Here is a 288,358-nt window from a genome sequence, read left to right as displayed (position 1 = left end):
ATGTCCCCAGGTGGGAGGGATTGCCCTGTCCTCTGAGCCTAATGCTTTGACTCTTGTCAAAACACATTCATCCTGCTGCACATCAGTTATGTGTGGTCTATCCTGCCCTCTAAGCTATGAGAGCAAGACAGATGGCAAGTGGGGAGGAGGAAGGGCAGCAACTCCTGTAGACCCACTGCGTGCCAAGTCCAGGTCCAGGATGCACTCTCCGCCTCTGGTCTGAAAGATCCCGAGGGCTGAGAAGCCTGAATGCACACACCCCAGGCTTTGAGGGTGAGGTTCAAAGCAGCAATCAGAGGCAAGATATTTCTTTTCCTTTTAAAAATGTATGCACAAAACCACAATGAGGTACTACCTCACACCCATTAGGATGGCTACTATGAAAAAGAAAACAGAAAATAGTGAGTGTTGACTGGGATGTGGAGAAACTGGGACCTTATGCACAGCGATGGGAATGTAAAATGGTACAGCTGGTGTGGAAAGCAGTATGGCAGTTCCTCAAAAAATTAAATATAGAACTACTATATGATCCAGCAATTCCACTTTTGGGTATATACCCAAAAGAATTGAAAGTAGGGTCTCAAATATTTGCATACCCATGTTCACAGCAGCATATTCACAAAAGCCAAAAGGTAGAAGCAGCCCAAGTATTCCACAGATGGATGAATGGATAAGCAAAATGTGGTATATACATACAATGGGGTGTTATTCAGCCTTAAAAGGAAGGAAATCCTGTCACTGCTATAACATGGAGGAAACTTGAGGACATTATGCTAAGTGAAATAAGCCATTCACAAAAAGGCAAATACTGTATGATTCCACTTATATGGAGTACCTAGAATAGTCAGACTCATAGAGGCAGCAAGTAGAATGGTGGCTGCCAGGAACTGGGGGGAGGGGAGGATGAGAAGTTATTGTTTAGTGGCTACAAAGTTTCAGTTTTGCAAGATGAAAAGAGTTCCGGAGATTGGTTGTACAACAATGTGAATATACTTAACACTATTGAACTGTATACCTAAATATGGTTAAGGTGGTCAATTTTATGTTAAAAATTTTTTAAACTGTGTAAAACATGCATTCTATTCCATAATATATCCATCTGATTTTAATATAAAAATGATGCATATGGGGCTTCCCTGGTGGCGCAGTGGTTGAGAGTCCGCCTGCCGATGCGGGGGACACAGGTTCGTGCCCCGGTCCGGGAAGATCCCACATGCCGCGGAGCGGCTGGGCCCGTGAGCCATGGCCGCTGAGCCTGCGCGTCCAGAGCCTGTGCTCCGCAAAGGGAGAGGCCACAACAGTGAGAGGCCCGCATACCAAAAAAAAAAAAAAAAAAAAAAAAAGATGCATGATTTTTCTCTTCCAAAATCTTTGATAACAACTGATGCTCCAGGAAGATGCTCTCTGTTTATCCTGACCCAGGAGGGAACCCAAAGACCAGAATCTCTATGAGGGGAGGCCGTGTGTCTGACCCTTCCCTGTCCTCCCCATCTCCAGGGCCTCAGGTGCTCTCCTGTCAACAGCCAAGCTGCCAAGAGCTTCCTCCTCACCACAGTGGCTGGCCAAAACTTCGGATTACTCCAGGCCCTAAAGGACAGAACCTAATTGCCTACCTCAACTAGCTAGTGGTAGAGCCAAGGCCAGGGAAGGAAAGCTAAGTGAGATATTAGAATTTGACCAAAAGCAGCTTCTTCGGTTGATGAATTAAGTTTCACAAAGCAATCCCTTTTCTCTTTCCTTAGAGTAGTGATGTCTCTCTCCTGGCTCCCACGTGGAGAAACAGCCATAGGGAACAAAGGAGCTCAATTATGCTAATATATCTTTTCCATAATTGTGCATGGAGTGCTGAGGCCACCCTAGGATAAGCCCGTGGCTAAAACCTACTCCCTCTTCCAACTTCTATCTTAGCCCTTTCTTTCCTAAAACAGGCCACTCAGCAACCCTATGCCAGACAAACTGCTAAGCCACATAGGACAGAGTCACTGACCCCGTCACTTTCCTGTCCTCCGTGTCCCCCAATTGCCTTCAGGTCAAATCTGAAACCCTGTAGCCTCGTTCATAAGCCTCATCTCCTGCTACCTGCCCCATACACTGGAGGTTCCAGGTTCCCACAGCTTTTATACATTCTGCTCTCTCTCACTGATTCTAAAACTGCTCTCATCCCAGAGCACCACCTCTGTCTCTCCTTTAGCCCTGGGGCACTTCCTGCCTTGTGCTTTGTTCCCAGGTTCAACTGTGATGACCCTAAATCTGAGGCTGCTCACAGCTCAGCCCCAACAGGGCTGGCATGTAGGAGATACCAACAAGCACTCTAAAGAAATCGACCAGCATAGGCTCCTGGAAGAAGGATCCCTTAGCTCACTGTGGTTTCTGTTCTCTGGAGACAGACCCCAACACCCTATGGTTCAGGCCATGGGTGGACATCTCACCCAACCCCAGGATGGTTTAAGTCCTTCTGGGGATGTCCCCAACTGGACCTGAGGAAAAAGGAGCCATCTGTCCCTTGTGGCAAAGCTCTGAGCTGTGGGATACTGGAGAATGGTCAACATTGTGTCCCCTAACATGCAAGAAGCTGTTAGAGAACCGGCCTGACACACAGATAAGCAAGCGAGCTGAAAGATGGGAGGAGGGGCTTGGCTGCCTCCTCGAATTCTTGTGTCCCTGAAGTCAACCTGGATATGATTTGTTGATGTGAGAAAGGCCTTTCCATGATTTAGTGGCATAGGAAAGCCCAGTATCTTCCCAATAACCTCCTCTCCCCCTTGTCCTACATGTACGTGAGTTGGGTTTCTGTGATAACCAAAAGCATCCTGACAGTGAACAAAGTGCATTCTGAGTTTTGCCTCTATCCTAAGGAATCCTGTAGTCAAGCTTGGAAGACTCCCTGTAGGAAGAGGCCCCATTAAATCCCCTTATCTGTCTGGGGCAACAAGAAGCCTCAACCATGCCTCTGCTCCTTCTTCACCTCCTCTAATCTCCCTCCACCTTCCCTTCTAGAGAATTCTATGAAATCCCAAAGGACCTATCCTAACAGGGGGCTGCCTGTCTATCCTCCTTGGTTCCAGAAGCACAAGCCCAAAGGAGTTACTCACTATTACTCACTCCTCCCCTGCCCAGACTTTGCCCTGAGACCCCACACAGATAGCCTGGCCAGCAGACGAGCAACTGGGAGGGAGGTCTGGGGTGGCTTCCACTGCTGGGCTTGGGTAAGGGGCATGGGAATGGGGAAGGATTTGTCTCAAATGATACACTGTACAAGCCAAGAGCTATTCAAAAGTCAATTTGAAGATCCCATCTCAGTGCTGCCTCTCCAGCCCCTCATCCTTAATGAGATGAGACAAGATGAGATGAGGTAAGATAATCGGCAAGAGACAGCCTGAAGCACTGGAAAACCCCTCGCTGGTTCAGAAGCCTCAGGCTCTAGTCCCAACTCTGCTCTGACTGGCCATGTGGCCAAGCACAGCCCCTTCCACACTCTGGGCCTCTTTCTCCAGCTGCGAAATGAGGGGCTGAAAGATTTCAAAGGGCCCTTCTAACTCTGATGTTGGTGGATTCCCCTGTTGCATGGAAAGGGAGAGGTAACGGAATTCCCAGGTTGGGAAGAGAGAATACAGCACAGACATCAGGGGTGCAGAACCATATACATGTCAGGCTGGGAACCCAGTCCCAGGCACAGCCTGAGACCAATGCTTGCCACCCTACCCAAGCCCCTCACTCCAGACAGCAGGGTGACATGGGGGCTTCATACCAGAGATAAGGCCCTCATGAACAAGTTCTCAGCTCTAGTCCCAGAATGGAAGCCTCTGCAGCCTAAAAATTCATCTTTCTGCATCCTACTATGTCTCCTATTCCACTTCATCTCGGCCCTTTTGATGGCAGTGAAAAGGGCAGGGAGGACCAGGGGACAAGTCGGAATAAAAGGCACCTTTGAGGGAGGCTTCAGGAGTGGGGGGACGGGGGACGAGTCCCTGGCTAGGAGACAGGACACCCTGGTTCACGGCCCAGCTCTGCCACTGTCTGCTGTAAGCCCCCAAGCAGTCCCTTCCCCTCTCCAGGCCCAGGTTTCTGCACAATGAGGGGTGAGAACTTTTGACTGCTGAGGACCCTCCATATCTGACATTCTGTCTTTCTGGGAGAGGCTACTCCAATAATGATTCCAGGTCTCATGCTCCCAGGGAGGTGCAGCTTGATAACCTCATAACCTCATTTACCAGGGCATTTGATGGCCATTGAGAAGGAGACAGAGAAACAGTCCTTTTCACTCAATTTACAATCTTCAGCCCTCCATGGGCAGCCAAGGTGCCTTACAGATGAGACCTGTGCCACCTCCCCATGCCAAACCTACCACCATTCCCAACCTCAGGAGACAGGCCACATCTTTTATGTGGCTCAGAAAAGTGGGGTGAGAAGGATTTGGGCAGAAACAACCACCTCCCTGCCCCAGGGAAGATGGGGCCCAGCAGAGCCGTCACCTGTGCTGTGGAAAGACCCCAGGATCTAAGAGTCAGCTGTGTGGTCTCAGTCTGGCCAAGAGACAGGGTAATGCACAAGATCACAAGATCAGGAAAGGGGAGGCATAAGGAAGGGGAGTTGTGGTCTCCTGGCTTCTCTGCACCCAGAGCATCGGAGCTTCCTGGTGGACCCCATTTAGCTCCCTGAGTAAACACTCCCACATTTAAACATAGGCCCAGGGCAGCCCAAATATGGAAAAAAATGATTTGTGAATTGTATCAACCACACCTTCACTCTATGTGAATAGATGAAGAGTTGGTTCTACCCCAGCTAGACCTTGTCCTCTAAGATCTGGGCCCTGTCCTGGGACCTTGCTGATGTTCAATCACTGAGACTGTAGGACTGTTTTTACTGCAGGTCGCTTACCCTGACTCATATATTATCCAAAGTAAGTAACTAGATTCATCTTTCCTTAACTGCATGGTGCGTGAGGTTCTCCTTGGTATTTTAAGGATCCCCAGGAAGCACTCCCATTTCTCTGGGGAGTCCTCTGTCTACTCTAGCTCTCCATGTCTGCACCCAGATCAATCCCCCCTCATTCCCAGCATTTCATCACCAGCCTCCAGGCCTGGCCCTCTGCCCACAGCCCTTTACCCCACCCCCACCCCAGAACCATCAACCACTAGAGCCACATAAGTTCACTGAAGGTCTGAGGGTCACAGCAGGGAATTACTTTACAAAATAAGAAAACCATTTAAAATTAAACATCAGGCATCACTCTTGCTAAAGCTTGTCAGCCAAACATACCATGGGGAGTCCCTTACTGCTTCAGCTTCTGGTAAGACTCCAGCCTCCTTATGTTTACTTATTCACTCAACAATACCGACTGTGCACCTTCCATGCTCTGGGCACCCCTCCTAAGTGCTGGGGACATGCAGAAAACAGCACAAAGTTCCCACTATTATGATGCTTACTTTCTAGTAGGGGCAGAAGACAAAAGCAAACAAGCATATGATGTCAAAGTTAAGAAAAATTATTCAAAATATGAAAATAACACCCTTTCAGCTACAGCATTATCTAACAAGCTGTCTAACTGTCATCAGGGGACTTCCCTGGTGACGCAGTGGTTAAGAATCCGCCTGCCAATGCAGGGGACATGGGTTCAATCCCTGGTCCAGAAGATCCTACACGCCACGGAGCAATTAAGCCCATGAGCCTCAACTACTGAGCTTGCGCTCTAGAGCCCGCGAGCCACGACTACTGAAGCCCAAGCGCTGCAAGTACTGAGCCCGCGTGCTGCAACTACTGAAGCCCGTGCGCCTAGAGCCCATGCTCCACAGCAAGAGAAGCCACCGCAATGAGAAGCCTGCACACTGCGACGAAGAGTAGCCCCTGGTCGCCGCAACTAGAGAAAGCCAGCGTGCAGTAACGAAGACCTTTATAAATTCATTTTATAAATAAATTTATAAAAAATAAATCAATAAATGTCATCAGACTTCCCAGGGCTATGCTGTCCAATAGGGTAGCTAGTAAAATTTATGGGGGCCACTTAAATTTAAACTTATTAACTTTGTATTAATTAATGAAATATATTTAATATAATAAATATATATTTACATATATTTTCTATTTATATCACATTGTTATATATATTGGTATGCACATAAAGTATATTTAATGTATCAATTAAATTTATTGAGATTTCATTTAATTTAAATAATTAAATACTAAAATTCTGTTTCTCAGTCACACCAACCACATTTCAAGAGCTGACTAGCCCCATGAAGCTAGGGGCTATCATACTGGATGGCATAGACATATTGAATAGAACATTTCCTTCATTATAGAAAGTCCTTTTGGACAGCACTGCTCTAGGAGAGCAACTTTTGTTTGACTTACTATTTGCTATTGGTTAGGGCCCAGACTCCTAGAAGTAAAATGCTAACTTAAAGAAGATTGATAAGCGGCAAATGATTTTTGTCCAGCAGAGATGCAAATGATTTCTGTCTGGAGGAAAGGGCAACCCCAAAGGTTACGGTTTTGTTGTGCTACAGGACATCAACCAGCTTAGTATCTAACTTTGCAATCTTATTCCAGTGCTCTTTTTCTATTGATTATATACATCAGTTTCTCATACTTCCTTTGAACCAGCTTTGTCATCCTGCTGATTCCCTCACTATGAGTTAAATAACTTACTGGCACATCCCACTGGATGCTTGTGAGAGGGTCATGTTTTTGACTCTTTGGAAATTATACTTTGACATCAGGTAATGATGGGGGCTTGAGGGAAATTTAAGCAGAGTGTGGAGTTAGAGGGCGACAGAATGCAATTTTAGCTAGGCAGGTCGGGGGGGGGGCCTTTCTGAGCAGGTGACATTGGAGCAAAGACTGAATTGAAATGAAGGAGCAGGCTGTTTGGATATCTAGGGGTGCATGGTCCAGCACAGGGGGGACACAGGTGCAAAGGCAGGTGCTGAGGCTGTCTTGTGCTTGGTGTCTGAGGGGAGCTGGGAAGCTGGTGTGGGTTGAGCTGTGTGATCCTGATGGGTGGAAGAGCTATGGGAGAGGCAGGGGCCTGATTTTATAGGGCCTTGAGTCCAAGGTAAGGACTCTGGAATGCATTTTACAGACGGCTGATTATTTTAAGGCAGAAGCATAACTCCTTTTCATATTCCAGGGGTAGTGTTGAAAAGCATCCTTTGTGATCTATCCTGCTGAGGATCTCCTGGGCAGCAGGGGTGGTGGGAGGGAATGGGACACCCTTCACCACGTGCTAAGTCCCATTCTTGTAGAAGCACTGTGGGTGAGCACCTAGAGGTGCAGAAGGCCCAACCTGGGAGAAACCTCCCCTGACACCCCCTGTGTCTCACTTAAAGGTTCTTAAAAGAGCTTCTCTAAAGGAGCAATTATCTCTGGAAGAAGACTCTGGCAGACCTTCCAGAAGGTTCCAAAGTAGCCAGCTTTCAAACGAGAGGTTTTTTCTCATTCCAGATAGGTGAAGCTGGGTTTTCACCAGACATGGTAGCAGGTCTGGGGCTGCAGAGAGTGGATGAGGTTGCTAGTACGAGTCCAAGGATTGGGGATGATAAAATGAAGATAAGAAGGGCTAAAAGACTGGGTGAAATGGGGGAGTGTACAAAAAGCACCTAGAAGTGTCTCTAAGATAGAAGAGCAAGGGCAGAGGGAAACTGTAGCCAGGGAGTGAGATGTGACAGCTGAGATTTCAGGGATGGGGAAGGCCCTGGTGGATGTGGGTCCTGGCACAATGACGCTTGCATCAAATCCCAGCTCTGCTACTTAGAACCTGCATGACCTTGGGCAAATAATGTACCCTCTCCTCTCTATGATGCACTTTCCTCGTGTGTAAAATGGTAGGATAATAGTACTGCCTTGGAAGAGTTCGTTGTTGGAGCACCAAATGAGATAACATGTGGAGGCTTTAAAACAGTGCCTGGCATGGGGCAAGTGCACCACAATTACTAGCTGCTGCTATTGTTATAAAGGGCTATCCTGAGACTGCAGGGCTGAAGCTGAGTGTGAGTCCAGGGGACACTGAGGTCACTTAGGATGGCGGTGGGGCTTAGGTAGAGAGGAAGGGTGTGTTAAATTGAATGCTGCCGTTGGTGTGTTGAGGCGAGGGCTGTCAGAATGATGACCTGGCTGCCTGGGCGTCCTCCAGGGACATCTTCCAGGCTCCAACTCCTGTTCCCCTTCCCCCAGAGGAGCCCAGAGTAAACCCCAAGCCACTCAGAAGCCCTCAGTGCCTCCCAGCATTATGAAGTCCTGGGAGCTTTACATGCATCACCACATTCCATTCTCTTACAGCCCTGAAAGACAAGTATGACCATCCCCATCTCACACTTCAATCCATGGTTAGAGGTGAGTTGATCAAGGGCTAAGCTAGGCAGGAACTTCTTCCTTTGCTTCAACCAGAGCAACTCCTTTCTGTTGGTGTCCATGTGGATTTTCACTGAAGATATTGCTTGACAAAAGAATGCCACAGCTTAAAAAATAACAAGGATGGAAGGACTGAAAAGACCTGGACTTGATCACCTTTAAAAGGCTCTTAAAATTCAGATAATTTTTTGCTCTCAAACTGCACTGAAAACTTCCAAGTAACCCTTAGTATCAGTAGGACCCAAAGAGGTCTATTCCCCCAAGGTCATTGCTAAGCATGCTCCTTTGGCATCACACAGATCCACAAATAAACAGAAATGTCAGGGATTCTGGGAGGCTCTGCTCATGGGCAGAGAAGGAGAAGGGGTGGTGCCAAAGGGAGCAGAGAAAAGGAGTATGATCTTGTTCCTTTCCAGATCTCCCTTGCTCATTGAGATTCGGCAGCAGCCTACTTCGGTACACTTCAATACATTCCCCGGGAGTGACACAGAGAATGCAATGATCTGAGAAGCTTATCTGCTCACCCAGGCGGGTCACAGGACAAAGAGCACGCAAAGGGAGAGCCCATTCTGCTCCACCCAACCCCACCCTACCCCTGTCCAATTCTGTCAGCAGTATGTCCACTTTCATTGCCCCATGTGTCACTTCTCTCCCCCGAGGGAGGGCGGGACCCTTGCCCCTGGTAATGGACATGGCTGGCTGTTCTGGAACAATCCCTACCCCTTAGACACTTTCATTCCATCACTCATACTGCTTCCTCCATCTGGAAGAGAATGTCCTTCTGAGTCGGGAACCTCTCAACCTCCATGTCTGAGTGTAAAAATGACCTCTCTCAGGACTTCCCTGGTGGTCCAGTGATAAAGAATCTGCCTTCCAATGCAGGGGACACAGGTTCGATCCCTGGTCGGGGAACTAAGATCCCACATGCCGTGGGGCAACTAAGCCTGCGTGCCACAACTACTGAGCCTGCACACCTCAACTACAGAGCCCATGTGCTCTGGAGACCGTGTGCCACAGCTAGAGAGAAGCCCGCATGCCGCAAGGAAGATCCCATGTGCCGCAACTAAGACCCAACGCAACCAAGAATAAAATTAATTAATTAAAAAATAAAATGACCTCTCTCCCCCATCTTTATGCCCAGGGAGTGAGATTTTGGTTAATTAAAAAAATTTTTTATTTGTACTTTTCTATACTTCCTGGTTCTGTTGAATTAGCAGGTATTACAAATATAAAAGCAATAAAACTATTATTTTTATGTAGATTTCTTCTTTTATTATGGCTATTTACCCTTCAGGGTCCAGGAAGAACTTCCTGAGCCCTAGCCAGCAAAAACTTCTATCTCTTCCAAAACCCCAAAACTCTTCATTTCCCTCTCCCACATCCCTGAGCATTGTATGTCTGCAGTTATGGTGTTATGGCCAGGTCATACCTCCTTCCCAACCAGACTGCAAGTGCACTGTGGACCAAATTGGGTGATCTGTCTCCACTGCCCAACCTGCCACCTCCAATATCTCCATCATTTACCACCACCATTCCTCTTTTCCACAACACCACACTATCACACCCACCACCCACTAACATCATCACTGTCACCTCTACCCCCATCACTACAACCACTGTCACCCATTACCATCACTACACTCACCATCACTGACACCGCAACCAAGAGCAACCACCAGAGTTACCACCACCATCATAATTACCATCACCACCATCACCACCACCACCACCACCATAACCCCTATGATAGGCAGAAAAATTACTTTCCAAAGATGTCCACAACCTAATCCCTGGAACCTGTAAGTATATTACCTTACACAGCAAAAGGACTCTGTAGATGTGATTAAGGATAAGGACCTTGAAATGCGGAAATTATCCTGGGTTATCTGGGTGGATCCAATCTAACCACATGAGTCCATAAAAACAGAGAATCTTTCCTGGCTGTGATTAGAGAGATTGACAATGAGAGGAGGGTCGGAGAGATGTGACATTGCTGGCCTTGAAGATGGAAGTAGAGGTCCATGAGCCAAGGAATGTGAATGTTCTCTAAGAGCTGGAAGAGGCCAGGAAATAGATTTTCCCTTAGAGCCTCCAGAGTGGAACTCAGCCGGCTGATACATTAATATTAGCCTAGTGAGCCCTGCATTGAACTTCTGACCTACAGAACTATACGGTAATAAATTTGTGTTGGTTTAAGCCACTAAATTTGTGGTACCTTTTGTGACAGTAATAGAAAATACAACCTCCATCATCAATACTGCCGCAGTCACAACCACTCACTCATCATCACTACCCCACAAAACACTACCCTGTTACCATCATTAAAAACACCATCACAGGGGCTTCCCTGGTGGCACAGTGGTTGAGAGTCTGCCTGCCGGTGCAGGGGACGCGGGTTCGAGCCCTGGTCTGGGAGGATCCCACATGCCGCGGAGCAGCTGGACCCGTGAGCCACAACTACTGAGCCTGCGCGTCTGGAGCCTGTGCTCCGGAACAAGAGAGGCCGCGATAGTGAGAGGCCCGTGCACCGCGATGAAGGGTGGTCCCCGCTCGCCGCAGCTGGAGAAAGCCCTCGCACAGAAACGAAGACCCAACACAACTAAAAATAAATAAATAAATGTATTTAAAAAAAAAAAAAACAAAAAAAAAAACACCATCACAGGGGCTTCCCTGGTGGCGCAGTGGTTGAGAGTCCGCCTGCCGATGCAGGGGACGCAAGTTCGTGCCCCGGTCCAGGAAGATCCCACATGCCGCAGAGCGGCTGGGCCCGTGAGCCATGGCCGCTGAGCCTGCGCGCCCGGAGCCTGTGCTCCGCAACGGGAGAGGCCCCAACAATGAGAGGCCCGCGTACCGCAAAAAAAAAAAAAACACCATCACAACCACCATCTCCAAAACCACCACAATCATGAACAACAAATCACTGTTACCATTACCCCCATTAAAAGTACGTTAACCCTAAAACAACACCTGTCACTACTATCCCCACCACCACCACCACCATAAATGACACTCCCCACCATCACAATCCACATTAGCACCACCACTTTTACCCCATCAACAACACTACAGTCACCACTGCCCATCAATACACTCCCCCCAAAAAACACCCATCTCACGCCACTACTACCCATCGTTACCAATACCAACAACCTATCACCACCACCCACTACCACCACAATATCAGCACCACCACAATCACCAACACTTAACAATACCACCCACCACTTAAAGCACCCGCTACCACTACCATCATCACCACCAATGCCACCCACTTCCACAACCATCACCACTCCTGAGAATGTGCATCATGAATGACTGGTTGGTTGGTTACATGAGTGAATGAGTAAGTATACGAATGAATAAGTAAAGGAATAAAGAAAAAGCCCCAGAATGCCTATGAAAGTCAGCTCCATCATTTGGTGATTTGTGGTGTGCAAGGTAAATAGATTTGCACATCAGAGCTTCATCTTTTTAACATCCCTTTCGTCTTCCCAGCTACCCCATCCGCTGCCTTCTTCAGCCACTGTCTAGCACTCCCCAAAGCCTGAAGCAACCTCCTCCAAGACAGTGCTTGAGATCAGTGTGTCCAAATAGATGGCTGGCGAGGCTTTGAGACAGAGGAGCTGAAAGTCTGAGTTCTTGGTGAATGAAAGGTAAGTGTGCATCCAGTTGCCTCTCAGCTCCTGGAGCGATGATGTGGGGCTATCCAATGAGCTCTGAATAACAACCTAATTTAAAGTGTGGAGCAGGAAGGGAGAAGCAGTGCCACTCAACCCAAATTCTGGGGCTGTTTCTGGTGCCTTGGCTATTCTCACTGCCTATGAAACCCCAGTCTTGTCCTCCCAACTTCCCTCCTTGCCACTCAGCATATAGCCTAACACCCTGGGACATGGCTGGGAGCCAACAGATCTAAGTTCTAGCTTCTAGCTCCTGCCCTGACAATTGTTTTCTGGGTCTCTGTCTCCCATCTGAGCAATGGGTAAATTAGGAAAGATGTGTCTGGTGTTCCTCCAGTTCTGATAGTCTGTAACTTAACATTTCTACCAAGAAGATTTTTTTGTTGGAGGCATCAACATGTGAAGTCAGTCTCCTTGGACGTATAATCCCTCTCTGTTCACATGCTTGATGGCAGACACAATTCCAAAGTAATGACTGAGCATCCAAGAAGAGCTGGAACCCTTTATCTTTATATCCAATGGCTCAGTCATGAATTTTAAGCCAGAAGGCCTCAAGGGTCAGCTGATCCAAAGCCTGAGTTGAAAACCTTCTCAAGATACCCAGTCAGGCAGTGCCATACTCCAAACCAGGGCCAGAGTTCCTGACATCCCTGCTCTGCTGAGCTCTTTCTGCAGCCCCAGGAAACCTGGAAGAAGCTACTGGATAAACCCCAACACTCTTCTTGAAGTCTCACCTCATACCCACATAGCTGCTGCAGCCCACACACCACCTGAAGAGTTGAAGTCCCAGCCCCCAATAAAGAAATCTTAGGACTTCTGAGGCCACATCATCCTATGAGCCTCAGAGAACCCAAAGGGAACAATAGCTGTACTCACCTTTGAAGCACTTCCCAGGGCTGGGTAGAGGAAGGAGATAGGAAGAAGAGTGGAGGGCTCAGTAAGTATAGCCTTCCCCATCTCTGCTTCCTGTCTCTCTCACACACTGTCTCTTTCTGACTCTCTTTTGGTCTCTTTGTCTGTTGGTCTTTGATCATTTTCCATCTCTATTTCTTTCTGTCTCTTGGTCTCTTTCTTTGTCTATATTTCATTCTCTATGTGTTTCTCTCTGTCTGCCTCTTCTCTCATCTCTTCCCTCCCCCTTCTCTCTCTCTCTCTCTTTCTCTCTCTCTCTGTCTCTCCTACTCATCCATCAGTGGTTCTGCTCTTAGAATTTAAAAGATTGGTGCCAATTTCAAGGTCATATTAATCCAGCTCTAGGAAAATCCCTGTTTGTGAAATAAGATATCCAGGAGTTACAACAATTCTTACAAAACTCCATGGCCTGGTGGAGAGGGAGGAGCTCAGGCCTAGGAGTGAGAGCCCTGGGTTTCTTTCTCAGCCCTGCTCCAACCTGCTGGGTGACCTTGGGAAGCCTTCTTGGGGCTTCAGCTTCTGTATCTATTTGGACACACTGATCTCAAACACTAGCTTCAGCTCTGACAACCTAGTATTTGGAAGGATCCAGATGTTCAGAGTCCCCAGCTCAGCCAGTGCAAATCCTAACTGTGGGCCTCATCAACCACTTGCTTTTGTGCACACTGGCAGGGAATTCCACCAGAGTTCCCCATGCCAGTAGGTGTCTCTATGCTCAGTGATAAGGATCTTGCACTAATCCTTGCTTCTTTATGTTCCTCTGTTTAAATGTGGATGAACATGAGTTGGGTTTGGCAGCAGATAAACCAAGCCGCCCTTTGGGAAGATCTATCTATGATAGGTGGTTTGGAGGGGACCTCTCAAGTAGCCTGGTTGGGGACTGAGTCTAAAGGCAGAAAGCCAGAGAGGAGTTATTCCCTTTTTCAACAGATGTTTACTGAGCACCACCTATGTGCCAAGCACCCGACCAAATCAGACACTGCCTTTGCCTTTGTTATAATACGAAGAAGAAAGTGATTCTTCTCTGCTGAATGAGTTAACATTCTGTGGGAATCCAGAAGCTACAGTGTTTTGCTTTGAATGAAGAAATCAAGAAATGCTTCACAAGAAAGTGATAGCTGATCTGAGCCCTGGTGGGTAAGTAGGATTTCAATGGACAGAGAAGTGTGGGGGAAAGGTGTAGTCCAGGCAGAGGGAACAGAGAGCAAAAGAATAGAGGGAACATTCCTTCAGAAACAACTGAGTAGAGAAACTGAGTTGAGATCAGACTGTAGAGGGGTGTGGGAACCTACAAAAGGAGGCTAAGGAAATAAACTTTATCCTGGGGATATGGGGAGCCACTGAAGGTTTTTCAGCAGGGTAGTGACAAGCTCCAATTTATGCTTTAGAAAGATTCCACTGGCCATCAATGTGGCAGCTGGATGGAATAGCAGAGACAGGATGCAGAGACTATCTGGAAAGACCCAGAGAACACAGAAGTAGAAGCTGTGCCAACAATCAGAATAAATTTATACATCAGCATACATACCCTAGGCTACAGGGTGGGGGAAGAAGCCAAGTGGAGTGAGTCAGGGACAGGAAATGAGGTCTGAGTAAGACTTGGCAAAAGAGAATTCACCTTAAAAGACAAGTCTGTCAAAGCAGGGAGAGAGAGAAGGAAGAACATCTCAGAAGCCCCATGAATGAGCCCTGTATTTGAAAGAAATCACATGGGATAAATCAGCATACATCAGAGCTGGCAGGAGCACATTCAAAACGGTTCAATTCTGCATCCTCACTGCATGGATGGGGAAACCAAGATCCAAAGAACATGAAGGACTTGCCTGGGTTCTCTAGCAAACCCATGGTAGAACCTTGTCTAGAATCAAGAACTCCTGCCTCCAAATCCCACAGTTTACCCCCTCCCATATTTTGTCTGGCTAGTGTGTGGCTCCATCTTGCCAGGAAAAAAAGGACAATAGCCACAGGGACCACAGGAAGGTGCCTGGAATCCTAGCACCTGTTAGGCAGACAGAAAGCTGTGGTATCAGGGAGTGTCACTCCATTCAGAGTTCAGTGAGGGCAGAGCTAGGGCAGAGCCAGTGAAGGTAGAAAGAAAAGATGGGGAGAGGGATATTTTGAAAGAAAAGTTAGCAGGCTTAAATGAATGATGCTCCAAGAAGAAAGAAAACAAGAACCCAGGCATCCAAAAGCTCTGGTGATGCTGGATCCATACGGGATGTCATCATCATCAGGGAATAAGACCAGGTTAGAGGTGACCCCCAAACTGAGGAGACTGGGGGGCTGGAGAGGGCAGAAGACAGAAGGGCTTGTTTGGAGTGAAATTATGAGTTTGCTTGGGATAGGCTGAGTTCTAAGTGATGGTAGAACCCCAAGGCTAATTTTTTGAGCACTTACTCTATCATGGGCACGTGATAAGAGTTTTCAGCCTCACAAAACTCCTTGAGATAGCACAATTATTATCCTTATTGGATAGATGAAAAACTGAGGGATGGAGCTGTAAATAAATTTGTCCAAGGTTCCCCAGTTTGTAAATGTCCAAGCCAGATATCAAACCCAGGTCTGGCTAACTCCAAAGCCTGCTCTTGTTATTACTGTGCTCCAGTTCCATCACCAAGGAGCTACAGAGAGGAGACAGTTGAAGAAATAAGAATAGATAAACTTGGAAGTAGAGAGGACAGAGAAAAAAGTGAGAGTATGGTAAACCCCAAGCAAGACAATGAGCCCAGAAAGGAGTCAGAGAGGAGCAGAAAGAGATAGAGGGAGAATAAATAGAATCTTTGTCACAGAAGCCAAAGTTGGGGGAAGTTTCAAGCCAAATGTCAAGCCTAGAAGACTCAGAAGGGAAAGTCAGAGTGCAGATGAGAGCTCTAGTTGGGGCAGGGCTAAAACAATCAGATCTGTGAAGGCATATCAGGAAACATGCCCTGACACACTCCAGGAAATAGCAAAAACAAACTCTGGGGATGGGGAGAAAATCTGATCTCCAGAGTTGCCTTTTGTATTATTAGATATGTTCAGTGTTCAATAGCAACAAAAAAATATAAGACATGCAAAGAAAAAGAGAGAATGTGTCATACATGCTGGGAAAAAGCAATCAATAGAAACTGTACCTGAGGAAATCCAGATATTTTAAATTAGCTCTTTTAATTATGTTCAAAGAACTCAAAGAAACCATGTCTAAAGAACTAAAGAGGGACTTCCCTGGTGGCGCAGTGGTTAAGAATCTGCCTGCCAATGCAGGGGACGCGGGTTCGATCCCTGGTCTGGGAAGATCCCACATGCTGCAGAGCAACTAAGTCCATGTGCCATACTACTGAGCCAAGCTCTAGAGCCCGTGAGCCACAACTACTGAGCCCGTGTGCCACAACTATTGAAGCCTGCACGCCTGGAGCCCATGTTCCACAACAAGAGCAACCACTGCAATGAGAAGCCCGCGTACCACAATGAAGAGTAGCCCCCACTCGCCACAACTAGAGAAAGCCACAGGCAGCAGCAAAGACCCAACGCAGCCAGAAAGAAAAAAAAAAGAACTAAAGAAAAGTATGAAAATAATGTCTCAGCAAATAGAGAATAACAATAAAGAGGTAAAAATTACAAAGACAAACCAAATAGAAATTCTGAGGTTGAAAAGTACTGTAACCAAAGTGAAAAATTCACTACAGGAGCTCAGTAGCAGAATTGAGCAGGCAGAAGTGTGAATCAGCAAGCTTGCAGTTAGGTCAATTGAGATTATCCAACTGAGGAAGAGAAATTTGCAAAGAGTGACTTAAAATAAGCAGACCCTTAGAGACCGTGGGACACTACAAGCATTCCATTATTCACATACTGGAAGTCCCAAAAGGAGAGAAGAGAGAGAAAAGGCAGAAAGAACATTTGAAGAAATAGAATCAAAAACTTCCCAAATTTGATGAAAAACATGGATCTACCCATCCAAGAACCTCAACAAATTTGAAATACGATAAACACAAAAAGATCCACACATAAATACATCATAACCAAAATATCAGAAGCCAAAGAATAATGGGGAATCTTAAAAGCAGCAAGAGAGAAGCAACTCATGTACAAAAGGGCCCCAATGAGGTTAATAGCTAATTTTTCATAAGAAGCCACGGACATCAATAGCCAGTGGGATGACATAGTCAAAGTGCTGAAAGAAAAAAACTGTCAATCAAGATTTCTATATCCAGACAAAAAAATTATAAGAAAAAAACAAAACAAAACACCTAGAGACCAATATCTCTTACGAATACAGATGCAAAAATCCTCAACAAAATACTAGCAAACTGAATCAGGTAAAATATAAAAAGGTATTATGCACAAGAACCAAATGGGACTTTTTTCCCAGGAATGCAGGGTTGGTTCAATATATGAAAATCACCCAATGAGATATACCATACTAATAGAATAAAGGGGGAATAATCATCTCAATAGACACAGAGAAAGCATTTGACAGACTCCAACGTCCTTTCATGATAAAAGCACTCAAGAAACTAGGAATAGAAGAGAACTTCCTTAACCTATGAAAACTTCACAGTTAACCTTACATTTAATGGTGAAAATCTTCATGGTGAAACCATGAAAGCTTTCTCCCAAGATGAGGATCTTCTCTTACTACTTCACAGCATTGTACTGGAGTTTTTAGCCAGGGCAATTAGGCAAGAAAAAGAAATAAAAGACATCCAGATTAGAAAGAAAGAAGTAAAACTAGCTCTATTTGCAGACAGCATAATCGTGTATACAGAAAATCTTATGGAATACACATACACATACACACACAATTAGACTAATAAATTCAGCAAGGTTGCAGGATACAAGATCAATATACAAAATACAGTAGTATTTCTGTACACTAGCAATGAAGAATCCAAAAATGAAATTAAGAAAACAATTCCATGTGCAGTAGCATTAAAAGAATAAACCATTTAGGAATAAATTTAAGAAAAGAAGTATAAGACTCATATACTGAAATTCCAAAACATCATTGAAAGAAATTAAGAAGAACTAAAAAAAATACAAAGACATCTCAGGTTCATGAACTTAATATTGTTAAGATGAAAATACTTCTCAAATTGATCTACTTATTCGACTCAATCCCTATCAAAATCTCAGCTAGGGAGCTTCCCTGGTGGCGCAGTGGTTAAGAATCCTCCTTCCAATGCAGGGGACACGGGTTCAATCCCTGGTCCGGAAGATCCCACATGCTGCAAAGCAACTAAGCCTGTGCACCACAGATACTGAGCCTGCGCTCTAGAGCCTGCGAGCCACAACTACTGAAGCCTGCGGGCCTAGAGCCCATGCTGTGCAACGAGAAGCCACGGCAGTGAGAAGCCCGCACACCAGAAGGAAGAGCAGCCCCCGCTCAATGCAACTAGAGAAAGCCTGTGCACAGCAACAAAGACCCAACACAGCCAAAAATAAATAAATAAATTTATTTTTAAAAAATCTCAGCTGGGTTGTTTGTTTATTTTTAAGAGACTGACAATCTAATCCTAAAATTCATAGGGAAATGTAAGAGATCCAGAAAATACAAAACAATCTTGAAAAATAAGAAAAATGTTGGAGGGTTTACACTTCCTGATTTTAAAACTTACTACAAAGTTACAGTAATCAAGACTATTTGGATCTGGTGTAAGGACAAACTTACAGATCAACGGAATAGAACTGAGAGACCAGAAATAAACCCATATATCTATAATCAATTAATTTTCCCCAAGATAGTTCAATGTGGAAAAAATAGTTTTTTCAACAAATGGTCCTGGAACAAGTAGATATCCATACGTAAAAGAATGAAGTTGGATCCCTCTCTCATACCACATACAAAAATTAAATCAAAATGGGCTAAACACCTAAATGTAAAGGCTAAAACTACAAAACAATTACAAGAAAACATGGGTGTAAATCTTCATGACCTTGTATTAGATAATGATTTCTTAGAATGACAACTAAAGCACAAGCAACCAAAGAAAAATAATAAATTGGACTTCATCAAACTTAAAACTGTTTGCTCTTCAAAGGGCACTATCAAGAAACTAAAGAGATAAGCCACAGAATGGGAAAAAATATTTGCAAATCTGAAAAAGTATTTGCAAACCCTTATATCTGATAAGGGTCTAGTATCCCAAATATTTAAAGAACTTTTAAAACTCAGCAATAAAAAAACAAATATCCCCCCAAAAATGTGGACAAAGGACTTTAAGAAATAAACTTTTCTCTAAAGAAGATATACAAATTGCCAATAAACACATGACATTATTAGGGAAATGCAAATCAAAACCACAGCGAGGGCTTCCCTGGTGGCGCAGTGTTTAAGAATCCACCTGCCAATGCAGGGGACACAGGTTCAATCCCTGGCCCAGGAAGATCCCACATGCCGCGAAGCAACTAAGGCCGTGCACCACAACTACTGAGCCCGTGCACCTAGAGCCCATGCTCTGCAACAAGAGAAGCCATGACAATGAGAAGTCAGCGCACTGCCACGAAGAGTAGCCTCCGCTCGCCACAACTAGAGAAAGCCCGCGCACAGCAAGGAAGACCCAACACAGCCAAAAATAAAAACAGATAAATAAATTTATATTTTTTTAAAAACCCACAGCAAAATACTACTTCATACCCACTAGGATGGTCATAATAGAAAAGACAGACAATAACAAGTGTTGTCAAGGATGTGGAGAAATCGGAACGCTTATGCATTGCTAGTGGGAATATAAAAGGGTACAGCTGCTTTGGAAAACAGTTAGGCAGTTCCTTAAAACGTTTTGCAGAGAATTACCATATGTCCCACATAGTCCACTCCTAGATATACGACCAAGAAAAGTGAAAACGTATGTTCAGATAAAAACTTTTACATGAATGTTCACTGTAATATTATTCATAATAGCCAAAAAGTAGAAACAACCCAAATGTCCATCAACTGATGAATGGATAAACAAAATATGGTATATCCATACAATGCGATATTATTCAGCCATAAAAAGGACTGAATTACTGACACATGCTACAATACAACGAACCTTGAACACATAATGCTAAGGGAAAGACGCTAGACACCAAATGCACCGCATTATATGATGCCATTTCTATGAAGTGTCCAAAATAGGCAAATCCATAGAGACAGAAAGACTAGTGGTTGCCAGGGGCTAAAGGGAGAGATGAATGGAGAGTGATTGCCTAATGGGTACAGGATTTTTTGGGGGGTGATGAAAATGTTCTAGAATTAGATAATGATGATAGTTGTACAATCTGTAATCATACTAAAAACCACTGAATTATACACTTTAAAAGGGTGAATGTTATGGTATGTAAATTATATCTCAATGAGAAGGAGTAGGTAAAATTTTCCAAAGCAAACATTGAGTGGTTGCTTAATCCCTGAGAACATCAAGAACTCATTTAAATTATCCAGAAAAAAACAATTTTATTCAACTGTTAAATTCTTTTGAATTTATTACTCTGAAGGCTAGCTTATGTTGCATTTTGTACTACCTTCTTACGAAGTGGTATATTAATTACAGCTGGATTTATAGAGAAATGTCTGCAAGGTTGTTATCTGAAATGTCAACAGTGGTTGCCTCTGGGAGATGGTATCTTCTGTAGTTTTAAATTTATTCTAATGCTTTTATGTATCACCTACATTTTCTATATGCATATATATCAACTTTATAATCACTAAAATCCAAAGCTCTTTTTTTTTGGCAAAAGAAAAAACACTGGCTATTTTGAGAAAATGTTGATAGATAATTTTAAAAATTCTTTCTACTCACATGAAACCCATAGCATTTTGCTAGTTGCTCCCAAGGGGGGAAAAATGCCCAATTAGCCAAGTGATCACAATTCAAGAATTATTTTTTAGATAAAGAAAAAGGCCCTGTGCTAAGCCGTGCTGTGTGAGAGAGAAGGACGTTTAGGGCATGGTTTCTGCATTCAAGAGTCTTTTGATGTAGTAAGGGACCTCAGATATGTAAATAAATAACTGAAAGAAGGCAGAACAGAAGTCTAGCAGAGAGGCACCCGAGACGCTGCAGAATCCCTGAGGAAGCTGTGATTCACCACCACCGGATTCAAAAAGACCGACAGCTTTAGAGTCTGGTCTTGAAGGCGAGTTGGATTTTACTTGGGAGGGAGCAGGGAGCCAAGGCCAAGGGTGAGGCATTTCTGAGCCCTGCCCACCTTTCCTGTCCCCCACCACACCTCCCCTTCGAGGTCCTGGCCTTCCTGAACCACTTACACTTCTGGGCACTGGCTGCTGTTTCAGGCCTTCATGCTGTTGTTCACCTGGAATGCCCTTCCCTCCCTCATCACCTCACTCTCTCCCACTATTCTATAAGACTCAGGTTCCTGTCACTCTTCCAAAAGAATTCTCCTTGACTGAAACAGGTTGAGTTCAAGACCTCCCACCTGTGCTCTGACAGCATTCTGCATCTGTCTCTATTGCTGCACTCTACACCCTGCACTGTAATGATCTGTTGAGTATTTGTTTCCTCCACCAGATTGTGAGCTCAGGTGAAGGAGGGGCTGGGAACCTCACACAGAGCACAGAGCACTAGTGCTCATTACTGAATGAAACACACACTGTAGCTAGTCCTAGGGATGGCAGCCACACAGCTCTGTGTGCCCAGCACACGCTTCTACTCCCTTCTTCTAGGAGCCCACCCTGCCCTTCTGGCCACAGAGTTGGGCCAGCAATGCTGGCTGGGCCAGTTATCACTCCCCATGCCCCAGATAGTGAGATTGGTCCAGGGAGGCAGGAGGCTCAACCAGGCAACTCAGAGTCCCTCCCCCAGGGCAGCGGGGAAGAGGTACACTTTCCCCATTGAGGAGTTCAGCATTATTGCTTGCCAGGTAGACAAAACCTATCTGCAGGAGAGAATGACACACAAGACAAGCAAGCACAAATGAGAGGAAAGCAGAAACGGTGTGATGGTAGTTACTGACAGTCTTGGAGACCCTGGTTCCAGTCCTTGAGAGTCCCAGAGCTGGGCTCATTATCTTTCAATAAATACCTTCATGGGTATAAGCTAGTCAGGCTGGGTTTCTGTCACTTACAAGAATATCCCTGTCCAGTGCTGGGGTCCTCAGTAAGACATACAGCTGGAAAGATCAGTGAAGGCCAGATTGAGGAGGATTTCTTAATGCCACATAAGGAGTGTTGGAGTTTACATTATAGGTGCAGTAATGGGTAATGGGTAGTCAGAGCCTCAGGAGATGACACCAGCAACATGTAAGTTTTGAATTAGAAGGAGAGGAGAGAGGGAAGGCCAGTTGGAAATGCAAAATAAAACCACCCCTATATATCAGAGAAGTCAAGGAGAAAGAAGGTTGAAGAAAACCCTGATTTTATTAGGTAGGAAAGAGCAACAAGGCTTGTGATAAATGGAGAAGTAAAGGAGAAAGGTGGACATGTTGAATAAATTGTCATTTCTAAAACACTGCAAACAGTCCCATGTGCAAACATTAGTCACTAATACAAATGTCTCAGGGGTTTTATAAACAAGCAAGCCATTGCCAAGACTTACATCTGGCAGATGATACATCCATCATGTGTAAATACTTCACATAGCATCGATTACCCTGATCAATTTTAGGCATCTATCATTTTCCAGGCCTGCAACCCAGCACAGGGAAATTACAAAGAAACAAAATGTTCTGATCATTCTACAGCTATGGCTGGCTCATAGGAAAACAGTGAATAAATCCATGGCAAAACTCAGGTGGCTTCTGTAGCATAAAGAAAAAAATTGCTATTTTGTTTTTCCATAGAATTCTTTCTTAACCTATATCAAGAAACCATTATTTTCAAAATTCACTTCAAAAACCATCCTCATCTTCGGAGGGAGAAAGATCAATAGTGATATCCAAGAAATATGGACAAGAAATGCTTAAAACTAGGAGCCGCAGTCATTGGACCTGATACAGCAGCATGACATCTGGTTAAAGGAAGAGAAAGTAAGACTGGAAAGGTGGAAGGCTGTAGGGAGGTTTTATTGTGTAGGCAAAGGGGAGTTGTAAGAGGTTTTTTAAGCAGGAAAAAGACATGGTCAAAACGGTTCAGAAAGGGCCTTTTCTAGGCAGGCATGGAAGGTAATAAGATCGCTGCAAGTGGGGAGGAAATCAGCAGACTCAGGAATGTCAGTCAAGAGAGATGATGGGGGTTGAAATGGGATGTGAGGAGCCCTTAAGACAGAGGTGGTAGCTGAGGCCCTGCAATGAGGAGAGAGTGACTGACATGCTAAGGACAAAGAAAGCAGCTGGTGCTCACTGAGCCCTTACTGGGTACCAGCGCTACCTTGGGCACTTCCTACTTACTATCTCATTTAGTTCCTCAAAACAATCCTGCAGGGTAGCCTTTATTATTTCCAAATTTATATATGACAGAAAGGAGGCTCAGAGAGGTTGAATAGCTTGCCTGAGACCACAAAGATCTTTTGGATACAAAAGCCTGTGTCTTTTTCAATATGAGACACTACCTCCTGGTGTACATTATTTATCACTCTCAACTTCATCAGGTAGGAGCTGGAGCTAAGATTTAAAACTGGACTGACACCAGCCGGCGAGTGCCCAATTCTGGATGGGAGCCCAAGTTCGACCTGCTCCCATTTCCCCCTCACCTCCAAGGCAGCTGACCTGTTTAATGAGCCTTTGTTCTGCCACATTGTGTAGCTCCCTCGTGTTCATTGTTAAACCAGGTCTTATTGGGTTTGTTTTAAAGGGGACCCTAAGAAGGGCCTGGGGGAGGATGTGGGATGGGGATGGCTCTTCCTCCCACCAGGAGGAGCCTCAGCACCTTTGAAAATAATTCCTCCAAAGTCTCCTAAAACCCTAGGTCTCTATCCAGCTGCCCTGGCCTGCTGAGGTAATTTCCAAAGCCCCAGACTTGAAGGCTCACAAATCCTCTGTTCATGTTCAGACATATAAATTGCATTAGAGGAGAGGAGAACTATGCGCCTGGTGGTGTGATCTCCGAAGAAAAGGCGCTGGAGTTCAAGTGCACACACGTGAGCACGCTTGGCACCTGGCCCATCTCTAGCAGAGCCCGGCGGGAAGGCTGGGCCTCTCCAGCCCTCTCCAGGCTAAGATGAAAGGAGCCCATTTCCCTCTTAAGAGCGTCCTAGTTGTGAGGGAGAGGGATCTCCCGCACTAGCAGGCTCATGCACACACACTCCAGGTCATAGTCACTAGAATTAACAATGTTCTGGGCTTGGCCCAGAGGGTCTGATGGAAAATATGGGGCAAACAACTTTTCCTGCAGACATACCAAAGATTCTGGATTTTTTCCTTCAGCACTTCCATCTAGTAGTTTACCAGAAATCCCAAGAACAAAATATTTTTCAATCTGTTCACATCTCCCTTAAACCCCTGATCTGTTTTAGGTTTTGTGCTGGGTTCTAAGGACCCAGAGGTGAATTGGAAATGGCCCCTGATCTCAAGTTCTCAGTCCAGGGGGGAAAGCAGACAGTGAATGGGGTCAAGGACTTAAAAGGGGTCTTGGCAGGTTTGGACGCAAACAGACTTGGGTTCACATTCTCAGTCTTCATGCGTGCTAGTTGTGTGGCCTTAGGCGAGTCATTTGAATATATGAGCCTCTGTTTCTTCATCTGGAAGTTAAAATCTACCCAGCAGAGTTGGTATATGGAAGAGAGAGAGAGGATTGGTATAGTATCCAGGACAGAAAAGATGTGCCATATATGCTATTGATTATTAAGAGAAGAGAGTAAATATTTTCAGTTGAAAGAATTAGTGAAGGTTTCCTGGAGGAGGTAATATCTACATAAGACCCTAAAAGATGGATAGATTTTGACCCATAAAAAGCCAGGAAACATGGTTGTGAGGGATTAAAGGGAAGGATACACAGGTGGCGTGCAGGGGCTTTTTAGGGCAATGAAATCCTTCTGTATGATACACTAATAGTGGATACGTGTCATCATGCATTTGTCAAAATGTACAACACAAAGAGTGAACCCTAATGTAAACTATGGACTTAATAATAATGTGTCAACACTGGTTCATCAGTTGTAGGAAACATATTACATTAACACAAGATGTAAATAATAGGGGAAACTGGAGGGGGTGCTGTGTGTGGGAACGCTGTACTTTCTGATCAATTTTTCTGTAAACCTTAAAAACAAACAACAACAAAAAAGCCAGGAAATCCTGATCTAGCCCCTTGGGGCTGACTGGGGGATCACTACCTATAGACATGGGCCCATGCTTGCCTGTGTGGACACTCAGCCTGTTATAGAGGTCTTTCCAATGCCGAGCTGAAGGCTACCTCCCTGAAGCTCCCCGCCACTGGGCCCAACTCATCCCTTGGCAGCCTCACAGACAGGCTTTCTCAGCCTCAGGACAGCCCATTCGAGATTTGTAGGCAACGTCCCTTGAATCTGTCCTTCTTCAGCTAGAGAGCTCCTAATCCTTCACTTGTTCTAACACAATACAGTTTCCAGGCTGCCCTCTCCACCCCAGACATACTCCAGGACACAAAACCCCAGGAATGTCTGGTGCAGCCCAGAGTGTATAGAAATTTAACATCCTTCCTTCTAGACATTATTTCATTAGAGCATCCTGAGAGCCTCTCAGCCCTTGCAGATGGCCCCTCATACTTCCTACTCATCTCCATCAATTCCATCACCTGAGCCCTTCTCTCACTTACGTCTGTTGAGCCAGAATTCTGCAATTGGATTTTTAGCTCCAAGAGTAAGACTTGATATTGATCCTGGATAAACTCCACCCTGCTATGGGGCCATCTACAAGACAAACCAGTTGGAAACTGGAACACAAAGAGCTCCAGACAAGCCTTTTGGAGGGCTTAGAAGCAGGTGAGGAGCAGCTGAGATGGTCCTGGCCCTGCTCTGGCCTCAGCTCCTCCATCTTCCACATGGGCTTTCCTGACAACCAGGAGAAGTGATCATACTCAGGTGATCATACCCCACCCCCAGGAACAACAGACTCTGAGAGGTCAACTTATACATCCTCCTCCTGCCGGACAACACCTCCAATCTATCTGAACAGGAAATTCTACAGAAGTTCTGATGTGCAAAAGTGTCCCCATGTGCAAGCAAGTGTCCCCATAACTTGTTAACACATGGCCTTCCCAGGGTGGAGCACCCTGGTGGTTTCTGGGGACCCCTGCTCATGATAAATCATAAAGCTGGGAGTTCGAAGCTTGGAAGACATTCCCACAGCCAGTCAGGGACACAAGCCAGCCTCCTCCTACCGGCCAAGGGTGCTCATCCCCCATCCCAGCAGCTTGCACTGTGGGAACCCGGCCATCTCTCCAAGAAACACAATTCAGCTGCTCCCAGCCCTGAAGCCCTATCCAGAAGCTGATTAAAGGTCTAACTTGCTTGGCTGCCTCCTTATGTCATTCACTATTTGGCCCATTGGAAAAATATAAAATTAAAAAACAGAGGCAGGTGATGTTGCTGACCACAGCAATGATCTAGAAGACAAACCTAAGGGTCACTTACCTTTGAAATTCAATTCATTTTGAGTCATCAAATATAGGGTTTAAAATGAAGTGATCCAGAGTTACACTGGCAAAATGGCAGGGTAAGGATTTCCAAAAATCCTCTCTGCACAAGCAATGAAAACACTGGCAAAAATTGTCAGAATCAACTTTTTCTGAACTCTGGAAATTAACCAAAGGCTTGCAGCAATCCAGGGAACATTTACTCAAGAAACAGTATGTTCATTCAAAGACTTGCACGTGAATGCTCATAGCAGCATTCTTCATAATTGCCCAAGTGTGGAAACGACCCAAATGTCCATCCAGTGAAGAAAGGAGAAATGTGGTATATCCACACACGGCAATATTATTTGGCCATAAAAAGGAATGAAGTACTGATACAAGCTACAAAATGGATGAACTTGAAAACATAGTAAGTGGAAGAAGCCAGTCAGAAAGGCCACATAGTGTATCATTCTATTTCTTTGAAATATTCAGACAGGTAAATTCATAGGGACAAAAAGTAGGTTAGTGGTCGCTAAGGGCTGACAGGAGTGGGAAATGGGGAGTCATGTGAATGGACATGGGGTTTCTTTTTAGGGTGATGAAAATATGCTGGAAATAGACAACGGGGATGGATGCACAGCCTCATGATATAATAAAAATGACCGACTTGTTTACTTTTAAAGGGTGAATTTTTATGGTATATCAATTACATCTTAATTTTTTTTTTAATACCCAGTAAACTAAAAATACAAACAACAAAACCCAAAAAGCAACAATAGCAAAAACACATAAATTATCTCTGGTAAAGCCAGAGATATTTTTATTTAACATAAAAATAGAATTTGGATAATAAAATAAAGTCTAACCTTTTTTTTTTTCTCCTCTGTGTTTAGTCTAGCTTGACTTGCTCAGAGGGGCCGCTGGCAAAGGCCTGGTGCCCCGCACTTCAGACCACAGCTCCTAGTACGGAAGGGTGCGCCGCCGACACCTCAGCTCCGGGCCGTGTGCGGAAGCTGCGCTCCACACTCAATTCAAGATGGCGGGGCTTCAGTAGTTAAGAATAGCGCAGTAGTTAAGAATCTACCGGCCAATGCAGGTGGCGCAGTAGTTAAAGAGTCCGCCTGCCAATGCAGGGCACGTGGGTTCTGAGCCCTGGTCGGGGAAGATCCCACATTCCGCGGAGCAACTCAGCCCGGGTGCCAGAACTACTGAGCCTGCGCTCTAGAGCCCGCGAGCCACAGCTACTTAAGCCCTCACACCTGGAGCCTGTGCTCCACAAGAGAAGCCACCGCAATAAGAAGCCTGCACGGCTCAATGAAGAGTAGCCCCCGCTCCCTTTAACTAGGAAAGCCCGCGGTCAACGAAGACCTAACACATCCAAAAATTAAAAGATGGTGGCGGCAGCGGGTCGTGTGCCGAGACACTGCACACGGGCACTACAGAAGCACAGCTGCTCCCGCCTCGCGAGAACTCCTCTGACTGACTGACGCGATCCGGATAAAGCCCCCCAGATGGCCTGTCGGAGAAGCGTGTACTCTAGAGCGCAGGCTCGCACCTCTTCATTGTTTGATCAAAGAATAAAACTTTGTGGGCTTCCCTGGTGACGCAGTGGTTAAAAATCCGCCCGCCAGTGCAGGGAACACGGGTTCGAACCCTGGTCCAGGAAGATCCCACATGCCGCGGAGCAACTAAGCCCGTGCGCCACAGCTACTGAGCCTGCGCTCTAGAGCCCGCGAGCCACAACTACTGAAGCTCACGGGCCTAGAGCTCGTGCTCTGCAACAAAAGAAGCCACCGCAATGAGAGGCCCATGCACCGCAAGAGTAGCTCGCAGGAACTAAAGAAAGCCCGCACACAGCAACGAGGACCCAACGCAGCCAAAAATTAATCAATTAATTAATTTTAAAAAAACCTTTGCTTCTGAACTTTGTCTCTTTCTGTTGGCTCGAATGACACCAGGCAGGAGGACCCTTGTTGGGGCCCGACAGGAAAGTGTCAGCAACAAAACTGCATCTGTTCTGCTGTTTAAAACTCTTCAAGAGTTCCCAGTTGCTCTTAGATTGAATCAGACTCTGCATGACCCCCCTCCCCCTGCAGCCCACACCAACCTCCCTGCCCTGCATGGAAGCCACAGCGGCCCCTGTTGTGTCTCAGGACTCATGCACTCTGCCTGGAGCACCCTTCCCTTCAGGGCTACTCACTCTCAATCACTGGGTCTCAGCTCACAGTCCCCTCCTCTGTTCATCCACTCCACAGCACTCGACTCAATCCATACCCACCACGTGTGATTTGCTTTCTTGTTTGTTATCTAGTGCCCACCCGAGAAATGAACTCCATGAGGGCAGGGACTTGGCCTGCTTTGTTCACCATAGCACACAGTGGTCACTCACTGCATGCTTTTTATAATGAATTAGTGATGTCCTCTCAAAGCTTGTTGTTGTTTGGAATTAAACATTTTTTTTCTTCTATTCCTTGCAATATGTCTCTTTCCAAGAAAGACATTTAGTCTAATTGGTCCCCTGATCAGGATCTTTTTGAATCACATGAAAGACATATGATGATGGTAGGGGTTGGGGTCATGACACTTGTCTAATAAGGGGATATTCCACTCTGTATTGGAATGTCTCAGGCCAAGATGAACTAACTTCTGTCCTATTGGCCATGTTAGCAGCTTGAGGGGCACCAGGAGGCACTGCTGCCCCACAGAGCTCTCACTTTCTGGTAGAATGACTTATTTTCCCTGTTTGTGGACACACTGAAGTGAGCCGGCCTGGTGCCCTTCCCGCATTGTGTGACTACCGCGTTAAGGTGCCATGCTGAGAGGAAGGGCTCCTCTTGGCCGTTGATTGGAAGATCCTGCCAGACCGTCTCCAGCTTTTTTCTTAGCTAGTATCAGCCCCCTCCTCACCTCAGACTTCCACGAAATTTCTCACGCAGATGTCTCTGTTTCACAGGCATGGAGAAGATACCCACTTAGATGATTTTCATACTGTTTTCATGAATACCAACAGTACTTCCTTCTATACACATCCCTGTGCACACGATTTTGCATTCTTATCTGTTTATTTCCTCAGATACATTCTTTTTTTTTTTTTTTCTTTTTGGCTAAGTTTGGTCTTCGTTGCTGCGCTCAGGCTTTCCCTAGCTGCAGTGAGCAGGGGCCACTCTTGGTTGCAGTGCATGGGCTTCTCATTGCGGTGGCCTCTCCCGTTGCGGAGCACGGGCTCCAGGTATGCAGTCTCAGCAGTTGTGGCTCGCAGGCTCCGGAGCGCAGGCTCAGCAGCCGTGGTGCACGGGCTCCGTTGCTCCACGGCATGTGGGACCTTCCCGGACCAGGGCTCGAACCCGTGTCTCCTGCATTGGCAGGCGGACTCTCAACCACTGCGCCACCAGGGAAGCCCTCAGATACATTCTTAACACTAAAATTACTGAGTTCAAGAGTATTCATACTTTACAATTTGATTACCAAGTTGCTCTCCATAAGGGTTGAACCAATATATGCTCCTCCAGGAGTATATAAATTCCTGTTTTTGAAGGCATTTCCCAAGAATTTTAAACTCCCAATTCCCACCTTACTATATTTTACTTTTCATGGAGGTTGAAAGTAGACTCCCTGTCTCACTGGAGAAATTTGGTGGAGGGGGGAATCCGTCCTGTAGGGGAGCAGCGTGGACAAAGAGGAGAAGGGTTGCTGCCTCCCGGGTACATCCTGGGGCAAACAGTGTCTCAGGCGGTCGCCTGTCCTCTGGGTGAAAGTATCCTAATTTCAGGGGCCCCAGACAGCAGAGGAGGAGTTACAGTGAAGCAGCCTTTGTAGGATTCTCTGAAACATTCCAGACACTTCCAAAGAGCTGCTTGGAGAAGAGCCCTGCCAGGACTTTCCTCAAACTGTTCTCTCTGTGTCTTTCCCCACCTCCCCAGGCCACCCCCTCTTCTGCTGGCTAAGGTCAGACTCATCTTAAGCAACAAGAGAACACTGCTCCCCTCCCCGCGCCCATCAAAATGGTGAGGATTTAAATCAGAAAATACTGTTGGCAAGTGTGCAGTGAGATCGGAGAGCGCCTGTGTTACTGGTGGGAGCGTGATGGTCCGTAGGATTCCAAAGCCAGAGCAATGGTCACACCCTTTTTCTCCAGGAATTCTATTCCTCAAGATCTGCCTAAGGGAATAACCAGGTGCTGTCACAGGTTTCACATACGAGGATGCTCACTCAAGCATTATTCATAGCAGCAACAAATTTGGAAACTACCAAAATATCCTATGATAGTGAAGTGGTTACACAAATCCAAAGACTCAAATACTGAACAGCCATTCCATATCATGTTTTTGAAGAATATTTAATGACATGGGAAAAGACGACACATGAAATGAAAAAAAAGAGACTGCTGCCAAATTATATCTACACGACGATTTCAACGTTGTTAAACGTAGGTAAGAAGCCTTGACGGTTACTCACTAAAATGTTTATGGTGGTTTCTCCGGATTAAGCGTGGTTATAATTATCTTTTTCACTCATTTGTGCATTTCCCAAATTTTCTTTAAGGAGCGTATATTATTTTTAAATTTGAACAAAAATATTAAAAATAAAGTCCTATCATTTTCCAAGGCTCAGCTGAAATTATACTTTTTCCTGGAAACCCTCCTAATGGGTGTGACAAGCGTTTCAAAGATGTGGCCATTAACGTGACAAGTTTCTGTGCCTGTCAGCTCTGGTCATTGAACCTTAGCCCTTGCACCTCTTTTGTGGCATTCATCTCGGTCTCTCTTGCTTTACAGTTATTTAATAAAGTGCCCACCTGCTGCCCTCTCCCCAGGGAGAGGAGGCAACCCGATGGACAGGGACAAAGTCTTTGTTTTTGTCCTGTTTTTCTAGGGCAGAGGACAGTGAATGTTTATTGAATTTGTTGACTGTGATCAGTCAGATTGTCCAGAGAACAAGAAATTCTAATTGTATCCTGAAAACCTAGATCAGTGGAGCTCATATTCCAAGATCGGATCGAGACCTCTGCTTCTGACCATGGCCTGTAAGAAAGGGCTTGGCCGGGGCTTCCCTGGTGGCGCAGTGGTTGGGAGTCCGCCTGCCGATGCAGGGGACACGGGTTCGTGCCCCGGTCCGGGAGGATCCCACATGCCGCGGAGCACCTGGGCCCGTGAGCCGTGGCCGCTGAGCCTGCACGTGCCCAGCCGCTGCGCAACCACGCAAGCAACGGTCCGCCGCACGCTCACAACTCCTTGGTCGTACTCGCTGTCTCCCTCCATTTCTGGCCCATGCCATGCTCCTTTCAACCTAAGGGCCTTCACACTTATTCCCTTGGCATGTTCCCTTTGTCCCCAGAAAGCTGGCCATCTTCTTGTTATCTGTCAAGTTCAACTCCACAATAGGCTGGTATGGTCCTCCCAATAGTCATGTTCCTTCCTATCCTTTCCCACAGTTTTCATTCTATATTTGTGTGAACATTTGCTTTATGCTCGTCGCTCCTGCTTCACTAGAATCCCCAGAAAGCCAGGTCTGTCTTGATGATTACAGCTGGTCCCAGCCTCTGGCACACAGCTTGGCACAATCGGGGCTGAATGAACGAAAGGAGACAGATGATGTGGAAAGGACCTGGCAATTAGTAGGCATATTTTTCCACTTCCCTCCATCCCCAGATCCCAGAGCTGATCCAACTCCCTGCATTCAAGCTGATGATGTGGCATCAGAGTTTTAGAGCCAGCCAAGGCACAGAGAGGTGAAGAGTCTCGTGGGGCACACAGCTTGTTTACAGTAGGGTGGGGTCCAGAGCCCAAGCTCCCGACTCCTGGCACAATACTCCAAAGAGCTAGCACGTGGAGTTGGAAGCAACCCGAGGACAGGCTCTGTTTTCCCACTTCCCAAATCCCTTCCAGGGAATGAGTCCTGATATGGTAGAGGAGAGTGAATAAAGTCTTTCATGCCATTATTTATCACCAGGGCAGGGAACCCGGAGCTCTGGCCTGTTTGGATCTAGGTCAGTGCAACAACAGTAATCCCTTGCGTCTTTACACTGCATTGTCATTTGTAAAGCACAGTTGTTCTCTTGTTTTAGCTTCACAGAAATCCTGTGAAGATGGGCAAGCAGCTGATTAACCCATATAACACATGAGAAACAAGAAGCCCAGAGAGGCATGTCAGTTTGCCCAAGGTCACACCGCTGGTTAGTGGAAGAGACAAGCCTGGAAGCCAGGCCTCCTGATAACTAGTCCATAGCTCTTTCAGTATTTCCAGCATCTAGCCATGACACTCAAATATTTCTTTATTTTTCTTTATGTTTTCTTTATTTTTATTTATTTGTTTGTTTATTTTTGGCTGCGTTGGGTCTTCGTTGCTGCGCACGGGCTTTCTCTAGTTGCGGTGAGCAGGGGCTACTCTTTGTTGCAGTGCGCGGGCTTCTCATTACGGTGGCTTCTCTTGTTGTGGAGCATGGGCTCTAGGTACACAGCCTTCAGTAGGTGCAGCATGCGGGCTCAGTAGTTGTGGCACACAGGCCCTAGGGTGCTCAGGCTTCAGTATTTGTGTCTCATGGGCTCTAGAGCGCAGGCTCAGTAGTTGTGGCGCACGGGCTTAGCTGCTCCATGGCATGTGGGATCCTCCTGCACCAGGGATCGAACCCATGTCCCCTGCATTGGCAGATGGATTCTTAACCACTGTGCCACCAGGGAAGTCCCAAGTCTTTGTTTCTTATAGTACTTTTTAGTCAATGACATCTCAGTATTGTTGGCCATTTGAAAACAGCTCAGGGAGGAGCTGATGGTGTGATGGGTGTGGCCCCCCATGGCTCTGGCTGTCTCCGGGCCCTGGTTTCCATCACCCCAATCATGTGGTCTGGACCTTATGGCTTAAAGTTCCTTTCCTGGCCCCTCTGCTCCGATCCTGACTCTAAGAACAAAACAGATCCTGTACTCTTCCTCCAGGCCCAGCCCCTGCAAAGCAGGCAGGACAGGCATGGGGACTGTTTGTGATGGAATCAGAACCAGGGATTATGTGTACCAGAGAGGAAAGTGCAAGCACTTTCCAGTTGGCAAGAATTTGGGCTGTGAAACAGAGAGAGAAGAGAAAGGATGGGGGTCAGGAGCAGAATTCAGAACTCTTAAGAATCTGTCATAGAGATCTTAAGAACAAAGAATCATAGGGACTTCCCTAGCGGTCCAGTGGTTACAACTCCACGCTTCCACTGCAGGGGGCTTGGGTTCAATCCCTGGTCAGGGAACTAAGATCCCTGCATGCTGCGCAGCCAAAAAAAATAAAAGAACAAAGAATGATATGTATTAGGAAAAGCCCAGCTTGGATGTTAAGTCCTGACTTCCAGTTAGATTTCATGCTATAACCTTGGATAGGTCACTAATACATCCCTGGACTTTCATTTTCTCATTTGTAATATTGCATGGAAGGGGAGGGGTTAAGATGTCAAGCTTCCAGTCTTCCCAGTTTGTTCTGGCTGATCCCCAAACTGTTGCTGTGATGGTTCCCAGGAATACCTTACATGAAGGATCACTTAGTAAAATATCCAAAGAAAGCAAGTCCTCATTATCTGGGACACCTTAGAACAGTGCTTTAAGAACATAGGCTCAGAAGCCAGACTCCTTGAGTTCAAATCCAAGCTTGCCACTTATGAAATGTGTGACCTTGGATCAGTTACTAAATCCCTCTGTGTTTCAGTTTCCTCCTTTGTAAAACAAGAATAATATGTATACCATTGCATAGGGTTGTTTCTTGGATCAAAGGAGTTAATGCAAGTAAAGCACTTAAAATAGGGCCTGAGATATGGTAAACGTTCATTAAAAGTGACTCTTATCATTACCTAGCAAAATCTGACACTCTCCATTCCACTTAAATGAAATTTACTGAAAACTGATGCTTTCCCTTGGCCCCAATGTTAAAAAGTATAATTACTTTGGATATAAATTAAGAACTACAATCATTTTGAATGCAAACCTTTCCAAAGCACACTGTAAAATGCCTTGCTTTCTTAAACAGGATCTATTAATTATAGTTCCCCTCCTTTCCTGATTCAGGCTGAACAAGAATGGGAGATCACTGTAGACTAGATCATTTCTAAAAACATTCCTAGTCTAAATTCTAAGATCTCACAGGTAGAACAGGTAAGGTAAGCCCACCTCCATCCTGGGGTGGCTTGTGACATGCCCCTGTCACGGCAGAGTCCCCGAGTGTGGATGGGTCCCCGGGAGCCCAGTGCCCATGCCATCCCTTCCACCTTCTGTGCTGTCTGACTCTCTAGGGTCTTCTTGGGCCGAGCATCAGGGTCGACAGCAAAGTTATGCTCCCAGGCTCCTGTGCTCTCCCAATATGTTGAAACTCAAGCCGTCTGGCAAGAAATTTGGCTCCAGTGGTGCCAAGGATGGCAGTCTGCCCACTGCCCCACTGTGTGCCAGGGCTGGCCTGCAGGCTGGAGCTTGCTTCCCTTCTACCCAGGGCTTGCATCAGACCAGGCAGGGACCATGGGCTACCTGGCTTCCCACGTGGCCCAGGAGAAGGTTTCTGGCAAGCCCACACCAGCACTCAGGACGCCCCTCTCAGCCCCTTTGAGGAGAGGCCCTCAGAGCTGAACGGGAGCCAGTGATGGTGGGGTTCCTTGTCACTGGCAGAAAACCTCCTATCCCAAACTGGAGAGCCTCTGATTTTTTCCCCAAATGGGAGAACCTCTGCCTCTTGCAACCTCACCTGAGGCAAGGTTAGACGTGAACTGCTGAAACTTGATGAAGGAAATCTCTCTAATGGTCCACAGAAAATGGAGGGAATGTCTCTGCTTAAGCTTTAGGGTCAGACAGATAAGCCTCCAAATGTGTAGTCAAGTTACCTAACCTCTCTTGCAAGACTGGTGTTTTTGGGTTTTTTGTTTTAGCTCTCAGAATGGTGTCTGGTATATAGCTTAATAAATAGTAGTTGACTCTTCCCCTTCCTGGAAGCTTCCTCATCATGCCCAACACACACAAACACACACACACACCAACCACACGCACATAAACACACATGCCTTTCCCAACGAGGGCCTGGAAGCCTGGATTAAAGAGGAATTGGAAAGAAGTTCACTTTCGCTTTCTTTCAATGAAAGAAGTTCACAGTTCACTCCTTACCACTGCCTCCCTTCCAAGTATGACTCTTTCTCTCCTCCACCACACTGCCAAGACGACCCCAAAGCCCACTCCCTCCTCCACCCCAGATAACAGCAATTATACCAAACAGTTCTTGAGTACTTCCTCTGTGCCAGGTGCTAAACACCTCTCAGGCATCATTCCACCAGCCTAGGGGCCAGGTCAGCCATCCTCAGGGGTCCCAGCCAGGCAGGACTATAAAGACAAAAACTTCCGGGTCTCCTGCAGTCCCAAAGTCCAATTCCTTTAGACAACACCAGCCCAGAAGATCGCCAAACATCATTTTCTGACGTCAAACATTCCTGAGAAAGTGCCTTACCTTCCGTGCTCTCCCATGCTCCACCTTTTTTTTAATCTTCAGATTATCATTTAGATTTTTTCCTGAACTGATATAGCAGTGTTCTTTAAAAAAAAAAAAAAAAGTTTTTTTACATGACAATTTACCAAAGTCTTCTTTTGTTGCCTTTTTACTGGTTGATCAACTTTGCTTTTCAGATGAGTTTTACTGATTTTGACAAATTGGAACTACAAGAATAGCTTTCTTGGGCTTCCCTGGTGGCGCACTGGTTGGGAGTTCGCCTGCCAATGCAGGGGACACGGGTTCGAGCCCTGGTCCGGGAAGGTCCCACATGCCATAGAGCAACTAGGCCTGTGTGCCACAACTACTGAGCCTGCACTCTAGAGTCCGCGAGCCACAACTACTGAAGCCCCTGCGCCTAGAGCCCATGCTCCGCAATAAGAGAAGCTACCCAATTTAAAGCCCATGCACCGCAACAAAGAGTAGTCCCCACTCGCCACAACTAGAGAAAAGCCCACGTGCAGCAACAAAGACCCCAAAACAGCCAATAAATAAATAATAAATTCTTTAAAAAAAAAAAAAAAGAATAGCTTTCTCGTCCTTTCATAGAGACCCTCAACTCTGAAAATTGAAAGGGAAGGAAATTATCCATTTAAATAGACCAGTTGTTTTGCCCATCATCTCCCTTTCCCCTTCCTTTCTCTCTCTCTATACATATTAACATAATTTCATAAGACATCTCCAAGCAGCATTTCCACTGTAATTAATTGCCTTTCACTCAAAGTGACACATTTAAGAAGTGAAATAGCACAAAGAAAGATATATTTAAGAAATTGAGAGCTCAGTTAACTTTGTTACTGATTGCTGTGAAAATGAGATGCTCTTCCCTAGGAAAAGAGAGACTCAAGGATTAAAGAAGTTTGCCTCATTTAGGGAAAAAAACTACAAGAAACAGAATGAAATATTATCAGGGTTGCCTCAGCGTGATGGATAAATACTTCCTTGCTTCTAAAGTTTTTCTGAGCTTTCTCATTTTTAAAAACTAAGCATGACTTGTTTTTATAATAAAAAGAAAGGAAAAAACACACTCAGGGTGATGACGGCTGTGATGAAGGTGCTTATCTAACGAGTCATTTCCCATCTCTCACTTCCTGTCTTTTCCTGGGGGAAACATCAGGGCAGAGGAGGGAGGAGGCTATGTCATCAAGAAAAACTTGTCCCCAGTGGGCAGATGGAAATTCAGAGGTTGCACAACTTGCCCAGAGTCACAAAATCTTTGGCAAAATTAGAATACACTCTGCCTGTTGGTTATCAGGTTGTCTGCCCAGAGCTCAGTGCTATGCTTTCCCCATTGCTCAATGCCAATGAATAATTACAGGCATCCTAAGCCATTCCAGAAACACAGCCTCCTAATGAAGACTAGGTTCCAGACAACCTCATACACATTAGGATGGCTACTATCAAAAAACGAAAACAGGGGCTTCCCTGGTGGCGCAGTGGTTGAGAGTCCGCCTGCCGATGCAGGGACACGGGTTCGTGCCCCAGTCCAGGAGGATCCCACGTGCCGCAGAGTGGCTGGGCCCGTGAGCCATGGCCGCTGAGCCTGCGCGCCTGGAGCCTGTGCTCCGCAACGGGAGAGGCCACAGCAGTGAGAGGCCCGCGTACCGCCAAAAAAAATAAAAATGAAAAAACAAAACAGAAAATAACAAGTGTTGACGAAGATGTGGAGAAACTGGAACCCTTGTGCACTATTGCTGGGATTGTAAAATGGTGCAACAGCTATTTAAAACAGGATAGAGGTTCCTCAAAAAATTAAAAATAGAACTACATTATGATCTAGCAATCCGAATTCTGGATATATATCCAAAAGAATTGAAAGCAGGGACTTGAAAAAGTATTTGTATACCCATTATTCATTATTATTCACGAAAGCCAAGATATGGAAGCAACTTAAATGCCTATCAATGGATAAATGGATAAACAAAATGTGGTTTATATATACGGTGGGATATTCTTCAGCCTTAAAAAAGAAGGAAATTCTGACACATGCTACAACATGGATGAACCTTAAGGACATTCTACTAAGTGAAATAAGCCAATTACAAAAAGACAAATACTGCATGATTCCACTTATAAGAGGTATCTAGAGAAGTAAAATTTATAGACATAGAAATAGAATGGTAGTTACCAAGGGCTGGGGGGAGAGGAGGAAAGGGAGTTGTTTAACGGGTATAGAGTTTCAGTTTTACAAGATGAAAAAGTTCTGAAGATTTGTTTCATAACAATGTGAATGTATTTAACACTACTGAACTGTGCACTTAAAAATGGTTCAGATGGTAAGATGTGTTTTTACCACAATTAAAAACAGAAAGACTAGATCGAAGGCGCGAGCAGGTTACTATCTAATGTTTCCATAGACTTGAAGAGGAAGGGTTATTACATTACTATAATAGCCTTGGTAGTGCTCTCATTGGATCACATTGGTTCCTTTGTGTAACATACATGCACACCCATGGCAAGAGCCAGGCGTAGGTGCACCAGACACCGGGGACTGGAGCCCAAGAATAAAGAGGGCCCTGGCACCAAGCTGGTTGACTCCCAGCTGAGAACCCCTGGTAGGGGTGGGAAGGAGACAGGATTGGCCTCAGAGCTTCACTGGTCTGAGCCTCTTAAGAGAGGAGAGGGTAGCTTCTGCTCTGGGAAGAAGAGGGCTCTGCGGCTGGAAGAGAGTAACGGTCAGGTCTCTGCAGAGATGTGAAAGGTTTGGGACACGAGAATTACTTTCCAAAGCAGAAATCAGAAGAAATCAGCCCCTTCCACAGCTGAGCTGCCTTTTGTGTGCAAGTCACTGATTCCCTGAGGTTCGTTCACAGCTTTGTGATATCTCCCTGACTCCTCCAGCTTCTGCTCTCCCTCACCTACCTTGACCCCCACCTCTTGTGTCTTCCTGATTTTAATACCTATTTCCTGCCTTTGTTCATGCACTCCTTCATTTGCTCTTCCACTCATTCTTCTGTGCAGCCAATCATTCAATATATCACAGAGGTTAAGAGCACAGACTCTGGAGCCATACTGCATGGGTTCAAATCCCAGCTTTGCCCCTTTCTAGCTGTGTGACCATAAGCAAGTTACTTAGCTTCTCTGTGCCTCCACTTCTCCATCTCTAAAATGAAAATAAAAATAGTGCCTATCGGGCTTCCTTGGTGGCGCAGTGGTTGGGAGTCTGCCTGCCGATGCAGGGGACACGGGTTCATGCCCCGGTCCGGGAGGATCCCACATGCCGCGGAGCGGCTGGGCCCGTGAGCCATGGCCGCTGAGCCCGCGCTTCCGGAGCCTGTGCTCCGCAGCAGGAGAGGCCACAACAGTGAGAGGCCCGCATACAGCAAAAAAAAAAAAAAAAAAAAAAAAAAATAGTGCCTATCTCAGAGTACTATTCAAAGACTAAAGACTTAAATCCATGTAAAGTGCTGAGACCCATGCCTGGCACAAAAGTATGTTAGGAACTCAAAGTATGCACTCAAAGTATGTTAGGTATGATCATTCATTCATCAAACATTCATAGTACCTACCACATATCAGGCACAGGCAAAACAATACTGGGGCCATGAGAAAAAGAATCTAGATGAAGTGCCCCTGAGTTATTCACAGTCTAGTAGGGGAAACAGCCTTATAAGCAACTAGATATAAACCAAAATGGGCAATAAAGTGCTATTAGGAGGTGGGATACGGAAGGTGGGAGGGAGACGCAAGAGGGAGGGAATATGGGGATATATGTATACATATAGCTGATTCACTTTGTTATACAGCAGAAACTAACACAACATTGTAAAGCAATTATACGCCAGTAAAGATGTTAAAAACAAACAAAAATGCTCTGGGGCAAGAGGACAGAGAGAAAGGAGAAGTTGATTTAGGGGAGACATCTTCACAGAAGTCAGGCATTTGTGCTGGACATTGTAATGACAGTATAAGATTCAAGAAGCTGAGACTGGAGACAGCCTCTTCCAGGTGGAGCTTGAACCTAGAAATATGTAAGTACTCGGGAAATGAAAAGAAGTGCTGTGTCCCTGGGGTCGGGTTGCCAGAGAAAATGCAGGACTCTCAGTTAAATTTGAATTTCAGATAAATATATAAATTTTTAGTACAAGGATGCCTCAAATATACTAAAAAATTATCTGTTAACTGAAATGCAAATATAACTGGGCGCCCTGTATTATTTTTGCCGAATCTGGCATCCCTACCCTGGGGAGAAAATGAGCCCTTTTGAAGCCTGTGCCCTGGGCCTGAGCTGTGTCCCCACCTCACCCATGTGTGGTTTGCTACCTTCCTGAGTCACTGGCATTGTTGACTCCAGTCTCCAGGGGGACCCTGATGAACTGCTGGTGAATCATTTGGTGCCACTTTGTCATTAACAATCATGCTTCCCATGTCCAAGACAGAGATGATGGAAAAATCCCACATTTGTTCATTTTGTTGAAGGTCACTGGGTCTGCCGTTTTTATGTTAGCTTCTTTATTTTTCTGAGATCACATCTCTTTTTTTTTCCTTTGAGATTCATTAGAACTATGATGGAAAAGAATTCATTCCCTTCTTTGCTGTTAGACAGTGAAAGAGAGAGAGGAAAATTTTTAAAATACCAGCATAATGAGTATCTGAAAACCGTAGCCTTGGCTGGGAAATGCACTGAGGAGACCGAGGTCTCCATGGTGGGCCCAGAATGTTACAGGCTGGTGGCATTTTGTGCCAACTGTTTGGGAGCCTCTCTCTGTAGCTTCCACCCACACTGGGCCTTTAAAGCTTCAGGTGAGCAGCAGTGAGTGAAGAGGACCGCCACATGCAGAAGAGGACTGCCACCTGCAGAAGAGGAACCTGGCAATCCACAACCAGCTCAGAGGCTGGGGAAACAAAAGGCGGTCCTCAGGACCCTCCCCTCCCTCATCCATAAAACATGCCTCTCGGAGTCATTTCACGCCCCAGCATCTGCCTGCTGTTCCAGAAAGGTACACCTATTCATCTCTCTCAAAAATGTTTATGGAGAAAAATTATCAGCAAGAGAAAACAAATTCTCCGGCAAGATATTGCCCTTTGCGAGATAACTATTGCTGTGGAAACGTTGACAATGGGGATGGTGTCTGGCTTGAATGTGGTACGCCTGGGAGGACTGGGGGGTGCCCCTCTACAAAAATGCCCGAGCAGGGAGATTCTGCCGCCTAGGAGCCTGTCTATCTGGCTTGGCTGAAAGATATGGTTACAATGAAATTTCTGAGACTAAAGGGAAGTGGGAGGAGGTGTCCTTTTCTTCTCCAGGCACTCAAAGCTTGCTCAGGCTCCCAGGCCAGAAGACACAACACAAAATGTAATCACTGAGATGAAAGGGAAGAACCTACAACCAAGATTACTCTACCCGGCAAGGGTCTCATTCAGATTCGATGGAGAAATCAAAAGCTTTACAGACAAGCAAAAGCTAAGAGAATTCAGCACCACCAAACCAGCTCTACAACAAATGCTAAAGGAACTTCTCTAAGTGGGAAACATAAGAGAAGAAAAGGACCTACAAAAACAAACGCAAAAAAAAAAAAAAAAAAAAACGCAAAACAATTAAGAAAATGTTCATAGGAATATACATAATGATAATTAACTTAAACGTGAATGGATTAAATGCTCCAACAAAAAGACACAGGCTCACTGAATGGATACAAAAACAAGACCCATATATATGCTGTCTAGAAGAGACCCACTTCAGACCTAGGGACACATACAGATTGTAAGTGAGGGGATGGAAAAAGATATTCCGTGCAAATGGAGATCAAAAGAAAGCTGGAGTAGCAATACTCATATCAGATAAAATCGACTTTAAAATAAAGAATGTTACAAGAGACAAGGAAGGACACTAAATAATGATCAATGGATCAATCCAAGAAGAAGATATAACAATTATAAATATATAGGTACCCAACATAGGAGCACCTCAATACATAAGGCAGCTGCTAACAGCTATAAAAGAGGAAATGGACAGTAACTCAATAATAGTGGGGCACTTTAACACCTCACTTACACCAATGGACAGATCATCCAGACAGAAAATTAATAAATGACACAATAGACCAGATAGATTTAATTGATATTTATAGGACATTCTGTCCCCAAACAGCAGATTACACTTTCTTCTCAAGTGCACATGGAACATTCTCCAAGATAGATCATAACTTGGGTCACAAATCAAGCCTCAGTAAATTTAAGAAAATTGAAATCATATCAAGCATCTTCCCCAAACACAATGCTAGGAGATTAGAAATCAATTACAGGGAAAAAAAAAAAAAACAACGCAAAAAACACAAACACATGGAGGCTAAACAATGTTACTAAACAACCAAGAGATCACTGAGGAAATCAAAGAGGAAAAAAAAAAATACCTAGAGACAAATTACAACGAAAATGTGATGATCCAAAACCTATGGGATGCAACAAAACAGTTCTAAGAGGGAAGTTTATAGCAATACAATCCTACCTCAAGAAGCAAAAAAATCTCAAATAAACAATCTAAACTTACACCTAAAGGAACTAGAGAAAGAAGAACAAACAAAACCCAAAGACAGTAGAAGGAAAGAAATCATAAAGATCAGAGCAGAAATAAATGAAAGAGAAACAAAGAAAACAATAGCAAAGATCAATAAAACGAAAAGCTGGTTCTTTGAGAAGATAAACAAAATTGAAAAACCTTTAGCCAGACTCATCAAGAAAAAGAGGGAGGGCTTCCCTGGTGGCGCAGTGGTTGAGAGTCTGCCTACCGATGCAGGGGACACAGGTTCGTGCCCCGGTCTGGGAGGATCCCACATGCCGCAGAGTGGCTGGGCCCGTGAGCCATGGCCGCTGAGCCTGTGCGTCCGGAGCCTGTGCTCCGCAACAGGAGAGGCCACAGCAGTGAGAGGCCCGTGTACTGCCAAAAAAAAAAAAAGAAAGAAAAAGAGGGAGAGAACTCAAATCAATAAAATTAGAACTCAAATCAATAAAAAAGGAGAAGTTACAATGGACACCACAGAAATACAAAGCATCATAAGATACTACTACAAGCAACTCTATGCCAATAAAATGGACAACCTGGAAGAAATGGACAAATTCTTAAAAAGGTATAACCTTCCAAGACTGAACCAGGAATAGAAAATATGAACAGACCTATCACAAGTAATGACATTGAAATTGTGATTAAAAATCTTCCAACAAACAAAAGTCCAGGACCAGCTGGCTTCACAGGTGAATTCTATCAAACATTTAGAGACGCGCTAACACCCATCCTTCTCAAACTCTTCCAAAAAACTACAGAGGAAGGAACACTCCCAAACTCATTCTACAGGGCCACCATCACCCTGATACCAAAACCAGAGATACTACAAAAAAGAAAATTACAGACTAATATCACTGATGAATATAGATGCAAAAATCCTCAACAAAATAGTAGCAAACAGAATCCAACAACACATTAAAAGGATCATATACCATGATCAAGTGGGATTTATCCCAGGGATGCAAGGGTTCTTCAATATATGCAAATCAGTCAGTGTGATACACCATATTAACAAACTGAAGAATAAAAACCATATGATCATCTCAATAAATGTAGAAAAAGCTTTTGACAAAATTCAACACCAATTTATGATAAAAACTCTCCAGAAAGTGGGCATAGAGGGAACCTACCTCAACATAATAAAGGCCATATACGACAAACCCACAGCAAACATCATTCTCAATGGTGAAAAACTGAAAGCACTTCCTTTAACATCAGGAAAAAGACAAGGATGTCCACTCTCAGCACTCTTATTCAACATAGTTTTGAAAGTCTTAGCCATGGCAATCAGAGAAGAAAAAGAAATAAAAGGAATCCAAATTGGAAAATAAGAAGTAAAACTGTCACTGTTTGCAGATGAAATGATACGGCAAGGATATACAATGGAGAAAAGACAGTCTCTTCAATAAGTGGTGCTGGGAAAACTGGACAGCTACATGTAAAAGAATGAAATTAGAACACTCCCTAACACCATACACAAAAATAAACTCAAAATGGATTAAAGACCTAAATGTAAGACCACACACACTCTAAAACTCTTAGAGGAACATGGGAAAAACACTCTTTGACATAAACCACAGCAACATCTTTTATGACCCACCTCCTAGAGTAATGGAAATAAAAACAAAAATAAACAAATGGGGCCTAATGAAACTTAAAAGCTTTTGCACAGCAAAGAAAACTACAAACACGATGAAAAGACAACCCTCAGAATGGAAGAAAATATTTGCAAACAAATCAACAGACATAGGATTAATCTCCAAAGTATATTAGCAGCTCATGCAGCTCAATATTAAAAAAACAAACAACCCAATCCAAAAATGGGCAGAAGACCTAAATAGACATCTCTCCAAAGAAGACATACAGATGGCCAAGAAGCACATGAAAAGCTGCTCAATATCACTAATTATTAGGGAAATGCAAATCAAAACTACAATGAGGTATCACCTCACACTGGTTAGAATGGGCATCATCAGAAAATCTACAAACAACAAATGCTGGAGAGGTGTGGAGAAAAGGGAACCCTCTTGCACTGTTGGTGGGAATGTAAACTGATACAGCCACTATGGAGAACAGTATGGAGGTTCCTTAAAAAACTAAAAATAGAATTACCATATGATCCAGCAATCCCACTACTGGGCATATACCAAGAGGAAACCATAATTCAAAAAGACACATGCACCCCAGTGTTCATTGCAGCACTGTTTACAATAGCCAGGACATGGAAGCAACCTAAATGCCCATCGACAAATGGATAAAGAAGTTGTGGTACATAGATACAATGGAATATTACTCAGCCATAAAAAGGAATGAAATTGGGTCATTTGTAGAGACTTGGATGGATCTAGACACTGTCATACAGAGTGAAGTAAGTCAGAAAGAGAAAAAACAAATATCGTATATTAACGCATATATGTGGAACCCAGAAAAATGGTACAGATGAACCAGTTTGCAAGGCAGAAATAGAGACACAGATGTAGAGAACAAACGTATGGACACCAGGGAGGAAAGTGGTGGTGGGGGGGATGAACTGGGAGATTGGGATTGACATATATACACTAATATGTATAAAACAGATAACTAACAAGAACCTGCTGTATAATAAATAAATTAATTAAATTAAATTTTTAAAAAATGTAATCACTGAAAGAAGTGACCCCCGGCCCCAACCCTGCCTCAGCTGCTTCAGGCAAGAGGGTTTTAGTCATCAGGTGCCATAGACACAGGACTGAGGACACACAAATTTTTTTTTGTTTTTTTTTTTTTTGCTGTACGCGGGCCTCTCACTGTTGTGGCCTCTCCCGTTGCGGAGCACAGGCTCCGGACGCGCAGGCTCAGCGGCCATGGCTCACGGGCCCAGCCGCTCCACGGCATGTGGGATCTTCCCGAGCCGGGGCACGAACCCGTGTCCCCTGCATTGGCAGGCGGACTCTCAACCACTGCGCCACCAGGGAAGCCCCGACATACAAGTTTTTTAAGACCCTAGAAAAACACTTGCACACCACAAACGTTCTCATCGACTCCAATTTACAAAATGAAAATTCCAAAATTGAAATTTAACTAAAAGTCCATGAAATACAGTATTATGTCAACTCTCTAAATTGTTCAATTTGTTATCCATAAAAATGTTATATTTGAAAATGTTGAGTGGATTCTTTCACTTCAAGTTATCCCTAACTCTGCACGATGATTTCTGAGAAATCATAGTCACTAAAAGTTAAATTGGCAAAATAATCTTGAAAACTAAATTATTGAAAATGCCCTCAAGACTATTTTAAAGCAAAATAATTGCATTTGTAGTGGAATATGGGGGCATTTTGATGTGTGCTATGACATGCGGTGGTGCATGTAAAAGTTAGACTGCTTGGCTCCCACAAAGGTAATTGAACAGCCTTGGTCCCCTGGGACCGGGCCCAACTAAAGCTTTAAAGAGGACATGTGGACACAGACAGGGTAATGAAGGTTCTTGTAGCCAACTGAACTGGTTTGTTCTTATAAACCCAGAGGCCATCTAAGCTGGAAGGATCCCTGGCCATCATGGAGTCCAGTGTAAAGACAGGGCCAGTCTCTGGGTCTCTAGACACCAATCCTCTTTGTATAGGATGAGACATCTGAGGCTCAGAGATGGGCAGATCATCCCATAGGTCACACAGCCAAAGCATTCATCAGGTGCCATAGACACAGGGCTGAGGACCTATAGGCTTAGAGATGGGACTCCAAGACTCCTCCCTCCTAGACTTTGCCTTGGCCACGATACCATGCCTGGACTTCCTTCTTTCTTCACCAAAACACTGAGGCAGCCCCCTTGTCCTTAGCAGAATATCTAGATATCTTTAAAGATCACTGATTGCTTTGATTTTGTAGCGTCCAGCTCATACTCTTAGATGCCTGTTGATGTCTGCCATCCACTTGTTCATCCTATGGCTTTCCCAACCTTAGTCGAGGTTGGGATAAGGCCCACCTTATGAGTTATCCTGTGCAAAACACTTAGACCAAGATCTCCTTTCCAGCAGGGCTCAGCTAGCTGACCAGCTGGCAGATCCAAGTGCCATACCTACAGTTTGAGAACTGGACTGTGCCCTCTGCCGCCCCCTTGTGGCCACTAGGAGAGGTGCGCTGCTTGGGACCCACCCATGTGTGCCAGGCCCTTTTTTTTTTTTTTTTTTTTTTTGCGGTACGCCGGCCTCTCACTGTTGTGGCCTCTCCCGTTGCGGAGCACAGGCTCCGGACGCGCAGGCTCAGTGGCCATGGCTCACGGGCCCAGCCGCTCCGCGGCATGTGGGATCCTCCCGGACCGGGGCACGAACCCGTGTCCCCTGCATCGGAAGCGGACTCTCACCCACTGTGCCACCAGGGAAGCCCTGCCAGGCCCTTTTGAGCGAGCTTGATTACTCTTTCTGGAAAGGCTTCTTTATTCCTGGATGGCTGGCACCTGGACAGCATTCACTTCCAGTTTATTGCCCATGGCAACTTCAGCATCCTCACTGAGCAATCAGTCCATCAACTCCCTGGTATTAATTGAGCACAGGTCAATGGTGATAAACCTGGGGATGGGGGATTGCAGAGGGGATGTAAGATGTAGTCCATGACCTTGAGGCATTCAGAGTCAATAAGAAGAGTCAAAACACACAAAAAGATTTTAATAATTTGATGTTCGAGTGTTCTGTGCCAAGAACTTTGAGAATTAAGAAATGAGGTGAAATAGCTGAGGAGGCCCTGGAGAGAGCAGATTTGAACTGGTGTTTGGAAAAAAGGAAGTATTTCAGAAACAAAAGTGTAAAGGAAAAACACTCCTGGGAGTTCCCTGGTGGCCTAGTGGTTAGGATTCTGGGCTTTCACTGCCGTGGCCTGGGTTCAATCACTGGTTGGGGAACTGAGATCCTGCAAACTGCGTGGCGTGGCCAAAAAAAATAAAATAAAATAAAATAAAGGAATATACTCCTACATATCTCCTTTAATCTCATTCTACCACCACACTACTTCTGGCACCAGATATGTGAGTTTTCCAAACATCAAGCAATTCTGTGACACCAACTGGGTATCCAACAATTTAACTCAACTCTGACACTGTCTACCAGGAGATAGCATCAGATCCCATAGATTAAGGGCTTAGTCCCACAGACAGTACCCCCCCACCTTCAGATGGCCAGTTGCGAGTCCAGTTACCTGTGCTTCTGACAGACCAGTTATAACTTGGAGATTCCCACTACGCCCTCCTCAGTTTTGATTAATTTGCTAGAACAGAACTCAGGAATTACTAGATTACTGGTTATTGCAAAAGGATATAACTCAGGAACAGCCAGATGGAAGAGACACAGGGCAAGGTATGTGGGAAGGGGCACAGAGAGCTTCCATGCATTCTCCAGGGCACCACTCTTTCCAAATGTGTTCACCAACCCAGAAACTCTCCACCCTCTACTCTTGAGTTTTTAAGGAGGTTTCATTACATAGGCACGACTGATTAAAAATTAGCCATTTTAATTAGCCAACAATTAATTCAACCTCCAGCCCCTCTCCCCTTCCTGGAAGGGGGGCTGAAAGTTTCAACACTCTAATCACTGGTCGTTAGTCCCCCAGCAACCAGCCCCCATCCCGAGGAGCTTTCCAAAAGTCACCTCATTAACATAAACTCTGGTGTGGTTGAAAGGGGCTTGTTCAGAATAACAAAAGACACCCATTTCACATTTGTGCTCTTAACACTTAAGAAATTCCAAGGGTTTTAGGAGCTCTGTGGAAGGAATGGGATGAAGACCAAATATATATCTCTTATTATAAATCAAAACATCACAAGAAGGAAAAGAAGAAGAGTATTCTGGAAGGAAGTAACAGCCATGAGAAGTAACAACTAAGAAAAAAATTATGGCTAAAATAATATTTCCAAGATAAAATGGAGATGAACTCTCTTCTTATTACCTTCTCCTCTGGGTGCTCCTACCACTTTCTTCACTTTGTTCTTCTTCTTTGCACAGCATAGGACACTAATGTCCTTCCTACTATTCATTAGGACCCTGTTGGTTGCAAGTAACAGCAAATTACATTAGCTTAAGCAAAAAAGAAATTTATGAATTGAAATAATTGAGAAGGACATGGACAGCAGTGGCAAAGGGTATGTGTTCTTCCCTTTATCGAGGGGCTAGAAGTCTGGGAAGTGCATGTTCCAGAATCCCTGCCTTCAGAGACAGCAGTTCTTCAAGAAGAAGCACTTGCCAAGATGTGAAAGGCAGAATAAGGCAGAAGCCAGGTTTTCGCTCCTCTGCCACTGTCAAACTTTAGGCTTAGGCAGACATGACATTTTGCAGTGGTCTCTAAGTATTTTCCTGAAAATCTCGTGCCTCAGGATGGGAGGCAGCTGTGATCATCCCTACTGGTTTCCTGAGTTCCTTCAAATTCCTGTCTATGGAAGCTGGAGGCTTTCCTTGACCTTTGTCCAGATTTTCCAGATGCCCTTCATTAAGACCCTTCCTTCTTAAAATACCTGGAGCAGTTCCTGTTTGTGACCATATCCTAACTGATACATGCATACACCCCAAGGGTGGAGCATGGGGTAAGGTCTGTAACACTAATGAAGGAAGAAGAGGAAGAGTGTGCTAGCAGCCAAATCAAGAGCAACCACATTTCCCCATGAAAAACAGCGGGAGCCAAGTTCAGGTGGGTGGAATGAGGTAAGACTATAGGGAAGGCGCTGAATGCCAGGCATTCAGAATTGATGTACCCGGGAAACAGGAAGTCAGGTGAATATGATGGCAAGGGCCACATTTTAGGGTAACCAGTGGTGGTGGTATGGGACAAGTTAGGGTGTGGGCAACAGAAAGGAGACAGTGACAACACAGGTGCCCTAGAATGGGAGAGGTGTGAAAGCACAAGAAAAGGTGCACCTGAGAGATGTGTGGAAAAAAAGGATATTTTGGTATGTCACATTTAAGGACTTCATAATAGCTGCCATTTATGAAGTTACAATTAATTACACATCAGATAATCTGCTCATTTTTTTTTTTACTTATGTTAGGTATAACCCTGCAAGGCAGGAATCATCGACATTGACAAATGAGAAAACCAAGGGTCGGGAAGAGTAACTGATACGCTCAGTGTCAATCAGCTAGAGGTCACAGCCAGTGAACTCACTTCTATTGCTCTTCAAGGCCTGCACTCATTCCCCCAAGCTATGCTGCTTTTCTTCCAAAACTATGGTCCTTAAAACAGTACAAAGGGCCAACCTTGACCCTCACCTGGCAAGAGGCAGTGGAGGACAATCAAAAGGGCAAAGCCTTTGTCCCTCTGACACAAAGCCCTAAGAAGACTACAATCATGAGAAAGCAATGTGACAAATCCAAACTGAGGGATATTCTGCAAAGCAACTGGCCTGGTCTCTTAAAACATGTCAGTGTCATAAAAGACAAAAGATAAAGACTGGAATGCCACGCTCTAGATGAGAAGACTAAAGAAATGTGACAACTAAATACAATGAATGATCCTGAATTGGATGCTGAATCAAAAAAAAAAAAATGGTATAAAGGATATTTTAGGGCTTCCCTGGTGGCGCAGTGGTTGAGAGTCTGCCTGCCGATGCAGGGGACGCGGGTTCGTGCCCCGGTCCGGGAAGATCCCAAGTGCTGAGGAGAGGCTGGGCCGCTAAGCCATGACCGCTGAGCCTGCGCGTCCGGAGCCTGTGCTCCGCAATGGGAGAGGCCACAACAGTGAGAGGCCCGCATACCGCAAAAAAAAAAAAAAAAAAAAAAAAAAGGACATTTTATAAACAATTGGTAAAGTAAACCAAATATCAAACAGTAATGTATTAATGTTAAACTTCCCAAGTGTGATAATTTTACTGTGGCTTTGTGGAAGAATGCCATTGTTCTCTGGAGATGAGCTGAAATATTTAGGAGTAAATCAAGTGCTTTCAAGTCATTCTCGAATGAATTAGCAAAATTGATAGACAGATAGATGGATGGATAGATAGATACAACTGAAAAATGTTGCTCACCATCTGGTTCTCCAAGAATGAAGTCTCTAGCCACTGCAGTCGCTGACCTTTAACACACCCTGAAAGGAGTTCAGGATGGAGATCAGGAACAAGGCACTCTGATCTGGAAAAACCGGCAGAACAGGCCTTCAGATAGTTAGATATTTTCAGGAGGAAATTTTATGAACCCAATTTCTTGCATCTTCTCATACCTAGAAATGCACTAAAATCATTAATGGAGACATCTGCTCCCTGTGACCAGCAGCTACCTTCTGCAGAGATGTGTGCTTGATTGCACGTACCCCCTTCACCAAAACCATATATACACTGACCTCCCCCCCACCTCTTTGGAGCAGTCCTCAGAGCTATCTGAGAGTCTGTCTCCCAGACTATAGTCCTCAGTCAGTCCCCAAATGAAACTGAATTCACAGCTCTCAGGTTGTGCAGTTTTGTTTTGTTACTTTCAGTCGACAATAGATAGAGTGCAGATGTGGCAAAACGTTAAAAATTAAAGGGTCTGTGGGGTTGGTTGTACTATTCTTGCAATTTTTCTGTGGTTTGAAATCTTTCACAATAAAAAGTTAAAAAAATTTTTAAATGCATCCATCCCTACTCCAAAACAAACAAACAAACGAACAAAAAACCCAAGGAAAGAAAGGAGGCCTTTACATTGAACATACCTGAGTCCAGCTCTTATTAGCTGTGTGACCTCTGAGCCCTCACGTCCTCAGCTGGAAGATGGGTGTTAGTGCCCACCATATGCGCTTCTGTGGGACAACGAAGCCTGGAGCACAGTGGCCAGCACAGCGTCCTCTTGTGTTCTGTGTCCACATTTGTTCTCCTCCCTTCCTCCCGCCTAATCTCCACTTCTCAGAATCCATTACACTGGCCTCTGAGGGAGATTTGCTCAGGATAAATAAGAAGAACCATATGTCCCTTAGAATGCACAGGTGAGGTGACATGATGCCCTGTAGGGACACACTGCCTGAGAGGCAGGCTGGCTGACCCTCTGAACGTTGGGTCTTGGGAACAAAAGTAAGATGCCTCCACCCATGAATTCTTGGTTCACGCCGTGGATCAGAGCTCAGAGACTAGCCAGAGCTTCTCATAGTGGGATAGTTGGCTCGCCTGAGCAGAATCAGCTGTGGTTCATGTAAAAATGCAGATTCCTGAGCCCCACTAGGCTCTGAGTCGGCTTCTCTGCAGTGCAGGCAGTGTACATTCTAATGCTATTTTCTGAGGTGATTCTGAGGCACACTCAGAGTTTAAGCACCCTTGACCCACACCGTGGCCAGGGTGAACGTGTTACTTTATAGCAAAATTGGTCCATTGGAGAAGTGGATTCTCTGTGGTTAGAGCCTAATAACAACATTAAAAGGTTATACCCACCACAAAAATGTCCACAAATGGGAACAAACGGAAATACGAATCGCGTTGTACATAAAGATAAAAGCAGGAGACTTAGGAAAGCAATGTTTCTCTCTGGGCTTTGCCAGCTCCAGACTCAAAGTATATGAATGAAATGCTGCCCCGGTCTTGGGGGTGAGGGGACCCCCCAAATCCATCACTGTCTGTACCTTGGGACTAGAGCGATCAGAGCGAGCTTGAGGCCCAGGCAGAAGGAACCCCTCCACTCAGCATGACTCTGGGAAGCCACAAAAGCCAGCAGTTCCCTCCTCTGGACATGTGCAACAAACGGTGATTCTACAGCATCTTGCAAACCCCAAGGGCTCCAGAAATTCCAGTGACTGAGAGGCTCACTTAGATTCTGCCCTGGATCTGATAGGACCTCTCCCACTGGCCTTACAGGACTCTGTCTGGGGATGGTCACTCTGTGGGCTGCCACCTGGGTGAAAGAAGCTGACAGGGATCACCTGGTTTTCCCTGGGGCCAGGTGAGGGCTTGTTAGTGGACATTTGGTTTGGAAGGTGCTGGGCTCCTCTCTCTTCCAGCCAGGAGATCAGATCATTTGGCCGGGAGAGCTCCCCTCTGATCCTGAGAATCTTCTATTCCAAACCAGCTCTGGGCAGGCATTTACCCACATGGTCAGAGTTATTTTGGGAGATTCAACATCCTGCACTCAGCCCCAGGGAGGGAAAGAGACAATTGGGCCGTCTCCAGCCCCACTCCATCCCCAAACTGAGACAGATGACAGACTGCCCTTTGCAACTTTAACTCTTTCCTGGCTCTGGCTAAGAACAATGCACCCCCTCAGGTAAGGCTCAGATGGCAGCATGGTAACCACTGTCATTCAGGAAAAAAATAAAATGTAGCGCTAGAAAATTATGCACGGAAAATGACTTTTAAAAATTGTCTTTAAGAAAAACAAATACCGTATGCTAACACATATATATGGAATCTTTAAAAAAAAAACGTTCTGAAAAACCTAGGGGCAGGATAGGAATAAAGACGCAGACGTAGAGAATGGACTTGAGGACACAGGAAGGGGGAAGGGTAAGCTGGGACGAAGTGAGAGAGTGGCATGGACATATATACACTACCAAATGTAAAACAGAAAGCAAGTGGGAAGCAGCCACATAGCACAGGGAGATCAGCTCGGTGCTTTGTGACCACCTAGAGGGGTGGGAGAGGGAGGGTGGGAGGGAGACGTAAGAGGGAAGAGATATGAGGATATATGTATATGTATAGCTGATTCACTTTGTTATAAAGCAGAAACTAACACACCATTGCAAAGCAATTATACTCCAATAAAGATGTTTAAAAAATTTAAAAATACAAATTGTCTTTAAATATTACAACGAAAATGAGAGGATGGAAATTGCATCAGAAGAACGTCTGTGTGTGTGTGGTTTAACATTGAAGAAATCAATCACTTTCCCAACTGTGGGGCTTAAAGTAATATTGTACCTTTCAGGAACTCCGAAGTTTATTTTGGAGATGAGAATCAGATTAAAGGCCTCAGATTTATAGTTTTACACACTAGCACACAAAGTCATTCACATTAGAACCCAGGTAAGTGTAATCCTGGAGGTTTTGATGTTTGCTGCCTTTATGCCTTCTTTTTCAATTGTTCCCTACAGTGTCGGGGAGCTGCGCCTTGTACAGGAGAGGAGCTCTGTGAAAAGAAGGGAGAAAGGCAGGCAGCAGGGAGCAGAGTCTGCGATGATCCTACAAGGGTGACAAGTGCCCTTTTGCATGTGGAATGTCTGTGGCTCCTCACTGGTGTGGTTTATTAGGGCCTGTGGTGGTAACTCATATTAAAGAATCCTGCTTTGCTGGATCTCTATGGGATTCAGTTCCACACACAGTCACTCAGGGCCTAGCGTTTGGCAGGTGCTGAGGGAATCCTGGGGGTGGACAGCAATGAATCATGCACAGCCCCAATGACTCGCCCTCCAGAAGTCTCTCAAGGACAGGAGAGTCACACATCCTGGGCACCTGGCATCCCCCAAAACAAATCAACCTGGAACTGTGAGACCCCCATAGACAAAAACCTGACAGTGCCAGTGGGCTTGTATTTTAGTCTTCCGAGGCTGCAGAAAAACCCTGCTCTGTTCTTGATCATCACAAAACAAGCACAGCCTTCCTTCTCCACCTCCACTGGTCGGCCTCAGCTCTGGCCTGCCCTGGTCCTGGCTCCTCGCAGAAGCAGTGCCTGACTCGGCCTAACCAGCCCTGGAGATATCCTTATTTCTCACTGCTTCTCCCCACCCCATCCCCACCTCATCTCCTTGGGACCTGGGCTGACCTCCTGCCCCCCCCCCCCGACCCTGTCTGGTTCCTTTCTGTCACACTTTCTGCTTCCTCCTTGCTCATGGGCTCCAAGCCCCTTCTGCTGTGCCTTCAGGCTGCCTGACCCAGAATTTTATGCCCTCAGACTCCTCTGGCCTACTTCTGGCTTTTCCTGGCCTAAACTGTCATGCTGCCAGGTGACGATGGTAGCCTTCAAGACTGCCATCAAACCAAAGTTTGAGACTCAAAAAGTCACTGCATTTGGTGGGTTGCAAACCCCATAATTTAGACTGCAATTGCTAGAGGATAGGCAGTTTGACCATTAAGATGCATCACTGCAAATCAACTAATTCAAGCGAATCAAAGGAGCTTTTAAACTGGCTCTAAAACTTTAGATACAGCAGAGTCCCTGGAGGGCTTTCTGGGCCACAACACCCAGTTTCTGATTCTGAAGGTCTGCAAGTTGGAATTTATATTTCTACCAGGTTCTCAGGTGAAGCTGATGCTCTGGTCCTGGGACCTCACTTTAAGAGCCCTTGCTCTAGTCCAGTGGTTTTCAAACTTGGCAGCACATTGGACTCATCTGGGGAGATAAAAAAATATAGACTAATTCCTGAATCCACCCTCAGAATTCTGATTTAATTGGTCTGGAATACAGACTGGTCACTAGATGTTGTATAAGCTCTGTAGGTGATTCTAAATTTTCAGCTGGAGTTGAGAGGTCTGCTCTCGTACATGTCATCAGCAGAGGCTGGGCTAGGGGTGGGGAGCTGCCTTTATCTCCCATGAGAACAATTGCTTGAGATCACCAGATAAAATATAGGACACCCAGTTAAATTTGAATTCTAAATAAACAACAAATAATATTTTACTATAAGTATATGGCAAATATTGCATGGATGTCCATTTTTGTTATTGTTATTTTGTTTCATTTCTTCTAAACCTGGCAACCCTGCCCTTAGACACTCCATGACATGGAATGAGAAACAATGATCTGCCAGCTCCCATTTTATAAATAGTAACATCGAGGCCGCAGAGGCCATGTAGGAAGTCAGAAGAGAGCCAGGATAACAACTCAGCAGTCTTGACCTCCATCCAAACTCCTTTCCTTCCATCACACTTAACTGTGCTAAAGACACTTGTATCCTTCTCTTGTTAGGGGGTTATTGTCAGTCTCCTGGTGGTGACTTCAAAGGGGTCAGTCTGATTTATGTCCTCTCTGCTGCTGTCCCAGTCCTCACCTCCACCCTCCCTTTCTACTGCTGCAGGTACCATAGAGGCTGTCCTGGGGTATGGCCATTCTCGGGGCCATATAATTAATGGCCACCTTGAGGAGGAAGTGGGCTGGAAGTGGTCCCAGCCACATACAGCCGTGAGGGAGAGCCCATAATTGGGTAACACAAGGACAAGTGGGATTTGGCACAGGCAAATGACAGGCAAAGCATGTTGGGAGAGGCCCACTTAATTCACAGAGACACTTGGAATTAGTTCTAAATTCTCTGGGAAGAAATCAAGGCAGCAGCATAAACAGCTCAATTAAATTGTCGGCTCAACGTTCAGTGCACAGTAATGGTCAAAACACAGCCTTTAATCTAGATATAGAGGATTATCTTTTGACCAGCAATGAGATTCCTAAGATTAGTTGTACCTGAGGTCGAGGGAACAACAGAGCTGGCTCAGCGACACCCCGGACAGGCTTGCATGTCAGCACGACTGGGACTTGTGTGGAAGGGGCTACCTGGACCCCACAACCTTCCTGGAGCCCCCTCCGGATGCTGGGAAGACAGGGATGAATCTCGTTGTGCTTCCTCTGTGGAAGAGACACAGTCTGGGAACAGATCCCCTGAACACATCTGCTTTAAAAATGTGGCAAGTCTGACATGCTCCCACCTCCAGACCAAAGCTAAAGCCACTAGCACCAGGTCCGAGGCAGAGAGACGGCGAGCTTTAGCCCTCTGCTATTCTACCCTCCACGATCAGCCACTCACGTTCACTCATTCATTTTGCAAGTATTGATCCCATGCCTGCTAGGTGTCAGGCCCTGTTCTTGACACAGAAGATATGCAGTGAACAAAGAGTAAAGATCCCTACCCCATCGTGGGGCAAGACAAAGAATAAACAAGAACAATAAATATGCTGTGTGTGAAATGGGAATGAGTGATAACTCAGAAAAATAAAGCAGAGATGAGGATAGGAAGTGTTGAGTGTGGAGGACAATTCTAGATCTCGTGCCCAGGAGAGGCTTCACTGAGCACATGCCATTTAAAAAAAGACCAGAAGGGAGTGAATGGTGACAGCAGTGGGGAGGCAGAGTGGGTTCAAGGAACAGCAAAGAGGCTGCCTGGCTGGAGTGGGAATTTAAGGGGACTAGGTCATGTGAGGCCTTATGGGCCACTGTAACTATTTTTGGCATCTTTTAGGGACATGGGGATTTTTTTTTCTTTTTTGGCTGCAAGCATGCCATGTGGGAACTCCCCGACCAGGGATCGAACCTGTGCCCCCTGCAGTGGAAGCATGGAGTCTTAACCACTGGACTGCCAGGAAAGTCCTGGGACATGGGGATTTAATGGGGGATTTAATCAGATTGATTTTTTTTTTTTTTTTTCCCCAGTACGCGGGCCTCTCACTGTTGTTGCCTCTCTCGTTGTGGAGCACAGGCTCCGGACGTGCAGGCTCAGCGGCCATGGCTCATGGGCCCAGCCGCTCCGCGGCATGTGGGATCTTCCCGGACCGGGGCACGAACCCGTGTCCCCTGCATCGGCAGGCGGACTCTCAACCACTGCGCCACCAGGGAAGCCCCCAGATTCATTTTTAATAGGATCACTGGCTGCTGCGTTGAGAAAGAAACCAGGAAATGGGTAAGATACGCCTGCAATGATACAGTCAAGGGATGAAGGAGTTGGACCGGGGTAGGGGCAGTGGAGGTGGTGAGACATGGTAGGATTCTGCATATTCTTTGCTGATGGGCTGGATGGAGCAGGAATAAAAAAGGTGTCAAGGATGACTGAGGGTTTTGCTTCAGGCCTTCACTGAGGATTAATGACTCTCAAATCCATGCTTCCAGCTGAGACTCCCAGGCTGGTACATAGCAAGGGACTGACATTAACATTTGACAGACTGAACTGAAAAAGTTTTGTCTGATGAATCTGTTGGGATGGTGGCACCATTTTTCTAGGCCTCCACCAATGGCAGAGCCTACCTCCAGATATTGGGAGTGCAGAGAAAAGAGCTGCCACGTCCCCACGTTGGTCTAAAATGAGAAGTTGAGACAGGACAGAAACAGGAACAGGACCACACCCAACCCTTCCAATAAGAAAACTGGGGACAAGAAGGGGGGATATAAAAGTAAAAAATGCCAAGAATGATGGCCATAGAATTGGGTTTGTGATGTCAAAGACACTGGATGCCAATCCCAGCCATGCCTCTTGACTCAACCTCTTCCCTTCACTGGTCCGCCTTCTCTCTGAAATGGGGTGGCTGGCTTTCTGAAGAGTCTGTCCAGCTCTAACCATCTATAGCGTTCTGATCCTTTTCTTACAAGTCCCTGTCTCCTCTAACCATTTGACACACTGCTTCTCCAACATCGTCTTTCGGGAACTTTTCTGTTTCCTTTCAGACTGATTATTTCTGACTCTGAGTCTTGTAAGATGTCACTATTAGTTCCCAAAGGAAAACATCCATGTGTTTTTTTGCCTGCTTGAAATAAATACTACCTTAGGTCAGTTACCCCATCTGTAAACTGGGAATAACACGAGATTGTAGGGATGCTGAGAAGGGTTAATTATATACAGAACATGTAGGGGTTGAGCACACAAGTGCTCTGGAAGTTTTTGGCATAATACTATAGCATTACAATAATTTTGGCTTGCAAATTATACCCCAGCAGAGGCATCACATGGAAAAGTGGGTCTGACCCCATGGCCTGCTGAAAGTGAAATGGGAAATATAAGTTGTGAAATATAACTTCTCTTCCTAAACCTTTGGAAAAGGCAGAGATCACTCTTCCATGTGCAACCCACGTGCAGGGAACAAGTTTCCAGATCCTGGAGAAGACTCTCTTGCCCAGGGTGTCCTGGCCTGCTGCCAGGATCTGGCCATTCCTCCTTCCTGAACCTAGAAGCAGAGATGGGAAGGAAGGGAGCAGGAGAGGATTTGTGGTTGGTTGAAAGGTGGGGCTCGCAAGGAGAATGTCCTTGCCTTTCAGGTTTTCTATTTGAGCCTCTCTTACTTGTGGGATAATTAAGTGCTTATACAGTAGAGGAATGAGTGAAAGGGTAATCTGAGATAGTTAAGTCTAGGGACACCCAAAATAAACATCTTAGCTCAGGTCAACTTCTGGGTCCTCTCACCATCCTCCAGACACCCCACAAACACCCCCCCACACACATCATAGATTATTTGCTGTGAAATTCTAAAAAAGTAGATCTCAGGCAATAAAGGGGCTGTGTAGTTGTTGATGATGTCTGTGACTATGGCGTCATATAGTGGGTTTGTAAAATTTAACTGGCTCATAGAGGATGACAGTCCTGTCTGACCAGAGGGGAAGAGCAAATAGCTTGATCCTGAAGGGACAGTTTGCACTCAATTCCACTGCATCACTGTTTGTGGCTGAGTGGACAGAGCACAGCCTTCAGAGTAAGACCCAAGTTGGAGTCCAGGTTCTGCCACTTGCCCCACGGTGGCCTCAGGCAGGGGAAGAGGCCCTCCCTGCCCAAGAGCCTCAGACTGCGAGTCTGGCCTCCACCTCCAGTTCTGGCCAAAAGAGTCACTGGCCTTGCTCCCTGACCTAACAGGTCCCACTTTACCTAAGGGATACAGGAAAAAATAGATTCCCTCAAAGCCCATCTATAATATACAGGTTGCCAGTGGAGGTAATTAATGATTTGGACTATAACCCTAATAAGTTAGCATCCTTAGAGAATTTCTCAGGTGTCAATTCATACCTTAGGGTATGCCATATTCTGGAGCTTGATTAGCCTAATTCAAAGGAGCACCGGCTCTACTGGCAGTTACCTCATTTCTAGGCAGCTCCTCTTCCTCGGCAGAGCATATGCCGCCTCCCAGGAAAAGCTTTACCAAGCAAGCTGTGCTCCTCACTCGGCCTCAGTTTCCGCATTTTAATAATCAGAGGACGACCTGAAATTGCAAAGCAGAGACTAGTAGAAATGACACAATTTCGGCGCCACCATACCGGGAACTGGCATCCAGGCCCACCTGGGTGACCTTCCTCTGAGCCTCAGTTTCTCCGTCTGTAAAATGAGGGCCCTGGATTAAATGGAGCCTTGCCAGCTCCTACAATCTTAGGCTTTAAACGTTCCCACAGCTCGCTCTGCCAGGTTGGCCGTGAACAGAGTTAAAGCCACGACTTCCTCAGAGGTGAAAAGGTAAGCAAACATTCCGACCTCCCCTTAGCTTGGCTCTCCAACTGGTGGGGGGCCGGACCCCTGCCGCCTATCCTGGCCGCATCCGTCATCTGGATTGTTAAAACGCTCATTTGCATAAGGATTCCTCCGAAGGTCTGGCACAGTGGGCTGAACCGGAGTCTTCGTCCCTTTAAGTAGGGAATAGACACCCTGTCCCTAAGGGGTCTCGGCACCGCAATTCCTCCAAGCGGGTCACGCCGTAAACTAGAAAAGCCTCGTGTTCCCAACAGTGGGGATCCCTGGGTAGCACAGCGCGCGGGTCCCGGGGAAGGGTTTGGCCTCTGCGCGCTGCAGGCTTAGGCTGGCAACCTCTCGCCCTAGGAGGCGGCGGACTGCCAGCGAGACGGGGCCGGTTGCGCCGCGGGACCCCGGCGCCCTCAGGCGAGACCCAGGGCCTGGCGCCGAGGCGGCCACAGGAGGTGGCGCGTGCTGAAGAGGGGAGCTGCTTCTGCCCAGGACCCGGGCGCAAGAGGGGCGGAGCCAGGGCCGAGGTCTGGCAGCAGGAGGCGTGGGGGTGGGTGGGGCGGGGTCTGCGGGGGCGGGATGGGGGCGGGGCGCGCGCGGGCCCAGGGAGGGCGGGGCCGCAGCGCGGGGCGGGCGCTGGCGGCCCGAGTGTCACACACGCGGCGGTTCGGGAGGCGGCGACAGCGGCAGCAGCAGGCGCCGCCGGGACGGGCACGGGCGCGCGGGCTCGGGCGGGCGCCGGCTGCCTCCTCCCTCCCTCGTCGCTTGCTCGCTCGCTCGCTCTCCGGCCCGCTTGCTAGCCGGCCGGGTGCCGAGCTCGCTACAGCGTTCTCGGGAAGGAAGAAGTGGGGGGCCGAGGACGCCGACAAGTTCCAGCAGTACCGGGAATCCGGGCCAAGGCGGTGGCTGCGGTTCCGACGGGGCAGGAGCGCGCTCCGTGGCGGAGCGCACGGCCAGAGCGTCCGAGGAGGGGGGCGCCCGGGCCTTTAGTTATCTGTGGGGCCGCGGCCGGATCCCATGAGACGTGCCCGCGAAGGGCACGAGATCCGAAGCCTGGGAGGCGCGCAGAGGAGGCGGAGGGCGGTGCTGCAGCGGCCGGAGCCCGGGAGCGGCCGGCAGGAGGCGGCGGAGAGAACTTGAACTTGGCGTCGGGAGCGGGCGCCCCGGACGCCCCTCGCCGGGGCGGGGGCGCCGAGGGACCTGGGCGGCAGCACTGCCCCCCGAATGGCCGCGGCGGTGGACCCGGCTCCCGCGCCGCGGCCCTAGGCGGCCTCTCGCCATGGCCAAGTGGCTGAACAAGTACTTCAGCTTGGGCAACAGCAAGACTAAGAGCCCCCCGCAGCCGCCGCGGCCCGACTACCGCGAGCAGCGGCGCCGGGGCGAGCGGCCCTCGCAGACCCCCCAGGCCGTGCCGCAGGCCCCCTCGGCCACCTCGGCGTCCTGCGGTACGGCCGCCGCCTCCTGCTTCTCGGCCTCGTCGGGATCGCTGCCCGACGACAGCGGCAGCACTAGCGACCTTATCCGCGCCTACCGCGCACAGAAGGAGCGCGACTTTGAGGACCCCTACAACGGGCCCGGCTCGTCTCTGCGCAAACTGCGCGCCATGTGCCGCCTGGACTACTGCGGCGGCGGGGAGCCAGGCGGGGGGCAGCGTGCCTTCTCGGCCTCGTCCGCGTCGGGCGCCGCGGGCTGCTGCTGTGCCTCCACTGGCGCGGGCGCCGCCGCGTCCTCGTCCTCGTCCTCGGGCTCCCCTCACCTCTACCGCAGCAGCAGCGAGCGGCGGCCCGCCACTCCAGCCGAGGTGCGCTACATCTCCCCCAAGCACCGCCTCATTAAGGTGGAGAGCGCCGCGGGCGGTGCCGCAGAACCCTCGGGGGGCTCCTGCTCAGGCGGTCGTACCTGGAGCCCGACGGCCTGCGGAGGCAAGAAACTGCTCAACAGGTGTGGCGCCTCGGCCGCGGAAGAGAGCGGTGCCGGCAAGAAGGACAAGGTAAGGCGCCCCTCGGCCTCACCCGAGGTTCCAGAGCCACTGTGCGCACGGGTAAACTGAGGCACCGCTCTAGTTTCGAGTTCCTACATCCACTCGGGCTAGGACCTTTGGGGTCAGGCCTCTCAACGGTGCTTCCCAGTTCTGCCTCTGCATGCGCTTTGCCCCCGATCGCCGGCCTCCTGACACAGTCTCTTTCACTGCTACTGCCAAAACCTCTGAGCCCACAGCCAGGTGCCCCTTTCGGAAGTAGCCTGACGAGAGCGCCCCGCCCAGCCTTGCCCAAGAAAGAGACTAGCCCTTCAGACCCCCGAGGAGGAAAGTCAGAGAGGCAGAGCTGTCACGGACTTAAAAGCGTGTTTACTCTTGTCTACCTCCTCTTCCTCCTGCCCGATTCTATACATGGGAAACTGAGGTCCAGAGCTGGGAAGGGACTCGCCGGATATTACCCATTTCCGATGGCAGATTCAGACCGGCTGTCTTTAAATGGATATATGTAAATCCCTCTAAACGCCCTGCCCTGACCCACCCCCCCGCGCCAGGTTTCGAAATGGGACGGCCTTTTGTAGTGGAGCTGCACCGGGAACCCCCAAGCGTGCTCTTCCAGTTGCAGTGAGCTGGCCTACAAGAGCGCTCCACTTAGACCTGTCAGTTCCTCCAGCCGCGCATGGGAGGGGTCCGCCTACCCAGCCAGCTGGAAGGAGACCCACCCCTCCAAAACCTCACCTTCGTTCCTGACCTTACCCCCACCCCATACAGCCCCAGGGATGAGGGGGACGATTTTGTGCAACACCCCCCTCCCTAACAAATCAGACCATCTCGATCCCCACCTTTGAAGCAGGTTAGTTAATTCCAGCCAGATGGGGCCCTCTCCTCCCCCTTCACACGCCTGTGACACCCTCCTTTCCTCCATGAAATAATACTTGTTCTGTCTACTTCTGGTGGAAGGCAGTGTTTTGATTACATCTGAGGCCCAGTGCCTTGCGATGGCTATCAGGCCGCTGTCCCTCTTGTTCTCCTCTGGCCCCCTACGTTCTCCCAAAGGTAAACTTTTGCCCAGGTGTGGGCTGGGGGAGACTGATAGAGTCTGAGTTTTTTTAGGACTGGATGTCCAGACAGGAGGGAGACAGGCTCCTACCTGCCAGCTGGTGCTTGGAAAGGGATCGTTTTTGTTTTCCAGGCAGGAGGAGTAAGGGGATGCCCCTCCTGATTTTTTTCTGCCTGACTTCCTCTCCCCCAAGGTCCTAGGTCCCCCGAGTACTCCCTCCTCCCCCCGCTGGGTCTGCCGAAGGCATCGTGGGCAGTCGGTGGATTCCATCTCCCTCTGGGCCAGTTTTGGGGACACATCTTGGAAGCATGGACTCTGGGCTTCCTAAGCACCCAGGATGCCATACCTAAATGACGAAGAGCTGGAAGCCAGGTGCTGCCTTGGGGACAGAGGAGGTTTCTCCGAGAGCCCCCAGGATTATGGGTTTGTGGTTGATCTATGAGGTAAACAGCAGAGAGGCTCCCTGCTGCCTTATGTGTGGCCCAGGCTTGGCTAGGTGCTGGCCTGGGAGAACCTGAAATCCCTGGGGATGGAAGGACGGCCCACCCTAGCTCTCCAGAGAGATTGTGCCTTCCCCCATTACTCCATGACCCCCAGGTGGGCAAATCTCCTTTCTCTACCACTGCTTGTCGTTCTGCTTGCTCACTGAAGTCTTTCTTTATGGTTTTCAGAACTCTAGTAAATGTTTTTTCTAATTATAATTAAGACTGTTTCAAATACTGAGGAATAATAAGTTTTATAGCTGGAGTGTCAAGTGTGTTGAAGACTTGGCTTGTTTATATTTCTTACAGGTCTTCTCTGTGCTCTCCCTTGCTGGGTACTAGAGCAGGGTCTAGTGAATACTGTGGCCCAGGCCGCAGTGTGCATGATAAGTGCCGTGATGGGACGTGGTCAGGGAGGACCATTATTATGGTTGGCTGCAGAAGAGAGCCTGGTGCTGTAGGGGACTGCAGGTAAAGGCCCTGTGGCCAGAATTCAGAGGTTAGAGTTGGGCAGGACCCCAGAGGGGCAGGAGGGCCCGGGTGAGGGAGGACCTTGAAAGCTAAGCACAGTGAGGGCCAGTGAGGGCGTTTAGCTGATAAATGATGTGAGCAAATGTGGTTTTTAAAAAAGATCTCTCTGGGGACTTCTCTGGTGGCACAGTGGTTAAGAATCCACCTGCCAATGCAGGGGACATGGGTTTGAACCCTGGTCCAGGAAGATTTCCCCATGCCGAAGAGCAACTGAGCCTGTGCGCCACAACTACTGAACCTGTGGTCTAGAGCCCATGAGCCACAGCTACTGAGCCCACCTGCTGCAACTACTGAAGCCTGCGTGCCTAGAGCCTGTGCTCTGCTCACTGCAACTAGAGAAAGCGTGTGTGCAGCAACGAAGACCCAACACAGTCAAAAAAAAAAAAAGATCTCTCTGGGCTGTATTTTCACATACTAGGTTGTGACTTTGAGCCCTTTGGTCTTTTAAGAAGTTGTTGTGATCCTTGGAGTTGGAGGGATTGTGGCTACCAGATGTTCTTTCTAACGAGTAGGAGGGGAAGGAGCCCGGAAGGGTCATAGTATGCAGTGGTTCTCAAACTGGCACGCGGAGGACTGGTTAAAACACAGATTGTGGGACCCATGGCCTGAAGTGCCTGAGTCACCACACCTGGCGTGGGGCCTGAGAATGTGCATTTCTAACAAATTCTCAGGTGATCTTTTGCTGCTGATCCTGGGACCACACTTAGAGAACACTAATGAAACGGTGGCTTCTTAACCCTCCCTCTGGGTCTTCTGGTCAGAGCTGCTTTGGGATGCAGACTCTGGATGTCCTCATCTCTGCCCTCTGTGTGGGACTGCCTCCTAATCCGGGGCTAACACCCACCCCCGATTCCTGGCCAGGCAGCCAGGAGGCAGCCTGGTTTTCACATTATTTCCAGCCAGATAGCTTTTGGAAGGTCAGGCGTACTGCAGATCCAGCCCTGAACACCCCAGAGCCCGCCTTCTGCCCCTCACCCACAGATCCAGGAAAACCTACTCTAGCCCACTTAATCTCAGACCCAGCTTCCTTTTTTCTGTTGTTAGGAGTTAGGACAAGAACCCCTAGGGCTGCTGAGTGCCACCTGCATGCCAGGCCCTGTATTTTTAACATCGGCCTGTGTTGAGGGTTGCTATGGCATGGGAGTAGGAGCTATTGGTCCACAGATCCTCCTTTCAGGGCCTCCATTGCCACCTCCCAACCAGCTTTATCTTTGGGGGGCCCTTCTCCTGCTTCCCTTAGTTACCTGTGCTTCCTTCTGACACATACTTGGGCATCCTTCTATTCTCCCAGGCAAGTCCCGGGGCACACACACACCTGGTCACATATGCCCCACTCAGCCAGCCTCCAGTTTGGGGCATTTTCCCTTTTAGAATCATCTGTAACAGACTGTGTTTTCAGTTTAACCAGCTTTTCCCTGCACTTAATTTTGTGCTCAGAGATCTCTTGGTACAAGGGCGAGCTAGGAGGAAGGGAATAAAGGCTGCAAAAGACTTGGCAGTAATCTTTGGCCTAAGCCTCCGGAGGATATCTACACACATTGTCTTTCATCATTTGTTTCCCAGTGTTTTTGTCTTGGGGAATTTAGTGAGGTCTTCACCTAGGAGGCAGCTTTGAGCTGGGGAGAAGGCTGACTGCAGCCTGCGGGAGCACTTAGGTGCCTGTGCTGTGAGTGTACATGCATATGTGTGTCCATATATGTATGTGTGTGGGCGTATGTGTGTGCAAATATATGTATGAAACCTTAATGTGGAGGGTGTTCTTAGAAACTAGAGCTTTCTTGCAGTGGGCCTCACTTGGGGAATGAGAGGTGACAATGTGAGATACGTGGGGTCCTGAGTTTAGACCCCACAGGGGAATCCTTGAAGACTGTTGAGTCAGGAAAAGGATAGACTCAGAGCTATGGTTGAGGAGGATCCCAGGTTACACACAGCTGCCACAGTCTGGGGGAAATGGGTTTGGAGTTAGGAGGCAATTACAATACAGTCCGAGTGAGACACAGTGAGGGCCTGAACTCCTGGGAAGAGAAAAATGAAACTTTAGTAGGTGGAAATATTATTCCTTCAGGTTGTCTTTATAAAAAAATAATGATGACAAAGAGGCCAGTAACTTGGTAGGTCTCCTTTTGTGCAGCCAAACAGGGCTCATCCAGTTGTATTTTCTGCTGAAGTCTTGTTTCTTTTATCAAAATTAAGTAAATGTTTCCACTGCAACTGAGAAAGTCAAGATGCACCATGACATCAGTTCCCCAAGTTTTAAATACATGCTGATGTGTACCAACAATTTATATTTTGTCAGCATCCACAGAGTTGAGTTAAATAACATGTTTCCTAAGGAATAAATAATATCATGTTCAACTTTTTTTTTTTTTTTAAACACTCAGCAAACAGTTTCTGAGCAGCGTGCTAAGCAGGGGGCAATTCAGAGAGAATAAGTGGTGGCCAGCTTTCCAAGAGGGAAGCTTTTCAGTTTGTAGTTGAACACGAGCTTTTCAAGATCTAGTCTGGGAGACAGAGACAGGTAATGAGGCAGTGTCGCAACATGTGGCATGCCAGAACAGAAGGGTGTGCAAAGGGCTGGGAGGGCCTCAACTCTGTCTGTGAATTCAAGGAGGGCTTTCAGGGGGTGGCAGCATTTGAGCTTCTCCATGCAGAGGCTTGTGCCAAGAGAATGGTTGGAGGCTCTGAAGGGTGGGTGTGGCAGGAGGTTGCAGACGGAGGTTGGAGCCACAACAGGAAGAGAGTGTCTCACTGTCTTTGTGGGGAGTTGTGACTTGTCTTTCAGTCCTTTTCACTTCAAATCATTGATGTATAGCTTGATTGAAGCCAGGGTCAAGCATGAGCTGTCAGTCATTTCTATTTGGTTAACAGCCACATTCTCCAGTTCTGAGAAAGTAATTGATTGGAAAGGTAAGAGCCAAGCTTGGTAGCTGTGGTTTGGCTTGGAACACTTTCTCCTTTGAAGTCCTGTCCCTTGAAAGTAGTGTGAGAAAAACGCTGCATATCAAACCCAGTTTTTCCCATTGATTCCCCAGAAGAGAAGTATGTTCTCCAGGCTTCAGGCTAACCGCTTAATTGGTCCTTGAATCCTCACAATCACCGGAGAAGGGGTTTATGTACTGTATCAGTTAGCTATTGCTGCATAACAAATCATGCCAAACTCTGGTTTTAAACCAGAGGTTAGCAAAGTTTCTTAAAGAGCCAGTTAGTAAATAACTTAGCTTGCAGGCCAGACAGCCCCCATCACAACTATTCAACTATTCTGCCATTGTATCTTGAAAGCAGACTTAGACAATATATAAATTAAAAGGGTGTAGCTGTATCCAGTCTTTATTTACAAAAACGGGAAGCTGGCCTGTGGTCTGTAGTTTCCAACCCCTGCTTTAAATGATAAGCCTTTATTATTGACCATGAACCCACACGTCAGCTGAGTAGTTTTTCTGGCCTCAGCTGGGCTCACTCAGGCATCTAAGGTCAGTGTGGAGTGTATGTGCTGCCCTGCCAGTCCTAGCCAGGCTCTCTTACATGTATGGGGATGCCTGGTTTAGGATGGCCTTGGCTATATCGAGTAAGCTCTGTTCCATGTGGTCTCTCATCTTACAGCGAGTTAGCCTTGTTCATATGATGGTGGCAGGGTTCCAAGAAATTACAGAAGCCCATACAGTTTCTTGAGGTAAGAAACTGGCCTACTGTCCCTACTGTCCCTTCTGCTGCATTCTGTTGACCAAAGCAAGTCATAAGGCCAGCCGGGATTCGGGGAGAGAGGAGGAGCTGCGAAGTCCCATGGCAGAGGACAGGGATACAGACAGGTCATTAGTGCTATTGGGGCCTTTAGTGCTATTCCTCTACCATGGATAGTATTGCCCCCATTTTACAGTTAAAGAAACTGAGTCTTAGTGGTAATAACTTGCCTAATGTAACACAGCTACCAAGTGATGGGGCCCAGTTTATACCTATTCAGTCTGAATTCAAAGCCTATATGCTTTTTTATCAATTTGTTCCTCTCCTTTCAATGATTTAGATGGAGATAGTAAGACTCTGATTTTTTAATCTTTTTTTTTTTTTTTTTTCTGGTGCTCGGGCCTCTCACTGTTGTGGCCTCTCCCGCTGTGGAGCACAGGCTCCGGACACGCAGGCTCAGCGGCCATGGCTCACGGGCCCAGCCGCTCCGCGGCACGTGGGATCCTCCCGGACCGGGACACGAACCCGCGTCCCCTGCAACGGCAGGTGGACTCTCAACTACTGCGCCACCAGGGAAGCCCCTGATTTTTTATTTATTTATTTATTTGGCTGCGTTGGGTCTTCATTGCTGCATACCGGCTTTCTCTATTTGCAGCGAGCAGGGGCTACTCTTCGTTACGGTGCATGGGCTTCTCATTGTGGTGGCTTCTCTTGTTGCAGAGCATGGGCTCTAGGCGTGTGGGCTTCAGTAGTTGCAGCATGCAGACCCTAGAGCGCATGGGCTTCAGTAGTTTTGGCACGTGGGCTCAGTAGTTGTGGCTCGCGGGCTCTAGAGCGCAGGATCAGTAGTTGTGGTGCACGGTCTTAGTTGCTCTGCGGCATGTGGGATCTTCCCAGACCAGGGATCAAACCCGTGTCCCCTGAATTGGCAGGCGGATTCTCAACCACTGCATCACCAGGGAAGTCCCAAGACTCTGATATTTACTGAAATGTGTGTTGTATGTCTCCTGCTCCCCTTCACTTAATGCTCCTCTTCTTGCACCCCCTCCCCCATCCCTTTCAGTCTGGGCTTTGGTGGTCCCCAAAGGCTCCCCAGAGCTGGCTTTTCTCTCTCCCTCCCTCACCTCCCTCTGAGTTCCATAAATGAGATGTTAATGCAGCACTTGAGTTATTTCATAGAGAAATTCTGCACACAGAGTTGCCACTTCCCAAGGGACAGCTGCACAAGATCACAAGATGTGTGTCTTGTAACTGTTGTCTTCTCATTCAAGGACTGGCGAGGCTGTGTGTGCTCTTTTAAGAAAAAAAAACAAAAAACTGATATGTTGGCCCTTGTCAACAAGGAACCTAAGTTTCCTTGAAGGAGATCAGATGACCGTCTTCTAATCTGACAACCTCAGAACATGACTGATTTCCCCAGACTGAACCCCCAAGACTTTACCTCGTCCTCTCCCCCAAAGCATTTCTGACCCATAAAATAGGTGTTAAAAGGCAAATCTGAGACAAGTGGGTTTTCCTTTGGCCATCTAAGCAAAGCTAAACCTGCCTGTGGTTGAGTGCTTCCCTGGGCAGTTTCACTTGGAGCTTACTTTCTCATCTTGTGCTGAGAGAGCCAAGTGGTAGTGGCCTGTGGCGAAGGGGTAGGTCAGGCTGGGCCCTAGAAAATAAATTGGGATTTGTGGCTTTGAAGCAGAGAGCTGGGTTGCTGGCTGGCTGATGGCAGCACCTCCATCAGCTTTCTGAGGGAGGCTGTTCCTGCAGGATGGAGACAGGCTGCCGGTGGTGTCTGCCACACTGACTTGTAACTTGTTTGGCTTGTGTTGACAGAAATTGCCATATGCCGGCGACTGTCAGGAGCTGTGTGGATACAGGGATGAACCAGGAGTTGGGTAGTGCCTGCCTGTAAGGAGCTTATTTTCTGGTGAGGACACAGGAACCAAGGTTAGAACACAGCTCTGTATGGCAGAATTTGTCTATAAACAAAGTGGTGTGGGCAGAATTTGTCTATAAACAAAGTATTGTGGGTGAGCTGAGAGCCATCCTGGCACAGAAGCTGTTCTGGGCATAGCCTTGATTCCGTGGAGCTGAAGGAGAAGCAGGGTCAGGAGGACGTTCATTTCAACTGAGGAAAGCAGGGAAGGCTTCTTGGAGGAGGAGGCATTTGAATCAAGAAAGAGTAGTCATTTGAATTGATGGAGCTTTCCACAATAGCAGTATTAGCCAGTACTTCCATTGCATATACTCTAAGGCAGACATTGTTCTTTGTGCTCTACATGCGCTAACTTACTGCTCACCAAAGTCCCTTGAGGTAGATGCTACTGTCATTCCCATTTTACATATGAGAGCATGAGGCAGAGAGGTTAAGTAACTTGTCTAAGGTCACCCTGCTAGTAAGTGGCAGAGATGAGATTTGAAGCTGGATTTAGGGTCTTTGTTTTGAATCACTGTGCCATATCACCTCAGGCTGCACAATATCATACCTGAATTTTCTCTGCCTTATTTGTGGCTAGATTTAAACTCTTATAAAAATCCCCTCTGTTAGCATTGTAGGACCTACCCAAACTCCTACATTTGGGTGAGTATTCCACAGCTTAAAAGATACTTTCACACCCATAATTAATTTGACTCTAAGAGTCACTCTGTGAGGAAGGTGCTGTAACACCCATTTTACAGATGGAAAAACTGAGGGTCTAGGGAGGCATGGAGCCCACCCTACCTCCCAGCAGGAACTGGCCGAGCCAGTGGCCAGGCTGTTGACCTTGTGTTCTGAGCCCAGTGCCCTTTGTGCCGGGGTGGTGTGGAGGTGGTTTGGCCAAAGCTCCAGTCCACAGGAAGGGTGACAGCCTGATTGATTTCCGGTTCTTTCCGTGTTTTGATTCTGAAACGAGTTACTGAGATCATTAAGGAGCATCGACAGAGGACCTTGCTTCCACAATGGAATTTTCCTTCTCTTCCTGTTTGGTATTTTCCAGTAATATTTCTATTAATGTTTCACTTTCGGAGGCACTGGCTTCCTGAGAGTTTGCACTTTCTCAATTGATGAGCCAGGAAGAACTGAATTTTCCTCTAAATCATTCAGTTCCTTTCCATCTTCTCCAAGGGGAGCTCTCTCTGGATTTCCCATTATGCTGTAGAGGAAGGATCTTGGAGGTGGGTCCAAGGGATGGAGAGAGAATTAGTCAGGGCCCTGGGGAATGACTCAGGCCCTGAGTTTTCTAAGCAGAACTTAAGAATAATGGTCAGAAAGGGGCTTCCCAAGGCCGGGGAGGGGAGAAATGACTTGATAGGTGGGTGGGCTGGGGCGGGGCTGGTCCACTGCTGGGCCTTCACTTACAGGCTGGACTCCGAGTCCTCAGCTGGCCCCGAGAGCCCATACCAAGTCCTTTCTCCTCATTCATTCATTAAACACACATTGTTGAGAATGGGCTACCTGCTGGGTATTGTTCTATTTAGATGCTGGGGATACAGCCGTGGACAAAACAAAAATTCATGCTACCCTGAGTTTACCCTCTTGTGAGAGGATTCAAGCAAATAAAGTATGTCGGGTAGAGTGTAGAGAAAAATAAAGCTGGGGTGGGCCTCAGTTTGGGGTGGGGTGCTGTTTCAGATGGGTGCTCAGAGGGCTTTGCTGAAGGGTGTGATGGTGTGATTCACACGGCTCTCGGAGAGAAGTGCATTCCAGGCAGAGGGAACAGTCAGGGCAAAAGTCCAAGGCAGGAGCACGCCTGGCTGCTTCAGGGAGATTGGCATGACTGAGTGGAGCAGGTGGAGAGGAAGTGGGGAGACGAGTTCTGAGAGGTGGGACAGGGAGGCTGAGTGTTTCGGGCCTCTCTCGCTTTATCTCTGGGTGAGATGGGAAGTCAGTGTGGAGGTTCTGAGCAGAGGAATGACATCTGGCTTTTGGGTTTTGAAAGGATCACTCTGGCTGCCTACTGGAGAATAGACTGGAGGGGACCAGCCAGGAGGCCAGCTAGGAGGACCTTCAGCCACAGGAACTGGGGTGCTAGCGGTAGGTGATGAGAGGAGACCAGATTCAGGACATGCTCTGAAGGTAGAGCTGCAGGATTTCCTGCCAGATGAAATGTGAGATGTGAGGGGTGAGGAGAGTCACAGATGACTCCGGGTTTTAGCTTGAGCAGCCGGGAGGGTGAGTTGTCATTAGCTGAGATGGGAGGACCCTGGAAGTGCAGTCATAGTCCAGCCAGTGGAGTTGATCCAGCACCTGATTCTGGGACTTAAGAGCCAAACACACTCTGAGAACCCAGCGAAGGCATGGGTGGCCTCTGTCTGGGGCTGGGGGAAACCACCAGGAAGAGGAAGTCATCTGGGAGGTGGGTCCAGAGGAAGGTGCACATGGGGCATCCCAGACAGAAGGGGTCCTGTCGACAGTGACTGAGATTGCAAAGGGACCCCTGCTGGGCGCAAGCAGGTGTGGCCAGAGCCTGGGGATTGACTGGTGTAACTGCACATGATAGAGGAAAGAGGCAGGGAGCTGGATGTGAAGGGCCACCTGCCACTGGTCGAAAATTGCCCCCATTCTCCAAATTGGGAGGCCACCTGCTGTGTTGTGTGCCTCAGCTGGGCACCAGAGCAGGGTGAAGAGGAGGCTGGAACCTGCCTGTTTTGCTAAGCAGAGCGTTTCATTACGGAGCGCTTGTGATTGTTGCCAATGTTCTTTCTCATCTGGGGCTCTACCAGTAGGTGGGCTACGAGGAGGAGGCAAACAGAAGGAGGAAGAAAGGAACTTTCCTGGTTTCTACAGGCCACAGCTAAACTCTAAAAATGAAAATGACCAGAAAATTCTTCACAGGGAAGCTTCACTGTTTTGTGGGGCGTGTACTCCCAGAAAGCCAGACAACCTCGTAATCCTCCCGGTACATTCCAAAGCTGTGCATGTGATTTGGGGCCCGCGTGGCATTCGCGGAATGACTCAGCCCCTACCTGCTCTCCCATGTGGGGCAGATGCGAGTTGGCTGTGTTCTAAGGCTGTTCCTCAGAACAGCAAGCTTGGATTTTTTGATATTATTTCAATGTTTATCTCTGTGTTAACTTTTTTCTTCCCCCTTCAACAAAACTAAGACAGGTTTGGTATAGAAAATGCTGATAAGCAAAACTAAAATAGAAACCAACTTTAATTCTACAATTCAGAGAAACTGCTGTTAACATTTCACTGTTTTTCCATCTAGCCTTTTTTTCAGTGCATATATATATGTGTGTGTGTCTGTGTATATATATATTTCCCTTCACAAAAATTAATATTGTGTGTATCTATTTGTGTTCTTTTTGCTTAAAGACATGGAAAGATGTCTACATTGTCTTAAACATTCAACAACAGTAATTTAATGTCTGTATAGTATTCTTTTTGCTTATTTAGGCTCTCCCAGTTTTCACTGATTTAACAGTGCTATAGTGAACATCTTTGTAACTTAATTCTTTGCATAAATAAGTCTGTGATTATTTATCTGGGATTGATTCCCAGAGGAGAATTGTTGGGTAGGAAGGTAAAAATTTTGATACATTCTTTCAAATACTAGAAAGACCTTACAAGTTTTCACCTGCTTTACTCTAATGCAATTTAGTTTAATTTGCAGTTTCTTAGGTTACTGGTGCATATGTTTGTTGACTGCTTGTGTCTCTTTTCCGAAATTGTGTACTTCTATCTGTCCATCCTTCCTGCCATAGGGTTTATCTTTTTATTGATCCGTAAGAGCTCTTTGTGGATTAAGGATGGCAGCCCCTCGCCTGCCGTTTGGGTTGCAGGGTATTTTTTTTTACAAGTTTGTAATTTGCCTTTTGGCTCTGTATCTGGTGGTTGCTTTTGTTGTTTACACTGAATGGTTTTCTGTTGCTGAATCAGTTGATGTTTCTCATGATTTTTGAGTGTGCTGCTTAGAAAAGTTTTCTGTACTCCAGTGTATTTTCTTCTAATACTTTGATGGTTTCTTTCTTTCTTTCTTTGGCTGTGTCAGGTCTTAGTTGTGGCACATGGGATCGTTCGTTGCAGCACGCAGGCTTTTTTGTTGCACTGCGCGGGTTTCTCTAGTTGCAGCGTGTGGCTTAGTTGCCCTGTGTCCTGTGGGATCTTCGTTCCCCGACCAGGGATCGAACCCGCGTCCCCTGCATTGGAAGGCAGATTCTTAACCACTGGATCACCAGGGAAGTCCCTCTTTCTTTTTTAACGTTGACATTTTAATCTGGAGTTTGATTTCAGGGTATGAGGTAGGGTTTTAATGTTATTTTTCCGAATGACCAGTCTGTGTCTGGACATCCTCTCCTCCTTGCTTGCTCTGTGAGCTGTCTGTATTTCTTCAGGTGCCTTTTTAGACTTCAATATTTTGACTCCATCTTGCCCTGACTGTGTTAAATTCTCATTAGCTATTATGATAATGATGATTTCACCTTGTCTTTATAAAATGACACCTTCCGTCTGCAGATACCCATGCACTTATTATACATTCAACTCCTGACACCTGAGGGAAGTAACTGGGTATTAGCCCTTCATCTTTGGATGCCATACCTGACGCGGTGGGTGGGATGAGGCCAGGAAAGCTTCGCCTCCCCTCTGCTGGAGTCAGCTTCCTCCTCCAGGACCAGGGGGCTGACTGTCTAGGTATATTCAGTGCAGCCACTTACTGTTCGCCCTGCCTATGTAGCCTTATCTGGGTGGGTCCATTTCAGCTTTCGCATGGGGACTTTTGTGGAGAGAGGGGTGCAGCATTCAGTCATCCATGCAGCAAACATTTTTTAGATACCCACCATGTTCCAGCACTGGGCTGAGTCGTGCAGACCATCAGCGATGAGTAAGCCCCGGCACTCTAACTCAAGGCCCAGGAATATTTCTGCTGCAAGGCAGAAAGTGTTCAGTGCCAGGATACAGAGGCAGGTAATGACTCTGAGTAACAAGAAGCATTGGAACCTGAGGTGGGCACGGGCAGCACTGTAGTGGACCGTGGGTAGCAGAGCTCAGACTGGAAGGATGGAGAGGACTTGAAGGTGTGGTATGTGGGGACTATATTATTTTGGTCATTTAAATTTTTTTCACACCCACCAAAGTCCAATGCAAGTGACATGAATTTACAGAGTTCTTCCCCCACCCGCCGACCTCTTCTGTCCCCTCAACCCAGGTGTCCTATGTCTTCAATTAGCGAGAGACCCTTTCCGAGGCTCTGTTGCACGTGCTTCTTTTCCTGGCTCAGGCCAGCGTCGGGATAATCCATCCTGCAGTGTCTGCTGTGGGGTTTGTGACATTAATGAATTGGTGTTGATGGAACAGATTAAGACCAGGAGTGTTCACAGTGAATAAATCAAGGAGAAAAAAGATGCAGAATTTTCTGCATGAACACGGATGAACATTTTTATGGGTCTAAGAGGCTGAGGGTGTCTGCCTAATTCACTATGCTGTGTGTCACAGCATGTCAATGAACCCTACCTAGACCAGCCCTGGCAGCACAAATCACCAGGAGAGCATTTTTCAAAATTTTTAGTTGCCTGGGCTCCACCTCACACTAATCACACCATGGTTTCTGGGGACAGAGCCTGAGTATCGGTACTTTTGGAAGGTCCCCATGTGATTCTGATATGCAGCCAATGCTGAAAGTTGCTGTCCTGGAACTTAGTTTGGGGTTCCAGGGGAGCCTAGGGATCATCCAGTCCCAACCCTCCTGCATCTGTGCCTGAAGACTTCCAGTGATGGGGGGATTTGTCACATGAGCACACACTCGTTTGCACAGCTGAGCTTTCAAGTTTTTTCTGTTGTTCCCTCCAACTTAGTACAGGTTTGTTGAGTACCTGGTGTTTATGGGAGCTCTGCTGGCTGACCTCTTTCTCTCTGTGGATTCTGTTACTGTTTTAGTTGGACTCTGAGGTCAAGCAGAACCAGTCTAACCTTACTTCTTCCACATGACGACCCTCAGATGTGTGATCGTATCTTCAAAGGCAGAGGGAAGCTGCAGGCTGTAACATTTCCCCATAGAGCCAGATTTCCAGCCAGGACACCAACTGCTAAGGGCAAGTACCCTTCAGCATCACGAGTGTGGAAGGCATTGATGGACCCCCAGTCCAGGAGCTTCCCGGGCAGGAAGTGGCAGGCTGGAGCGGGTTCTGCATTGGGGGGGCTGAGGTTGACCCTGAGGAGTTAATCCTTCTGAAGCGTGACCAGATGGGGAGCAGAGCATCGTTGGATTCGATTCCCAGGTGGATTTTGGGGGTCTCAGGGCAAAGAGAGCAGGAGAGCAGCAGTCAGGAGTAGATTCCGGGGGAGCAGGTGGGATCTTGCCATCAGGACCTCAGCACTGAGCAGGTAACAAGCAGAGCAGAAGCTGCCCGGCTGAGAGCGGCGTGGTGTCAGGAGCCAGGTATTCTCGGGCCAGGTGTTTGCCCTTTGTGGGGGTAGCCGGTGACGCTACACACCACAGGTGCCCAGAGCTGTTGATCCAAACACGGCAGGACCCTAGGGGTGTCCACTGTGGTGATGTGAAATGAGCACTGGTTTTGGGGTCAGAAGTCTGGGCTCAAATCCTGGACCTGGTGCTCAGAAGCTTAGTAATTTGGGGTTAGCTTCTCCGGGCCTGCAATGCTCATCTGTCCTAACATGGGCATGTAATAATAGAGAGTGTCTCCTGACCCCTCACTCCGTGCCTCGTGCCTGTGGGACACTTTCTGTGTGTGATCCTCACAGCCAGTCTTTGAGGTGGTCCTGTTAGAATCCCCTTTTTACAGATGATGAAACACTCTGGAGATGAGGTTCAGGGGCAGTACCTAGGGTCTTTGTGAGGATTTAATAAAATTATTTGTTTAAATGGCTAAGCACGATGCATGGCATGTAGGAAGAGCTTTGTGAATTCTGTTGGCCACAGTCTGTCCTGGGCCTCAACCCAGCCTCGAACTCTGGGCTTCTTATAGCCACAGTCAAGCCAGTGGGACTTCCCTTTCTGGCCGGGTGAGGTTGTCCTCAAAAATTATCCCTATCCTTATATTGACAGTCAGTTTGTGGTTGACCTGTGATTCTCTGCAGTGGGAGAATAGAAGTAAAAACTCTCCCTGGATCACCACTCTGTTCTGAGTGCTTTATGAATATTAACTCACTGAACCTCATGACACCCTAGGATGTAAGTTCTATTGAGTCCCATTTTACAGATGGAGAAACTAGGGCAAACATGTGTGGGTTGTTTTGTTTTTTTTAAGTACTTTGTCAATAGGTGACACAGCTAGTAATGGGCAGAGCTGCAGGTGGGGGTGTGAAGCCCAGGAAGTTAGTTTGGCTTCTGTCTGCCCTTAACCTCTGTGCTACACAGCTATAGGGAACAGTGACAGAGGTCAGTTCTGTATCATCTGGTTGTTCCAAAACCATGAGGCCAGAGCCATTTAAAAACCATAGCTTTCTACTGTTAATAAAGCATCTGGTTTGAGCCAGGCACTCTCCATATGTCTTCTCAAGATAATGCTGCCTAAGTAGCATCAGGAAGGCTTCATGGAGGAGGTGGCACGGGAGCTGGGCCTTCATGGATACAGAGGATTTGGATATTTAGAGATTTGTGGATGTTAGGAGGACATCCTGGGAGGGGCATTGCGAGTGGTCCGAAGTGACTGAAGGAGAGGCTGTGAGAAGACAAAAGAAAATATACAAGAGTGAGAGATAAGGCCAGGTGACAGAAGGCCCGAAGGGACAGGCCACAGAGTTTGGTCTGTCCTCTGGTAATGAAAGGTGGTGGAGCACAGGAGTGACAGGGTCAGATCTGGGCTTTAGAAAAAAACCTATCTGTCTCCCTCTTAAGGGGATGGGTTAGAGAGGGTTGGGGGAGGGAGGCCTAAGCTGAGCCTGGGGGTGGGGAGCCCTGTTGGGAGGACACCAAATGCTTTATGCAGACTGGCCTGACCCCAGTCTGCATTCTTTCTTTCTTTCTTTTTTAAAATATTTATTTATTTGGCTGCATTGGGTCTTAGTTGCGGCACATGGGATCTTCGTTGTGGCATGCGGGATCTTTCGCTGCAGTGCGGGCTCTTCATTGCGGCGTGCAGGCTTCTCAAGTTGTGGCGCACGGGCTCCAGAGTGCGTGGGCTCTGTAGTTGCGGCACGCGGGCTTAGTTGCTCTGCGGCATGTGGGATCTTAGTTCCTTGACCAGGGATCGAACCCGCATCCCCTGCATTGGAAGGGAGATTCTTTAACCACTGGACCACCAGGGAAGTCCCCCCCGCCCATACTGTGACTGACTGCTCAGGCAGCTCTCAGATGACATTGGGCAATGGAGGGAAATCGACCGAGTACCTGTCTAGGGGATAGATTCTCTGGATCACTCTCATCAATAGTTGAGATATGCCCTCTCTGTAGTTTGTAAGTTACCCAGTCCAGGAGAGCTTTTGTCCACATTCTGTCAGAGTCAGACGGATGGTGCACCAGGGGTCCCGGGGCCTGGGTCAGAAATAGAGTTACGTCTCCACCTATGGTCTTTCTGGATAGTTGGGTGGGAGGAGGCCTTGTATGAACCAAGCAGCACCTCAGCTGCTTGCTTCTGTAGAAACACAGAGCAGGAAAGGGCAGAGCCACTGAACAGCTATCTCCTCTATGAGGGAAGTTGTGTGGGGTGAAGGAGGTGGGAGAGCATGCACTGTTTGTTCTGGGGGGCCACAGAGCTAGTCACCTGACCTTGAGACTGAGGTCCAGCTCTCCCATCTGTTGACAGCACCTCGGGGAGTTGGAGGCAGCCCAGGATGTCCGGGCAAACAATAGCAGGTCGAAGGAGCCACAGTAAAGCTGCTGCTGGAGGCTTCAGAAGAAGGGAATGCAAAAGGGAGAAGGGAGCGCTGGGGTTCTGGCTGCCACTAGGATGCTGACCTTCAGAGGACATCCTCCACGGGAGGAGCTCTGAGAAGCAGGAAGTGCTCAGGAGGCTTTGGGTCCCCAGGAGGGAAGAAACATTAGCCTTGATGAAGATGTTTGCTGGGCTCAGTTGAAGGGTCCCCTGAGGATCCCTGTCCAATTCCTCTCTCATTCATGGCTGAATCAGAGGCCCCTCTGGCCAGCAGAGCACACTTCCCAATTCCTGAAGAGATGCTTTGTAAATAAAGATCTAGGAATAATGTGACATCAGGCCAGCTCAGGGGGCTCTTGCCACATGCTTGGGGCACACGCTTGGGGAATTCAGCTGTCATTCAGCTCCTCCTTGCTGGGCTTCTGCAAGGCCTGGGATCCATCTGAAGGCCATCTGTGGCGTGACTGTGAAGTGACAAGATGGTGGGAATCGGTGTCATCACTTCCGAGTCACCCACAGGACAGCTGAGAACATTGTCAAGGCCTGGATCACACACGCAGGCCTTGGGCCTGATGTTCTCAAAGTGCAGACGCCCAAACCAGGCGTGTGTCTGGGGCCTTGCCTTCCTTCTCTTGTCCCGCCCCACCTTGATTTTTGTGTGCACCCTTGATTCTGGTTCTTTATCACCCTCAGACTAGAGCAGAAGTGGGCCTGGTTTTGAAAAAGCTGAGGAACTTTTCTCCATCCAGGCAAACCCTTTGTGTTGAGGAGTCCTTAAACGTATTAGACATGAAGCCTCCAGAGGAAGCAGGAATTGCTTCTGACGGCTCACAAAGATCCCTGAATGAGGAGTTTGAAAGTAAGAAATCAGTGGATGAGGGTGAGGGCACATTTTTTTTTGGGGGGGGGTACTATTTAATTCCTCTCCTAAATTAGAAATGCCTTTCTTTATACCTGTCAGATCCTTTGGGGAATGGTTATTCCAGAAAATTTCATAACTTCTTTGCTTTTGATGGTTTCTTCTGGTTTTACCTATTTCTCTACAACCCAGCAAGTACTTTAGAACATTGGATTCCTTCAAGTTCAGAGGCTATAGTTCTGTCTGTGCTCAAATATTTCTTACTCTGCAAGTAAATTTCAGTTGTACACCTTCATTCAGTCAGAGGGTCATTTTAACTGGGACATTGCTGATAGGTGGGGAGGAAACTTTAAATTTATAAAGGGTACTGAAACAAAACAAGAAGTTCATGCCGTCTTGTGTTCCCCAGACTTTTCTTTAAAAAATTCGGAAAGGGAAATCAGGGCTTCCCTTGTAGGAAGAAGGAAGGCTTCCTTAGAAGATCTGGATTTTTGAATTCCAAAGACTTGTTTGAATGTGAAATCTAAGGTCATCCTGTATTCACAGTCTAAAAATCAGAAAGAAGTGAGTTAGATTGTCATTATTAAGTTTATCCCTGCAGCCACTAGGGGCATGACATTTTCTATTCCTTAGTTCTTTAGTAGTAAAAGAGAATCTTACCCATTGCAGAATAAAAGACCACTTGAGCCCTGTTGCTGAAGAACCGTGGCATGTTTCCCTGCATTGGTCTGTGGTTGGATGGTCAAGACTGACAAACATTGACAGGTGGACCCAGAATCACAGGATGTGTCTCAGGGATTTGTAGCAAGCTGTGTGTGTTTTAGATCATCGTGCACTCGATTTTAAAACACTCCGGAATGCCCGCTCCGACGCTGGCCTAGGGATCTGAGAGCAGCAGTGTGGAGCAGTGAGAGAGCACTGACCGTTCAGGCTTAGTCTGGGTTCAAGTTGAGGGTCTATGACCTTGGGTAAGTCACTTGACCTTCCTGAGCCTATTTTCCCATCTTTAAATGAGGGTGTTCATCCCTATCATGAGGTCAGCCAATAAGGCCACTGTAAAAGGACCTTATAAATCAAGGTTGCCTTAAAAATGTTGTAGACTTGGTTCCAGGTCAGAAAGAGTAACGGGAAACTGAGGGAACAACACAGAGAAGCTGAAAAGTTGCTACTCTCTGGCCCAGTGGTTCCCCTGTTAGGAGTTTATCCTAAAGAGAGAGTGAAGAAAGTCACAATGATTTAGCTACCAGTATCCTACAGCATTTGGGAAAAAAAAAAAAAAGGAAATTACTTAAATATCCAACTGTGGGAAATGGTTCATGTATATGGTGGAAAGGAATGCGGCCACCCAGAGCTGGGTTGAGTAACTCAACTGCAGAAGAGTCAAGAGGGGAAAGGCTCACCACAGAAGACTTTAAAAGTAGGGTATAAGAAACCGAATAGTTGTAGTCTCCCCCTACCCCATTCCCACCTACACAGGTAGAAAAAAGGCCAGAAGTAAATAGACCCAAGTGTGGATAGCGGTTGTCACTGCAAGGTTGGATATTTTTCAGTTTTTAAAAGCAAACACTATTTAATCACAAAGGAACATTTTTTCCAAGTAAATTAATGACGTGGCAAGGGCAAGGGGAATGGGAAGGTGAGCCAGTGTAGGCTCTCTGCCTCCCAGCCAGGCTCTGCCCAGCCTTGTGAATGAGCAGTTGAACTTCAAAGCCAGGGCAGAGAGAGCCTCTCATTGTGTTGGAATGTGGGCGATGAGGCTCACAGGAAGTGATGACAAGCCCTTTGTTATATAAGCTCACCAAGCTGGCTCGGCGGTGCCAGTGGTGGCCCTTGGTGCCCGATCAGGACATCATCTGTCTGTGTCTGTGGTCACAGCCCTCTTATCGGAACTGCGCAGCCAGGCACCGGAAGATACAATGCACACCCTCTCTTCCTTTACTTCCACTGGCACATTGGGCTATTGCATACAGGGAGAGAGGCCAGCGTGAAGGAACTTACTGGCATTATTTACGACCAGGGAAGGTGTGGGGATTTTCCCTTGACCCTTCGGAAGACATCTATCCTGGCTGCCTCCAAAAGCCAGGGCTACCTGCCTTCATCTACTTCTGTTTCTCGGTTCCTATGGGTCTGTGCTGTGTTTACAGCTGTGGTCCTGCTGAAGGAGTTAGTCCCGGAAAGAGGGGCTGATTCCCTCGGGCTGGGAACGTGGCTGCTCCAAAGGCAGATTGCAGTTTCCCTCTCTGTTAACTTCCCTACAGCAGGCAGGCTGAACCGGGCCAGGCATAGGACAGGTGCCCACAGAGGCTGTGCAGTCTTGGAGTTTCCTGTATGGAAGCGTGTGTCCGCGCAAGCGCTGTGGCTGAAGACAGTGGGATGTTGCACCCAGTTGCACTTGCCCTTGCACCACAGATTCTGAGCTACTTTGTATTGAGAACCTATTCTATGCTGTACTCTGCTGGGTGCTTTAGGTACAACACTAAACTGTAATCCTCCCAGGAACTCTGCAAGGAGGTTATTGTCCATTTCTTGTATAAGAAAACAGATTCAGGGCAGGGGACATGGCCAAGGCCTGTTAAATTTCCGTGCTTTTATTGACATTGCTGTCTTACTAGATACCAGGGACTCAGCATGTACTCATTTTTTATTTACACTCGCAGCTTCTGGCTCAGAACTTGGAACACTCTAACCACTCTGGATGGATTGAACCTTGAGACTCCATGCTGGGTGGCTTTGGACAAGTCCCTTCTCCTCTGTGGGCCACAGTGTCTCCATTTGTAATGGCCAGGTGTCCTTCTCTGTCAGCAGGCCCCATCTTTTCCAAAGACTTCCCAGGACAGCCATCCCCAGACCACAGGTTCCTGTGGAATGCAGTTGGTCTTATAAGACGTCTTTTACTATCGGGCTGAGGCCCGAACATCAGATGACGTTGTCCCCAATTAACGAGACACGAGAAATAAAGTTGCGCAGCTTTATAATGAAACCACATTTCTCACTGCCATTTCAATTCACCCAGTGTTTAAGGCACACGTTCTGCCCTTGGCAGGCTCATGTGTTTCATTCCTTGGTGTGATCACCCACCTTTCACCTGAATTGGTTTGAAAAGCCTTGGGTAGTTTCCAGAAATTAAATCCACTCTAGAGGACGGAAGATTTACCACCCCAAGATATTTAAAGAAGTGTGTGGCCACCTCTGGGGGCCCTACTCAGAGAGGAGTGCAGAGGGGCTTTGGGAACAAGGTTGTTCCTCCCAGGGGGGCCCCTTGTTCTTGTTTGCATGTGTCAGTTCCCACGCCTCAGCAAACACTCTGCAAAGGGCCAGGTGGTAAGTATTTTCAGCTTTGGGGACAACATGCAGCCCCTCAATTCTTCCCTTGTTGTTAGAAAGCAGCCATAGACAATATGTAAATCAGTGGGCATGGCTGTGTTCCAATAAAACTTTATTTACAAAAATAAAACTTCGCAGACGTCTAGTCTAAAATGTTAGGTACATCTCTTCATAATCACAGCCCATGTTGACTTGTTCCCTCCGTGTTTTGTACACACTTGTTTTGACCTCCTGATTGTATGGAAGTTCCCCCCACCCCGACCCCAGCTCCCAGCCCTCCCCAGACCCGTGGGGTTTTTGCAAGCTGTCTCTGACCTAGACATGCTATAAGAGCTTTCATCAATACTTAGTTGCACAGAAGTAGCCCACATTCTCATGTCAAAAAGTATGTCTTTTAAAAACGCACCATTTTTTCCTACAACTGTGTTGTCCTGTGTAGGGTCTCTTGTTGTACAGTCTGGCTAATTATAAAGATGTAGGAAGTTGATATATTATCAAATTGCTTACTGTTACAGATTTTTTAGATGCTGTCAGAGGAAAAGCCCCATCCCTGATGTCCCATAGTGCTTGAGTCTTGACTCTTCTGGCCGGTCCTTCATCTTCCGTCTTTCAAAAGTGACTCCAGTCATGTCATTTCTTAAACACTCTCCACAGCTTCTATCATGTCTAGACTCATAGTGTGACATCAAAGCCGACCCTTGGGCTTCCCTGGTGGCGCAGTGGTTGAGAGTCCGCCTGCCGATGCAGGGGACACGGGTTCGTGCCCCGGTCCGGGAAGATCCCACATGCCGCGGAGCGGCTGGGCCCGTGAGCCATGACCGCTGAGCCTGCGTGTCTGGAGCCTGTACTCCGCAACGAGAGAGGCCACAACAGTGAGAGGCCCACGTAACCGAAAAAAAAAAAAGCTGACCCTTACCTCTGTGAAAGGCTCCCTCTGGCTCCATGATTCCCGGCCAGCCGGTTGGAAATTGCTTGCCGTCTACCAGGATTTTACCTCCATGCCTTTGTATCTTTACCTATAATGTGTCTTTATACTCCTCATCCTTCCCAGTGGGAGCACCTCACACAGGGCCGGACCTGGAGTGGGCCTAGGAATGCTTGTCAAATGAGTGGCCTCAGTGAGGTTGATTGAGGGCCCAATGTGCTCTGAAACTCCTGGAGTCCCCAAACCTCCAGTGACTCCAGCACAGGGAAACACCCAAACCCCAGTGCCCCCCAGGACAGCCAGCACACTCTAAATCATGGCACCTAGCGGGCCTCCAACAGGCAGAGTGGCTTTTGTGCCCACCTTTGTGGTGTGGTAGTGAGACTTACAGGAGGGTAGGGAGGTAGGCATCTGCGACGGGCAGCTTCCCCTCCACAGGGGCAAGTGGGAGTGATGATAATAACAGTTACCAAGCTCTGAGCACCTGCTGTATGCAGAGCTCTAAGCCAGGGACCTGTATGTGATCTGCACAGGCTTCAGGGCGGTGGCACTTAGGGATCCTTCAGCTCCTTCAGCATCGTGCCCAGCACCTAGTAGGTGCTCAAAAAATTTATTTTGAATGAATAAATGAATTAGGCTAGAAGGAGGTTTTTCTGGAAAGATTTGTTGTGGCCAGATGGAAGGGCCACAAATGCCGTACTAAGGAGTTAATTGAACCTTTGCTCTGTAGGCAGTGGGGACTTAAGGACAGGTTTGTGCAGGGAGGGGCATCTGTGCAACATGTGTCACGCTTACCCCATTATTTGCCCTTTCTGGTGTGACTGAGATGCCAGATAATGAGGTGTTGGGCTGCACAAAGCACTTCCTTGTGCCGGAGAGAGGCAGGGCTGGCCTTGAAGCCAGTTGGCCACTGGCCTCCAGACAGAGCCAGGGCTTGCCTGCCTCTCCAGGTCGCCGCCTCAGCTTGCTGGCTCCAGCACAGGGGCCGTGGCCCTGATGCGAGGCCTGCCCCTCTGAGCTTTCCCTGCTGCTAGCATGTTCTGGGAGGATTAAAGGCAGCTGGCCGGCTCTTCCCAGGACTTGCTGACTCATTTGATGGTTCCTATGGCAGGGGAGGGGGGAGTGCCATTGCCTCTTGATTTCTCTCCCCATGTCAACCCCCACCACTCCAGCTCTGCATTCCCAGGCTGGGTCACCTTGGGCTTCTTCCGTCTAAAGGCAGCTGGTCCCACAGCTAAGTGCTTTTGCCCGCTTGTCCCCCAGAGACCACTTTTCCAGGGAAGATGCAACTCATTGTTTTTAGGTTGGGAAATGCACAGTGAAGATGTAAGTCCCCGGAATCTAAGTATATGGAACCGTTACTTTGTTCATAAGGGGCTGTTTTAGTGGTTCAGTGTACTGGGTAAGCCCCCTGGCATGGGCATGGTGAAGAATGCAGAACAGGGCATTGTGGAATAGGTGGAGAGAAGTTGGGGGGCAGGGCAGCAGGCACAAGGCATTCCACCACACAGCAAAATGATCAGGGTCGCAGGGGCATCTGATTGATTGATTCTGGGCGGGGATCTGGGCAGGTTCCTTGGAGAACGTTTCAGTCTGGCCCCAAAAAGTGGCTGTGGGAAGAATGAGAAGTACTCTAGGCAGAGGGCACAGCTCGGCCAAAATCGTGGAAGTCAGCAAGTACGGCTGGGGTCTGGTGGGAAAGTCATGGGGCCGGAGCAGGCGGGGCTGTGGGTGACCTGGCAGATGGAGGCCTTCGAGTGGCTCTGAGGGCCTGGCTAGACAGTTAGCCACGCGGTTCTGCAATGTAGTAATGGGTCTGAGGGGCCCCTGGCTGGGCCTCTGTCACCCAGGGACCCAGTGAAAACCCAGGGCCTGGCCCATGGTGAGAGTTAAGAGGCATGTGACATCTAGGCTGGGCTGGGTTGCTCCAGGAAAGCCCATGCTTGGCCAGGCTGGAAATGAGCCCCTGCTGTTCTGGCTGTGACATCTGCTTCCTTGGGCTGGCCTTGGAAGAGCCTGTCACAGTGACTTCTGAGGGAAGCCAGCAGATGGGCAAGATGGAAATGCCCCTCCTGTGGAGCAGGGGAGCAGTGACCCTCACATGGGCACTTAGTTTGCCCTGAGCCCTCACATTGGTATTTTCTCAGCTGCCACAGGGGGCAGAGAGAGCGGGGATTTCCAGTTCCCATTTTAGGGATGGGGAAGTGAATTGCTTGAAGCCCCCACAAAGTCAGGGAGCCCCCGAGCAGGGCTGGGGTATTAGTCACCACACAGCACAGTCCTCCGTAATTAAAGGGCATGGGCACAGTTAGGAGGTGAAGTTTGCAGTTAAATGACAGTTGAAGATGGTGGGTGATTTCTGGCTTCACTAATAATATATGTTAAGCTCCTCCTGTGTGCCAGGTGCTGTGCTAAGCTCTCATTGGCGTCATTCTTGCGCCAACCCTTGTCAGTAGGTACTTTTCTTATCCCCAGTGAGTGGAGACTGAGGCGCAGGAGTTTGAGTAACTTAGGTAACAACCCAGCACAGGACAGACGTGGCATTTGAGCCCAGGCAGTCCCACCCCAGGGTCTGGGGCCTCTGTGAGGCCAGACGTGGGCACGATCCCCTCATCGGCCTCGGCAGTCTCCTAGCATGCTTTATAATTAGAACAGACTGCAGCTCCTGCTAATGACTTCCTCATGAGATGCATACTCAGAAGCTCGGGAGAATATTGAAGAACGAGAAAGGAAAGAGGTAGAGAATGAGGTTTCCACTAAGGCCCAAAGCACTATTTATAAAAAGTACGTGTGCGGGCTTCCCTGGTGGCGCAGTGGTTGAGAGTCTGCCTGCTAATGCAGGGGACACGGGTTCGTGCCCCAGTCCAGGAAGATTCCACATGCCGCAGAGCGGCTGGGCCTGTGAGCTATGGCCACTGAGCCTGCATGTCCGGAGCACAGGCCACAACAGTGAGAGGCCCGCATACCGCAAAAAAAAAAAACAAAACAAAAGTACGTGTGCAAGCCAACTTCGACCAGCTACGTTTTGGCAGTCGGCTGACTCCTGCCATAACTCTGTCTCCTCTGCTGTCCTTGATGCATTCGGCACCGGCCACACCTTCCACCCCGTTATGGAGGACAGCTGACATCATGTCCCTCCAGTAAGAGCACAACTCTGATCTGATCACTTGGCTTCTCAGAACCTCCAGTGGCTTCCCATTGCCTTTTGGAATAATGTGGAGTTGCTTTAACCTGGCATTCAAGGCCTCCTACAAGGTGGTCCCTGTCTCCTTTTCCTGATATGCCAGAGAACATCCTTCCCTAACTCACTGAATTTTTACCCCTATGCACTTTGCCCACGGCCATTTCCTGAGGCTGGCGTGTCCGTCTTCCCTCCCAGCACTCCATCCTGTCTGGCAAATGCTGGTTCAGCTCAGATCTTGCCTCTTGACAGAACGCTGACACAGCCTCTCTATTCTGCCCTCCCCCACCCGTGGGTCGTGCTTCTGCGCCTTGCTTGTGATGATCTGACCCGCCTCACAGGTAGTTTTGCGGTGCTGTGACTGTGCCCCTCCCCTGCACAGAGCTCCTTGCTGGGTGATGGATTCACCTGTATGTGTGCATGGTGATGGGAAAGACAGCTCAAATAGAGCCTTTTGGGGCAAAGGTAAAATGAAGGATCCTGATTAGTGAAAAGGGCTTTCTGGGTATCAGGCATGAAGGGCTTATTTACGATTGTGTAGAAGACAAAGGACCTGGTGGTGACTGTACTTAGACCCTTCGTCCCTGGCTGGAAGAAACTGAGCTGTGACTTTTTAGTGTGGAGAAGAGAGGATCTGAGTGAGGATAAATGTCCTAAGCTCTCATCTCTTCCAGTCCCTGCAAGTGCCAGGTCCTCTAGAAGTTAACTTCCCTCTAAACACCTGTGGGGCAGGTATCTTCTAAATCAACCCTGTTACCTTTCCCTGGGACAGCTGCATTTCCCTCCCACCCCTGCACACTCCATCACCCCTCCTCTTGCTGACTAGTTATGCCTCTGCTTCAAAAGGTGTGTAAACACGTTCTCTGTTTACAGTAAAGCCCCAAAACAGAGCCCTCAGTCCACCCCCAAACTCCATTTCTGTGTGTCTACGTTACACACCCATACAACCCCTTCAGCATTGTAGCCTGGTCACTTTACTCTCCCTTCCCTCACTTGCACACCCCCGCTCCAGATGCCTTACTGCTGATCCGCCCGCCTCGCATGTAGTCACTCCCACCTGAACCCACGGGAGATGCGTCACCTTCTCCAGGAGGTCACCCGACCCCCACCAGCAGTGCCTGCCTGCCTGTATGCCTGCCAGCGCTCTCTCGTGACCGTATCTCATCTCCTTTAGCAGAGTGGCCGGAGCCTGCGGGTGGTCCCCTCGCTGCATCCGCCCCTCCGCTCCACCTCCACTGCGTAGGCGCTAATGCATGTCTGAGGGGGCCACCCTTCTGCAGCCCGGCTTCAGTGATATGGTTTGCCAACCATTGTGTGGCTTCACACGTGGTCTCATTCCCACCTGAGACAGCCCTCAGGTCACCATGGTCTCTGTTTTCCCCGCAGGGTGTCTGGGCCTCGCCCAGGGTCAGACACATTGCCAGCCAGTGGCCCAGGTGGGACCACAACCCTTCCTGGCTCTCTCTGCCTCTCTGAACCTAGAAGTTTAGCCACTGTTTGTGTTTCTCTGAGGGAACTGAGCCTCCAGGGAGAGAACTGTGAGGGCAGTTTGCGAATTTCTGAGGACAGATGATAAGTCTTGTCCTCTGGGAACTATCACTCTGCAAGGCTTAGGCCGCTATCCACACTCCCGTCTGTGGTGCAGCTTTAGAACGCAGCCTCAGAATCCGAATGAGCCATTCTGGTTCAAAATACAACTGTGGCCCAGGGATTTGTGGAGAGCAGGGCAGGGCTGCCAGATCTTCTGTCAAGAACCGCCTGGTGGGATTCCTCCTCCTCTCCCCTCTCCCTTCAGCCCTGAGCTACCCTGGGGAGGGCTTGGCCTTTTGGAACTGAGTTGCTGGGCATGGCCCCCGCCAGGGCGGGTGGTCGATGGCGGGCCCTGGGCCAGGGGTGTCTTGGACTTGCGAGGTGCCTGAGGTGTTTCTTACATCAGAGCTGTTTCCGGACAACTGCGGGTTGTGCGGTCAAGTTAAAGAGGTTGTTCAGAAAACCAGACTGGCACCTACAGGAAGTAGCATTACAAGGGGACCTTGTGGCTTTGTGACCTCTGCTCTGTAGATGGGGGAGGGGCAGGGGGTTGTAAAATCCGAGGGTTTGAGCCAAGAATCTTGGAATCCATTCATCCACACGCCCCTTGGCCACAAAAATAGGATGGAGTCCTTGGCCCTGGGGCCAAGACCCCCTTTCTTTGGATCTTGCAGCCTTGATATCTGCAGTAGCACAAACAGGCTGATGACAGAGTAGTTCCAGAACCGTAATAAAGTCTTGCACTTGGTTTTCTCTTGGGCTTATTTAAAGTGCACTTTTTTTTTTTTTTTTGTAAAAAAGCCCAGTTTGTCAGTTTTCTTATTTAGATGCAATGACAAATCAGAAAAAAAGTTTTGAAATTTTTTAAGACCCCCATTGCCTGGTTGGGAACTATAGTGGATGTCTAAAGGCCTGACAGCAGCATCTGACAGAGCACTTTTTTTTTTTTTTTTTTTGTGGTACACAGGCCTCTCCCTGTTGTGGCCCCTCCCGTTGCGGAGCACAGGCTCCGGATGCGCAGGCTCAGCGGCCATGGCTCACGGGCCCAGCCGCTCCACCACGGCATGTGGGATCCTCCCGGACCGGGGCACGAACCCGTGTCCCCTGCATTGGCGTGCAGACTCTCAACCATTGCGCCACCAGGGAAGCCCTAAAATTCATGTTTTTACTTACTGAGCACCTTATTATGGGCCCGCCCCTGCGTTAGACACAGATATCGTAAAGATGAGTAGGCATAGACCCTGCCCTAGAGCCCCAGTTTAGGAGGTCTTAATAATCATGACAGTATGACTTCACGGGTGTTTCGGAAGAGCAAGTGACATTCTGCCATGGAAGGGTTTATAAACTGTAAAGTACAGTGCACGTGGAAAGAGTATTGGTTACTGGGGCTCCTGGGTCCATCGCTTTTAACAATAGAACAAGGCGACTCTTGGGTCTGGAGGTCCCTTCAAGCCTGGTGCCTGTGCACCCACCCTGTTCTGCAGCATCCAAGCCCTAGTGTGCATGGAATGCATGGGGCTGGGCACACATATAAGGGGGCTGCAGAAGTGGAGAGGGCGGGACCTGGATGGCCAAAGCCAGACTGTACAGTAAGGGAGCGGGGAAGTTCTGGGAGCCATTTGTAGTTCTCTAAATGTGGTTTGCCCTGATTTTTTAAAACTCTTGTACAACTCATCAGGAGTTAGTGCAACTGCCTTTAGTCAGTGAGAAGAGAGCCAGATTTTTTAAAAATCTTGTTAGAGTGTCACAGGATGTGAAATATCACTTCTTAGCCCTCACAGCTATTTGTGAGTCTGTGTCTATCCCCCTGACTGGCCTGGGAACTCCTGTAGGACTGCAGTAGTGTCTCGCTCTGCTCGTGTCCCAGAGTCCAGCGTGAGACCTGCCCCAGAGTCAGCCCAGGGAAGCTGAGTGGAGGTGCAGACAGAACTATGGGGCTTAGAGGAGGGAGAACTCACTTCTAGCTGGGGTGGGGGGTTCACAGAGGAAGGTACATGCAGGCTGAACCACGATGATGGTAACACAGTGGAGCCCCTACTGCTGCCAGGCACAGAGGTGGGCTCTGTTATTATCCTTACTTTATAGATGAAGAAACTGAGGCTCAGAGAGGTTGAACAAGCTTCCCAAAGTGACACAGCCAGGATTTGAACTCAGCTTTAACTCCAGAGCTCGTGTTCTCAAGCACTGTGCCTTGCAGCCTAGGCAGAATTTGAACGTGCAGTTACCAGAGAAGGGAGCATCCTTGGAGGGCAGAGAGCCATGGCAGGGGAAGCTGGGGGCTGGTGACTCCTGTGGTTGAGTGTTGGGTGAGGGGACAGTGAGGGGCTGACGTTGGAAACAAGCAGACAGCCCTCTCCACCACGCAGGTGGGAACAGGAAGTTCCTGAGTGACATGGGGTCTCCTAGCGGGCATTCCTTCACACAGGCTGGTAGACAAGAGCCCTGTGAACTGGCTCTTTCTCCAGTTCTGCAGGCCCTCAGCACCTTGTGTGAGCCCATTCTTATGTGTTGTAGAAGCTGGCAGGACCCTTCTCCACGAAAAGAGAGGGCTCTCTGAGGGGTGGTACGTGGAATTGGTTTTGCCCCAGCCCCCCGTGTGTGACCCCCCACACCAGCCCCTTACTGTCTCTGGGTCTGTTTCATCACCTCTGCAGGGAAGAGTTGCCTTAGTAGAGTCACTTTCAAGTCCTTTGAGCATAACATTAAGAGCCAAAATCTGGGACAGAGCAGCTGAGTTTGAATCCTGACTCTAACTCACTGCCTTGGTGACCTTGGGCACATTATCCAGCCACCTGGTGCCTCAGTTTTTTCATCTGCAGAATGGGGACAACATAAGAATCTACTCCATAGGAGTTGTTGGGAGCATCAAAAGAACTGCACATAGTCACTTGTCTCAGTATTTAATGTATTATGATCGTGCTTGTCCCATCCTCGCTCTCTCCAGCCCCTGACTGACCCCATGACTCAGTGGAAGGGGAGGGTCTGGGGCTCAGAGGCTCTCTGGCCACCCGCAGAGCTCCTGCAAGGCCAGGGGTGCCTCGGTTTGCTCTGTCTGCTGAGCGCGTTTGCACTGTAGAAGTTGAGATCATTGCTGCCAGTGGCTGCCCAACCTCAGCCAAGCTCTTGCAACATTCCCCAGGGTTCTTGGGGTTCCTTGTGCCCCAGTCCTGCGTGGGCAGAGCTCCAGGCAGGTGGCATATTTTGGCAGGTCCTCAGTGGTGTCATTGGTAAAGAGTTTCCTGTGACTGTGCTAGTTAGGACTGTAAAACTACAGTTTTTACAGTCCCCTTTTGTTCTTCCCAGGTGCTAATAAACTGTTTAAAATTTGGTCAAAATGCTGCTTCTCAAAAAAAAAAAACAACGGAGTTGTTTTGGGAATTCTGTTCCCCTCTTTACTTTCAGGTCATTGAGGTTGGTCTGGGGAGAGGGCCTGGTCCCATGCATTAGAGTGTGTAGGGTGAATGTGTTTGGTATTTATTTCTGCAGAGTCCTATCTTCCGGGAACAGCGGGGCATGAGCTAAAAAAAAGCACCTGCATCCCAGGCTCCGAGATGGGAGCATGAGCCCATCTGTGTCTGCTGTGGTGTAAGGGAAAGCTCATGGGCTGGGATTCCTTGCCTCTTGACTCACTGTATGACCTTGAGTGAGTCACTTCCCCTGGGCTGGGTTTGTGAAATCCTGTGGATTATTGTGAGATAATAGTGGGATTACACGTGCCTCTCTTCTGCTAGAGATCAGTGATTCTCAGTCTTGACTGTATGGTACCATCACCTGGGGGAGCTTTTAGAAAACGCTGATCCCAGGCCCCACCTTAGACCATTTAAATGTTATTTAAATTTAAACGTTATTTGGAGGCCTGAGTTTAGGCATTGGTGCTTTGTGAAGACTCCCCAGGGGTTCTAATGTACAGTCTTTTGCAAACCGAAGGACTAGCCCAGAGGTGGGTACACTGCAGTCCTTGGGCAAAATCCAGCTGCTGCCTTTTCTTTTTAAAATAAAGTTTTATTGGCACACAGCCATGCACATTCATTTAGTGGAAGTGAGAGAAGGCGGTGTACTTTTATAAGGTTGGACCAACCCCTGCCTCCCTTACCCTCAGTCCCATGCTTTGGGATACCATAAAATCCCAGGAGGAGCATAGAGATTCCAGTGGCAGAGGATCTTAGTCTAGGTCCTTCTGCTGGCTCAACCAGGTTCTGCCTGGAGATCCCTGTGGCAGGGAGTTCACTGCCTCCTAAAATAATCCTGTTCTATTTTGAACAGCTGTGTCTGATCAAACAGTCTTCCTAAAATTGAGTTGAAATCCTTTCCATAACCTCCACCAACTGGTCCTCATTCTGTCCTCTCTGACCCCACAGAACACGTCTGCATCCGGTTCCAGGGATTAACTGCCCGTCCTGCACTGCGCACACATGCCCCCTGAATCTTATCTAGAATGTACACACTTCTTGGTCTCTTTAATTATACTCATGAGACTTGAAGTCCAGGCTCTTTATCATCCTGGTGGCAGCTCTTAATTAAAGTGCAGGGCCCAGAGCTGGACATGATTCTCCAGTGACCCTAGGATTTGTGCAGATTGGGGGGAGACAGTCCCTCCCTGGTGGTGGAAGTCATAAGGTCACACCACTGTCAATGCAGCCAGTGGGCAGGTTGGCTTTTGAGAAGCTGTTAGACCACGTGAGCACAGCATCACTTTAATAAAGGTCTCAGGCACCTGAGACCCCTGGGTTATTGCATATCTATGGCAAGTTATGGCATTATTTCTCCTTCCTGCCCACAGTTGGCCTTGTGGAGTGTCAGTGGGCCTCCCAAAGGGCTCTGTCCCTTCCTGGCTTGCCCCCGGGGGTGAGAGGCACTCACCCAGTCCCCTCACCTGGCAGATGGGAAGTGTGGTCGTGAGAGAGCTCTCGTGGGCCTTGGGTTTATGACATCGCTGGGCCAGGAACGAGGTTAATATTTTTAATGACAAAGGGTGAGCCCTATTATTACCCCAGCTCATTAATCAATGGCAGAACCCGTTTTACCTGTTAGGTGCCCTTGTGTGGGGAGTTCATGAATGGGAATCCAATTTTCTCTTTAAAACCCAAGCCACCTCTCCCCTTCTTAAATCCGGGGGCAGTTCTGGAGAGGGTGTCAATATTTTATAGAAAAATTTTTCTTGGGTGGAAAAGGCTGTGGGAAGCCTTTGAGGGCCCCCCCTGCCTTACTCACCTGGCCAGGGGTGCAGGGAAAGTAGCAGCAGCTATACAGCCTGCCCAAGCCAGTCCCTAAGCCTGCGACACTGGGCCACAACAGCTTCATTTAGGGTACCCAGAATGGATGGGGAGCTCCGGGCCATCTGTTTAAACCTGTTGCCCACAGATCGGAGGATGGGCATGACAGAATTGTGGGGAGAGGGGAAGTGTGGCTGGACCACTCAGGTGGACCAAGTTGGAGCCCTTTCCAATTGGCTAGTCAGCTGGGGTGATGGTTTAAATGTCCCCAGGGAATACATTCTTCTGGGATCTGTGGCCCCATCCCCAGTTAGGTGGCCCCGTCACCTGTGTTATCCCCATCTAAGAAATGGGCATGATGGAGCGCCCATAAAGACGAAAAGGTGCTCCCTTTTATCTTAGGAGAACACTGCTTTGAGTTATTCCTGGAAACCCCTTCCCCCATCCAGGCACCATCATCACCACCTCTGGGCTGTGAGGGCCTGTAGGGATTTCAAGCTGGCCACCCTGACCCCGGGGCCATCTCCTCTACAAGGGAACATCTTCAGTTCCTCCGGTCCTCATTGCATATGTCGATACTTGGTTTTTTCCAACCTGCTTGGCTTACCCTAACAAGGTGAAAAATGAACCAGTTCTACCACAAAATCCCCTCCCACTTTACAATGAGAAAAATGAGACTTACAGTCAACTTTGAGAATAACAGTAACTTACTGCAGGTTGGGCACTGTCCAAGTACTAACTCTTGTTAATGAAGCAGCAGGCCAGGATTCAGGTTCACCTTCTGGCTCTCATTCCCCTCCTGTGCTGAGTGATGCTTCTGTGTGCAGAGGTTTGGGAATGTGGGGAGGGGGCCCCCAGGGTCTCTCCACTGCCTCATGGCTGCTGTGAACACCTTCAGAACATTCCCTCTAAGGTAAGGACGTGCCTGCGCTACTTCTGGAGGCATGTTGGGGGGAGTAGAAGGAGGTGGGATCCCGGGCAGAAAGGAGAAAGCAGTAGGGGATGGAGGGAGGTAATTGCTGGAAGCCGAGCACACAGCACGGCAGCTGCAGGCGGAAGCGGCTGCTTCCCCAGGTATGGCCCTGGCAGGTTGCAGGTGTTTTTCAGTCACAGGGCGGCTGAGGAAGAGGAAGGGAGACTTCCAGCACCCAGCTGACTGAGGGAGTGTCAGGGGTGGCCCTTGCCCAGGTTGGCACATCTGAGCCAAATTGGCAGAGCTGCTGCTTCTTCCTTTCAGACCTCCCTTCAGAGATTTCCTCCTGCTGTCAGGAAGGAATCCAGGATTTTAGAAACTCATGCAGCAGGCCGTGGGGTGGCACAGAAGAGCCAAAAGTTGGGAGGGAGGCCGGCCAGAGTTGAAACCTGCACTACCTTGTGTGCTCTGAGGCCTTGGGGAAACTACGAAACCTCTCTGGGCTTCGATTTTCTTATCTGAAAACAATGTAATTAGGAGGATGAAATAAAACTGTTAAAATCGCAGTCTTGCCTGACACGTAGTAGGCGTTCCCTCCATCGTCAGCATCACCTCTCAGCCTCTTGCCGGTTCTAATCCTCTAGCACGCTTAGGCTCTGGGAGGGTCTGGTTTAAGGTTCTCAGGTCCTGGCCCCAGAGGACCCTAGTCTCCAGGCGTTAGTCCCTGGGGGTCAAGCAGGGCCTCACTTCCTGGCAGAGAAGTGTGTGAAAAGAGGAAGCTGATGATGGGTTGGGGATGTCTCCTGATGGTGTGTTGTCAGCGAGGGGCCAGGCCTCCACGATTGCTTGATTAACACAACAGCAGTGGATCAAAGTTTGCTCTTTTGAAATTAATAAGTCTGGGACTTGTTCAAGATACCTTTGCCTCCCTTTAATGACAGAACACTTCCGGTGGCAGGTGATTTATGACCTTGTTTGGAAGGAGATTTTACAATGTGCTCCGATAATTAGGGCCACTTCATGCTTGATTCATGAGGCTACTGTCAAGCGCTGTGTTGGCATTTCATGGAGACCAGTCCGGTGGTCTAGAATGTGCTCTTGGAGTGAGCGGCAGGAGAAGCCAGTCCCCTTAAGTAGGGGATGTACACCGCAGCATTGAAACCCAAAGGAAGGCTTGATTTTTAAAATAATGTTGGAAGGACTGAAATGCCTGTGTGGCCCAGTGCTTCCCCCAAAAGCATAGTGATCTCCAGTGGAATAAGAAAAATGAAAACTTGGGGAGTTTTTTTATGACACTAAATTCATTCACTTTAAAGGACTTCGCTTTATTCTCAATTTCCTTTTAACTGTGGTTATTGTTCTTTCCTTTAGAAAATGTCGGTGAGGACACATGGTAGTTAGGTTTCTTGTAGTATTCCTGTGTCTTTTCCCCTCCTCTTTTTTGTAAGTACAGTTGTCCCTGAAATCCAGAATTCTGGCCCTGAATGGGACCCAGTTTACTCTTCCCATTTTACAGATGGGGAGACTGAGGTCCTGACAGGGAGTGTGACTTGGCTAATGGTGCCCAGCTGGAGAGAGGAAGGGATTAGAGTTTGGGCCTCAAGCTCCCCATGGAAACTTCTGGATGTGAGGACCATCAGGATCAGCTACAAAATGTGTGGGGCCCACCTAGTGCAAAACAAGAATTCACAGGCCCCTTGTTCAAAAAGTACTACTAATTTCAAGGTGGTGACAACAGAGAATTAAGCCAAGTGCAGAGCCCTGTGTGACTTCACAGGCCACATGCCCGTGAAGCTGGGCCTGGGCACCATAAATGTCACACTCCCTGAAGTACTGGCAGTTAAAAATACAAACCTATAGTACTTCGCTCAAGAAATGAAATGCACTGGACTATGCCTTTGAAACTCCCTGAAATCCCCACTTGGAGCATTTCCTCTGTTCTCCACACAGCCCTTTGTGAGGAAGCCTGAGGTTAGAGAAAGAAGCCAGTGGGAGGAATTATAGAGATGAGGCCCCTTCTAAAGCTGGAGGAAGGAGGCAGGACAGGTGGTGGTTATCAGGGCTTTTTCTGCCATCTCACCTGCTAGTGTTTGCTCTGGTGGTGCCATATCTCCAAGGAGGGGTGTTGTGCATCACTGAGGACCAGTGGGTCTGGGGCCACCTGTCACAGGAGCCTGGGCCAGGCAAATAACTGAGTTGATGCAAAAGGCCAAGGTTCACGGCCACGGCTGTCAGTCAGTGCCCTGGCTGGACTTTGCTCATTGGATTTTTTTGGTTTAGGGCAGACCACAGCCCTTCTCTCTTTGCCCATTGGCTGTGGTAGAGGGCATACATCTGACCTTACAGCATATCTGGAAAAAACAAATCAAGGTCCGTGGCCTCCTGGAGCATGTGTGCCTTTGTGGACATGCGTGTACCTGCATGTCTAGGTGCAGGTGCGTGTGCTAGGCGAGTGTGTATATATTTACTTCTTTTATTTACTAAGCACTTAACTGATGCCTGCGTTGTGCTGTGTGCACAATTCTAAGCATCTGACAAAACTTAAGACGCTTAATTCTTAACAGCAAACTAATAAGCTACATCTTAGTGTTCTTGCCACTGTATAGATAAGGATACTCAGGATGGAGAGTAAGTCATGTGGCCTGCCTAAGGTCATGCAGCCCATTGGTGGCCCAGCCAGGAAGTGGGCAGGTGGCTTCAGTGAAAATGTGCCCTAAGCACGAGGGGCCCCTTATTGGCGTGGAGCAGGCTTCCCCCTGGAGAGAAATGGCCCAACAAACCCTCCGTTGATTCATTAGCTCATTGACTCATTCAGCATTTACTTGGACCCCTTTATGCCAGGCTGGGACTGGGCGTGGGGGTGTGGATGGGCAGAGCCAATCGGACCACCCTGTGTTGAAAGCTTCGGGCACTGTGGCATCACCCTGGGGTTCTCAGGGCAAAAGCTGCAAGTCTGAAATCACTCACGTGTCTACAAATCTGGCACCTCTGGGTGGGACATCCAGGAGCAGAGGGGGTGTGGAAAAATGTGTCCATGAGCCAGGAAAGCTCAGTGGTCCTGAGTCCACCAGTCCACCCCGCCAGGCTCTGGAGGGCTTGATCAGAGAGGAGCCTCATGGAGTGGCAGGTGATGAGAGGGAGGGAGCTAGTGTGCTCACCCACCTTGCCTTGTTTTACTGAATTTCCTTCCGGTCCTTTTTCTATGCACTTAAATGTACTTCTTTCTCTCTCTCTCTCTCTTTTTTTTTTGGTGTTCTATTTTAGAAAAATTGAGTCCTCCTATTAGTTCTGATTTGAAACTGGATTTTTTGTTAATTGCTGAAGTGCCAAGAATAAGGTTTTTTTTAGTCAATAAAGATTCTGTAACCTCTTTTGCTGGCTGCATAGGGGGTATCTTCAGGCAGCTCACCCCATCCTGGAACGGGTCCGAATCCCGGCTGCCGGGTCAGATTTTCTCCCTTCTGCACTTTTGGCCGTGGCCTGAGCCAAACATGTCTGCACAAAGGAGAGTCGTTTTTAGACTGTATCAGGAAAGGTGTCACTATAGACTGTGGAGTCAGGAGCCAGCATGGGCTGCCAGCATCCTTGGCTGCTGCAGGGTGGGTGATGTGTGGGTACCACAGTGCTCTGGTGCTCCATTAGCCAGTCACGGGGGGCTGCAGCCCATCCGCACGCAGGCTCACCATGGTGAGGGTCTGTGCCCCTCAGGGCCTTCCCAGGTGCTCACATGCTGCACCAGCTCACCCGCCGGACAGGAGCTTGGGCTCTCCCTGAAGCTGTGAGGCAACATTGCAGGCCTCTGTAGGGACTAGTGGCCCATCAGGGTCCCCATTTGGTTTTGTCCAGGTGCTTGTTCAGGGAGCTGCCCACTTGTTCTCTGGAACAGTGGCCTCAGCCCAGGAGAAAATGGCCCAGGGCTTCGTGTGGGGACTCTGCCTGCACTAGGGAGGGTGGCTTCTGGGGACGACCTGATTCCATGATTCTGTACAGTCCCCACTGCCTTTGCAAATCTATTATCTGCTCAAAACCCTGGGAGGGAGATGGAACAGGGAGATCCTTCTTCCCTTGGTGCAGATGAGGAAGCTGAAACTCAGAGGAGAGCAGCAACGTGGGCAGGCTAGGGGCCAAGTAGGACAGGAGCCTGGGGCGATCTGATTGGCCCTCCTATTGCTTCAGCTGGAGTAAACTCACCAGGTGTGAGGTTCTTCCCAGACCCAGGCAGCGATGCTGTCGGCCTCCACCAAGTCCTTCCTGCTCACCAGTCCAGCCTTCTCCAGCTGGCTTGTACCTACATCTATCCCCAAGCTTCGTGCAGGTCCTGGGATGGGGCAACCAGCCTTCCCACACTTGTGAGGCAGCCCAGAAGCCGGGGCCCAAGAACAGCCTCCAATAGTCACTCCTGGGAGTTAGTTGGTATCTGGCTCCGCTGCCCCCTCGCCCTTGGTAAAATGACTCTGAGCAGTGGGTTGTGTGGACAGTTTCCCAGAGTTTCCCTTTTCGGTGGAGTTTTGGTTTGTCCACCTTGGTAGCTGGCTTGATTACCCAGCCAGCTTTCCTGCTACTTTCCCCTCCCTGGCCCATTTCCCCATCCCTCGTGTCAGCTCCCAAATAAACCACTTGCACCTGAATCCCGGCTTCAGGGTCTGCCTCTGGGGGAACCCAGACTAAGGTACCTGGCCTGTGGCATCTCAGAGGTGGGAACAGCATCCTTTTCAGGTTCTACGGTGCCCTCGCCCATGCCAACAGCTTGTTATCCATTGGTCCATTGACTCAGTCTCCTCTTACCCCTGGAGGAAGATGTTTTCTCAGTGAAGGTGGGAGGGCTCAGGCTCAGAGAAGAGAAGAGATGTGCCCAGAGCTCCACACGTGGTGAGAAGCCAGGATGCACTGAAGCTCGGGTCCTTGAATCCAGTGTTGCCCTGTACGTCCCTGCCCACCCCTGCTCCTGCCCAGCACACCTTCTGGGGGCCCTGCTGTGCCCAGAGGCTGGCTGCCACATGGAAGGAACCTGCTCCAGAGCCTGCCTCCCACCAAAGAGCTTGTTACCTGGCACATCATGAGCACGGGTAACTATGATTGAACAAGCCACTGACACCGTTACGGACGGCTATGACATTGTAAAGCTCTGTCCCCGGTAACTTTCCCACACATTAGGAGGGTGCCAAGGACATATAAGAAAACGTGCTTTGGGGCTCAGGGACAGCTTCGTAGCCTAGAGGACTGCACGTGGGAAGGTGTTAATTGAGGCTTGGTTGCTGGAGGGTTCGAGAACATGGCATTATTTTCAAAAGTGAATCACCATTTATTGAGCACCCACTATTAAGCTGAATATAATTGGAAACCCTTAAATACGGTGGTGGTGATTATGGCCGATGCTGCGTGTCCTCCATAAAAAGGCAGTGACTCTGGGGGAGGGCAGCTGTTTAGTGCTGCTTGCACTAAACACTTAAAGACACTCTGGCCTGGCCTGGCCTGCCTTGAGGCTGTCATGTTGGAAATGTGCATGAATCATCCTAACGGCCTCACACGGAGACAATGACCCTTCACTTAGGATGGGTCCTGCACCACTGTTGCTGGTTATTGAAATGCCCTGTGCCAGCCTGAGCCCCATCTCCCCTTAATCCTGGATCTGAGCACGGAACACAGGCTGGTGGGAGACGCCGCCTTGCTCGGCCACTCCTGCTCCCTCCCGGCCCTGCGTGGAGCATGGAGGCCTGGTTTTCAGAGGTGCCATAACCCTCAGGAGAGGCCTTGGCGTCTGGGCTCTGCATTTTGCTTTACATACTTTTCCTGTGAGTCCACGGGAGAAGTTGTTCTTATTGGACAGAGCCTCCTGTTACTGTGATAAAGCCCCACGGGCATTCCCGATCTTTTCTTGGGAAGGGAATGGTGGATGGGACAGAAAAATTACTCAAATTCAGCCAGCTAAAACCCACTTTGGAAGCAGGCAGGCTATAAATATGTATGTAGGTCACCAAATGACTTGGATTTTCATGCAGCTGGCATTTGGTGGGAGGCCGGTTTTGTCACCCTGCTAATGAGCATTCCCTTACTGGACAGGACATCCAGGTGACCTCTGCAAGGCCCTTCCCCTCCCCAGGCCTCAGTTTCCTTCTCAGTTAGAGGAGGGAATCCATCAGGCTGGATGATGCGTTGAGATGATGATGATCGGAACTGACATTGCTTGGGGCTCGCCGTGTGCCAGACCCGTTCTAAGTACATCGCTGAGGTTGGCTTATTTAATCCTCACTCTGCTGTCATTTTATGGGCAAGGAGGTTGAGACACCAGAGGTAACTGACTTTCAGAGCCATTCCATTTCCCTGTTCCCGATGATACAGCCTCCTACCGAGTGCCCTGCCAGGGGAAGGAGAAAATCCTGACCTTACCCTTCCTGTCCCAGGTCTGGTCTGAGAGCACTTTCTGGTCAGTGGCCCCAAACCTCAGGAGGGGCACCTGTCCCCCTTTGAGCAGGAAGCTTGGAAGAAAGGACTGTCTGGGAAGGTGGGTGCAGGTTGATGGGGTTTGCAGGAGGGCTGGGTAGTGCTGAGCCAGAGCTCAGGGGAGGAAGAGGGGAGGCCCAATGGGTGACCCCAGGTGGACTGAGCCTGGCCTGGGGCTGCCTCCCACAGGGAGCTGTCTGCGGGGATGGGTGGAGGTACTTGCAAGAGGAGCTAGGGTGTTTTTTCTGGGGGGGTAATTGTGGTGGATATGCCCTGAAATTTTTAAGAAAGACTTTAAGAGAGAAATTAGATAGCCATCCAGGTATTGCAGAAACCATGTGGACCTGAGAGTGAGGAAACATTTGGTTACCTGTTTCTGGCAGTGACCTTCACTCCCCCCTCCCCAAGACCTCATGCCCCCCAGTAGATTCATGCTTTTCAGGCTGTGGAGAGTGGAGCATATTGGGGTTCCTTTGCACAAATTACACACATAAAAGTTTGAAACCCACTGGACTAGACCGTCTCCCAGGGCCCTTTTAGCTCTTGACCTCACATGTAGTGACTCTGCAGACCCCATGTGCTTCTGTCCTAAGGAGGGATGCACTGAATTCTCTGTCCATAGGTCCTGGCTGAAAGCAATTCTAGGATAGAGCTATTTCTGAGTTCAAAAAAGAACCTCCCACTGCTTGAGAGATGCTGAGAAGCCAGTCCCTACCACATAACAGCAAGGTTCTGGGGTAAACAGAGGGCCAGGCTGGGCTCCGCTCCCACAGCCTCCCACCCGTGACCCGCAGCCTTCTCCACGGGGTGAAACTGAGGGAGGGTGGGGTGTGCGTGTGAGAGAGAGGGGGGCCCGAGAGAGCAGGGCCCGAGAGGCGCCGACGGAGGCTGTAATTTGGAATGCATTTTTCCTGACAAGTTGGAGCCTGCAGGTGTCTAGGCAAGCAGCTGTGGCCTTGGGAGGGGCAGGACTGGAAAGACCAGTGGAGACTACCACCTCCTGACATGGGCCAGCTAACTGGCTGGTCTGTAAAGAAGCATTTACCCTAAAGTACCCAGGGTCTGCACAAAGAAACAGATGGCGGTTGCTTGAATAGTGACGACTGTCCCAAATGACTGAAGCATGAAGTTGTGAGCTCCTGCCCCCGGAGCCTTGTGGGCAGAGCACTTGACCTCCATGCGTGAAAGTGGGGCCTAGAACTTTGAGGTGATCTGCATGACTGAGTCAGACCTTCAGGGAGAGAAAGGGAACTGGTCCTAGGTTGGTGTGGAAAAGCATCCTCCCCACCATCTGATTTCCAGGAGTTTCGGCTGAACGCAGGAAGGTAGCTGATTAATCTTCCCCAAATTAGTTTTCTTACCATGTCGGAAATGATTTATTGCTGTGCCTGTAAGGAGAGTTAGTCTATGATGGTCAAAGCCGGGGACAGGGAGAGAGGGAAGCAGGGACTGCTTGCTTGTATCTCTGCATGGGGCGGGTGTGTCACACCCATAGCCCTGCGTGTGTCACAGCCCAGTTCTGTGGACCCCTCCGAGCCCTGGACGCAGGCGTAGACCGGGAGCACACTGCTGTCTCAGCACGTGGAGGGTAGCCCTGAGGTTCTCTACCTCTTAGCCAGGTGCCCCGACTAGGTGCATCTTACCCAAAGCATAAAAGGGGGAAAAACGAATCATTCACAAACATTTTTCTTTTTGTGGTTGAGAAATGTGACAGCTGTTGTCATGCCTAATTGCAGCCAATTTTCTCTGTGTAATCACTGGGGCCTCAGCTGGGGTTTCTTCTCAGCTGAGAAGAAACCCCAGCTTGTTTTGCCTTCCCGACTAGATGTTCAGCTTCTCGTGGGCAGAGACCCCAGCTTGATCATGGGCTCCCAGAAGGGGCCACCATAGCCTGTTCTTTATCAACTACTGTCACGTCCCCAAATCATGTCATTATTTGCTTTTCACAACATTCATGTGAAGTTGAGAAAGCAGGCAATTTTGCCCCGTTTCACAGATGAATTGCTCAAACAAAAAGATAAAGCAGGTTGCTCGGAGTTACCCAGTGAGGGTGTAGCAGAGCCAGCTCAGGTCCAGAACTCTCTGTCCCGGCTGTTTCTGCTTGGCTGTGTCCTTTCTGTGGTGCCACCCGCCTTTCTGTGTTTTTGCACAGCCCCAGGCAACTGCTGCAGCCCAGCTGCCGCTGGTCAGCCTTGGGGCTTTGGAAATGCCACCCGCCTCGGTCACAGTGGAGTTCCTGCAAACAGCCACCCACCAAGGCGTTATGTGTTAGCTTTCATGGATCTCTTGAAGGCTGTGTTCTGCTGTAGGGGCAGCCGAAGCTGCGCTAAGGAACAGAGCACAGACAGGTGGTATCCAGTTGCCTGACCTCGACCCAAAGCAGACGCCCACCTTAGAGCCTCTGCTTGGACACCCAAATGGCTGGCGCTCCAGCGCCCAGGCAGTGTGTCCTTTTATTAGCTGTTAGATGTCCTTCCTGACTCACTGAGTTTGCTTCTGTATAGTTCTCAGTCTATACAGAACATCTGTCCACTGCCTCTTCTCCAGGCAGCCCCCGGTCACTGGGAGCTTCTCCTCAGACCCCCAGATCCCTGTTTTCTTAATGCCATCTCTTGGTCGGCATGGCAACAGAGCCTCCATCTTGGGGACATCAGGCCTGCCAGGGCCTGTGTCACAGTGGGTCCCAAAGGAAGACCAGGACTCCAGCCTGCCGGTCCCCTGATGGGGGCAGAAGCATGGAGCCATCTGGCTGCTGCTGCCATCTCATGCCCTGCACGCTGTTTGCTCACCTTCCAGGAGCCCTCCTGACTCCCAGAGTTGGGGAGAGGGCCGGGTTGCCCCTGTTCCAGAGGGCTGTGTGGCTCCTGGGTTTCAAGCTGGCAAGCCAACCCACAGAGTCCCAGGCAGTCCTCTCACGGTGCCCCCCTCCCCCTGCACAGTCAAAAGGCAGGCCAGTCACACACCAGCCTGGATTTTCAGCCAGGTGTGTTGAATTATGATAGGGTCAGCACCTATCACCTCCCTAAGACAGAGAGAGCACCTCTCCTCTTAGCTGTTCTCTAAAGTGGCTCGAATGCGAGGGAGCTTGGTCATTTTATCTGGGGCTCCTGACCTTTCTGAGATGTGCCCAACACTTTGCAGGCTTATATAAACATGATGGAGGGTGCAACAACTTCGTCAGTTATCAGATTCCCAAAGAGATCCATGACCCCCAAACCATTAAGAAAGCTAACGCATAGTCTTAACGGTGAATTGATAAGGAAATGGTCCAACTGGGACCATGTAGAACATTCCCAGGTTTGTTCACGTGCAGTTTGCTTTGGAGTAGAGCAGGAAGAAGTCATGGGCTCGGAAAGGACCCAGGACCTCATGGGGTGCCGCCCCCTCACTTTTCAGGGAGAGGAGAACAGCACAGGGTGGGGGAGACTTGTCTTGCCTCATCCCACAAGTGGCCGAGCTAGGGCAGCCCGATGCGGCCAGTTCCCACAGACAGCAGAGCGTAGGTGCCTGTATGGCTTGGAGGGGCACTGCCTGTGGGGCAGTGGGGACAGTGCAGGCCACCCACTCCTGGAAGGTGGCGGCTAATCCATCTCCTGTCCCTTTTTTTTTCTAGCAGGTTTGAGTGATTTTTATCAGGGATACCGGTATATTTCAGTAGTGGCTTCTCTCCGCGGTCCCACCAGCCTTCCCTGGAGCCAGGTAATCTTCCTGGAGAGTTTGCTGAGAGCCAGCTAGTCTTGTTCTGAAAGGGTCTGTGCTTCCAAAGAGAGAGCCTTGCACATCCTCACGGCCAGGGCAGGCTTTGGGCCGGGCTCCCCTCCTGGGCAGGTCAGGGTCTTGCCTCCCACACAGCTCAAGCGTGTTGCTCAATCCGGGCCAGTCCTCAGGATTGCACAGAGGATGCCATTACTCCTGCGTCTCAGATTCTGGAGATGGACCAAGGCATGCTGGATCGTCTCTTGCTCCAGTTAACCCCCAGGGAAGAAAGCAAGAGAGAGCTGCATTGAACACTGACTTCCTGCTTCACTTTAATGAACAAGGCTGAGAAATATCTGGGAAAAGTGGAACTCCAGAGTGGTATCGGGAGGCTTAGCTTTAGATTGGTGGGCGAGGGGGCTGGCTCTAACTTAGCCTTTCCCAAACTTTAATCATAAGAATCACCTGGGTTGCTTATAAAATATACAAGTTATTAGGGCTAGGAATCTGTTTTTTTTAAACAAGTGTCATTCCTGTCTTCAGGCAAGCAGTTTATCTACTGTACCGAAAATAACCTGTGAAGAGGAGTGCTTTGGAAAAGTTTGGTTTTGCTTATAGTATGTTAATAAGTTTTTCTTGTTTGAAAAATGTGTTAACATTACATACACGTCTCCTTTTATTTTCCTTTCATCACCCAACTACCAGTCCTTCCCTCCTCCCAGAGGTGTCAGCTTGAAGTGTCTGTCTCCCCAGACGTTTTTGTTAAATAGAGATACAGGTTTTTGTTTAATTTTCATAAATAGATATCATCTTTTTTTTGGGGGGGTGCCATGCCGCTCGGCCTGTGGGGTCTTAGTTCCTTGACCAGGGGTTGAACCCAGGCCCCCAGAAGTGAAAGCGCTGAGTCCTAACCACTGGACTGCCAGGGAATTCCCAATCATCTTGTATTTACCATTCTACAGCCTGCTTTCTTCCACCCAAAGCTATGTCTTAGAGCACTATGTATAGAGCCATAGAGCGACTACTTTCTTTTTTTTAACCTGCTACATAATATCCCATAGTGTGAAACTGGCACGGTTTATTTAGCAATCCCCCTATTGATGGGCATAGCAGGTGCTTGCAGTTTCTCCTTATTACTTGCTCCAGTAAGCATCCTTGCCCATGTCTCCCTGTGCACATTTGGGAATAAATACTGAAATGTGAAATTGTTGGGTTAATCCATGTGCATTTTTGGATTTTAGTGGACGCTCCCAAAGTTATCTTTCACAGTGACTCTACCAATTTACCTTTCCACCCAGAGCCTATGGAGAGGAACCAGTTCTCAACGCAGGTGCCACTGTCTCACTAAAGCATATGGGCATGTGGCCAAGTGGAGACACCCACTTTCCACTTCCCTTTGGGGATAAATTGGAAGACTACCTCCTATCATGAAACTAAATCCCCAAGAAAAAACACCCAGGCCTCAGACTGCTGGAAGGGAGGGACCAGTTCCACCCAGCAGTGTATGCAAAGCAGAAAGGAGGCTTGTGGAGCTCCAGTCTGCAGCCAGCTCCCAGAGCCTTGTCAGAGAGGCGTTGGGTGTGCTGGAATTCTAGAATCCTCCGGACTGCAGTGGGCCATGTACAAAAATGGGAGGTTGGAACAGGTCTCTCGAGGACACACCCCCAGCTCCCAGTTTCACTGCTTTATGAGCCTATAGAAGTCCTTCAGGGGCACTGGCTAACCTGGGGTCTCCAATTTTGTTTGACAGCAAGAAAAGGCCTGCCTGGGGTTTAGCTATAACCCTGCTTCTTTTTTCAGAGATGGGCCGGTATGCCTATCCCAGGAGGCCAAGAAAGCAAAAGAAGGTGTGTTCTATGAGTTAGGTAGCCACACGCTGACAGCCCATCTTTCTGTTGCTCTGCTCCATGGTGGAATGGTGGGACCAATGGCCTGGGTTCCCCCTCAGCTCTGCGCCTGCCCTGTGTAAGGCAAGCAAGCCATCTGAAGGGTTCAGTGCCATGTTGAGTCTTTGCCAATCCAAGATCAAAATCAAGGAAGGCTTCTCATGTGCCCACTTCTCAAGTGGCCTGACCTGTGGAGGAGTCCCGGCTAGCTCCCTTTTGCTTGAATTGTTTAATTAGATTTAAGAGACTTGTCCGCTAACTGGGGCATTTTAAAGCAAAGCAAAAGCAACCCCCCCCAGGAATCCAAGCCCACTCCTGGGCAAACTTGCTTCCTTTCTTTTAACTCAGAAAATCAACAGCCTTCACTCAAGCCCCCTGCCTGGCCATCCTGACTTACAGTGTCCCTGGGTCACACTACCCAGTGCTTGCACCTGAGGCCTCTGGCACGTCGCACGGCACTCTGGTTAAACTCCCCACTCAACTCTCCTAACACCTGGTTAAATTTTTACTCCAAAAACCGGGACATGATTTTGTGAAAGGTCAGACAGCTCAGTGATTGTTTGCTGAGTTTCACGTTGCTCAAACCTCAAATTCCCTCCCCTCTACCAACCTCACTTTGAAGTTTGAAAGGAAATTGATTAAATATACATTTTAGGAATCTTCCGATTTGCTTCTTAAACTAACAGAATTCTAAACTTTTTTTTTTTAAACGGAAGGATTTTCAACTGTCAGCAGGTATAACTGGAACCATATGTCAGCAGAGACCAAGAGCTTTTCCTGGTTTTAGGATTTGTAAATTCTTATTGAAACGGAAGTAAGCAGGGCAGGCAGCCAGAGGGCCCCCGTGACAGCCCACGCTCAGATCTCATTTTAATTAGAAAATACAGATAGCGCCTGCTGAACCGAAGGCCTCCCAGAGCTCCCATCCCAGGGCGAACAAAGATTTGGTTTACATCCTGCTAGCCTCTGTTTGCAAATCATAGAGCACTTCCGGGAGGAGCTGGAATGTTGATTTCTAGATTACGGAGAGACTGCAGCCCAGCCCCCTCCCCAGCTAATCCCCTCAAGTGATTTTATTTTCTTGGGGAAATATTTGCTCCCTTCTTCATTGCAGAATAGACGGAGGGTGTTCATTCTGAAAAGAGACAGTAAGGAAGGCCGGGATGAGAGAAAAGAGATTAGATGTCATCCACAGCAGGTTCATCATTTTCTCCTTTAGATTTCAGGCCCCTTGAACTCTGAGACCCAAAACCCTACATGCACTGATTGGCATCTGAGCTGTTCTGTATGACAGTGGTTCACTTGTCTAATTTTCTCCCTAATGTGTTCTGCAAGTGGTAGAGTAGAAATGTCCTATGAAAGACATGGCGGGCCCTAGCGCTCCCTCTCCCCCATCTTTCCCTGCCTGGTGTCATTTGAGCTCAGTGAGTCTCCAGAAAGGCCACGATTACAGTGTCAGCATCTGGAAGCTCCCCTGCTGGCACTGGAGCCTGACCCATGGCCACAGTGGAGCGGTGGCAGCGGGGCTGCACATGCTCAGACTGCGGGCGCTCCAGCCTTGGGTCTTCCACCGATAAGCCTGCTCTTCTTAGGGGAGCAGTGACTGCTATGTGCTATGCCTCCCGTCGGCCCTCCAGGCCACACGCCAGTGACAGGGCTGCGGGCATCACATTCCCGGCAACTGGAGGTCACTGGCTCATGCTGCCAGGGTTGCTGCCACAAACTGCCATGATCCGGCAGACAAAGGGGGATTTTCCCTTCCCCTGGGTTTACAGGCCGCTCAAATGCTTTACATTCCAGGAGCTGGGAGCGAGTGGAGGCTCCTGTGGTTTCTAATTAACCCCACAATTTAAATAACAATTCATGAAACCCCAAGGGTTGAGAGAAAAGCTAACCTGCCCCCTCCCGAGAGAGGCAGCTGGGTGGCCCTGGCTGGGAGGCTGAGGACTTGCCCTTTGCCAGATGTGTGACCAAAGGGGCAGAAGTCACAGTGAGTTTGTGGTGGAGCAAAGGGTGCATTGAAAGGGAACGGGTTTGGCGGGTTCCTGTCCTTTCCCCTCTGGTGAGAGTGCCTCTCCTGAAGGTTAGGTAGTCAGAAATGGGAGGAGGGCTTCCCCGGTGGCTCAGTGGTTGAGAGTCCGCCTGCCGATACAGGGGACACGGGTTCGTGCCCAGGTCCGGGAAGATCCCACATGCCGCGGAGCGGCTGGGCCCATGAGCCATGGCCGCTGAGCCTGCGCATCCGGAGCCTGTGCTCCGCAACGGGAGAGGCCACAACAGTGAGAGGCCCGCGTACCGCAAAAAAAAAAAAAAAAAAAAAAAAAGAAATGGGAGGAAAAGTTGCTGTGTTTACTCTTAGCCTCCAACTGAGAATTTTTGCCCTTCTCCAGGGAAAATGTGGAACTTTGAAGTGTTCAAAACTCAGATTCTCACACTCTTAGGGGACTCTCCTGCTGTCCCCACTGCCTAGCCCCAGGTGACTGCTCTGTTTGTTGTAGAACTTTGCTGTTTTCTGGAATACAGACAAGTGAGGAGTCCAGGAAGGGCTCTGGGAGGCAGAGGGTCCAGCCAAGGTGCCCGCTCTGGGCCTCAGTTTCCCCATCTGTTATGGAAGGGTCTTCTGATGTGTTGCTTCCAAGGCCCTCGCTGGCCTTGGCAATCTATCCATTCATCCCTGAGCTGCTTTGGTGTTTTCACTGGGCCTGTCTGGGGCCTCAGTCATCTTTGCAGAGCATTGATCTCACCAAATTGTTGCCTGGTTACCCAAGGGATGGTTGTGTTCCAGATTTGGGGAAAATGGAACACTGGACGTAATCATCTCTAGGCAAGCTCTTCTATGCCTCAGCCAGCACCAGAAGCATGTCAGCATTTCTAGGCTCTCTGCGAGCTCATTTCCAACTTTCCTCCGTTTCCATTCCATTAAATCCAGCAAGTCACATTCCCCGAAGACACCTTCCAAGTTCTTGCCTCTGTGCTTCTGTACCGAGATGCCCTTCTGTCCTCACTTCACTGGGCCCGGAGCAGCCACCCTACATATGCAGGCTCAGGCCCCTCCCTTACGATGGAGCACTGCAGCATGGGCCCCTTGTCACCCCTGCAAGAATCAGAGTTCCCCGAGGGTGGGCACCAGCTCAGATTCCTGCCTCTGCCTCCTACTCCTTGCTCATCTGGCACAGGCTCAGTTTATATTTGTTGGAGCAAAGCCTGGCTGTGAAGAGAAGTGAAGTAGACAGCCACAGGTGGACTCACACGCTTGCCATCTTCCTTGCAGGTGACCATCGCTGATGACTACTCAGATCCCTTTGATGCCAAGAATGATCTGAAAAGCAAAGCGGGAAAGGGGGAGAGTGCTGGCTACATGGAGCCCTATGAGGCGCAGAGGATCATGACAGGTAAGCAGAGCCCTTGGCACAGAGACTTGCAACTCAGCAGGGAGGCAGACGGGCCCTGTGGTCACCCGCCAGCCTCCAGAGGTGAAGGTGTGTACTTTCAAGGTGGTGGTTGGGGGGCAGTGCCGTGTTGAATCTTTACCACAGTTTATCTGTTCGTGTTTCACCGACCTCAGGAAGAAACTGGCAGGGCACAGTGGCAGTCCAGATACCAGGGTACCAAGTACAGTTAACCAAGATAGGGACTAAGAAGTACATGGGGAAGTGGGGGGGAAAGTTCTCTTAGAAATTTCGGATTAAAGAAAGATACAGCACTTGAGATGGAAAACTTAGCTTGGAACTTCCTAGCAGCCAGGGCAATAAAAGAAACAGCTGGGTCGCCTTGCTTTTATTACTTAGTAGAAGGGGGCAGACTAGATCGTTAGGGACAGAATTATCCCTGGCCCCATACAAGAAAATCTTTGTTTTAGGGCTGGAAGCAGCTTAAAGAGCCATGGTCTACGTGGCAGGTTTATAGGAAACACAGAGACTTTCCTCCTTTGGCTGTTTTCCTATTGGCCCTTGATGATAAAACCTGGCAGAGCAATGGTGTAGGGCCCAGGAGAATGTGGCCAGGTATGTGGTATCCTGGGGGTCTCTTTTTGCCAGGATGATACTTGGAGCATCTCTAAAGAATGAGCAGTTATCAGATATCAGCCATCTCAACAGACCCCAGGCATGGGCGGGTGGTAGGGAGATCATGGGCAGAGGAGAAGCCCCCCATGAACGTCCTCCTGGCTCAGGAGGATGGTCCAGGCACAGAGGAGCAGCTGTGTGGGTTGGCCCCCTCGGACCCTGCACAGGACAGTGATATGAGCAGAGTCATTACATGCTGCAGAGCGCGGGCAGGTAGCCCCCCGAATTTTGAGGCCTAGTGAGTTGGTGCCCTGTGTGTCTCAGGATTTGGGATTCACGTGCCTCCTTCTGTGACTCTGTTATTGTTTATTTGTGTTCATGTCTTTGAGCACTTTCTCTTGATTCCTTCTGAATTAGAAGGAAGAAGGGAGGGACTTCCCTGGCGGTCCAGTGGTTAAGACTCTACGCTTCCACTGCAGGGGGCGTGGGTTCGATCCCCGTTCGGGGAACTAAGATCCAGCATGTGGAGCGGCCAAAAAATAAAATAAAAATAAAATAAATATATTTTTTACAAAAGAAGAAGAAGGAGAAGGAAGGGAAGAAACAGTTACTGAGCACTTAGCACATTCTGGGCCCGCGTTGAACGTTAGCTCTCGGGCTGCAGAGACCCTGTAGGATAATTGCTGAAGAATCTGGGTGTGAGTCCAGGCCCTGCTTCCAGGACTCTGCGTCATGCTCTTCCTGCTCATGGAAGGCAATTCTCTGGCCACCAGTGTGGCCTCCAGAACACCTGGCCACTTTGTGAAGGGCTGAGGCAGGAAGCAATTGACCAGAGGGACTTCGGCCAGCCTGCTGGAGGGCCACCTCTTGTGGCCGTTCCCATCTTTCTAGTCTCTCCTGGCAAAGCGGCCTCCATGGGCGGCAAGAACCCAAGAGGTGAGTATGTGTTTGGGGCCAGGGTCCCAAGGTGGGGAGCAGCCTGTTCTCTTCCAGCAACTCAGGAAAGCAGATCTGCTGGTGGAGTCTTCACCTCAGGCCTGTAGGAACACCCACTCCTGCCATCACGCCCCATCACCTCCACCCACGTGCCAGCACCCCCATCAGGCCCAGAGAAACAGCCCCGAGCCCAGCTCAGCCCTCAGGGCCAGTGGTGGCCGCCGTGGCCCTGCGCCTCCCTGTAGCTTCCACTAGTCTTGCACTCAGCGGGCCTTGGCCTGGGTTAAAGGCGTGGTGGGTCCAGGAGTAACTTTGGGACACTGGCACATTCAGACATCAGGGCAGTAAAGGCTCTTTGAGGTCATCCAAACCCAACAGCCTTATTTTACAGATGGGGAAACTGAGGCTAGGAGGGAGAGGGACTTGCCCGAGGACACATAGTAAGTTGGAGGCGGACTCGCCAGCGTGGCCTGTGTTCAGCAGGGCAGACTCTGGGGTTGAGTGCTGGAGGAGGTGTAATGTTGAGTTTGATGCCCAGGTATCCGGGCATGAGGAAATGGCAGGAGCTGTCGAGGCTGGAAGCCTCTGCCAGGTCCCAGGCTCCATACTGGGCCCCGTGACATATACACTCTTTAAACCTCGCTGTGTCCCTGCAAAGGAGGTGTTGTCTCATTTCACAGGTGAGGGAGACTGAGGACAAGTCACTTCCCTGGGGTCACACCAGCAGAAGGGAGAGGCCCAGACCTGCATCTTTGGAACATGGGGGCAGGGGGCTGAAGGGGATGGGTGGGAACATCTGCTGGGAGCCCCGACTTTGGGGAGGGTCCGCCACTGCTCAGCGTCTTTGGAGTGGAGCTGGGCCTCTCCTGGGTGCTGCCATGGACCCCATCGGTAAGGAGCTGATTAACTGGGTGGAATTTTTAATGAGGCACACCCATGGGGGCCAGGTCCAAGGCAGGGCAGTGTGAGTTTACTGGAAATCTGGTAGGATCTCAGGCATTCTCTCTCCAAAGAAGCATCCTTCTCTTTGCTGCTCTGTGCTTTCTTCCTACCTTGGAGATTATGCCCAAATTTACCCGTGTTTTTGTTTTTAAGGAAATACGTGATTAAACAGGACGTTTTCTGGGTGTAATGACCTTGCAGCAGCTCTCTTTGACTTGGAATTCTTTGTGTGTAACATCACCATCACCGCAGTGACTGATGGCAAGGATGGGGGCTGGGTTAGCCAGCACCATATAAATGTTCCAGGAAGTAGCTCACTGAGCTGCCACGAAGCTTCCAGGGGAGGGGGAGGTAACAGAGGTTGGTGCTGGGGATGGCAGTGGAGCAGGGGGTGTGGCACAGAACAAGTTATATTCAGCCTTTTAGGGGGACCATCTTTTTTGATGCTGTAACATTTATGTGTATGAGTACACGTAGCTTCTAGTAACGAGGCAGGCATCTTTGGTACGTAAGACTAATGCTGCCAGGGGAATTCCAGTGGTTAGGACTCCATGCTTTCACTGCCGAGGGCCAGGTTCAATCTAGTTGGGGAACTAAGATCCCACAAGCCTTGTGGCCAAAAAAAAAACAAAGAAAAAGAATAATGCTGCCAGGAAGAGCATGGCTTCTCTGCCTGAGATGACGTGCATCTCTGTACTGGTTTTGAAAGGAGACCAGACTGGAGTCAAGCAGATCTGGGACGGCCAGTTGTCACCTAAGTGACCCCTGGGCCTCAGTTTCCCCCTGAGAAGCAGTAGCCTTGGAGTGGGCAGTCAACAGTACTTCTAGCTGCTTTTGGCTGTGAACTGGCTGTTTGACCCTGCGCAGCACGTTCTGTGCCTCTGTTTTTCCCTGTTTAAGGAATGATGGGTCAATAATAACAGCAACAGCAGTGGAGGCCGCTGCTAAGTTCTCTCGTACTTGTTTACAGCACTTGGTGTGAGTTCTCATTGGATCTTCAGCGTCACTCTTTGAAGTGGAGGTGCCCATTTTACCAATAGACTGAGGCACAGAGACACTAAGTAATTAGTCCAAGGCCACACAGCCGGGTAGTCAGTTGGGGGGCTGTCTAAGGCCCTGTTTAACTGCTACACAGGACTTCTCTCCAGGGCCCGTCCAGCCCTGGTGCACTCCCTGGAGCTTGATCTTCAGACTCCCCAGCATGGCCGACGTGGCCTGTGATTAAGTGGTAAGGTTTTGTCCTCTGTGTCCTTGGCACCATGCAGCAGGTGGTGGGGAGCCTGTGGGAGGTGTGATTTTGTGAACAGAGAACTCGGCCCAGCCCATTGGCTGTAGCTAGGATGGAGGGCATGGAGAAGCCTGCCTGTTTTTCTAGGGGCTCCTCTTACCCCTTTCTCTCTGTCTGCCTTAACTTACCCTCTCCCACAGACTCCCCTTTGTGTCAACCACAGGAATTAGGTTCTGGATCCAAAAGGGAGGCTCAGCTCTCCATGGAACCTCAGAACCCATGTATGCCTGGGCCTCATTTTCTGGCCCCATCACCGCTCTCACCTCAGCAGCAGCTCTGGAGATATTTCCTTAACACCCTAGGGCTCTATGGAACCCAGTTGGAAAGCTAGTGACCCAGTCCAAGCTTTCCTTTTTATAGGTAGGAAAACTGAGACTCAGAAAAGTCATGATCCTTTTGAGATTTTTTTTTTTTTAACACACTGATTAAATGTGAAGTTGTCTTGTGAGGCAGTAAGTTGACCATCCCTAGACGCATCCAGGCAGAGGCAAGACAACCAGCCCTGGGAGATGATATGAAGGTAGTTAAGTCTCAGATGTGTGGTTGGTTCAAGCTACCCCTGAGGTCTGTGTCAATCCTGAGCTCCGAGATGCCATGATTCACTGTGTCCGCCCCCATCATTAGACACCCAGGATCAGCCCCACGAAGGGAGCACCTGAGACCAACTCTGAATAGGAGAGGATCTGGTTAGGGCTGGCAGCTTCCTTTCTCAGTGCCAGCCTGACTCATGCCAACTGTGCAGTCCTGGTTCCGCTTTTCGTCTTTCTTGGCCCATCTCTTGAGGTCAGATTATGGTTTTGGCTTTTTCCATGTGTGAATTGAAGAGGAAGGATCACACCACTTCTTGGTTTCCTTTCTGCTCCCTTGTCTATGTATTTGGTGTCCCCAGGCCAAACCTCCCACTGAGCCGATAGGTAGGCCACCTCTCTCCAAATCCCTGCTTAGCAGCCCATTCTTTCCTTCTTCCCGGAGACTTGATCCTGGGGCTTGAGGGCCCCTGTTGCACAGAGACCTGCTGATGTGGTGGGAAGGGTGCTGGGCTCTTTTTTTTTTTTTCTTTTTTGGCCGGGCCACACGGCGTGTAGGATCTCAGTTCCCCGACCAGGGATCAAACCTGTACCCCTTGCGTTGGAAGCTCGGAGTCTTAACCACTGGACTGCCAGAGAAGTCCAGGGTGCTGGGCTCTGAGTCAGGCTGACTTGGGTGACTGTGTGTGTCAGGATGCTTAGCTTGTTGGGGGCTGCTTTGTAAAATAGGGCACACAACACTGATGTGAGTCTTGGGTGGAGGAACAAACTTCGTACATGTGCTTGAGATTATTGATATTGGAGGGCAGAGGGCCTGTTTGGTTCTTCACGTGGTTTTCTGTGCTGTTGAATTCTCTGGCCAGTCCCTCTAGGGGCCCCTGCCCACTTGGAGGTGGGTTGCAGGACATTGGAGCAGGTGGTTCCCCAGCCCCTCTGTGGTACCCTTGGTACCCTGGAGCCCTTGCTAAGCCCCGTTATGTTGGAATCTGGACCGTGTAACCTGGGCAAATGGTGCCCCTGCCTTTAGCAGTAATATCCATGAAGCAGGGAGACAGGCATGGACCTGGGTGGCTGGTTGGTGCACAGAGGTAAGCAGGTGAATCTCCAGGAGTTCAGAGGAGAGACCATCCAAGTGGGGTGGGAGGTGGGAGTGGTGGGGATGAGAGCTGGGCCTGGCAACCAGGCAGAGGGAAGAGCTTGAGCAAAGGCATGGAGGTGTGGGAGTTCTTTACTGGAGAGGAGTGGAAGGAGATGAGGCTTTTGATAGGATCCTGATAGGAAAAGCACATGGGGGCAAGAGCTTGTAAAGTCGGATTGTATCATGAGACCCTAGTTAGCCTAAAGGTGCAGAATATTTCTCACCTGGGATCCTTCTTCCCCAGGCCTTCAGCCCCAGGAATTCTCAGAGGTACCCAAGGTGGTGGTGGTGACAAGGACTATGGTAGTTTGTTTTTTCAGAGGGCTTTCCTCTCTGGCAGGCACTGCTCCAAACACTTTCCACGATTGGCTCATTTAATCCTCCCAAGGAGCCTGTGAGGTATAGGTACTACTATCATCCCCATTTTATAGATGAGAATACTGAGTCTCAGAAAGGTTAAGTAAGCAGTAAAACCAGGAAAAGCAGTGCCATCTGGAGCCCTTGCCTTCAGCTGAAACACTATCACATCCGTCCTGGACTCCCAGAGGGTCTGCAGAAATAACTGGGAATTTTACGGTTACTTAGGCCTCATTTTTAGGTGTGACTCTCACCCCCACCCCCACCCCCTCCCTGTCCTATATAAAATTGTTCAAAGTGTCATCTCACAGGATGAATCATATAAGTATTAATTGAAAGCATTTTCATATAATTTTTAATATGTAAGCAATTACGCATTAAAAAGTCCTTAGCATGTTTTTATTATTAAGTCAACTTTATAGCACAATAAGAGGAAATTAAAAGAAAGCCATTTCACACACAGCCCCACTGCCCTGGCGTGGCTGTTTTCCTTGCTTAAGACTTGCCTTCTGCCCTTTTAAGCTCCATGTGCTTATAGGCACGCTCCAGGTAAAGCCAGTCACCTATTTTTAAGGCAGGGGGTGGAGGCGTCCTTTTGTATCTTCTCTTCCTCTGGCATGGCCTATTCTAGCAGCAACATACTTTCCTTCCAAGAGAATGGTGGTTGTGTACCACGTTCAAGTCTCTGTATTCCAGTGGTGGCCTGTTTCAGGAGGAAGGAGACAGGAAATGTGGATTCTAGCCCTGGCTCTGCCCTGGTCTGCTGTGTGACCTGAGGCAGGTTGCTTCCCCTCTCTGGGCCTCAGCTCCCTCATCTGAAAAATCAGATTCTGTCTTCTTTCCTGGGCTCCGTGAGGATCTTTATAAGCACTTAGGTTCCCCGCTTCTGTGGTCACATTGGGCTTCTCCAGCTGTCCTGGTCAGGACTGCACCTTCCCCCACCCCACCCACACCCACTTCCACTTGGCACCAGCCCAGGTCTTGCCAGGCTGTGAGGAAGAGCTGGCTCTGGCACCATCCCAGGAGCGCGCATGCTGGCCTCTGCTCTCAGGGCAGACAGGGCTGGGAGCTGCAGGTCTGCACCCTCTGAACAGCCAGCATCCAGAGGCCTTTCCTGGAGCTGCTATTCTTGAATCCCAGAATAAAAGCCCCAAAGACCCGCAAATGCTTCTCAGAGAAGGGGCCCTCTTGTAGTCCTGACTGGCCATTAGAGAGGTCACCTCCAGCCACACTACCTGAGATTTCTGCCTTCCTCGCATGTTCACTGTCATCTCTGCCCTCCTGGCTCAAGGCAGCATTGTTGTTGTTTTTTTTAATTGAAGTATCGTTGATTTACAACATGTTAATTTCCGCTGTACAGTAAAGTGATTCAGTTATACATATATATACATTCTTTTTAGAATATCCCTTTCCATTATGGTTTATCACAAGATATTGAATATAGTTCCCTGTGCTATACAGTAGGACCTTGTTGTTTATCCATTCTGTATAGAATAGTTTGAGGCAGCACTGTTTTCCTGTCCTTTTGGTGGCGGGAAAGTAGAGGGCCTTTCTGTCTGGGCCCTGAACCCAGGCCCTTCCAGCTCCACAGTGCCCGTGGACTCTGCTCCCAGAATGTCCATGCACTCGCCTCTCTTCCTCACCTGGCCGGCTCTGCCGCCCTGCTACCTGAACAGTCTCCGCACCCTTCATTCCCCTCCCCCTCTGCAGGCCCCGTGCTCCTCCCTGGCCTGCCTGCCCTCCAAGTCGCCTCAGGCTTCAGCCTCTCCTGGGGGTCACAGCTCTCCTCCGGCTGGGGGATGTCAGGCTGGAGCTGTCCCTGAAGAGCAATCTTTCTGTCTTGCATCCTCTTTCCACTTGGCCCAGAGAGGGGTACAAGCTGGCCAGAGTCACACAGCAGCAAGCCACAGAGCGGGTCTCCTGACTTCTAACATAGGGCTCCTGGTCTGGTTTTGAAATGTTTGGAAACCTGCCCTTGCCCACTCCTGCCTGACAGATAGAAGGCTCGGTCATGGACTGTGCATAGGTCCCTGGCTGGTCTATCATTTACCAGAATGATTTACCTACTGGACAGGAAGGAGATAATCAAGTGTAAATAGATTTTGTATTAGTCACCCGATGACTTTCCTGTTCTTGAGAAAGCACAGCTCACACACACGCCCAGCGGTGCTTTACCTGCTGAGCTCCAGGCCCAGGGAGGCACAGTGGGGAGGGGAGCTGCCGAGGAAGACAGCAGGAAGCCCAGGTTCCCATGGTGACCAGTGAGCCCACACTGGCAGTTGCTTCCTATTCTCTCACCCCACATGCCCCTTGCCCTTTTGACCCTTGACACTGAGCTTGTTCAGCTTTTCAGGAAAGTTGCGACAGGACTGGGACAGGCCACGGAAAGCTGACAGTCATTGACAGCATTCCTGCTGTGTGCCAGACCTCAGTCCCTGCCCTCCAGGTGCCCCCTGGCGCATAGGGAAGGTTGACAAGGACCCAGACAAACACGGATGTCTGTAGTAGAAAACAGCCCAAGCAGAGTGATACCAGAAAGAGAACAGAGGAAGGGGTGCCAGGGGTCCTGAAGACCAGTGTGGGCTGTGCAGAGAGGGGGTATTGAGCAGAGCCACACTTGACGTCTTGACCCAAAGTGGCCTTCCCATCAAGGCCTTCCCTGGCCACTTAACTTCCATTTCAACCCATCCCCAACGCTTCTCACCCCCCTTCTCTGCTTGGTTTTGTTCCTTAACTCTGCTCACTATTTAGCATACTATATATTTTACTCACACTTTATCTGTTTATAGTCTGTCTGCCACTAAGGTGTGGATTTCACAGGGGCAGAAATGTCTGCTTTGTTCCTGCTGTAGCCTCAGTAGCTAAAGTAGGATGTGGCACAAAGTAGGGGCTCTGTAAACAGTTGTTAAATTCATGAGGCTATTAATTAATTCCAGGGACCCGGGGCTGGTAGACAGATTTGCTGGGGCCCCCTCGGGAGCCCAGAGACATCCCATCCTTCTCTGAAAAATGCCAGATCTGGAAAGTCTGAGTTTAACCAGTTGCTAAATGGGCGGAAAGGTAGAGAAGGAGCTGGCTTGTTCTCTGGGTGGGAGTTGGGTGGGAGTCGGGCAGGAGACCTTTGGTGCCTTGCTCCGTCTTGGAGATCAGTTCTGTCTGCATGCTGGTGGGCTACCTGAGGTCTCTGGTTGTGCCTCCTCTCTCTGTTCCTTCCCTGGCCGAGAGCTTCTTGAAGGAGAGGACTGGGTCTTAACCCATCCTCATGTCTTCTCTGGGCCCAGTACATATTTATCAGTTGAATGAATGAGCCCAGGAATACAAGTCTATGTGGAGAATAAATGAATGAAAAGGAAGCAAACAGTAAACAACTACTTGTTATAAGCAACTTTTTCCATTTGCCAAGACACAGTTGTCTGAAGTCACAGGGCCTTAGTCAGGGAGCAAAGTGTGATGCATATGTCCATTGGATGGGTGTTTGCAAGAGTCCACTGTGTGTTGGCACCGTTCTGTGCTCTAGGGGTTGAGCAGTGAACAAAGCAGAGTCCTTGTTCTTGTGAAGCTTTCGCCGTGGGTACAGGATCAAAGGGGAGTGTTACGTAACTGTGATTCCCGTAAACTCATTTCTGGGAACTCTGGTACTGAGAGGTCTGTATCCCAGACACTCTGCAGCCTCTGGTCACTTCAGCTCAAGGGCTTTCTCAAAGTCAAGGGCAGATTGGAGGCTTGTCCCCAGAGCCCTGACCACCTTCAGGAGGGTAGGATGGTCTCAGTGCTGTCTTCGGGGTTTGAGGGGCACAGCTTTGGCCCAGTGGCTGCCTTCCATGTTCCTCTCTCTTCTTGGCCTCACTGCAGGAGCACAGACTCTGGGGGTTGTCATGGATTTTCCCAGAGCAGCAAGCACCATCCTGTGTGCTGGCACCAGCCTCACAGGGGTGAGGACCCAGACCCCGGGAACGCAGCCCCTAACTCCTCTCTCTCTCCTGACAGCTGTGAGAGAAACGGGCATCCTCCCAAAGGTGGAAATGAAGGAACGGGAATGTGAAATAGAGGAGCTCACCTCCGCATCCCTGTCTCTTGCCCTTTAGAATTCCAGAGAGACATTAAAAGATCTGAAGGCACAGAAACTGATGGAAATGCCTGTCCAAAAGTAGACTCGGGTCAATTGGCAGCAAAGTTTCTGGCATCCTCTGCCCACCCACCAGCGCGCCTCGTGTGTGGGCAGAGCATGGAGGCTGCGGGGGACGCCACCCATCCTGAGCAGGTTAGGAAGTTGTTGAGGACGTTGTGCCCCCTGGGTGCGTAGGATGGACTAGAGCAGAGAGGAGCAAGAGGCAGCGAGACTGGTTCTGTGGTTCTGTGGCTACGACAGTCATCTGGGCCGGGGGGCCGAGGCCGGAGCCAGGGCCGTGGCTGAGGGGTGCTGCAGGTGGGAGCAGGTGGGTAGGGCAGAAGAGCTTGCCAGCCTTGGGGAGCAGTTGGTGAGAGGGAGGGAGGAGCTGGGACCCTGGTGAGGGGGAGGTTGAGAGTGTCCGTTACCCAATGGGGACTGTCCTATCCAAGAAGGGGAGGAAGGTTCTTGTGGGGGGATTGAGTGGGTTCGGATGTGGCACCATTGCATTCACGTGTTCAGAGGCGGGCCCCAGGGGAGAGGAGCTGGTTTGCAGGGGCTGCCCAAGCAGACTGCCCGCCATAGTTTCTGCCCCACCAGAAGCCTGAAGAGGGAGATTTAGTGATTTGCCCCACACCCTATTATTTGACTAATTAATTAGTACCCTCCTCTAACTAGCACTCAGCTTGGCTTTCTGGAAGTTTGTAGCAATGACAGAGGGCTGTATTTAAAGGGCCCTTTTGTAGATTATGCCGGGAATCTCCCTAAGGCTCTGGGAGGAAGCAGTGTCATTATTTCCATTTTGCAGATGAGAAAGCTGAGTCCTGGAGGCTAACTGGAACTGTGCCGAATTCCAGGCCCCCTCTCCCTGCAGGGTCAGTGCCTGGCCGCGCGAGAGAAGGATGCTGAGTAACAGCGGTTCGCGTTTTTTTGATGAAGCCTTTCTGTCTAAGGGGTAACAGGTGCCTGAGGTCCAGTCCTCCTCTTCTTCCTCCTCCTGGCTAGTCCTGCCTTTCAACTCTTTCACCTGGCTTAGTCTGTGTTTTGGGGGATTTTTTGGTTGGTTTTTTTTTTGCGGTACGCGGGCCTCTCACTGTTGTGGCCTCTCCCGTTGCGGAGCACAGGCTCCGGACGCGCAGGCTCAGCGGCCATGGCTCACGGGCCCAGCCGCTCCGCGGCATGTGGGATCTTCCCGGACCGGGGCACGAACCCGTGTCCCCTGCATCGGCAGGCAGACTCTCAACCACTGCTCCACCAGGGAAGCCCAGTCTGTGTGTTTTAATGCGGTATTCTGCCTCCTTTTTGGTCCTTTTCCAAAACTGGCAGTGTGAGCATCATAAATAAACAAAATGCCTTTTTGCTCTCCCTTCTAGAATGCAGGCTTCTAATTGTACCTGGCAACCACAAAAGTGATGCACTGGAGAAGGGGTCACCTTCTGGGGCCCGAGCCTTCCTGTGGGTCCTCCCTGGTCTGGTTCCACAGTAGCTCTTTGTGCAATCTCACTGGTACAGCGCTTACCACATTGCCTTGTAATTTATCTGCTGGGTTGGGGCCCCCCTGGAGGACAGGGACCACAGGGCTTGGAACTCTTGCCCTCAGACTGTCGGCACCCGGTGCTTGAGATATTGGCCCAGAACTTTCCGGTAAAGAATGTCCCCAGGTCAGAATGTGCTGGGTTTGGTGGAGTGTTGTGAAATGATTGGTAAACTCTTCCCCCAAGGTTAAAGCTTTCAGGTCTCGAGTTGAGTCACGAGTCCCCAGTCGGCTCACCCCCCCACCCTGGCCAGTGGGTCCCCCTGTCCCTCTCGCTGATCCTGGGCTCAGCTTACTGCTTGTGCCTCTGTAGGTTCAATCCCATCACCAGGCCTCAGGTCTCCATGCAGGGACTGGCATGTACACTCGTGTCCCTATGAGCCCCAACCACAGAGCGCTCCAGATTGGGCGTCCTTTCAAGTCTGCGTTGTCCTTGTCACCCTCCCTTGGCCCTTGGTGTCACCAGCTGCCCCTCTCCCCCGCCAGCTGGGTGCCCAAGTGTCTGAGCCCTCATCTCCCTCACATGACCAGCCTTCCTCATGCCTTTCCTCAGCACCAGCATCCCGCCTGCCGAAGCTGGGACACCTCTGGCCTGACCCAGCTGATCTTCCCAGCCAGCAGGCCCGGCACAGTGCCAGGTGGGGGAGAGTCTGCTCCTGTCCGTCTCTTCTTCACTGGGTTCCAACTCGGTGCCTTTGCTCACGCTCTTCCTTCCCTTCCAACCCCAGCTCAGCCTGCCAGCTCAGGGTCGCCTTCCCTCGAAGCCCTTCCATTGCCACCAACCAGCCTCTTTCGAAGTCAGCATCCAGTCAGGAACCCTGCCTTGCAGAACTCCCTGTTTCCATTTTACTGGTGAGGAAGCTGGAGCAACTGCCAGGGGCCATGAAGAGGATTTCTGGCGTCCTGGGAACTGTGTTCCCAAGGCCAGGCAGGGGCAGGTCAGGTGGTCAGTGGGGTAGGGGAAGGACCCTGGGCTGAGGATGGTGGAGACAGGGACAGCAGCTGTAGGGTCAGACTGGATGGATCGATGGAGGCCAGCTCCCACCCTCCTCAGGGACAAAAAGCAGAAACCTGAAGGGGGGCGGGTGTCGCTCCAGCAGCAACTTCACAACTCAGCAGAACTGCAAACAGCCAGTGGGTGACAGCGCCCCTCTGCCCACTCCACCCCTGCCTTCCTTGGCCTCTTCTAGGGCCTTATTCCCATTCGCTAGCTCAGAGCTGCTTCCTTGGAGTCTGCGAGGGAAAGAGTTAATGCTGGGCCCTGCTTCTCTTGGGGTGGTTGGAGTATGGGGAGTGTGGTGCCAGAGCAGGTAAGATAGAGGAGGGGCAGCCCCGCCCTTCCAGGTGAAGCTGAGGAGGGGGCTTTGTCCAGTATCTGTTGAGCCCCAGTTGGGCTGGGCGTTTGGAGCACACCTGGGCCTGCCCCCTGGAAGGCCATTCCAGTGGGAGGTGGCATGTGCCGTGGAACTGCATCAGTGGTTGAGGAGGTGTGGGCATAGAAGTGAGTACCTGGGGGCTGCGCGAGAGGGCACAGACTGGTCTGCTTGGGTTGGTGGGTCGTGGGTTAGAACAGACTCCTCTACCTGGTGACTGGGCTGGGAAGGGTGGTGGGAGCAGAGGCGGTGAGGGGCGAGACCCAGCCCCATGTGCCAAGGAGGCCTGGGAGGAGCTGCAGGACTGTCCCGACTGATCCCAAGGAGGCCCCAGTGTTTTGCTGAGGAGGCCTCAGAATTGTGAAAAGCACCCACCCAGGGCAGTCACCTAGGCTGCTGGCTCGCCCATCTCTGCTCAGTCCTCCTCACCCCACCCCGAGCTCAGCCTAGGCTTTCATGCAAAGGAACCTTGTTGAATTGAGCCTCAGAGAAAATCCGGCAATGTTTTCATTATTTTCATAATTCACACCCAGAAATTAGGAGGTAGGGTTTGTTTGTTATTAATATACTCAGCCCGTTTGACCCCTAGACTTGAAACTAATTTTCATCTGGACCAAGATGTGCTGTAAATCCCAAGGATCCCAGTGCTAATGAAAAGCTCCAGGTGGCCCTTTGGGCCCCTGCCCCACGCCCTGCCTCAGTCCTGAACATTCGCAGAAGGGCGGAATCACCTGGGCTGAGACCGAGGAATCGCCTTTGGTTTCATGAAACCCTCAGGCTTCACAGCTTCCCAGGGGTTTGGTGCCCAGTCCTGGAGTCCACAGGAAGTAGTGCTTCATCTGAAATCTGTCGTCAGTTTTTAGCTCCTTTTGACCTGAACTGTGTGTGGTGCTGTTTGAAAAACTTGAACTCGGGTGTTAAAACCTTTCCCCTCTCTGGAAATCATCCTTCTGAGAGTGAGGGTTTTAGAGCCGTGCTAGACTTGGGGACTGTCTGGTCCTCCCTCGTTTTACAGGTGAAGAAACAGAAGGCCTTCGGGGTGGGGTAGGGCTGCCACTGAGTGGTGGAGAGATGAGGTCCCAGTCCAGGGCTCCTTCCAGTCCCCACAGTGTTGTTTGGTAAGTGATCCAAGGCCTCGTGAAGCCGGTGTCCCCTTGTTTCTGGGGAGTTCCTTACCATAAATGACCCATCTTCCCTCCTTCATGCATCCCCTCAGCCTTTGCAGTGGCCGGCACCCGTGGGAGGTGTTGCCTCTGTCCAGTCCTGGGGGAGAATGAAACTTCTCGCCCCCCACCCCTGCCTTCCTCTGCTGGAGCCCCATCTAAGTCAGTCCTTCACTCCGCCTCTGGGGCCCCGTCTGCAGGCAGTGATGTCTCTTCCTTCTCTGGGACTCAAGAGTCTACAAGGAAAACATCTTTGTTTCAGGAAATCTGTGGGTCTTTGGAATCTTTCTGATTAATATTGTCAGATTAGTTGGCCTTTCTCTCATTTTCTTCCAGGACCTTGGCTATCAGTTATACACATGGAGTGATTGTCATAAAAGTTTACATTTACTTTTCCTTTTACTGATTATAAAGTGCTTTTTTAGACATTATCTCATTTCATCTTCAGAATGACCCTGGAGGCAGCCCAGTTATTCTCGTTGTTGAGACAGAGAAACTGCAAACTAGGGAGTAGAGTCACCCAGCAGCAGGGCCGGCACGTGCGCTCAAGTCTCGGGGTGCCAGGTCCAGTGCTCACTTGCTGTATCACATCAGGCCCCGTCCCTGCCCCTTTCTTTCATTGACTGGAGCCTGTGCTCTGAGCTACATCCTATGGGACAGGTCATGGGAGTTAAAGACAGTCACAGCCACTCCTGCCCTTCAGAGCTCACCTCTTATCTACAGAGGCCTCAGCGGGGAAGTGTGGGTGTACTGCTGTGTGTGCAAGTCAGCATTCAGACTCCTTGACGGACGCTGGGGGAGAGAGCGCTGCGTGCCGGCGAGTGCGTGGCCTCCAGGGGCACCAACCTGGGTTCCCTCTGGAGCCAGCCGGCCCTCCTTCCCGCTCTCACGTCAGGGGCTGCCTGTCAGCCCTGTGTCCCCCAGCCACACCTGGTCTTATCCTGCAGTGAGGCGGGACTGCAGAGGACCCAGCTCTCCTGGATGAGGCTTCCAGGTCAAACCGTCCAAAGGGCTGGGCCTACAGGAGCCACCCAAAGCTAAAGGACAGGGCTGCCCAGGGCTTCCCCATCCACAGAGAGCCCGTGTGTTTTCACACACAGGGTGAGGGGAGGCACAGTCATGTCTGGAAAGAGCCCTGGGTTTGACGCTAGACGCGGAGCTATAATTATCATCTTTAATTACACGACAGTGCCTCTGCCAGGGAGACGTGCTGGCCGATTATCTCCTCTCCTGACAAGGGTGGTTCCATCTCCCTTTATAAGTACTGACATAAACAGCACACATGCACTTGAGATTTCAAAATTATGAAAGGCCCATTCAGAGTCGCCTACCAAGGACCCCTGGCTTCTTTTCCCAGAGAAAGGGGCCAGCCAGGTGGAAGCCATACAAGTGCTTTTTTGCTGGCTGCTGAAGAAGAATGCCCGCTTACCTCTGTGTGGCCTTGATCTTCAATACTAGAAGAAAAGAACACACCTTTTCCCTGATGCTTAAAAAAAGAATAGTAGAAAACCACGTAACGATAGCCGTTGTGTTTGTGTTGATGTCCTGAACACATCCATGCTCCTCGATTCTCACACCACCCTGGGGAGGTAGACAGGGCACATGGTGTTATCCCCATTATGTAGCTGGGGAGATGAAGGCTCAGAGAGGTTAAGGCACTTTCCTGAAATCACACAAGAAACCAGGACTGGAGCCCAATACCTGACCATAAGCCAGGCTTCCACACACACAGGGCAGTTTCTATGGTTCATTTTGGGAGCTCCCTCAACCCCTGATGCTCTGGGGCTCCGTGTTGCAGGTAAAGCCATTCTGGCCCAGGGTATCTTGCACATTATAGGGCTCTGATGAGGGGAGCCCCCAGAGACTTTGGAGGGCAAATCATGCTAGAGTCCCCAGGTGGACAGATTAGCCCCATGTTGCAGTCGGAATCCTGCCTGGCCTCAGAGCAGGTCCACCAGGGCAGGAGCACTCAGTGCAGGAGACATGGAGGCTCCATGGAACACCCACCCAACTCTCTGCCCCCGGCCCTGTTCTCTGGGCAACCAAGAGGCCCCTCACCCCAGCCTGTCTGTAAAACATGAGGAATGTCAGTCCAGCACCCTGCCCACCACCCTGGGTCAGGGTGAGGGGCAAGCTGCCCTGAAGATGTGAGTTCAGGGCCTTCCAACGTCAGTTTGTGTCATAGTCACATGGGGAAGCGAGGGGAGGTGGGTGTGCCGTGTTGCAAATGCAGATTCCTAGGCACCGTTCCTTAAGGCTCACTGGGGCCCAGGAATCTGCATTTTAATACCTGGCTCCATGACTCTGGGACAGATGGTCCCATGGTTTGAGATGCCCTGCTTTAGCCTGGGGTCTCCTTCCATGCCTGGCCCTCTGGCCTGGTCTGCCAGCAACATCGCACTCCCTGACTCCTTGCCTCACTCTCTTTCTACCTCCACTGCAGAGGCGTGGACATCCATTCTGGTGTCTCCTTGACATCCCTCTCTGCAAATCCTGAGCACCGGGGGCTGCAGAGAGGAGCAGAAACCCCTGCTCTAGGAGTGGGCAGTGTCGGGGGCCCAGTCTTGCAAGCTTATCTTGTTAGCTTCACAGCTGTGATCGTACAGTGAGAATCTTGTAAATCTTTGAGTGGCCAGATAGAATAAGGCCAGGGTGGAGGGTGTGTTATGGTTTGGGGGAGGAATCGTGAGCTGAAGGACTCTGGAACTCATCCCAGCACCGCTGACTCCTGGTTTGAGTGTGGGCAAGGCGCTGCCCCTCGGGGCCTCATTTTCCCCATCTCTAAAGTCAAAGCTTCGACCTGATCCTGAGGTGACTTAAGTGCTGATCTCCTCTGGTGGTGGCAGTAGCAGCAATAAGACACACTAGAAGCTCACAGATCCCACTGGGCCTAAGGACATGATCCCCACACACACACAGAAGCCCTCCCGGGCACTGCCTGCTGGGCTGCAGCCTTTGTTTGCTTGTCACCAGTCATGATCAGACCTTCGCACGCCGTGTTTCACTCGGTGTCGGCAGCTTCCACTCAGCACCCTGGAAACCTGTGAGCCGAAGCCACACTAGAGACCCTGGGGAATGTCTTTCCAAAAAGCCTGCTTCCAAATGGAGAAAATTTCACCATGCCCACTTAAAAAAAAATTTTTTTTAATATATATTTTAAAGGGCTGTCATTTTTGCATGTGCGTCATCCCAGTAAAGAGGAACAGCATTTGAGCCCCTGGGTACCCTGTGTCCCTGCAGCACATGTCATTCCCCTCTGAAGAGGGCAGCTCTCAGAGAGGGGAGGGAAGTGTCGAGGACCAAGTGAGGGGCCACAAGCCAACCTCCCCTCTCACCCCTCCCAGATCCCTCCTTCTTGCTGTCACCAGATGATTTCCCTAGACGCGGCCTGACAGTGTTACTCCCCTGCCCATAGACCTTCACTGAGCCCCACAGACCCAGGTGCAGACTTTCCAGGCCTTCCTCAAGCCACGCCTCCCTCTGCGCCCCACTCAGGGACCCCGGGCTCCAGGCAACACCTGCAACACCTCCCTGCTCTCCTGTGTCAGTTCTCACCATAACCTCCTTCTCCCAGGAGCCTTCCCCAAGCTCCTTGCTCCCACAGGACTCACATAATGCTTCTCATTCCTCTTTTCCTGTTCCTGCTTCTGAGTTCTGAGTGAGCCTCTCTCTCCTCCAGCAGCCTGGACAGGGCCTGAGTCATTCCCCAGAGTCTAGCATGGTGCCCGGCACTTGGGAAGAGCTTGTTGAAACGGGATGAAAACAGGCCTTTCCTCCACATGCGTCTGAGCCTTGCCTTTGAAGTTGGTTTAATGGCTGCAAATGTAATAATCAGTTGGGATGTTGGATCTCCTGTTTGTCCCTGAAAAATGAGCACTCACACACAAATAATGATTTTGAGGCTGTCAGAGCACATGCTCTCCTGAATGTGAAAACAGGCGATGCAGAGATAGTTGGCCTCACCCTGGTGGGAGATGTCGCGGGTCTCTGGAGTGTCTGTGGTTCGGGGAAGTTTACAGTTTATGGAGCTGTTTGTGGTCGGGGAGCCCAGGCCAGCGGGGTAACAGTCTGGTCTGACCCCGGCCCTAGTGATTCGCCCCTGCCAGTGAGCTGCCGGCCGCTGGTCACTGGTGCCTTGGAATCGTATCTCTGAGGTCTCAGAGCAAACAGGAACAGGGAGGTAAGCGGGCTGTCACTTTACAAGGGAAAGAAGCTCTGCCCCAGCAAGATGCAGCAAGTGTCCGTCACACGGCTTGCCTGCCTCCCAGCTCTATCGGCTTTGTTATACTCCGTGGGTACCAGGAGCCAGGAGGAAACATGGCTCTTGTTGTCCCCACCCCCATTTCAGGGCCCTCTGTCCTTCAGTGGGGTCCTGCCCGACCTCAGGTGTCCACAGCCCTGTTTTCCATTCTCCCACTTGCCCTTGTCACACAGAAGCTCCTGTCCACCCTAGACACCCTGACCATCAGCCTTGGGCTAGAGGAGCAGGGCCTCAGTGTCCATCTCTCTTTCCTGTGTGGAAGGCGCAGGACTCCAGGCAGGCATGGGCCGAGGCACGGTGGGCCTTAGGGAGGCGAGAGGAGGGTGGTGTCAGGTCAGCCACAAAGAGATGACTGGGGTGGGGGCAGGCTGGCAGGACTTTAGGGGCATTTTGTCCATTCACCGGGCATTTTGCAGCCCTGTGCCATGACACTGACATAAGTGAGACCCTGGGAGGCAGCCATGGATCCAGGTGAGGCAGCAAAGTGTCTTGGACTTCACTTTGTGGGGTGGCGGTCCACACCAAGATGGCACAATCACTTGGGTTCCAAGGAAAAATGAGGCAGGAAAGACTTCCCAAGAGCTGAAGCTTGACCCAAGTCTTGACAGACAAGCAAGCTGGGAGGAGGGGACTCACCAGTGGTTTCACGGGTGCTTAGCTGGGTCCTGAGGAAGCTCAGAAGTGGGTGTTCTGTTGGGGAGGGGGAGAGACGGCCAGTGCCATGCCCAGAGTGAAGAGAGCAGCCCCAAGTGGCTGGTGTGGCTGCAGTTTCAAGGCTTGTGGAGGGCACGTGAGGAGTTGTGCAACTGCGGGGTGTTTGATGGCCAGTTGACAGAGGGTTTTCCGAGCCCCTGGAAAGGTTGGGGCTTTACCCTAGGGACCGCTGGGAGTTACTGAACTGTAACCCGCCCCTCGCCCACTTCCCACCCATCAGCTTACCCTTCCCCTGAATCAAATCAAGCTTGCTGGTACCAGGTGGGCACTGGGCCATTTGGGGTGCACAGATTGATCCCATTGAGCCTCTACTCTAAAACCGAGGTTGAGTTGGAAAATTAGGATAAGAAGTTGGGTTGAGTCAAGTGGAAGTTAAAGCCAGTACTGGAAAAAAATGTCTTGAGGCCTTGAGTGCTTAACTAACATATGAATAGGATAGATCCTCAGCGCTGGAGTGGGCAGCAGAGGGGCAAAATGCCTCCCGAGGGCGGTCAGGAGTAGCGCTTGAAGGAGGTGAGCTCTAAGCCTTGTCTGGAAGGGCTCGGGGAGCTGAAAGGAGAGGTCATTGCTGGTGGGGAGCATGATATGGGGAGCAGGCGGTGACCTTGGCCCAGGGCCTGGCGCAGAATGAACGTGCTGACTTTGTGATGCTGAACGTTACCAGCATTCAGGGGATGGGGAGCCAGCCTGGTGTTGTAGAAATGAGCGTTTTAGACTCTCGCCTAAGTGTTAGCTGACCTACCAAATATTTTTAAAGAACTGCTGCACTGTTTAAGTCCTTAAAGCAGGCTTCTGCCATCTGGGTACCTATGCATGTAATCACAGCTCCTGCACACACCCAGGCCATGGGCTTGGGTTAGGGACCCTCCGTCCAGGGTTGGCTAGGCTGCAAGGCTGTTCTTCTGACGTGCTGCTTCTCCCTCCTGAGCAGGCTTCCCCTGAGAGCCCCAGCTGAGCTCGAAGACTGTCATGCAGGTGAGAACCTGGGGAGCTCTTCTGGGGCATGAGGGCAGAGGTGGGCTTCAGATCCTCCTGAAAATTGAGACACACAATCAAGCCTGCGGACAGGTGGCCCATTCTGTGTCTTCTCCCACCTACAGACCATGGCTGGCTGCGGGCGCACAGAATGGCTGCAGTCACTCCAGCTCAGGGATTTTTCAAAACAACCATTTCAGGTTGTCCACCACATAGAAAAATCTCCATAAAGCAACCCAGCACATCTCATTTTAAACAGCAGGAGCTTCCTGGTGAACCCTGTAAGAGGAATTAGTTGCAAATTAAACCCCCAGGAAACAGAATGATTTGACCTATTGTATAGAATTGTTGGACGTGAACCAATTGGATGTTGAAAGACATCTGCCTAAGATGATTTGGCTCTTAGAGTAATTGCTCCTGAGCCGTTCCTTCTGGCAAATGTGAGGGAGTGCAGTTAAGGGTCCTACAGCAGTGACCTTCTCTACAGAGCAGATGAGAAAATTTTGAGCACCCCTTTTCTCTCTGTTCCCACTTCCCTGCCGCCTACAGTGTCACTCCCACTATTAATGTCCTCAGCATGGTCAGTGAGGGAAGCAGGTCAGGAGGAGGGAGGCTTTCTCCGAGTGAGGATGAATGAGGTTTTTATGGAACTTGGGTGACAGAAGCCTCCTCAGCAGGACCCCTGTTCTCCCTCAGGCTTGGAACACACCGTGACCAGTGCCTGCAGGGGAGCATTTTTACAGACTGGCAACCAGTGGCCAGCGGCTGCTGAAGGACACAGTGGTCAGCCCACTGAGTTGGCAGGAAGACCCAGAACAACAGAGCCTTCTCCGAGCCAGTGGTGGGCGTACCGGGCCCAGAGGCCAACAGGTTTAAACACCAGAGGAGAGCTTGCCCTGAAGACAGGTTGAGAAATGCCTCCGGGGGACGGACGTCCCTGGCGAGGAATGGCTTCTTTGTCTCGCCAGGATGGAGTGGGGAGCCCTGGCGGTCATTTTGGCCAGTGGCCGGTGCCTCCTTCCAGGGAGACGTGAGTGAAATCTGAAGTGCGTGTGTGTCTGCGTGGCGGCAGCTGTAACGTGACAGCTGCCACCCCCACCCTCCACCCCCCGACTCCTTCCCCTCTCAGTGCCTCAACCCCCGTTTCCGAGCCAGCAAGGAAGCTTGTCTGGCAGCACCAACTCAGCTGTCATACCACATCAGTTTTTGTAGGTTCCCAGCTAGTGGAAAAGTGCCAAACGCGAGCAGATGATATACTTAATGAAATGCTCAGGAAGAAAACTTTGGTTCCAGTTACTGGGGGCTTTCTATATAGCATAAAAGCACTCCTTTCCCCCACAGTGTTTCCAAATTGTTCGGTGGTAGGTACCATGCAAAAAAAAAAGATGTCATGTTTCTAAACCCTGGAATCAGATCATGTCTTTTCAGAACCTTGTCACACATTGCAGGGTTCTTCCTTTTGGGGATAAATATGGAAAATATTGATGGTGAGGTAGAAGTTGATTCTGTTTGTTCAGCATCAGTGAAAGACCTAGTACATGACTGAAATTACAAAAGAAAAATGAAATGGGACGTCTTCTCCTTGTGAACATAAACTGATGGAATGGCGAGTCATTTATACCAGATGTCAGCTAGAAATAAGGCTGTGTGTCTATCTGTGCACGTGTATGTACATGCTGCTCTAATCTGTAACGTCTGCACAGGGTTTTATGGTTTACAAGGCTGTTTTTATATCCTTTGTCTGGTTTTATTTTATAACAGCCTCATGAAGTTGATATTAGTATTCTCCCCACTCCACAGCAGAGGATGCTGAGGCTCTCCTGGGGCACGTTGACCCCCAAAGGGTGTGAGCTGGTAAATGGCAGAGCCCGGTCTTGAACCTAAGACTACTGAGTCTGGTTCCAAAATGTACACACCAGTCAGTCTATTAGAGCTGCCAACACGTTTGGTACCTGGGATTAAAGCACTACATTACTGGGGGAAGTGAGAGGCTAATCATTTGAATTATATTTGCACTTATTCCAAGACAGTCAAGGTTTGAAACATGCTGGAGTGCGGGGAGGGACAGAAGACAATACTGTTTTCACGCACAGCACTCTTCCCTTGTTACTTACTGGGTCAAGTGACATCATTTGGCCATTGAGGAGTTGGAGGCCCAGAGAGGTTGGAAGACTCTCCAGGGCACCCAGCTTGGAAGTGGCTTGGATCTGAGAGTCAAATCCAGATCCCATGGACACTTTCTGTGCTACTGGGTTGCTACAACCATATATAAATGTAAAACGTGGAAAGGAAGGAACAGTATGAAAAGGGGTGATATAGTAAATAAGTGAACAACTGAGATCAATCGTCAGCCTAATGTTTAGTCACTTTACAAACGTGGAGGGTGCAAGGAGCCCAGGGTCTGCTGGCCGTGAGCTCAGCCAGGCTCCTGACCCACAGCCCGAGCTCTGCCCGTTGCGTGCCAGGTCTTGGCTTGTCTGAATTTCCTGCAGCTCTTTGAACCGACAGATAGGAATGCTCTTGAGATGATCTCTGTCCTCTATTGCCAGCTTCATGGCTGGAAGAGAACTTTAAATTCCAGACTGCGGCAACCCCTCCCTACCAAGGGAGACTGCAGTCTCAGGCTCATTTCAGAAATTCCGTATTTCTCAACGGTGAGTCCATGTTAGTCCTCCAGTTATTTTTAGGTGGGAACTTTATATTTTCTCTTTCATACCAGTTTGGCTTCCCTGCTTAGCAGGGGTTATATTTTCTGTCTAGCAGTAATATTGGAGCCGCCTTATTTTTAGCTTGGTTCGTTTCTCTTCCTGTGATTTCTTTTTTCTTCAAATTTAATACACACTCAGATAGGCTTTCTTTCCCTCCCTGCCCCCCCACCCCAGTTCTCATTCACTGTGTCCTAAGACTTAATCCAAAGGCAGGTTCTAAGTCTCATTTTGTTCCAGGGAAAAGGAAGAGGAAGAGGCTTCAGCAGGCCTTGAGTATCTCTTGTCACATGGGCTGCTACTTGTCATTTTATTAAAGTCTCTTCACAGATCACTCACCCTGTGTGCCCCTAATAAGAAATGCTTTTGACCCCTGCACTCCACCCCCATCCCACCTCTGCAGAGAAAAACCTACTGACCAGGGTAGCGTGAGGGACTCTGAGGGGCTAGACTGCTAGAGGGCCTAGCGTGTGAGCATGTGACTGTGCATGTGTATGTACACACACGTGTATGTTCATATACGTGTGTGCATGTGTGTTTGTACATGCAGGTACACACACACATACTCTGGTGCTCCCCAGACCCTATTTCCACCTCTGGCACCCGTAGCATTTGATTCTGGCTCACGGACACCCCACAGGTAACACTTGAAATAGGACCCACGGTTGATATAATATGTTGTCATCATTTAGTTCATTTATGCCACCCTACATGTGGTGGCAAGGCAGCAGTGACAATGCAGTCTAAAACTTGAGGAAACAGACCCCCAGGGACCTGACTAGCCCAGCCCCCAGCACAGGATAAGGTGAGGTGGGGCAGACCCGGAGCCCTGCTCACCCCTTGGCCTCCTCGGAAGCCTTTGACGGCTCCCTGTTGCCTCTCCACTAGAGTGTGATCCTTTTAGCCTGGTGGCACTTAAGGAGATGACACACATGATCACGTAGCCCCGGAGGAGACTGTATTTTAGGCTGCGAGCTTCTCTAGGGCAAGGACCAGGCTTGACTGATCAGCATTTCCCCATAAACCAGCAACACGGGAGCTCCGTAGGGAAGAGCAAGTGAAAGAACCAACGAGTGAAGCAGGTTGCCACGTCCAGACCTCCTCCCTCACCCATTTGCCGTACGGATTTCCAGGGTCAGGATCTCACTCCATTTCCCGAAGCACCTTTCTTGTGTTGGAGCCGGAATCCTGTCTCACTCCTGTGGATAAGAACTTGTCAGGCTGCTTGTAATCCCTTCTGATGCCCTCGGCAAGGAGTCGCCTTTCAGGAGGCAGTCTCTTTTGCGACTGGGCCTGAAGGTCTAGACCTGCTTCCCTGAGCACCCACCCCCCAAAAAGGGCAGCCTGTTTGCTATCACACATCTCAAGTTGATTTTGGTTCGTAGCTTGCTGGTCAGTGTTGGTTGATGGGAATTACCTCGACTTGTCACTTAGAGGAAAGGATAACAAGCCCCTGGGAGGGTGGGGTCCTTTGCAGTGAAACCATGGGTCCCAAATGCTTTCAGGGATCAGGCCTGTCCTCATAGCTGTGTTTTGGGGAAGCTTTAGTTGTTTGTGGTGCCGAGACTTGTAACTACAGTTCTTTAACGTGTCTCTAAGCATGGAGTGCCTCCACGGATGACCAGGGGCATGTTTGGTGGCTGTGTTATAATTAATATGTACATCTTAGAGTTAAAAACCAAAACATGGTCTCCTCCAAACACTGTTTCCTAAACTTCAAATGTGTAAACATGACATGAAACGGTAATTGTTTAAAAACAGTCACAAAAGCAGAAGCTGTTGATCGGAAGCCTGTTCCACAGGAATGTTAAGTAGAAGATGAGGGAATTCCACAGCGATGGTGCTTCCCGAAAGCAGCAGGGAGCAAGAAGGACAGTGTGCTCGGGCTCTGATGAAGGCAGATGTGGCCAATCCCAGCTCTGCCCCACGACCTCACTCACCTACTCTTCCTGTTGCAGCCTCAGTTTCCCCATCTGTCCTGCAGTTAATATAAAGCTGTTGGCACCATGCCTGGTTCAAAGTAGACCCTCAACAAGTGCTGTCACGAAAAATAATAATAAAGAGGATAGTTTCATGTGCCACGTCTGCACGTGAAACTTCCTTTAAAAATATTTTTTTAATTATTCCATTAAAAAACCATGTGCTCTGGGTAAGAAAACATACAGGCATATAGGAAATTAAAAAATGAACTCTCTCTTCCAGAAACAAGAATCGTCATTAACAATTTGTTTTATATTCCTTTAGCCCTTTTCCCATTATCTTACAAAAATACACATCTCTACATACTACCAGCATTTTCTTCCCTACATAAATGCTATCCTACTAGACATCGTTCTGCATCACAGATCTTGTCCAAGGTCATTAGTCCTTGTGAGTGGTTCTATAATGTGACTGTAATGCAGTGTATTCAGTCATTCCCCTATTCATAGACTTTTAACTTGTTTCAAGTTTTTCATTCTTACATTCTGCAGCAAACATCTGTGTATATTTATTTCTGCTTGTGGGTCTGGGTATTTCTGTAGAATTGATTTCCAGAAGTGGAACTTCAGGCCTTAGGGTATTTAATTTTTGTTAGATTCACCAATTTGATCCCTGAAAAGGCCATTTCCAGTTTATACTCCCTCCACCAGTCGGTGAGTTTGGCTCCCTTCCTAAGGTAGGCAAATGTTTTAAAAGTATTTTTCCCTGTGCTAAATTCTGAATTTGCAAAAGACTGCTTACGTTAGGACTCGCAGGGGATGTGTCAAGATGGATTGGACTTGAACTCGGCCCTCAGAAGCTGGAGTGGGGGTGGGAGCTGAGTGTGTAGGCGGCTAGAACCATGGTAGAGTCTCAGGGTCCCTGGGCTGAGGCACCCTCACCACTAACATTGAGGGTGTGCAGGGGTGGTAAGTACCATCCTAGCTTCTTGAAGGGAGGTATTAGAGACAGTGTCAGATTCATCTTTGAGCCACTGTACCACCTCTTAACACACTGGGGTTTCGATACATGGGGTCCCAACACAAACGGAAACTCGGACTTGGGGTTCTGGGGCTCCTAGAGGGTAGCTGGTTGGGAAAGGCCACCAGTGGTGAGAAGGCCATCTCCACTCAGCATCTCATGGCGCCTCTGCTCTCATGTTCCAGGCATTGATGGCACCTTTCACACAGTATGGAGTCTCTTCAGGACACCTTTTTAGGGCCCCAAGAGGGGCTGTTCTTGTGTTTCCCAGCATAAAAACATTCATTATCCAGATGTTTCCTTCCAAAAATTCTTGAGATGGCCGTATGGATGGTGTAATCTGTGATAGCTGTTGACAGGAAAGAGCCGCTTGAAAGCAGTTCTGAACAGTGGTAGCTTTCGGGTTCCTAATTCTTGTGTATAGCACCTCACACACACCTTCCCTTTCCCCACCCTTCTTTCAGACAAAACAAAAACACTCCATTGGGTTTTTTGTGCTGCGACACCAAGAAATACAAGATGTAATAGTACAGTCGGAAAGACCGGTAGAGTAGGAATCGTGTGGATTTCTCACTCTGACTTTGGCAAGTCCCTTTGATTCTGGGTTTCCTGTTTGCCCTATTAAATGGGGTTGTTGGCTCTGACCATTAGGATCTGTCTATAACCAGATGGTTTTAAAAACCAAATCACACAAACTTTGTGGGCCAGAAAGTTCTATCTGGAATGAGGGAGTCTTGCTGTTGGTCTTTCTTGTTAAGTTTGGATTGGCTCTTGGCAGGTGGTCACTCCTGGGCCAAGTAGGGATCCCCACTGAGATCCCCACTCTTGCAGCGGCTTTGCTACCATGAGGTCTCCTGAGGGTGGAATTGCAGGTTCCTCTAAGAGAGCTGAGGCTTGGCTGCATCCCTAGTTCTTCAAGGTCAGGAAAAGTGGCAGGTCCCCTCTGCATTGTGATAAAGAGGTTTTCTTATAGACCTGGCTTCTGTGTTGATACACAGTCTTTTCAGGAGCTGTTTGAGAAGGGGAGCAGACAAGCAGCCCATCCTAAGACCGTGCATGGTAAGGATGTGAGGAAGGATTCTTCACGGAGGCATAAGTTAGGGTTCTCCAGAGAAACAGAACCAATAAGAGAGAGTAATTATAAGAAACTGGCTCGTGTGATTATGGAGGCTGGCAAGTCCCAAGATGAGTCAGAAAGACCCAGTAGAGCCAATGGTGTAGTTGCAGTCCAAGTTTGAAGGCCTGAGAATGAGGAGATGCGCTGGTGTAATTCTAGTCCAAAAGCCAACAGGGTCGAGACCCAGACAGAGCCAGTGTTTCAGTTTGAGTCTGAAGGCAGAAAAAAGGTTGATGTCCCAGTACAAATGCTGTCAGGCAGGAAGAATTCTCTTTATTGGAGGAGGGTCAACCTTTTTGTTCTATTTGGTCCTTCAACTGATTAGACAAGGCCCACCACATTAGGGAGAGCAATCTGCTTTACTCAGTCTGTGGATTTAAATGTTAATCTCATTCAGAAACACCGTCACAGAAATATCCAGAATAATGTTTGACCAAGTATCTGGGCAACCCTGTGGCCCATTCAAGTTGACCCACAAAATTACTCACAGGCAGGAAAACACAACTTTGTGTTGGTATAGAGCTTCTCCTCGTAGAGGGTTCTTATTGCATATTGGGGTTGAATTTTGGAGGAGTTTGCTGGAAGGTGGTTAGGATGCCAAGGTCAGGGACCCTGCGCACTGTAGGATGGGTGCTCTTGTGTATGTCCCCTCTTCCTTCGTGTGCTGGAGCTACAACACTGGAACAAGAAGCCTGTGTGAACATCCACTCTTTGTAGAATCAGACTGAGGTCTCTGGAGCCAGAAAGGCCTCCGAGACCATCTGCTTCACCCCCTCCCGCCTCACCTGGAAGGAATCTTAGCCCTAGCGGATCAGGCAGCTGACCAGGGTCACACAGCCAGTGAGCGGAGGGCCAGGCCGGTCCCAGGCCGGCAGCCTCGTCATCACCATCCAGCAGGCTGAGGTTGTCTACAAGTCCTCAAGGAGATTAGTTCCTCTCTTGAAGCAGTTCCAAAGCAAGGAAGACTGGGGCAGAGAGCTTGCCAGATCTCAGCAAGTCGCTTCCGCCCGGACAGCTGTGCTGGGCATGCGGCACAATGCCAGCAGCACCCCTCAGCATGAGGCAGCGACCCTGCAACCAGCCCCAGGGCTGCCGCCTCCACCAGATGGGTATGGGTGGGGTTTGACCAGTTTGACTGCAAACCTGTCACATGGCAAGGGGGGCTGTTAGGTACAGATGGAGGGAAGGGTCATGCCTGGAAGGGGTCCCTGGCTCTGCCCTGGGAGGCTGGCACCCTGCGCCCAATGCCAGTTTGTAATCACTTGCTTAGAGCCAGCCAGCCTGGGACCAGCAGCATGCATTGGCCACCCCTCTAAAGATCTAGAATGTGCTTAAATACCTCTTTGATGGGCAGCTCTCTTCCTCCTGATACCATCCTTTGCTTTCCTCCCAGACTGCCTAACGATTCCTATAGGTACCTACGTGTGGTCCTGGTCAGATAAAGCCCAAGATGACCTCGGTTGCCTTGACTAATGAGCAAACTGATGACCAGAGGGAGGGAGTAACCTGCCTGGCGTCACTCAGCATGGTGAAGCTAGGACCAAGCTAGGCGACCAAGTCGGCTCTTCCAGTGCTTGCATTCCCTGCTGACCTGAACATGTTCATGTTATTTTGGACCTGGTGAAGCGGAAGGAGCACCAACTAGTGTTGGAAAGGCGGTATAGACAGCTGCATGTTTAAGAGCATGGGCTTTGGAGTCAGGCTGCCTCCATCCCTGGCTTGCTGTGTGACTGTCTTTAAAGTGGTGATGCCAGCAGCACCCCCTTATAGAGGTGTTGTGAGAATTAAGTGAGAACTTGGAGGCACTGCGCTTGGCACAGACCTTGGTACACCGTAGGCACTCAGCACTCTTCAAGTGTATTATTGAGAGTTGAGTCTCCTAGACCTTGGCTGAACCACTCTGAGCTGCAGATTTCATACCAGGCAGGTGAGGAGGGGGCTCGGGTGTGGTCTTGGATCCTCCAAGGCTTTGCTCTGGGAGGTTCCGTGAGAAAGGGCTGGTGATGCTGCTCAGTGAGGGGTGTAGCCAAGGTGGTCTGGCATGAAAGCCTGTCCCCCGTGGCTTTATCATATTAGAGTGCGGCCCAAGGCCTCTCTGGAAGCTGAGACCTCGCCGTGCCTAGCAGACTGGAAGATCGCACCAGAGGGGTGGCTAACCCTCTCTGTGAGTACAGGCTGTCAATACTTGGAAGACACGAGGCTGGACCGTCTCTGGCTCTGTTTGCCAAGGCCCCTGGCAGTCCCCCCTGGGCCCCAGCCTCTGTCTGCAGCACGGGGGTCAGAGGACACCCGCCCCTCTTGAGGTTGACGTGAGGGAACTGGTGCCACCCCGACTCTGCCTCGTATCCCAGTGGAAATGCTTTCTTTTCCACTTTTGGGAACTGTTCGCTGGAGTGTGTTTTTCTTTCTGGAACCCCGGGCATCCTCTCTCCACTATTTGAAAGGGTAGAGACCTAATTGTTCGGAGGGTTGGACCTTCAGGTCATCACAGTTGATCACCACGCCCTGGTGTTTCCTGCCAGCTTCTGTAAAAGCTTTTTTTCTGAAAGCGCAAACCTGATTGAGACTGCTGGCCCACATTTTGCAGTTTCCTACCCCTCCTCCTGGCATTCAGGGCCCTCCATAACCCAGCCCCAGTTTCCTTTTCTAGCCACTCCCTATCTCCTCTTCCTCAGTAGCGCTGGGCTCGGGACAACTCACAGTCTTTCGTTTTACCTCACAATCCTTCAAGCTTTCCTCTGTCCACGACTTGGCTCTGTTGCCCTTTATCCTGGGGCCCTGTCTTCACCCATCTGAATCTTCCTTATTTCCTTGAGTATATTCTACCCTGGGCCCCCCATTCATTGTCTGTGGTGCCAGGCAGGTCCCTAAGCTTCTGTGGCCCTTGAGGGGCCTCTTTGCACTAGGACTTGATATCCTCTGAAAAGCCACCTTCTCCCTAAGGTTTTTCGAAATCCCTGGGACTGCCTTTGCTTTCTGCCTCTTCCAAGCTGCCACTGTCTGTACCACTTTAGAACTGGGTTAGTCCCAGCGGAGGCTCTGAGGCTGCCAGTCACCCTTGCCTGTCTGTGTCATGGGGATAAGGAATGACATGCAGCCAACACCCAGGACAGTGCCGGGCACAGGCAGGTGTTCAGTAACCCGTAACTGTTATTCGCTCAGCACTTAGGGATGCTGGTGTCCCCATTCTCCTGCTAAACCACGGCTCCTCTGGGGGTGGGGGGAGCCTTGTCTCCACGTGAGTGCTCAGCATTGGCCTGGGGTCCGCCTTAGCACCCAGTACGGGCTCAGTGATGTTTGAGAAAGAAAAGCAGGCAGGCTCCCTGATTGCCTGTGAATGTGGGTCTTCCGTTGACATGGAAGCAGAGAGCTGTCTTCCTGAGAAAGTTGCTGCACTAAATGGATGCTCGTTGATGCACTGCCTTGAGCCTGGGAGCAGCCTGGATCCTGGAGTGGCAAGTTCGCCTCAGTGAGTCTCTGCAGGGGATGGCGACAGAACTCAGGCCTGCAGCCACTCGGAGGCCTGTGCACGCGAAGGCAGTCACTGGAAGAGTGCAGAGTGATGGGCAGGGCGGAAGGGCCTGACCATAATTGCAGGCAACTCCCGAGAGCTCTGTGAAGAGGCCCATGTGGCCTTTTAAATCGTGAGCAAAGCACATTCGGTGTCATCAGGGGTGTGGGCTCGTCTCCCCCAGGGACCACAGAACAGGGCCCTCCAGGGGAGACCCCGTCCTGTACAGATGTCCAAGGGCAGGGATCAGACCGGGCTCCCTGACTCAGACCTGGGCCTTCCCCTCGCCCTTGGGCTGAGCGTAAAAGAGCAAGCGGTGCAGGTTCCACCGGGCAGTGACAGGCCTGCACGGCTTCCGCCGATGTGACCATTGTTCTTGTTCCACACCCTTGCTCCACAGAGCTCACCCTCTTTTTCTGGGGTGTTTCTATGCACGTCTGGAAACGAGATGGTAAGAGAACTCCAATTAGTCAGTCTCGTGGCTTCTAGACAGCTCCGGAAACCAGACTAGATGGAGGAGGGGGTGGGGCCTCTGCCTGTGTTGTGTTGGGTTTGTGTCCAGGCTCCGTCTCCAAGCTGCCCTACCCTTGCTGCCTGGCAGGGTCCGCCCCGAGGACCCCTGCTGTCCCATGCTGCCACCTCAGCCTCCGGGGGCCCCCTGCATTCAGGCATTCATTAGGAGGAGGGTCTTTCTCCAGCAGATGTTTTAACAGTTTAGATGAGGAGAGCGTCCCCTGCCTTCCCTTTGATGTGGTGCCCGGAACTTGGCGGGATTTTGGCTGTGTCTAATTAGGAACAGCTGCCCGCCCCTCCTGTGGAACTCCTCACTTGGGCTGTGGTGCCGGGTGTGCTTTTTAACACCTCAGGCCTGACTGAAGTAGATGCCCCTGCCTCCAGAAGATTACAAACAAGACAGTCTGATAAAAGAGACATGAGGAAGCATCTGGGAAAGGTAGGAAGAGGAGCCCTGGTCTAAGAGTTAGAGGACCTGGGGCTTTGTCCTTCCCCAGGCCTCAGTTTCTCCATCTGTAAAATGTAGTCATTAGACTCCTGGGCACTGAGCCCTCCCCTGTGTGTTTTGTGTTCCGCACAAGAGTTGATCTGGAGCAAAGCTGCCACGTGGAGGCGAGAGATTGCCAAAGCAGCAGCTAAATCAGAAGTTGTGGATCCAGAAATGGAAGGTTCATAGATGGGTGGTGAAACCCTGTCATCTCCAGCGCAGGGTTGCCTGTTAGAGTTCGTAAGCAGGCCTTCTGTGGCTCTGGGGGATGAAGGGTGATCTCAGAGGAGGAGGGCTCTTGGAATGGTATTCCAAGGATGCCCCAGTAGTGGTAACTGACATGAAGTCAACATTCCCGGAGTGCCTTCTGTGCACCAGGCGCCGTTCTAAACACTGAACGTACAAGAATTCGTTTGATCCTCATAACATCCTGGACACTGTTGTCCCCGCTCCAGAGATGAGGAAACTGGGGCAACTTGCTCTGGGTCCCCCATTGGGGCCGGGATTCGGGCCCCAGCGGTCTGGCAGGATCAGTGTTTTCAGCCACTGCACTGTGCTGTTGAACCTGTCGCTTTCCTGGACCCAGGGCTTTGCCTCCCAGGTGGCGGGTGCAGGGCAGCACCAGTCAGTGGCGTTGCATTGTCCTAATAATGCAGTCCTGGCCCATGGAGGCCTGAGGGTACAGCCAGGCAGGCCCGCCACCGACTGAGTAGAGGTTTCTTGGGCTGACGGGATGGCAGGGCCTGGGACTGGAAGCCTGCTTGGCCACACATCTCTACTGAGCTCTGCCACCCTGTCATTTGGGATCTGGTGTGGATTCCCAGACAAACCAGCTGGGAAGATTAGAGGTGAGGGGCCTGCAGGCTGGCATCTGTCATTTCCAGCTAGGCTCCTGCATGTCTGTGCCAGCCTCATCCCGCCCAGCTCCACCCTGCCTGGGGGTTCTCCAGCCTGCACCTCTCCTTAGACAGTCTTGGGGGTGCTGTCCCGTGGCATTCAAGGCCGTCCAGAACCACTTCCACCTGCCTTGGCATCCCCTCTCAATGGACCCCCTGGACGGCCCACCTTCCCCACATACACCTCGTGCTTCCAGCCCCTGTGCCTCTGCTTCGGTCCTTCCTTCATCAAACACCCAACTTCCCTGCCATACCACCGTGCCATGCCCTCATGTCTAAATTCTTTAAGGCCTTCACAGATTTCCCTCAGCTGAGTTGTAGAGTCACATCTGCTCCCTGTTGAGGACCCTAAGCCTCCTCTGTCTGTGTTGGGGGCTCTGGCCCTCTTTCCCCAAGGGCTCCCTGAAGACCAGGACTGTGTCTGCTTCATCTCCGTCTCCTCTCGTGCTGGGCATTCAGTAGATACCTAGTGGGGTGTGAGGACAGGTAGATGCTGGCGCTCCCAGAGAAGGCTGGGTGCACCAGCGAGTACATTGATTTCCTCGGCCTGTTTCCCAGAGGTGAGGCCAAGCCCTGCCCTCCTTTCTCTGTTCCTGAAAGGAAGGTAAAGAAGAGGTTTTTTTTTTTCTTCTAGTCTTTTTCATTAGATGTGTGTCTGCCTGCTTTCAGAATACTGACCTGAGGCTATGCATAATAAAAAGAAATGTATATGATGAGGCTGTTATAATAGATATCAAGATCCACAATAGAAGGAAGGGCAAGTGAAAATGATTCTACCCAATATCTAAGCTAACCTAGCTATTGAGGTTAAGCATCAAAATTAACCCTGAGCTTCCTGACAGCCAAAGGAAATAAACAAAACACACAAACAAAAAACTGTGAGGGGGGCTTCCCTGGTGGCGCAGTGGTTGAGAGTCCGCCTGCCGATGCAGGGGACGCGGGTTCGTGCCCCGGTCCGGGAAGATCCCACATGCCGTGGAGCAGCTGGGCCCGTGAGCCATGGCCGCTGAGCCTGCGCGTCCGGAGCCTGTGCTCCGCAACGGGAGGGGCCACGGCAGTGAGAGGCCCGCGTAGCGCAAAAAAAAAAAAAAAAAAAAAAAAAAAACTGTGAGGGGGAGGCACGGAGTTGGTGAACACCAGAGCAAAGCATAGCTTGTTGCCAATGGACTTGGGGAACTCGAAACACTTAGAGCCACTCAGGAGGCCTCTGGTTTGCACCAAGCTCTGTCCTGGGCCCCTCACTCAGATGATCCCCTCGGCTCTCCTTGCCTCTCAGGGCCACAGCCCTTGGTCAGTACACCAGCCTCACCCTCCTGGCTCTGTGCCCTTGGTGAATACGCCCAGGGCCCCTTCCAGTTCCAACATTCTCCGATTCTAAAACAAAGTGCTCTCATTTTTTTTTCTCCTCCATATATAGTTCTACTTGAAAACCTTTCTACTTCAGAAGCCGACAGAAATCCCTACCCTGTCAATTTAATGTTCCTGCTCCCTGCCTAAGAGGCGTAACATCACAGCCTGCCACCCAATATTAAAGGTCATTTTCCATGAATTTATAGATGGTGATGTCCAGATAACTTGTGACTTAAAACATACAGTTACCAGCTCCCCTATTAGGTCAGTCTCTGGACCGTCGCAGATCGGTTTGGGTAATAAGGAGGACGGGCCTGGTCATTAGGCAGGGGACAGTGATGTCTGGTGAGCTGGCCTGGCGCAACTGCCCTTGACTTCCTGGGGCTCTTGGCAAACGTCTCCTGGGAGAGGAGATGTTCCCTTAAATGGGTGTTTTCTCAGGCAAAGGCAGCTGCTTCCGAAACACACCGCTCCTATAAGCCCAACTTAACATCGTATTTACTTTCATGTGATCCACTCTTAACTACATTTTTTCTTTACTAACATACTTATTCATTATTTAAAACAACTTTGAAAAATTACTATGCAATAATTCCTCCCTCTATACACAGTAGTTGTTTATCTTCCTGTATCAGGTTTTCTGTCCTTTATTCATGTGTATCTGTACTTACAACATTGCTGTCATCAGAGTTTAGATATTATGGGCAAAGTGTGTGATGACGGTGTTCAGCAATTCCTAAGCAAGGAGTAGAATTCCTCTGGGGCATTGTTCACATTGCCCAGGACTTGTTTAGAAAGCCCACATTATACGGTTTGCTCAACACATAAACAGTCTTGTATTTCACTTTTTAACTTAGCATAATTTCATGCACGCTATTCCATGTAGCTACATAATCTTCAGATTTATCATTTTAATGGCTGTTTAATATTCCATCCGGTTAGCATGCCGTAATTTACTTAACTGCTCCCTATTGTTGAGGCCTTAATGAAAATTTGAATTCACCATGTAATGGGGGGAAGCTTGTTTTAATGATTACCATTATAACACCCCCTACCCTAACTGCATGCCATTACTAACCCAGCTTCGGTAAGGTGCAGATGCTTTGGGAACAATAAATCCTGTCTGAGAGGTGTATGCCCAAGTCCCTCTGATTTAATAGCTAATCTGTTCCCTGCACATGTTTTCCTTTTAAGCTAGTGTTTATGTAGACTATCCATCTCTTCTGAATATTGTGTAATACTGGGCTATATGCATTTTTCATCTTGTTCCAGGTACCTTATCACTGAAGTCAGGGACTTTCATAAATTGGAATTTGGGGTAAAGAGGTGTTTCTGGCTGTCAGTTGTCATTCATTTATCCCACCCACATTCATGGAATATCTGTTTGCATCTGGGCTCTGTGTGAGAGGGAGAGAGAAAGCAAGGATGTTCATGATTATTGGGGCCCACAGAAGTGCATCCACGAGTTGCTTTGTGGCCCAGGATTAAATGACGATTTGCATGCAAAGTGCTTTGTAAACTGTAGCGTACATGTCAGTGGTTGCTGGTCCTGCTTGTGAAAGAGGATGAAGTGGAAGGTGGTTTTCCTATGTCGGTGCCTGTCAGCTGCATTCCCAATGTCCCCATCCCTTGGAATTCTCCAAAGCCAGGAAGCTACACTGCACTCCTTAGAGCCAGGGGTGGCAGGGGTGCGGAGGATATGACCCCACAAAGCAAGCACTTTGGTAGATTTCGTAATTTACAGAGTTGTCTCCAGTACCTTACAGTGGGTCTTTGCCTTAAAATGACCAAGTCCTGCCTTTTATAGCTCTTCTCTTCTCCTCTTACCCCCCCCCCCATGAAAAGGAAAGCATCATCCTCAAAACTAATAAATCATCCCAGTTTACTCATGGGACCCAATAAAGCCATGTTTTGCCAAAGTAAGGGACATCTTCTCAGAGGAGACATGATTTTAGGCAGCCTGAGAACCACATAGTGAGGTTTTTCCCTTTTCATTTACTTTCTTTCTAAAAAGAGAAGGTTATTCTTGTTTGCCAAAGAAAGTATCTTGGTTTGCTGCTTAGACCTCCCGCCTGCCCCCACCGGCTCTCCAGTACTTGCCATCTTCCTTTTCAGCAGAGAGAAAGTGAGCCTTGGGCTTGCCTCCTGGCAGTGGTACCCACCTAGTTGGTTTTGTTCTTGTTCATTCTTTTTATGTTTATCATCTGTTTTTGGTAAGGATGATGGCTTATGGGATGGTGATTAAAACTTTCCTTTTTAAGTGAATTTATTTACTCTAAAAAATGAGGCAACATCCATAACAATGGTAAATAATAAGCCAGGTGGTACTTGAAAACAGCAGAATCATGAAGTCGGTATGTAACTCAGTGAAGTTTGGGAGATACTACCACAGCGCTATTTAATGTCATCACTAAAGGTCACTACCCAGCATTGGTTAGTTTCTGTTGTATCAGGGCCTGTGCGCAGAGGTGGATTTTTTGTCGACCCTATGAGCTGGCCTTGGATCATGAAGCCCAGTCTAAAACAATGCTCTTTCTCAGAAAGGCTGACGTCATTCATGTGTTTTGTCAACTGCTCTTCAAGGCACATGACTCCTGTGGGTTTCTACTATATCTTTATGGCACTGGACCTCTGATTTGGAGAATGCCTCGAGATTCCATTTAAATAGCTCACTCTCACCACCCTCAGTGCCTTTTTATCAAGCCCCACCACCCCTCTCCCACCTCCTTGGACCTGGTGCTCCAGCAAAAGTAGACAGTGAATAGACACACGGTGGAATATTATTCAGCCTTAAAAAGAAATGAACTTCTGACACACGCTGTAACGTGGAAGAACCTTAGAAACATTATGCTAAGTGAAATGAGACTGTCACAGAAGGCCAAATACCATATGATTCCACTTATATGAGGTACCTAGGTAGTCAAATTCATAGAGACAGAAAGTGGAAGGGTGGTGGCCAGGGGCTGGGGGAGGGGAAATGGGGAGTTAGTCGGGGGCCGTTTCAGGTTAGGGTGAAGATAAAGTTCGTGAGATGGATGGTGGTGATGGCTGCACGACAGTGCGCATATACTTAATGCCACTGACTTGTGCACTTAAATATGGTATAATGGCAAATGTTACGTACGTCTTACAAATAAAACAAGAAAGTGGGCAGTGAGCACGTTCTCTCCAGCTGCACTGCCTTGGCTTGCCCTGGTCCTACCACAGGGAATCCTGTCCCTCTCCTGTTTCCACTTGTCAGAGTTGTCAGTTCAAATGTCATCTCTCCTCCCGTCTCATCCCTCCCAGGCCCTGCAGCAGCCCCTTGGCTGCAGAATATTATGGTGATTTAGGTGCCCGTTGTATCTCTTCTGGAAACAGTGGGCTTGCCGAGAGCAGCCTCAACAGCGAACCCCCTCCTTTCCCCCTGTCCTCACGTTGGCCCTGCGCACAGTGGGTGTTTATGATCAAAGCAAGAAAAGTGCCCCTGTGTGAGGAGGAAGCACCTGATCGTAGCATCATCCTGGAATCCATCATTCAGCCACTGGTGGCCTCTCAGGAATAAGCAGCAGCTGAAAGGAACATGCCCTGTCTGGGGCCTCATCTAGATGGGCGGTCGCCCCTCAGCCCACACTGGAGCCAGGCCTTGGCATCCTCTCCAGAAGATTAAGAGCTTTCCTTCCTTATTCAGAAGTGAAACTGGACATCTGCGCTCAAGTTTCTTGGCTGTATTCAGTGTGTTAGAAGATAGGCAGGCCCTGGGGGAGGTAGAAATGCAGGAAAAGGGTCATTCCTGGGGCTTTGTAGGGGAAAAATCAGTGACCCTGCGTCCCCTGGGGGTGGTTCTTGGCTTCGTAGGTCTTTAAAATGAATATGTGAGCTGGGTGGAAACTTGAGGGTCATTTGGCCCACGCTTCTCGTTTTATAGCTCGGGAGTGACAAGTCCAGAGACCAGGGAGTTGCCCTAGGGGGAAGACCACCCCCGCCTCGGTAAGCGATGGGGCTGAGAGCTCTGTCTGTCCCGGGCTGGTGTCAGAACACACCCGGAACATCATGCTCACTTCTGCGCCGCCGTGCCCTTGAAGACTGCAGGCGGTGGCAGGGAGGCTTCTCGTTCTATTGTTTGGTCCAGAGCCTGAGATCTCTGTGAGGAAGCCTTGAGCAGTGAGAGCAGAGACCCTGCCCTCGAGGGGTGGGACAGAAGTTAAATACAGCCTCCACCTCCCTGGCTGGTGGCTCTGAATTCCTTTGGTATCACCTGGTGGGTCCCAGGTGAGGAAGCACGTGCTGTGCATGCTTTACATCTCTGCTTCCTTCCTTTTTGACTGCAGAATTTCAGAGGCAGGAAAGCGTCCGGTCCCAGCACAAAGGCATCCAATTATACGATACCCCTTATGAACCCGAGGGCCCAAGCATGGACTCCGACTCAGAGAGCACGGTGAGCCCCCGACTGCGGGAGAGCAAGCTGCCCCAGGATGACGACAGGCCTGCTGATGAATACGACCAGCCATGGGAATGGAACCGGGTCACCATCCCAGCTCTGGCAGGTAAGGAGCCAGTGGCCCTGCTCAGAGGCGGCCGCTGACCCACATGGCACTCACCTTTGTAAAGGGAGTAAGTGCACGGGTCCCTGCCTGCTCAGGTAAACCACAGGGTTTCTAGTACAGCTGGGCCCTTCAAGGATGAGGAGGGTCCTGGAGGAAGTCCCTTAGGCCAGGCCTAGGGGAACTCCTGGGTCTCGCCTCCAGGGTCTCCGTTCCAGTCCCTCCCCCCATCCCCAGAGACAGCCCAGATGATCTCATTGTCTGACTCTGTCTTGGTCCTGTTGGTAATGCTCTAGTTCACTGAAGCCAAGATTTCAGATTTCAGAAGGAAATCTTAGAAGCTAGAAGAAAATCAATCTGCAGAGTGGCTCCTATTGGGCCTTGTGGAGCCCAGTGGCTCCATCCTGTCATACAGCTGCTACAGGCCTGCATGCATCCAGGGCTGCTGCGTTTCCTGTCCCAGCTTCAGCACGAGCCCATCCACAGAGCACAGGCAGTGGCCACATCCTGACCTCAGGAGTTGACCCCACCCCTGGCCTAGAGCCCCTTGAATGACTCAGGTGCCTCTCCTCTCCCACAGCCGTATGGAAAGCAGTCTGCCACATGTGTCACCTGTCCTAAGCTATGTACACACCCTTTGATCCTAACCCCAGTCCTTAGGATCCAGGCTGAGGTTATGATCTAAAGCATAGGAAAGGCATGGTGATCATGAGAGATGGAGAATGACCTGAATGTCCAGCAATGGGGGTCGGTTAAATGCAATATTGTGCAGCCCCTACAAAGTGATGTTGACACAGAGTTTATAACAACCTAGGGAAATGCTTACGTTTAATGTTAAGAGGGGAGAAGTCAGACGCAAAAGCACTTTTATGCTTCTAAGAGTTTAGGCATATAAACAGACATCGAGTGAGTAATTTAATTCTTACCACATTGAAGGTCAGAAAGGGAGAGTTTTTATTTTTATTTAAGATTCATTTTGCCTTGAATCTCCCATTTTCATGCACAACTAGACCCGCCCTCCCTTCCTAGCCCCCCAAAGTGAGGCCTCTGCCCTCCACTCATCTTGATTCCCTTGCTCGAAGTTCTGACTGTTCTAGCACAGACTACTCACAGTTCCCTGGATGTAGCGCGCTGTGCAGTCCCATGCCTTCTGTCTCAGTGGCCTTCCCTGCTGTGTCCTATCTGGAAACGTCCTGTGCCTCCTTCGCCATCCCTGTGAGCCCTCCTGGTACGCAGCCACATGTCCCACGGGCTTCCTTGCTGCCTCTCTGAGCCTGTTGAGCTTCCTGCACATGACTCTGGTGGGGCACTTCCCTCACCATATAGACTCAGTGCTGTAGGTGCTGGGCCCGCCTGCCAGGCCTTGATGTCAGTCAAGAGCCAGAGCCGAGAGTAGTCATGTGGCTGAGGTCCTTGGTCACCTCAGGTCTCTTCTGTGCATTTCACAGCCTCCTCTGCCCTCGGCACAAGGGAATCCAAGGCCTGTCCGCTGGCATGGCTGACGAGGCTGTGCTCCTCCCGGGTGTGGGAGGAACTAGAACGGAGCCGATGATGTCCCAGAGGTGGCTCTTCACAAACACCAGTTCGATTAAAGGGCTAAAGGGCTCATGTGACAACTGTCCTAGATACCAAGGGCCCATGGCAAGAGATGACATTCCAGGCGGTGTGGCGTCTCACCCTCTCCTGGACTGACCACCTTGCAGGTCATGTCACCGTAGGTGCTCTAGTCTAGTCTGGTGCTTTGCTGCTCAAAATGTGGTCTCTGGACCAGCAGCATCACATCACCTGGAAACTGGTGAGAAATGCAAGGTCTCAGGCCCCACCCCAGACCTGCAGAGTCAATCTGTTTTAAAAGACCCCCAGGTGATTCGCTGGCATGTTAAAGTGAAAAACCCTTACCCTATAGGACATCATCTCTTCAGAAGCCTCTCAGACCAGAACTTGCCCACTTCTGCCCAAAGCTAGTTTTAAAACTACTATACATTTAGTTTTTCACAAAGGATCACAAGGTCTTAGATAGAACTGTCTCCAGACAAGTTTCTGAGCCACAGGTATCCACTGTGGACTTGGTTATAGGTTGCTGAGCTGCTATCACAAGTGTCATTATAGGTCAACTTCTTAGGCTGCTGATAGAAAGTAGTCTGACTCATGTCCCGACCTGTGTCTCGTCAAGTCACTTACCTCATCAATTGTTTGTCTTGCTCTGGGATGGATACCGATTGTGCTTTTCCCCAAGAAGCTTTTGGCTCGGTTCTAATTTCTGGGGCATAGAAGGAAGCTGTTTCACTTGGGCTGGAGGGATGCTGTGAGCACCAGCCTTTAGTCTTGACCAGATCCCTCCCCACATCTGTGGACAGAGCCCGTCAGGTGCGGCATTGCAGCCAAGGAGCACCCTCCTGTCTCCTAGCCCCAAAGTGCAGGTGGAACGAGGTGGATGGGCTGCCTCTCAGGTAATAAGGATGAGTTGAAACAGTTCGATTAGGTTGCTAGAGTGCTGCCGTGGTCCCATCTGTAAACCCAGAAGGACGGCTGCTCAGAAACAAAGGATAATGTTCCCATCTGAATCAGTAGTGTGTGTGGCACGCACTTTAGCACATCAGTGGTGGTGTCAGGGAGCAAGGCAGGCTGGGTTGGGCCTCGTCCTCCTTATCGCAATACCTGTTTGAAATGTCCCACAGTTTCTCTGGGCCCTCGGGAGCTCTGTGATGGGCCCTGAGAGCCTGGGTGCAGGATCTGTAGCCGTGGTAGAATCCACTGGGCAGTATCGTTAGCATCTCTTTCCATCCCTTGTTTTTTTGTTTGTTTGTTTGTTTTTTTGCCGTACCACGCAGCATGCGGGATCTTAGTTCCCCAACCATGGATCGAACCCGTGCCCTCTGCAGTGGAAGCGCAGAGTCTTAACCACTGGACTACCAGGGAAGTCCCTGCATCCCTTGTATTCTGATTCTGCCTGTTTAGCTTGCATGAGGTAACCTGGTCAGCGTTTTCAGATTTCCGAAGGTGTGTGGTGTGGGGACCCCCAAAGGGCAGAGGTAGACCCACCAAGAAGGAGTCATAGGGATTTAGGGTCACAGTGAGTGGTAAGAATTTCAGGTACACCTGAAAGTGTATAATGAGCTTCCTCTCACCAAGATTTGCCAGCAGAAGCTTGAATGAGGCGGGATTGGTGTTGGGAGGGCTTTGCCCTGCAGTGGGAGGTTGGCCTGCAGCCCTCTCCAGGGCTGCTTCCAAGCTTCATTCCTTCAGGATCCCAGCATGCTGGTCAAAGGCCAGGAGAAGGGAAGGCCTCTGAACTACTCTGTGATTCGGTCTACGAAGCAAAAGTGCTTTCCGCCTTTCAGAGTGCTGTCCTGCACTGCATTCGTGAAATGAGGCTGTTCTCAAAGGGATGCTTTGGCATTCTCCGCAGAAGTAGGCCTTCTCAGCCAGTGCAGCCTTTCGGGAAGGCTTGATTATCCCTTCCCAGTTGTCGCGAAAACAGCTCTTGCAGGGTGTGAGGTGGTTCTAGCTTCTTGGGAATGATAGTCTTCCCTTTTCTCAGAATTCTGTGGCCAGGTGAATGAGAGACACCGCAAGCTCCCCAGGAGCCCTCGGCTTCCCTTGCCTGCCCTCCCTCCAGGAGGCTGGTGGTAGCCTCAGCCAGAACCCCTGCCCGCACCCATCCAACACCAGAGTCCCAAGCCGCACACATGGCCTGAGCTGATCTCAGCCCCGGGACAGATGCCCAGTCAGTTTTACCACCAGCTGCAGCGAACAGAGCGGTGCGGTGGCTTCCATCAGGCTGACAGCCCCCTTGCCACCCAGCAGAAACACCTGCCTTCAGAGCTGGCTGGACGCAGTTCTCCACCCACTCAGTTCTCCAGGGGGTGAGTTCTCCACTCACCGCCCCCTGGAGTCTTTACAGCCGGCAGGTCCAGCCCCCCGTTGCAGCTCCCTGCTCAGCGTGGGGCAGGAGAAGCAGCCTGGGTGATTCCATGTTGTCTTGGGGGTGACGCAGGTTGTCTGACCAGCCCCTGGGCTTTGTGGCACGAATTGTGGGATGGACAAAGGAAGCCTGCCCAAGAGGTGGCCACACAGGCAGGGGGCCGAGGAGCTGGGTGGATAACCTGGCAAAGCAGACATGGATTTGGAGTCTTCAGATCTCTGAGGGGCCATTGGAAGGACAGGGACTGAACCTGTCCTGGGGCTTCTATTCCCTCACCTGGGAAATGTGTCCACTGCAGAGGGACCTGGTGGGGCTTAAAAAAGGGCACTGCGTTGGGGAAGTGCTGGTATTTACAGAACACTTGTGCATGTATTATCTCATTTAATCCTCACAACCACCCCCTGGGACCTTAGTTTCCTCCTTTTACAGATAAGGAAACCGAGGTCCAAAGAGAAGAAATGATTGCCCAGGAGCCTATAGCTAGTCAGCTGCAGAGCCAGGATTTGAACCTGGGAAGTCCCACTCCAGAGCCCAAGCCCTTACCCTGTCAATGCCTGGGCTCTCTGACACCATCCAAGATGCTGTATATAATGTGGCTGGAGCCCTTGCCCTCCCAGAGCCCACAGGAAATGTCACACGCCTTTCATAGCCCTTGTACCAATTTCTCCCGGCATCTGCAGCTGGTAGGATACGTGCCTAGAGTGTATGTTCCCACTTGGAACAGTTCCAGCTGAGGATTCTGTGGGAGCCCAAGTTCTGGAGGTTCATGCCTGCATGGGGTGACCAGAGCCATCCCACGGGTTGGTCCTCTTTGCCATCCCTCAGCACAGGAAGGGGTCCCCACCCATGGCATCCCACTCCCCCTTGTCCAGCTAGGGAAACTGAGGCCTGGGGAAGGGATGGGGACTGCTGGAGACCTCATAGCAGTCATGCCGTACACGGAGGATGCATCGGCGTTTCCTTTTAATTCAACGGGTCCAGTTAAAAACTACATCCTTACTGATTTGCCGATGCTTCTGTGAAGCGAGAGATCAGAGTGCCTGCTCAGGGTGCCAGGTGGCAGGGGAAACAAAAGCCATTTCATTTCGATTCATCGTCTGGAGATTTGTCTACCTTGAAGCTACTTTTCAGGCAATGTCCTGGGTTCGGCCAGCGACAGGCCCGCCTCCCAGTGAAAATAGAAGACAGACGTGTGACTCAATGCTGAACATATTTATTTTGGGTACTTGTCTGGCTTCCGCACTAGCTCCTCGGCCAGTTTCTCTGACCTGGAAAGCTCAGCACAGTGTCTTGGTGTCGGGAGCCATTGGAACAGTAACGGGAGTCAGACAATCCCAAGTTCACATGCCAGCTCCACCACTCACCAGCTGTGGGACCTCGGGCTGTTCAGTCTCCTGAGCTTTAGTTTTCCCATCTGTAAAACGGGGATAGTCACAATCCTTATCACACTGGATCTCTGTGTTGATCAAGGGAAAAAATTGGATGAAAAGACTTCGTAACCTCTAAAGGGTCACACATGAGAGAATGGTTGTTGGCACTCAGGGAAGGCTTGCTGTATTAAATCAAATTTAATTTTATATATTAAAACAATACTGCATAAAGAGGTACTTGGAGGCACAGAGGGCCCATTTATGAAGTTCATTCCCAGTTATTCCTGGCAGCGAGAGGCATGGATAGTGTGGAAAGCAACACTTCTGTAGGAAATACTCCATCTCGATTCCAGCAATAGTTCTCACCATGAACCACCTGGTTCTTCCATCCTTTATTCAGTCCCTCCCGAGGAGTGGGCCACTGGTCCCCAGGTGTGAGAGGGTCTCTACTGCCTTTCTCCCCCACAGCCCTCCCTCCCCGTTCTGGTTCTGACACGTTTGTTGATTGGTTGGTTTGCCCAGAGCATGCAGCAGAATCACCTGGAGGAAGTAGCAAACATTACAGCGTCCCAGCCCTAGAGTTCCTGATTCAGTAGGTTCCAGGAATGAGGCATGAGAATTTGCATTTCCAACAAGGTCCCACGTGTTGCTGATGCTGCTGATCTGGGGACCCCACTTTGAGAACCTAAAGTATACTCAGTACATACTATGTTTTAGGTGCTGGGGTCAGGGAGGAGTTAGGGAGGGGGTGTCCATGCCACCTCCTCCAGGAAGCCTCCCCTGACATGACCAGTCCCTTCCCCACCCTCATCCCAGGGCTGGGTCCCCTCTGTGCCCCTACCACATCCCGTATGGGTGTGCATTGGTTTATTCTGGAACCGCCAGATACATACTTGTTACTGTCAGCATGGGGGGTGCTAATGCTGTGTTGGTCACCCCTTAGGCAGGCACCCTCTCGAGTTTTGACATTTTCCCAGCTCATCAAGTGAGGCTCAAAGGGCAGAGAAAGCGGAAAGTAAGGTCTCAGGTATGTCTGTTTCCTAAACAACTGTGAGTCATCTCTGAGCCAGTTCAGTTGGCTAATTGAAAATAATCCTATGAAGGTAAGGGGATGATGGAGGAGGGGCAGGCAATTAACAGCTAGTGAGCACCAGTTAGGAGGCTGGCACAGGTTAACCCTATGAAGTTCTGCAAGGTGGGTGTGGTTTCATTGTCATCACACAGATGACACTACTCAGGCTCAGAGAGGGTGAGCAGCTTGCCCACAGTCACACAGCTAATGAACTCGGCTCAGGCTCTCTCCACTGCTGTGTTGACATCGAGAGTGCGTAAAGGGCAGGTCTGAACATTCTCTTTAGCTGTGCTGGGGCAAGGTGGCTTGGGCTGTTCTGGAGGCAGAAGCAGTTGCGCCCACTTCGTGCTGAGCTTGTGACTTGTCACTGTCACAGTGAAATACAAATGCTCTGAAGGTGGTAGTGCTGACGTTGAGTCCATCAGACTCTGCTCCAGGCTCACTGTTCCCACCAAGCCCATGACTCATCCTTGTGTACTCAGAATAAACAGGCTCGGACTCTGCAGAAGTTTCCACGGGGAATCTTAGACCTACCACCATCACCTGGCACACCCAGCACATGCCACCTTCTCCTTACCATTGGCCCCACTGGGGTTCCGGCAGTGCTTCCTGCCCCCTGCTCAGGTTCCCAGAATGCCTTGGGCCTGGGAGGAAATTAACAATTGTGTTTGTACTCGGAGCTTTTTGCTATGTAATGAGTAACAGTTGTAATTAATGTTTAACACGTGTGAACAGCAGGTCTGCAGAGAGAAGGGGGCTTTAAACAGAGAACTGGGATCACTCGCTTCCTTTGGCTGAGGGACAGGTTTTTCCAGTTATTTTTTCTGTTTGACATATGAATGAATTCATTTAGTAACATAGAAAAAAAAAAAAAAAGAAAAACACTGGTGTTTCATAGCTTTGGTTTGCCTGCTAATTATATTGATAGGAATGTTTTTGCTTCAAGTGCGTTTGTCTCCTGTGTGGAAGAAACCCAAAGGTTTAGTAAAATATCTTTGCCCTTCTGCTTGGCAGGTCAGAGATCTTTGTGTGGTTAGAGATTTTTCAGCTCTGTGAGGTCAGAGACTCTGCCGGCCTTGTTCACACCTGGGTCCCCACGTAGATCAGTGCCTGGCACATAACGAACACACAGATATTTGTTAAATTATTGAATAAATCACGTCTCAGGAAAACCAACCCCAAGTTCTCTTCAGGACACAGAATACATAGGTATCATGCAGCCTGCTCACACAGAGGTGATACGTTTTCACATCATTCTTTCGTGCTGTATACCTGTCTTCTCTCCAGATGAGGGTGAGGGACCTGCATGAAGAGGGACGTTTGTGAGTGGCTGTTGTCTGCTGTGGTTGCAGCCCCTGGTCTGAACTCAAGGCCGAGAGTGTGTCCCTGGGTGTTTGAGGATTGACCCGTGCGTCCGGATGCCATGTTGTGAGTGAGGAGACTGGTGTGCCAGTAGGTGGCAAGCAAACCCTTGAGAGCCATGCACCTGCTTGTCCCCTCCTGTCATTCCTCCCTTCCCCCACCACCATCTGTGGAGGGGCAGCAGCAGAAACATATAAGCAGCTAGGCTGGGGCTTTGGGACTCCTGGAAGGGGAGACTCATTTCCACAAATGCCCAGCCTGCTCCCTGCAGGTCCTCAGAGGCTTGTGGATGGGGGAAGTCCCTTTCCCAGGCCCTAGGATTGATTCTAAGTGTCTGTGGGTGTCTGCAGGTTAAAGTGTCAGGAGACACACTACATCAGAGCTGAGGCGACACCTGACACTGAGCCCAGCTCAGAACTAGGAGAGCTGGAGGGTCTGGATTTAAAGCCCTGTGCTGCCCCTTGCTAGCAGGATGACCTGGGGCCAATTGCCTGTTTCCTCATCTATAAAACCAGGTGGTAATTGGTGCCAGGAGTCAGGGGCACAGTCAGGGCTCAGTGGAGGCTGGCTTTTGGTATCATTATCATTACTATTGTTGTTTTTGAGAACCTGTTGCACTGTAGACAGGATTTGCGCAGAACTTGTTAGAGGCCCCTGGGATTCAGAAGACGTGGGTTCAAGTCCAGGTTCAAATCTGGCTGCTGACATGGGGCAAGTCAGTCCCTTTTGCAGCTCTTGCTCCTCATTTATAAAATGAGTTATGATGGTGGAGGTGGCTTGCTTCATCAGCTGTAAAGTCCTCTGCGTTTGGGTCATTTCATCATTTTCATCAGGATTTGTCCCTACTTTTCCTGCAGCCAAGCAGCAGCCCTTGGGGCAGGGTCTTTGCACCTGGCAGCGGTGTCCATGCTTCCTTTTTGGGGTGCAGAATAGGAGGATGCAGGCACGCCCCTCACGCCAGGCCCTCCTTCCCCAGTCCAGGCTTGGGTGTACGTGCATGGACAGCGTTCCTGGAAACCAGATGGGATTCCTGGAGCCCAAGTGGGTTTCCCCACGCTCTGCTTCTTGGGGAGTCACCACTGCCCCCTCTCATAATGAGAACCTCTGTTCTCAGGCACTGCCCACGAGACGTGGCAGCTTGGTGCCCTGGGGCCTGCATGTGTCTGCAAGGAGAATACAGAGGCCTGTCATAGGTGATCCTGGAAAAGCAAACCAAAACATTTGCTAGGCTGCCCATCACCTTACAGCCTACCTGGAGGCACAGCCTTCACTAACCGGGCAGAGGGGAGAGTGAGGCCTGTTCTTGAACTGCAGGGGAGAAGAGGGCTTCACCTCTCTGGGCCTTAGTTTCTCCAGCTGTAAAATGGGAATTCTAATACTTGTCTTACTATGAGGAGCAGGCGAGATGAGGCAGAACATATGTTTAGAAAGTTGAAGCAACAGAGGACCGTTGTCATAGGAACAGAGTTTTAGTCAAGTGCAAGTGTTTGCTCATCGTCGTGAAAGCTTGTGGTATTTCCATACACTCTGGGTCATGGGGGCCCCCCACCTGCCCAAACCAACGCGCAGTCTCCCTCCTTGCCCCCTCTTGGGGGCTTATGACTGCCTGGGCTGCAGCCCCTTCCATGCCTCTGCACCCCTGCCCTCCCCACTCCCCGCCTGTCCCCCCACTACAAACCCACCCGGTCATCAGCAGTGTGGAGGAATCAGTGCCCAGGACTGTGTGGAAGGGACGCCTTGGGCACCTTCATTCTGTTCTCTGTGCCCTTGTGTTTTCAGAGTCATAGGACATCCATGAACAAACACCAGGCCTGGTACACTGTGCAGGCCCCTCCTGTCAGCCCCGTGTTCACTCCCACCTCATCCACACGGGGCCTAAAGAAGCCTCTTTAGCACCTGAGAGCTCCGTGCACAGGGTTTTGTTTTCAGTTCTCTAATCCTTGTTGCCTTATGCTTAAAGGACTCTGTCCTGTACTAGAGAACTGGGAGGGCCGGAGACTCCAGGCCAGCCAGAAAGAAGCAGCCCACTGAACCTGGAGCACCTCGCAGGCCTCACCTGGGACCCAAGACCCTGGGCCCCCTTTGCTCCCTTCCGGTTCCCTGTGAATGACCCCTGTCCTTAGGGGCCACCATCCACACTCGTGGTCCGCCCAGAGGGCTGGGGGATGTTTGGCAGACTGTCGACTCTTCTCTCCCTGCTCGTCCCCAGAGAAAGGCACTTCTAGAGGCTTTCCAGGGTTTCCAGGAGGCTGCCCAGTGTTTCCAACCCAAAGCAGAGGGACAGGGACTGGGGTCTGGGGCTCGCTGCCTGGGGTGACAGCCTGCTTCTATCTGCTGGGGCAGGCTATTTGCCCGCACCAGGCCCCGTTCATAAAAATGTAGGTGAAGTTGCACCAACCTTCTCAGTTCGTTGTGAGGGTCAGAAGAGAATGTCACGTCAGATCCTCATGTATGCTTGCCCATGCACAGGAAGCACTCAGCAAAGGTCAAGCCATTTTTCAAAACTATTTTAAAATAATTTGAGGTGGGGAGTCCAGCTCCTAAGTTTCCTTTCTTGATTGATGAATGAGTATTTTTGGTCCTGCTGACCATAAATCTGGATGGAGATTCATTCACTCAACAGATTCTAAGCATCTACTATATATCAGGCACTGTTCTAGGCACTGGGAATTCGCCTTTGAATAAAACAGAATATGTCCTGTCCTCTTGGAGCTTCCAACTTCGGAATTCCAGCACAGGTTGGAGAAGATGGTTTCTGATACAAGGTACTTTATCTTCTTGAGTACATGAAAAGGAGCTGCTCTGAGCATGGATGTGACCATGGGGAGAAGGGACCACCACATACAGGGGGCCTGCCTGGACTTTGGTACATCATCTGTTACTAACCACCTCCACAATCCTTTATGGTATAGGTGTTGTCAGCCCTGTTTTACAGAAGAGGCAGCTAAGGCTCAGAGAGGTTTAGAGTCTTGCCCAAAGTCACACAATAGTGGCAGAGGCAAGGTTCAAACCCGGATCTTCCTAACTCCAGAGTCCACGTCCTTTCCATGATGCTGAGCCGCTGCAGTTCCTCTGTTCTCTGGCCTTGTTGCAGCCCATGGGCTGTGTGTCAGGCATGGGGAAGTTCAGAAGAGGCTGAGGCACGAGGCCCCATCTCCATCCCGTTCTGAGAAGACACCTACATAATGTACTGTAATACAGACTGGCGCGGGGTCAGACAGTGGCACACACAGGGGAGGCGGGGTTCAGAAGAGGAGAAAGGAATTCCACCCTGGGGGGGGGATGTCTAGGACAAAACTTCCCCCCAGGAGGTAGCATTAAAGCTGAACTGAAGAATGGCTAGGACTTTTGCACCAGAGATAGTGAAGAAAGGGATTCTATCGGACAGGCACAGCATAGCGAAGTCCTAGAGGCAGGAAGGCAGATGATGGATTTGGGACCAGCCATTCTTTGTGACTGGAGCCTAGGGGTGGGTGTGGAACCCGGAGGGGTTTTTTTAGGGGAAGATGCATCCAGAAGGTCAGGTTGTCACCAAGTCACAGAGGACCTCAAGCATCAGAGTGAGTTCTCCGTCCCAGGGAAGTAGGAGCCAGCAAGAGTTTCTGAGCCCAGAGAGCTGTGCTTTAGACGCCCTTTGGCATTTTGGAAGCTGATCCCTCTGGCCAGCCCTAAATGATAAACAGGAAGGAGCCAGATCCTGAAGGAACACATTTACTTCATCTAAGCAAACATTCACGAAACACCATCTCTATGCTCAGCACTACAGTCAGTTTAGGGACAGACAAGAGATTGGAGAGGAAAAAGAGGCCTAAAGTAAATCCCAGGCGCTGCCCCCGCAGAACACCCGGGCTGGCTGGGGGCCCACTGAGCTACAAGAGAAGGGCCAAGTGCCATGAGCCGCCCAGGAGGAAGGTAGTTCTCAGCAGGTGGGATCAGGGGAGGCTTTGTGGAAGGGGGACTTTTGTGCCAGACCTTCGAAGCTTCTAGACTTCATACAGGTGGTGGTCGTTTCAAAGACTAAATGAGTGAGGCACAGCTCCTGCCCGGCCAGCCCCGCTCCTTAGCTCTGAGACCCTGGAGGAATTCTTCCTCCCCTCCTCTGGGCCCCCACTCCCTTGCCCACAGGGTGGCAGGGTTGTGAGGGTTAGAGCTCGCATGGGCGCCTGGAAATGCCGTCTTCTGTCATTGACAATGACCCAACTTCAAGGCTGATTGGTATAAAATCTACCATACATGTAGGAAGGGGACCACCAGCGGCAGAGACTAATCTGCAGGGAGGAAGGGCCTCCCGGAAGATCTGAGCTGGGTCTTAAAGAATGAGACGTGTCATTAGACCAGAGCTTTTGGAAGGACATTTGGGACATCACGAAGGGCCACCTCACCCTCTCGGGAGACAGGCTGCTAGAGCTGTCAACCGGGCCACTTCTCCCACTGGCACCAGGGTACTGGTCCCCATCATCACACCAAAGGCAAAAGGGCTCCAGAGGCCTGGCCCTGCCCATCTGAGTCTCCCCTCCCTCCCTCAAAACTCTGACTTCTGTTTGTAATTGCCTATAGGTGGAATTAATTAGTTACTGTCATTCTAACAACACACAAGGGTGGCATATTTTTTCTCTAAATGCAGATATTCTTTTGAGGGCTGTGTCTTCCTTTACCTTTTGCAGAAAATCACTAAATTAAAAGAATTGCCTTTTTAAATTGCAGATTAAAGGGAAGCTTAATTAGAAGGAATGAAAGTAGTTGTGTTTGGAGCTTTGGTTCTTAACTTTTTTTTTTTCTTGTGCTGCTGAAATCACTTGGAGTTTGTATATTTTTACTTCAGGTGGAATGATTTGCCTAATTAAGCCTGTCATTCACCACCACCTGTTCCCTCTAAATGTATGGCTATATTATTAAGCTTGCAAGCGAGTGTATGAATTAATTCAGTGGGGATTTACAGAGTTGACTGGGACGTTATTAGGTTTTATCCAGTTTATCTGGTATGAAAACCGATATTTTTCCCCAGTACAGTGAAACAGCAGCTCATTAAGTTTCTTCATTCAGTCATTCTTTGAACACCTGTTATGTTGTGGGCATGCTCTAGGGATGGGAGGTAGGGGCAAGTATGGTGTAGCCCCTGCCCTTGAGGGACTCATGAGGAGCCAAACAAGGAAACTGGCAATTAGGGTACCATAGGCTGAGATCAAGGGGAGTCTGGGAAGGAGGTGAGGCCAGGGAAGGCTTCCTGGAAGAGGTGACCCCTGAAGAGCAAGTGGAGTCAGTCAGGTGGACAGTGGGGAGGGGAGGGTGTCCTGGTAATGCAGGCAGAGAGCATGGCCTGGAAAGGGACCTGGTGAGATCTGAGACTAGGCAGGTTGCCAGGTCGTTGGTCGTGAGAGCTTGGGTTCCTTCCATGATCGGTGTTCCATGCTCCATGCCTCTCTTTTCACCTTCTGTGCCAGGAGGTGTGTCGTGGGATTGTATACTGGGAGAGAGCCCCCAATTCTGATTTTAGCCGGTGGAACACCCAGGTTGTCAGAGGTGAAAGTGCCTTACAGTTCATCTGGTTTCTCCCTCTCCTCTGCCTGTGGCAAAACTAAGCCTAGAACCTCATCTCCCGCCTAGTCCCCAACCCCCACTCCTCTGCCCACTCCAGCACTGTTCACCCCCAGGGGCCAGAGGCCTGCTGAGCTGCCTCCTCTCCACTCCCGACATCAGAAAGTTAGCAGACAGAGGGGTGGCTTCGTGGGAAAGTACACACTGGCCCTGTGCTCCCTGACCCCTTCCCCTGCTGTGCCCCGATCTCCATCTCAGTGTGGCATCACACAGGAGTCTTCTCTGACTCGCCCCACATGTAATCAAGTCCTGTTGGAGTCGCCTCCCACACCCCTCTCATCACTGAGGGATTCAGCCTTCCCTAACTGGTCTCTCTGCCTCCAGGGTTGCCCCCAAACCCACCCTCCTTCAGCAGTCAGAGAGGTCTCTAAAGCCCAGTCTGAAGAATGGCGTTCCTTCATTCAACCCATCTTAGGATCAAGTCTCAGCTCTTTAGAAGGGTGACCAGGCCCTCACCTGTCTACCCGATCGCAGTGCTCACCACTGCCCACGGTCACCCGTCCAGGACTCTGCAAGTTAGGGGGCTCAGGTCAGAATCTGCTTCACCTCTTCCTCACGCCCCCTCCCAGAACATACACCCCATTTGACTGGTTGCCATGAGGGCTGGTGTGGTTCAGTGGGAGCCCTGGTGGGGGAGCTGGGCTGCTGGGAAGCCAGGGAAGGGCCCGTGGTGACACGTGTGCCAGGGCCCCAGCTCTGAGCTTCACCCCCATCACCACTGTGAAAGCCCAGCTCATCAGCCAAATGGAGGAGGCCTTTCTCAGACACACAACCCCAGGACGTATTCCCTACAAGGGTCTTGAGGTCATTGCCATCTTGCCGTCTGTCCCTGTGGTTGGACACAGGACAGAACCGTAGCTGGAGACGAGGGCAGGAGCCCCCAGCCGGTCCTCGCTCTGCCCCTACTCCACACTGCCAGTCCTGGCATCACAGGCTGTGGGCGTCTGGAGGTTGGAGCTTGGCCTCCATCCTGCTTTCTCACGGAGCTTAGAGTTTTCTGTGAGTCTTCTTCACCTGGACGATGCCAGCCCCATCCTCCAGCACTCAGGCCAAAAGCCTGTAAGTGACCTTGATCTTCTGTCTCACTCTCACTCCAGCCTGAAGACACAGACCAGTCCTGTGCCTCTGCCGGAATCTGGTTTCTCACGGTCACTTCCACCCACCTCTCCCATGCCAGCCCATCCTGCAGGAGCTTCCTCTCTGCTCAGCCTTGCTCCCCTTCCATCTTGGTCTCTCTTTTTTTTAATTCACAATTTTTTTCTTAAGTAGGTTCACAGCAAAAGTACCTTAAGTAGGTTCACACGAAAGTACGGAGAGTTCCCATATACCCGCGTCCTCCATCCCTTGTCAGTCCAGCAATCCTGTTAAAAAGTGCCAGGTCGGGCTTCCCTGGTGGCACAGTGGTTGAGAGTCCGCCTGCCGATGCAGGGGACACGGGTTCGTGCCCCGGTCCGGGAGGATCCCACATGCCGCGGAGCGGCTGGGCCCATGAGCCATGGCCGCTGAGCCTGTGCGTCCGGAGCCTGTGCTCCGCAACGAGAGAGGCCACAACAGTGAGAGGCCCGCGTACCCCAAAAAAAAAAAAAAAGTGCCAGGTCAAAAGGCTTCCCTACCATCAGAACATCAGAATGGCTCTTCATTTCTCTCAAACCGAAGTTCTTCCCAAGGCCTCCAGAACCCCACCACCTGGCCCTGCTCCCTCCCACTCCCCTCAGCCTCAAACCCCGCCCCCCCCAATCCCTCCAGTTGCCCTGGGCTGTGTTTTCTCTGTCACCCTTGGCCTGTTCCTAAATTCAAGGCCCTTGAATTTTCTCTTCCTTCTCCCTGGGATGTCCTTCCCCCAGATGTCCACGTGGCTCAGCCCTCCTTTCCTCCAGTCATTTATTCAGATGCCATCCTTCAAGAGGCCCGCCCTGTCCTGCTTTTGTTTTCTCTGGAGCACTTAGCACCAGCCGGTGTGCTGTGGATCTGACTCATTTCACTTGTCGTCTGTCTCTCCTCACTCGGACCCTGAGCTCCAGAGACAGGGATTTCTGTTTTGCTCACTGCTGTTTCCCCAACCCTGAACTGTGCCTTGCACATGTGAATGAGAGTCTAGGGTGGACAGCCTGCTGGACCCCACTGCAGTCATGACAGTGACCACATACACATGCGTCCAACCTGTTCAGGGCCTTCCATTGGCAGGAACCTCCTCGCCCCTTCCCTGTTTTCTGTAGTGATTAACAGAGAAGAGTGTCTTGGAGGGATGGAAATGTTTCGCAGTCCTGATGCGTGATCTTGCTCCGCGCCTGAGACACGTAACAGGTTCATTCACCTCCGTCCCCGTGGACAGCACATCACCACTGTCAGGGCAGGGGTTTCCCAGCACCTTCTGTGAATGTGAGATTGATTGCCGTGCGGCTGGTGTTAGAGGCCAGCTGGCCACATCCACGCTTGCTGGGTGGGGGGAGATTTTATACCATTGTGTGTCTGTGGGCCTGCACCTTGATGTGGCCTTGGGAACATTGTTCCACAGGCCCTGGCCCAGCTTACTAAGTGCTCTGTGTATGCTGGGCCCATAGGATGCAGTCCCTCACGTGATCTCCCCAGCAGCCTGGTGAGGTAGGGGATGGGGCCTCAGAGAGGTTGAGCAGCTTAGCCAAGGCACACAGCCAGTCACTGGCCAGCTTAGGAGACGGGGACTCAGGTCAGTTTGGAAGCTTCTGTGAAGTGCTTAGTACTGTGTCCACACTGAGCAGACATGATAATAAAAATAATAATATAAATCATAATAAAAGAAAATATTTATAATATCATTGACTGAGCACAGACTAACTGCACGCCAGGCGCTCTGCTAAGATGGCTGTACACCACCTGGCAGAATCCTCACAGCAACCCCATGAGGTGGGTACGGTCGTTATCCCTATTTTCCAGGTGAGGAAATTGAAGCCCAGAGAGATAACTCGCAAGGTGGACTAGCCAGTCTCCAGGAACACTTCTGGCAACTCCAGTTTTAGCTCAGTATTTTCTGCTTTTTGTGGGGTGTCTCCGGGGTCCTGCCCTCAAGAGGCATCCTCCCCAGCCCGTGGGGTGAACAACACTCTCACAGGTGCAGGGCGGGAGGAAGGCGCACTGGAGGACCCATTCCGCTGTGCCGGACACTGCTCCAGGCTCCCCTGGGTGCTTGGGTCCAGGACAAGGAGCAGACTTGGGTGATGCAACATGACCCTCGATTAGAACTCTCTAGGGTTGTCCTGGGAGAAAGGGGGCAAGATGTGGCCTGTGCCACCCCAGGTGGGATGGGAGAATGGGAGGAGGAGAGGAGCCACTTTGAGACAGGTTTTTGGCAGAAAATGAGGAACTGTCTAGGGGACTGTGCCCCCTCTGGGAGTGCCATGTCACCTTTGATGGAGGTTGCAGGAGGGTTCCTTTGGGGATGAGGCTGAGCTCAGTGGCCTCTGGGGATTCACCCAGCCTCTCGAATGCACCATCTGTTTTTGATGGCATATGCTTGTCCCGTTTTAGGAAGCCCACGTCTTTTGAGCCATGTTTGTTCATTGCCTGGAACCCTTCTGCCTGCAAGTTGTAAAGCCCCAACGAGAACCATCAACCGTGACCCCACTATGCGCCACTCCTTGAGCTGAGCTCTGGGTAACCAGGTAACCGTGCTCTTTCTCTCTCTCCCCCACAGCCCAGTTTAATGGCAGTGAGAAACGGCAGTCATCCCCCTCGCCTTCCCGGGACCGGCGGCGCCAGCTTCGAGCTCCCGGAGGGGGCTTCAAGCCCATCAAACATGGGAGCCCCGAGTTCTGTGGGATCCTGGGAGAGAGAGTGGATCCTGCTGTCCCACTGGAGAAGCAAATGTAAGTTCTTAGGGAGCAAAGCCCAGTCTCAGCAACCAGTTCATGGAGTCACTGTGGAGGCTCGTAGAAGGTCAAGGCCACTGTCAAGTCTGTCCGATTGGGGCTAGAGTGCGTGTCTCCTGATTTCTGGCCCTGTCTCTCCACGCTGTGTCGCCTGCCTTCCTTTAGTTGGCTAGTAGGAAGTTCTGTGAAATCGTCCACATGGTGCACCCCTCACTCTTATATGCTCCATTCTAATTTCATCATCCAGCAAGTGAGTTTTTGAAAAGCTGAATGTATACTAAATCTTGCTGCCTAATTATATATTAGATTTATTTTTATAGCTGTAGTGATGGTTTTTTTTTTTTTTGTAGTGATGGTTTTGCCCCACATCTGCTTGATATTAATTGGGCAAGGCCTGGACACTCTTGATTTGGGTTTTCCCCAGAGATTTCCCAGTTTTAATCGGCGTCCAAGTCCCATCCCTGCTGCCCCTTTCCCTCCCTGCTTCTCCTCAACACTGCTGGTCAGTGTTTACTGCCCCTCCCCTTGACCGTGATGACCATCTCGCTTCTCTTCTGGGGTGTCAGATCCCTGCTCTGCTCTGAAACTTTCAGTGGCTCCCCATCAACGCCAGGATGAAGTCCCATATCCCATCTGCCGCTCACTCTGAGTTGCCCCCAGACTGCTTTCTCGGTTTCTCATCATTCCACATACCTACTGTAGAGTGAGCTTCTCCAGGAGCTTAATAAAACACGTCGTGGATCCTGTGCTGGCACCGTCAGGTGTATCATCCTCTTAACAAGCGAATGTGGGATAAATGGGGTGATCATCTTATTGCAAAATGAGAAAATCGGGGCTCTAAGAGAGGTGGAGCCTTGGCTATCATGGCTCAGAGTGCAGAGGTAGGATTCGAACTCCATGACTCAACCCCACACTCTCCCCTCACTTTCCTCTCATATACACTTCCCCCTCACCCTTAGCACATGGCCGGCACAGAGTAGGCACTCAGTAAGGCCAAGAGATTAGCTGACACCAAGCCGGTTCCTTACGAGACTCCATTGTGTGCGTTATGTACTATGTTAGTCTCCGCCCAGGGGATTCTGGTCTCACCCAGCCGTCAGTGCATCCCTCACAGGAAATGCTCCCTTGCTGAGCAGGATGCAGAGTTTTCCGAATGATGTCATGTGCTCCTGTGCCCCTTTTTAAGCGTGTGCTGCAGCCTCCTTTGTGGCAGCCCTGCGCCTGCTACATCAAGCACATTGGAGGTGGGGTGCGCTCCCAGCGGGTGTTGTGTTAATCACTTCTCACAGCCACACAGATTGGGTGGCAGGTTTTGCTTATTTCTGATCAAACTGTGAGCTTTTTAATCAACAAACAAAATATGATCCCGAGATCCCTGGGAGTTGGGAGCTATTCAGCATGCATCCTGACCAGGTCTGCCTGGGTCAGTCTCAGCAACCCGTTCATGGAGTCACTGTTAAGGCTCATAGAAGGTCAAGGCCACTGTCAGGTCTGCCTGATTGGGATTAGAGTGCGCATCTCCTGATTCCTGGCCCTGTGCTTCCTCCCTCCACACTGTATCACTGCCTGGGGTCAGCGGCCCAGCCTACCCTCTTCCCACTCCCAGATGGAACTTCATGGGCCCCTTGAGGGCAGTTCTGCCTTTCATTTCCCGTTCCCACCCAACAAGGCCCTCGGCCAAGTCCAGAGTCATGACTGGCTTTTCCCACCACCACCACCACCCCCGCCCCCGTCTCATCTCTCTGGGATTATTCTGGCCTGCTGGAGACCCTGCCTCATCACCCGAGAGATGGGCTTAAATAACATCCCACTTCCGGCGGAGCCTGAGGACCCAGGTTCACTGTATCCCCCCACCTGGACTGGTGTTGCCTCAGAGATTAGGGGGCCCCTTCAAGGCCCGACTTCTCTCCACCCTAGTACAGAGGAGAGGGAACATGGGGACACTGAGGGATGTGCCCCAGTCTTAGAGGGTTATTGAAGGTGGACAGTCACACATCTGCCCAGGTACCCCTACCACTTGCTTGCTCTCCTGGGACGGTGGAAAGACTGCTCAGGAACTCAGGGCAACTGCTCCCGGCCTTCGTCAGGCAGCCCACCACCCCCTCCGTCCTGCGTCATTATTACCATCAGCATATGAACATGTGCCAGTTGCGAACTTCTTAAAGCAAATGAAGAAGTAATCCTGACGGGACATCCCCCTCTGGCTCTGGCCCCTGTTGGGAACATAAGCTCCATGAGGGCAGGAACCTGGCTGGGTCACCACTGCTCAGTGCCTGGCACACAGTAGGTGCTCAGTGAATAGCCAGCTGTCCACTCAATGGACAAAGTCCCCAAAGAGGGACTTCGGGAACTTTTTCCCACGTGTCAGCACGTCTTCTCTCCCTTCCATCACCTGCCACTCTCTCACCCACCACAATCTGCTTCCCTTTTCTGCCTGGGTCACCAGGTGACCTGCTCTGACCTCTGTGGCAGCCAGCACAGTAGACGGCTCCCTCCTGCGGAGACAGTCTCTGCTCCTGGTTTCGCTCCTGCCTCCCCCGCCGGATCCTTGCCTCAGCCTGACCTGAAGGTTAGACTGTCCGAGGCTCAGTTTCCAGCTACGTGCTCTCCCTGGGCAGTCTCAGGATGCTGGTGGTGATTCACCAGTGCGCTTCCCCAGCCCACAGCTCTCCCAGAACTCCCAACTCCTACGTCCAGCTGCCTTCGTGGAATCTTCGCTTGGCTGACGAATGGGCATCTTGAATTTAACACGTTCAAAACTGGACTCCTGATCTTCTCCTGGACACCCCCTCCTCCCCAGCTTCCCCACCTCCACAAACAGCATCACATCTACCTAGGTGTCCAAGCCACAACCCTGGAGTCATCTTGATTCCTTTGTTTGCATTATACCAGCATCTAGTACATTACTAAGTTCTTCCAGTTTTCCATCCAGAACACAGCCCGAATCCATCCATCTTCTTATCTCAGGTCCTCCCATCTGGACCACTGCAGAAGCCTCCTCTCTCGTCTCCTGCTTCATTTCCCCTCTGGCCGCTCTTCAGGGAAGCCTAGCTAACCTTTTGTAAGGTCATCCAGAGCAAGTATCTCTTAAGCATCTCTGTTTAAAACTCATTGCCCTCCCTATGCTTAGAATAAAATCAGACTTCTTCCCTTGGCCCACAAGGCCTCAGGGAACTGGACCCTGCCTTCCTCTCCATCCTCATCCTGTACCACTCACCACACTCACAGTGCTGGACCATTCTTGCTGCCTTTCTGCTCCGTGGACACCCCAAGCTCATTCCTACTTCTGGACCTTTGCATTTGCTGGTTCCTCTGCAGAGAACGTGTTTTCTTTGGCTCTTTGTGTGATCGACTCCTTCTCACAGTGCAGATTCTCAGGTCAAATGCCATCTCTCTGGGGTCCTCCCCTGTCCATTCATTCCATAGTAAGCACCTCCCCTGCCCCAGTCACTGCCTTCTCACAAACCCAATATTCCTACATAGCACTGGTCACTATCTGACATTGTTTCCTGAATCTATCTGTTGATTCTCCATCTCCCTGCATCAGTCCTGTGAGATCAAGGGTGTAGTAAGTGGTGAGTAAATATTGGATGAGCTCATGGATATTGGTTGGACTGGATGGCTATGGTTGAGTCTTCTTAATCCCTATGGTTCTGGCCTGAGTGGCCAGCTCTGCAAAGTCCAGCACATCCCCAAGATGGCCTGCTGCCTGGAATCTCTTTTCAGTCCAGACAAAGCCTCCTCGGACGCAGGGGTTGGTCCCCAGCCGTGCCTCCCAACCCCAAGGACCACCCAGGCCCATCCTGGCTGCCCTCTCCCCATCCTCCAGTCTAGTGTCCTTTGCTCCATCTCTCCCAAACTCCTGGTTCTCCTTTGATCCTCGACCCTGAGTCCCCTGCCTTTCTCTCCGTGTGGAGTGACTGGAGCAGCGGGGGAAGGAACCAGCAGCTTATCCTGTTTACCCACCAGGGATTACCCTTAATGAGGATCCAGAGCCGCCGGAGGCCTGTCTGCCACCACCTCCCTTAGTGCTGCTTGTCCTGTGTTCAGGGGGCAGATGCGGACAGCACGTCCCTGGAGACCACTTCTAGGCCTTCCCTGAGGACGGCTCTGCTTCAAATATCTGAAACTTGTTTTCCAAATAAAACAGCGTTTTGTCAGCTCACTGGGGCTGTGTTACACAGGTGAAATTTCTCTTGTCTAACCTCTTCTCTCAAACACAGTCATGTATCCTTTCTTAAGCATATCCTGAGCCTTCACGTCTCTGGGAGGGTGAGCGGTCACCTCCTGGCGATCAGTGACCCAGTCCCATGCTCATTGGATGGGGATACTCACATCATACTCACGCTCCAGTCCTTGCTTTCCTAGAGCTGGTTGGGTTTTTTTTAGGTTATAATTATGTCATCCTCACTGCTGCTAACTGTTCAGAGCACTGCCTTATAACCGGCAGAAAATGCAGAGAAAGGCAGTGCGACGCTCTTCTCCAAGCAGAATGTCTGTACCAGAACTTTCACGGCTACTGTTCACAGGGCACTGCTGGGCAGGTCCAGGAGGCAGCCTCCCCCATACACCTGGGAGCTTAAAATGTAGTCTGTGCTGGGAGCAGCAGCCTGAAATAGTGATAGTTGGGGAAGTGACCCTTGGCCGTCAACAAGTTCAGTCTCTTTCAGCTGATGCTCGTAGCTGCCGTTTGTGGAAACTCACCCCATTGCAGGCTGTGCACCGGCCCTTTAATGCATCGTCCCATTTGATCCTTACAACCCCAAAACAGGGGTGGAGTGATCCTAACTTGGTAGGGAACGCCGAGGTGTACCGAGGTTCAGCCACTTGCCCCAGACTGCCTGGCTGGCCAGTGGCAGAGCTGCATCTGTGACTCAGCGACCAAAGGGTGATCCATCCTTGACCATCCAGCACCCCTGGTTCTCTTCCTGACCCCATCTCTGGCCACCTTCCCACGGATCCAGCCCCTCAGAGACTGTCACGTAAACAGAGACCCGTTCTGAGTATACCCGCTGGTCAGCACCTTAGGATCCTCACTCTGCCACTGAAATTGTACCTTCAGCTTTTTCAGTCTTGAAAATCAACGTTCCCCTTTTGTTCTGCAGTCAAGCATCTGTCACTGCACCCCTCCCTTCTGATTCTGCCACTCACCACAAGCTGTCCAGAAGCAGTGGCACTGGGATTTCCACGTGCCCAGTCGATGCCAGATGCACTTGGCAGGAGCACTGGTGTGACCCCCCCCCCCAAATGCCTGCTCTCCTGAGTGATGAGCACCGCCCACTAGTCCCACAGATGTCAGAGCCAGCACGTGTCCCTCCTGTCAGCGCCCTCTGACGGCTTCTGTGTCACTCAGATGGAGAAAGCCAGAGTCCCCGCATTGCCTTGCGCGCAAGGCCCCCCGAGCCGGCCCTGCTGCGTGGCCTCTTTGGCCTCAGCACCCACCCCACTGCCTTGCCTCGCTCCAGCCACGCTGGCCTCCTTGCTGTTTCCAAAACATGCCAGGCACTCCCGCCTTTGCTGCCCTTCCTTCTGCCAGATACGCTCTTTTCCAGCTGTTGTCCTTCGTGGCTTCCTCCCTCACCTCCTTCAGTTTCACGATGAAATGTCACTCTCTGCAGAAGGCTTCCCTGGCAGCTGCTTAAAATAGCGGTCCCTCCCGCCAGCTCCAAGCCAGGCAACCCTGCTTCGTTTCCTCCATAGCCTCCACACTAGACCGGAAGCTTCATGGCGAGGAGATCGCGGGTCTGCTCACTGTTCTCTCCCCAGGACCTGCGTGCAGCAGGCATTCGGTCGATGTCTAGTGAAATGACTGAACGCACGGATACACACATGTGCACAGATGCACGCACACACACAAACGCACATGCACTGCCTCGTGACAAGGAGGCCCGGGACGCCGACAGCTGCCCTCGGATAGGCTGAGCCTCATCGGGGAGGAGCGGATTTCAGGGTGTCAGCTATGGGGGTCCGTCCCTGCTGGGTTCTGACCCCATCTCTTCTCCGCAGATGGTATCACGGAGCCATCAGCAGAGGAGATGCGGAGAACCTGCTGCGACTCTGCAAGGAGTGTAGCTACCTTGTCCGGAACAGCCAGACCAGCAGGCACGACTACTCCCTCTCCCTGAAGTGAGTACACCTTGGCCACCTCCTGGGCCCTCAGCAGCCTCCAGCGATGCGTGGCCTGGCCCCAGTGTCTGGGGCAGAAAGACCCGCCAGTGTCCCCCAAGGGAACTTGCCAGCATGAGTTATTTCAAGCCTCGCTTTTCCAATTTGATCTTATTCTGGGATACAGAGGAGTTTTTATGTCCTCTGTTTCTGCCCCCCACAAAGAGGGGGGGCATTTTCCTAGAATTTATATTAAATATCCAAGAATAGCTTTCACACGTACGGTGAGCCAGGGACTATAGAAGTGCGTAGCATGCCTCATCCCTCTCTCAACCCTCACACAGCACTTTGATGAGAAACATCTTGTCCCCATTTTGCAGATTAGGAAACTAAGGCTCAGAGAGGGGCCATGGCTGGCCCAAGGGGCAGGGCCAGTACTCAAGGCCTGGTGTTTGACTCCCCACTGTTCCTGCTGCCGCCGTGAGAACCACCCTTTCCTTACGTTCTAGGTTGCTGTTTGGGAAATTTTCACTTTTAGGTGTCACACAAAGGTTGTGAGGAACACTGGGAAGAGCCAGGAAGAACCTTGCTGGCATTATCACCTGTCAGGTCTTTCTGGATACGAGGCCATTGCTTTCAGGATAGGTGGCCCTGCCATAAGAAAAGGGTTTTTTGATTGAGGGCTTCATCATTTAGTGCCGTTACTGACTGGATGGAACCCAGCGGATTGTCTGAAACCCATTTTACAGACAGGAAAACTGAGGCCTGGAGAGAGGACGGATTTAAAGAATTAGTGACAGAACTGGGGTATAAACCCAGGCCCTTCAGCCAGCACAGACCATCAGGAGTGGTGCAGCCCTCTGCCTGCTTCCTTTCTGCTCTACTCACCATTGTTCAAGGCCATGTGATAGAGAGAGGGCCTGCTGGGATGCACCTGTCAGGAGAGCCCCGTGCAGGCCGGGTGGTGTAGTCAGTAGGGTCAGTGCAGCCAAGGAGAGAGAGATTGGCCTGTGTTCTCTGCTCAGGACTGACCCCACCTGAGAGGGACAGTGACAAATTGCAGAGCAGAGCCTGGGCAGGAAGCAGAGACACTGGAAGTCCGCCTGGAGAAGGGAGGGTGTGTGGAGACTTGGGGGAACCACAGATCTCTCAAGGACATCAGGGCAGAAGTGGTAGATGGGAGAGTTATGGGCAGGCAGATTCCAGGTCAGTGAGAAGCGCAGTTCTCTAACAGAGCCAATCAGGAATCAGAACGATCCAAAGCTGCCTCAGGAAGTAGCGAGTATCTCATCACTGGGGGTGTGCAACCAGGAGCTGGACAACCGCCTTGCCAGGGAGGACATGGAGGGGATTTCTAAGCAGCTGGGAGGGCACCCAGGACAAACGGCACATGCATGCTTCATCGTCCACCATCAGGCCTGACAGCTTAAAGAATCAGGCCAGTTATTGCAGCCCAGGAAAATTCAATACACTAAACCATGGCTGGGCTGGAGGCGGCCAAAGCCAGAGGGCCACGGTGGGGTCAGGTGCACACCGCTGGCTGTGCTGCCTGGGGCCAGGGGGTCTTCAACTCCCCACTGCTCCATGCAGTCCCCTCCCTCCCTTACTGTTCGAGGTAACCTAGCAACCCGGGTGCCCATGAATGATGCTTCCAGATCTTCACCTTCCCACCTCAAGGTGAATTGTGCCTTTCTGGACTGCAAGAGGTAAAAGAAGCAAGTGACATCAGAGATGGGATGCCTGTGTCACCACCTTTCCCTGGTGACCCAGACAGCCTGCCCACGCCCTGGGCTTCCTCACTCTCATCACGCTGTGGCAATCTCTGAGTTCCTCAGTGGATCTCATTCTTCCTGGAATTCTGTCGTCTGGGACCAGGCCAGAGGCGTCTTCCCGAGAGGGCTGATTGAATGCACAGAGAAAAGGGTGGGGCTCCCCGTGCCAGGCCCAGTCGTTCATCATGAGGGCCAGGGCCCCATCGCACTTCTGTTCGTTCACTGGGCGCGTGCTGGGCCCCTGCACTGGGCAGGCCTGGCTGGACGTTGGGGCCCCTGGTGACCCTACCACAGCCCTGCCTGCAAGGAAGAAACAGCCTCCCAAGTTCCCAGGATGTTTTGGGGCTGAGGCGCCAGCACGGGAACACACAAGGAATCTCGAGCCAGTGGCAGGAGTACTCATGCCAGCGGTGCCTGCGTGGTCCATTCCTCAGTGCCCTGAGCCCATGCCCTCCATTATACAAACAGGCCCAAATGCCAGCTCACCGATGGGTCTTCAGAAGAGTGTTTCTGTCAAAGTCCTAAGAGCATAATTCCCTTTTCGTTCCTGGTTTGCTCCCTTCCCTAGACCGTAGGACCACTCTCGGGATGGAGAGCGCCTCGATTCTCTTCTGCTCTGTAACAGGCTTATAGTCCAGGGCCCGGGCTTCCCCACTTGCTGGCCTTGTGGACTTGGCAGCCACATCACCTTTCTGAGCCTCAGTGTCCTCATCTGTGCATGAGAGGTGACGCTGCTCTCCTTACATCAATGCTTTTCAGTGTCTCTGGCTCTCCGGAGTTCCCCTGCCCGTGGGCTCAGCCACCCATTGTCCTTGGAGTGCTGTGGCAGGATCCCCTGCACCTCCCCAGGCGAGGGGAGGAGGTGGAGGAGACTGAGGGCGCAACCCAGGGGCCTGCGCTGGGATCCCAGATCAGAGCACTCTGCCATCAGGCCCAGGTTTGTCTTCCTGGACCCGTCCTGTCAGTTCTCATTATCGGGAAGTGCAATTTGGATGACTGATCTCTGCCCATGGGTGCTGGAGGTGGAGGGTTTAGTTTTGCATGCTTGTCAGGAGCCATTAGCTCCCAAACGCCAGAGGGGTGGTCTTACCTGGTGAGCTTTCTCTTGAAGAAGGCCAGAAGTGGGGAGGAGGGCTAGGCCATCCGTGGCTGGCCAGAGCAGCCCGCCATGTGGAGGTGGGCTTGTTTTCCAGAGCAGCCTCAGTTCCCAGTGACCAGTCAGGCTGCCGGCCAGGGAGTGACACCTGGCATTCATCACCTCAACCACAAATGGAACTGCCCTGGTACTGAATGTCCCGGCTGCTTGGGGCAAGTGCTAGCTTTACCAGCCACCATGGAGGGCCCGGGACTCTCACATCCCGAAGCCTCCCTGGTGGGGGTAGGGTGGGGAGTGGCATTATCAGGAGTGAGGTGCAAATTTACATTGGAATTCCAGCTATGTTATCATGTGAGCCTTGGGTCATGCTATGAGGGTATTCCAGGGTGGAGGAAAGTGTCTGGGGGAGTCTGGCCCCAGAGGACAGGGCCCTCCACCCCTCCCGTCCTTCCCTCAGCACGTGTTTATCAGAGCCCTTGGTACCAGGCACTAGGCTGAGCAGCAGAGGGAGCAGAGGAGAGGACAGCCCGGCCCAGGCTGCAGAGCTCCCAGTCTGGGCCTTGTTGCTTGCATGTCTGCACAGAGGCCCTTGGGGGCCGGAGCTGGCACTGGAGTGAGAGGGTCTGGAGAAGCTGCTGCGCAGAGGTGCACTTAAGCCTTAAAGAAAGGGTAGGCATTCCCCAAGCAGGGACAGTTGGTGGGCATCTCAGGTGGAGGGGACAGGCTAGGCAAAGCCCTGGAGATGCAGAAGAGCCTGGGCAGGACTCGCGCCCTGCAAAGGACCTGAGACTCAGTTCTTAGTGACGGGGCCACTCTCAGGCACCCGCCTGTATGCTTAAACCCCACTTCCACCCTGCAAATCCACAGCACTTCACGATTTAGAAAGCCTGCGCGTTCGCCTCGGGACAGCCCCACGGGGTGGCCAGGGCAGAGATCACCATCCTCGTTCTCACCTTAGGGTGGAGGAAGCTGACCGACCAGCTGAGACTGGAGTGGAGGCAGAGGACTCCCAGCCCAGTGTCTCCCCACCCGCTCCCAAGCACTCCTTACACCGGCCAGAAGGTCATCGGTGTCGAACCTGAAGCGACCGTAGAGGCAGCCTGCCTGGTCCAGTCCCTTTGCTTCATGGCTGGGGAGACTGAGACCCAGAGGGGATTTGTGACTGACCAGCTCCCCAGCTGGTAGTTGACCACACTGACAAGAGAGATGGCGACTGCTTCCCACTGTGGGGACCAGGCAGATCCCCGGACCAGCCTAAGCTGCCACCCACCTGCCCCTTCACCAAAACCCCCCGCACCCGTGGCAATCCAAGATGGCGCCTGCCTCCCTCACCTCCTCGCATCCATCCAAGTCCCCTCCATGGCGGACGCCCCCACCCGTGAAGCAGTCTTGCAGAGGTCCTGCCTCATTGCTTTTGAACACTGCCCTCATCCCCTCCTTCTGCAGAACGCTCCCTCTTCCCCTCTCCAGCCTGACCTGACAGGTCGTCAGACCCTTGGCGCCCTCTCAAGCCGTCAGCACGCACGCTGGCCCCAGCACCAACCACTGACCCCTGCTACACTCACTCTAGCCTCAGGGAAGTAAAAGGTTGAGCGTTTAGAAGTTGGCAAGAAAACATCACTCTCTAACACAGTTTACTGTTTGGAAAGGCAAGCAGTGGGGGAAAGGGATGAAAAATCTCATTAAAAGGGTTCTTTAGGCACTTTGGACTGTGAATGATTCTTTGCAATTTCTAGTTTCATGAGTTTTTGCAAAGGAATCTGGACAAGATGAGGGAAACAGGACTCCAAAGACCAGAGGGTTTGCTGCTGAGGGCCGGGGAGGCAGGGAGAACGCCAGGACCTCCTCGTACACAGGGCAGGCTCTGCCTGTTCTGGGCACCCCCCGGGGATGGGGGCAGACAGAGTGGCCCTCCTGAGGCCTCAGCAGGGATGCCCCTGCTCCTTTGACAAGGGCCCAGCCCTGTTCTCTTTAAGCACTGAGAGCCCCAACTCCAGTGGGGGACATGGCCCCAGGGAGCCCTCACAAAGGGGCCTTCAGCTTTCAAATCCCCAAAGGCAAACTTCACAGCATCCTTGCAAATGTGTAGCCCAGATTCTGACCTCAAGAGACATTTCTGGGGTCTGACCTTTTTCCATCAGGGTACAACTCAGCCCTGATCACTCAGGAGCCTTCCTCAGCCCATAAGCTCTGCCCCTTCAGTGTCTTGTTATTTAATGGGCTCCAGTCTCCAGGAGTTCCTAGCCCAAGCTGGGAAGAAGTGGTATTTACACGGGGAACTCAGATACTCATAGAAGTATCTGAGTTTAAGGCTCCCCAAGGCAGAAAATGCTCAGGGCTGTGAAAGAGGGAAGGAACCAGAAGAGGGGTGTTTGAAGGCTGGGCAGATCTTAGACCTGTGCACAGGGTAGAGAGGGCAGCCAGGCAGAGGGAATGGTACAGAGGCAGGAAGTGCAGAGCTTGTGTAAGAACAACAGATGACATTGATGGGAGCCAAGGAGAGGGGTGGCCCTAGTCATCAGGCTGAGGAACTGGGGACTCTAACCTGTAGGGCAGGGAGCGTTCCTGAAGGTTTTGAGCAGCGTCACAGTCATGTCCCCAGAGCTGTATTCTAGAACCATTCATGAACCAGGGTGTCCAATGGAACACTTCTCTGCCTCCCTCTCCTCGACATGTCCACAGACATGCCACCCGAGCTAGCACAGTCCGAGAGGTGGGCAGCACGTGGCCATACGTCCCAAGGGGAGATCCAGGGCAGCCCTTTTAAAGATGTAGAGGGAAGGGGCTTCCCTGGTGGTGCAGTGGTTGAGAGTCCGCCTGCCGATGCAGGGGACACGGGTTCGTGCCCCGGTCCGGGAAGATCCCACATGCCGTGGAGCGGCTGGGCCCGTGAGCCATGGCCGCTGAGCCTGTGCGTCCGGGGCCTGTGCTCTGCAACGGGAGAGGCCACAACAGTGAGAGGCCCGCGTACCACACACACACAAAAAAAAAGTAGAGGGAAAAGCATGGGCTCTGCAGCCAGAGATACCTGGGTTCGAACCCTAGCTCCGTCTCTTACCTGCTGTGTGGTTCTCGGCCAATGACTTTACCTCCCTGATCATCACCTAGAAAGCCACGTAGGCCACTCTCATGAAGTTGTTGTAATAATTAATGCAGCTCAGCAGGTATATGCCAGTCTCCGCTCCTCCCAGCTTTCCCGGAGCCTTTAGAAATTGCCGTGGAGGCAGCAAGGTGGACAGGGCTGCACCAGGTCAGGCGCCCTCGGGGTGCGTCTGGGCTACATCTGCTTCTGGATGACACAGGCGAGTGTCTTCCCCGTTGCCACAGAAAGAGGGTCTGGCATTTGATTCATAAATTTGCTTCCAGGTCCAAGCTGTCTTTCTGCTCAGTCCTAAGCGTGGTGGGAAGGAGGGAGCGGGACAAGATGCCTCCTGCTCTGATTGCTAAACGAGGCCCGTCAGGTTCCTGCTTGGAGCTGGGGGTCTGTGCTGACGGCTGGGCAGCCAGTCTTTACCCAAAAGATGCTTCCTGGGAGGGTGGTGAGCGTAGCAGGGCCAGAGGAGCTGATGGGCTGCGTTCCAGGGGCGCTGGGGGCACATTTCTCTTAGAGTTGTTTTTCTTTCTTCTTTCCCCTCGTTGATTTATATAGTAGAGGAGAGAGTTTTCGAACAGTAGGCATGTCTGGGTCTAGGCAGGCGGGCCAGTGATTAATCTTAGTTTGTTGCTGCTGACAGCCAGGAGCAAGAAATAATAAAGGTTTGCGGGGCGGGGAGGGGCGGGGGATGAGGAAAGGCTGCTCGCCCTGCGATCATCGGCAGGGAGCATGTACTTCATTTCCTTCTGCCGTCTGAGCACCCCTTGTCGGGTCGACATCTGAGGCTCCAGCCCCTCAGCTCCATGGGGGCTGCTCCCATGGCCAAGCCCCCAGGGTGGTCCCCCAGACCACAGTGGAGCCTCCCCGGCCGTTGTTGGGTTCCCTGCCCAGCGTGACCTCCTGCTCCAGGATGTAGGACTCCATCACCACCACTTGCTCTTCTCTCCAGCCCGCCCTTGAGGGCAGAGCTTCAAGAAAGGCAGGTGTGTGCCACCTGGGGCACTGCTCTGCTGACCAGGGCCCTGGGTTCCTGGCTGCCTGCTCCCGTGACTCTGCACCTCTCTGAGCTGCCAGCGGGGTGTGAGGGCTGGAGAAGGGGGAGTACAGAAGAGAGGTGGGGGTCAGGCAGACCGGCACCGAGGTAGCTGACTGACTCCAGGCAGACAGTGATGGCAGGAAGGGGTAGAGTGAGGAGGGGTTTTGACATGGGCCTTGGGAAGTGAGGAGGGTTGAGGTGGTTGGGGATGGGCAGGGTAAGGAGCTGCCCATTCTGAGGAAACAGCAGCCCGGGAGGACAGAAGCTGCCTACTTTCCAATCCACAGTTTTCAATATATCCCATCACTAATTCCTCCCCATCTCCCCAGGATAGAGGCAGCTCTGTGTAGCAGAAGACATGGGCTCTGGATCAGTCTGGATTGGGCTCTTGAACCCCAGCTCTACCACTTACTAGCAGGGTGGCCTTGGACAAAGGGACTTAACATCTCTGAGCCTCAATTTCCTCATCTATAAAATGGGTTTTACAGAGGTATTCCTGAAGAGATGATATACGTGAAGTGCTCGGCATGTGCCCAGCAGGCATTAAGTGAGTGGTAGCCCACTGTCTTTGTTACAGACTTTGGAAAGCCATGGGTTATTGAGGAAAGAGCTTGGTGTGGTGCAGAGCCTTGAGAATTGTCTGGATCTGTCCATGCCCGCAGCTACTCCCCTTTATGGTGGTGGGATTTTAGAATTTATGCAGGCTGCAACTTGAGAAAATCCTGCATTGTTATGACTGAGACTCAAATCACAGGGCTAGAGTCAAATCCAGACTGCCCTTGTTCTGGCTGTGTGACCTTGGGTAAGTCACTTAACCTCCCTGATCTCCCAGTTCTTGATCAGTACCTGAAGATGATGACCACTTCAACAGGCATTCCTTTCTGTCCCCCTCACTGTCCTGCTGACCCCTATCTCTCCCTCCACATCTTCAGACATTATGAGTCGATTACAAGAACCAGAACCTGGTCCAGGACAGTAGCTCTCATACATTAAGTACACTTGAGCAGAAACCTTGGGATTTAGGGAACAGAAAGAGACCTTTTACATCACCTGGCCCAATGCCCTGTACAGGTGGAGAAACTGAGACCAGAGAGAGGAAGAAGCTTGTTTGCCTCCCGGCTTCCCATCCAGGCCCTGTTTTCTGGCAACATTTGCATTGGCCTGAGACAAAGGGCAGGCAGGGGAGAGGGGCTGCCTCTTTGCTCTCACTACACAGAGGATTTCACATCCTTTCAGGACTGATGGAGGGAAAATGAACTTTCTGCTCAATTAGTGTGCGACGTGTTTTCTCCTTCTAAAAGGTTTAAAGGAAGTGGTGCAATTAGGAGCTCCTCCAACGCCCCGTGCAGGAGACTAAATGAAAACAGTGAACTTCAGAGACAGGTTTGCAGAAACCCCGTCTGACCGTGGAGGTGTCTGGAAGGCAGATGGGGGTGAAGCGCTGGCTGCTGAGGAGGCTGCAACAGCTCAGCGAAGGACTAGGGCAGTGGGAGTAGAACAGAGGCCGTGTCCTGGTAGAATTGAAGAGGGTGAGAAAGAGCGAGAAGTCAGGGGCCTCATCCAGATTCCTGAACAGCTGGGTGAGTGGTGGCACCACCAGCTGCAACATGGACCTGGAATGGTTTTGAAAAACCCAGGAAACTCGTCCTAACTCAGCTGCCCAAAACCAGAGGCAAGGGGTGCCCACACTCACACTGCCAACCCATTGTCCAGAGCACCCACCAGCCTGGCGGTGCCCAGCGTGCCTGCTGATGGGCTGGGTTTTCCCTTCCTGACTTGCTGCGTCTCCCCTCCCAGCCAAGCACACGGCATTGCCCTTTGCCCCCCCGAGAGCTCCCTGGTCCCCTCCAGAGTCAGAGCCACCCTGATTACATTTCCAGCTGGTTTTTAATTATCTCATATCAGCCCCCATAAATCTCTCCGTAAGGCTCGCCTGCCGTGGGAGGTGTTCCAACTGTTGCCAGGAAGCTTCTTGTGCCCTGGGACAGGTTCCCTTCTGAGGCACTGGGTGGTCTCTTCAAATGAGAAAAATATTTCTTTCCAATCACATTTCTAACATCTTGTTAATAGGACTTATTTAATAATATTTTTGCAAAAGCCATCTGGGAATGGCTTGATTGAGAGGGCATGTGGGGTGCAGCAAGGACAGGCCATGGTGACAGATACAGACCTTGTATCTGCCATCAGCAGATACAGCAACATGGAGAAAGATGCAGTCAGGGACCAGAGGACCAGGGCCTGAACCCCACTGCTTCCACCAGCCACGAGGGTCACCCAGCAAGTTATTTCACGTCTCTGAGCCTCAGCCCCGAGGCTCAGGGAGACAGCGGAAGGGAAAGCTCTTAGTAAACCCTGAGTGTCTGTATGAATGCAGGTGGTGTTATTTACAGAGCCTTGTGCTTTCCCCGGGGGAGTATTGGGGGTCTTACTTTGCTAACAGCTAGGTACCACCACCCCCCACCCCGCCCCGCCCCGGGAAATGCGATCAGCCCCCGCCCAGAGGCATTTGGCGGGGCTGGAAGCAACCAGCTTCATTCAGTAAAATCCCAAGGTTTCCTGTTCCCCATACCTTCAGGCCCTTGCAGCCAGAAGGGTCTTGAATCATCCAGGTCAAGACCCTGGCTTTCGGATGAGGGAAACAGGCACAGGAAGGGAAAAGGACCTTCCCAAGGTCCCACAGCGAGTTGCTGGCAGAGCCCAGATGTCTCGACTCCCATCCCAGGGTTATTACCCTTCTGAGCCCATAACACTATATTTTCTCTCCCATTTTCTCCATAAACATTCTTGGTATTTGCGGCAGATTTATAAAATTGGATGTCAGATTTTATAGCTCTCATCTTTGCTCCCACAGTTCAAACGCTAAGGCTATAAAAATGATATTTTGCTGTGTATGAGTGTGGGTGTGTCACACTCACCCGTGCACACACTTCCATTTTGTGCCTCGAATCTGCCCTTTTCTGAACGAAATTGGGTCCTTTGTAGAGACGTGGATGGATCTAGAGACTATCGTACAGAGTGAAGTAAGTCAGAAAGAGAAAAACAAATATCGTATATTAATGCATATATGTGGAACCTAGAAAAATGGTACAGATGAACCGGTTTGCAGGGCAGCAATAGAGACACAGATGTAGAGAACAAACGTATGGACACCAAGGGGGGAAAGTGGCGGGGGGTGGGGGTGCGGTGGTGGTGGGATGAATTGGGAGATTGGGATTGACACTTATACCCTAATATGTATAAAATAGATAACTAATAACCCGCTGTATAAAAAATTAAATTCAAAAAAAACCCTATGTTTTTCTGGGCAGCCCTCCCCCAGTGAGCAGCCGCCATCCTCCTTCCAGCTAAGGGTGCTTTCTGCCACTTTTAATACCTTTTTTTTTAAGGATTGTTTCACCTAGGAGGAATATCAGAAACCATTGGTTTTGGCAAAGCTGGCTTCTCAGAAATGTTTTAATTAGAACTTTTTTTCTTTTTCTGTTTTCCTTTTGAAAATCTGCACGCTGCTCACGGCCCTGGGCGGCTTGAGGATCAGCTTGTCACATTCTCAGCGCAGACTTTCAGGGCAGGGGCAACAGTTCAGCAGTGTAGGTGTCACTGCTGCGTTCCTACCAGACACCAGGCCTTTGACTGGATGGGGAGACAGAGGCACATCAGAGTCTAAGCTTGTAGTCCAGGCACGGGGACAAGAATAGGTGACTACTGTGATGGAGGGAGGTGTAGCAGAGAATGAGTAAGGGAGGAAGAAAGTGAGTCTGACTGGGGGCATCTCAGAAGGCTTCCTGGAGGAGGTGGCATGTGAGCAGGGCCTAGGACGATAATAATGTATTGGGAAGTAACAGAAAGGTAGAAGGATGATTAGGTTTGGTGTTAGAGGAGAGGTCTCTGCAGTGTCCCCTCTCCCTGTGGTGCTAACTCCCTGTAGTGCCAACTTTTCGATTGTCCCCTCCACATAAGCCCCCCGTGGCCCAGGTGACTAATACTATTGTGGACAGAGATGTACCTTGTAAACTCTGAAGTCCTAGTCAGCTCTCTCTCTGTCTCCCCACAGCTTCTGCATCTCTGGTCCTTTATCTTTTCCACAATTCCTTCCCACCCCCCAACTTGCCAAAGAGTAGCCACAGGCCCCTCATTTCCACCTGACACTAAAGGTGTGTGCCCCACCCTGGCTGAACACAGCCTCCCAAGGGAAAATGCATTTACACGGTGCTGGGCAGGCGCCTTGCAGTCCCTGGTACCTGGTGTTAGAAATTGAAGAGGCTTCTGCAGCGTATCCTCTGAGGCAGGTAGAATTGTGCCTGTAACAATGATTAAAAACTTGGGGGGGGCAGTATATGAGTTCTGACACAAGTGATGATGAAACCACTGAGGTGGCAAATGCATAAGGTGGTATGTGCTGGGCACACCCACCTTTCAGATTCACGGTCTCCAAATGGGAGCATAATCCCGTTTTGAGTTCAGATTTTCAGGCTAGAAAAATACTTTCTCCTGTCCTCAATTGTTCCAGTCTTACCCCCTAAAAATCTTCTGTGATGAAACAAGGGTTGACTTTTACTTTTGTGGAAGTTGTGCTTTTAAAAAGCAATCAGTTCCAATAGTAAGTAACTTTTGGGAACTCAATTACTTGCAGCCATGCTGAAAAAAACTGTAATTAACGTGGTCAAACCCTAGCCAAATAATAAAATGAAAGCTTTGTTGTGTATCAAGGCAGAAATCAATTTCATTAGGGAGCAAAGAGCCAGAGATTTAATTTTGAGAAAACTCTCCACCCTGTGGACAGAGGTTGTCAAGAAGCTGCCAGAATGAATGCCCAACATGAGAGGATTCGCCCTCCAGAGCCCAGATTACTAAGGGCTGGCAGTGACCTTTCAGAATTACGTTTGCAAACCTTCCAAGTGTGGCCACAGCCAGTGGGGCTTTTGCTTCTTAATGTTCTTGGACTGGTGCCCCTTTTGGTTTGGTCAAGAGGTGCATGTTGTCTGCACCCACTGACACTTGCATGCCAATGAGATCCTGTCCCTTGGGATGGGGAGGAGGAAGAAGACAGAGGTGGACGCTGGAGGTCGGAAGACACCAGAAAGGAGTTCAGCGAAGGCTCAGAGTGTCCACATGGTGATGGAGTCGTGTCCAGACAGCAGGGCTAATGGCCAAGTGGGACATACCCACTGGGGACACTGTCCGTTTGCAGGCCAGCACGTGTATGAGAGATTGTGAGCAGCAGGGGGGACCAGGACGAGAGAGGACAGCTGGAGAGGAGCAGCCTCCGGTCTGCGCCTGCTTCTGTATTCCGCTCTCCAGGGGGCCTTCCCAGGGCAGGCAGAGCAGCTGTGACCTGCTGGAATGTGCTAAGTCCCATTTCAGCTCAGAACGTAGAAGGACTTTCTCATGGTCAGAGCCATCAAAGGTTGGAAAAAGTTGTACCTGTAAGGAGTAAGCTCCCCAACACGGGATAAGCCACAAAAGCTGAACATTAGATGTGAATATGGACTTTGCATCATCAGATAGAATGGTGGTTTTCAAACTTGAATGTGCATCGGAATCTCATATTAAAAGCTGATTCAGGTTCCAGAGAGGCCCAGGGAGTCGCAGGCTTAGCAAATCCCCAGGGACTTTGATGTAGGCATTTTGGGGCACATTTGTAGAAACTCTATATTTGAGAAACCTGCACTCCTCTTCCAACCCTGAAACTCTGGGATGTCTGTAATGAAGGTCAGTCCTTTTGTTTAATATCTGAATAGTCATTCCTTCTTCATTGCATGGTGTGAGCACCTATGTGCTAAGTTTCAAAGGTTTAGCAGTTTGTGGGACCTCAGTGGTCACCTAGTTCTCTCCCTTTGTTGTATAGATAGATGGGGAAACTGAGGCCCAAGAGGAACTGAGGCCCAAGAGGACAGGAGCCAGGGCTGGGACCAGGTCCCTGACATCCAGTTCAGAGCTCTTTTCACTTGCTTTCAGTGACTTTAAGGAATATCATAAAGTCCGCCCCATGTCACAGACGAAGAAACTGAGGCCCAGATCCCCAAGGACTGTTGGGAGCTTTTCCACTGAAAACCACCATCACCATCATTCACATGATGTGCAAAAGGCCCTTGGCCAGGGTGTCTGGGTGGCTTAGAGTCAACTGTGTGCCTTTGAAATTCCAGGGAGGAAGAACGGACCCTCAGGTTAGAGGCAGGACCACTGAGCAAGTAGGTCTGTTTTAGCTTTCAGTTTTTAAAGGCCCTCCTGGATTTTTCCTTCTTTACTTGTTTGAGTAAAACTGTGAGTTGGATCAGGTGCTTTGTGGGCAAGTCTCCTTCTTTGCTGTGCTAATGAATCAGTTGGTCAGTTAGCAAGGGACGCCCCAGCCAGGAAAGGAGTTGGGTCTGGAGGATGGTGAGGGTAAGCACTGTGCTTTAAGGACAAGGATGAGAATTGGGGTGTGGGGGGATTGCTGCCTTCTTCCCCCTCCCTGCACGCACACCTCCACCTTCCACCTTGTCACAGGCATTGCTGCCTACTCTGAGCATACAGAGGCTATGGGTAGTGCCCAAGAATCCCCTACAGCGAATGGCACAGGGGCGGGGTAGGGGGGAAGGGGCACATTCTGGATTCACTGGAGAATGGGAGCAAACCTCCACCCCTTTCTGGGCCTTAATGTCGTCTGTAAAATAAGAGCAGGGAAACACTTGGTCTCAAAAGCATCTGCTTGGTGTCTGGTCTATCTCAGAAATGTTGAATACGGAGCAATACACACAGTACTGCCATAGACCAGTATTTTTTAAGCAGAGAAGCCTCTTTCCTCATCATTCCCATTCTGTTTTCATGTGGACCCTGCTGTGTAACAATGTGCTTTTGAGAGTGTTGGGAAATACCACTCCATGTTTGGGAAAGTCGATCTCAGCGTCGTAAACACCGTGCCCATAGTCACCCAGCGACAGAGCTAGGGCCAGAACCCAGGGCTGCCACCCCAGCCAGGCAGGCTGCCCAGCTGGAGGATGTGGTCCGGCTGCCAACGTGGCCATGAATGGCAGACCAGGCAGACAGGGAGACACGCTCGGTGCTCAGCACGGAGCCAGCAAGGCAAACCAGATGGGCAGCAACTTCTACTCAGGCTCCTGCAGTGCAGGTGGGGACAAAGCCACCTGCAGTGCAGGTGGGGACAAAGCCATGTCAGAACCCCTATAGCCTTAGCACCTGCACCATCCAGCTCGCACCTCAGGATGGTTCTTACGGGTGGGCAGTGAAAACTCCATCCCGCAGATGAGGAAACTGAGGCTCAGAGAGAGGCACAGCTCGGAGTGGCAGAAGGGGACTCAGACCCAGGTCTGGGTCCCGCTGGGTCTGCAGGTGGTGGTCCCTTTGCCCTCGTCTTGCTGTCCTCATCCCGGAGTACTCCCCTCATCTCACTCTCCAGCCTCACCTGGCTCAACCCCAGGTTTCCAGCTCCCCTTTTGCTATAAAAGCCCCTGTGCCCCTGGCAGCTGGTGCTTACCCTTATGGCTGCCTTTGCCCAGTCCCTGTTCTGGACCTTCCTTCAGGTACCGTGTGTTCCCCCTGCACCTGCTGGTTGGTGGTGAAGTGGGAGTTGGTCCTTGGAAACAGCCTGGAGCCCTTTGGCAAATTCTGTGTTGTGTCTTAAGCCCTTAAATAAGGAGCCGGATGAGTAACCTTTATCAGGTGTTCATGCTTGCTTCACACAGGCAGTCTCACTTCTCCCTCACAACTACTGTGAGGGTGGACTCTGTTACTCCCGTTTCACAGATGAAGGATTTGAGGCATGGGTGACCAGTGAGTTGCCACTGTTGAAATTTGGGGCTGGATTATTCTGTGTTGTGGGGCTGTCCTATGCAGCATCCCTGACCTCCACCTGTAGATGCCAGCAGCTCCCCTGTCTCCAGACATTGTCAGATTCCTCCAGGAGGGAGGTAAACTTGCCCCAGTTGAGAACCAGTGTTCCAAGAAGAGTATGGGTGGAGAGAGGCTTGTCCTAATAGAAGGAAACCCCCCTCTACCTCACCCCAGGCCTGAATGCATTCTGTCCATCCCGCTGGCACAGATGTTAAGAAGCCTTGCTTTTGCCACTGTGCTGTCTTCAAGCCCAGGGATTCCCTGTACCTGCATGAGAATAGCCGTCCTGCCCTGCCTTAGTCCTCCTGGCCGAGGCTGGCACACCCTCCACACCACTGTGATGTCTCTCATTAGCTTGAAAACTTCAGCACTGGAGGAACCCCCTCTACCTTTTCCAGACGGGGATGCTGAGGCCCAGGGAGAGGGGACCTGCCCAAGCAATGACATTAGTGGGATCAGAGTTTGAACCCAGGCATCTGACTTCAGTTCAGCCACCACCATCAACTCCACATGCTTCAAACACAAAAGGGTCTTTGTGTTCCCGGAAGAGTCCTCTTTCCCCTTCCTAAAGCTCTGAAACATTTCATGTCACCCCTCCCCCTGCCTCCACCTCTCCCCTTGCAGTTTTCATGTGCACTTGCTGGAGCCTGAGGACTGCTAGGAACACCGACCAGAGAGACTGCACAAGTCATCCAGCCTGCCCCCATGCATCATTACCCTCCCACTTACATGCCCCCGGTGATGGGAGGCTCACTCCCTCAGCTGTCAGTCTGGATCATTAATATCTTCCTGGTTGACATTTTGTTAGTCTACTCCTGAGAAAATTGCCCCAGATCAGTTCATTTTGACCTATGCTGCCTTGCGTGGCACAAAACAAGCTTATGCCTCTCCATGTTTGCCACGAGATGCATCTGCCGGTTCTCCTTCTGCCTGGAGATGGCTTTTCATCATGATTTACTGAAGGCCCTCTCCCTGAGCCACCAACTTAGAGCTTGAGAAATGCCCGGGCTTCCTGGGGAGGCTTATCACTGCCAGTGTGCTTATTGAAAGTCTAATTATTTGGTTGTAAATCAAGTTGTTTGGCTCAGCGGTGTTCACATTTAGATGTTTGTTCACCATAACTTGGCGCGTGTGTCTTTGGCTTGTCCCCCTGAAGGCTATTTCGGAAGGCAGTGGGTGGCATATGACCTCATAAGCCCCTTCCCGCAGCTCCTCAACCCCTAGAACATCTCAGCTGGAAAGGGCCTCCACGCCCCTCACCCCATGCATTGCACAGTTGGAGAACCCCGACACACAGCTAGAAGGACTCACGTCCTGGCCCCCTGGTTCAGAAAGCCCTGGTGTCCTCTCACTGTGACTCAGGCAGGTTGCTTCTCCCTCTGGCCCTTGGTGTTCTCGTGTGTGCAGTGGGTGTCTTGCAGATAATGCCAGCCCTCCCAGCTTCTTTGTGAAGCCACAGGTTGGTCCAGTCCAACGGCAGCGGTGGCAATCACATTGTACACGTTTGTTCTGCCAGGCTCCCAGGCCCTGTGCTGGTAGTTCACAGCACATGCAGATGCCAGCCTGACATCCTCAGGAGATGTCAACCAGGTGCCTTTCCCCTGAAGGCCCCCATCACTTGAGATCTGGGTATTTTTTTCCCACAGCGGGCCCAGGGCTCTCCTCAGAACATGCTTCTCTGCAGGCACTCAGGAGTGTTTCTGGAGTGGCTTGTTTCACAGATATGGCGAGGAGTTTCTCTGTAGACACTTACCCAGCAAAATATCCCATCTCCCAGGAGGTCAAAGAGCAGACGTCCTGAATCAGAGCCATCTGCTTGCAGAGGCAGCACTGCCGAGCAGGGGGCGGGGTTATGGCAGGAAGTACCTGTTTTGTAGGCCCCTAGGTGGCCATGGAGGCAGGAGGTATCTTGCCATGGTCACCCTCCAGGCTGGCTCCCTTGGGATGCTCCCTCACCCAAGATCACAGCAGATCAGCATTAGAGCCGGGCCTAGAACGCACCCGTGCCCAGTTAATTCGATACAAACGTCCGTGTCCATCTCCACTCCGACTTGGGTGCACACTTCTGGGGTCAGAAGGACCTGATGGGCTGGTCTCATGCCCTCTCCACGCTGATCACAAGACCTGTGCTCCGAGAGCTCTGAGGGTGAGTGCTGGTTGCTGTTGTCATGCTCATGGAGAGCAGGCGACACCTCCCTCCCCTGAGAATCATCCTGCAACCAATTGTTGAGGGCTTTCAGATGCCCAATTTCATCCTTCCTCTTCTCTTAACCGATCTGGCCTCAGGAATCTTTGCACAATGTAAGATTCAACTTTTTAATTAAAATAACCCACAAGAAGAGGAAGAGGGCTTCCCTGATGGTGCGGTGGTTGAGAGTGTGCCTGCCAATGCAGGGGACACGGGTTCGTGCCCCGGTCTGGGAAGATCCCACATGCCGCGGAGCGGCTGGGCCGGTGAGCCATGGCCGCTGAGCCTCCGCGTCCAGAGCCTGTGCTCCGCAACAGGAGAGGCCACAACAATGAGAGGCCCACGTACCGCAAAAAAAAAAAAAAAAAAAAAGAAGAGGAAGAGATACAGCCACTTTGAGATCTGCTGGGCCCCAGAGCGGGGAGGGCCTGGGCCCTCAGGAAGATGTGGTTTTAGGAGGGAACTTGTGTCACATTCGTTTTGTTTATCTAGGCCTGGGCAGGGGGTACTGGCTGGCTCTGTACCCCTGAATGATTTCTTGTAGAATCCCAAGGAAAGAAAAAGGTTTGACCCATTCTTCTCTGTGGCTTGTGACTTCCCTCAAGTGAGACTTCTCTTTCCAATTGGAGAGGCAGGTGCCTTTGTACCCCCTGCAGAGGTGACCCTCTATGTTCTCCCCATGGCTCTGCCCCTCACTAAGCTGGCTCCTCCTGGGACCAATGCTGACCAGGCAAAGCAGCTACTGTGTCTGGCCTTGAAAGAGGCAGCTTCTACCCAGCTTCTACTCAGGGACCTGGTGGGGTCGCCACCAGCCTGCCCTCTGGAGCTTACAGTCCAGAGAGGAAGATGCTCGGGGCCTCATTTCCTTGGCTCAAAATAGACACTCACTAGATAGCTGCTGAGTGGTTGGATGGACAGATGAATGGAGTGCTCGGCTATGCGCCAGGCATGTGCTGAGGGCCCAAAGGGGAATAAGGCTTGACCTGCTGAGAAACGTCCCAGTGAACAGATTTCCCGACCTCAGGAGCTCACAGAGCTGCAGGGACCTGGACACCTGGATCCGTCTGGTTGGGTGGCTGAGCAGGGGAAGACGAGGCTGCAGTGGTAGTGTCAGGGCCCTGAATGCTTACCACAGGCTTCGAAGTCAGACAGACACAGTGAAATCCTGGTCCCACTGTGTCCCATGGGACAAGGCACACAACCTCCTTCAGCCTCAGTTTCCCCATCAGTAAACAACGGTAGTCACACCAAGCAACTTATCAACCTTGCTGTGGGCTTAAATGAGGTAGCGCGTAGCAGTGGCTCAGCTCAGTGCCTGGTGCACAGTGGGGTTCAAGCATTCATTCTGCAGTGGCAGTGGGGAGCCCTGGACGGTTTCGAGCTGAGGGACAGTGTTCTGGGGCATCTCAGTGAAGAGAGCAGCTCCCCAACCACCTTTCAGTAGAGGTAAACCAGAGATCACCTCTGTGTGTGGTTTCCTGTAACCAGGTCCTACATGCTAGTCCCAAAGGGCAATTTCCTTGCCTTCTCCTGCATAAATATTATATGCAAGTATTTTTAAGTCACTTCATTGTGAAAAGAAGCGATTTAACATAACTATTACCCAAGGTTCTTCATGAAATATGCATCAAGCAATTAGGTCTAAAAGCAAGAGGTGAGGCCTCACACCCTGTTCGGGCCAGCAGCTGCAGGCTGAGTGATGTTTTATTAAAGCCCATGATTATGAGACAAGGTGGGGTCTGTTATTAGGCCCAGCGCGCCAGGCACGTTTGATAATCCTGGTGATGAGGAGGTGCTTTTTGTGATGATAATGAGCCATTTGAACGCCCTGACAGCCATAGCATCCCCAGCCTCTACCAGCCTTACAAGACTCATTAGTTAGGTCACCCACTGGAGACACCCCTAATTGTGACTTAGCTCTTGCAAGATGTCCTATCAAAGGAGACGGGGCTGACACAGGAGTTTGGCAGGCGGCGGCCTGTCTAAGATCCCCGGGGACCCATGCCTTCTCAGAAGCAATGATGGGAGGTGGCCTGGGACCCGGCCTACCTGGTCCTGGACGCGTGGGCCCCAGGTTCTTGCCATAACCACAGCTTACCTTGCTGTGTGCCTTGAGCCAGAGTGCTGCTCTCTCTGACCTGTTTCCTCCAGGGTACCCCAAGAGGGGTGAAACGAGATGGTCCCCAGGTTGCTTCTTGCTCCAAAAGTGTCCAGAGCACCACAGCATCCCTGGGCATGCTGGTTATCTGATGCACCCTCTCTTCTCCCTGGAAAATTTAATCCTTTCTCTTATTGTGCTGGATGTCGTCTTCTAAGTAGAGTTGGGAGTCTTTTTTTTCTTTTTTTTAAAATATAAATTTATTTATTTATTTATTTTGGCTGCATTGGGTCTTCGTTGACGCTTGCGGGCTTTCTCTGGTTGTGGCGAGCGGGGGCTACTCTTCGTTGCGGTGCGTGGGCTTCTCGTTGCGGTGGCTTCTCTTGTTGCAGAGCACGGGCTCTAGGCGCACGGGCTTCAGTAGTTGCGGCACGTGGGCTCAGTAGTTGTGGCGCACGGGCTTAGTTGCTCCGCGGCATGTGGGATCTTCCTGGCCCAGGGCTCGAACCCACGTCCCCTGCATTGGCAGGCGGATTCTTAACCACTGTGCCACCAGAGAAGCCCCCGAGTTGGGAGTCTTTAAAGCCATCCCTGGCAGCTGTTTTTAAATCTTCAACTGTTGTTAGGTGGCACCTCGCTCGTGGGGACCTTGTGACCCATCAGGGTATATCACTGCCGCACACCCCGTAGCTATGTGTTGGCAAGGCTCTGCCTGACCTTTGCATAAGTCCGGGTTTGACAGATTGTCTCAGAAAGAAATCCTGCTTACCTCGCAGGGCCCCCCAACTCCGTGTGATGGTCCCTCCGTGGCTGGGGACTCCGCCGGTCAGGACACACTGTCCCCAATCCCCAGGATGGCCTTTCACTGCTAGCCCCTGTGCTGCTCTGACCCATCATCAGCCCTGCAGGGTGGGTGTCGTGGGGACTGAGGCCTGGAGTCAAGGAGTCACTTGTTCAGGCTCTGATGCCTCTCGCCCACCACGCGCCTGGCCTCACGTGGAGTGTTGGGGGCTAAGTAGGGCTCTCTCCTGGAGCTGGACAGCACTGAGGTCAGGAGCGTGGGCTCTGGGAAAGGCCCACCAGGGAAGGAAGCAGCATCGCCACTGCTGATTGCTGTGTGACCCTGGGTCAGCCACCTCCCATCTGAGTCTCAGTGCTTAGCACATGGCCTGGCTCACAGGAAGTGCCCAGGACACATCGGCCTGAGGGCCATCCGGGCCAGTACCCTGTGACAGCGGCACTGGAGGCCGTGGGCAGCAGTGGAGGAGGTGGGGCGTGAGGCTGCCTCGACCCCTTCCTGCAGGAAGCCCTCACCGTGTGGGCAGCAGATTATACTCATACACATGGAATCCAGGACCTTAGGCCCAGAAGCACCCTCAGAGGCCATCCAGTTAGTCTCCCCATGGGTCCAGTGGGGGCAGGGAATGAGCCCAGTACGGCCCAAGGAGAGCCTCAGGTCCAGAGAACCAGAGGGTACAGTGCGTGAGCCCAGGGGGAAGGGCCGTTCCTGCCGGGGCTGCAGGGTGAGGGCCAGCTCTCCCTCTGCCGGGAATGGTCAGGCCCTGGACTCAGGGGTCACGGGCCTGAGTTCTCTGCCTTGGGCTCCGAACTTTGTAACTGCCTGCCCCCTCAGTACAGCCCAGCTCAGGGTTATAAACTAGTGTGTACTGAAATACGAGCGTCAGAAGAACAAACAGTGGGCCTGGAGGGTCAGGAGGGACTGCAGGAAGGTACCAGCGGCTGCCTGTGTCTGTTGAGGTGGAGGCGTTAGTGTGGAGTTCCTAATATCTGGTGACCTCGCAAGCCCTCGGCCTGGGAACAGAGGAGCTTCAGCTTCTGTCTCTGGCTCTGTCCTCTGTTACCATCATCCCTGCCCACTTCCCTCACTGAATATTTTAAGAACAACTGGTGTGAAAATACCCCATTAACCCGTATGAGTTATTTTCTTTAACCTCCTTAGAAATTAAATCAGCTCCCCCTGCAACTTCGTACCTGCAGTGCCATGAGAGCTTTGGCGTTCAGACCAGGACACAACTGGTTGCTGTGATCTAACACATCCTGCGCTTTGCAGCCCCAGCTGTAGACTGTGGTACATAAAGCCCAAAATATCACCCCACACAGAGGGCATGACATGTCCAAGGCCACACACACCCCCCCATGTCACTCACCTGCAGCTCCAGCTCTGCTGTCTCCTGTCCACACCCCTTCTCCAGGCAAAGCTGAGCGCGTGGCCTCCCAGAATGCAAAGCTTTTTAACTGTGCCTGGTTTTCTTAGCCACACAATTTCAGCCCTGCCTTCAAGGAATTACAGCCCTTTCCAGGCCAGCACAGATTTGCCATCTCTCCATGGATGTGGGTAGCAGGTAGCGGAGTCTTCGCTCAGAGGGAGTTGCACGTTTTTTCACTTAAGGCGTGCACCAGCTCCTTTCTAACAGCTTAAGCAAGTGTGCCTCCTGCTTCTAGATGTGACAAGGCAATTCTCCAATGAAATGACCCTTCACTGAGGAGCAGAACTTGCCACAGGCTCTGTAATTAGAACATTGTCAGCCTTAAAAAATCTTGATTTAAATTTCAGTTCTTTACAGGAATTATTCTCCCTTGAAACATAATTACACTCCGAACAATTTCCTTTAAGCTAAGGGTGACATCTCTAAATACGTTATTATGAGCAGCTGTATTGCTCAGTGCTTGCACTTCATTAAGCATTTGCTCTGCCCATTTGAAAATGGTCCTGCAGTCCAAATTGACGCATTAATAGAGCAGGCGCCGGTAAGCGTGTGGAACCCGGTCCCGGATGGAAGAGATGTGGGGACAGCTGAAGCAAGAAGAATCAAAGCTCAGAAGGACTACAAACTGCAAACCTGTGTCCACACGGAGCTCTCGGCCTTGCCTGGGGTGGGCCTGGTCTCCTAGGAGCCGGGCCTCTAGGGCTGCTCACAAGTTATCGGTGCCCAAGGATGGGCTCTGGAGAAGGCGCAGGAGGTCAGAGCCCCAGCTTTCTCACTAAGTGACACACCCTCAGTAAATTTGGACTGTGCTTTGGAAACCAAGCATCCACAAGTGTGGTGGCTAAATCTTGGAGCTGAGTGAGCAGGGAAAGGGCAGCCTGAGCACAGGCAGGTTGATGGAGGGGTTAGCTACCCGATGTGGCCAGAGTCCTGGGTGGGAGGCGGGAGAGGTCTGCTAGGGCCGGGTGGAAACAACACCCCACCCAGCATGCTGGTGCAGCTGGCAAGCTGCGAGGGTCACGGACATAGGGCTCTGCTCTGACCTCCGAGGAACCCACCCACTACCCATTTCGGAGGATGCTGAGCATGGTGGGCACAGAGCCTGCGCACTCCTCTGGAGCTCTCAGGGGAATTGAGAAGATGGACAAGTAATCACAGTTCAGGAGGGCGAGTGCTGATGGAGGCGTTATATCCTCGGTGCAGCTGGAAGAAGGAAGGAGCTCTGCCAGTGGGAACCTGGAAGACTTCCTGGCAGAGGAAACACTACACCTGGACCTTGGAGAAGGAGGCAGGCAGGTTTTACTGAGCAGAGAGAGGAAGCACAGACAGGAGAGTGCCTGCATTGGGGCAAAGCTGGGGAGCACACATTCTCCCTAGATTCTATTGGCTTAGAGCAGTCACGTGACTACAGTGGCTACAAGGGAGGCTGGGAAATGTAGTCCCTGGCTTGGCAGTTCCATACTACTGAAGAGAGAGCATCAGTTTTTGGAAAACAGCTCGCCTGTCATCCTGCCACACTCTTTTTCCTACTCCGTGAAGTGGGGGTGATGACCCCTGTCCTGCCTACTTGTCAGGGCATTGGGGGCTTCTTTGTTTTCCTGAGGAAGTCCCTCAAAGCTCCTGAGGTCGAAAGACTCTCCTACAGTGTTTGCTGCCGATTCCCTGTCTGCTGCTGGGATTGAGGGGGCTCTTAGGTACAGCTGCATTTCAGCCGGTCCTGGGCTCTGTTCCTGGCTGGGAGAGGTGCAGCTCAAGTCTGCTTCTTGGCTGGGATCTCTTCTGTCCCGGGCAGCAAGGAATCTTCACACCTTAGCAGGAATATGGCCAGAGGGAGAGTTCTCTTGGATAATGAGTGTGAATTCGTGACACACCTCGGTTCAGAGCAAAAGTGAGTAGCTCTCTAGGAATTGCTTTCCTGATTGCTCTTGGGCCTTCATCATTCTGCACGTCCTAATACTCTCTGCGCTTTGTTCACAGGAGCAACCAGGGCTTCATGCACATGAAACTGGCCAAAACCAAAGAGAAATACGTCCTGGGTCAGAACAGCCCCCCGTTCGACAGTGTCCCAGAAGTCATCCACTACTACACCACCAGAAAGCTGCCCATCAAAGGGGCCGAGCACTTGTCCCTCCTCTACCCCGTGGCTGTGCGGACCCTGTGAGCCCCTCCCTGCCCTGTGACAGGGCCCAGACGTGGAGGAGCCGGTGGCCCCTGCCGACCCGCCCGGCCGCTGTTGCCAGCCGTGTCCAGTTTGTGTCGTGTGTATGGTACTAGCACACCACTGCATGTCTCTAGAATGCTGTTGCCACTCATGGGGGCTGGAGAAGGCCTGGATAAAGACTGAGGGACGGCCAGCCCGCCACCGCAGCCCCCTCCCCCAACCCCTCTTCGAGTTTCTGTGAATTAAAATATTTGCAAATCCAAAGAGATGCCTTCCAGGATGAACAAAGGAGAGCAGCTCCGAGGGGCGGGGCGGGAGCTCCCGGGGTTGCAGCTCTTTGTTCTCCAGCCGTCAGGAATTCACACCTGTGTACGGGGTGCAGTTTTCCCACCGGGGCCCCACTGGTGCTGGGAGCCAAATGCTGGTGCTTTGAGAGCCCTGAAGGCCCTGGGAATCCCGCCTCCCCTCTGGTGTGTGTGTGTCAGCGTGTGTGTGCGAGTGTGAGCACATACGTGGGAGAACATGGCCACACACAGATATAAGCCCACTAGTCCACTTTTAGCCATTCAGTGTAATCATTAGGAGATCTCCAAGGAATCATTGTGCGGTCAAGAAAAGGATTCAGTTATTTATGAATAGGGTGTGTAAATAAAATAGTCATTTAATATATATTCTCATCCCTTTTTTTAATATACTGCAGTGGGTCTCTGGGGGGGCCAGTGCTTACCTGCGGGTTTCGTCCCCAGAGCAAGGTGTGTCCCCTCTGGGCACGTGGGAAGGAGGCAGAGCCCCCAGCTCAGGGCTGAGGCAGCCGCTGGGGCAGAGGGATTTGCTTTGCCCCCTGAGAGTCGAGCTGCAGGAAGGCGCATTCAGGCTCCAGCAATGGTAGCCTCAAATGTTGACTCAGCACCCACGCTCCCCCTTCTGCCTACAGCGATGCAGTGATGGCAGGTCTGTGTTAACCCCTCAGGTGCACAGCACCCAGCAGTGCATAAAGGGCTCTCCCCATTAACTGGGGTCACTGCTACCCTGTGAGGCATTTAACATGTGGGGAAAAGGAGACTCAGAGAGGGAAAGTAGCTTGTCTAAGTTAACACAGCCCATAAGCAGAGGATGCTCTAGAGCCAGTGCTTTGGCTCTACATGGCCTTGCTGTCACCCTGGGAGAAAGCAAATCCTGACCTCTTGGGACATGGAGCCGGAGCTCCTGGTCGTCCGCACTGCCTCCACACAGATAAGAACACCCGCACACACACTCCCACACTCCACCCCTATCTAGCCCCTGCCCTTGACAGGAGCGGGGGTCTTGCTCACATAGCGCAGACCCTCAGTGAGATTGCTGTTACTCAGTTCCCCTTCCTTTCCCTCCCACCCACCTACCACCGTACCATGCATGTTAAATGCAGTGGAAGAAAGAGAAGAATACCACCCAGCAGCATGAAAGGCATGGCTTCCATCCACTGAAGGAGGTGCAAGGGATCCAGAGAGAGCACAAGTGTCAGCGCCTTCGCCAAGCACACGTCAGTCTGCCTGCCAGTGGTCTGAGCACAATGGAATTTCGGTGACCATCGTCCCCAGCAGGAGGGGGCTGAACCGAGTTTGAACATCACCAGCACTGCCAGGCCTTCCACGATGCTTCAGACTCACCGTTCACATTAGAGACAGAGGCCCAGCGAGGAGAGAGGACTTGCCCCGGCCACCTGTCAAGCCAGGGCAGGGCAGGACTAGAATCCGTGCCCCTTTAGGTGGCTGCTGTGGATTTTTGTGGGTTGTGGCCAAAGCTGTTTCCTTGGCATCTACTTCCTGCCCAGTCCAACTCTTGGGTCAGCCTCCCGAGTCCTCGTCTCAGTCCGGGCAGCCCGAGACCCTCCCATCCATGGATCCCACAGGCCCGTCCACCTCATGGTTGCCTCATTGCCTGTGGCCTGGGTCTAGTCTCCAAAGCCTCAATCCTGACCTTTTACCCGCTTTGCGTTTTCCAAAACATCCTTTAAGGCAGGAGTACCTGGAATGATTCACGCTTTCCTCTTTATTTATTTATTTTTCTGGTGAGTGAGAAGATGAGTGAGGAGTTGGCACTTATCCAAACAGAGGTGCTGAAGGAGACTGGATCCCAAGGATCCAGTTAGACGTTGGGGACGAGGAAGGCTGCCCATGGAGCTGGGGGTGGGGTGGATTTTGCATTAGTGCCTCGTCCTCCAGCAAGTGCAGATTCCCACAGGGCCCTTCCTGAGGCCGCAGGTGGGGCAGTGCAGGAGCCCACAACCCTTCTCAGTGGACAGTCTTCAGAGCAGACCTCTCCTCAGAAGAGGCTCTGCCTGTGGTCTGAGGAAAACCGAGGCTGCTTCGCCCTCTGGTCTTGCCTTTGCTCTTTTAAGGGATTCCTGGGCCCTCCCTCCTTCCCCTGTCTTCGTCTTCCTGAAGTTTCCCTGGGAGGCCCAACCGGCAGCTCCCCATTGGGACTGAGGACGGCAGAGGAGCCAGCTTACAGGATGGGAGCTGCTAAAAGGAATTTTTTTCCTTAATTTTATGAACCTCTCCCTCTTCTTCCTCTAATTGTGACCGTTTCCTCTGTCGGCGTGTATTCATGTTTTCTTGGACATCTAACAATTGAAACAGCTTTTCCCTTTCAGAAACACTCACATTCAGGTTACTGGCGTTGGTTGGGGTTTTGTTTTGGCTTTTTTTTTTTTCATCTGCTGCCAATTAATGGGGGAAAAAATGAGCTGGATTTCTTTGAGGGAAAAAAAAAAAGCTCCCTGCCACACAATATCTCGCCTCAGCATTTTGTCTCAGAACACAACCTCTAGCCCCTAACAGGCTGCGTTGCTCAGAGCCACAGGACTGTCGGGTTTTTTCCCCTTTCTTTCCCTCCGTCGCTGGCTTCATTATTGACCATAATGCCCCGACCACTTCAGCAGTAATGTCCTTGAGCACTGAGGAGTCAGGGCCTTTTGGGCAGTGCCCCGACCGCCCCAGAACAAGATGACAGCCCAGAAAGAAAGGAGGCTTTGTGGGGAGAGATGGCCCACCTGCCTGTCAGGAGAGAGGCTCACAGAGCACCTCTTCTAAAGAAAATGGTAAAAAGGCTCCTCTTCAGGAAACTCAGCCAATCCCAGCTGAGCTGTGCCTCCCCTCCCAGGGCAGTTCCAGGCTGGTGCCCCTCAGTGGCGAGTGGGTGAGCAGAGGGGAATCATGGTGTAACTTCCAGGAAGGGCCTGGCGTCAACAGGTGGAGCCCTTGGCAGACGCTCTGCTTCTCCTACAGTCACAGGACCCGGAGATTGCCTTTTTAAGATTTGGAACACCGAGCTCTGGCTGGCTTCAGGGAAGTGCTTGCTGTCACTTGACCAAGGGCCCAGCAGGGACAGACATCCGGGCTTACCATGTGCTCTCACAGACCCCAGGGACAGTGCGTGCAAAAGTGGGCAGACAGGGCAGGCTGGCATTTGGAGTTGGCCCATCGATGCTTATGAAGGGTCCTGGCTGGATCAGATGGTCATCCAGCAAACTGCCATGTCATCCAGCAAACCGATACCTTCCAGAATTGATTACCAGCAAAGACAAATGGGGCAAGTTGTCCGGTGGAGCCAGCACAGCCCGGGGCTGTAGATGCAGGAGCACCTTCCAGAACCCCCCAGAGACCCACTCAGGTATCCCCTAGGCACTGACAGCCCCCAGCCCCTCCCCTTTCCTCAGGGCTGTTGTGTCACTGCCAGGAGCCTTGGGACTGCCACCTACTGCGAAAAAGTGTCCTGTAAAGATCTACTGATACAATAATTCTGTGCGATAAGCTGGATAAGCTGTATAATGTATATTTAATGTGAAGCTTTTAATATACAAGTGTCTTGTTTAAATGTACCTCACTGAGCACGCATGTTTTATTTCCTTAAAATGCAAACGTGTGCCCCAGGATCTAGTTTGATTGCAGCCTTCTCGCAGAAGCTGAAGTTCTGCCATCATCCCCCAAAGGTGGATCTTACAAGAAGAAGGAACCTTCCTGCTTCCTAATTAGGAGGAAGCTAGAGCCCTAGTGAGCTTGTTAAATGGAAACACATTAATTTGTTCAGCAAACATTTGTTGAGTGCCTACCCATCCTTGGGCCTGGTGGATACAGAGGAGAATAGGACCCAACCCCTACCCTCAGGAAGTTTCCAGTGTGGCGGAAAAACAAACAGGCAACTACACGTGATGTAATAGACGGGGGCCGTGCGTGCCCAGATGAGGGGGAGTTGAATCTGCTTGCAGCTGAGGAACAAGTTGGGCCTTGGCGGATGAGTGAGGAGCCTGGAAGCCTGGTGTTCCCGGCAGAGGTAACAGGTGGGGGGATGATCGGGGGAGTCAGATAGGCCTGGTGTGGCACAGCCTGCATGGTAGGAGATGGCAAGGTCTCTGGGCCTCCAAGGGCTTCATCCGGTGGAGGCAGAAGAACAGAGCAGGGCAAGGGGAGGGGCGTCAATCCCCTTGTGGCCGGAAGCCATTTTTGGTCTCCCTGAAGACTAGGAGATGCTGGCCTGTTTCCTGGAGAGCGGCAGGCAGGGCGTGACGGGCATACTGTTTCCCATTGTGTGCTCTCATGCCATCATCATGATGATGTCCTTATGCAGCCTGAGCAGGACGGTCTGTAGCCCAAGCCCCTTCCTCACACACAGGTCAGCACCTGAGGAGGCATAGGGACCCCTGGCTCGCCTGGAAGCCTGCTCTGGAGTGGAGGCGGACTCCCACCTGGCCCTGGAGGAACTCACTGCCTCTCCCTCTCTCCCAAGGTTGTGGCCCGCTGTGCCCCAGTGGGCCTCTTCCTCCCCCACTACCCCCAAGTCTCAGGCTTCGATTCCATATTCCAGTAACCCAGACAGAATCCACACCTCCAACTCCTAAGCCCCTCAGAGCACGCCCCCACCACAGCACACACACACACACACACACACACACACACACACACACACACACATGGCTCCCTGTTCAAGGGACGGCAAAGCCTGGCATGTTCCTGGGCACAGGCCGATGCCAGTGCTCTGTGACCAGGAATATTTCCTGAAGAGAGGAGAAAAATGTCTCTGGTGGTCACTTTTATGTTTGGGAGAGTTTTTAATTTCCGTTTTGGTTCAATTTAACAAACATGGAGCATGAAACAGGGCCTGGAACGAGCTGGTGACCTGGAGCAGGAAGCTGAGCACAGGAAACATCTTCCTCAACTAGTCGACAGGAAGTGGTGGACGACCTGCCCTCCCTCATCTATGCACAGAGACCAAGCGGCGTGGGCCAGAAACTGAGGTTCAGAGAGGGATAGGAGGTTGCTCAAAGACACACAGCAAGTCCATCTCCACATACCACCGGTGCTTGAGGGTGGCCAGCTCAGAGGGTTACTCTGGCCAGTGCAGCAGCTCTGGGAAGACAGGGGTAGGGGTGGGGATTCTTCTAGGATAGAGTTTATGAAGCATTTCCTTCTCTCTTGCTCCCTCCTGAGTGGGAGCGTCCCAGCCTTCAGTGACTAGTATCATCTCTGGCTTTGGGGGACAGTTTTGAAGGGGCCATGATCTGACTGGGTGGCAGGATGTCACCAGTGTGGTTCTGGCTCCCTCATGTGGTTCTCTTCAGCATTGCAGCCAGTCTCAGGGGGAGGGGAAGGCAGCTCTTAAGTCACTTGGCCTGTTACACAGACAGAAACTGAAGCCCAGGCTCATATCCTAACTCCATCCTTTCCAGCTGTGTGACGTGGGCAATGTGCAAAAAGCTTCCATTTCCTCCACCGTAAAATGGCACGAGAAGTGACCTCACGGGTTATTGCAAAGATTACACACAGCCTTGGATGAACGCCCTTCGCATGCCTGAGTTTTCGTCAAACTTCAGACAACGTCAGCTACGATGAGAACAAGGTGAGCTTTCATAGGAAAGGCAGGGGTCATTACAGCCACAGGATTTCAAAGGAAAGAGGGTCTGGGGTTCCAGGAAGGCTGGGGCATTTTAGGAGGTGAAAGAGGAGTCCACTTTACAAATTAAAAATACCCCAGCTCTATTGAACATCATGAAGGATCAGCGTTCAAGATCCTTTTCCTCTCCAGGCTGAAGTCCAGAGCGCCTCTCTCCATTCCCCTACCGCTCATCTTCTGCTGTCCCATCTTTATTTATTTAAATTAATGCTAACATACTAGACTATTTAAACAATAAGCAGGTGTTGTGTTTACTATTTAAATAATTGTCACATCTGTTTATTTCAATATTAAACCTATTTATTGTCTTTATTGTTTAAGCATCAAATCCATGCAGTGTCTTTACTGTTTAAATATTAAACACATATCATGTTCATTATTTGTCTGTCTCCATCCACTAGAATGTAGACTCCATACAAGCAGGGGTCTAGGAGAGCTCCTGGCACATAGCGGGTGCTCAATAAGTATTTGTTAAATGATTTAACAATGGTAAAAGTTCCCATTTACAGCGGGCTTACTGCCATCGGGAAAGCCTCCCTCAGGGAGGCAGAAGGTGGGTTCAGGAAGGATCCTCATTCTGAAGTGGGGATATTGAGGCTCTGAGAGGGGGAGAGCTTTGCCCCAGGTACAAAACCAGGAAGTGGTGGTTCTAGGATTCAAACCCAGGTCTGCTGACCTTGCAACATGCCACATCTAGTTCAGTGCGTCCTACCTTTGCCTCGTCATATAGTTCACGTGGGCCTCTTGTAAATTACAAATTCCTAAGCCCTTCTGGGAGATTTTGAGTCAGTAGGTCTTGGGTGGGCGCCAGGAACCTGTGTTGGTAACAAGCTCCTCAGGTGCCTTATGATTAGAGAGTCCTGTGTAAAGGGCCAGTCTCCCCACTGCCCTGCAGCTCACCATCCACAGATCCTTCCCCAAGGGCCAGGCAGCAGTTCTCAACAGTGCTTCTGTTCTCAAAAATGGTGGAGGCGGTGCAGTCCCAGCCTCACCTCTTGATACATACTCAGCTCAAGCAGGTCACAGGACTTCCCTGAGCACACAAATGATGTGTAAACCAGAGGGAATAACTATCAAGTAACTGCTTGGAAGACCCAAAGACTATTGTGCAAATGTTTGATGTTGTTTTATTGACTCAGCCCGTGCTAGATAAAAATGTGTTTGTATTTCACAAGTATGTGTCACTTAGATACCAAGTAAAGTGTCCCAGGATCCCACCCAGAGGTCAGCAATCGTTCTGAGCCCTGAGAGCTACCAGGGGGCATAGGCTCTGCCCGTAGGTGTGCCTGGGACAAAGGCAAAGTTGGGGAACAGGAATGAGGTCAGGGAGAATGAGAAACCTGGTGTCTCCTTCCTTACACACATCCTCCCATCCCATGCTTCTTCTGGAGCCCACCTTGTTTTAAGTCCTAGTCATGCTTTATGGGTCACCTCTTCCAGGTAGCCTTCCCTGATTGCAGCTAGTGCATTTTCGCTCTTCTCTGCGCACTCACAGCACTTGGTATATGTCTGTTTCAAGCCCTGATCATTTCTCCTTAGGACTAGACCCCAGTTTCCTCTCTTGGCTGCAGGCTTATTCACGCACACATTCCTGAGCCCTGCAGGTCCCTGGGTTTCAAACTTTAGGTTACTATTATGTGTCAGTGTATCAGTTTAGAACTGTTGCTTTCCAAAGAGTTTGAGAAGAACTGCCTGAGGCTTGTGTTGGAGCTAGAGAGGCCAACTGGCCTCTCCCCCGGAAATTCTGACTTCATAGTAGGTCTGCTAGAATCTAGCTTTTCAATCTGTAAAGTGCATACGAGTCACAAAGGATAGCACTGTGGGGCAGCTCTGTGTCAGGTAGTTAGGTCAGGAAAAGCAGCAAGAAGCCTCTGTGTAAGCTGAGCAATGAAGGGTGAACAGGACTTTGCCATGAAGCAGGCAGAGCCTTTGAGGCACAGAGGACATTGTAAAAGAATGCAGGGACGTGAACCAGCAGTGGCTGGCCTGTGGCTGGAGCCTGGGAGTGTGAAGGGGAGTGGCTGAAAAGGGAAAGGAAGGTCACTGACCCCTTGCTAGGGAAAGACTGCTGGTGACCTTATCTGGGCAGAGCCACTCACAGTAGCCAAGGCTCCACCGACGACAGCTTGCGTAAAGCTGTTTTTGTGGACATAAGGGCCCACGGAGCCTGAGTGCACTAGACAAGTTTCTAGAAAGCATTTTGGTGGGAGGGGGAGGGGAAGTAGAGGGTGCTTAAGCAAAGATCCAACAGCAACATTCCCATGGCCCTTTTCCTAAGAACCCAGACCCTCTCCACCAGCATTTTATTGGGGCAAACACCCTTTTTGCCAAGCCCTGAGCTGGAGGGTCAGAACCAACTCAGATAGCTCTGCCCTAGTAGGAAAGGGAGACACCTTCACAAATGATTATAACATAAGCAGATATTAGAGGTGCCCCAAAGTTTGTGCTATGGGAAGGCAAAGGCAAGAGCAACCAAGTTAGCCCAGGTTAATCAGAGAACGCTTTTCAGGGGAGAAGCCAAAGGACCTCGAAGGCTTAACATGGTTGATTGTTGAGAGTCAGTGGTGAAAGGGGGGGAAGGGTCTAAGAAACAAGGATTTGCAAAACATTGAGAGACTGTGCATGGCTGAAGCACAGCATGTAGCTGGAGACGAGGTGAACAGATTAGGTAGAGGGGCCAGGACATCGAGAGCCCGCGAGCCAAGTTAAGGAGTTTGGATTTGTTGAAGAGGCAAAGAGGGAACACGTGGAAGTTTTTAAGCTGAGGACTGAGATGATCAAAACTGAGTTAGAGGATGTTATCCGACAGCTGATACGGAGGCTGGAGGTATGGAAAACAGTTTAAGAGACTGAAGAATGAATAAAACAATGGGTGGATGAGGACAGAAAAATGAAAGGATAACTTTATGATGAATCGTGAATCAGAAAATAGAGGTTTTTGATCTCCAACATTCATATGCCCAAGAAGAGCCAATTAAGGACCTGGGAGGTTTCTGACGAGGAACTAAGAGCTGGAGGAGCAGAGGCCAGGGCTGTGACCCGCAGCATAAAAGAAACGGACTGGCTCAGCTCCAGACATGCGTATGCCTGTCAACCTGGGATTCCCCTACTCTTTCAAGTCTGTTGTGCCCCAACTGTGTGTTTAATTTCAATCTTTCCTCCTCTTCGGGTTTTACCACAGGAGCATAACCTCTCTATTCTAATCTGAAATGAATTATTTATGCTTATGAACATGCTGGATGCCTGCCTGATTTATTTATTTTCAAATAATACATCTGAATAGGAGTTCACACAAGACAGGGCAAACATAATTCTGACATAAATGCCCTTCCCCAACTGTTGCCCGATTTTAAACACTCCAAGCTACTGCGTGGCCTTGTCATTATCCTGTGGAGCCCCAGATCTATCTCTCCACACTAATTAGATGCCAGGTGCCTGCATCTGACAGTCAAGATCTGCACTATCAGTCCCCACCACCCGACGTTTACAATCTTATCTCCTGCCGCTTTGACCTTCTCTGCTAGTCCAAGTTCCACTCATTCATCTTCCAAGGCACAGTTCAAACACCTCCTCCCCTATGAAGCCATCCCTAGTTCTCTCTTAAGGGGAAAGGCCCCTCATGCATCTGAATTTCCGGAGTTTTTGTTTTTATATCCTTCGTTGGACTCTTAAGTTCCCCGAAGAGAACACAATGGCACACAGTAGGTACCTCAGCAGAACATTTGCTGAAATTAGGTAGCATGATGTCTCACATCCCAAGAAGCAGTTAATCAGGCCAGCTCAAGCAGATGAGACAAAATTTTGGAGTCAATATCTACAAAGTGCTCTCAGGGGAAGTGGGCCGGGAGATCCACCCCCCCTATAGCCATACCGTATTTCACTCCAGTGGAGTTGCTTATTGGACTAATTGCAAGTAAAGAGCATACACTTCACATATTTGACGAGCCTCCTGAGGAGCCTCGCTGTTGCTCTCCAGGCTGACCTTTCCGTTTCCTTCAACCCCTCACATCTGTGTGCCTTCCAGTTTATAAGTTAGAGTCAGATCATTATTCTCAGTGACTCTTACAAGGGCCAAAGGATGCATGCAAGGCCGGCGTTACTTGTCAGATATCTGGGGCTCAGGGACCAGTGGCTTGTCCGAGGTCACTCCCAGCAAGGGTCAGGGCTATGACTTGACCTAGGCCTCCTAACTCCGGGTGCAGTGAAGTCCAAGATGTGCAAGTTGTCTGAGACTGAAAAGAAACAGGGTTTTTTAATGATTTGTATATTCTAAAGCACACACAGGTGTTCTGTGAACTGCAGGATCAGTAGCTGACACAAGGCCACTCCGAGGGTTTGATGAAATCTAACCAAGGATACAAAGGGAAGCGAGGCGGGGCCGTTCAAGGCCTAGGCGCACGTGCGCTTGCCATCCACACTATCGCTTCCCAGTGGTCCTCCCGCAGGCTACGCACTAGAGAACGCGTTGGCTGTTTATGGCACGGCAAGGCCACCGTACGGCACCAAAGGTACGGCTTTCCAGCAAGTGGAACCCGAAAGCCTGAAAACAGGTGTGATGGGTGACCCTACACCTGCCCTGCCGGGCCGAACCACTGCCAGGAGTTGGCCGGCGTCACTCGACCCTCCGCGGGTTTAGAGAGAGGCGGCGCGGTGGCGTCTCCCTCACGTGACCGGGCTCGGCGGCATAGAGCGCGTCACGCTCCGCCCTGAGCTCGGGTCGGTCAAGGTCTGCGCCTGCGCCGGCTCGGTGGCTCGCGGGCTCGCGAGCTCGCCAGCCTGCAGGCGGGCCGCTACCGGGCGTGGAGCCGGGCGCCCGCGGCGATGGGTGAGTACAGGAAGCGGCCGAGAGGAAAGCACGGGGCTTCCCCGGCCTGCGCGTGGAGTGAGTGGAAGCACGAAGGAGGGTCTGAGGAGGCCGCCTGCACGGCCCTCTGGCGCTGCCGTTGAGGACTCACCCCCCCCCCCGCCCCCGCTGCGCGCGCGCGCGCGCAGTGCGCCCCCCCAGTGCGCCCCGCCGTTCCCGCGCGCGCCATCCCGGGTGGGACCTGCAGCCGCAGGGCCCAGCTCTGCCGCCCGCTGCCGGGCTTCGCTGGGCCGGGAGCGCCGTCCGACTGCCAGAACGAGCCTTTCCGGCGGAGGAGGCAGTGCGTTCATTTGGGCGCGCCCCGGGAAGGAAGGTGCCTCCCGGCGCGCATCGAGAGCGGGGCGGGGAGGGGCCGGGCTTTGCCTGCGGCCCGGGAGAGCGGCGTTGGGACCGCGGAAGGGCGCTTGCCCCCTCGGGGTCTGGGATACCGGGACCCCTGGCTCCGTTGAATGTCCGGGACGGAAGGGGCCTGGTCGACCCCGTCCGCCACCCTCCCCTCCCCCTTACTACTGACAGGGGAAATGGACGCCTGGAGAGCGGTAAGTTCAGCCACACAGCCAGACAATGGTTATTCTGCGACACCATGTTGCTTCGCGTTGTGGGAAACTCGGTGGTACCGTGCTTTTTTTGGAGATGCGGGGGGCATTGTTGTTAATTGAAAATCTCTGTACCAATTATTTAGTGTTAAGCTTATCTAGGTGGAGCGTGTCGATGCCTCAGCAATATTTACCCTTTTTTTTTTTTTTTTGCTCCTTAGAGCTGTACACGTCTGGTCTTAATCCCCACCTTCTGTTTCTCTACCTGCAAGCTGTGAAACAGAAAACCTTAAATAACTGTGTAGTGCCCTTGCTAGTCTGAGCTTCCTCTGACCTTGTTTCGAAAGGATTCCATAAAATCAAAAGGTGCTAGGATCGGTCAGGTCCGCTAGTGGTTCCAGAGCACAGGTCTGGCGCTTTGGATCTGGAGTCACCTTGAGTGCATCTCGGGGAAAGATCATAGCTGTTACCTGTAAGAGGAGTGGACTTGTCTGGTCTCTCCTTTGGTAGATTAAAGTAAGCCCAGAGAAATGGATTTTTAAATTGTAAACTTTGCTTGTATTTATAGTAGCAAGATAGTGTCCTATCTAGGACTGGAACCCAGTTTAATCTTGTCCTGAATGCTGACTCAGACCTGCTGACTTGTGGGAGTTAACATCCTTTGAGAATTACAATTACTTTCTCCCCAGTTTTTGCACAGAGACCTTTGTGATGGATCACATCTCGGTCTTAACCACGTGGGCTATAAATTACAGTGAGCATTTAGACTTTACACTGTTTTCTTATGCTACACAAGTTTGACTCTTGGAGTTGCTTGAAAGTCAGCTTAATTAACTTTGCTTCCTAATGTTGACATAGGTTGTTTTAGGTAGCAAAAAAATGTAAAGTTATGGTAGATAAATTTTGCAATAAATTGCAAAGAATTATTATCCATGTTAAAGAATTTAAATATAGAGGAAAGTTTAGCAAAGAAATTTAGTCGTGTTCACAGAATAAACATGAAAAATTTTACAGTCCACTGCTACAGAATACTGTGCACACTAGCCTTTGTTCTCTTGCCAAATTAAGAACCTATTCACACGATCCTGGTGTGTAGGGCAAAATGAGGGAGAAAGCTTTAAATCTGTGAAGTCTGGAAAGGTTTCATTACATTCCTTTTTCCTATGTCCAGGCCTGTTTTTAAAAATCTGAGACCCTAAATGTACACTAATGTTCTTTAAATTTCTTAGAATAGTTCAGTACAGCGGTCAATAAATGACTGGCTAACTTCTGTTAGCCACAGTTTTCTATCTGTTTAATAACAGACCCAAAGAGTCATGACAAAGCTAGTTGAAGTAACTTTAATTTGCAAAATTTCGGAAAGTAATGCAAGTGCCATTCCAGTAAAAATTAAAAGTGAACATGGACAAAATTTTGTTGTTCAAGTAGATAAGTAACTTGGTTTGTATTATCAAGGAACGTATATTGTTAAACAGCTGGTAGGTAGTGACTTTATAATTTAAAGTATATTGTTATGTGTTTAGTATGTAAAAATGAAACATTTTTACATTCATAAATTGTCACAACGTGTTATGGTATAATAACACATAAATCTGGATATTTCTGTTGACTTTAACATTTAGTCCTGAAACTGAAGAAGAGCAAAGCATTACATAAAGTATTTCTATGCTAAGTTGTTTTTAAATGTTGGTTAATCTTAGATTGGCAAGTAAAGTACTGATAAGAGTTTAAACTCCTGTCTGGCAGCTAAAATGATAAGTAAGGATGTAGAAGACTGATTAATAATTATCAAACTTTGTACCCTGGCAAACTTCTCAAGCATTTATAGAACAATTTTTCTTAAAATGCCATTGATTCCTTTCACTGGTTAACAGCACAAAATGTAACAGACAGAATGTCTCTTTTAAACAAATTAAAAAGCTGTGGGGTTTTTTTTGTTTGTTTTTTCAATTCTCTCTAAGTCAGATTTATGCATACCCACAAAAGCTGTGTGTGAAGGACGGCTATCATACATAAGGAGTTGTATCTGAATTAAGGGAAACAGCTGTTGAAAGGGGAGTTAGCACAATTAGTCAGCAACAGGTTAACAGGTTTAAAAATTGAGTCTTCAAATGCTCCTTGGCACTATGCTAATACTACATGAAGTGCTTCAGGTGTTGAGGAAGTCTATACAGCTTTTAGGAAAAATGCTTTTCTAGAAAAGCACGTCAGAACAATGGGATCAGCAGGTTAGGGAGGTCCCACCTAGGTATCAGAGCTACAGCTTCTCATATCTGTGCCGGAAAATACCATTTTTCCTGGGTGGACTAAAAGTTCAGAACAAAACAAGGACATTTTTTTTTTTTTTTTTTTTTTTTGTGGTACGCGGGCCTCTCACTGTTGTGGCCTCTCCCGTTGCAGAGCACAGGCTCTGGACGCGCAGGCTCAGCGGCCATGGCTCACGGGCCCAGCCGCTCCGCGGCATGTGGGATCTTCCCGGACCGGGGCACGAACCTGCGTCCCCTGCATCGGCAGGCGGACTCTCAGCCACTGCGCCACCAGGGAAGCCCAAGACAGGGACATTTTTAACATTTCTTTCTTTCTTCATTTTAAGATCTCAGTTTCTTTCCCCCTCACCCTGTATTTCAGCATGATCCAGCAGAAAGAAAGATGGCTGCTTTTAGAAGTGGCTATTTTATTTTTCTTTCTGGGGTGAGACTGTTATGGAGCCTGGATACTTCAGGCTCGTATGCATCCATGACCAGTGTCCTACTGTGGTCAAAAAACTTAGCAATGGACTTGGTGAACTTGGCTGCCTGCTGCTGCTTTGTTCTGCCACTGATGAAGGTCAACCTCAAGGTGTATTTGTCATCAAACCTTTTAAGACTGGAGGCTAGTTGCCAGATATCAGGGTCCATCCCTGTAGGATCTTTCCTGTGGGCCACGAGAAAGATGCTCTTCTCCTGAGCATAAATTAAGGATATGCTGTGATGTACGAAGCCTAAACAGGCTTGGACTCTGGAAAGGGTGCATATCACTCCAGGTCAAAGCCACTGTGGTGAAGAAACACAAGATGGTACAGATGGTAAGGTGACTGCCAATTAGACCAAAACGCTCCATGGAATGTATTAAAAAGTAATAGTTAAGGTTTTGCTTAAAGCAAAATATATACCCTTAAACACTCAAATTATGAAACAAAGAATAAATAAAAATAAGAAATTTCCCTTCAATAAATTAGAAGAAAATAAACCCAGACAAAGCAGGAGAAATGAGATGATAAAGAGGAAAAACAAATTTAAAAACTGAAAAATAGTAAAATTGGTAAATTTAAGAACTGGTTCTGGGCTTCCCTGGTGGCTCAGTGGTTGAGGATCTGCCTGCAGATGCAGGGGACGCGGTGGGTTCGTGCCCTGGCCCGGGAGGATCCCACATGCCGCGGAGCGGCTGGGCCCATGAGTCATGGCTGCTGAGCCTGCGCGTCTGGAGCCTGTGCTCCGCAACGGGAGAGGCCACAACAGTGAGAGGCCCGTGTACCCCCCCCCAAAAAAAGAACTGGTTCTTTGCTGGGATGATAGGAATGTGAATTAGGTAAACTGACTACCCTGCTCAAGGAAAAAGGGAATATAGGCACACAAGATTAGAAGTGTTTTTTTTAAACAGCAAGTGCTTTATAAGACTATATAAATAAACCAGACTTTTTTTTTTTTTTAAAGGAAATCCGGTTATCAAAGTTGACTCCAGAAGAGAGAACCTAACAGACCTAACAATGGAAGAAACTGAGGAAGTTATCAAAAAGCTACCATCCCCCAAAACACCAGTCCCAGATGGCGTTTCAGGTGAATTCTTTTAACTTTCAAGAAAAAGATAATTATAAGATTTAAATTGTTCACCAAGCTTAAAGAAGGAAAAATGGCAGATTTCTTTTACAAAGCCAGTGGAACATTGACACCTGAACTTGACATGAAGATAGTACTGAAATTGGAAACTTGGTATGTTATGAATAGTGATGTGAAATTTTAAAATAAAATGTTAGCAAACTGTATTTAGTGATACATTAAAGGAATATTTCACTGTGGCCAAGTAGAATTCACCTCCATATTGCAAGGGCGAGAAATACACTAACGTATACACCAAATAAATACATCAGAAAAGAACAATAATAATAGTTTATCCTTGTTGAGCCACCTGCTGTGCTGTAGACTACTTTCCTGGGTGCTTCACATGTATGTATTCATGCAGTTAATTGGCCAGCCTATGAGATAGGTAACATTCTTATTTTATAAACGAGGAAACTAAGCCACAGAGACATTGAGTAACTTGCTGAAGGTCACACAATAGATTTGTAGTGGAGCCAGAATTTGAACCCAGACAATTAACTGTATCTGTTAAATGTTACACTGGCTCTGTTTCCAGTATCCATATGATCTTCTTAGTAGCTTCCTAAAAGCATCTGACCAAAGTTCAGGATAGATTCCTGACTTAGTGGCAGTGGAAAGGGGTAGAGGTGGTAGTAAAACAGGAGTCAATGTATATCCCTCCTGTGTTTGGAAATTCTAAGAGACCCTTATTATCAGTTGACCATTAGTACTAGAAAAATGGAATCCATTTTTAATGGGAAACACAATTTCCTAGTAAATAACAGGGGGCAGGGACTTCAATTATAATTGCAGATATACTGATTCTTAAAATGAATGCAGAATGAAGTTTTGGGAGTTATAGTGTAATTTGTCAGATGAAATTATATGATAGTACTGGGAAGACATGCTCCACTTCAAGTTTGCAGAACAGTCCTAAAGATGGTCAGGGATAGATGGCAAACAGGGATTATTACTTGAGAGGGAACAAATTTTATATGGGCCAATTGATCAGTGAATATTTTTGTGTCATGATAACTTGTTTCCCTCTGTAAACTTGAAACTGCTAGGACTTGGATTATGAACACTCAGATGACAAGAACTTCCTCCTCAAACCAAAAGCCAGTGTCATGCTTCACAGTTAATCCCTGTGGAGTTGTCACAGATGTCAAAGTATAAGGATGTTTACTGTTACCATAATTTAATTATGTTCAGGAGGTATATGCCAATCCAATAAGAAGAAAGAAAGATGCATACTGTAAAGGAGAAGGCAAAATTATTTGTGACATATAGTAGAAACAAGCAAATCCACCAAAAAACTGAGAAATAGGGGACTATGGGCTGCTTCTAACTTTAATACACAGGAATTGGTAGCTTTTTCATATGCAGACAAAAAGCAGTTAGAAAATTAATTGGAAGAAAACAACCCTTTCATAATAGGGACTGAAAAGGTAAAATACCTTTCAAGGTCTATATGAAAAAAATTTTAAATGCTAAGGTTTGTGAAAAGAAACAAGTAAACAGGAAGATATCACATCCTTGTAAAGTAAGGTACAATTTTTTTTTTAAGGTTCAATTTTGAAAAAGTGACAGTACTTTATAAAGTCACTTCTGCTGTAAAATACCAAGATTTTTGGGAGGAATATGACAAAAATACACTAAAGTTTATCAGGAAAAGTGTAAGAGCCCGGAAAACTGATGATTCTGACAAGAGTAGAAGGGAAAGCCCTACTAGTTGATGAAATCTATTCTGATGCTACAGTAGGTTAAAATCAGTTGTACCTAGAGAAGAAATACAAGGCTGTTGTGGAACAGAGTGGAGTGCAGACATAAATGCAGATGCTTGTGAGTATTTAGATGATGCTAACCAGTGAGGAAAAGAAGCCTCATCCGTCAATTTCTAGGCAATCTCTTATCTTTGCTTCATTCCTTATACTGTAATTCCAGAGAAATTAAAATACAGATGGTAAATGAAACCATAGAAGTTGTAGAAGGAAGCATGGATTACTTGTTTATAATTTTGGAATAATAAAGGACACAAAACCTAGAAGCCAAGATCAATAGATTTCATATCCGTATTAGGAACTTCAGCATCACAAAAATGATACAAAGTAGGGAAAGTATATGCCACAACTTGATTAATATAACTAGGATTGTTTTTCTTCGTGCACAAAGAAATTTTCCAAATCAACAAGAAAAAAAACAAAGTGCCTACAAAATAATGGATAATGTGAAATTTTACAGTACTAAAAGAAATTCAAATGGTCAATAAAAATGAAAAATGCTGAATTGTATGTATGTACGTATGTCTGTCTGTCTGTGTTGGGACTTCATTGCCGCGCCTGGGCTTTCTACAGTTGTGGTGAGCGGGCGCCACTCTTCGCTGCGGTGCATGGGCCTCTCACTGCAGTGGCTTCTCTTGTTGCGGAGCACGGTCTCCAGGTGCACGAGCTTCAGCAGTTATGGCTCGCGGGCTCCAGAGTGCAGGCTGAGTAGTTGTGGCGCGCACGGCTTAGTTGCTCCGTGGCATGTGGGATCTTCCTGAACCAGGGCTCGAACCCATGTCCCCCGCATTTGCAGGCAGATTCTTAACCACTGTACCACCAGGGAAGCCCCAGAAATTACTGTTTAATACCTGGTGCTGGAAATGGTAGGGCAACTGGGACTGGCATACACTTAATGGAAATATAAATCACAGTAAGTGTTCTGGAGGCAATTGGCCATAGCTATCAAATTAAAATGTATTCCTGGGCTTCCCTGGTGGCACAGTGGTTAAGAATCCTCCTGCCAATGCAGGGGACACGGGTTCGAGCCCTGTCTGGGAAGTTCCCACATGCCGCGGAGCAGCTAAGCCCGTGGGGCACGACTGCTGAGCCCACGTGCCACAACTAGTGAAGCCTGCGCGCCTAGAGCCCATGCTCCACACAAGAAAAGCCACTGCAGTGAGAAGCCGGCACACTGCAATGAAGAGTAGCCCCCACTTGCTGCAACTAGAGAAAGCCCGCGTGCAGCAACGAAGACCCAACGCAGCCAAAAATTTTTAAATTAAATTAAAAAAAAATGTATTACTGTTTGAGCCAGCATCCATTCTAAAGATTTACCCTACAGATAAACTTGTGAGAGTTCACCAGGTATAGGTACAGAGTTGCCCATTGCAGCATTGTTTAAAAGGAAAAAACAAAAACAGTGACCATAAATAGGAGACAGAGTAAATTACATGTAAATATATCCATTCAATAGAATACTACGTAACCATTCAAAACAATTGTGATATCTGCTGTTGTTAGCAGGTTTTTAAGCACATTGTTGTACACCTTTTTCACTTAGTAGTGTGTTCTTTTTGTGTGTGTGTGTGTGTTTTTTGGGTTTTTTTTTCTGTACGTGGGCCTCTCACTGTTGTGGCCTCTTCCGTTGTGGAGCACAGGCTCCGGACATGCAGGCTCAGTGGCCATGGCTCACGGGCCTAGCTGTTCCGCAGCATGTGGGATCTTCCCAGACTGGGGCACGAACCCGTGTCCCCTGCATCGGCAGGTGGACTCTCAACCACTGTGCCACCAGGGAAGCCCTTTTTGTGTATTTTTTAAATGATGGTTAGGTTGGTGGGGATGGGATGGAGTGTGTGACTAGAGTCGGACTTAGGAGTAAGGAGCCTTTGGCAGTAGTCAGGCAGGAGGTGAAGAGGACCTGGGTTGGGACAGTGAGCCTGGAGGAGAGGATGTATGTGTATTTAATTAATTTACAATTTTATTTTTCTCTTAAAAAAATATACATCTTTTTTAAATGTCTTTTTTTAGTTTATTTTATTGAAGCATGGTTGATTTACAGTGTTGTGTTAATTTCTGCTGTACAGCATAGTGATTCAGTTATACATATATGCATTCTTTTTCATATTCTTTTTCATTATGGTTTATCACAGGATATTGAATATAGTTCCCTGTGCCATAGAGTAGGACCTTGTTGTTTATCCATTCTCTATATAATAATTTGCATCTGCTAATCCTAAACACCCACTCCATCCCTCTTCCAACCCACTTCCCCTTGACAACCATGAGTCTGTTCTCTATGTCTGTGTCTGTTTCTGTTTGGTAGATAAGTTCAAGTTCATTTGTATCATATTTTAGATTCCACGTGTAAGTAATATCAAATGGTATTTGTCTTTCTCTTTCTGACTTGCTTCACTTAGTATGATCATCTCTAGGGTCATCCACGTTGCTGCAAATAGCATTATTTCATTTTCTTTTTTTTAAATTATTTTTGGCTGCGTTGGGTCTTTGCTGCTGCGCACGGGCTTTCTCTAGTTGCAGTGAGCGGGGGCTACTCTTCGTTGCGGTTTGTGGGCTTCTCATTGCGGTAGCTTCTCTTGTTGCAGAGCATGGGCTCTAGGTGCGCGGGCTTAGTTGCTCCGTGGCATGTGGGATCTTCCTGGACCAGGGCTCAAACTTGTGTCCCCTGCATTGGCAGGCAGATTCTTTTTTTTTTTTTTTTAATATGAATTTATTTATTTTATTTTATTTTTGGCTGCGTTGGGTCTTCGTTGCTGCATGAGGGCTTTTCTCGTTGCTGCGAGCAGGGGCTACTCTTCGTTGTGGTGCACAGGCTTCTCATTGTGGTGGCTTCTCGTTGGGAGCACCGGCTCTAGGCGCGTGGGCTTCGGTAGTTGAGGCACACGGCCTCAGTAGTTGTGGCTCGCGGGCTCAGTAGTTGTGGCACACATGCTTAGTTGCTTCGCAGCATGTGAGATCTTCCCGGACCAGGGCTCAAACCCGTGTCTCCTGCATTGGCAGGTGGATTCTTAACCACTGCGCCACCAGGGAATGGCAGGCAGATTCTTAATCACTACGCCACCAGGGAAGTCCTGCTCTATTAAATGTATTTTTAATGTGTAAATTTAATGTGTAACTTCTTCTAAAGTAATATACATTTATTTTGTGAATTTCTGTTTAAATGATTCATTTGTTGTTTTATTGGATCTACGAGCAGCCCAGCTCCAGGGATTCTGGCCTCTTGGTGAAGCATATTGGTGACTTCATAATCTAACTGCTTTAATACCTGCCAAAGTTAGAAATAATTCCTCTCTCTAAGCTGGGCCTTCCTTTGATTATTTAAATTGCAGTGGAACAAATTTTTAGAATGTCAGGGGAAAGTTTTACTGTCCCTTTATTCCCCATCATGATAGTGCTAAACAGCATTTAGAGACAAGTCCCACTCCTCTAGCCTCTGCCAAAGTTGAGGTTAATTCAAATGAACACAGAGTTTTGGTGCCCAGGGGTAGTGTGGCTGCCTTGGTGTTGGGGGTGGACAGTGAAAGGTTGGGGCTCTGGTGCTGTCTAGTTCTACAGGTGTGACCAGGTGATAGTGGGGAGAAGATTCCTGACCCCTTTTATTACCTTCCTTATGGCAGATTTCAGGCCTGCAGTGGTTTCCAGGCATAATTCTTCTCAACTGAGGGCATGTTTATCTTTTCTAATAGAAATGTGATAGCAAGCCAGCTCCAACTACAAACAGAGCAGCATTGGGCTAGAGTGTACAGATGTTACATTTTCTTCTTAATATAGTCTGTCTTCTGGGAAGAGGGCACACAGATCTAGGTGTAACATGCCTAAGGAAAATAATTTGTTTCTATTAGCTTCCCGTGAGAAAGGAAGAAAATAGTACATAGTAGCATCAGGGTCTTGGGATCATCCTGAGGGTCTCTGGTGATGCAGGTCCTAGCCTGCTTTTCCATCATCGTCTGCCACCCATCCATCTCGCACCCACATTAAGCTCCAGCCAGACACCCTCCTCAGGAATGGGATGCTGCTGCTCCTTTGACACGGGGCCTACACCTTAGCCTGTGCTGCCTTTGGCTAAAATGTGCCCCACCTTTAGGTACCTCCGGAGTCCTATCCACCTTTCAGAGCCCTGCCCAGAGGTCACAGAGCCCCCTGTCTTTCCCTCCAGACAGCTAATTAATGACCCCTTCTTCTGTGGGGCCTTTATACCTTCTGTGTATTTCTGCGGTTCCATTTACCACACTGTGGTCCAGTTGTTTGCATGTCGTATCTCCCGAGGCCAGCGTCCTTTTATCTCTAATCTCTGAACATTACGGGAGTTGAATTAAAATCTCTTAGTATACTGAGGAGGCCAGTGTAAAAGCAGGCAAAGAAGAAGAAATTCCCAACAAAAGTAAATGAAAGTCTTCTTGATAATGTTACCCTGTAAGTCTGAATGAAGCAAATACAAAAAACAGTACAGCGCTCACTGTGTCCCCGGAACAGCAGTGGGACCCGGTGCACGGTGCTCTTCAGCTGACTTCTGCCCCCGTGTGCAGGGTGGGTGGCCTTGGCCCATTGTAACTGGAAGCAGCCTCAGAGAGGTACAGCAAGTTGCCTTTGTTCACTTGGGAGCATTGTCACATCCTTTCTGTCACTGTTTGCCTTGTCCTGATTAGACCTTAGTTTTGTCAGTCTCCAACTTTTGAAAACAGTAAATTGAGACAAATTCAACTTGAAAAATATAGAAAAGGAAAATACAGCATTATTATGAAATTAGAAAATGTAAACTACTTATTTTGGCTTTTCTATATGTATATTGATAAAAACAGGATTGTGCCATGTCAATAAAAATGTTCTCCTTTATTTTTTCTTCTGTAACACTTTATTGATCATAAAAAGGACTCGCTGCTATCTGAAACTTCATTAATACCATTAAAAATTCAAAATTAATATACTGAACCTTAAATATAAATACTCCTTTATTTTTAGTACCTATATGACATCCCATCAGGTGGCTACATCTTCATGTATGCAGTGTGTCCCTTAGTGTTGCGCATTTAATTTTTACTCCGTATTTCTGTTAAGAGCGTTGTAATTGTCCTATAATTGAGTCTTTGTGTACCTCTCTTGTTAATAATTATTTCCCTAGGCTATATTTCTAGAAGGAAAATTAGAGTCGTGTATGTGTGTTCCATATTTTATGTTACATGTCTGTGGCTCCTGCACATATAAGCTCCTCAAGAACTGATGCTTTCTGATTATGTGCCTCACTCTTTAACACCTTTTGTCCTGATGCTTAGCGGTTTACAGCAGCGTGTGTGTGTGGGGAGGTGGGAAAAAAGGAACTTGTTTTTTGTTTGTTTTTGTCATAAGTCAAAGAGCTAGATCGTTTTACCTGACTTATTTTGTTCTTATTTATTTATAATTGAAACTGTGGTTAAAAAAAAAAATCAGGGACTTTCCTGGTGGTGCAGTGGTTGGGAGTCCACCTGCCAATGCAGGGGACACAGGTTCGAGCCCTGGGCTGGGAAGATCCCACATGCCATGGAGCAACTAAGCCCGTGCACCACAACTACTGAGACTGCGCCCTACAGCCTGTGAGGCACAACTACTGATCCCACGCGCCGCAACTGCTGAAGCCCGCCTGCCCTAGAGCCCGTGCTCTGCGACAAAAGAAACCACCGCAATGAGAAGCCCGCGCACCACAACAAAGAGTAGCCCCCGCTCACTGCAACTATGAGAAGTCCGCGTGCAGCAATGAAGACCCAACACAGCCCAAAAAAATTAATAAATTAAAAAAAAATTAAAAATCATAAGATTTACCATCTTAACCAATTTTAAGTGTAAGTTCAGTAACATTAAGTATGTTTACATTGTTATAAAACAGATCTCCGGAAACTTTTCATCTTGCAGAACTGAAACTATACCCATTAAACAATAACTCTGTTCCCACCTCCCCCAACCCCTGATAATAACCACTATTCATCTCTATGAATTTGACTACTTTAGGTACCTCATGTAAGTGGAATTATACTCTATTTGCCATTTTATGACTGGCTTATTTCACTTGTCCTCAGGGTTCATCCATGTTGTAGCACGTGACAGGATTTCCTTCCTTTTTAAGGCCACATAATATTCTGTTCTACGCACATACCATGTTTTGTTTATCCATTCGTTCATCAGTGGACACTTGGGGTGCTTTCACCTCTTGGCTATTTGTGAATAGTTCTGCTGTGAACTTGGATGTGCAGATATCTCTTGGAGACCCTACAATAAATTCTTTTGGGTATATACCCAGAAGTGGGATTGGTGATGGTATCGTATGGTAGTTCTATTTTTAATTTTTTGAAGAACTGCCATACTGTTTTTCCATAGTGGTTGCACCATTTTACATCCCCACTAACACTTGTTATTTTCTTCTTTTTTTTTTTTTAATAGTAGCTGTCCTAATGGGTATGAGGTTTTCATTTGCATTTCTCTGATAATAAGTGATGTTGAGCATCTTTTCATATGTCCGTTGGCCATTTGTACATCTTCTTTGGAGAAGTGTCTGTTAAGTCCTTTGCTTGTTTTTAATCAGGTTATAGATGACGGGCAAGGAATGATCTTGCCATTTTAAAAAGCAGATGTATTCTAGGGGTAGGACCTTGCCTTCATTCCACTAAGTGGGCTAAGCCTGTGTATTTAGGCTTCAAATCTTTTTCAGCATGGTCTGGTATGGCCCCTCTTTGTCCCAGGGCATCCTCCCAAAGTCATTGCCATCTGTGGTATGACAGCAGGAACATGAACTCTGGAGGCAGACTTCATTTCAAGATGCCAGCTCCACCAGTTACTAACTACCTTGGATGAAGATGAGTATTGGTTTTTCCATTTGTAAAACTGGGAAAATAATGTTTACTTTATGGAGTTGTTTTGAGAATTAAATATGTGAAAATTGTGCTTAGTATATACCTGCAGGCCTTCCTTGACCCTGTTCTCCCAGCCTCCACCTCACAGAGTGTATGCTCACTGTCCCTTACCTGCATTCCCATAGTATATATTTATCATAGAAGGAATTACACTGTGGAGTGATTGTATACCTTGGCAGAGCCTTCTGTTAGATTGCAAGTTCCTTGTCTTTGAATCTCTAGCACTTAGCAGAGGGCCTAGTTTACAGTAGATACTAAGTAAGTGTTAGTGAACAGAATGACTGAATGTATGTCTTGCTCTTCTTTTTCTCATGAGAGGACTTTGTTTCAGAAGGATAATAGCATGTACCATTATGTAGTGTAGGCATTACATATGAATTAGTCCAGTGGTTCTCAAATTTTTGGGTCTCAGGACCGCTTTACACTTAAAAAATTTTTGTGGACCCCAAAGAGCTTTTATTTGTATGGATTAATATTCATGGTCTTAGAAATAAAAACAAAATTTTAAAATATTTAAATTCACTTTAGCAATGATAAACCCATTACCTATTAATATAATCAACACATTTTCATGAAAAATAATTATTTCCCCCCTAAAAAATTAATAAGTATGTTTTACAGTTTTGTAAGTCTGTTTAATGTCTGACTTAAAAGGTTGGTGGAGTCTCATATCTACCTCTGCATTTGTTCTGTTGTGATAAATTGTTTTAGTTGAAGTATATGCAGAAAATCCAGCCTCACATGGATATGTAGTTGGAAAGGGGAGGACCTCCTGGACTGCTGAAAGGGCCTCAGGGCCCTCCAAAAATACTTGAAGAAACAATGATCTAGTTTAAAAGGGAAAAATGTAATAGAGTCCAGAAATTGGAGGAAGGATTAGGGGAAATTTTCATATGTTTAGCACTGTATATAAAAGTTTACCTATTATCATTTTATTATTTGTAGGTTAAAAAAATCCTTCCCGAAGAAGATCTTAAGCAACACGATGGATTCAGAAGCTCATGAAAAGAGGCCACCAATCCTAACATCTTCAAAGCAAGATATAGCACCTCATATTGCAAATGTTAGTGAAATGAAGCATTACTTGTGTGGCTGCTGTGCGGCTTTCAACAATATAGCCATCACATTTCCCATTCAGAAGGTCCTCTTTCGGCAACAGCTGTATGGAATCAAAACCCGGGATGCAGTACTTCAGTTGAGGAGGGATGGGTTTCGAAACTTGTATCGCGGAATCCTTCCCCCTTTAATGCAGAAGACGACTACACTGGCACTTATGTTTGGTCTGTATGAGGATTTATCTTGCCTTCTCCGTAAGCATATCAGTACCCCAGAGTTTGCAACCTGTAGCCTGGCCGCAGTACTTGCAGGAACGACAGAAGCAATTTTCACTCCATTGGAAAGAGTTCAAACATTGCTTCAAGACCACAAGCATCATGACAAATTTACAAACACTTATCAGGCTTTCAAAGCACTGAAATGCCATGGAATTAGAGAGTATTATCGAGGCTTGGTGCCTGTTCTTTTCCGTAACGGATTCAGCAATGTCCTTTTTTTTGGCCTTCGAGGTCCCATCAAGGAGTACCTGCCTACAGCAACAACCCACAGTGCTCATTTGGTCAATGATTTTATCTGTGGGGGCCTGTTGGGTGCCATGTTGGGGATCTTGTTTTTTCCAGTTAATGTTGTAAAAACTCGCATGCAATCTCAGATTGGTGGGGAATTTCAGTCTTTCCCTAAGGTTTTCCAAAAAATCTGGCTAGAACGGGACAGGAAACTGACAAATCTTTTCAGAGGTGCCCATCTGAATTACCATCGATCCCTCATCTCTTGGGGCATAATTAATGCGACTTACGAGTTCTTGTTAAAGATTATATGAAAGAAATCAGTTAAGTGCCATTAATCAACTGAATAGACCTAAGAAGAATGCAGTTTGGCCTTTTTTCTAATTGGCCAAATACAAGTTGGTGTCATAAGTCCAGGGCACAGTGGATTACGGGCCAAGCTGTTTTTCTTAAGCACCAACAAATTCAGAATAAAAGGTTTCAGTAGGAAAATTTAAGGTTTTGGGGGGGACGGTGTTAGTACTTTTTTTAATCATTATCTGAGAACTTTAGGCTAATTGCCTGGTTAATAGCTGTCTATCTGATGGCTTTTGACAAGGAAACTAACAGCCAAGATATATGATACTTTTTTCCACAAGTCTTCTGTATTGAAGCATAAGTGGCCATGACCAGCCAGAGGAAAGGCTCTTAGGGTCCCATGATTTCTCAGGCTTACTTCTATTACTCCATTTCTTCTCTGCTTTTAGGAGGAGTTACAAAGGGTAGTTTTTGTTAACTTAAAACATATACATGGTAGGAAAAAGGAGCAGAAGAGAGAAGAAAAACAGCTTATTATGTGTAGGTTTTTCATGATAAATTGTTTGTATTCATTTTGAAACTAAGCACCTGTTGGGATGGTCATTATCCAAATTATTTCTCTTAGACGTGGTAGACTAAAGCAACTAATGACATCTCCCATTTTTCTTTCTAGGGTAGAAAGTTTTCTCTGTATTTCTCAATATGACCTTAAAGCTTCCCAAAATATTTTTATATTAATTTCACTATTTCGTTGCCAAAAAACGTGGAGACTTAAATTTTGTTAAAGGTGTTTTATCCCATTAAGAAGGTTCATATTACAGGTATCCCCCACTTCTCCAGAGTTTCCTTTATGCCACTTCGCTTTTACAAAAGACCTACATTAGTACCTGTTTTCACTAACCAAAAGAAATACGGAGATGATTTTTGCTTTTACAAGAAAAGGTGATTGCTTCCTCATTCTGTGCCATTTCGGCTTACAAAAAGTTCCGCAGGAATGCGGGGGAAACCTGTAATTGCATTACAGATCCAATTCTGTTTAGCTCAGCTTCTTTGAATTGTTGCCAACTTAGTGAAGAGCTTTGGAGTTTTGGTAGTTTTTCCTTTGAGTAGTAGTATGTCATAGTCAAGTATCCTGTTCTCTTGAAACTCCCTTTAAGAAAACAACAAAATGCTTCCATAAAATTTTATTTTGGAAGTCTATTAATAGGACCCCAGATTTTTTTTTCTGGTTTCTAAGTGTTCTGGGGAAGGGGAAAAAAACTCAGTACTTTTTCCCAGATAAATAAGGCAAAGTGACTCATACACCAGTTGAATAACTAATAAAACATACAAGACATCCTAGAAAAGTGGTTTATTGATCTTTTAAAAATCCACATCTTTAAGTATTACGTAGTGAAGATGACCTTCCAGCATCTGACACGGAGCAGGGCACATGGGTTTTATTACCAGTCTTGCATCATTCTGGGTAATTGCCTGTTACTCTGTGCACATGCTGACCAGAATGAAGTCAGGGTCCCATTTGGTAGTTTACTCAGTTTCTGGACAGATAGTCCAAAAAAGATGTTTACCTCTCCATGCAGGGTGGCTGGTCAAATGACAGGAACATCTTCCTCCCAGCTGTGAAGGACTAGGAAGCACTGTCACGCATTTGCCAGGCAGTCGTGAAGCTCACTAGCTTTACAAAGGCTCTGACAGCGTTGTGCTGGTGCAGATGTAAGGATTTGAGAAAACAAGAATTTGACACCAAATAAATGAGAGTAGCATCCTTAGGCCTATGGAATAGAGTCAGGATTTCAAGTGGGTTGAGTTTCAGGAATGAGTGGCAAAGACACTGGTGCCTGACCCCCTTGCTCACGTGTGTGTCCAGCACTCCTGGGCATATCTGAGTGCTCAGCGTGTGGCCGGTGAGTTAGCCTGGGGTCACACCCTGACCCTGGGAGTAGACTCCACTGGCCTTCAGTTCCACGGGGCTTCCTTTTGCCTATACACTCCCTGTAGGTGATAGAAATCTAAATTCTAAAGCACTTTTGTGAAATACAAGTGAAGTGAGAATTTGAAGGAGGATGCTTCCTTTTCTGCTATCTCAAACATGTAGCATTTAAAAACAAACATTTTTTAATGGTTTTAACTCATTGTATTTTTTGATTTCTTTGACACTTTTTACAGCTTTTGAAGACCAAACTGCAAATACGCTACCAGGGTTGGTTTTATGTTGTCCTATATTTTCTTAAATTTGACAAAAAACTCAGCAGAATTTGTGGTAGCCAACAGCTTTGTTTGAAATTTAAAAGAAGTCAAAATGTGTTATTAGTAAGGAAGAGATTCTAACTATTGTTTTTGCCTTCAGTGTGAACTAGTATGGTAATAATTTGGAAAAGGCAAACATGAGTGAATAACTTTTATCTGCACAGCTTTAAAAGTGGCCTTTCTGTGGCACAGACAGCTCATGAGCGCAGGGCACTCCTGGTCTTGCCTCCTATACTTCATTCTGATGCCACCAGAAATATGTTATGGATTCTGCACTTAACACCCTTGGAGTGGTATGAGCCCTCAGGACTGTACTACAGAGTAAACACAACCTCTGTATGGTGGCAAATGTATGTGTCTTTGTTTCATTTGTGGTTGGAGACAAAGTTGATGCTTTAGTCTCAATAGTCAATATTCATCGTACTTTATGGTTGGTTATATAATCACCTGCTATATATTACGAACTGTGCAATGAGACAGAATTGTGCATATATAATCATCTTTGGAGACCTGAAATTCCCTGGCTTGATTACAGTGGTGATAGTCAGTTATAGGGCTGTACAAACCTTAATAAGAGGATAACGGGTGGTACTGGAGGGCTTCACGGTAAGCCGATCATGTTGACCAACACTGTTCAGTGTAGATGAAGTACTGTCGTGTGAGGGGCATGCAGTCAAGATGGAAGCGAGGTGGGAGATCACATTTAAAGAAAGGATAAGCACTCAGACTTGGTTTCTTTTAAAATAGTCTGTTTTTTCACGTGCTTATAAATGTGTATCAAAGACTTGAATAGGCATTCTCCTTAAATCTGAGGATTTTTAGTTTTTAATGCTGTCTTTTTGCCTAATCGTGAATATTTGCTTGCCTAAATGGCTCCTAAATTGTGGAGGAGTCTACGTGTTTCGTTTTTTAAAGTTTCATTATTAAAAGTGGTTGTTTTTGTTTGATATTTTGAGTTTTGTGACTATATGAGTTTAAATGAAATCTGTTAAATGTTTCGGAGTTAACGTGTTTCTTTTGGTATTTCTGATTGGAATAAATTTTTTTTTAAGTCCATTTTTCTGTTCTCTTGTGGCTGGGTTAGGGTTAGTAGCACTGTCCATTTTGTGGTAGATTAGTCTGTTAGTCTTTTTGTTGGTAAAACATTCAGCCCACCACTTTGACTCTTAGTGACTTCACCTGATAACTTTGTAGGTAGAACAGTTCTTCGTTTATCCATTTTGTTTGGTCAAGAGGAGTTCCAGATAAGTTAATTTTCTAGATAGGTTAACTACAAAGCATTTTGTTTTTTAAAGGTTGTTCTCAAATGAAATAAACTTTTCCCTACTGAGTATAAACTGTTCTGGTGAATTCAGTATATCAGTACTTCCTGTTGTAATTATGTATCATGCTTACCCCCAAGCTAAATGATCTGGACATTTGTGCTTTTTGAGTTTTTTATATCTGCTTTTGATTTCATACTGCTTGTTTCTGTTAGGAGACTGAAATCATACTAGCTACACTCTTGGTTTACACATTGCATTTGTAAGGTGCTTCCTGACTCTAGGGATAGTTGAGGTTGCCTGATGAGGGCCACCAAGTAAGGGAGCAGTTGCCATATAATGCTTCTAAAACACTCCTGTTTTAGAAATTTTTTTAGAAATTCAGTATAAAAGTGAATATCCTGAACTCTAGAATTCATGAAACGGGTTTGACACATCATCTGATGAAATGTCATTGTAACCCATTGGCGGAGTGAGGGGAGTAGAGAGCATTTCTCTTGGTGTGACGGGGAGGGGCCGGAGGGAGGTCTGCAGTAGCTGCAGTGCCTCCCAAGTCTCCAAAGGCTGGTCCCAGCTTAATCCCTTCAGCATCTAGTTTCCAGTAGGGAACTTTTTCTCCAGATGAGTATATGTGATTTTGAAGTAGAAATTGAGGATAAAATGGGATTTATAAAAATTCTCATCTGCCTTCAATCCATTCTTCATATTCCTATCATTTTTCTAGATGAAATGATCCAGGCCCTGTCTCCCTTGTTGTCATCTCCAGCTAAAACTGCCCTGCCCAACCACTGCCATGGGGACTTCTGTACTCTCTAGCCTCCCAGCCTTACCCATGTGGAGTCCCACTGCACTGAACCCTGCTCTCTCCCCTGGTTCACGCAGTAACTCTTACTGAGGCCTTCAGATCTCAGCTCAAACGTCACTCCCTCGGGGAAGCCAGCCCTCACTTTAAGGACCAAGGCAGGTTCCCTGCTTACATATTCTTGTGCTGCCACATTCCTGTGCTGTTTTCATAGCACTTACCTGTTTTAGTTATATTGTCATTATTTGATGCTTTTGGCCCTTTTGAATGTCAGCTCCATAAGGCAGGGACTCTGCTCTAGTTTTCACAGTTTCAAGTTCCTGGCACAGTGCCTGACACCTTGTAGATGTCTGACAAATGTTTCTTTAAGAATCAAAAGAGTGAGGGGGGCTTCCCTCGTGGCGCAGTGGTTGAGAGTCCGCCTGCCGATGCAGGGGACACGGGTTTGTGCCCAGTCCAGGAGGATCCCACATGCCGCGGAGCGGCTGGGCCCGTGAGCCATGGCCGCTGAGCCTGCGCGTCCGGAGCCTGTGCTCTGCAACGGGAGAGGCCACCGCGGTGAGAGGCCCGCATAAAGAGACACGCGAGTGTTTAGGATCACAGCATTCTGGAATATCCTGTCTGACTTTAATTCCTTGATGGGTCATGGAAGTTGTTTCAGAAACAAATTTTTTTTTTTTTTTTTTTTTGCGGTACGCAGGCCTCTCACTGCTGTGGCCCCTCCAGTTGCGGAGCACAGGCACAGGCTCAGGCTCAGGCTCAGGCTCAGCGGCCATGGCTCACGGGCCCAGCCGCTCCGCGGCACGTGGGATCTTCCCGGACCGGGGCATGAACCCGTGTCCCCTGCATCGGCAGGCGGACTCCCAACCACTGCGCCACCAGGGAAGCCCCAGAAACAAATTTTAACACTGCTTGGGGCTGCCATAATGAAATACCATAGGCTAAATATTTAGGCTTAAACAACAAGACATTTCTTGGTTCCAGACGCTGGGAAGTCCAAGATCAAGGTGCTGGCAGATTTGGTTCCTTGTGAGAAACCTCTTCTTGGTGTACAGACTTCTGTGTCTTCAAGTGGCAGAGAGAGAACCTCTTGACCTCATCTAAACCTAATCACCTCCAGATACCATCACACTGCGGGTCAGGGCTGCAACCTGCAAGCTTGGGGTCGTAGGGGACACAAGCATTCAGCCCATAACATACATGAGCTAAATGATGAGGCTCTTCTTTGCTCTCCTCCTTCATGTGTAACACTTGGCTATCTTTTTAAAAAAATTTTTATTTTATAGGGGAGTAGAGTTGATTTACAATGTTGTGTTAGTTTCAGGTGTACAGCAAAGTGATTCAGTTATACATTAACCTATCCTTTACTCAGGAACATCCAGCCAATCTGAGACAAGTCTCTGTACTAGTCAGGACTCCAATATACAGGCTCCATTTTTCTTATTCTTGCACTGTTTGTGAATTGTGGATCTCAGCTGAGTGAAGCTGACCAAGAAGGACAAGAAGAAAGTACTCCTTAAAATAATTAGTGTCATTGATGCTTTGTTACTGTAAAAGTGCCATGAAGGCAGTGGCTTGTTTTGTTTAGAGCAGACCACCTCAGTAGTTGTTTTACCTTTCACCATCATCATTCAGTTCAGGAACCAGTCATTAGTCAGCAGTGGCTTGCTCCTTACAGAGTACACCGAAAAGGGGGAATGCATTTAGTTACATTGAGATGCTATATACCTTTTTGTTTCAGATGATAATAGGGAAAAGAAACTAATTTCTTTCAAGGGTCATCATATCTATAGTAATACGAGGCACATGGTATATAGCTTTTTCCTTTCCCGTTGGTAAAAAGGAAGCCTCCAAACTTTCCTTACCCCTCTCATACTTTGCTGAAAAAGAGTGATGAAACAAATTTCGAGGTTTTCTTGGGCTCCCCACTTCTCACTCCCCACTGAAAAAGAGCCAACGAGTTTTCAAGACAGATAATAGGGAAAAGTGGGTATGTAAGGGATCCAGGTACTTTTCATTTGTAATTTGTGTGTAAAATATGAAGGTAACAAGTGAAAAGCAGTTAGGAGGTGAGGGCCTAAACTTGGAGATATAATGGGTGCGATAAGCCTTGAGAAAGCTAAGGCAAAGTCCAAGAAGATTTAAAGCTTTGCTGTTGCTGTTTGGAGCCCTTCAAAACTGCTGCCACTTGTGGTCCAGGAACAGAAAAGCATGGTGTTTTTATGTTTGGAAGCAATGCTAAATACATTTGAATGTATATCAACTCAAACTAGAGAAGAAAGCATCCCTAATTTCAATTTGTACCTTTTATAGTTTATTTTGTTTAGCAGATTTGCCTTACATCTGCTCAGTACTGTAAAGCTGCCCTTTTAAGGACAGATCATTTCGAGTTACAAGATTCTAGACTTGTGGACTATACAGAGCTGGCTGCCTGTGACAAGTTCCTAGGTAAAACCTTAAATTTCCCTTGATTCCCTACTGGCTCCCAGGCTGGATTAGGTCTCCTGTGGCACGTGATGACTGTCTCAACCCCAGCCCTCTGGCCAAGATGTTTGTGCTCTATCCCTCAAGACAGTGTGAATGCCTTGAGGGCAGGGGCTGTCTTTCTGATCTTTGTATCCACGGACTAGAGGTTCTCATAATACCTATTCAATGAATGAATCATACTCTGATCCCAGGTGTTTATCTTTATCACTATTATTCTCCCTGTTTCAGAGACACTGAATTTTTTAGGAATTTGTCTTTTAAAAATCATCACGGAGAATACATAATGTCTGATTCCATTTATGTAAAGTTCTAAAAGAGGCAAATCTGTTGGGGAAAAAAACCAGTGGTTAACTCTGGGAAGGGGCGTGAAGGAACTTTCTGCATCTGGGGTAACGGTAGTGACCTATATCTTGATAGGGGTTTGGGTTACACAGGTGTATACATTGGCCTAAACTTAATTAGCAAACATACTGTTAATATTTGTGCACTTCGCTGTATGGAAATTTTACACCAGAAAAATATTGAACTTTCGTTAATGATATGTATTGCTGAGGAGTTTTAAAAGGATGGGTACAGATATCTGCAATTTATTCATCAAAATACATCAAAAATTAAGATGGATTGATGGATGGGTAGAATATTGGGTAACTGATAAAACAAGCTTAGTAAAGTGTTGACAGTAGAATCTTGTAAAATTCTTTCATCTTTGCTGTATGTTTGAACATCTCATAATAAAATGTTAAGAGAAATCATTAGGGTGTTTATCACAATATTTGATGTCACAATATATTGAGAGACTCAGTTCAGTTCTTTTAGTATGCTAATTATTCTAGACTGCCATGAAGTCATAGGATACTACAGAAATACCTGCTAGAGGGGAATACCGGCCTGTGGCATATTACTAACTTATCCTTCCCACTAGTCCTAATGACGTGGTGGCCACCTCCTCTCTCTCCTCAAGCCCAGGATACACACCAGATTGTGACAGGGCTTGTGAGTGACATGGTGGCTGATGAACTGAAGTTTTTCTTAAGTCGGCCCTAAAAGTGAGTGGTCTACTCACCCCTGCAGTGACCAGGGTAGGGATCATGATTTTCCCGCCAATACTCTGCAACTTTCAACAAAGGCCAGGAAGTCCTTCTTTTATACATACATTTATTACGTACACACACAAAACCTCTTCAGTAAAAACTGCCTAAGAATAAATACAATGTATTCAGAACAGATCTGATACTTTGTATTTAACTTTTGTAAAGTAATCCTTTTACAATGAAATTTGGATCCTTCATTTTACCCAGACAAAAACTAATCTTTTATAGTGATGGGCTTTTGCAAGTTAATGTAAGCACAGCAGCCTCGTGTACCCATAATTTAAATAGCTCTCAAAGGAGACAGCCGTTTCCCCCAAAAAAGGGTTTAAAAGCTGTTGTGAGTCGTCTGTGCTCTGCTTAGAGCTTCTGTTGTTCCTGTTTTGAATTTGTCCGCAGCAGTTGGAAGCTGTTTGGAGCTCACAGTGTGTTCTGTAGCGGCTCCTCTCGTGGAGTTAGAAGATAAGGCACACTGCACCAGGTCTGTTCCTGAGAAGATAAGATGATCTTAGTGTAATTAACCGCTCAGTAATTTAAATACCATTTAAAAATAGGGAAGTCTTAGCTTTCGCTGAAGGAGGATGGTGTAACTTATGGGATGCATGGTTGTCCATCTCTCAAGCTCCAAAGTTAATATGTTCTCCAAGCAGGCTTTCTTTATCTTCACAGAGATCCATGGAACTGTCATCCATGAAGAATCTAAACCCTAACTGCATTTTCTAAATCCCTAGTTCTCAAACTGTGGTCCCCAGACCTACAGCATCAACTGGGAACTGGTTAGAAATGCAGAATGGGGCCTCCCACCCCAGACCTGTGAAATAAGCAGCTCTGGATGTCAACCTAGCAATGTTTTAACAAGCCCTCCTGGTGATGCTAATGCCTGCACCACTTTTCATGTGTTCTCTGCCAGAAGGGAAGGGCCTAGAAGGAAATCTCAGTGGACCTGTATTTGTGTTGTTTTAACCATTAAGTTTGTGGTAATTTGTTACATCAGTAATAGGAAACCGATGTAAATATAAATCGTTAAAATCACTTCCTTTTAAATAAAAAAATCTATTTTTAAATAGTCCAAAATATGTCAGTCATATTTCAGGAATAACTGAAATAGTGATCATTAGTGCTATGGTTGGTTAAGTTAGCTAAAGAATGATTAATTTCTCAAAAAATTAATTTCTCAAAAATCTGAAAGGGATTCACTCTATTTTTCTTTTCAGTGACTTCCCAAAACATCCCAAGTAGGATTGTCATTTTTCTAGTAAATTTAAAATAGTATGGCAAAATGAACTATCAATCATAGTTAAATAACACAAGAAAATGTCATTCTAGGGAACAGTGTGAAAAGTAGCATGTTCTAAATTTATATGAGATCCAATCACTGTATACAGCTTAACAAAAATTTATCAACTATGCTTCCTACTGGTATGAATAATTTTCACTGAATAATTTATAAAACTCTACACACGATTCATATCAAATAAACTTGTAAATGGCCAGAACATTAGTGAACAGATGTGAATGGTTCAGATCTTAGTAAATGTGTTTTCAGTGCAAAATGCCATTTCTATGTTTTAGAACAGTAGGCTTCAAAAAATGAAGTGTGCATATGCCAGTGGAAGGACAAGGTGAACCCTGGAAGTGCAAGAGGTAATGTAGAACTTTGATTTTTTAAACATCTTATCCTTTTAAAATTTCCTTTTTCCCTGTACATGTTTTATAATGTACATAATAGATCAGTATAACAATATATGTAATTTATAAATGATCAAAATTTGGATTGTATTCTCTAATTTTTTCTGTTAAGAGTTAACATGATCAAAAAAGTTTAGAATATCACTAACAAGAACCACCAAGCCACTGCCTCTGTCACAGCCTTATGCTTGATTCTGGTCTAAAAGTGAACAAAATGTAAACAAAAATTTTCAAACTAATGCTAAATGCAAGTTTTTTGTTGTTGTTGTTTTTTCCAGAGGTGGGGTCTCTGACCAGATTAGGGTGTGAACAGGACTTGCACTCCCTTAATCTAGCTCCAGGTGGTCTCCTAATCTTTTTAAAACTTATTTAATTTATTTAATTTTGCCTGCTTTGGTTCTGTGTTGCTGTGTGCGGCTTTCTCTAGTTGTGGCGAGCGAGGGCTACTCTTCGTTGTGGTGCGCAGGCTTCTCGTTGCAGTGGCTTCTCTTGTTGCGGATCATGGGCTCTAGGTGTGCGGGCTTCAGAAGTTGTGGCGCGTGGGCTCAGTAGTTGTGGCTTGAGGGCTCTAGAGCGCAGGCTCAGTAGTTGTGGCACACAGGCTTAGTTGCTCCGCGGCATGTGGGACCGTCCCAGAAGGGGGCTTGAACCCGTGTCCCCTGCATTGGCAGGCAGATTCCTAACCACTGCAATGCAAGTTTGCCATCAACCTTTTAAATAGGTTAACCACACACAAAAAGTGTGGCAAATGTTTCAAAGTAGCATTTATTTTTTAAAAGCACGTTATGAGGTAGACTTAAACTAAAATATTCAGTGCATATATTAATAAAAGGTTTATTAAAACCTTAAAATTTTATGTAGATATGTATGTAGATAAATTCACCTACAATTCTACCATGCATTTGAAAAACAACTCAATTGAAAAGGTAAAAACATCACATTTTTAGAAAGCTTTTCTAATTCTGAAATAAAGAACATTCGATCTGTTCAAAAACTTTGTGGGAGGGAGGTAGTTGTTTCAGTTTTAGATTTCAGAAGTTATTGTACTAAATCATTCACTTTATAGCTAGTTTTCAATGAATGTAAATATCTTTACTAGAAGGTAGGTAAAAGGTACTATAATGCAATTAAGAATTTCAAGATGGCTTCAGCAGAGCATTAAACCAAGCATGGGGCTTTTCTCAATGGAGGCCCTTAAATGACTACATAGGTCACATACGCATGAAGCCAGCCCTGCATCTAAGTCTATATCAACTGCAGTTATAGGAATACTAAAACCTTAGTTATCTTTGTCCCTTGAGCTCTAGACTAGGCATCTAGTAGGGAGTCACATGTTTGTTGAATGAAAAACTGAGTCTTGGCAGTTTTCCAAATCAATGAGAAATGCTTAGTTTTTCTGACCTATGGTCAGAACAAATTCTTACTCCAATGAATAGTCTGTTCATTATAATAAATGATGGATTCCTGTAGTACTGAATAGTTGCACATCACAATTCTGGCTTCATGGAAATTTGAGGCCACATATGGTGAAGATTCATTTGATTCATTCAACAAAAATTTATTGATCCTGCTGGGCACTGGGAATAGAAGAATAAATAAGAGTCCCTGCCCTCAAGGAGCTTATAGTCTGGCATGAGAATCTAGTGAGAAACAGCACCTCAGAATCTAGTGAGCAAACTTTCTGGTGTCTGGCATATTATCTGGAATGCTCCAAATGTCCTGAAAATGTGAATCTAAAATTTATCAGAAAGCACAGTTTGGAAATGGAAGATGCAATGAAATTTAAAAGAAAATTCAAATATTCAACTTCTAATGTAAAAACCATGAAATCTAAATGAGGAAAAAACTCGGGAAAGCTGAAAATTCTATTTTAAGTACTTTGGACCAGATTTAAATTTTTAAAATTGTTTTATTATCTCTGGCATTTTCATTTATAGTGACATTTATATACACATGTATAGAGGTGTGTGCATGTGAGATGTATTCCCTGGAGCATTTAATAAAACCCATTTTTCTATCACTAATTCATTTACAACTAAAAAAGCGGCATACAGGTAAATTTGAGACTTTCCTTTTGATAATAATTTCCATTATCGTTTGAATGGAAGAAATTCTTACGAATTGTGTTCAGGGTATAAATTTCGGTACACTCTCATTTTGCACTGAGACTTAACTGTGTCTTTGTACAGTGTGTGATAATTTAACCATGTATTTTATTTTATTTTTTAACCATATATTTTAATAATTACTGACAGTTTAATGGCATCAAAAATACTCTTAAGTCTATCTGGATTTTCACTGGGTTTTTTTTTTCCCCTCTGCACTCTTCTTTTTTCTTAAAAGCATGAAAGACCCCTGTGCAACTACAGAGCCTTTGTTTTGGCTTCCCTGTACTTTGGTACATTGCTTCTCCTTAATCTAGCAGCATCCTTAGCTTGTAGTATTTTACTTAGTGGCAACTGAAAAAAATCACTAGCTTGGGCTTTAACTGGGAACTATTATCCAGAAGGTTACTGTGAACCTGTCAGGAAGGTGGTGAGCAACCAAAAGAGCTGTCTCACAGACTGTGCACCCAGAGCTCATCCAGCCCATTAGAAACTAAGCAGGCTTGGTTATCTCACATCCCAGCTCGTAACAGATGAACACAGCACATTAGAAGGAAGTGGGGAGCCTGTTAGAGGCAGGTGCACTGATAGTGTGGTAGGAGACCACTATATGAGCAAAACAAACTGCTTAGCAGATACAGAATTTTTTAAATTAAAAAAAAACAAAAACCACACCAAGAATCTGAGGCAAATTATTATATATACCTCGAGGCTGAGGGAATCACTTTATAATAATTAATATCAATTTGTTATAGCCCTTTACAATTTATGAATTATTTTACATACATCAGAGCTCATTAGATATTTGTAACAACACATGAATATAACTTTTACTTTCATCATGAAAAAGTGAATTGTACTGAGCATGCTGTTTAAGAAGAAGGCGGGTAGGTATACTGACATATCTGAAAGACTTGCATCAAAAATAATTACAAGTTTTAAATTTTGGCACTTAAGATATATGCATTAATTATCCCAACATTAATATATATGCTTTCCTTCATGACCAACACTGTGTTACTGAATTTTCATAGCTCTCAGTGACTGCTGGTCATTAAATGGGGATGACTGTCATCAGTAAGTTATCAGACCATTTCTCCTGTTAAACACAAGCTTAACAGATTCTTATGGATGCCAACACCATATATTCTAATATGGGAAACACTAGGCTCCTAAAAGAGTCTCAGAGTGTTTTTCCTATATTGCACTTTCTAGAAAACAGCCTTAACAATGATATGATGTGATCTTGGTTCTAGACATAGGAGTGAGGAATATTTGATTTACCTTTTTCATGCTTGTTTTCCTAAAATTTTTGGTATAACCTCTTCTCAGGGATGTAACAAGGAGAAACAAAATATACATGCTCTTTGGGCTTCTGAGAAAAAAGACCACAGACATTTTCAAAAGATAAAAACAGAGATCTCTTCTGCATCAGCCACTTCATTTTCACAATTGAAAATAAGGAACTACGGTATATTTGATGTTTTTAAACTCATTCAACACAGCTTTGCCATAAATATACTGTTCTGCAGAAAGCTTTTTAAAACATGTATAATTTATACTATACTGACCAACAATTATATTATCAATTATAATATTTACCAATTATCATGATTAAAAATGACTAAATAAAATTTTAGGGTTAAAAACACCAGATTAGATTTTATACACTAGGTGAAATGGGATCTTGAAATTTTAAGTGTAATCTCCTCCAATAGTATGGCATTCCTGATGCCCTTTAATTCCTTGATTAATATCCCCTGATGACTTTCTAATCATGACAATACATCAGAGAGGACAAAGGTTTTGTTGAGTTTGCTATTAATTTTTCATTCTCATCTGTGAGGCTCTGTTTTTGTATAAGGCTATTAATCCTCCATTTTTCTTTACTTTATAGCTACTTACCCTACATGAGGGTTTTTAGTTAGGAACGGACTGTATGTGTGCCCTGCAGTTTATGGCGTTAATTCTAATGGAAATTGTCTATCTTGTAAATGTTCTTTTGTATGGTGCAGAAGATGAGCCAGCTCTGAAATAAACAACTTCCAGAGAGTGTTAAATAAGTAAATTAACAGGCCAGTTTACCATCCTTTACAAACTAAAGGGCAAAATGGTAGAGTAGTAAGCACAGGCTTGGAACTAAAACATTGAGTTTGAATCTCAGTGCTGCCACCCCATGCCAGCTCTGTGACTTATGTCAAATCAACCTTTCTGACCTTCCATTTCCCCCAAAGTACATTGGTGCTCATGCCACCTACCTTGCAGTTTTTGTGAGAGTTACTAGTAAAGTATGTGCATTATTTGACACATGATAGATATTCTTGAATCATGGACTGAAACTTATTAGAGTTGGGCAACATTTGGGCCCAGCATCTGACATGGAGCACTCTCCCAAGGAGATGCAATATATGGAAACCTCTTTTGATTGTCAATACAACCATTGTACTTAGAAGGTTTTTTTTTTTTTTTCCCTGCAGTACGCGGGCCTCTCACTGTTGTGGCCTCTCCCGTTGCGGAGCACAGGCTCCGGACGCGCAGGCTCAGCGGCCATGGCTCACAGCTGCTCTGCGGCATGTGGGGTCTTCCCGGACCGGGGCACGAACCTGTGTCCCCTGCATCGGCAGGCGGACTCTAAACCACTGCACCACCAGGGAAGCCCAGTAGCTTATTTTTAATATCGACATTAGGTGTTTTTGTCTCTTTATTTTCTCTTAAATATGTGTTTTTAAGAAAGTTTATGGCAAACCTCTGTTTTCACTGTGGGTACTTTTTTTGATGACTAGAACATTTCCAATTTTTTTTTAACATCCATGGTAAGAAAGATCTAATTTTTAAAATTTGTCCTACAGCCAACATTATCCAAGTGAGATGTAACCTCTGTACGTTTGTGAATGGCTGTCTGGCAGGTTCTACAAAAAGTGTCATTTTTATTCATGTATTTGGGTTGCTTAAACATTTCTATAAGATTTAAAACACTTTTCTTCTTATGACTGGAATTCTCAGCATTGATACTCCCATGCCTTCCTTTTTCAATCTACTGGCCAGTTTAAAGGAATTCACAATAATACAACTTAAAGACAAAAAAAGTGTTCATAAGTCATTGTTTTAACAGCCAGCATAATACAGTAGAAATTGCCCTGAGCAAGGAATTAAGAGACTTGAATTCAAGTCCTGGCTCTGCCACTAATTTTGCAGGATGACTTTAGGCAAGTCACTTAACTTCTCTCATTCATCTAATAACGAGATTGAGTCCATTTTAAGTTACTTTCTACCTCTAAAATTGCTTTTATTTGCTTATTTTTTAAATAATCAAAACACCTTCTGGGAGTTGTGTTAAGCACCTGATGGGTACAGAAATATTTACTGATGTTTAAGGTAGTAATATTTGAAGCTGTGATCCAGGAACCACCTGAATACAGATTACTTGGGGTTCGTGTTAAAAATACAGATTCCTGTCCTCTCCCTGGCTGAATGAGAACCTCCTAAGGTGAGGGCCAGGTTTCTCTATTTTTCACAAGCTCCCCAGTGATTATAATGCACCCTAATGTTTGAGAACCACTGGCCTAAGAGAGTGTGTTCTAAGAGGGAAAAAGCTAGCATGTAGCTCAAATTACTCCAGCCTCTGGCAAATCTCTTCTCAGGACAGTCCCATTCAAAGTGGAGGAGACTAGAAAAAAGCTGCTTACTTCAGCAGAGTAGTCAGCCTTATGCCTGGCCCCTGCGTGATGCTTTTTACTTGCTGTATTCCATAACAAAACACAACAAACGGTCTTAGTCATGACAACCAAGTCACGGACCACCACAGTTATGACAACAGCTTGAAGACAATCACAGTTCTCCCTTCATAAATGGTAAGAGAGTTAAGTTCAAGGAAGATGAGAAAAACACAACGTCTTTACTCTCGATTTTCCCTCCACCTGTTATCCTCTGTGATTCAAATAATCTGGCAGAGGAAACAGAAAATCTAAGCCACATTGTTCTCATCACTCTGTGGCCAGATAGAAAGTATAATCTAATAAATAAATCCTCTTCTATACAATAGAAATGACCAAAGCCCATTCCTTCTCCTCTTTTCCTTTCTAATGCTGTTGACAGGAACAAAATACCAAGTAAGGACACATGCTACAGATTTGAAAATTCATACAAATAAACTACAAAGAGAGGTGGTAATTTTTTTCCTAGAATTTCACAACAAAATCCCTCTCACAGTGAAAAATATGTATAATTCTAACAGGAAACTTAAAAGACATTTTGCTGCAAAACTATAACAGTTGTAAGAATAATGCCATTATCTGTGCTCATTATAGAGAAACAACAGCAACCTTAAAAGGCCAAGTATACTGAGAAGATGAAGTTTCTTTTCAACCAGTACGCCAACATCAAACTTCTAGGTTTTATTCAACACTAGCATCACGAGTTTCTCCGAATCCAACCAAAACTCCTGCCAAATGTCCACAAAATTACACCAAAATCAAAAAACAGAAAAGAGAATCTTTTAAAAGAAAGAAACTTGACAAGAGCTACCATGCAAAACAACCAGCAGAACTGGAGTTCAGTGGCACAGACCAGCAGGAGCCTAGGAATGCTGCAAAAGATGGTGCTGCCTGGAGTCTAACTTGGCGATGCCCCTGTGATGCTGGACGACCAAGTACTCAGGTCACAGGTGTGTTCATGGACCCATAAGAACTAGGATCTTGACCCAAACTTTTAAGATCTTCTAAAAAGAAAATACTTCACCTAAATTGAAGTAATATATAATTCAAACACCAGAAGAGTTCCTTATTTGATGTAAGTTGTGCCTAAAACTTTGGCTGATACAAAGAAACCCGTCCACTAAGGCACCCGGAGGCGATCTGACAATGTGTTGGAGAGAACTTTGTCGTCAGTACCACATCATTATGAGAGTACAGAGAACGGATCACCCGTAGGGGACTGGCTTCTTTGGGCAAACAGTCAATAAGTTCACTGCACTGTTTGTCAAATCCCAACAAGCGAATCCCGTAGCCATGTGGGGAAGAAATCATTCGCCCATCAGGGCTGAAGCAAAGTTCTTTGATATAACCCCTGCCTACGTTGGCTTCTTCAATGTAATGAGTCAGTCGTAGAGAACAGCGAGGTGAGACTGGTCGCACGGGAGCTCCTTCTTGGAATTCATAGACACAAGTCCACTAGAGGGAGAGAAGAGAGACAAATCATAGAGCTTCATAAATGGAGTATAACCTTTAAAAATTGTGAATAACTTTACTGTCACCTGTAACTTATATAATATCGTACAGCAACTATACTTCAACTAATTAAAAAACAAAAAGTTACAGAGTCCCAAACAGTGCTACAGATAATATTTTTTTAAAAAAAAAAGCTCCACAGAATGCCAAAGCTACAGAATTGTTCCAAGAAATCATTCAGATGAATGCTACCCCTCTCCCAACTAACAAAACTTGTAGGTCCCATACTGTCTTATCTACATTCATATCAAGGTTATTCTGTACTATGACACTTTAAAGCCTTTTATTCCCTGAGGCCACTGTGACTTCTGAAGTAATAAGTCCCTTTTCAAGAATTCTTGTTACCCAAGAGAGGAACAAGAATCTTGATATTTTAGGGTTAAGACATCTAAGCCCTAGAATACCTCTCCTCCTACACACTTCAAAGACTCTTCTCTCCTGTTAGCTGTGGCTTCTAGAGCTAGTGACTAGCTAGCTAGCTCTGGAAAGACTCCTGCTTTCCAGAGTAAGGAGAATCATAAGCTCATATAGGATCGTTCCCCCTAGTTATCAGTTCAGTCCCTTCCTTTCCCAAAGCTTTCCCTGGTTTTTAAAAAGAAAATCATAATACTCCATTGGCTTATAGCAAAACCTCCCATTTAGCCAGCTTAGCTCAGTCCTATGTTTACTATATAAGGGGTTTTTCACATTGAGATGAAGGAGGCAAGAATTAAGCTGGGCTCAATCTGAGCTGATGACTCCTTTAAAGTACTTCCTGCTTGCCACACACAGGCCAGAGAGGAGGAAGGATTTTGAAGGGATAAAGACACCGTGAGCACACACGGCAATGGCAGTTTGTTCAGTCAGCCCCATCGAAGGTGGAGTGCTGCTGCCCATACCTCCTGATCATCAGTGTTGCTTGAGCACCGAAGAAGAGTGGCCCAGCCTTTTGGGTGCAGCTGTAATGATGTGATGCAATTTCCACGGTCTCTCTCACCAGGAACTTCAGGGGTTAAGACTTCAAGACTATTTCGTGGTGAAATTCCTGAGATATAAGAAAATTAGGATGTGGAATTTGTATTATCAAAGGACTAAGGTAGCTCATCAAAGCTTTGATTTCTGGCAGCCACCCTCATGCCTTTATTCTTTCATCTGCCCCTTATGCTACCACATGTAAAAAACCATGGTGCCCTTCAACGTATGGGGTATGTGTCTTTGGGGTGGGTATGGGGAAAGGGGTATGACAGAACTAAAGAATCTAAGTTCCTGCAGCAGGAATCAACAATAACCTAACGCTAAGGCGTTAAAGCTGACTAGGAATCCTTTTGATTTGGATCTACATCTCAAGTTATGTGACATGAAAGGAACCTGGAAAAGTAAAAGACAACAATTCTCATCTCAGAGGACCTGATGCTCTCTAGTCCAGAGAAGGAAATACCTGGAAGCCATGAGGACTGCCTTTATATAGATGAAAGATGTGTGCAAGGAGCAGGACTTATGGCCCCCAAGGACAATACTATAAACAACAAATCAATGTATAATTTTGGAGGTAAGAGAGGACAACTCGCACAGGACATGTCAAAACAAGGGGTGGGAGATACTGCCAACTGTACATATTCCTGGTACTCTACTATGGCCCATCATTTCTTTCTACCTGGCCCCCAATGAAATTGACTGTTGTAGTGAGCCATTGTTACAAATGGGAGTATGTCATATCCCTCAAGTATGTGGAGAACCACTTTCATACACATTGTAAGGAAGCAGCTTAGAAATTTATTATCAAGGGAAATATTTCAACACTTCTCTGCCTATAGGAGTTGCTTTAAAGATAATGAGCTGCCTCTGTCAGACGCTTCATGAATTATTTCGCACTTAGATGTGTTATCTTCTTTTAAAAGCTTCCCTTTAGATTACTGCAGCATTGACAGAAACCTGTGACGATCTAAATTACATTCTCACAACCAAATTATACCTAAAGAATTATTTCACGTGATTGAACCTTAACAGCAATTTTAGAAAAAAAACAAACCCTATTTCAAGAATTTTGAAAATCTTTAACAAAAGCAGAAAAGAAACCCATTCTGAATAAGTAAGCAGTGGTTTTTGAGCTCTGCTCCTTGGAGGTTGCTCAAGAGCTGGCAAAAGGGGGAAACCATACAGGGCCAGGGTGGAGGGTCAAGGGTCTCCTTAATTTTACTTGAACCACAGTTACTTCACTTTTATTTGTGCTACATCCCTAAGAATCCACAGGAGAAATGTTACATATGTGGGCATAAATCTCTAAGAGGAGGAATATTTAACCTTAAAATGAGACATCATAGTCTTCAACATCCAGAGGACAGGATGGTGGATAGTCTATAGGTTTAGGTTAGGAAGGTCTCTCAAACCATTCTTGGAAGTAGTCAGGCAAAGGAATCAAGAATGCATTTATTGAGCACTTACCAGATGAGGCCACCCAGGGAAAACACGAATTATAAGTCTAAGTATAGTCCTGCCTCTAAATATCTAGGTAGGAGATATGCTTATTTCCAAAAGGTGACCCAAAATTACAAAAATATATATATCTGGCCATCAGTCCATCAAGAGGAGAACAAAAAGTGCTGTAAGAGCTTAGATGTGAATTAGTACGGAGAGGGATGATGAGTGAAATTTGCATAGGTAGAAAGCATTTCAATTAAGGGGTGGACAGAACAGACTAAGCAGCTAGTTCTCCCAGATTGGCTGGGGAAAAACTGGCAAAAGTAGAGTGGGGCCAGATTATAGCTCTTTATCCCACAACCCCTCTGAGGCTGCCAGGCATTGCTGAGTTAAGGAAATGGCAAAGCAAAAAGCCTGCTGGGCTGGAACTAGGCAACCTTCACAAGCACCTGATAAACTCATCCCTTTATATTTACATAGTACTATCACATGCATAGTCTCATTTAATTTCTATAACAACCTTGATTGGAGTCTATATTTCCCAACTATTCTCTCTCCAAACTAGAACAAACTAAATCCAGAAAATAAAACTAAAGTTCAAATTCCAACAAAAATGTAAGCCCAAGATATTCAACCCTAGAGACTGGTTAGCTTTTGGGGGTTTTGTTTGTTTGTTTGTTGTTTTTTTGGCCACACTGTGTGGCATGCGGGATCTTAGTTCCCCAACCAGGGATTGAACCCATGCCCCCTGCAGTGGAAGTGCTGAGTCCTAACCACTAGACTGCCAGGGAATTCCCTGGTTAGCTTTTTGAAAATTACTGAGGAGCAAGGAATAGCCTCATCTCTATTGGCTTTTATTTTTAAGGATTAAAATCAAACCAAAAAAAGCTATTTTAGAATCTGTATTCAAGATTATGAAATCCAACTTTTGACCTACCTTCTCTTTGCGAGGCTCGTGACATGTGTTTCTCAGAAGATGAATTAGAATCACTATGATGAGAAGGTGAACCAGAAACTCTAGGACCGGATGAACTCGACAAAGTGGTAAGATCTTGAAAATACAAAACGTTCCGACAGTAAAGCTAGCAAAACTCTGGTAGTGTCTCTTAACTTTTTAATCATCTACTTGAACCATATTGTTAAAGTTCATCTGAAACATGGCAAGTACATATCCACCTAAAAGTGGCCTATAAAAAAGACTGAGGTGGGCAAGATAGCTCTTTGGAATGTCTAATCTAAGGCCTAGTCCCTTTCTAAAACCCTTTTTACATCAATGACTTCCTTAAGTGAAATAAAAATGAAAAACCAAATAAACATAGGAACATCTTAGGTTTCCCATCATTTCTGTAGTGAAATGGAACAAGAAAACTCAGCAAGAATGAAAACTGAGCTGTTCAGCCTGTTGTTTTATGTTAGAATGGCATCCAAACAGGTCCATTACCGAGAACATGAACAGATCCTTCTTAAAGCATACCAACAACTTCTATCATCATTACTGAAATTATGTGAATACCATCTTTGAAATGCAATACAAACTTAACATTGAAATCTGGGAAAATAAAATGAATATCAGATAGGTGAGTCTGACGTATCATTCCAAATAGCAGTCTCTATTTCACACTTTTCTTGTGGCTGCACATTTCTATGGGGACTTCTTATTAATCTAATTTCTTTGGATGGCATTAAGTATCAGAATTACCTTTAGAAGACAAAAAACCTTCCTGGTTTTTAAGCAAAACATGCTAATTAAGACCTTCTAAATCACTACTTCTCACTAAGCTCACTAAGCTAAAGTTGATTATTAATGTTTAACCTAAAAATTTGAAATGAAAAGGACTGTACTTGCATATTAATGAAATCCCTTGCTTGCAAATAAGTTGGTAAAACTTAAATTTCTACTTTTAGCAGTGAAATTAGGCAACTGCAATACAATGAGGCCTGCACATTCCCAAAGGAGTCTTCAGAAGTGGCCCTGTGCATAGAGAAAGATTCCAACCATTTGAAGTTGATTTTAAACAACAATTTTTGAACGTTATATTTTCCAAATGCTTAAGTATTTTTTTTCTGAGTTCTTGTTCATAAACACAATATTATAACTAATGAGTATGTTCCTATATCAGCCCTCTTCTTCCTAAAGGTAGATATAATATAGTCTCTATCATGTAATGTAGTACAGAGTTTTCCTGAGCCCCCGTTTTGCTTAAGTCCAATGGAATTGGCAACAGGAAAAGGAACAGGGCTTTAGCAAGAGGATGTTTGTAGGTCATGAGATAAGATGGCACCAACTACCTGTGTCTGGACATCTGAAAGTCTAGGATGCAATACAGACTTAAAATTAAAACTCTATATTGACTATAACTTAACAGCTCTGCTGGGTTCCAGAAAAACTTAAAAAAGATTGACAGTAATTTGGGCCATCACTAGTTTTTGAGATAATGGTGATCTACAAATACTGATGAAGACTTTCTGGCTAGCAGAAGGCTAAAAAAATTTTTTTTAGAGTTATAAGTTATTCTTCCTATATCATTTGTGAGACAGAGGCACAAATTAAAACTATGTCAGAGATACATGTAGATCATTATACTTCCTTGGGAAAAAAGCTATTACTGAGCTTTCCAAAGAATATCTTTTAACTTCCTTCCCTTCTTTCTGCTGTCATTCTCAGAATAGAAACATATACCATCCCCATGTCTGAGATTACTTAGAAAAAACTTTCTTTAATCAAAAAAGGAAAGCTTACCTGAACTTGATGTTGTTCTTCTTGCTCTCAGAATGGGATAGCTGCCTACTTCTAAAGACTTGGTTAAGTCAAGATCATGCAAAATCAAGAGATATCCAGAGGACGTTGAGATCAACATTTTGGAACAATCTGGTGTTAATCTCATTCGCATGAGAAAACGTGTGTGAAAGAATTTCTTATGTGGACACCCATCTTCTGTACACCTACAAAAGAAATCAAACCAACAAAACCTAGAGTTATCATAAATGTAAGCATTCAGTGATAGTCATATTTTTGCCCTTCAAACTAGAATTTACACTTGAGGTACACTCAGACTTATACATATGAAAAATTTTTGCTCACCATTCCTTCTTCCATCTCTAACTTTTTTTTTAAAGATTATTATTTCTTTCTGAAGTATATTAAATAAAATTTTGTTGAGATAAACTCTCACTTTTTATTGTTCTGAAAATCTTTATTTCACTGTTTGATTAAAGGTTTAGCTGAGCCTATAACTTTAGGTTGATAGTTATTTCTTTCTGAATATTGAGGATAATATTCCAGTGAGTTCTGGCTTCTATTGTTGCTATTTTTAAGTCTACTATCAGTCGAATTGTTACTTTGGATAATTTTTTTTCCTTTGGTTGATCTTCTCCTTGTTTTGGAGTATTGCAGTTTCACTGTGACGTGTAAATTTGGATTTCTTTTCATTTATCTTCATTGGGATTCATTTGACTTTCTAAATCTTAAGATTCATATTGTTTATATATTCTGGAAAATTTTCCATCATTATTCCAATATTGCCTCTCACCTATTTTCTCTATTCTTTTGGAGCTCTAGATAGATATTTGAAACATTCCCATTTGACTCTCCTTGTCTAATAACTGCTCTTTCATGTTTTCTATCTCCTCATTTGCATATGTTGCCATCTTGGTAATTTTTCAATATCTTTCTTAACCTGTTTTTTAAGCTGTGTTTGCTACTTGTTTTTATAGACTTCAATAGTTCTATTTCCTTACTTCTTTAAGTTCTATTTGGCTCTATTTCAAATCTGTATGATCTTTTGAATAGATTTTTATTCCTTGCCTATGTTTTTTTTTTTTTTTTTTTTGCGGTATGCGGGCCTCTCACTGTTGTGGCCTCTCCCGTTGCGGAGCGCAGGCTCAGCGGCCATGGCTCACGGGCCCATCCGCTCCGCGGCATGTGGGATCTTCCCGGACCGGGGCAGGAACCGGTGTCCCCTGCATTGGCAGGCGGACTCTCAACCACTGCGCCACCAGGGAAGCCCCCTTGCCTATGTTTTTTAGTCCCCACTTTATTTCCTTTTTTATTATTTTTAAAACTGTGAACTTTGTCATCCCTACAGAAAAGTACATAAATAAGACATATGTAGAGTTTAAAGAAAAATGAACAGCTGTGATTCATCACCCATGTTAAGAGGTAGAACAATACCAGTACTTTAAAAGTCCCCTCTGTTTCTCTTTTCTGTAGCATCCTTCAGTCAGCATACAGGGCTTCAAGCATGCAATAACTTTTCTTATCTCTCTGAGGATATTTATAGGTTTTTAAAATTTTAAGTTTTCTTCTCCCTACGTAGTTTCTACTTTTTCCAAGATATCTCCCCATTTGTGTAAGTCTTTTCATAGAAACTTTTGTCAAATGTCTGATTATGTTTGGCTGTCTGCTCATAATTAAGAGTGGGGAACTAAAAAGCTGACTAGGAACTCTGAGTGCAAGGGTAGGCTTGAGCTTCACTAAATAGGGTGAAGCCATTTTTTGAGGAACTCCTAATGTCAGTACTTTTAGTTCATTAATGGAAAGAACTTGTGAGGATCTCTAAATTCAATATTCAGTGTGCATATGGTCACTTAATCCCCCTGATTTTGGTAAGGTACCCAAGCCTTCAACTGTGTCTGGCATCCTTTAATACAGATATTCTCTATTTTACCTCTTTAGAGAATAAAGTTCAAAATTCCTGCTGAAATGCGAGGAGGTAAATAGCCCAGCAGTATGGATTAAGGGAGGAGATATAAGTTCTTAAATATCTTTCATTTGAATCCTTATTTTAGCTACCCTTTCTGTTACAGAGTACCGAGAGTTGCCAGTTACTGTGATTTTTGAGGATTTTGTATAAATATTCTTAAGTTCTTAACTTTTTCCCACTGCCAGTTTAGGATTCAGCTTTCTTGTACTTACTAGTAAGTAAGTTTAAGTGAGTTGCTGAGTCGGTTGCCACTCATCTTCCTGCCTTCCAGATTTTAAAACTTTATTGTCATTCCTTCCTTTCCTATTTCCCCATCTTATGAGTTTATACCCTTCATTTTAAAATTTGCTTATATTTAATTTTAGAGGAATCTTTTCATCCATAGATTCTATTTAGGTCTTACAATAACTTAAATGAAATTTTAGTTTTCTCCATAATGTTTATACAGATCTTCTGTTGCAATTTATTCCTGTGTACCAACTAAATTTTTTAAAGAACATTTATTTATTTATCTATTTATTTATTTATTTTATTTATTTATTTTATTTGGCTGTGCCACACGGCATGCATGATCTTAGTTCCCCCACCAGGGATCGAACCTGTGCCCTCTGCAGTGGAGTCATGGAGTCTTAACCACTGGACCACCAGGGGAGTCCCCAACTAAATTTTTTAATTACTGAAAACTATGTACTTAAAAAATAAATTGTTTGTAGTGATGTATAGGAACACTACTGAGGTTTACATTTTGATCTTATATCTAACAACCTTAGTTAACGCTAATTAATTCTGATAATCTGTCAGTAGAATCTCTAGGGTTTTCTATATAGACCCTAGGTGTCTAAAAACTGTGGCCTATGGGCAAAATCTGGATCACTGCCTGTTTTTATATAAAAAGTTGGTTGGAACATAGCCATACCCATTCATGCATTGTCTATGGCTGCTCAGAGACAATATAACACACAAAGCCTAAAATATTTATTACACAGTCCTTTATAGAAAGTTTGCCAGCCCCTGATACAGATAATCATATCATCTGAGAATGATATTGTTTCATTTTTTCCTTTCCAATCCTAATATATTCCAATCCTTATTTATTTTACTGCACCAACTAGGACCCTACCTCCCTCCAACCCAAAACAATAGTGAACTGCAGTAGTAATAGCAAGCATGTTCTCCTTCCTGATTTTATAGAGAAAACATCTAAAGTTTCACCATTTAAAAATGTGCTATAGGTTTTTAGTGCCTACTTTTGATCAGTTTCCTTCTATCTAGTCATCAATACAATCCAATTTTAGAACATTTTCATCACTCTAAAAAATCACTCTTGCCCATTAGCAGTCATTCCCTTTCCTACTCCCAGCCACAGATAACCACTAATCTACTTCCTGCCTATTGCTGACATTTCATATAAATAGAATCATACACAAGTTGTCTTTTGGTTTGGCTTTTTCACTTAACTTTTTTGAGGTTCAGCCATATTGTAGCACGTAATAGTACTTTGTTCCTTCTCCGTACCACATAGTATTCTATTGTATCGATATACCACATCTTGTTCATCCTTTTACCAGTTGATAAGTATTTAGATTGGTTCTATTTTTTTGCTATTATGAATAACACTATTATAAGCATTCTTTGTGTGGACATATATATTCATTTCTCTTGGGTAGATATCTAGAAGTGGAATTGCTGGGTCATATGGCAACTCTGTGTTTAACATTTTAAGAAGCTGTCAAATTGTTTTCTAAAATGGCTGTACCATTTTATATTCCTACCAGCAATATATGAAGTTCCAGTTTCTCCATATTCTTGCCAATATTTGTTGCTGTCTTTTTTGTTAAAGCCATCTTATTAGATGTGAAGTGGTATCTCATTTTGGTTTTAATTTGCATTTCCCTTAAGACTAATGATGTCAAACATCTTTTCAGGTGCTTATTAATCATTTGTGTATCACCCTTGGTGAAATGTCTATGTCAGTATCTCGCCCATTTTTAAATTGGGTTATCTGAATACATATAAGTGAGTTAGAAGAATTCTTTATCTATTCTGGACACAAATCCTTTAGCAGATGTGATTTATAAATATCATACCCATCCTGTAGTTTTTCTTTTCACTTTCATTTGTTGAACAGACTATCCTTTCCTGAACTACTGAATTACTTTAGTACCTTTATTGAAAATCAGCTGATCATAAATATAAGGGTTGATTTCTGGACTCAATTCTGTTCCCTTAATTTATATTAGACGTCTATCCTATGCCAGTACCACACTGTCTTGATTACTATGGCTTTGTAGAAATTTCTGAAATCAGGAAGTGTGAGTCTTCCAACTTGTCCAAAAAAAAGGCAGCTGGAATTTTGATAGGGATTGCCTTGAATCCATAGATTAATTTGGAGAGAATTGCCATCTTAATGATATTGAATCTTCCAATCCATGAGCACGGAATGGTCTCTCCATTCGTTTATATCTTCTTACATTTCTTACAGCAACGTTTTAGTTTTCAGCGTACAAATCTTGTACTTCTTTTGTTAAATTCATTCCTAGGTATTTTATTGTTTTTTAATGCTATTAGTGGAATTTTTTTCTTCATTTTTGGACTGTTCATTGCTTATGAATAGAAATACAATTGATTTTTATATATTAATCTAGTATATCTTATGACCTTGCTGAACTTATTAGTTCTAGTAGTTTTGTGAATTCAAGATTTTTTTTTTTTTTTTTTTTTTTGCGGTACGCGGGCCTCTCACTGTCGTGGCCTCTCCCGTTGCGGAGGCTCCGGATGCGCAGGCTCAGCAGCCACGGCTCACGGGCTTAGCCGCTCCGCAGCATGTGAGATCTTCCCGGACCGGGGCACGAACCCGTCTCCCCTGCATCGGCAGGCGGACTCTCAACCACTGCGCCACCAGGGAAGCCCCAAGATTTTTGATATATAAAATCATATCTTCTACATATGAAGATAGTTTTACTTCTTTCCAATCTACATGCCTGTTATTTTTCTTGTCTGTACTTCCAGTGCAGTTGTACTTCCAATACAGTGTTGTATAAAAGTAGTGAGAGCAGACATCCTTGCCTTGTTCCCAGTCTTAGGGGGAATGTATTTAGTCTTTCAACATTAAGTATGATTTTAGCTGTAGGTTTTTCATAGCTGTCCTTTACCAGGTTGAGGAAGTTCCCTATTATTCCTAGTTTTATCACAAATGGGTGTTGGATTTTGTCAAGTGCTTTTTCTGACTTTATTGAGATGATCATATATATGGGCTTTGACCTTTACTAATGTGATGTATTACATTGATTTTTAGATGTTAAACCAACCAACCCTATCTATATTCCTGGAATAAATTCCACTTGGTTGTGACATATAATCCTTTATATATGTTGCTAGGTTTGATTTGCTAATATTTTGTTGAGGACTTTTATCAAATTTTTGGGAGAGGGATATTGGTCTGTAGTTTTCTATTCTTAGTGATGTTTGTCTGGTTTGGTTATCAGAGTAATACTAGCCTCATAAAATGAGTTGGGAAGTGCTCTCCCCTCCTCTATTTACTGTAAGTGTTTGTGAAGGATTAATATTATTTATTCTGTAAATGTTTGGTAAAATTCACCAGTGAAGCGTTTTGGACCTGAGCTTTTCATTGTGGGAAGATTTGAAAATTCAATTTTAAACCAATTCAATTTCTTTACTTGCTATGTAGGTCAGTAGGTCTATAGACTTTCTATTTGCTGAGTCAGTTTAAGTAATTTGTGATTCTGTAGGTATTTGTTTATGTAAATTGTCTGATTTGTTGCCATAGAGTTTTTCATTGTATTCCTTTGTAATCCTTTTATTTTTTTTTATAAGGTTGGTAATGATGTCCCTTCTTTTGTTTTTAATTATGAACAAATGTTGAATTTTATTCTTCAGTTGAAACAATCATGGATTTTTCTATTTAACATGGTGTGATAAATTATACTAATAGAATTTCTATTGATAAATCTTTTCATTTCTAGAATAAACCCAACTTGGCCATGATATTTTTTTTTTAATTAATTAATTTATTTTTCGCTGTGTTGGGTCTTTGTTTCTGTGCGAGGGCTTTCTCCAGTTACAGCGAGCAGGGGCCACTCTTCATCGTGGTGCGCGGGCCTCTCACTATCGCGGCCTCTCGTTGTGGAGCACAGGCTCCAGACACGCAGGCTCAGTAGTTGTGGCTCACAGGCCCATTTGCTCTGCGGCATGTGGGATCCTCCCAGACCAGGGCTCGAACCCGTGTTCCCTGCATCGGCAGGCAGACTCTCAACCACTGTGCCACCAGGGAAGCCGGGTCATGATATTTTGATTAATATCTTACAGGATCCAATTTCCCTTTTTTAGAATATTCGCATCTACATCCATAGTACAGACTGACCTTTCATTTTGAGTTTGTGTATCAAGGTCATACCTGAGGTAAGAATTCCATTTTTCTGGAATCTGAACAGTTTAATAAGATTGGAATGCTCTGTTTCTTGTAATATTTGGTAGAAGTCACCTGTAAAATTGACAGGCTGCTGTTTTATTAGTAGATAGGTATTTTTTTTTTAAATATTTATTTATTTACTTTTGGTGGCGCTGGGCCTTCGTTGCTGTGTGCAGGATCTTCATTGCAGCATGTGGGTTCTTTCTTTTTTTAAAAAAATCTTTTATTATTATTATTTATTTATTTAGGCTGTGCTGGGTCTTAGTTGCAGCATGCGGACTTCTTAGTTGCCACACATATGTGGGATCTAGTTCCCCAACCAGGGATCGAACTCAGGCCCCCTGCGTGGGAGTGTGGACCACCAGGGAAGTCCCAGTAGATAGGTTTTAATTGATTTTTTTCATTTCTCTAATAGCTAAGGCATAAGTGACATCCCTGCATGAAAACTAGCCAGAGCTGATGCAGGTGGCAGTGCTGGAACTGGATCCTGCGATTAGTCTGCTATGTAAGGGGGGCTTCAGCTACTAGATCATAGGGAGAGATCTTGAGGAAAGTATCTCTAGAAGAGGTGCCACGGTACCCAGAAGGTGCCAGGATATGACACATGGGGATGATTCATGACAGTGACTATTTATCAATTAGTATGGAAGAAGTTCAATCTTATAACAACCTTTTCAGCTGAACCAGTGCATAATGGTTAAATATCAGTCCTGGTAATAAGTCTATTTCACGTTTTCTATTTCTTCCTTGATCAGTTTTGCATAGGTGTATTTTTTGTGTAAACTATTTCATCAAAGTTTTCAAGTATATTGGCAAAAGGTGATCTTATTATCTTACTCTATATTTTTTATTGTCTTCTTTCTAATTGCTGAGATTGTGTCCTCTTTTTTTCTTAATGTATCTTATCAGAGAAGAGCAGGCTTTTAAAAAATCTTTATTGTATTTCATTTTCTATTTCATTAATTTCTGCTTTTTTAAAAAAAGATATTTATCATTTCCATACATCTACTTTCATCAGGTTTACCCTTTTTTATCTTTTTCAGACTTTTTGAGTAGGATGTTTAGTTCATTAAATTTTAGTCTATCTATCTCCTGATTTCACTATGATTTTTTTCTTTGATCCATTAATTATTTAGGAAACAAGTTTATAAATCTCCAAACCTGGGAATTTTTATTTACCTCTGGTTCATTAAACTGTACTGGGATCAGGGAAAATGGTTTGTGTGATAACAATTCTTTGATATTGGTTGAGACTTACTTCGTAGTCCAGAACACGCTCAATTTTTGTACATGTTCAAACTTTGCTTTAGAGGATGTATTCACTATTTGGGAGAATTCTACATATGCCTACTAAATCAAGCTTATAATATTATTAAAATATTCTATAGACTTACTAGTTTTTTGGTCTATTTTATCTATTAGTAAATGAGAGAATTATGTTAATATTTTCCACTGAGATGAAGATTCTCACTTTTTTCTTGTCTGTTTTTGCTTTTTATGGTTTGAGGCTATGTTATTAGGTACACAAAAGATAAGAATTTTTATGTTCTAGTGAAATAAAGCTTCTAATATAGTACCTTTTAAAAATCACTAATAATGCTGTATGCCTTAAACTCTATTTTGTCTGCTATTAATGTAGATATAACTATTTTTCTTTGATTTGTATTTATCTTTTATTTTTTCCCATCATTTTACTTTCAAACTTTCTGTGTTTGTATGTTTTAGGTATACTACTTATGAAAAACATAGAGTTTGTTTCTGTTTTTTTAATCCATCTAGTACTATCTAATAACTGGTTACATTAGTCCATATATACTTATTCTAATTGTTGGTATTCCATTATCTGCCTATCATATTCTTGTGCTTCCTAATTTGCCTGTTTTTTTTAAAAAATGATTTTCCCCGCTTCTTCTCTGCCTCTATTGGATTGATTGTATTTTTTAGCTTTTATCCTTCTACTAATTTGGAAGTTATTTATATTCCTATTCAATTTTTATTTCTAAACTAAAAAATAACTAGTCCTAAATTTAAACAGACACGCTTGTCTTAGTTTAAAGATAATCAGTAGCTCTATGCTTTGCTCAAACAATATGAATAACTAGAAATCTTTAAGAATATCCCCCTAGTTTTACATATGAGCTCTAAAAAGAATATTTCAGAAACATTCCTGGTGTATATTACTGTATTGTCATTTTACCAAAGCTAGCAACAGGAATATTATAATTATTTCCCAAACTTTAACTCTTTCAATTCTCTATAAGGAGATATTCTACTGAAGTGTTTCACAACACAGACATTAGTGACATTTTAGATGGGATGACTGGTCCCCTGTGCAAACTGTCCCATGCACTGCAGAATGTTTAGAAACTCTGATCCCTGCTGACTAAATGCCAGTAGAAATCCTCCTCTCTTCTCCTGTAGTGACAACTAAAACTGCACTACACATTATTTCCAAACATTCCCCTAAGGATCAGTACCACTCCAACTGAGAAACCACTCTTCTAATGCATGAAAACAAAGTGCAAAAATTACAAAATAGATTTAGAATTGAAGGACCAAAGAGTGAAAAACATTTCAGTTCCACAAAGGAAATAATAACAAAAATAGTTTTCCTTAAATTCAGGAAACTCATTTTATAAACCAGTTTTCATCATTAACTATATTACTTGGTCTCCTTTCCACATAATTTTCTCCAAGTTTTTTAGTCACAATATGTGACTAAGTGCAAGGAACAAGATGGAATCACTTTCTGATTGTTTTTTCCCAAAGCCAGTTTCTTTCTCCTAAAGAGATATGAGAGCTAAGACAAAACACTGAATTTGTTTACCATCTTAAAAACATTTTTTTGTTGTTCATAATCCTAACATGACCTCCTATTCACAAACCTGTTGGTGTCCCAAATAATGACATTTCCATCAAATCCTGACGTTACTAAGAGTCTTGTATTAGTATCATATTCGATGTTCTTCACCCAGCTAGTGTGACCATGTAAAGTGCATACTTTGCTGTTCAGTTTTCTCAGATCCCATAGTGCTATTGTAGTGTCATCAGAGCAGGTAGCAAACAGCCGGTTATCAAGAAACCTACAAAGCAGAAAAGAAAAACTAGTTCATTTAATCTCTTATTAAAGAAAAACTGAGAAGCAGTCTCTGTATTAGGAATCAAGAAAACAAATCAAAAAAGGACTACAAACTCACTGTATAAACCCAGTGATTCTAATATATAATAAATAGTAAGTATAATTCACATAACCACAGAGAAGGCTACTATGATTTAGTGAGGGCCATGTTGCAATTTTATCTGTTTTACATTATTGATTTTTACTCAAAACTAGAAATAGGGGTGGGTGTTTAGAGAACAGTGCTAGAGAAAATGAATTTTAGAATCTGTATAGGAAACACAAATGGTGAGAGACAATTTAATAGGAGACAAAGGAGATTTTGAATACTTAATTGCAAGTGAAACATGTTAAGCATAAAGTGTTCAAAATTATGAGAAATATTTACTCTGCTACCAATAACATCTCTATCTATTTAGAGTACATTTCTCTTTAGAGTACATTTACATATAAAAATTGCTACTAAAGTGCCATAATTTTTAATCTATTAATTCAAAGCCATTCCCCAAATAATCTCACTTCTAGGACAACCAAGAAGAAATGGAAAAATTCTTAAAAAGGTAGTTTCCCAAGACTGAACCAGGAAGAAGTAGAAAATATGAACAGATCAATTACCAGCAATGAAGTTGAATCAGTAATTTAAAAACTCCCCACAGGGACTTCCCTGGCAGTCCAGTGGTTAGGACTCTGCGCTTTCACTGCCGAGGGCCCAGATTCAATCCCTGGTCTGGGACCTAAGATCCCGAAAGCTGTGTGGCGCAGCCAAATAAATAGATAAATTTTTTAAAATTAAAAAATAAAAATAGGGCTTCCCTGGTGGCACAGTGGTTAAGAATCTGCCTGCCAATGCAGAGGACACACATTCGAGCCCTGGTCCAGGAAGATCCCACATGCTGCGGAACAACTAAGCCCGTGTGCCACAACTACTGCGCCTGTGCTCTAGAGCCTGCGAGCCACAACTACTGAGCCCACATGCCACAACTACTGAAGCTCGTACACCTAGAGCCTGTGCTCCGCAACAAAAGAAGTCACCTCAATAAGAAGCCCATGCAGCACAACGAAGAGTAGCCCCCTCTTGCCACAACTAGAGAAAGCCCGAACGCAGCAACGAAGACCCAACACAGCCAAAAAATTAATTAATTAATTTAAAAAACAAATAAGGTCCCTGTGCTACTCTATAGCACAGGGAAATCTACTCAGTACTCTGTAATAACTACATGGGAAAAGACTCTGAAAAAGAATATATATATATATAAAACTAAATCACTTTGCTGTACACCTGAAACTAACAAAACACTGTAAATCAACTATACTCCAATATAAAATAAATTGTTTAAATTAAAAAAAACGACTTAGGGTGGGAAGCTGTTGTTACTTAGTGATTATATATATTTCAAAATAATTTTATGGCTATGCATAAATTAGTTTGTAAACTACATTAATAAATTAATAAGATTTTTTTAAAAACTTAAAAGCTTTTGTACAGCAAAGGAAACTATTGACAAAATAGTTTGAAAAGACAACCTACTGAATGGGAGAAGATACTGCAAATGATACAGCTGATAAAAGGTTAATATCCAAAATATATAAACAGCTTATACAACTCAACATCAAAAAATACTAACAACCCATCTTTTAATTTTTCCAAAGAGAAAATGCAGATGGCCAAAAGGCACATGAAAAGATTAAAAAACCACAATGAGGTATCACCTCACACCTGTCAGAATGGCTATCATCAAAAAGAACACAAATATCAAATGGTGGGTATGGGGAGAAAAAGGAACCCTCATACACTGCTGGTGGAAATGTAAATGGGTACAGGCACTGTGGAAAACAGTATAGAGGTTTCTCAGAAGCTAAAAACAGAACTACCATATGACCCAGCAATTCCACTCCTGAGTATATATCTGAAAAAAACAAAAACACTAATTCAAAAAGATACGTGCACTCCAATGTTTATAGCAGCATTATTTACAATTGCCATCGTATGAAATCAACCTATGTGTCCATCAACAGATGAATGGATAAAGAAGATGTGTTTTATATATATACAATCGAATACTACTCAGCCATAAAAAGGAATGAAACTTTGCCATTTGCAGCAACATGGATGGACTTAGAGGGCATTATGCTAAGTGAAATAAGTCAGAGAAAGAAAATACTATATGATATCACTTATATGTAGAATCTAAAAAATACAACAAACTAGTGAATAAAATAAAAAAGAAGGCAGACACAGATACAGAGAATAAACAAGTGGTTACCAGTGGGGAGAGGGAAGCAGGGAGGGGCAGGAGAGGGGTAGGAGGGGGAAAAAAAATGGGGTTATTATGGGATTATATGAAATCATCTGTGTGAAACTTTTGAAAATTGTAAAGCACTACAGAACTTTAAAAAATCTTTCATTCAGTAAAAAAAAGAGAAAACATACCATCATTTTTATCTATTAATTCAAAAGCATTCCCCAAATAATCTCACTTAGCAACATTTTATTAGGACCAGTCAAGATTACAAAATAGATAACAGTTTTCCAAGGCAATAGAAATAAAAGCAAAATTACATAAATGGGACCTAATCAAACTTATAAGCTTTTGCACAGCAAAGGAAACCATAAACCAAATGAAAAGACAACCTATGGACTGGGAGAAAATACTTGCAAACGATGTGACCTCCAAGGGCATTGCTAATTATTAGAGAAATGCAAATCAAAACTACGATGAGGTATCACCTTACAAAATGGCCATCATTAAAAAGTGTACAAAAAAGGGCTTCCCTAGTGGCGCAGTGGTTGAGAGTCCGCCTGCCGATGCAGCGGACGCGGGTTCGTGCCCCGGTCCGGGAGGATCCCACATGCCGCGGAGCGGCTGGGCCCGTGAGCCGTGGCCTCTGGGCCTGCGCGTCCGGAGCCTGTGCTCTGCGGCGGGAGAGGCCACAGCAGTGAGAGGCCCGCGTACCACAAAAAAAAAAAAAAAAAAAGTGTACAAATAATTAATGCTGGAGAGGATGTGGAGAAAAGGGAACCCTCCTACACTGTTGGTGGGAATGTAAATTGGTATATCCACTATGGAAAACAGTATGGAGGTTCCTTAAAAAACTAAAAATAGAATTGCCATACGATCCAGCAATCCCACTCCTGGGAATATATCAGGAAACTCTAATTCAAAAAAAGACATGTACCCCAATGTTCATTGCAGCACTACTACAATAGCCAAGACATGGAAGCAACCTAAATGTCCATGGACAGATGAACAGATAAAGAAGACGTGATATGTATGTACAAAGGAATACTACTCAGCCATAAAAAAGAATGAAATAATGCCATTTGCAATAACCTGGATGGACCTAGAGATTATCATACTAAGTGAAATAAGACAGAGAAAGACAAATATGGTATGATATCACTTACATGTGGAATCTAAAAGATGATACAAATGAACTTATTTATAAAACAGAAACAGACTCACAGCCCTAGAAAACAAACTTATGGTTACAAAAGGGGAAAGGGGGTGGATAAACTAGGAGTTTGGGATTAGCAGAAACAAACTACTATATAGAAAATAGATAAACAACAAGGTCCTACTGTATAGCACAGGGAACTATATTCAATATGTTGTAATAAACCATAATGAGAGAATATGAAAAATATATATATATAACTGAATCACTTTGCTGTATATCAGAAAATAACACAACATTGTAAATCAACTATACTTCTATAAAAACAAAGTAGACAATTAAAATACTCTATAATTCAGATTTTTAATTATTTTACACTAATTTCTCAATCCTTAGAATTTATTTTATATAAACACTTAAAAAATAACCTACCTATCACATTTTAATTTCTGCTCAATTCAACATTAGGATGCTTTCTCTAACATATTCTTTTATATATAACTACCTAATCTCTTGCAGAAGAAATGAATTCTGGAGTTTCTTCTAATATATATATATATATATATATATATATATAGTTATTTTGAATTATTATTACTTAGAATTATATAAACTTATTTTGTCTCAGAAATCAATCTCAATATCCACAACACCATAATGGCCTTCCTGAAACTAACACGATTTTAAAATCCCAGGCTTTTGTACAGGCTGTTTCTGCTACCTGAAACCACATCCTCCCTACATCTTGACCTGGATAACACTTGCTTTCTTTTTAATAGCCAGCTATCATCCCTTCCAGGAAGGCTTCTCTCTCTATCCAGCCTGGGCCAGATTTACCGATCTAACTTCCTAAAGCACTCTACAGTTCTATGGTAATACTTAATGTTACAGTGTAAGGAATAAATTTACAAGGCTATAAACTCCTTGAAGGCAGGGGAAACCTGTCTGCATAATTCATGATTAGATCTACAGTACCCAACACACACAGTCCCACTCACAAATATTTATTAAATAAATGAATAAGACAGAAAGAAGTTCACTGCCTAGTGAGAAGACATTAGAAATACATAGTTATACAAAATACATGTGTGGGGAGCAAGCAAAGAAAAGAGGATGTTTAGGACAGGTTTCATGGTGGTGTCATGTGAACTGACTTAAAAAAAATGAGCAGGAACACCCTAAGTGGCCAAGGGGTAAGCAAAGTTACAAAGGTGTGTACGGGGATGGTGTACTCTTGAGAGGCAACAGCAGTTAGAAGTGCTGTGTGTGGAAAAGTAGAGACAAGTAGAGAATACATCATGGTATTATTCTATAGTGATTCCCAATAACTATTTCTTAATTATAAATACATGCCCATTGAAAATATTTTTTTAAATGGAAAAAAATCCAACACCAAAAATAACCACTGTAATTGATATTTAGCCTAATTCATGTATTTCAAGCCTAATATTATTTCATAACTATTTTGCCATGTCATTAAAGATTTATTGACAAAATAATTCTTAATGGCTGAATAGCATTCACCGTATGAGTGAACCATAATCTTTTCTATTTTAAACTAATTTGCAATTTTTGGATGTTTAGATTGCTGCCAATTTATTACTATTCAAAACACAATGATGAATATGCTAACAGCCAAATATTAATCACATTCCTAGTTATTTTTCTAAATACATTTCCAGAAAAATGTATTGTTAAGTAAAAAGGGATTTTTTTTTAAAAGGTAAGGCTTTTGATACATATAGACAAATTGTCCTCAAAAGAACATACCAATATCTAGTTCTACCAGCGGTTATGAGAGTGTCTGCTTCTCCAAACCCTTCCTACAGAGTTATTTTTTAATACTTGTGCTAAGTGCTAGGAAAAAAATATCATCTTGTTTTAGGTTGAAACTTATTTTTAGTAAAGTTGAACTTTTTTCATATTAATTGGAAGATTATATTTCTTTGGGGAATTGCTATTCATGTTCCTTGCTGATTTTCCTCTTGCAATATTAGTTTTATTATTGAGTTACAAAATATTACTAATAGTCTTCAGTTTTTCAAATACAGTACGTTGAATCTGTTTTCCATATATTTCTATCTTTAAACGTGGTTCACATGTTTTCTTACCATATCAAAATTTTAATTATTATATTGTCAAATCCATTTTTTCCCCTTATAGTTTTACCTTTACTGATGAGGCTTTTAAAAGTAAAAATATTTCAATGACTTCCACACTTGACAGGAATTATACGATTTAAAAAAATACAAAATAACAAAGGCTACTGGAAAGTCAAGTCAGACTTTTAAAATAAATTGATCATCATCATAGAAGCATCTTTATATATTTGAAAAATTTAGGAAAAAATACACTAAGCTATTTTATTTCGTACAGAAAATAATGCACATATGGATTCAAAACCCCAGTGGGATTATATTTCTGTAGGCCGCAGTGGTCTACCCTGAAGGGTTTTAAGCAAGAAAGTGACATGATTGGTTAAGACTTTCAGAAGGATCTCTGAGCTGGCTAGGTTCCAAAATTATATTCATAAAAAATAAAATAGAGGCATTGGTTTAAAAATTTTTGTCAGTAAGGTCACTGAAAAAAATTACTATTGTTGCATGGATATTTTAGTATCAGTAATGCAGAAAATCATGGAACAAAAGTTAATAATTTTTAATTGAATAAGTTTACTTTAATGAAAAATTCAATACTTAGACTTTAGTTTTCTCATTTTTGCCTCAAAGTATTACCTGTTAAAAATTTTGGTACTGGAGAATCATTGGTAAAGAGAGTAGATAAATTATAGAAAATTAAGAATGTTAACTAGGAGACCAGTTAAAGCACCCTCAACAATTCTTATCCCAAAGTAAGCAGACACAGAAAGTGTAAAGTGGTAGATAAGTCTTGGAGATCTGGCCCAATCCTCTCAAATTAAAACTTAGTCTACCTAGTAAGTTAATAATTATAAAGTATTTTTAACTACATGGTCTCTAATAAACAAGAGACACTCCACACACACTGAAATCTGAGTTTCTGAATTACAGAACTTTTCCATATGTCTCCATTAAACTCCAATATATGACAGCTCTGGATAAATTGAGGTCTTCATTATCAGAGGATGATTGGTAAAGGATAACAGCAACTGAAATTGAATTTTCTTAAAACAGGTACCAACATTTCATTGTACAAGGGAAAGAAAGTGTTGTATATTTTTTAAAAAACCAACTAAAACTCATCAAAAAAGGCCTTTTAAAATTTATTTAACTATATGCATATTCTTAAAACAAGAATAAATTAAATGTTTGGGGTTTTTGCATAACCTTTCCAATGAAATTATGAAGCAGAATATGACATCCTTACTTCATATCTGAATTTTGTACTATAATAAAAAGAGGGCCATTTCTGTATAACATTCAAGGTTTTTATCAATTTTCCCAAAGGCCTTTCCTTAGTCCTGTGGGATATTCACATAATTCTTTGAAGTTTCTATCATGTCATCATTTCTGTCGTTCTCTTTTCTCTAACTGATAACTAGTCTCACTCTATCAGATCCTCATTTGCCAATGATTTTGACCAGTTCTCTAACATCACTCTCAAGGCCTTGCAAAATTTTACATCCTTTGCAAGATCAGAAATTTCATGTTCCCCATGATAAGCACTGCACCTACATTATACTGTTTGAAATATAACAATCAGGAAAAGACCAACAAAGACAGTGGGAGGGAAAAGCAGATCCTGGAATATTTAAATGGGTACTAATTTTTTAACTGCCATATCACTAAGTAAATATTCTTAGGATAACCTCAGTTCTCCCTCTAACCTCATAACTGGGGGACCTTGATTATTAAATGGACTCTTAAACTCTTAAACCTTCATGAATGAGAAGTAAGGCTGTATATTGGGCTTAAGAATTTAAATTACATATTTTTTCCCTTACTTTCATATGAAGCAACAGAAAATACTCTCCACAACTATCAATATTTTTATTTTACAATATAAGCAAACCTCAAAACTAAGAAATGAACTAGAAGACATTACTAAGTATGTGGAAAATGACTATCTAGAACCAAACCAGGAAATGCATGTCCATATATCTGAACAGTACAGTGAGGTAGTCTAATGGAACTGAGTATGAATTCCAGCTCTACCACTTCCTATAAAAAGACCCCGGGGAAATCTCTTTACCTGAGTTGCAGTTTCTTCATTCCTTAAAATGAGTACAATATCTGTCTCACATCAGGATACTGTGAGGATTAAACAATATAATGTATCAAAAGTGCTTCACAAAAGGTTTGGCACATGGTAAGCACTCAAAAAATTAATAAGTAATACACAATTAAGCTCATGCCAGAGGACCTTTCAGATCCTTACTCAAAACACTTAAGTGATATGTACTTCTAAATAGCTTCAAAATCTGTTTTTCTAACAGATAAGAAGCAAATTCAAATTTGTAGGTGTGGGGTTCTAGGGCAGGCACATTGATAGCATCAAATGAGAACTGACATTGAAAAAGAACACAAATTCTAATAGCAAATTAGTCAGAGGTCATTTTGAGTAGGGGCAAACAACTTGACATGTCTTTTCTTTTTGAGATAAGAAATTTTTAAATTGTAAAATATTAGAAACATAATGAAAATTATGAAGAATATAACAAACATCTGTGATACCCACCACCCAGCTTTATCAAATTTTAACATTTGGTTATATTTCAGATTTTTTTGAACATTACAAACACAATTGAAGACCCCTGTATATCCCTCCCCAATCCCATTCCCCTCCCTCCTTCTCCAGAGGGAACCACTATCCAAAATTTGTTGTCACTCCCCTTGCAAGTTTTTAATACTATGAATTCATAAGTATGTATCCATAAGTAATTTACAGTTTGGTTTTGCATTCAACTTATTCTGTAAATATTTAATGAGCACCCACTATGTGGCACAGTTCTAGGTGCTGGGGATAGAGCAGAGAACAAGCAAATACATGTCTTCATCAAGTTTATGTTTATTTTTAAACTTTATATAAATGGTATCACACTGTACAGCTCATTCTACAATTTGCTTTTCTGGCTCGACCTTTTATTTCTGATATATCTCAGATGCTGATGCTTCTAGTTCATTTATTTTAACTGATGTATAGTATTCCATCGTATGAGTATACAATTCATTTATCTTCCTTTTATGTTTTGTTTTTTTGGCCACGAGGCATGTGGGATCTTAGCTACCCGACCAGGGACTGAACCTGCACCCCCTGCCTTGGAAGGCGAAGTCTTAACCACTGGACCGCCCGGGAAGTCCCTTATCTTCCTCTTGATGGAGATTTGTTTTCAACTTCTATTACTAACGATGCTGTAATGAACCTTTACACATTTCCTTGTTCACATGTGCTTTAATTTCTTTTAAACAATCGATCTTCAATTTTACCAGATATTGCTAAATTGCTCAAAATAATTTTATCAATTTATATTCCATCAATAATGTCTAAGAGTTTTCTATTTCTCAGCATCTTTGTCAATATTTGATATTTCTTCATTGTTATTTTTATTTGCATTTCCATAACTAGTAAGCTTGAAAATCTTTCCATATTTATTGCTCATTTTATTTTCTCTTATGCGAGTCTCTGCCTATTTTGCTCTAAGGTAATTGTTTCATATATTCTGGATACTAATCCTTTTTTTTTTTTTTTGCGGTACGCGGGCCTCTCACTGTTGTGGCCTCTCCCGTTGCGGAGCACAGGCTCTGGACGCGCAGGCTCAGCGGCCATGGCTCACGGGCCCAGCCGCTCCGCAGCATGTGGGACCTTCCCGGACCGGGGCACGAACCCATCTACCCTGCATCGGCAGGCGGACTCTCAACCACTGCGCCACCAGGGAAGCCCACTAATCCTTTTTTTGGCTATGTACATTGAAAATATCTTCTCACACCAGCTTATAGCTTACCTTCTCACACTGTTATGTCTTTGGTTATAATGAAGTTTTAAATTTTAATGCAGTTGAATTTATCAATCCTCAATGGTTTATACTTTTTGTGTCTTAAAAAGAATCCTTTCTCGTACTTAGAACATAAATATTCTATATTTCTTCTAAAAAGGTTTGCTTTCATAATTACGTCTTTAACTGGCAGTTATTTTTAGTTATGGTATGAGACAGAAATCTAATTTCATTTTCTTTTTTCATACATATAACAAATTCTCTTTTCCACTTTCCCCCACTGGTTTATAATGCCCCTGCTGTCATATATAAAATTTTCATATATGCATGGGTCTGTTTCTGGAAGTTCTATTCCATTCCATAGGTCACTTAATCTATCCCTGTCCTAAGACAACGTCTGATATCTGGAGGGGTGAGTACTCCTACAATCTGTCTTCCTCAAACTTTTCTCAGACATTCTTGCCACTTTGCTGTTCAATATGAACTTTTAAATCAAGTTAAGAAAAAAAAAAAAACATTCTGTTGGGATTTTGATTAAAACTGCACTAAATTCATAGATTAATTTGGGAAGAACTGACTTCTTTATAATACTTAGTTTGCTCCTTCAGAGAAGATTTGCGTTTCTTTTTGCAGGTACCTGACAGCCCTGCCAAGCTGGATCCAGTTTAAAATTGCTGGCTGGAGGGTTTTGGACCATATCGCAGTGTGAAGGCTGCATGAAGGCTGGCTTGTAGTTAGAAATTCAGAGATTTTCTGACATCCCTCTACCCAGTGCCACAGTCTAGATGAACAAGGTGGTTTATTTCTAGATCACCTTTATGCTGAAATTGTAGCCCTTTGCAGTCCCCAGCCTTATGCAGAGTTTTCTATTAGACTCCTCACCTTGAACTGGACGTAGAATTAACTCTCCTGTCCTTTGTACTCCTCACACCTGTCAAAACAGAAACTCAAGAGTCACAGGCATTTGGCAGATGCCTTCAGGGTAAAAAACCAGTTGAGTACGTGTTTACTTCTTTGCATTCCTGCTTCATTTTTGGCCCTAGGCTTCCTTTCTTTCTTATCAGTTCAACTCTACATTAAAAAAAATATTAAAAAAAAATTTATCCAGCATTTCTATTTTTAGTAGAAAGGTTGTTCAAGGTATTTACAATCTTCTACAACCTAATTTTTATCTGGTTGATTTACCAGTTTTGGACAGAACTGTATTAAAATCTCTTAATATGATTATAGACATGTAATTCATTATTATTATTTTTGCTTTCTTAATTTCAAGTTGTATACAAGCTCATGATTATGATATCTTCTTGGTGGATTTTTCTTTTTATTAATATTTACTGTTGCACTTTCCTTATTAAAACCTTTGGTCTGGAGAAGTCAGGGAAGATGGCGTAAGAGTAAGACGTGGAGATCACCTTCCTCCCCACAGATACATCAGGAATACATCTACACGTGGAACAACTCCTACAGAACACCTACTGAACGCTGGCAGAAGACCTCATACCTCCCAAAAGGCAAGAAACTCCCCACGTACCTGGGTAGGTCAAAAGAGAAAAGAATAAACAGAGACAAAAAAATAGGGACTGGACCTGCACCAGTGGGAGGGAGCTGTGAAGGAGGAAAGCTTTCCACACACTAGGAAGCCCCTTTGTGGGTGGACACTGCGGGTGTCGGAGGGGGTGAACTTCGGAGCCACGGAAGACAGCACAACAACGGGTGTGGAAAGGAAAGCAGAGGGATTCCCGCACAGAGGATCGGTGCCGATCAGCACTCACCAGCCCGAGACGCTTGTCTGCTCACCCGCCGGGGCGGGCGGGGCTGGGAGCTGAGGCTCGGGCTTCTGTTGGAGCAAAGGGAGAGGACTGGGGTTGGCGGCGTGAACACAGCCTGCAGGGAGTTAGTGCACCACGGCTAGCTGGGACTGAGTACGGGGAAAAGTCTGGAGCTGCCAGAGGCAAGAGACTTTTTCTTCCCTCTTTGTTTCCTGGTGCGCGAGGAGAGGGGATTAAGAGCGCTGCTTAAAGGAGCTCCAGAGACGGGCGCGAGCCCCAGAGACGGGCGCGAGCCGTGGCTAACATTGCGGACCCCAGAAACGGGCATGAGACGCTAAGGCTGCTGCTGCCGCCACCAAGAAGCCTGTGTGCGAGCACAGGTCACTATCCACACCTCCCTTCCGGGGAGCCTGTGCAGCCCGCCACTGCCAGGGGCCCGGGATCCAGGGACAACTTCCCCGGGAGAACGCACGGCGCACCTCAGGCTGGTGCCACGTCATGCCAGCCTCTGCCTCCTCAGGCTGGCCCCGCACTCCGTACCCCTCCCTCCCTCTGGCCTGAGTGAGCCAGAGCCCCCCGAATCAGCGGCTCCTTTAACCCCGTCCTGTCTGAGCAAAGAACAGACGCCCTCAGGCGATCTACACACAGAGGCGGGGCCAAATCCAAACTTGAACCCCGGGAGCTGTGCGAACAAAGAAGAGAAAGGGAAATCTCTCCCAGAAGCCTCAGGAGCAGCGGATTAAATCTCCACAATCAACTTGATGTACCCTGCGCATCTGTGGAATACCTGAATAGACAACGAATCATCCCAAATTGAGGAGGTGGACTCTGAGAGCAAGATTTATTAGTTTTTCCCGTTTTCCTCTTTTTGTGTGTATGTGTATGCTTCTGTGTGAGATTTTGTCTGTATAGCTTTGCTTTCACCATTTGTCCTAGGGTTCTATCCGTCCGCTTTTTTTTTTTTACTTTAAAAATTTTTTTCTTCCTTCCTTTCTTTCTTTCCTCCCTCCCTCTCTCTCTCTCTTTCTTTCTTTTTCTCCCTTTTATTCTGAGCTGTGTGGATGAAAGGCTCTTGGTGCTGCAGCCAGTAGTCAGTGCTGTGCCTCTGAGGTGGGACAGCCAACTTCAGGACACTGGCCAACAAGAGACCTCCCAGCTCCACGTAATGTCAAACGGCGAAAATCTCCCAGAGATCTCCATCTCAACACCAACACCCAGCTTCACTCAATGACCAGCAAGCTACAGTGCTGGACACCCTATGCCAAACAACTAGCAAGACAGAACACAGCCCCACCCATTAGCAGAGAGGCTGCTAAAATCATAATAAGTCCACAGACACCCCAAAACATACCACCAGACGTGGACCTGCCCACCAGAAAGACAAGATCCAGCCTCATCCACCAGAACACAGGCACTAGTCCCCTGCACCAGGAAGCCTACACAACCCACTGAACCAACTTTAGCCACTGGGGACAGACTCCAAAAACAACAGGAACTACAAACCTGCAGCCTGCAAAAAGGAGACCCCAAACACAGTAAGATAAGCAAAATGAGAAGACAGAAAAACACACAGCAGATGAAGGAGCAAGATAAAAACACACCAGACCTAACAAATGAAGAGGAAATCGGTAGTCTACCTGAAAAAGGCTTCAGAATAATGATAGTAAAGATGATCCAAAATCCTGGAAATAAAATAGACAAAATGCAAGAAACATTTAACAAGGACCTGGAAGAACTAAAGATGAAACAAGCAACGATGAACAACACAATAAATGAAATTAAAAATACTCTAGAAGGGATCAATAGCAGAATAACTGAGGCAGAAGAACAGATAAGTGACCTGGAAGATAAAATAGTGGAAATAACTACTGCAGAGTAGAATAAAGATAAAAGAATGAAAAGAACTCAGGACAGTCTTAGAGACCCCTGGGACAACATTAAATGCACCAACATTCGAATTATAGGGGTTCCAGAAGAAGAAGAGAAAAAGAAAGGGACTGAGAAAATATTTGAAGAGATTATAGTTGAAAACTTCCCTAATATGGGAAAGGAAATAGTTAATCAAGTCCAGGAAGCACAGAGAGTCCCATAAAGGATAAATCCAAGGAGAAACACGCCAAGACACATATTAATCAAACTGTCAAAAATTAAATACAAAGAAAACATATAAAAAACAGCAAGGGAAAAACAAATAACACACAAGGGAATCCCCATAAGGTTAACAGCTGATCTTTCAGCAGAAACTCTGCAAGCCAGAAGGGACTGGCAGGACATATTTAAAGTGATGAAGGAGAAAAACCTACAACCAAGATTACTCTACGCAGCAAGCATCTCATTCAGATTTGATGGAGAAATTAAAACCTTCACAGACAAGCAAAAGGTGAGAGAGTTCAGCACCACCAAACCAGCTTTACAACAAATGCTAAAGGACCTTCTCTAGGCAAGAAACACAAGAGAAGGAAAAGATCTACAATAACAAACCCAAAACAATTAAGAAAATGGGAATAGGAACATACATATCGATAATTACCTTAACTGTAAATGGATTAAATGCTCCAACCAAAAGACACAGACTGGCTGAATGGATACAAAAACAAGACCCATATATATGCTGGCTACCTGAGACCCACTTCAGACCTAGAGACACATACAGACTGAAAGTGAGGGGATGGAAAAAGATATTCCATGCAAATGGAAACCAAAAGAAAGCTGGAGTAGCAATTCTCATATCAGACAAAATAGGCTTTAAAATAAAGACTATTAGAAGGGACAAAGAAGGACACTACATAATGATCAAGGGATCAATCCAAGAAGAAGATATAACAATTGTAAATATTTATGCACCGAACATAGGAGCACCTCAATACATAAGGCAAATACTAACAGCCATAAAAGGGGAAAACAACAGTAACACATTTGTAGTAGGGAACTTTAACACCCCGCTTTCACCCATGGACAGATCATCCAAAATGAAAATAAGTAAGGAAACACAAGCTTTAAATGATACATTAAACGAGATGGACTTAATTGATATTTATAGGACATTCCATCCAAAAGCAACTGAATACACATTTTTCTCAAGTGCTCATGGAACATTCTCCAGGATAGATCATATCTTGAGTCACAAAGCAAGCCTTGGTAAATTTAAGTAAACTGAAATTGTATCAAGTATCTTTTCCGACCACAACGCTATGCGACTAGATATCAATTACAGGAAAAGATCTGTAAAAAATACAAACACATGGAGTCTAAACAATACACTATTTAATAACGAAGTGATCACTGAAGAAATCAAAGAAGAAATAAAGTACCTAGAAACAAATGACAATGGAGACACGACGACCCAAAACCTATGGGAGGCAGCAAAAGCAGTTCTAAGAGGGAAGTTTATAGTGATACAATCCTACCTTAAGAAACAGGAAACATCTTGAATAAACAACCTAACCTTGCACCTAAAGCAATTAGAGAAAGAAGAACAAGAAAACCCCAAAGTTAGCAGAAGGAAAGAAATCATAAAGATCAGATCAGAAATAAATGAAAAGGAAATGAAAGAAACGATAGCAAAGATCAATAAAACTAAAAGCTGGTTCTTTGAGAAGCTAAACAAAATTGATAAACCATTAGCCAGACTCATCAAGAAAAAAAGGGAGAAGACTCAAATCAATAGAATTAGAAATGAAAAAGGAGAAGTAACAACTGACACTGCAGAAATACCAAAGATCATGAGAGATTACTACAAGAAACTCTATGCCAATAAAATGAACAACCTGAAAGAAATGGACAAATTCTTAGAAATGCACAACCTGCCAAGACTGAATCAGGAAGAAATAGAAAATATGAACAGACCAATCACAAGCACTGAAATTCAAACTGTGATTAAAAGTATTCCAACAAAAGCCCAGGACCAGATGGCTTCACAGGAGAATTCTATCAAACATTTAGAGAAGACCTAACACCTATCCTTCTCAAACTCTTCCAAAATATAGCAGAGCGAGGAACACTCCCAAACTCATTCTACGAGGCCACCATCACCTTGATACCAAAACCAGACAGGGACATCACAAAGAAAGAAAACTACAGGCCAATATCACTGATGAACATAGATGCAAAAATCCTCAACAAAATACTAGCAAACAGAATCCAACAGCACATTAAAAGGATCATACATCATGATCAAGTGGGGTTTATTCCAGGAATGCAAGGATTCTTCAATATATGCAAATAAATCAACGTGATACACCATATTAACAAACTGAAGAAAAACCATATGATCATCTCAATAGATGCAGAGAAAGCTTTCGACAAAATTCAACACCCATTTATGATAAAAACCCTGCAGAAAGTAGGCATAGAGGGAACTTTCCTCAACATAATAAAGGCCATATATGACAAACCCACAGCCAACATCGTCCTCAGTGGTGAAAATCTGAAAGCATTTCCACTAAGATCAGGAACAAGACAAGGTTGCCCACTCTCACCACTCTTATTCAACATAGTTTTGGAAGTTTTAGCCACAGCAATCAGAGAAGAAAAGGAAATAAAAGGAATCCAAATCGGAAAAGAAGTAAAGCTGTTACTGTTTGCAGATGACATGATACTATACATAGAGAATCCGAAGATGCTACCAGAAAACTACTAGAGATAATCAATGAATTTGATAAAGTAGCGGGATACAAAATTAATGCACAGAAATCTCTGGCATCCCTATACACTAATGATGAAAAATCTGAAAGTGAAATCAAGAAAACACTCCCATTTACCACTGCAACAAGAAGAATAAAATATCTAGGAACAAACCTACCTAAGAAGACAAAAGACCTGTATGCAGAAAATTATAAGACACTGATGAAAGAAATTAAAGATGATACATATAGATGGAGAGATATACCATGTTCTTGGATTGGAAAAATCAACATTGTGAAAATGACTCTACTACCCAAAGCAATCTACAGATTCAATGCAACCCCTATCAAATTACCACTGGCATTTTTCACAGAACTAGAACAAAAAATTTCACAATTTGTATGGAAACACAAAAGACCCCGAATAGCCAAAGCAATCTTGAGAAAGAAAAACAGAGCTGGAGGAATCAGGCTCCCTGACTTCAGACTATACTACAAAGCTACAGTAATCAAGACAGTATGGTACTGGCACAAAAACAGAAAGATAGATCAATGGAATAGGATAGAAAGCCCAGAGATAAACCCACGCACATATGGACACCTTATCTTTGATAAAGGTGGCAGGAATGTACAGGGGAGAAAGGACAGCCTCTTCAATAAGCGGTGCTGGGAAAACTGGACAGGTACATGTAAAAGTATGAGATTAGATCACTCCCTAACACCATACACAAAAATAAGCTCAAAATGGATTAAAGACCTAAATGTAAGGCCAGAAACTATCAAACTCTTAGAGGAAAACACAGGCAGAACACTCTATGACATAAATCACAGCAAGATCCTTTCTGACCCACCTCCTAGAGAAATGGAAATAAAAACAAAAATAAACAAATGGGACCTAATGAAACTTCAAAGCTTTTGCACAGCAAAGGAAACCATAAACAAGACCAAAAGACAACCCTCAGAATGGGAGAAAATATTTGCAAATGAAGCAACTGACAAAGGATTAATCTCCAGAATTTACAAGCAGCTCATGCAGCTCAATAACAAAAAAAACAAACAACCCAGTCCAAAAATGGGCAGAAGACCTAAATAGACATTTCTCCAAAGAAGATATACAGACTGCCAACAAACACATGAAAGAATGCTCAACATCATTAATCATTAGAGAAATGCAAATCAAAACTACAATGGGATATCATCTCACACCAGTCAGAATGGCCATCATCAAAAAATCTAGAAACAATAAATGCTGGAGGGGGTGTGGAGAAAAGGGAACACTCTTGCACTGCTGGTGGGAATATGAATTGGTACAGCCACTATGGAGAACAGTATGGAGGTTCCTTCAAAAACTACAAATAGAACTACCATATGACCCAGCAATCCCACTACTGGGCATATACCCTGAGAAAACCATAATTCAAAAAGAGTCATGTACCAAAATGTTCATTGCAGCTCTATTTACAATAGCCAGGAGATGGAAACAACCTAAGTGTCCATCATCAGATGAATGGATAAAGAAGATGTGGCACATATATACAATGGAATATTACTCAGCCATAAAAAGAAACGAAATTGAGTTATTTGTAGTGAGGTGGATGGACCTACAGTCTGTCATACAGAGTGGAGTAAGTCAGAAAGAGAAAGACAAATACCATATGCTAACACATATATATGGAATCTAAGAAAAAAAAATGTCATGAAGAACCTAGGGGTAAGATGGGAATAAAGACACAGACCTACTAGAGAATGGACTTGAGGATATGGGGAGGGGGAAGGGTAAGCTGTGACAAAGTGAGAGAGTGGCATGGACATATATACACTACCAAACGTAAAATAGATAGCTAGTGGGAAGCAGCCGCATAGCACAGGGAGATCAGCTCGGTGCTTTGTGACCACCTAGAGGGGTGGGATAGGGAGGGTGGGAGGGAGGGAGATGCAGGAGGGAAGCGATATGGGAACACACGTATATGTATAACTGATTCACTTTGTTATAAAGCAGAAACTAACACACCATTGTAAAGCAATTATACTCCCATAAAGATGTAAAACAATAAATAAATAAATATAAAAAGCTTTGGTCTTATATCTGTCCAATAATGATAACCTACATCAGTTTTCTTTACCTATTTGTGGGTAGTTTTATTTTTGGTATCTCCATAAAGAGTATATACGTGATTTTGTTTTTTATTCAAATTGCTATCTCTGTGCCTTTTAATAAAGAAGATCAATCCATTTATATTTACTGTGAACTATTAATATATTTGGAACTATTTCTACTTCCTGTTTTCTATTTATCCTTCCTTTCTTCTGCTTATTTTTTTTTACTTTTTTAAGCTTTCCTTTCTTTTACTGAACTGATCAAGTTTTCAATATTCTCTGCCACCCACCTTTGCTGGTTTGGAAGCTATAAACTATAGTTTTATTATTTTAGTTTTTTAATCATATATACTTAATTATAGATTGTTCTTAAAGAGTGTGAAATTAGTTAATATTTCTATCCTCTTCTTGAACATGATGTGGACATTAAATGTTATACATTCCCACTGAAAAAAATTTCCCCACACGTACAACCTATTTGTTGTTACCATCCAGAGTTACAATGTGCAGTTTGGTAGCCATTAGCTACATGTGGCTAATGAGTCCTTAATATGTGGCCAGTCTGCATTGAGATGTGCTCTAAGTGTAACATATATACTGGATTTTTAAGATTTAGCATGAAAAAATGAAAGTATCAATAAAATATCTCAGTATTTTTTTATGCTGACTGCATGTTGAAATGAGAACATTTTAGGCATACTGGAGTAAATAAAATATATTATTAAAAATTAATTTCATGTCTTTTTTTTAATGTGACTACTAGACAATTTTTAATTTAAAATTATAATTGTATTGGATAGTGCTAATCTAGAGTTTTCATTTTAACTTTGTTTTAAATGCACCCTCCCCCACAAAAATCCTAAATTATTACCTTTCTGCTATTAATAATTAACATTTATAATTTCACTGAATCAAAATTCTTTATTCTAGAATAACAATTTACCTGGATATGAAATGGTATTGAACATTACTTTGTCTTAGTATTTAAGATATTACTCCTTTTTCTCCTAGCATCAACTCTTGTTGATAAGAACCAGTCAGTTCAATTATCGTACCTCTGAAGGTAATCTGGCCTCTAACTTTGGTGGCTTTTAAGATTTTCTCTTTAATCTGATATTCTAGAATTTCACCACAACCTGTCTAGATGTAGCTTTATCTTTGTTTAACCCACTTGATTCTAGAGTTTACTTTTGATTCAAGGATTCAGGTCCTTCAATGCTGAAAATTCTCAGCCTTTGTGCCTTCAAAATTTAGTTCTCCTCCAATCTCTGCAACTTCTTTCTTCTGTAACTGAGATATTATACATCTCAATCTGGGTGAATTTTTTACTAATATTTTGTAACCCATTAATTCTCTCATCAGTGGTGCAAAGGGTAACGTTTATCCCGTTTATTAAGTTTTTTAATATACCAACTATATTTTTAATTTGCAAAAGTTCTAGTTGGTTTTTTTCCACATTAACCTAATTTTTTTCATAATTTTAAGCTATTAGTGGGAAGTATCCCTTATTTCTTTGAGCATACTAAAAATGCTTTAAAGTTTCTTCCAGTCAATGGAATACCACGCAGCCGTTAAAAAGAATAAAATCATCCCATGGGTACAAATATGGAATGATCTTAAATATGTCATTAAGTGAAAAAGCCAACGTATGTAATAGTATGTGCAGAATGCTACCACTTATATAAAAGTTTATGTATATGTGTGTACATATGCTAGTACATGCATGAACTATCTCAGAAAGGATAGCAAGAAACTGGTAGTAGTGGTTGCCTCTGGGGAGGGGAACTGGGTGGCTAGGGGAAAGAGGTGGGAGATAGACTTACTTTTCACTGTTTACCCTTTTGTACCTTTGAATTTTGTACCACGTGCATGTATTACCTAGTCGAAAAAAAATAAAATAATTCATTTTTTAAAATGAAGTCTTTGTTGGACTACTCCAAAAAATTAATTTTATCCAGAGAAAATACCTGTTCTAGTTGCTGGTTTTGTTATGATATTAACATTAGATATCTTCATGAGTTTGGGAAGTTTGGTTATATAGGCTTATTTTGAGCAAGAAAGATTTAAAATTTTTTTCTCTTTCTTCCTATTTAATGGTTTTATAATGGATTTCTGGAACCAAATCCACTACTAGGCCTTATAATGACATTAAGGCCTCCAGTTTCATGATAATATTGGAGCTATCACATATATACCTTCAGTCACCAACTCAACAATGGCTTCATTCAATTCCTGGTCATGAGGCTGTATCTTTATCATCTAAAACCTACAGCCCCAGGTAATTAATAGTTTTTTCCTTTTTTCAGCCTCATTCCAACTAAACCCCTGGCTTCATATAGTAATTCTGGCTCTGATTCCTGCCTCACATGAAACACTTTTAGCATTTTTGATTCCTGACAGGAGCTAAACTACTATATGTCAGTGCCTGACTGAAAACCCAGTGGGCTTATGGTTTCAACCCTGTAACAGCTTTGTGTCTGTGTTCCAGTCTGGCCATATGGCCACAAAGATGTTTATGTTGTTTCAGAGCCTGGCTGTATCTTTTGTGCTATTTAATCTATTGTTCTATATGTTTGGAGCTAGAGGTTACATCAAAATTCAATATGTCACCTTGACTAGAAGTAATTTCCTCATAAATTATTATTTTTTGAACATTAAAAGTAATCATTATGAAAGTCATATAATCTCATTATATAAAGTTTAGAAAATAGAAAATTACTCATAATCCATTCATTCTAACACATCCACTGCAAGCATTTAAAAATATTTCCTCCTAATCTTTTTCTTCTGCATCATGTCATATTTGTATAATTTTTATGATTTTAACCTGTACTATTGCAAGCATTTGTCTGTGCTGATATGTAGTCTCTGTAACCATCATTTTAATGACTGCATATTAGTCCACCAAGCTATTCAACTGTTATCTACTTCCCACATTATTGAGAATTTAAGGAGCTTCCAACAATGCTATAAAGAAGTTTTTCTGTGCATATATGTTTTTTTCCCTCAATAGTATGAATTTGGGGGCTGGTGGTGACAGAGGCTAAGCAGTGGGAGTGCCCAAAAGCATTACAGGACTATCATAATACATGGCTGAGATTCATAATGATGACCCTAATACACAAGGAGAAAAGGTGAGATCATATGGAAGTGAAAATGCATTTCAGAAAGATTCCAATCCAAAATGGTTAACAGTAAGTTTTGTAATTAAAGGGCTAAGTTTCACAATTCCAAATGTGTATCACCTAGTACTGCTGGACAAGGCATTATAAATTTTCATTAACTTCCAAAACAGAATATTTTGGGTCACATTAATAAAGTTCACTTTTTCACTACAATACTAACCTTATATTATTTACACAGTCTTCATGAGCTTCAGAAAGTGTTTTTATGTGCTTTGAAGATATAGGATCAAAAAGCAGAACTTCAGTCTGTTCACAAGCAACTGTCAGCACTGACCTGGAAGCAAATGACACATTTCTCTTATTTAGTTTTTTAGCATTCTCTGGTTATTGATATTCAACTATTTATAACTACACAAGTTATAGATGAATAACTTCTTTTTGTCCACATTAGTAGCAGATATTTAAAAGACTGACACTACTCACTGTTGAAAGTAGTAGTAGGAAATGGTACTCTCATACATTATGGTGAAGTGTAAACTGGTGCGGCTTGTGTGGAGAGTACCACTATCTATCAAAATTTTAAACATGCATACCTTTTGACTCAGCAATTTTTTTCTGGGAATTCAATCTAGAGAAATAATTATTTCTAAATACAAAGAAGCACATTTAAAGATATGCTGCATTGTAGGGAGAAATTGAAAGTAACCTAAATGTACATAAAAGAAGGAATGGTTGATTACATAAACCATAGTATATAATACTTTACAATATAGTACAACATTTAAAAAGAAAGGGATAACTTTATGTGGGTATGAAGAACTCTAAAACATTTTTAAATGAGAAAAGCTGGTCGCAGAAAAACATGCATAAATGAGGCAACTTAGGAAAAAAATCATATACAACAAAATTAGGTATTTCATCATTATCTATTAAAATGCACTGAAAAGGTCTAGCATATACCCTACCAAACCAGTTTGATATAGTCAACCTTAACCTTTTCCTTTATGGATTTTTAGTATTATCTCTTGTTTCAGCCCTTTCCTATTACAAAGTTGTATTTTTATAAACCCCATATTGATTTCTGAAAATCTATTGTCATTTATTTATTTTACCTTAGTTTTCTGTAGGTGCTGATCTTTCAGATTCAGACCTAGCAAATGAAATCCTGAGTCTTTGAAAGTTCAGGTCTTCTCAATTTATAGTTCCAATAACAAATGGTATTTGTACACTTTAAGATGAAAGTGCATAAGATGGAATTTTAAATGGCCAAATTTTTCTATTCAGAACAAACTTTTTAGATAAAGTGGGGAGGGAAAAATTCTACTAAATTGAAATTTTTTCCATATGTAGTAATCATGAAATTATCCTTTAAAGGGTGTCTGCATAAACCCTTTTGTGAGGCATCTGGATTTCAAAAGTTTACTAATATGTGAAGGATTTTTGTAGGATTTTTGTGCTAGTTGACCATGATGAGTAAAAGTATTCAAATTAATATATGTAATTTTAAAGGATGTATAAATAATCATTTCTTTTTGTTGGTCAGAAGTCATGAAATGAAATTTACTTTTTGTGCATAAAAGTAATGAATCAATGATTCTGGGAGAGTCTTAATCTTAAACATTGTACATAAGAGACCTATTAAAAAAAAAGACCTATAAAACTGATAGTCTTTTTAATTAATTTATTTTATTTATTTTCGGCTGTGTTGGGTCTTTGTTGCTGTGCGCGGGCCTTCTCTAGTTGCGGTGAGCGGGGGCTACTCTTCATTGCGGTGCGCAAGGCTTATCACTGCCGTGGCTTCTCTTGTTGCAGAGCACAGGCTCTAGGCACGCGGGCTTCAGTAGTTGTGGCTTGCCAGCTCAGCAGTTGTGGCTCGCAGGCTCTAGAGCGGAGGTTCAGTAGTTGTGGCGCACGGGCTTAGCTGCTCCGCGGCACGTGGGATCTTCCTGGACCAGGGCTTGAACTCGTGTCCCCTGCATTGGCAGGCAGATTGCTAACCACTCTACCACCAGGGAAGTCCCATTTTCTTGGTTTTAATACCAAAAAATCTATTACAATAGATTACAATCTATTTTTGTACATGGCATGATTTGTAACTTTTTAAAATGGATGTCATTTGTCCCAACATCAAAGCCTATACTTTTCTAAATGCTATCTTTATCATACACAAGTTTTTTGGGGGGACTCTATATTCTAGTCTATCCAATACCACCACAGTATTTTAATTTCTAAAAGGTTTGACAAGTGGCAAAGCAAGCCCCTCATTGCCCTAATAAACATTTTTTTGGGGTGCTAATGTCATACTTTCTCTTTCAAATGAATTTTAGATATAGCATTATCAGGTACTAATAAAAAATCTTGTTGGTATTTTTATTGGGATGCAGTAACTTTACAAATTAATTTGGTAGAATTTATATCATACAGTATTGAATCATCCCATCAGTAATATGCATAGTTTCCCACATATTCAAGATTTTCTTAGCAAGAGTATTGTAACAATCCTTGGAACTTTGAACATCCTTATACATTTAGAATTGACTTAGGAAGTTATGTACACACACACCCACACACACACAGATCCACCTGTGGGTTTTAATTGAGATTGTAATAAATCTAAAGAAAAGTTTGCATAGAATTGACATCTTGACAATATGGAGTCTTCCAATCCTTGAACATGTCATATCTCCATTTACAACAGAGATTTTCTCCATATGCATCATGCCTATCTTTTGTTATAGCTATTCCTGGGTACTTGAGGTTTTTTTGATGCTTTTGTAAATGTTCTTTTTAAAATTGTTTCATTTGTTGCTGGTACACAGAAGAGTAACTGATTTTTAAAATATTATTTATCATCAATCTTGCTATTTTATTTAATAATTTATCATAGGTTATTTTAGGTTTTCTTTGTCAATAATCATATCTATAAACAGTTGCTTTGTTCTTTTTTTTTAATATAAATTTATTTATTTATTTTTGGCTGCGTTGGGTCTTTGTTGCTGCGCACGGGCTTTTCTCTAGCTGTGGTAAGTGGGGACTACTCTTCGTTGTGGTGTGTGGGCTCCTCATTGCGGTGGCTGCTCTTGTTGTAAAGCATAGGCTCTAGGCACAGGCTTCAGTAGTTGTGGCATGCGGGCTCAGTAGTTGTGGTTTATGGGCTCTAGAGCACAGGCTCAGTGCTTGTGGTGCACGGGCTTAGTTGCTCTGCGGCATGTGGAATCTTCCCGGACCAGGGCTCAAACTCATGTCCCCTGCATTGGCAGGCAGATTCTTAACCACTGTGCCACCAGGGAAGTTCCTGCTTTGTTCTTTTTAATACTTCTTTTCCTTGCACTGGCTAGGACTTTCATACAATATTGAATAGAATGTTAATATAGCGTGCACTCTCATCTTGTTCCTTATCTTCAAGAATACATTCACCATTTCATCATTAAGCACAATGTTTGCTGTAGGGTTTGTTTTGGTAGATTCCTGTTATTGGATTAAAGAAATTCTCTTCTACTTAAAATCTGCTGAGTGTTTTTTTCCATTAATATACATTAAAGTATATAAAACATTTTCTAACACTTACTGAAATTATCCTATAGTTTTCTTTTTAATATGTTAATGTAGTGATTTACATTAATTTATTTTCTAATGTTAAATCAATCTTTCATTTCTACCATATTGCTAGATTCAGCTGGCTAAAACGGTGGGTTCACATCTCTGGCTACCCTCCATTTGCAGATCTTGGCCCTGCAATTTCCTCATTGCCTCAATTCTCTAATCCCTTCAAACATAACTTTTTATATCTTACATTAGATATTTATGTTTTTCTCTAGATTTTCTAATTATTCTCAGTTGGAGGGTTGGTCCAAACCATCTACTCCACTACTGGAAAGCTACAATCTCTACTTCTTGTATCAGAAAATATGTCCCCCTTTCATTCTGAATATTGTTTATTTGGGTATTCTCTTGATCAATCTAATGAGTGTTTTTCATTATTCTTTGTCTTTTCCAAGACAGATTTTTCTGTTGAGTATTTCTACTTAATTTTTAGAATTTCACTAATTTTACTCTTTATTGCTGTATTTCTTTCCTTTTACTTTCTTCAGATTTACTTTACTACAACTTCACTATTTTTACTATTTCTTGAGATGGACACTTAGCTAACTAATTTTCCTTGTCTTCCTTTCTAGTTTATTAAAGATTATAATTTTCCTACTGAGGATTTACTTATATCCCACAACTTTTGCAACGTGGTACTTTCATTATCATTTAGTTCTAAATATTTCTAATTTCCATTATCATTTCTACTTTGACTTATGAGTTATTCATAAATGTTTCTTAACTTGAAAATACATGAGGTTTTTCTAGTTTTCTTTTAGTTACTAATTTCTAGCAATCACATTATACTGAGAAACTACTTAATGATAATCTTTTGAAATATGTGGCCTTACAGGAGAGCAATTTTTAAATCATCCTTGTATGTTTGCAAAAAAAAAAACCATGAGGCAGCTGTTACATATAGTCAAATGTGATATTCAAAAAAATTAAATATTCAATAGTAATATAAATTAACATGAATAAAAATTTTAAAACATTAAAAAATTAAACTAACCTATAGGTTATAAAAATGCTTGCCAAGTGGTATTACTTCTAACTCAAATTGTTCATCAAATTATTCTAGTAATTCCCAATCATTTATTAATTTTTGGAAATTGTAGCCATAATCGTTTTTTGACACAGATGCTTTTGTCTGAACCATGAACTGTCACAGGAAATTGCATAAAGCCCCTCCAAGAATTTCCACGTTAAATAGGTAGTCATTCATATAAAACACACTTATGGTTACCAAAGGGGAAAGGGAAGGAGGGAAGGATAAATAAGGAGTATGGGATTGACAGATACGAAAAACAGATAAGCAACAAGAATTTACTATATAGCACAGGGAATTATATTTAATATATTTTAACAACCTATAATGGAAAAAAATCTGAAAAAAATATAACTGAATCACTTTTCTGTACACCTGAAACTAACACAATATTGTAAATCAACTATACTTCAATTTTAAAAAAGTCCTCATAAATAGGTAGTCATCAAGTAACCTGTAGACTTGATAAGTAAAAAAAAAGTCACTCTTAATAGCAACAGAATTGTTCATGGGAAGTGAATTCTCTTTTCAGCTTTTGCTGCAGTTAACAGTAAGTATATTAAAAAATTTTTGGCCTTTATAATGCTTGCTGTTAATTTTTATATTCAATTACATTAGTAACTAAGTCACAAAATAATTTATTGATATATCATATTTAATGATATCAAACCTAATCCCTCAGCCCAAATGAGACATAATGTAATACAGCAGTTAACAGCATAAACCAGAATACAAATCTTTTGTTTCATGACCTTTCAGCTTCTCAGTTCTCTCAACTAAATGTTTCTGGTAAAGAGACTACTTATGTTGGCAGTCAAGTTCATTAATAGAGTGTTATTAATGTCCATGGTGGGCATGTATTCAGTGGCTTTTGGCAAACTTATCCCACTAAATAAAGGTGAAATTCAGTAAGAATGATAAAATTAGGGAAGTACATCCCAGGAGTCATTCATCCATAAACCATCCTCATAGACCTCATTCACCTGCCATGGATTGTATCCTGCAAAGGGTATGCACACTTTGCCAAGAGAATTAATGTTTGGATGGTGCCTGCACTAGTGCCATTACTCTCATCAGACTGCTCTTTTCATGTCTCTGGATCTCCCCAGAGGCTGCAGTTCCCACAAATGACCATGTGAGAATGACTGGGAGAGTGTGTGAGAAAGGCAGGCAGCCCCACACTAAGGGGAGCCAAATGGTCACTCAGCATTTGCCTATGGATTTTTTGTGTGTGTGGGAGGATACCTGGCATGGGGAGAAGAGCTTAGAGTGGATGCTAAAGGTCTCTAGTAAGATGTTTCTTGGCAGGTTGCTGTGCCAGTTCGTAAATCTTTAGTTGCTATATAATGGGTTACTGAGAGATCCTATGGAAGGTGCTTAAGCACTAGGAAGGCACTCAGTGAGCTTGGGGCAGTAACTAACTACTCAACCACCATGGATATATATTAATATTTTAACAACTGGTACAGGTGAACCAATGTGTACTAGCTGAATATCAGGCCTGAATGCAGTATTCTATACATGCCCTTTAGAGCAAGATTTTAAGCGGTGCTGTTTCTATCGTGTGTACCCTTATGTTTGTGTCTGCCTGCTTAACTGAGGTATGCTATAATATGTATTAAGATCATCCCCTATGATGATAAATTTTTCTTTTTTCTCCTTGAAATTATCAATTTTTGATGTATATAAATAAAAAACCCTCAATTTCAGAACTGTTTTATCTTCCAGGTGAATTGAGCTATTATCATTATGAAGTAACCTTCTAACTCTAGTAATTTTTTTTTTGCCTTAAATCCTATTTTGTATATTAATATAGCTCACCAGCTTTCTTTTGTTTAGAATGTTTGATATGTCTTTCTCTATCCTTCTAGAATGTGTTTGATATATCCTCTCCTGGGTACAAGAAGTACTAGTACTTCTATATTATAATTAGTAATATTTAGATTTATGTTCAGCCATTCTTTGTGCTTTTTGTTATACCTTTTCTACTTTTCTCTCCTTTCCCTTTCTTGACTTCTTTTGGAATTTTTTCTTCTCATTCCAAAATTTTTTCTTCTACTAGTCTGGAAATAATATATTTACTTGTCTTTTGGTGGTACGCACACATTAAAGCCTAAAGTTAATATATCACAATTCTCCCTCAAAAAAAAGAAAAAAGGAATTTAGAGCATCCTTTCATAATTTATGCTATTGTTGTCTACTATTTTAGCTACATCTCTGTTAATCCCAAAAGAGAAAATCAGATTTAATTTTACATACAAATTTTCCACTTCCTTTGTTCTTCATTCCTTCTAATACCTCTGACCTTACAGTTCTGATTGGGTGCATATGTATTTATTTCATCTTTGTTCTTGACAAGAACAAAGAACCTATCTTTGCTAGGTACAGACATCTAGATTGGCAGTTTTTTACAGCATAGTAAAAAATAATCACGACTGTCCTCTAATTTACATGATTATTGATGACTAATTGGCTTTCACTCACATAGTTACTCCTTTAAAGGTTTTTTTCTCTAGCTTTTATGATTTTATATTTGTTGTCCTGCAGTTTCACTACATGGCTAGGGAGAATTCCTGCTTGGGGTGTGCTGGGCTTCTTAAATCATGGTTTGGTACCTTTCTTCAATTCTGGAAATCTCTCAGCTATTATTGCTTCAAGTTTGTTTTACCCTATTATCTATCTCATTTTCTTTAGGAACTGACCAAGTACATGATATGCATTTTCTCTCTACACTTCATGTCACTAAGCCTCCTTCATATTTTCAGTCTCTGTCTCTCTTGTCTGCATTTTGGATAACTTCTTCACTTCTATTTTCCAATACACTAATTTTCTCTACAGCAGTGCCTAATGTGTTCTCATAGAGTATAGCCTAAGAAAGTCCCATATTATCTAATCTATTAATATCATATTTCCTTTTTCAAAATGTCATTTTAGGAGTTGACAGATTTATATTGACAGTGTTGCTATTGCTTAAAACATTTTTGGAATTCTTTAGAAATTACCTTCTAGTCCATGTATCCTTTTTTTTTTTTAAGTGCCAAATTCTAGTCTGGTCTCTATCAAATTCACAATTTTAATTCTTACCTTCTGTATCACCTCTTCTTTTTGTACTGAGAAGTCCTTGTGACAGTGGTTACGGTATCCAGTAAGCTGATTTAACTCATATATGACTGAAGGATATGAGAAATCATTTCATTTAACACAGTTTGTCATTTTATATAAAACCATTTTAAGTCCTATAAAAATTTGAGGTATATTAGTAGATGTAGTCAAAAGACTAAAAAATTAAAACACTGAACCATTTTCACCTACCACCTTGACATAAATGAAAAAGCATGGCAATGTGCAATATTGGCAAGGGTATGGGAAGACAAGTACTTTCATATGGGACTGACAGGAATAAGAATTGGTACAGCCTTCACAGAGGGCAGTTTAATAATAGGTATCCAGAATCTTCATAACCTTTGACTCATTCTAGGGACTTACCATAAGGGAATACATAAATCTAAAATATTTGTTTAGAGAGAGTTTATTTAAACTAATGAAAAATTTTAAATAATGTTGTAGAAATATATTCATTAACATAAATAATTTGTAATATATTATATGAAAAAAAGCAGGCTAAAAAATAGTTGATTCTATCTTTATGTTAAAATAAACATACACAGGGAGTTCCCTGACGGTCCAGTGGCTAGGACTTGGCACTTTCACTGCCATGGCCTGGGTTCAATCCCTGGTCAGGGAACTAAGATACCACAAGCTGCATAGCATGACCAAAAAAAAAAAAAAATTTTTTTTTTAATAAATAAATATATACAAGAAAAAAATTCCTTAGATAGCCATTCAATCTCTGGGATCATAAATGATATTTAGCTTCTTTTAGCTCATTTACTGCCTATGTTTTCTAAAGTACATGTTAATTGCATAATTACACATTATCAAATTATTTTAAGTACTAGAGTACCTAACCACCTTTACAAAAATGTTACTATAGGAAAATGTAGCCCAGATTCAAACAAGAACTATCAGTAATATACTCCTCATTCTAATAGCACTGGCAATGAGAATTCCTTCTTCATAACTCATTCTATCCCTCTCACCCTCTACCTAAAATCCCACCTCCGAAGAGTAGAAATAGTTACTTCTGAAGGCCGGAGGTTGGGAGGAGAGGAACTGTGATATGTTGAAGAAAGGAACTGAAGGGTTATGAGGAACAGACTCCTGGTATTTTGGGAGAAGCTTTAGGAATAGGGCTTGAGGAAGGAAGTGAGGAGAGGAGGTTCCATGGATAAACTTCAGCAAAACAGTTTCTCCCCTCACCAATTTTCTCTGTATTCAGGTGCACAGTCACTGTTACTAGTCAACTGCTATAGGGAGAAACCCCAGATATCCCAGAACTGAGTCTGATTAAGAAAAAGCATTTGCAACAGTGAAAGGAAACAGGGTGTACTCGCTCAGTGATTCCAGATTCTGTTGCTTTGTTCCTTTGTCAGCACATTTTATGTCTTTCTTCAGCCCAATTTTTCACTTTGTTAACCTATCTTCTTTCAGCTTCTCTAGCATGATATGCTGCTCCTCCAACCACAGGTCCTTTGACATACCAGTTCCTCCACCTAAAGTATTTCTATCCCCTTCCAAACACTATCTTGACTAATTTCTCTTCTACTCATTTTTCCAATCTAGGTCAAGTGTCACTTTCTCAGGGAAACCTTGAAAACTCTAGTCCACAACAGATTCTTTCAAGCCTGTATCACAATTTGTAAATATACATTAAGAAATTATTTAGTATGGTTATTAATGTCTAGTTGAACCAATACGTCCCAAGACCAATGAAAGCGGTGCCATTAGCTGGTTTGCTCACCACTGCCACCTCTGCCTCTGGAGCACCGCAAGTGCTCAACAAATATTGGGTTGGCCAAAAGGTTGTTCAGCTTTTTCTGTAAAATGGCTCTAGTAACCCTTAGGTGTCTTTAACTTCATTCAAAACAATTTTGTTAGATTGTATGTGACAGCTGTCCTATCAGTGTGCATTTTTAAAAATCTTATCAAAATTGATGAATTTTTGTGTAGCCATTTTATTATTGAAGATGGAAGAAAAAAGCAACATTTTCGTCATATTATGCTTTATTATTTCAAGAAAGGTAAAAACACAACTGAAATGCAAAAAAAGATTTGTGCAGTGTATGGAGAAGGCGCTGTGACTGATCAAACGTGTCAAAAGTGGTTTGCGAAGTTTCATGCTGGAGATTTCTTGTTGGACAATGTTCCATGGTTGGGTAGATCAGCTGAAGTTGATGGCCGTCAAATTGAGACATTAATTGAGAACAGTCAACGTTATACCATGCGGGAGATAGCCAACATACTCAAAATATCCAAATCAAGCACTGAAAATCATTTACACCGGCTTGGTTATGTGAATCACTTTGATGTTTGGGTTCCACATAAGTTAAGCAAAAAAACCTTCTTCCCCGTATTTCTACATGCGATTCTCTACTTAAATGTAATGAAAACGTTCTTTTTTTTTTTTTTTTTTTTTTTTTTTTTGTGGTACGCAGGGTCTTTCACTGTTGGGGCCTCTCCTGTTGCAGAGCACAGGCTCTGGACGCGCAGGCTCAGGGGCCATGGCTCGCGGGCCCAGCTGCTCTGCGGCATGTGGGATCTTCCCAGACCGGGGCACGAACCCGTGTCCCCTGCATCGGCAGGCGGACTCTCAACCACTAAGCCATCAGGGAAGCCCAGGAAAACGTTCCATTTTTTTTTTTTTTTTTTTTATTTAGTTTTTTTTTATTTTTGGCTGTACTGGGTCTCTGTTGCTGCACCCAGGCTTTTCTCTAGTTGAGGCGAGTGGGGGCTACTCTTTGCTGTGGTGCACTGGCTTCTCATTGCGGTGGCCTCCCTTGTTGAGGAGCGCTGGCTCTAGAGTGCAGGCTCAGTAGTTGTGGCGCATGGGCTCAGTTGTTCCATGGCATGTGGGATCTTCCCAGACCAGGGCTGGAACCCGTGCCCCCTGCATTGGCAGGCGGACTCCCAACCACTGTGCCACCAAGGAAGCCCACGTTCCATTTTTAAAACAAACTGTGACGGGCAATGAAAAGTGGATACTGTACAATAATGTGGAACGGAAGAGATCGTGGGGCAAGTGAAATGAACCACCACCAACCACACCAAAGGCTGGTCTTCATCCGAAGAAGGTGATGTCGTGTATATGGTGGGATTGGAAGGGAGTCCTCTATTATGAGCTCCTTCCAAAAAAACCAAATGATTAATTCCAACAAGTACTGCTCCCAGTTAGACCAACTGTAAGCATCATTCAATGAAAAGTGTCCGGAATTAGTCAACAGAAAATGCATAATCTTCCATCAGGATAACGTGAGATTGCATGTTTCTTTGATGGCCAGGCAAAAACTGTTAACAGCTTGGCTGGGAAGTTCTGATTCATCCGCCGTTTTCACCAGATATTGCACCTTCAGATTTCCATTTATTTAGGTCTTTACAAAATTCTCTTAATGGAAAAAATTTCAATTCCCTGGAAGACTGTAAAAGGCACCTGGAACAGTTCTTTGCTCAAAAAGATAAAAAGTTTTGGGAAGATGGAATTATGAAGTTGCCTGAAAAATGGCAGAAGATAGTAGAACAAAAGGATGACTATGTTGTTCAATAAAGATCTTGGTGAAAACAGAAGGCACTTTTTGGCCAACCCAATATTTGCTGAACGAGGGAGGGAATGAATGAATGAATGAATGAACAGCTAAGCAAATGACTAAGAATCCAGAGGCCTTGATGGGGTAAGAGTTGTATTATCTATGTCCGCTCATGGTGGAACCATGTGTAAATTTTTTCCTTTGATTGCTGTTGAACTTGTTCCTGTACTCACAAAACAAAGTTTAAAATATATATATATCACTTTGTGCTCCCGCTCCAGCTCCATGGCCCGGCCAGCTCCCTCCCTCCCTCCCTCCCCTGCAGCCAGATGCCTGCCCACCCCCCCCCCCCACACACACACACAGAGCAGCTGCAGGCAGCCGCTGACTCTGGAGGCTGAGTCATCACTACAGAGTGGGAAGGGCAGCAGCAGCAGAGAATCCAAACCTCAAAGGTGGTATCACAAAGTACCTTTTCTCCAAGTTGGGGGCTCAGAGGGGCACCATCATGAGCAATGTTACCACTGTGAAAGAAGGTTGGGTTCAGAAGAGGGGAGAATATATAAAAAACTGGAGGCCAAGATATTTCCTTTTGAAGACAGATGGCTCATTCATAGGATATAAAGAGAAATCCCAAGATATGGATTTACCTTATCCCCTCAACAACTTTTCAGTAGCAAAATGCCAGTTAATGAAAACAGAACAACCAAAGCCAAACACATTTATTATCAGATGTCTCCAGTGGACCACTGTTAATAGAGAGAACATTTCATGTAGACACTCCAGAGGAAAGGGAAGAATGGACAGAAGCTATCCAAGCTGTGGCAGACAGACTCCAGAGGCAAGAAGAGGAGAGAATGAATTGTAGTCCAACTTCACAAATTGATAATATAGGAGAGGAAGAGATGGATCCTTCTACAACCCATCATAAAAGAAAGGCAGAAAACATCTTACTCCCCTCCTCAGCACAACATTTATATGTGTGGAAGAAATATGTTAACAACTGCCATTTGCAAAAACTGTCAGCCAATTATCTTATGATATGCTATTATATTGGTGTGGATGGTTTTTAATCAGGTGAATCTTAAACCTGTCATTGTTTAAGACCAAATAATTGAAACATCACTTTATTTCAGTGTTTCAGCAATTAGCACTGAATGTTGAAAGGGCTTGTTAGGAAGCTGTGATTGATGTGCCGTCATACTACTTTATATAATTTGCATTTTTCCCTTATTGTTTTAATACTATTTTAGAAACTTGGAAATAAAGTGTTTTCCCTAATGATATGGTCCTTTTCTATTTACCATTCTATGTTCTCCTGAAAGCAGAAGCTGAAATGGCTCTGGTGTACTTCATGCTTGGTGCCCCAGCCTCACTAATGTCAGCAGGAAAGCGAACAATCTTGGAAGTTATAGCTTTTTATTTTGGTAGCTGCTTCTGAGCCAATGAGGGAAACAGATTTTTTCTTCCCTCAGTGCTCCAGAATAATAAGCACCAATTTATATATTTATAAGAATTGTAAATTATGGTTTTCATTGCTACAGAAAATTGAAAAGCAACTCCCTATTGAAAAAGTGGTATTTTAAGATTAACGGTACAAGTATTCAAAATAGATGAACATGCCATGTTTAATGTTAGACTATATCTGTTATAATAGACTTTAAATTAATCTTCAGGTAGGAAAATGCTAATTCTTAAGGTAATTATCCATGTAATTTGCTATTAGTACAGTGATTAAGAACTCTGGAGTTAGACTGCCTGAGGTCAAATCCTCTTTTTCCTATGTGCTAACCATGCGAACTTGGTGAGCTTCACAGTTACAACTTAGATTTAGTTAATCCGTCCTTTCCTTACCTGAAATTTCTATTCTAATTAGAATAATATTCTATACTTGATCTTGGCCAAATTTCTGAGAACCCTGTATGTCTTCCTTGAAGACTAATCCTCTACTTGTTAGTTGAATTGTATCCCTTTTCTTTTGTCACCTTAACCACGCTCTGCCCTTGTTCCTCAGTTACTGCAAAGAGAAAAACACAATCTAGCTTTACTCACCTTCTCAGAGAGAAAAAAGCTTCTTTTGCTCATGTATGTGCACATGTACACAATTTGAAATTTGACTGCGCTCATAAATTTAACGTCATATCCTGATTATTCTCACCCTTTGAGTAATAAACTACCTCGTTCAGTAAAAAAATATATATACATACATATATCACTTTGAAAATTCTCCACAGCCCAAAGTAAACCGAGGCCAAACATGAAATTTTGGTCAGCCAGGAGAAAGGCTGGATACCCTTAACAGAAGAATGTAGTCTAGCGTGGAACTTCACAGATGTCCCACATCACAACATACCTCTCTGCAGTGTCTTAGTATCTTACTGGAGCAAAGGAACGACGGACCGCGCACTTGTCCCCTCAGGGCAAGTCAGCACAGGGAACAGGGAGTCTGCAGGCTCCGTACCCTTGACCAAGCTTAGGTGGGAAAAACACAAGCCTAGTGTGACAGGGAAAGAACGGGCATTTATTCAAAGTGTACTTATTGAGCATCTACGGTGTGCCAGCAAACCCTAGCTCTGGACTGGCTCTGACAGACCTGTCGGGGGGCTTTTGGCACTTCTCCTTCACAGAGCGCCGGTCCTGAAGGGGAGCAAACCAGTCCCGGGCTCGCCTACCTCCAAGGCCCAGACGGAGCCTGCAATAGCGACAGAGTGCTTCATAAAGAGTCAGGGGCACGAAGGCCGGCCGCCCCAAACGGACTCTCAAACCCCGGCCCGGGCCGAGCGAGCGGGCCCCGGGCAGCCGCCCACCGGCAGCCGCGCCACGCGGAGACGGGTCCCCGCCCTCCGAGGGGCCGCGCTTACCCGTCGGGCGAGTACTCGAGGTTGAAGACGGCCCCATGGGTGCGGGTGCTGAGGTACACCGAGTCCGCGGGATGGATGGAACCATAGAGGTTAGTCATGGTGCGGAAATTGTCTCGTGCCGGATCCACGAACAGCCCGCGGCCCAGGCTGCGCTCTCTCAGCCACCCGAACAGCTGAGCGCCAGGGCCGCCCAGGCGGGCGCTGAGGCAGTGCCGGCCCCGGCTCCCGGCCCTGCAGTCAGGCCCGGGTTGCCGGCGCGGCGGGGAGGGCGGTGACTGCTCTCCCTGGGCGGAAGCGGCTGAGGACTTTAGAGCTCCGGGCGGCCGGAGCTCCCCCGCGCGCCCAGTCTGGGGCTGCGAAGGGGCGCAGGGGTGGCGAGGGCTCCCGCAGGGCGACGGAGGAGGGGCTGCGTCAGCCCCCGGCTGTAGCGACGGGGGCGGAGAAGGGAGCGGCCCGGCAGCTGCAGCCTGTCTCGCGTGGGGTGCCGGCTCCTCAGCCCCGGCTCCGGCCGCCCTGTCCCCTCCGGGGCTACCGGGCCCGAAGGGAAACATGACCAACGCACCGACCCCCAGCTCCTGGCTGCTGCCCCGCCCGCCGACACCTCGGCGCTCCCGCCCCAGCCGCCACTTCCGGCGTGCGGCGGCCTAACCCCACCGGCTGGGAAACCCGAGCCGCCTCTCGGCCATCATCCGCTGGGGACCAAGAAAGCAGGGACACCGCCCGACTGTGGGTACCGCATCCCGGAGGGTTGGAGGTCTGGAGCGACTAGGTGCGTGGGCGCGCAACTGAGGATGCCCAGGGTCTGGGCTGCATGGAGTAACTTTAGCATCTAGGCACCGCTTGTGACATTATCAGTATGTGGTTGTCAGTGACCAGACTGTGTCCTTGGGGATTACAGGGCCTGACTAGTCAGTCCAAGAGGCTGGGTATGATTATGTACTGTTTACATAATCATCTCTACACTGAGACCAACGAAGGTAAGAAATGACCATATTATGGGCTGCTCACGCATAGTAAGTAGCATGGTGTACTGCCTACACAGCCTGGGAATCTAGGGACTCGGGTTAACCTCTGCACTAAAAAGCCCTGGTTTGTACATTGCCTGGAAAATGGGGCTTACTGGTGCGCTGGAGCTCTGCCCAACTCCCAGTTACTTGACCTACTAGGTCAAGACTTTATCAAGGCCAAAGCCTTCCTCTCTGCAGGAAGGAACATATACCCAGTCAGGAGTCACTGAGGGGAGCTGAAGACCTGAATCAGTTCAGCCTCACAAGCAATAGAGCCCACCGTCAGTCCTGCTTACCTCTGCCAAGCAGGGCATAACAGATGCAAGGCCCTTCACCACTGCTGTTGAAGATAAATACATAGGACTTGTTTGCAGAAAAAGATTAACGAACTGGTGTGTTTCTTGGGGAGGGAAGGAGAGTCTTCAATGAAGGGAAGCCTGAGGTATAAGAAGAGGTAGGTATAAGAACTGACAACCCTTCTAGGCCTTGATCAAGACCTGAGTTATAGAAAGCTCCCATCTGGTGACTGTTTAGGATAGTCTGAAAGATCTCAAAAGTAAAGGAATGAGACTCAGAGAGGGCTGAACATTCAGCAGTTCCTCCCACCAGCAAAGTTAGTAGTTATTCAACTCTCCTGTCCATGAGCTGACTGAAAAATGGCAAGAAGCAAGTGTCCAGTGTTCAGAAAAGATCAAGGCAGCCATTACTCTGGAGATATTCCCCATGTTTGGGGTAAAGGTCTGTTTTATAATTAACAAATAATGTCCCTTAGTGACCTACAACTTCTGGCTGCAACCGATACTTAATAAAGGCCCTCTACTTGATTCCCGAGTTATTGGCCAATGGCTAAAATTATTTTGGTGTATAAAACCTTGACCATGATATATTCACCAATATTATTAACTTTCTCAATAAGTAAAATAAAACTCAATATTTTTCCTTTTTTTTTTATGCCCCTGCCTCCTCCCCTCAAAAGTCAGTTTTAAAAGGTTACATATTCCAAGGTATTTAAGATATAGTTCCAACAGAATAACACAAGCTCTGCAACAAGAGTTGTGCTGTCT

General features: G+C 46.9%; 3 protein-coding genes across 3 annotated transcripts; 2 read left to right on the top strand and 1 right to left on the bottom strand.

The window, feature by feature from the left end:
- Nucleotides 1-60,079: 60,079 nt before the first annotated feature.
- On the top strand, nucleotides 60,080-193,998 carry SHB (SH2 domain containing adaptor protein B). The gene is made up of 7 exons (XM_065879562.1): nucleotides 60,080-60,389; nucleotides 60,637-61,406; nucleotides 109,131-109,251; nucleotides 147,009-147,224; nucleotides 164,216-164,387; nucleotides 170,397-170,516; nucleotides 193,815-193,998. The coding sequence occupies exons 2-7, from the start codon at nucleotides 60,696-60,698 to the stop codon at nucleotides 193,996-193,998; spliced, it is 1,524 nt and encodes a 507-aa protein (XP_065735634.1). The 5' UTR covers nucleotides 60,080-60,389; nucleotides 60,637-60,695.
- Nucleotides 193,999-218,806: 24,808 nt separating this feature from the next.
- On the top strand, nucleotides 218,807-219,697 carry SLC25A51 (solute carrier family 25 member 51). The gene has a single exon (XM_065879587.1). The coding sequence runs from the start codon at nucleotides 218,807-218,809 to the stop codon at nucleotides 219,695-219,697; it is 891 nt and encodes a 296-aa protein (XP_065735659.1).
- A 16,462-nt stretch (nucleotides 219,698-236,159) lies between these two features.
- On the bottom strand, nucleotides 236,160-286,838 carry DCAF10 (DDB1 and CUL4 associated factor 10). Its single transcript, XM_065879463.1, has 7 exons — nucleotides 286,288-286,838; nucleotides 272,373-272,486; nucleotides 251,000-251,197; nucleotides 241,723-241,925; nucleotides 239,920-240,033; nucleotides 237,464-237,609; nucleotides 236,160-236,528 (listed from the first exon to the last, which is right to left on the bottom strand). The coding sequence occupies exons 1-7, from the start codon at nucleotides 286,836-286,838 to the stop codon at nucleotides 236,160-236,162; spliced, it is 1,695 nt and encodes a 564-aa protein (XP_065735535.1).
- Nucleotides 286,839-288,358: the final 1,520 nt, after the last annotated feature.

Source organism: Phocoena phocoena, chromosome 6 (assembly GCF_963924675.1).
Source record: "Phocoena phocoena chromosome 6, mPhoPho1.1, whole genome shotgun sequence".
Taxonomy (NCBI): Eukaryota; Metazoa; Chordata; class Mammalia; order Artiodactyla; family Phocoenidae; genus Phocoena; species Phocoena phocoena.
The sequence above is the reverse complement of the archived record's forward strand: the minus strand, read 5'-3'. Positions and strand labels throughout refer to the sequence as shown.

Excerpts from the sequence above, each read along its gene's own strand:
- SLC25A51 (XM_065879587.1), top strand. The coding sequence starts at position 218,807 with ATGGATTCAGAAGCTCATGAAAAGAGGCCACCAATCCTAACATCTTCA.
- SHB (XM_065879562.1), top strand. The coding sequence starts at position 60,696 with ATGGCCAAGTGGCTGAACAAGTACTTCAGCTTGGGCAACAGCAAGACT. Across the intron at positions 61,407-109,130 it reads GTGCCGGCAAGAAGGACAAG|GTGACCATCGCTGATGACTA; the intron begins GTAAGGCGCCCC and ends TCTTCCTTGCAG. Across the intron at positions 164,388-170,396 it reads GTCCCACTGGAGAAGCAAAT|ATGGTATCACGGAGCCATCA; the intron begins GTAAGTTCTTAG and ends TCTTCTCCGCAG.
- DCAF10 (XM_065879463.1), bottom strand. The coding sequence starts at position 286,838 with ATGTTTCCCTTCGGGCCCGGTAGCCCCGGAGGGGACAGGGCGGCCGGA. Across the intron at positions 272,487-286,287 it reads CTCGAGTACTCGCCCGACGG|GTCAGTGCTGACAGTTGCTT; the intron begins GTAAGCGCGGCC and ends ATTTGCTTCCAG. Across the intron at positions 240,034-241,722 it reads AAGAACAACATCAAGTTCAG|ATCTTACCACTTTGTCGAGT; the intron begins GTAAGCTTTCCT and ends TGTATTTTCAAG.